This window comes from Dendronephthya gigantea, unplaced genomic scaffold, assembly GCF_004324835.1.
Source record: "Dendronephthya gigantea isolate DGI-Jeju-01 unplaced genomic scaffold, DenGig_1.0 000019F, whole genome shotgun sequence".
NCBI classification, from domain to species: domain Eukaryota; kingdom Metazoa; phylum Cnidaria; class Anthozoa; order Malacalcyonacea; family Nephtheidae; genus Dendronephthya; species Dendronephthya gigantea.
Genome location: NW_021163029.1, coordinates 4,777 through 293,134, shown reverse-complemented (window position 1 = coordinate 293,134; position 288,358 = coordinate 4,777). Strand labels below are relative to the sequence as shown.

At 38.1% G+C, this 288,358-nt stretch overlaps 13 protein-coding genes, 2 long non-coding RNA genes and 3 pseudogenes across 19 annotated transcripts in view; 7 read left to right on the top strand and 11 right to left on the bottom strand.

The window, feature by feature from the left end:
- The window catches only part of LOC114521004 (calcium/calmodulin-dependent protein kinase type II subunit delta-like), a 12,880-nt gene extending 8,097 nt beyond the window's left edge, over nt 1-4,783 (bottom strand). For both annotated transcript variants that reach the window (XM_028541387.1, XM_028541386.1), the window contains exons 1-4: nt 4,672-4,783; nt 4,458-4,552; nt 3,501-3,560; nt 803-857 (exon numbers count right to left, since the gene is read on the bottom strand). In XM_028541387.1, the coding sequence (XP_028397188.1) occupies nt 803-857; nt 3,501-3,560; nt 4,458-4,552; nt 4,672-4,736 (275 nt within the window). In that variant the 5' untranslated portion in view covers nt 4,737-4,783. The remainder of the gene's footprint in view (nt 1-802; nt 858-3,500; nt 3,561-4,457; nt 4,553-4,671) is intronic.
- Nucleotides 4,784-21,160: 16,377 nt separating this feature from the next.
- On the bottom strand, nt 21,161-26,884 carry LOC114521021. The gene has a single exon (XM_028541410.1). The coding sequence runs from the start codon at nt 26,882-26,884 to the stop codon at nt 21,161-21,163; it is 5,724 nt and encodes a 1,907-aa protein (XP_028397211.1).
- A 2,482-nt stretch (nt 26,885-29,366) lies between these two features.
- LOC114521126 lies at nt 29,367-38,918 on the top strand (annotated as a pseudogene).
- A 2,215-nt stretch (nt 38,919-41,133) lies between these two features.
- On the top strand, nt 41,134-46,377 carry LOC114521179. The gene is made up of 5 exons (XM_028541595.1): nt 41,134-41,233; nt 41,649-41,747; nt 43,117-43,259; nt 43,492-43,910; nt 44,488-46,377. Exons 3-5 carry the CDS (start codon nt 43,183-43,185, stop codon nt 45,819-45,821), a joined length of 1,830 nt encoding a protein of 609 aa, XP_028397396.1. The 5' UTR covers nt 41,134-41,233; nt 41,649-41,747; nt 43,117-43,182; the 3' UTR covers nt 45,822-46,377.
- A 1,212-nt stretch (nt 46,378-47,589) lies between these two features.
- Nucleotides 47,590-52,245, top strand: LOC114521143 (annotated as a pseudogene).
- Nucleotides 52,246-58,554: 6,309 nt separating this feature from the next.
- LOC114521020 (nuclear pore complex protein Nup205-like) lies at nt 58,555-83,693 on the bottom strand. The gene is made up of 37 exons (XM_028541409.1): nt 83,435-83,693; nt 83,203-83,339; nt 81,892-82,102; nt 81,641-81,799; nt 80,886-81,230; nt 80,063-80,340; nt 79,233-79,288; nt 79,136-79,148; nt 78,709-78,825; nt 78,238-78,366; nt 76,822-77,056; nt 75,777-75,886; nt 75,386-75,568; nt 74,934-74,987; nt 74,360-74,569; nt 73,573-73,755; nt 72,861-72,918; nt 72,212-72,404; nt 71,657-71,777; nt 71,460-71,553; nt 68,710-68,877; nt 67,635-68,365; nt 67,185-67,376; nt 66,607-66,754; nt 66,125-66,301; nt 65,282-65,385; nt 64,526-64,717; nt 63,564-63,866; nt 63,094-63,354; nt 62,638-62,791; nt 62,411-62,494; nt 61,904-62,067; nt 60,646-60,766; nt 60,201-60,335; nt 59,801-59,892; nt 59,091-59,156; nt 58,555-58,813 (listed from the first exon to the last, which is right to left on the bottom strand). The coding sequence occupies exons 1-37, from the start codon at nt 83,448-83,450 to the stop codon at nt 58,718-58,720; spliced, it is 6,090 nt and encodes a 2,029-aa protein (XP_028397210.1). The 5' UTR covers nt 83,451-83,693; the 3' UTR covers nt 58,555-58,717.
- A 540-nt stretch (nt 83,694-84,233) lies between these two features.
- Nucleotides 84,234-91,738, top strand: LOC114521185 (transcription factor E2F7-like). Its single transcript, XM_028541604.1, has 7 exons — nt 84,234-84,454; nt 84,868-85,420; nt 86,227-86,287; nt 89,143-89,218; nt 90,477-90,620; nt 91,115-91,411; nt 91,647-91,738. Exons 1-7 carry the CDS (start codon nt 84,451-84,453, stop codon nt 91,736-91,738), a joined length of 1,227 nt encoding a protein of 408 aa, XP_028397405.1. The 5' UTR covers nt 84,234-84,450.
- A 10,101-nt stretch (nt 91,739-101,839) lies between these two features.
- LOC114521104 lies at nt 101,840-103,925 on the bottom strand (annotated as a pseudogene).
- Nucleotides 103,926-112,006: 8,081 nt separating this feature from the next.
- Nucleotides 112,007-113,489, top strand: LOC114521019. The gene is made up of 3 exons (XM_028541408.1): nt 112,007-112,049; nt 112,388-112,552; nt 112,805-113,489. The coding sequence occupies exons 1-3, from the start codon at nt 112,007-112,009 to the stop codon at nt 113,320-113,322; spliced, it is 726 nt and encodes a 241-aa protein (XP_028397209.1). The 3' UTR covers nt 113,323-113,489.
- An 18,713-nt stretch (nt 113,490-132,202) lies between these two features.
- On the bottom strand, nt 132,203-143,771 carry LOC114521017 (mucin-1-like). Its single transcript, XM_028541407.1, has 9 exons — nt 143,628-143,771; nt 142,644-142,796; nt 142,005-142,182; nt 141,411-141,431; nt 141,017-141,136; nt 140,075-140,211; nt 138,378-139,332; nt 136,926-137,027; nt 132,203-132,540 (listed from the first exon to the last, which is right to left on the bottom strand). The coding sequence occupies exons 1-9, from the start codon at nt 143,736-143,738 to the stop codon at nt 132,320-132,322; spliced, it is 1,998 nt and encodes a 665-aa protein (XP_028397208.1). The 5' UTR covers nt 143,739-143,771; the 3' UTR covers nt 132,203-132,319.
- On the bottom strand, nt 133,740-136,131 carry LOC114521146. The gene is made up of 4 exons (XR_003686778.1): nt 135,800-136,131; nt 135,077-135,605; nt 134,833-134,977; nt 133,740-134,478 (listed from the first exon to the last, which is right to left on the bottom strand). It is a non-coding gene; the product is annotated as an uncharacterized LOC114521146 (long non-coding RNA).
- A 4,284-nt stretch (nt 143,772-148,055) lies between the features above and the next one.
- Nucleotides 148,056-163,972, bottom strand: LOC114521016. The gene is made up of 5 exons (XM_028541406.1): nt 163,790-163,972; nt 151,581-151,653; nt 149,840-151,135; nt 149,027-149,276; nt 148,056-148,212 (listed from the first exon to the last, which is right to left on the bottom strand). The coding sequence occupies exons 2-5, from the start codon at nt 151,633-151,635 to the stop codon at nt 148,056-148,058; spliced, it is 1,758 nt and encodes a 585-aa protein (XP_028397207.1). The 5' UTR covers nt 151,636-151,653; nt 163,790-163,972.
- Nucleotides 157,727-159,106, top strand: LOC114521015. Its single transcript, XM_028541405.1, has one exon. It carries the CDS (start codon nt 157,727-157,729, stop codon nt 159,104-159,106), a length of 1,380 nt encoding a protein of 459 aa, XP_028397206.1.
- LOC114521014 lies at nt 161,115-205,167 on the bottom strand. Its single transcript, XM_028541404.1, has 9 exons — nt 205,056-205,167; nt 180,585-180,644; nt 169,512-169,570; nt 167,918-168,369; nt 166,700-167,789; nt 166,412-166,472; nt 166,021-166,153; nt 161,352-161,470; nt 161,115-161,122 (listed from the first exon to the last, which is right to left on the bottom strand). The coding sequence occupies exons 2-9, from the start codon at nt 180,625-180,627 to the stop codon at nt 161,115-161,117; spliced, it is 1,965 nt and encodes a 654-aa protein (XP_028397205.1). The 5' UTR covers nt 180,628-180,644; nt 205,056-205,167.
- A 2,314-nt stretch (nt 205,168-207,481) lies between these two features.
- Nucleotides 207,482-210,823, top strand: LOC114521013. Its single transcript, XM_028541403.1, has one exon. The coding sequence runs from the start codon at nt 207,482-207,484 to the stop codon at nt 210,821-210,823; it is 3,342 nt and encodes a 1,113-aa protein (XP_028397204.1).
- A 47,146-nt stretch (nt 210,824-257,969) lies between these two features.
- On the bottom strand, nt 257,970-258,749 carry LOC114521012. The gene has a single exon (XM_028541402.1). The coding sequence runs from the start codon at nt 258,747-258,749 to the stop codon at nt 257,970-257,972; it is 780 nt and encodes a 259-aa protein (XP_028397203.1).
- An 826-nt stretch (nt 258,750-259,575) lies between these two features.
- On the bottom strand, nt 259,576-260,622 carry LOC114521178. Its single transcript, XM_028541594.1, has one exon. The coding sequence runs from the start codon at nt 260,620-260,622 to the stop codon at nt 259,576-259,578; it is 1,047 nt and encodes a 348-aa protein (XP_028397395.1).
- A 5,029-nt stretch (nt 260,623-265,651) lies between these two features.
- On the bottom strand, nt 265,652-287,633 carry LOC114521148. 4 transcript variants are annotated; one of them, XR_003686779.1, is made up of 8 exons: nt 287,609-287,633; nt 285,695-285,744; nt 282,821-282,870; nt 282,342-282,391; nt 275,393-275,442; nt 270,387-270,435; nt 266,588-266,637; nt 265,652-265,685 (listed from the first exon to the last, which is right to left on the bottom strand). It is a non-coding gene; the product is annotated as an uncharacterized LOC114521148 (long non-coding RNA). The 4 variants fall into 4 exon arrangements; XR_003686782.1 differs by lacking the exon at nt 275,393-275,442; XR_003686781.1 differs by lacking the exons at nt 282,821-282,870; nt 285,695-285,744.
- Nucleotides 287,634-288,358: the final 725 nt, after the last annotated feature.

The window sequence follows — 288,358 nt, the reverse complement described above, 5'->3', positions numbered from 1 at the left end:
ATGTAAACCAAACCACATTCACATGGAATGCGGTACACACCAGGTTTCTGTTGTTCATCGACGCCATCCTTGTGTGTGTAAAGAGCGCGAAACAATTTGTTATTGCTAGAATGGTAAACTTGTATTCCAACTTCTTTTAAAACTTCATATAAAATCGTTAGGATTTTAAAAGAAGTTGGAATACAAGTTTACCATTCTAGCAATAACAAATTGTTTCGCGCTCTTTACACACACAAGGATGGCGTCGATGAACAACAGAAACCTGGTGTGTACCGCATTCCATGTGAATGTGGTTTGGTTTACATTGGAGAAACCGGTAGAAATCTCTCAATACGTCTTAAAGAACATAAGACGAACTGCGAGAAAGGTAAACTGGATAAGTCTGCAGTAGCTCACCATGCGTGGACTTATGATCATCGCATTAAATGGAACGATGCTACCATTTTAGCAAACGATAAGTTTACTGTCTCTCGTAAAATGAGAGAATCTATTGAAATTTATAAACATCAAACTATCGTCCAAGAGGGAAAGCCACTTAATAGTACGTGGCGTGCTCTTTTCGGTGTCTCTTAGTCAAATACTTGTCTAGGGCGCGCGCATTAATTAGAACTTAATTAAATGAAACCGTTTAATTAATAGCGCGAGCAAACTAATCACGACTAACATGATATTTAAGTGACGCGCAAACGTGTATTCAAGTAATTGCACTGATGAAGGTCCGGGTTAACGGACCGAAAGCTTTGCAGTATTTAATACTTACGTGGTGTACCTACAAGTTATTATAATTAATTAATATACTTACAAATCAAATACTAAGTAGTGAACGCTCTCCTCCGCAATACTTGCATGTAGTTGGACTAAAGAAAATTAAAACAATTCCCTTGTGACATATTTCATTTGGATTTTATAACGAAATAGTTGGAAGTCCTATTGAGGTGTCTCATTTTAATAGAGTAAAAGTGATAACATAAGAGCAGTAGTGAAAATTTTAACTGCAAGTCTCATGTGCAAACAGTTAAGGAAAATATAGAACTCATCTCTCGCAAATTATTTTCCTCTTTCGTCTTTTTAGCTTTAGTTTTTCTGGAATTTGGATGGTTAGGTCAATATTTTTTGAACAACAACAATAGCCCTACAATATCCCCACAAAGAAAACCAAATAATTTTGTTTCTGTATTGTTTATACAATATAGAGCGGTTTAATTAACGCCAGTGGTAGTTGTTATGCTCTTCCAAATCAGCTTCAGGGTCAAGACGGCTCAAGTGGTATTTCGGAACTCAATCTAGACCTTTTCATATCTGTGTGTCGTAACCTAGTACCTCTTGATCCAGTAGCTCGGTTGGAGAGCATTGGACTATCAAACCAAAGGTCGCGGGTTCCCACCGTGGTCGTCAAACTAATTTTTCAGCCTGTCCGGTTGGTATGTCAGAGACAGAGTAGCACCATCACTTTACTAACAGATTTTTTTTACTATGTGATTACAAAATTGCAATCATTATGTAAAAGAAATGTAACGTAAGAGAAATGGTAGCTGGCCTAGTTTTGGCAAAGCAATCGGTTTTGGCAAGGTAATAGTCGGTACAAAGTATAATGTTCCTCAACTTGCTTAATTATTTGCAATAATTTGACAAGTCGTCTCACTCGTCTATTGATAAATCGTTTTTAAAAACAGATAAAGTGTTTAAAAACAGAAAAATCGTTTTTAAAAACAGATAAAGTGTTTAAAAACAGATCTCAAAAAATTAATTGGCCTAATATTGACAACAATAGTTGTTCAAATTTTAAATATAATTCATGTGCCCATATAAGAATTACAAAGGTACATCTGTTTGGAAAGGGCTGTTATAAATTTTAGAGGTTCAAAGGGTCTTAATTTCGAGTTGAATTATACACACTTCAAATTCAAGCCAAGAACAGTTGATGGAAAAATGAGTCAACAATCGGTCCTCTGGCAGGAATCGAACCTACGCTTTTGTGATGCCTGTGCAATGCCAGTAAAGGCATCATAAACCAGCCAATGCTGTCTAGTTTATTTCAGATGTAATAATACAGGGGTGTAAAACATTGCACAAGGGCTCAGGGGGCAGACCCCTAGTTATAAATATTACTAAGTTGGGAGGACTCTGTACTTTCTAACTCCTTTAATGTCCTAATCATTAACTGTATGTGCTCAAAACTTCTAAAAGAAATGTATATACCTCATATGTCCTATATACTTCATATGCTTCATGTGTTTATTAGGCATATTTTCTGTTTGTTTATTTGGTATTACATATGCTTGAAATAAAGCCCCATAGGTAGCAAGTCATACATACAAGCGTCCATTATAAAATATCATCAACTGGAAATCTACTCCTGCTGTAAATATAGGAAGAAATTACTTCGCATGCAGAATGACATCAGTTAAAACTATATTTTCCAATTGTTAAAACTATATTTTCCAAGTGATTCATGGTCCTGCATGGTTTCAGTTTAAAAGACAAATTTAATTTAAATGAATATGTGCTGAATTAAACAAACATGAAACTAAAATTATATTTTATTTGCATTTCATTTAATAAGAAAACACCTGGCCCAACAAAATAGATCAAGGAGTCATACATTTGTCAGAGACCATCACAGACTGACCATCATAGAGTTTACTTTTGAATATTCGTTTAGTTCTAAACACTACAAACATATTTGGACATATAAATTGTAAGGCAGATGAAATTATTTTATTTTGCTGTATTATCTGTCTTAACATGATTTTCCCTCTAAGCCTCTCCTAGCAGAGAAATGCTGTTTCGTTGTGAATGACCATTTACTGTTCATAGCAAAGAAATTTTTTGTCAAACAGGTAATGAATTTCTGCACAGGTCAGTCTAATTTACTCTGACATGAATAGAATGGACCCACAAAGCATTTCTGTCCACAATTAAAAAAACACTTTCAATTCGCTGCTAACTTAGTGTCAGCCACAGGAAACTAGTTTATTCATTAAGAGCTCTCTAATGCATCCTATATTTGCAATCCAAGAATTCAGATTAGTGGCATATGTTTTATTTAACTACGCAATTTTCTAACCGCACAGCAAGCCATAAATGTCAAACAAATTGTGCCCAGCGGAAAAAATTAAAACTTCAAAAGCATCCAATAATGCTTTAACAGCCTTCAGGTTTAGTTGAAGTAGCAAAATTTGATATTTTCGTAGAAAAATATTTAAAATATTTTTTAAAATTCACAATTAGAAACCTTTTAAACGATTAAAAGGTTCCAATGTTCTAGAAAACTAACATTCAAACATTTTACGATTTTCAAAAAATTCTATAATATTCTCGGCGTAGTCGGTGAATTGCAACAATATCGATTATTTTCAAACTTATTCGAACAAACTTGGAACATTTAATACATTTACACCGCGTGAATGTAGCAATTTCGGACATCACGGATTTGCATACGAAATTATCATGAAAATACATCATTAGAAACGGCAAAATATAAAATTAATGAAAAATACCAATATTAGGATGCTTTAAGCGTCTACATATACGAGCTTCCCTCTCGAGTTTTTGAAGATCTAAAAGAGAGAAAAACTTGGTTTATATCTATACACTTTAAACGATCAGTGAATAAAGCTTCAGGTATTAAGGCTGAATTCTGAACGACAATTGCTTCGTGTAAAGTGTTGTGTACTGTATATATATAGTCGATGATTACATAGGTTAAAATCCTTTAGCTAAAGATCAATCTAACATCACTGATTTAAGGCTAGACATGCTTCCAGAGACTTTAATGCAAGATGAAAATTATAGTTATGCATGAAATATATTTTCGCCCCGGTGAGAATTTCAAAACAACGTTGACAAATTATATAAACAACAATACAGACAAAATCCACAACATCAATTTCGGATTGTATTTCGAAATCGCTAAAATTAAAATTGGATTTACTAATTTCGGATTTTTATGCCCTGCGGACCCTAAACGTAAGATCTTCGTTCGAATGTGTAGGCAGCTGGGAATTTGGTAGAATGGCGTCAAAATGCCGAATGCATATGCTAAATTTTTAGACCGCAAGGTCAAGAGAAATATACAAAAATAAAGGTCGCCCACTCAATAGAGAACGCAAACCATCTAGTGTTCATATAAATGTTTCTAGAAGTCGAAAGATCATCCGATCATATTGCTTCTGCTACACCGAAATTCAATGCCTTCTTCCTGCCCAGATTATGACCACAGTTTATTTTTATCATATCGTACAAACATAGACAAGGCGCAAAACATACGTTTCTAACCATATCTCACAGCTCATAAAATGATTTTGAAAATTTTAGATGTACTTTTCAGTGAACACTATACAATATTATATAATTTTCGAAGCCTTCTGCATTTAATAAACTTGCATGAATAAAAAAGATTATGTAAGAATATATTCATCGGCATACACAAATGGCTAATAATACGTTCCACATACCTCTGGAAGATAGCTTTCTTGTATGTATAATCTTAGCTGCATAATCGACTTTGGTTTCTTTGTGAACACATCTTCGTACAACGCTAAAAGCCCCTCTATAACAAAAGTCGAATATAAATTATCCCTTTTTCGATTTATGAAATCTGCTCTGAAGGCAATCTAATAAAAGGATAAACCATCATATCCATTCTTATACATCAAAGCAAATACCTACTTTCCTAATTCTTCCTTAAGATCGAAAGATTCATGAAAATTATTGCATTGTAAATTCGAAGCCATCTTTACGCTATATTTGTGTTGTTGAAATAGACAAAGTCACGTGACCAAACACACCTGTTACACCCTTTTTGCCCATGTAAGCTTCGGGCTGTCCAATGATGCGGGTAAAGGCAAGAGCTGTACGTAATTTTAGGGAGATTTAGCATGAGGACGTGAGCGTCAAGGAGGACGTGAAAATGGCGAATAAATGGCGTGATGCGTCTATATATGGATATGCCAAGCCATTTTCACGTCCTCCTTGACGTTCACGTCCTCATGCTAAATCTGCCTAAACAATAACAATTTGCCTAATTTACCAATAACAAGACGCCTGTGCTTGCGTTAACTCCGGCATGCCGCGCACGTGCCAGTCTTCAATTTAAAACTTCTGAACATAAACAATACAGCTCATGCTCATTTAGATGTCTTGCCAACCTAAATGTTGTTCGATCGCGATATTCAGAAGCAGATCGTACTTTAAAAAGTATTTGAAGTTCAATTGTTCAAAAAAATGTAAATAAACCGCATGATATGTTCACTTTGTCTTACACTTTGGAATTCGCGCTTATATTAAATCTTCAATCCTGTGCAAACTGCGACGTGTCAACGCGTCCATGCACGACCACAACTTGTTAAACGGCGAAATAGCAGCGATATTATTAAAATAAGACAAGAATCTCCATGTATTAAATATATTCTTACCCGAATTAAATCTAAACCTAATCGAACAGCATCAAAAGAACGGTTTATAACTGATTTGCTCCTCTTGGAGGAATTGCCGTATCGAAATCAAATCGCGCATCGGAAAATTAGCCAGGATTTCGAGCTGTGCACCACAACTTTTGGGAGACAAAACTGTGACGTAGATAAATACGGTCACATACACTTTTCAAATACCAGTATAATTCGCGCCAAAAACAACAAAACTGTGACGTAGATAAATACGGTCGCATACACTTTTCAAATACCAGTATAATTCGCGCCAAAAACACTTGCGACCACGAAAAATAAAAAAAAAAAAAAAAAGGCGAATTTTCCACTCCGTTGCTGACGCCAGAGTAATAAATTTTCTATACTTTTCTTATTATGCCATATCGGAGGCTCGGACCAGGAGGCACTTCGTTCTCATTGTTCTCATTATTCTCCTAATCATTGAGTGCATTTATTACAGTGAAAGAAGAAATGGACAATAACGGACCCTGTAGCGCATGCACCGTTGCACCTAGTTTCCAGTCCTCTCAGAGTTAATCGATTTCCTGATAACCACAACCAGCCACTGCTCTGATTCTGACCTAAACAAAACTGGTTTATCATACGCCTGGAGTCATTTCTCCTCGTTCTTCCTTCTAATAGTATCAACCCTGTTTTCCATTAGGCGGAATTATGCGCGCAGAGCGGAATTTTTCTTTGTTTTTCTCACGTTAGTTCTGCGTGAAAGCGCGCACACACATGGTGCAGACCAGGGCGCTTATATATAAGCGCCCTGGTGCAGACAATGAAAAATTCCGCTCTGCGCGCAAAATTTCGCCTAGTGGAAAACAGCCCTTAAGGCCCACATACACTGGACGCGATTCGCTTACGCGACGCGAATTTTTAATTTTCAGAAGCAAATAAATTCAGCCTAGGTATAGGTAACAGACCAGTCAAAATGTATATGTTTCAGTAATTACCAAGGATTTCATGGCATTGTCAAACTTAGTAAATTTTAAAAACTGAAAAATTCGCCATATTCGCGTCGCGTTGGCAAATCGCGTCCGGTGTGTGTCGGCCTTCATGATATGCGATATTAGCGCGTTGTATTAAGGTCGACACAGACCGGACGCGAAGCGGCAACGCGACGCGAATTTTGAGTTTTCAGAAGCATATAAATTAAATTCTGGAAGCAAAATTTGAATCTATTGACGCCAGAGCAGTCAAAATTTATTATTGTTATGTAATATACAAGAATATTATGATAGGTTGAAATTTATTTCATTTTGAAAAATAAAAAACGTTAAACATTCGCGTCGCGTTGCCAATTCGCGTCCTGTCTATGTGGGCCTTTACAAATGGCGGACAGTTCGGGGCAATCACTGGGGGCAGTGGTTCGAGGCGAACGTCGCAAGGCGAAGAGGCTCGAATAGACCTTTTTCATAATGACGTAAAACGCGGAAAGTCTGATGTTACACGAAGTTTGATTGGCTCGATAATTTTCTGGAGCCAATCAAATTTCGTGTAACATCAGACTTTCCGCGTTTGACGTCATTATAAGAAAGGTCTATTGGGAGTGACGAAGATAAGGCTGCTAGAAAAAAGCTATATAACAAACGTAAAGAAACATTGTTATGCGCAGAATATATGCGCAGAACGGACTTTACATCATACATAATCATCTTTAAATCATCTTTACATACTCTTGTAACGATTTTATTCCTTTGTATTTCAGCAATTTGTTCTAGATGGTTGCAGTTGAGAGCTCTGGAACAAAAGTAAAATGTCGAATCGCGCAAAAATATCGCTAGTGGAAAACCGGCTTCAACATTCCAAAATTTGCTCCCCTACTAATGGAATATGTTGCTGCGCAGAATACATGCGCAGAACGGACTTTACATCATCGTTTTTGACTTACAATTGACTAAAAAACGAACGAAGAGATAATAAAATTAATGTAATTAATTTTCAAGAGTCGAAGTTATATCATAAAGTAGGTAATGATAATTCAATTTTGTCGAGAACCTGGTTTCTGAGGACCTGTTCATATGGGCAAAAGTTTTCCCGGTTAACGAGGGAAATTTTCGGCAACGAGATCTAGCCTCATTAACAAATAATTCCATAAACTTGATTGCTTTCATATGACACGAAAATATTTTATATGAGGAAAAATATATATGTGGAGCGGAAATATATGACATGAGGAGAATATTTTCCTTATGCATGTGAGCGTAATTTTTCCGCCTGCAGGGCTGATTTTCTGCGTAGTCAGCAACTTTGTAAAATTCTTAATTTGTCGCCAACTTTCAACCAGGAATAGCATACGTCACAGCTGAGACTTTAACCGGTTTGCAGGGGAACGCGAAATAAAGTTTCGCCATATGAACAGAACAAAAAAATTTGGTTGGTCAGGAACATTTGCCCATATGAACAGGCCCTGATCAGTGGCCCTGATAAGTACAGTAGTCCACCGCTAACTCGGACTCGCTTAACTCGAACTCCTCACTAACTCAAACTCCAAATTCAAATCCAATTCCCCTTGGATTTGGTAATGTTCTTTATAGTAATTTACTCCGCTTAATCGATCTCGCAACTCAATTTGTGCAGTGATAAAAATAGAATGTGCAGTGATAAAATAAGAAATGTGCAGTGATAAATGGTATTTTCTCAACAGAACTCACTCTGTTGAGACGGATTCGTCAGTAGTTGTCCCCCAAAATGCTGGAAATCAAGTCATTAGGGACTTGAAAATACAGAAAATTTTCTGTGGCAGGTACTGCAGACCCCCTACATCTCATCCATCTTTAAATTACCAATTTCCAATTAGTACCAATTGTATAATCTACTATACCCGGGACTATACTATTGTAATCATATGTGCAGTGATAAAAAATTCTTAAAATTAGCTATGATCTGTAGGCGTACAATATTTTTTATGTCATTATTATAAAAATATTTGAATTAAGAAATATCTCCTCTCAGTTTATTTAGGAAACTTACAAAGTACTTTTATGATCATTAGTCATTACTCTCGAGACTTTTGTCTGTAACACCGTTTTACTAAGTCTTGCAACTTACAATGCAATTCTATACTTCTAAGAGATGTAAATTAGTGAAGAGTCTAACTTGCAGAAGAAAAATGCGTGTAAGAAACGAGTTTTCGTGTAATGAAGAAAAGTGTAATAAACACAATTGCATTGCAAGTTGCAAGAAAAATTACACCGTGTAACAGGGCCTTAACACGCTGCAATTTTTCCATGGAATTTGCAATGTGAATTCTACTTTTGAGAGATATATTTGGCAACTACGTAACGTTTACGTTTATTATACACCATGTCTTAGTACAGGGCCGTAACTAGAACGATAATTGGGGGGGGGGTGTTTATTCATATATATTCAGTTATGCCCGACGGATTAGCTCACTATTGCACTTACAAAAGAAATCCGTCGGGCAGAACTGAATATTGAATAAACATCCCCCAATTATCGTTCTAGTTACGGCCCTGCCTCAGTATGGACGTTCTTCGGCCTGTTTCAGGCGACGAACTTTTCATGTGCCGAACTTAATGTTAATGAGCTAAAGTCTTTGTTTAAGTTCATTTCGGCACATGAAAAGTTCGACGTCTAAAACGGGCCTTACATTTCAAATACTCTTTACTAATTTACATCTCCTAAAAGTAGAATTGCATTGCAAGTTGCCTCCAAAGGAAAATTGGGCATCGTGTAACAGGGGCATTAAATAGAAGAAAAACAGTCTATTTTGACTTTTTCGATCGTTTTTCCCTTCGCGAATTTGCATTATAATGTGTTCAAAATAGCTGAATGTTTTTAGGCAATGATACTTGATAGAACTACGAGGAAGGTTTATTGAGAAAACGAAGACTCAGTTCTCCGGGAAAACTTAACATTTAATTTATGGTCCAATGAGCAAAGAAAGTGCTATTTAACCAATCTATTTATGATCAGGATACTTATCCGTTCAGCCTACTTGCGCCAATAGTTAATTCAAGATCTTCCAGCATACTTATAGACCTAAACTTTCTCCAACTAGATAACCTGACTAACGTTTCACACAAATACAATTCATATACGGAAGGTACCAGCAGCATTTGAGAAAAATAATACAACCACCTGTTGAGCTTGTACTCCTAATGCTTGATAAGCACAATAAGGCATTGGGCGTAAATTCTATATACACTATACATCTTTAACAGTGGTTTATCGCACTTTCTCCGACGAATTCTGGCGAACAAAAACGCATAATGTAATAAAATAATACATTAAACAAAATAGATAACAATCGACATTGTTATTTTAAATGAAGAATGGCATCTTTCACGAAGAACAACTTAAAGGACTGCGTAATATTTTTGGTGACATGTCTAACAGTTCTAATCCCAGAGAGTGCTGCGAAAAATAATTTTCGTGGCAAAACGACGTCCTATGGAATACATCTTGAAGCAACCGGCGTGAGTACCAAACTCAGTTACGACCTCCCGTCAGCTCGTGTGAAGGCTAGCCCTTCGAAGGACTGGAAAGTAACGAACAACAATGCCTTCCTGACGTCACTTTTAACCCCGATTGTTATGACATTGTACGAAACGCATCCCAAATTTGATATGAAGGGAACATGGCCAAAGTACAAAGTAAAAATCGACAAAGCTCAAAAGCCTAAAAAAAGATTGTTTCGGAAACAACAACCGATGAACAAAGGAAAGATAACGAAGCCAAAACCTCGCATAAAAAAATTGGATAAAAGCTGAAAAATCCAGATTGGCATCTCAAGGTGAGAAGCCGGATTCGCAACGTTAACTTGTCTCAAACGTATTTCAATTGCAACTGAAAAATTTATCCTAACACTACCATTTCCTTGTATCCGGGTTTTGCTTGAGTTAGGTAGACGTATTACTCTTTGTGGACATTTAGACAACAAAGTGAGTTGGAAAAAAACCTATTTGAGTTCACTGCTAGACAAAATAACATATCACTTTTTCTTTGAGGATTTGAGACATTAATTACCATCTCATAGTCTGTTCCGACTTTTATAGAGACAATATTCACCTACTCCCGGCAATCACGAACAGATTTTCTCAGGAGGCAGTGGCGCAGTGCTACGGTTCGAAACTGACTAACTGTCATGATCGTCGTGAATAATTGTTGCAACAAAGAATTTGAAACTGATTGTACTGACCATCTATCATGCAAATTCCTGTCTGCGGATCGCAAATCCGCCACCTGTGTATAAATAATTATTAATAGACTGAGTATGCAGTATAGAAACTTATTAGAAACCTATTTAACAGTTAAAAACGTATTTAACAAACTGATTAGAAACTTATTTAACAATTATTCTTCTTCGGCGAGATGAAGACGAGGTTCAGGTTTTCAATGATATTCACCGAGCCTGAGTTGATTATTTGTAAAAAAAAACAATCAGCTGTTAAGTGTTGTAGAGAATACATAAAATAAGTAAAGTTAATTAAGCACGCCGTTCTACAAGAGTTTTCAGTTACCTCGAAATAAGTTTAGCTCATTTTTTGCTTTTTTTTCCGCTTTAGGTACATAATTTTCTTTAAAATTGCTAAATTTCGTTATCTGATTGCGAATAACGATTGTACAGACCTCGCGCTCGGTCAATAATCAGTTAATATTCTTACTATTGCTATTATTTTTTACACTTTTTTGTATTGTATTATTAAGAAATAAAAGACACGCTTTGTATACACTTTTTATTAACATGCAAAAAAAGTAGAGTTGCAAAATTGCAAGTGTGCATGGTACTAATAGTTACTATAATAAGCTGGAATGTAGCCTTTTGTGTAGACTGTGGCTAACGAATTATGTATTTTACAAGTAACGAAGTCCGATCTCGAAATTTTAAAAGCGCTATATCTAGATGTCCACATTAGCATAACACTTAAAATTTCTTCTTGTTTTCCTTGGATGTATCACGATAATGCACAAATATGACGGACAAAAGATACACTAATCTATCGTCGGCAGACGAATGTGATATCTTTGTGAGTTTGAACTTGAAGGTAATTTGTTTGCATCACTAACGCGAGCCTGATGTTCTATCTCTTTTAGACATAGCTGACAATCAGAACAGTCTTCACTTTCGACATTTTCAAGTCGTTCGTTTAAATTATCGCGCTTGTTTAATCACTTCGTTTAACTGACATGATCTAACTTTAGGAAACTCAACTGACGACTGAATTTCTTCCGAGATGATATCGCATGGCCGCGATTTCCCTTCAAAAGTCAAAAGTCCTCTGCGGATATTGTACGGATCAAACAGCGCAGGAAACCGATTTCTTCTGCTTCGGGAAATGGATTTTACAGGTTTCATCATAGAATTATTCGTCATGGGCTCACAAGATTTGACATGCGTGGGATGGTCGTCAAACAAGTCCATGAAGGGTAAACTAGGCCCAGGATCTTCACGGCAATCCGGCCATTGAATTCCAGTTTTCAGGCACTGTTCGCCAAATGTTGGACGAATACGAAAACCCAGGGGTTTAAAACCGGGGTAATGATCGCTGGCAAGGGGCCATTTTTGGGTATTATAGGATGTAGCGTTTATCATTTTATTTGTAACGCCACCCGGAATCAATTGTTTTGTGAAGTACTTGCCGTAGAAAGCCGTGATTTTTGTGCTACGTTTAGCACTCAAGTCTGGTAGATTAACATTGTTTCGTGCAGAATTCTGAATTGCATACGAGGTTTCCACGGTAGAAAACTGACTAACGGCGCTTGATTTGGGTAGTTTGTTCAGAATAGATAAAGCAGTAATGGCAACACACTTTGAAGACAGTTTAGGATTACTTCCTGTGTTGGTTGTTACACTTGGAGCAACAAATGCATGGGATGCTTTTAGTTCGGTTTCATCTTGTTTCTCTAGATTGTCACTTGAGTTCTCATTTTTCGGTAGCAACATCTAGAATATTTCAGTGTTATGTAGATTCCTCCAACTTAATCCTTAGAAATGACAAAATATATGTAATCTATATAAATCACTAACGATATATGTAGATTGGTAGCATAAAGATTATCTTCTAAAGATACAGTATTCTTAATCAGTGGGAACCTAAACGTTATCAGTTTTTAGTAAAATAATTAAAGGTTAACTAAAGAAATTGTAAACGAAATTATGCACTAAATATATTCATTATAAATCAACTGGAGTTCAAAACTACAGCTGTGGCATGTCTAAAAACCACATTTGAATATTCTATGTATATATGGGCCAGTACTGTGGCAGTGTTGATCCGGTATATGAAAAAATTATACCTTAGTACAATAATTTGATCATACGTACTTTACCTTTTAATATCTTTTGTCTATGTAGTCGACTCCGCGAGAATGAATAGCATTCTCTCAATGCATATATATGGCAAAAATGTAAGTTTGACTGTTATATATTGCAAACTGTCTTCAAACAAACAGTATAATTTCGACCCCAACTTAGGTTTCCCTTGTATGATGAATGAAATTCGAGAAAAAAAAAGACTCAGAGCACAAACATATTCTAAACAATATGTCACCATGGTAAGCACACATGCAGGACAGTAAAGTGGAAAATTTGCATGCGGAGACTAATTTAAACTTTAGACAAAAGGTTTCGATCATTAGTGGACGGGCTTATATTTGAATCGATGACAATTATATCTATGTATATTCAGCTAATTGTGTTAGCATAATACTGGTCTAATGTATTAGAGGTAAAATGAATAGAATTATCTTTGTCTTTACATAGGCGGAATTAATATATACTGTATAAACGAAACATATTTTTTTTGTTTCAAAGCATTTACAAATAGGTAAAGTCTAAACTAACTTTTAGACTGTAAGACCGCATGGATCAACACAAAACAATAATTAAGATTAGATTGCTTGACTAGAGATTCTAATAATTGCATGTGTGTGATATTTTTCTATATGTAAAGTAATCTGGAAAGTTTTACCGTTTCTTTCCATGCATTTTCGCATTTCCTTGTCGTGATGCATGCTTACGCTATATCAGAGTGAGAGAGAGCCATAGCTATCCCCTTGCCAAAGATGGCGAACAGTCTGTAATGTATGCAAAATTTTGTTTACATTTTGACACGCTATATCTATTAAAAAGGTGGAATACAGGCAGTAATGTAAACAAACGCATGTTTACATTTTGCATCGCTATGACAGAAATACTGTTATGTTCGAGAATAAACGAAACATGCTAAATTTGGACTAATTTCGACCGAACAACCCACCATTATTATGAGCAGAATCAATATGGAAACTGCTGTGTCTGTGGCCTGTGGCCCACTTTTCTAAAAAATAAACTATTATAAATTCCTATTCCAAATATAGCATTTGTTTTTTCTGAACGCTAAGAGCTATGATAACTCAATGATATGATAACTCAATGTAATCCAATTACTTTATCTGAGTCTGTACGTCCGTTAACTAGGGGCTGATTAAATGGTGTCTTTTTAGCCCGGGCTGAGTTTTAAAGTAAACTAAAGTATTTTTCAAATACATAACAAGTTTCAGCTTGGCCTGTGCTTATGACGCATCAGAATTATTTTAAGAACAGGCTGAAATTTCGGTGGTGGATAAGTGGTGGTGGCGGATACGTGTCACCGCATTAATATTTACAAGAACACATTTCAAAATTCTCGCTACACATTTCAAAATTCTCGCTACACATTTCAAAATTCTCGCTACACATTTCAAAATTCTCGCTACACATCTCAAAATTCTCACTACACATCTCAAAATTCTCCCTACACATTTCAAAATTCTCGCTACACATTTCAAAATTCTCACTACACATCTCAAAATTCTCGCTACACATTTCAAAATTCTCGCTACACATTTCAAAATTCTCACTACACATCTCAAAATTCTCGCTACACATTTCAAAATTCTCGCTACACATTTCAAATTCTCACTACACATTTCAAAATTCTCGCTACACATTTCAAAATTCTCACTACACATTTCAAAATTCTCACTACACATTTCAAACTTCTCTCCGCACATTTCAAAATTAGGTGGACTAATAAGGACTAATAAGGAGAACTGAGGAGAACTGAGGAGAACTGAGGAGAACTGAGGAGGACTAAAGAGGGCTAAGGCAGTCTAAGCAGGGCTAAGATGGTCTAAGCAGGGCTAAGGTGGTCTAAGGAGGTTCAAGGTGGGCTAAAGCTAGAGGTCTAAGGTGGTCTAAGGAACGCTAAGGTGGTCTAAATACGGCTAAGGTGGTCTAAGGTTGTCTAAGGAGGACTAAGGTGGTCTAAGCAGTTCTAAGGCGGTCTAAGGTGGTCTAAGGAGGTCTAAGAGCGGCTAAGGAGGGCTAAGGAGGTCTAAGGTGGTCTAAGGAACTAAAGGAAGGCTAAGGTGGTCCAAGTAGGGCTAAGGACGTCTAAGGTGGTGAAAGGTGGTCTAAGGAGGTCTAATAAGGATAAGGGCTAAGGTGGTCTAAAGAGGGCTAAGGTCGTTTAAGGAGGGCTAAGGTGGTCTAAGTAGGGCTAAGGATGGCTAAGGTGGTGTAAGGTGGTCTAAGTAGGGCTAAGGACAGCTAAGTAGGGCTAAGGACGGCTAAGGTGGTCTAAGTAAGGCTAAGGACGGCTAAGGTGGTCTAAGGTGGTCTAAGGAGGTCTAAGGAGGGCTAAGGTGGTCTCCTTAGGGCTAAGGTCATTTAAGGCGGTCTAAGGTGGTCTAAGGAACGCTAAGGTGGTCTAAGTACGGGTAAGGTGGTCTAAGGTGGTCTAAGGAGGGCTAAGGTGGTCTAAGATGGTCTAAGGAGGACAAAGGTCGTTTAAGGCGTGCTAAGGTGGTCTACGGAAGGCTAAGGGCGGCTAAGGAGGGCTAAGGGCGGCTAAGGAGGGCTAAGGACGGCTAAGGTGGTGTAAGGTGGTCTAAGGAGGTCTAAGGTGGTCTAAGCAGTTCTAAGGTGGTCTAAGATGGTCTCAGTAGGGCTAAGGATGGCTAAGGTGGCTAGTTTCGACGTTTAAGACGATGTCTCTTTCTCTCTTCCGTTCCAACAGGGTCAAGCTCTCTGAGAATTTGTTGAACTCTATCCCTTGATACACTCATGCCATATTTAAGCCTGAGAGTGTGCCACATAGCTCGATATCCTGATATGCAACCGGGACCTTCCAATTCTTGACCAATGACTGTAGCAATTTCATCATCATCAATCTCTTGTGCGTTTTTTCGCTGTGGGCCATAATCATGTAACCTTCTTTGAAGTGTTGACATTGAAATATCAATGCCATGGTACTGATACAATAAACACAAAATTGTTTCGTATTTATAACCAGCTAGAACGTAGCTTTCTATTACTTCTCTCTCGTCAGTAGTTCTTTGAATTGCAGCTCCGACATTAGTACCACAAGAAGAGCAAAATATGTGATTTTCTTCGAGTCGATTTCCGCATGAGGTGCAATACATGGCGACATCATCCTGACATACCAAGGCCGGAACGATAAGAGTAATATTTCAAACCATTATAAATAGCATGAAGTACCCGTCGATTTCAAAAGTTTGAAATGTGTAGCGAGAATTTTGAAATGTGTAGTGAGAAGTTTGAAATGTGTAGCGAGAATTTTGAAATGTGTAGTGAGAATTTTGAGATGTGTAGGGAGAATTTGGAAATGTGTAGTGAGAACTTTGAAATGTGTAGCGAGGATTTTGAAATGTGTAGTGAGAATTTTCAAATGTGTAGGGAGAATTTGGAAATGTGTAGTGAGAATTTTGAAATGTGTAGTGAGAATTTTGAAATGTGTAGGGAGAATTTGGAAATGTGTAGTGAGAATTTGGAAATGTGTAACGAGAATTTTGATATGTGAATGTGTTTTCTAACTTTGTAATGTGTTCTTGTAAATATTAATGTGGTGACACGTATCGGCCACCGTATATTTCGACTCTTCGAGCGCTTTAAAATCCCGAATGGCAATAACTTGATCTTTAAGGGACTATGATTGATGAATTAATGAAAAGGCTTGAAATTACGAGTAAAATGTATTTAACATAATATGATTTATTGCTGGCGAGCGCAGCGAGCCAGTACACTAATCTGAAGATTGGCCGCGTACGCCTCGGAGTCTGGGCACGTATATTGAGGCGAAATCTCGATTTTTGTCATTCATTCTGGCGAAAACCATATATGGTATACGTTCTATATATGGAAGTTACCTGCGTCTGCGAACCCCTGCAAGGTTATTTCCGTCATATTGCTGCCTGCAGGGCAAAAAAACTGGCTTCGAGCCGCGCCGGTATTGACGGGAAGAAAGAAAACTAAATATCTCGGCAAGTATTTGGGCTAAAGACCCCGAAATACCGCCAAACGATAGAGCTTGAAAAGACGATTTAAATAGTATCAAACATGCTTGATATGCGAGAAAAGGTTGCATGTGGCGGAAAACTCAGAAAAATCTATCCGCACACAGTGAGCTGTCGGCTGCGCTAACAGGCACGAGTAACTCGTAGCTCAGCTGATAGCAGATAACTCTCGTGTGCTGCAGGCTTAATATGCATGCGATTTATTTATTATTCAATATTACATATCAAAGCACACCTAATCTATAAAATATTGCGCAAAATACAAACTAAAACGGTTACAGTGAGTTACCACAGTTAGTTCACATTCTCAGGATTATTTTGATATCTTTAGCGTCAAAATCGAGCCTTTAGAGGATTTTTGCCGACTTTTTAATATAAACATGCATGATGATATGAATTATCACATCACCGGCAATACTATTTCACTATAATACAAATATCGAAAAAAAAAATCTGGCAAAAAAAGCTGAAAACTGACCCCTTGGTCCAATTTTACGTCCAAAATCAATTTTTGGGGTGAAATTTACCCTAGGGGGAGGGTATCATAGAGTTTTGTCGCCTTTTCCAACCGCGCTACAACATTCCGAGCACGTAGTAAGCACGCGCTTAACTCAAGTGAATATTATGGCGAATTGGCAACATATCGATCTAAAAAAAGAATGTATCTCAGGACAATTTTCTCCTTAAAATGGTTCTATTTTATTAAAATCGGTCAAGTATTCACACAGAAATCGCAAGTTAAAATGAGGTAACCACTTTAAGATGCCATCTGATCCGATGACAATGATTTTTAAGAGTCAATACGAATGGCGGTCATAGAAAATTTTCGTTTTTGCCACTTCGTTGGCTAACCGCAAGTGAACACTGAATTTAACGATTTCTAACGAAGCACTCGTTTTATTGAGCGGTTTAACTTGCTTGAAGTCACAACAAAGGACGATTTGTGTTGATTTATATTTCCACGTGATGACAAGCGCACGACAACCGCCCCGAAAAGCCGCCACCCACTTCTTATAATAGCCTTCAATTTTCACACTTGCAAGCAAAGCATTGCGGGCTCTGGGCACACTGGAGACGAGATTGAGTATTACTATTATTAATTGAAATAAAATCCCGTCTGGCCACAACAACACAGTGCTTCGTTAGAAATGGTGGCAAAAAGGAAAACATTCTGTGACCGCCATATGTATTGAATCTTACTGTAAATGCCTGAATTGGCGGGTCGCGCAGCTCAAACCCAGTTTTTTTTTGCCCTGCAGCCGCAGGCAATATGGCGGAAATAACATTGATGAGTCTATTCACAACTGCTCTCACTCTCAGCACGCTTGAAGCTGCTGGCAGGAGCAAATTAATGCTGTATCAAATACACGCGTAAAAACACATGTTGTCGCAACATTGTTACTGTAACAGTAGTGACACCTATAACACTTAATGCACCTATTGTTCACGACAATGTTCACAATATTATTCATTTGAAAAAAAAAAGCCCAGAAAGCCTCTATGGAGTAGAAAAACTTAGTTTAAACAGCTGTTGTTTTTCTTAAACATGTAATAAGTGGACTTGCGATGCCAGCACTTCCCTTGCGATAGTAACTTCTAGTCATAATAGTTTTATTACCAAATACTACGGTACATGAAATATGATGAGCACAGACTCGTCCCCAGTCGCTTTATCATATCCACTGCTTTCTGAGCTGTAGCTCTAGTTAGTTATATAGCTCAGTGGGTTGTGCCGTGGGCGCGAAGAGGTCTACGGGAAGGGCGAGAAAAGAAATGATGAGCATATGAGTTGAAGCATATGGGTTGATTAGATGAAGCGAGAAGTTTCGCTGGTCTTTATTACTCCGGCGTCAGCGACGGAGTTGAAAATTCGCCTCGGTTTTGTTTTGTTTTTGTTTTTTTTTATTTTTCGTCGTCGCAAGTCTGAAATGGCGCGAAACATTGTAGTACTGAAAATGTGTATGTAACCGTATTTGTCTACGTCCCAGTCTTATCTCCTAAGTGTTGTGGTGTACCGCTTTGGCTAATTTTCCGATGCGCGATTCGATTTCGCTCGCATGATACGGCAATTCCTCCAAGAGGAACCAATAAACCGTTGTTTTCATGCTGTTCGATTAAGTTTTGATTAAATTGGGGTAAGAATATATTAATACATGTTGATTCTGGTCCTATTTTAATAATATCACTGCTATTTCGCCGTTTAACAAGATGATGTGGTCGTGTATGGGCGCGTGGACACTTCGTAGTTTGCACAGGATTGAAGATTTAATATAACTATACAAGCGCGAATTCCAAAGGCAAAGTGTAAGACAAAGCGAATGTATCATGCGGTTTATTTACATTTTTGAACAATTGAACTTCTACACTTTTTAAAGTACGATGTGCTTCTGAATTTCGCGATCGAACATTTATAGGTTCGCAAGGTATCTAAATGCGAATATGAACTGTATTGTTTATGTTCAGAAGCTCTATATTAAAGACTGGCACGTGCGCCGGAGTTAACGCCAGAACAGGCGTCTTGTTCTATAAATAATGGGGAGGCTCATATCTCCTGGGCCTAAGTATTAGCTAGGCCCAGGAGGTATGGAACTTCTAGTTCAATATAACAAACATACCATAGGTTATACTTAGTATAAAGGCGTATCGTATCATTCGTATGGTATGTTTGTTATATTGAACTAGAAGTTATTATCGGAACGAAAAATTGCTGCCGAAGATCTGAATTAAAAATCTGTACTTTAATATCCAAAATGGCGGATGAAGATATTCAAAAATATCTTGAGAAGTAATAAAGTTAACAAAAATCCGTAAAAGAATTTTGTACATAATCATGACGTTCTTTTAAAATAGACAAAGATAATTTTTATTGCCGCATCCCTTACCAAGAACTGCATGTATCATAGATCAAGTATCAAGGACTGCATATATCTTAGGTTAAACGTGCTCTAATTCACCTCCAGCATCAATTGCAATACCCGGTAGCATTGATTAGGTGAATAACACACAATTTTAACATCTACAAAACATTGAGGAAAGATATTATTGATAAAATACTGGTGGATAATTACAAAATGTATAATCACCCCCTCGTGCTCTATTAACACTATTAGCGTCTCAACAGACACCGCGACATCCAATTTTAAGCTATACGATAGTCGCCTGGGATGTGCTCATCACTTCGAGGTGTTTAAACTACTACACTATAAAATATTTAAAGGTAATAGGAATTTTTTTTTTTTGTGTGTCTCTACTTTCAAATTACATTACGTTTAGCATAGATCGTTGCCGAGGTGACATGCACGTTTAAAATTCACCTCAAAATCAACTATCGCCTTGAAAGGTTGCATGATGAACGTAAATATTTTCTGTGCAATTATTAACAGTGACAAAATACTAACGATTAGCAAAGCATAAAAATCTCTGTTTTTGCCAGATTTTTCGGGAGGTCCAAAAATTCCGTTTTCGTCTAAAAACAGGGACGAATTTGGGCAATTTGGAATCAACATCCTTCAAAAAATTTCTGAAATAACAACTTTATGGATTAGCTATACAGACAGTCGGTCTTTTGGTTAAACTATACCTAGTAACAAAGAATCTAGCATATATAGAACAGTGTTAAAATGCTCAGACATGCAAGAAAGCAGTGTTCGCTAAATAATTCCAATTTCCAAACAGATTTAATCAACTTAGCTGGTGTTTATAAACCTCCGTGAAACAAATCACTCAGTCCAGAGGTTCGGTTGATTGTTAGCAATGAATGATCGATGCCTTTTATTGAGCCCCATGACAGGGTTGACATTCTTCGTTCATCCTATGAATTCTACGCCCCGGGGAAAACATCCAGACATACGAGCTGCCCACGGCACAGTATTCGCTAAAAAATACCATTGTCATGTGGTATAAAACAAGTTTTGTGATTGACACGGTTTATTTTGAGGTATAATATTCATTTGAATTGGTCAAATTTACTGCATACATTCTTCATACATGATATTGCTGAAAATTTTCGTCAAACATTTGACATTTAACAATTATTCGCCGAAGACGAGGAGAATATTCCCCGATAATCACCGAGCCTAAGGTGTAAGATATTAGGGAATAATTCCTTTCCCCTTTAGACTCGTCTCATAGATTTAGCTGGTTCAGACTCCTTTCTTCTTAACACAACGATTTATTATGACACGGCTACAAACATATATATTTTACAACACTTTTTCTCGACAAAATTTTCCCGCTTCTCTCTCATTAATATTCCATGCGTTTTCCTTCTCGTGACGTCACCCTTAAATCCTATCTCTCACACTCCCCCCGTTGACCAGTGCATGCAAAGTTTAACTGGTCAACCAAACGTAACTAAGTTTATAAAGAATGTAGTTCAAATATCAACAAGTCTAAGCTACTGTCTGAAATGTTAGAGTACTTATCTACTCTTCGAGTTCTTTGATCCAATTTCTTCGTTGTTCGTCTGCTCGTATTGCGGCCGCACGTCTAGATCTAACCCGTGGACCTTCAGGCTGAGTGACCGATTCAGCTGGTCTATCTACTTCAGTTTCATCATGCTTCATCTCCGCATTGATCTCCAGTGGGTAAAGTAGTTGAACTGGTCTTCTTAACGTCGATGGTCGTTTTCCCTTTGAACTGACCTTGACTACTGCTCCTCTCGCGTTTCCGTCATTTCCGATAATCAACTTATCCACTTTAGCTAGTCTCCAGAGTCCTCGAGGCTGTGACTCATCATGGACCACGACCACGTCGCCAACACTAATAGTTCTAGATCCGCCAGTTAGTTTAATGCGATGGGCATTTCGTAATTCTACCAGATATTCCTCTCTCCAGCGCTTCCAGAAATGATTCATTAACGTGCTAAGATGCTTCATTCTTCGCGACAGCTCCTTCTCGTCTAAAGAAAAGTCTTGATCTGCTATATCACTGGTGCTATCCTTGTCTGGTAAACTGAGCAATCGCCGTCCCGTCAACAGGTGTGAGGGAGTGAGCGGTTCTTCAAGATCTTCGGTGGATACATAGGATAAGGGGCGGGAATTCAGTATCATTTCAACCTCCGCAACAACAGTAAGGAGCTCTTCATAAGTAAGTCGTGCTCCCCCTATGGTCTTCTTCAGACATCGCTTGGTAGATTTTACAAGTCTCTCGAAGAGTCCACCCCACCAGGGTGCCTTCGCTAAGTTGAATGACCATGTAACTTTCATTCCGGTGAAGAAACGTTTCACATCAGGATGTCTTAAAATGTCCCTTATCTCACGCGATGCCGATTTGAATGTTCCTCCGTTATCAGACACGATGGTCGTGGGAATTCCTCTTCTGGCTGTAAATCTCCTAAAACTTCTCATGAAACTCTCCGAAGTAAGATTTGGTACGATGTCCAAGTGCACCGCTCTGATCACACAACATGTATACAGACAAATCCAAACCTTCTGACTATTTTCACACATTCTTACGTACATTGGACCAAGGAAATCGACTCCTGTTGCCGTAAAGGGTGGAGCTTCCTTCATTCGAAATTCTGGTAGTGGAGGGGTTGGTGGAGCTTGATACGGCTTGCCTTCAAATCTTCGACAGATCGAACATCGTCCAAGCAATTTACGCACAAATTGTCTTCCGCGGACAATCCAGTACTGTGATCTTATTTCAGTCAACGTTTCCTTAACGCCATTGTGCATAACTCTTCTATGGCTACTGTAAACAATCAATGATGCGAGATAATGATCCTTGTCCAACAGGATTGGGTGTCGCGTTGATGGAGGCAAGTTCGCCCGTTCTAATCTGCCCCCACATCTCCATATACCTTCATCATCAGTGTAGAGACCAAACTGTGCCTTCAATTGATCAAATTCTCTTTTCTCAGGTAGGTGGCGTTGCATCTCTCGAACCCAAAGAAGTTTGGCTGATTCGATTTCTTCCGCCGTTAGGGTGGGCTCTACAGGTTTGCCATCTCCCGTGACTGCCGCCTTCGTTTCCCTTACAAAACGCAGAACATATGCGGTAACGTGCAAGAGTCTGGCGAGGGATCCAAAGTCCTCTATCTTGATGATATTGTTGAGTGCTCGTGTTGTAACATTAACTACCAAGCTTACGGCTTTCCCTTTAGTTGATCGACTCTCCACTAGACATTCTTCCGGTGGGACAACCTCTGCATTCACTTGGTGAGAATACGCCTGTGGCTCTGTTAACCACTCAGGACCGCTGCTCCATAATTTACTGGTCTCTAGTTCCGTAGGTTTAATTCCCCTTGATGGAATATCTGCAGGATTATCTCGCCCAGGACAGTGTCTCCAAGCATTTGCAGATGTAAGGCTCCGTATCTCCATGACCCTATTCTGTACGAATTGCTTCCATTCTTTATCGTTCGTAATCCAAAACTGGGCTACCTTTGAATCTGTCCAGTATATTGGTTCCTCCAAATTAATTTCTTCGCGTAATGCTTCCTGAACATTCTTCACCAATCGAGCTAAGATCAAACAAGATAGCAGTTCTAATCTAGGAATGGATTGGACTTCGAGTGGGGCCACTCTCGTCTTAGCTGCGAGAAATCTCACGTGCGCGCCGATCGCGGTGTTTACTACCAAATACGTCACTGCTGCGTATGCCGACTTCGAGGCGTCGCAGAACCCATGAATGGTGCATGAAAGAACTGGATGGCTCACATGTCGAAAATAGCATCGTGATAGAACAATTCGATTCATTCGTTGGAGCTCCGTTACCAATTTGTTCCACTTTACCTTGATGTCTTGTGGAATTTCATCATCCCATGTAACCTTTCCTTCACACAGTTCCTGGAACAAAATCTTGAATTGGATTGTTATTGGTGACATGAACCCCAGCGGATCATAGAATTTTGCCGAAAGACGTACAATGTTCCTTTTTGTTGGTTTACACTTTGCAGCCAATTCAGCCACATTACTAATGTCGAATACAATGTTATCTTCCGCATAGTTCCAAGTAACTCCAATAATTTTTCGCTCTTCCTTTGAAGATTCACTGGCTGCTCCAAGTGTAATCCTTGCATAAGTTTCGTTTTCTTCATTCACAGCTTCAGGTGCTAACTTGTCTAACTGGGAGTCGGATTTTGGCTTACCAACAGCCGGTAGCTCCTCTTCACCTTCGATCTTCTTCATCAACTCAGGTGAATTGGTTACAAATTTTCGAAGGTTGAATCCGCCTTCTGCGAGTCTGAGCCTTGATTTCTTGTAAAGTGTATAGGCAGAATAATCATTATTTCCTCCCGAGTTGAGGTCATCTACATAAATAGACCGCAAGAACCGTTCTACAAAGGCAGGATCTTGAGCTCGATACTGTTCGATATGATGGTTTATAGTAGCATTGAGCAAGAATGGGCTGGATGATACTCCGAAGACCACGCGTGTAAATCTCAAAATGATAATCTCAGGTTGTTCGCTCCATACATCATCAAACCACAAAAATCGTAGGACGTCTCTGTCCGCTTCGGAAACTGCGATCATGAGAAATGCCTTCTCGATATCACTTGTAAATGCGACCTTGTGACTTCTGAATCTAAGAATTATATCCATAATGTTCTGAGTCATTGTAGGTCCTGTATATAGGCAATCATTAAGGGAGGGACCCGATGTTTTGGCCGACGCGTCATAGACTATTCTCAACTTGGTTGTTTCCTTGTCGCGCCTGATCACAGCATGATGAGGAATATAATGGACTCTTCCAACTTCTCCGACGTCTTCCTTATTGACAGTCTCCACAATGCCCTTACTAAGTTGGTTCTTTATTACCGTATCATACTCCCTTAGAATCTCTGGCTCACGTTGCAAACGTTCCACCAAGTTCTTCAAGCGCTTACAGCTCATCTCATAATTGTCTGGTAGTATCTGATGCTGTTCCTTCCAGGGTAATTTTACCTCATATCTTCCTTCCTTGAAGGCTATGGTGCTCGTGAAGTCTTCAGCGACCGACTTCTCTTCCCTTGATATCCCAAGTGACTCTAAATCCCAGAATCTTCGCAATTCTCGATCTGTACCTTCATTCAGCACATTCAGTTGGCATGACGATGTACCAAGTCTTAAGACATGTGTGGTGGACACATTAACAGAATGGTCCGTAGATGATTGTTGGTGATTCTCAACTGGTCCAGAAAGTACCCATCCCAAGATGGTGTTGATAGCTGTTGGACCATGCATGCCACTTCGAACCTCCCCAGTTACAATTTGCCAATATTGATCACATCCGATAAGAATGTCAACTTCAGAGTCCTGTTCTCCCATTGAGCGGTCTGCGAGTACTAAATCATTTAGGTGGCGGTAACTCTGGTGGGCTTGCAGGGTGAGTTGGTGTTGCAATGGTTCACATATTTTCGGCACAACAAAGGCTGACAATGACAATTTTGTTTGATCATGGTGACTTTCTAGGATAAAGTTGACAGAATCACAGGTGGTTAACTTCTCTTCTTCTGAGCCAAACGTTTTGATTAACATTGTCTCGGTGTGTTCGGTAGGTAGGCGCAGTGAATCTCGTGCCCGACTTGTGATGTACGATCGTTGGCTTCCGCTATCTAGTATTAACCTCACGTTAGCCCCTTTGCTCTTCATTGTTGTAGGAAGTATGGTTGCTTGGGCTGTTTGGAGGAGTACCGGGGTCTTCGAGCTCACAAATAATGTTTGTGTGCCACTTGTTGCTTGTGGGTTTGGTGGAGTTTGTCCCTTGGGTTTTGGAGGTTTTCCTGATTGCTCTCTAGGTTCTATGTTTGCAGGAGGGTTCTGGTGTTTCTCGTTAGAATTTTTAGTGCATATACTGATGTGATGTTTACCACTGCATTTGTAACATCTTGACTTTGAATTACAATCCCGACTCAAATGGTTTTTTTTCAAGCACAGGAAACATCGACCACTCTTCTTTAATATCTCAACTCGTGCAGTGATATTGGAAACTGTGGTGCAGCTGTTGGAGGTGTGCTGCTGTTGACAGTAAGTGCATGATGGCGGTGTCCCCCCTGTATGTAGGGCTGCTGCCGAAGGTGGTTTCCCATGACCCTTAAACGGATTGTGTGGCAGCTTATCATTAGTAGTATTGCCACATGCTCTTTCTCGAGCCTCTATGTCATCTCCAATCAATTTCAGTAAGTGTTCCAAGTCCCAAATGTCCTCCTTTACTTCTCGACTAACTCTTATGCGTAACTCCTGAGGTATCTTATTCATTAACATAGAGCATAAAAGGTTACCATACGAACTTGGATGTACACCCAGGGAATTCAGAGCTCTAATATGTGATTCTACAGTGTCATAGAGTGTCCTAAGTCCCTTCAGGTTGTGGTTAGAGGTGACTGGGTCAAGGTTTAGCAGAGTGTTCATGTGTTTGTTAATTGCAAGCTGCTTGTTTCCAAAACGTTTCTTAAGTATGTTGATTGCTTCTTCATAATTTGCGTTTGTTAATGTTAATCCTGCAATTGAATCTGCTGCTGTGCTCTCAAGTAATGAGGAAAGATAGTTGAACTTATCAATGCTTGACAAGGTAGGATTGTTGTGGACTGACGACTCAAACATATCCCAAAATGTAGACCATGCTGTAGGGTCGCCCCGGAATCGTTTCAGATTTAGCTTTGGCAATTTTACTGTGGGCATGTTCGTTTGGTTGCCTGGTGTACTTGCAGTATCAGGTGCAGTTTGAGTAGGTGTAGTGCTGTTACTCTGTGGTACATTAGTATTGCTAGATGTAGATACAGCAGAATCAGTAGACACAGGTGCTTCTAAGTTATTTTCAGGTGGGATTACTACCGAGGATTGTGCCAAATTGCTTTCAGTGGCCACGTTTGTAGCGCTAGCAGTAACAAAGTCAATAAACAGTTTATGCTCCTCCAAACACATATTGATTTCAATAACAGTAGATTGAATATTTTCTTGCATAATGTCCGCTTGTTCTATCTCTAATTCTATATCCTCGTCACTTACCAACGCCAAGATATCTTTGTCTAGCTCTTGAAGAACTTGTAGCTTCGTTTCGAGAGTCGTTCTCTGTTGTGTTAACTTCGCTATATGTGGTGTTAGTTGCGACTTCTCCGTCACACTCATCAGACATTCTTTAACAGATGATATTACCCGTTTCGTAGATGATCTATGTCCGTTTCTACATCTCTTCTTTCGATTTAAAGCTTCAGTTTCAGCCATTATTTAGAATAATATCGTGTATTGAAAGTCACAATACAAATATGGCGTCTCAGATTCCAGAATTAAACTCGAAATTCACGTTATAAAATCCGGTTCGAAGGACCATGTAAGATATTAGGGAATAATTCCTTTCCCCTTTAGACTCGTCTCATAGATTTAGCTGGTTCAGACTCCTTTCTTCTTAACACAACGATTTATTATGACACGGCTACAAACATATATATTTTACAACACTTTTTCTCGACAAAATTTTCCCGCTTCTCTCTCATTAATATTCCATGCGTTTTCCTTCTCGTGACGTCACCCTTAAATCCTATCTCTCACATAAGGCTCGTTTTAGTGTTTTTGCACAAGTGAATTGCACTACAGGGCGACGGAAACGCACGTACACCATGTGATTAAATTACAATTTGCATTAAAGCGTGCAACAAACGTTCAACGTCCAATCGCGTTCATTTACAGCAGGTCATTCGTCTCTACGTATGCCCATATCTTCAAAAACACAGGTGAATTTGCTTTGTTTTGCATACCATTCTTTTCAAAAATATTTTTGACAAATTGTAAACCGGTAAAGCCACTACTCTTCGTACTATAAAGTTTTGAATTTTTGAATGTATCATTTTGGATAGTGTAAATATAAAAAATCATACCTCGAAAAAGGTTCAATGCAAATTTTGTCGCATCTTTTGTGTTTTTGGCGACGGCACTTTCTTGTCTTGCTCATCTCTTTGTAAGAAACGTCAACTGCAATTTCCGTTTTGTTATATTCACCCGAAGGCGAAGGTAAATATAACAGCATAATGCGTCAAATTTGCTCAATCAATATGTAGGATTTAGTATATTCACTTTTACAAAAATGCTAAAACAATATAGTGATATCGAGAAACCATAGCGGTAGTGTTACCATAGTCCTATGATATCGAGGAACTAGATCGAGCACGAGTGAACACGCTTTTCAGAGATTAAACATCTTAGCAATTTTTTTTACTGTTTTTGAGGTAAAATGTGTTTCTATTTTTGAACGACTGAGAGAACTTTCTATCCAGTTGCGTGGGGAGGCTATTCTGGTATTTAAAAGGCAAATTACCAATTCCACTCACCTCGAATTCAACACTGTATTAATTGTTACTGACTTCGATGGTGTACTCATGCTAGAATTTTTCTGGTATACCTAATGCCGATAGAGCATGTGCATTTACAATTCATGGAATAATTTTGAAAATTTTGAACCTCTTACAATAAAAGCCTCTCACTACAAAAAAAATGATATGATTTTTAGGTTTTCAATCTTGTCTTTAGGTTTTCAATCTTGAACTGGCTGAACAAGTACATAAGTGAAATAAAATTACTGGCAACGACATCAATTTACCAGGATATCGAAGCCTGAAAAGTATAGCCACGAGTATCTTCACCAGTTCGTCAACTTACAGCACGTTAACATCACAACAGGCGTCTTGTTATTTCATAATTATTGCTCAAAGTCAAACTCGATTAATGAATTACCACAATAATCCCCGTATAGTAAGCAAACTTACCTGCGCCGAACCTTTGGCCTCAAACCCTAGTCGAACCTTTGGCCTCATCACATTAGTTATATAGTAGTATACATTAGTTATATTAGCTATAAATCAGTGCCTGAGAGCCTAATTATGGCATGCCAAACGTGTCTAAAGTATTAATTAATGAAAAATGTTTGTTGAAATTAAATAAATAACAGGTGAGATTTAGGGTTTTGCTATTCAATTATGAAACGGGTCCAGAAAAGTTTTAATGGTAGAGAAAGAAAAAATACTGGTCAAGAAAAAAATCATATATTGAAAGTTCTAAAACATTGCGTTAAAAGTATCATTTACCTAATACGGAAAGTGCCAACTGCAAAATGAAAATCGATAGGCGAGAAAAAAATGATGGTTAAATTCGTACCCAGTCCTTTACTGCGCGACAGCCTAGACCCTAGGCCTCAATGCACGCACGATTGTCTCAGACTAGTCCCTAGTTTCCTTAGAGCGTCTTGCATTCTTGGACGTTTCCGGTTTGAACGCGCGGGAGAGGACTAGCACAAAATTTTTTTTAAAATTCTTAATTCAAAATGGCGCGAGTAACACATTTAAATGAATTTTTTTATTCCAAATATATCCCTCGCAAAAACAAAATGACTGAAATGGCGGGAAAAGGCCCAGTCGATGGCGGGAGATGGAGTGGACTCAAGTCAACCATCATATCTTGACTTGTCACTTTTTTTTCGCCTATCGATTTTCATTTTACAGTTGGTACTTTCCGTATTAGGTAAATGATACTTTTAAAGCAATGTTTTAAAACTCTCAAAATATAATTCTTGATATATATAATCATACCGACTTCCAGAGCCTAAGTTAATTAACTATATACAGGAAATGGAGAGTGCCGGATGTATTGTTGACTTTTCCAGTTTCCATTGAAATGTTGAGGGTTTTTCCCCGAATTGACAAAGAGGCGCTCTGATCATACTTGGACTGATTGAGTCTGATTCACGCAGTTCACCGCTACTTTTAACTGGTTTCTAAAGCAATACCACATCAGTTCCTACTTGAATAAGGTAAATTTTAATATTGTAAATGTGTTAAGGTATTGTTTGTTTTAGCCATCTGCGGCTAAACATCTCTATATCTTATCATCAGTAATCTAGTGCAAATTAAAAACGAAAGCCAAACGAATATTGGCCTAAATATACAGCATATTGTTCAGTTTGTAAAATCCATGCTATTAAATTCACAGGTTTTTAGCATACATCTTTTCTCGATTATGATATATTTTTATATAAACTTCCTGAAGTATTTTCGTATGAGTACTGATGACAGTATGCTTGTAGGACAGTAGGAGTACAACTTTAATAGCTGTTAAACCAATATACAACAGCGCCAGTGAAGCCATGCCTTCATGCCATTGTGAAAATCGTATTTGTAGGTTTTATCCGGCTTTAATTATTGCCCGCGTATACGTGTTTTGCTTCTTTGACTTTGATCTTTATATTGAAATAAGATCTTTATATTAACAAGATCCCTGTTCTGGCGTTAACTCCGGCGCACGTGGCAGTCTTCAATATAAAGCTTCTGAACATAAACAATACAGTTCAAATTCATTTAGATGCCTTAACGAACCTAAATGTTCGATCGCGAAATTGAGAGGCACATCGTACTTTAAAAAGTATAGAAGTTCAACTGTTGAAAAATGTAAATAAACCGCATGATACATTTTGTCTTACACTTTGCCTTTGGAATTCGCGCTTATATAGTTATATTAAATCTTCAATCCTGTGCAAACTACGTGTCAACGCGCCCATACACGACCACATCTTGTTAAACGGCGAAATAGCAGCGATATTTTTAAAATTAGACCAGAATCTACATGTATTAAATATATTCTTACCCCAATTCAATCTAAACTTAATCGAACAGCATGAAAAGAACGGTTTATTTGACCCCCTTGGAGGAATTGCCGTATCATGCGAGCGAAATCGAATCGCGCATCGGAAAATTAGCCAAAGCTGTGCACCACAACTCTTGGGAGACAAAACTGGGACGAAGATAAATACGGCCACACACACATTTCAAATACTACTATATTTCGCGCCATTACCTGCGCCATTGCACACTTGCGACGACGAAAAATGAAAAAAAAAGAACAAAAACAAAACCGAGGCGAATTTTCAACTCCGTCGCTGGCGCCGGAGTAAAGGTCGACACAGACCGGACGCGTGCGGCAACGCGGCGCGAATTTTCAACGTTTTTAATTTTTCAAAATCAAATAAATTTTAAACTATCATAATATTCTTGTAGATTACATAACAATAAAACATTTTGACTGCTCTAGCGTCCATAGTTTCCAAATTTTACTTCCAGAATTTTAGATGAAAACTCAAAATTCGCGTCGCGTTGCCGCATCGCGTCCTGTCTGTGTCGGCCTTAATAGTCTGACATTTTAACGTTACATATTTTTTTCGGGCGTACCGACAGCAAACTAAATTTTTGCGAATGTCAAGTTTATTATTAGTAGGTCAGCTTCTACTCGAGCAGTATCAAAGGACTGCAAATTTGGATCAATTCCACTCGCAATTTAGATCCTTCAGCCGTTCAGGCCCACATTGGTCCTAATAATGTAGATAGATAGTCTTTTAGTCGTAGGCGGCATATTTAGAATTGTAATAGAGTATTTCGTTAAGAATATAGCGGTAAACTCCATTTTTCATGCTAGGCAGATGTAAACAACGATATACTTGAATGCAGAGCTCTTGAAACACTGTAAAATACCAGTAGTCTTTCTGTACTGAAGTACCACAAGACCGATCTGGTCTTCCATATAAAGGAAAGCGCCCTTCTTCAGAAACAATTTTAATTTAAATTTTACCAGCGCCGCTTCGCGGCGCGCCCGTATCATCATAATATGCGGGCGCGCCGCTTCGCTGCGCTGGTATAATTTAAATCAGTATAATTTAATCCGGTCGAAATGTATCGAATACAATTGGTAGATTGTAAAGCAGACGAACAACAATTCTATAAGACCAACAAAAAGGCAAAAAAAACTTATTTATTTATACTCCCATTTATTTATTTTTATTCATTCATTTATTTATTTATGTCCCAAACGTAATAGGAAGAGATGGTCTATAATAAAATTTATCAAATGTTGTCGTGTTCGTCCAGTCGGCCATCGACAATATTGTAGCGATATCCAGGCCGGCTTGCTTTGCTGCTGATGTCGATGCGCCTCGTACCGAGTGTCCTTTAAATATGTTTTCTGCAATCCTTGCCTGATAAAGGACATCTTTGAGCCGACGTGAGAGAGTAGCCGATGTAACCGGCTTATGTGGTTTCTTGAGCCCTAGAAATAGCAAATCCTGTGTATTGTCCGATGAGGGGCTTCAGGATATTTGCGCATATATCTTACATCTAAGGAAGCCATTATGGAACTTCTTTCTGGACATGTTAATGCCATTAGCATACATAACTTCTGTGAAAGTAGTTTTAATGTTAAGGACGCGTTCTCGCCAAGTCCTTTTAAATAGGTGGTCACTTATTGTACATCCCAGGTGTGTTGATAATGGGGTTGTGGTGGTCGGGAAATTGAGATGACTTTCATTAATCTAATCACCAATGGATGTTGACCCACTGGTTTATTATCTATGTAGACATGTGCCGAAGATATTGCTGAGCGGAGAACACTGATTGTTCTGTATTGTTTGCCTTTAGAATATTGTTCCGCTAAGAAGGTTAGAATGTCCTCTACTGGACAAAGTAGGGGATTACTTTGCCGTTCACTACCCCAGCGACTCCACTGAGTCCACGAACAGTTGTAAGATTTGGTGGTTGAGGCCTTGACGCTATTTGCGAGGAGCTCAACAGCCGTGGCTTGAAAGGCCTGTTGCAGTGAATTGTTCCCTGATATTCGCTATACGGCTAGTTTGAGTGCAGGGAACAGAGGATGAGTTCTTCCTGGATTGGTCACGTCGGTCAGTAGTCCGGATCGTTTCCCAGATAGATCGGGTACTCGATTAGCATCCCAATTAACAGGGGCCACCAAGGTTGAGCTGACCACAGGGGCGCTACAAGGGTTAGAGTTGCCTTGACCGTTTTTGCCTTGTGTAAAACTGCATTCATCAGGTTGAATTGGGGGAAGGCGTACGCGTTGAGGTTGGCCCAATTCATTGTGAAAGCGTCGGTATGGACCGCTTGGGGGTCGGGTCTCCAACTAACAAATTGGTCCAGTTGATGAGACAGACGTGACGCAAATAGGTCTAACTGGCACCCCTGATTAATGGTTTGATTACCGTGTCTTGAGTTTCCAGTCGTTCAGATCTCGTGTAGTCCGAGATTCGATGTCCGCGACTGTGTTCAATTTGCCTGGGATATGTTGTGCAGTAAGGAATATGCGTTTTTTCTCGCACCATTTCCAAATCTCCAAGGTCAGTTGTAGCAGACGAGGGCAATGAGTGCCCCCCATATTGTTTAGGTACGCTACTGCTGTAGTGTTGTCTAACTTTAGGCAAATTACCTTGTTCGTGTCGTTTTTCACAAAGGATTTTAGAGCAAAAAAGGCTGCTTTCAGCTCTAAGATGTTTATATGGTCCTGGGTTTCCACCTGTGACCACCTTCCCCCTGTTCTTAGCGCTCCGAAGGAAGCGCCCCAGCCCATCGTCGATGCGTCTGACGTTATCGTAACATCTGCCGTGGGCGGGAGAATGCGACTTCCTTTCAACAAGTGAAGATTTTTTATCCACCATAACAGGTCGGTCTTTGCCGCATGAGTCAAGCGTACCTGCAGGTCGTAATTTTGTGTCTGTCTTAGCGCGCTGATCTGAAGATTTTGAAGCTGCCGATAATGCAGGGGAGCTGACCAGACTGCTGGTCGACAGAATTCTAGAAGGCCTAGTACGCTGGAAATATGTCGAATAGTTGGCTGTTGTTCGTTGACAAGCTGTTGGCATTCTTTGCGAATTGCCTGTATCTTGGCTTCGGGCGGAATGAAAAACATTTGTACAGAGTCGATCAGAAGACCGAGAAACTGAATCTTTTGGGTTGGGATTAACATCGATTTGTCGTAATTTATTAGGAATCCTAGAGACTTTAGAAGTTGAATCGTTATTTGTTTGTTGATTGAGGGCAGCTACAGAAGGGGCCATTAACAGAATATCGTCCAAGTAAATTATCAGTAAATAATCATATACTTACCTTGGCTGAAAAAAATGGACTGTGTGACTCCGACAACGAAAGAAAAAAGTCGAAGAGTTATGCTGGGGGGGGGGCCCTTTATGCAAGGGGCCTCTTCCTGCACTTTTTTCTTCAGCCCCAGTGCTTTTTATGTGTGGCTCCGACACGGAATGACTCCGTCATACCAATTGTATTCCATAAATTTCGACCGGAGAGTGTGAAGTATAATTAAGATTTGTATCAAAATATACAGTGAAGAGTTACAATATGAAAGATGTCATTCCTCCAAGCCCCATTTAACGTTAGTCAAGGTGGCTAATACAAACGGAATATTGATCTACGTGTGTGTAGTAAACAATGATGGATTGAATGCAGAAAATCGGCAAAATAAAGAGAAATTCACATGCGGACTATTTCTCGGATAGTAAAAAACAAATTCCGATTCGGACAAGACATCTTGAGAGTCAATAATATATGATTGAAACAAGACACAAGTTCAGACCGTAAATTTTCGACTTTATTTCACAGCCATCTTCATTCATTCTGTCTGAAGATGACTTTGAAACTAAATTCGACAATTTACAGTTTCTCTAACCAGTGTCTTGTTTGAATCATATATTGACCCTCTATGTCATGTCTATTCGGAATTTGGTTTTTAATTTACTTTTTTAAATTGTCGGCAGCATGGTGATGGTTTTTTACAATACAGACGTTAGTTTTCTCTCCCTTATGTGTACATTTACTGTTTTCTTTTTCGATTCTCCCCTCGAATCTATAGCTTCGCCGCTGCTGGACAAAATGTCGCTAAACAACCCTTTTTATTGTTAATTATACTCTATAATACCGATAAACAACTCGAAAAGCTTCGTGAAAACTAAAAACCCAATTGAAGAAATACTTGATGAATAATAAAATTAAAAAATTATAACGTTGTTAATTCATTCTGAAGCAGTCATATTTTAAAATTGCCCTTTTTAGTCGTTCAACACGAAGTTGAAATTGCCATTCAACTTCGTGTTGAAATCATATATATAGGCAGCCCAAATATGCGTTATAATTTGAACGCGAGAAATTTCTCGGGAATTTGTCAACATGGTGTAATAATATATACTTACATATGTAATTATTATGTATTAATTATATTTTATTATATCATCCATCGCAATTATCGCACGATCAATAGAATTCTATCGAGCCATCCAATTTACTGTAGAGAGTGAGGGGAAATTGGCTTTTTTGGATACGTCGTATGTTCATAGAAATATCGTAAACCTACCCATACTGACAAATATCTATCCTTTTACTCACACCACCCAAAATCCCCTTAAACAGTCCGTGTTGCAAAATCTTTGTGTCAAAGAGCTGGGGCTGGTTGTATAAACTACATTTTAAGCAGTTAATAATAGCTAACTTATTCCAAATGTCCAACTCTGCCACTAACGATCCCAATGTATTGAGAGGGAAACTTTTGAAATGAAATTGTTTAAAGTTCCTGTCGCGACTAAATGTAACTCGTCAGAGGGTAAATTTGAGTTGTATATGATTTCCACTAGAAATCCATTTAATCCTGTTGTCTGTTAAAGCCAATTGGATGTTAAGGCCAAACGTAGTACCAATACAGGCAAAGCGGGATGTATTACTACAAATCTATCAATGAGATGTGCTGTAGTTCCGCCATCTTCTTAAAGTAGACTTTTTTGCATTATTTTCTATTTAGAAGTCAATCGTTTACGAAGCATATACAGACATCATTGTTAATAAAACTGCAAACAAACAACAAAGATACAAGCAATGAGCAATAAAACTGGCCAGAATAGAGGTAAAGTACATCGATATAACATGAGGTTTCGTTCAAATTAATTGTTCCAAGGACTATTTCAATACGGAAATATTTTAATTGTATGATCAAATTAGCACGCTGGTTAGCAGATCAGATCACAATCTGAAATTGCAAATCACCATCCGATTGATATGGATATCGATCGCTCTCCAGCTGAGACCTTTTGCCTTTCACTCTCTTCGTTTCTCCTCTTTCAAAAAAATACCCCTGAAACTTGCATTAACATCCGTCTGGCGCAGGCTTAATTAGTGTGGTCAATAAATCAATGGTCAATTGGGAACGATAGGCAAGTCATCACAGGTTTTAGCATCCGAGAATTTTTGAGCGGTGTGAGTTGTTCAAAACATGTGAGTCGTGGAAACTGGTAAATCGGATAATTTACAAATTTGGAAAACAACTCAGGTATTTGGTTAAGAAATTTGCGTCACAATGTCAACTATTTGTAAAAGTATATTCAAAAGTGAGTCGTAAACGTGTCAATAAAATAGATTACATAGTTCTGTGTTTGTGTTCTGCACCAGTGACGTAGGAAGACGTGGAAGACGCACACCACATTAATATATCTAGGGGAGCTGAAAATCTTTCGAGTTTCGCCCCCTTAATAATACGGTCTTTAAAAAAGAATGCTTTGAAATTCAAACCCTATTTTTAATTCAACATAACTTACAAATGAACTAAAGAATTAAAATCAAATAATCTATATTTAGTTGAGTAATGTCTAACTTAAAATTTGATATTCTTACATATGAAGTTTGAACGAGTAGTTTCCGAGATATTCGCGTTTAAAGACACAGTATAACGTTTTGAAATTTCTGAAAAATCAGCAAGAAATGGCCTGTTGAATTATGGTTTCTTGTAACTTATTTTTTAGTTTGCTGAGAAAATTCGTTTTTTACTTGTTCTTATTCCTCTGCAAATTCATGTCAAACGGCAACAACACACTTTCTTGCCCGTATCAGCATGCATCAAAAAACCATCCCGTCCAAATTGCGACATGACCTAAGAATGGCTTCGCGAAGTTCTCCCAAGTTTTAAGGTTGGTGGTCATGAAGAACTTCCCAAATCTGCTGCTTTAAATAGCCCAGAGGACATGAATTTGCAGATGAATGAGAACAAGTAAAGAATTTTCTTAAAAAAACTAAAAAATAAGTTACAAGAATTTAACCATGCTACGAATGGAATGTTCCGGGAGAAATCGCTTTTACACAAAACTCACAATCTCGCACCACAAAAAATTTGTATAATTGACGAAAAATCGAGTTTGGCATTGATGTCGGCAAAGCAGGACAATTCTGGCAAACGCCGAATTTGCAACCATTGCAAAAATGGTAGAAATCGCCGTGTTTGCACGATCGGCCATTCCAAATAGACCTTATGGATAATGGCGTAACAAGCCGTGACACCTGCAGGGAATTCTGGTCTTAGTAGTCACGGCGGGTAATTTTGAAGTTTGAATTTTTTGCCGTGACTACTAAAACCAGAATTCCCTGCAGGCGTGACGGCTTGATACGTCATTATGCATAAGGTCTATTTGGACTATTTGCCAGCAGGAATATTTGATCCAGATTTGAGAAAAAATAATTTTAAACTTCAGTAGCCGGTTTTACGAAGGCTGGATAGCGCTATCCGCCGGATAGTGATTTTTTCAAGCATTGCAAAAATGCTTCAAAAGTACTAATAAAATTGTAGATTTTGATCCAACAATGAATAATTCTGCTGTGAAGAACATTCTGTTCTTATCTTAAGTAGGAACTCTGAGTACACCTTTTTTTACTTATTTATATATGTATTTGAATGCATTTGTGCGATTTCAGGGAAATCAACTTCGATGGGGAAATTTGATAGTGCAGAATATGTAGTTCTCTTAGGAGATGTTGGTTCAGGAAAATCTACATTGGTCGAGAAACTTACCGGGGAGAAGGGAAGGAGTTCTGACTGCAGTACTAGTTGCACGAAGACATCTGAAGCTGTTTGTGTTCCAGATGGCAGCCTCATCATATCTGATACACCTGGAAGCAACCCAATGGATGAGGAATTGGAGCACAATGTTTGGATAGCAACAGCATTCAACTACAAACCAGTCTCAAGACTGTTTATTGTGGTTAAAGCTGAGAATCGCAAGGACACTGTTATCCGTAACATAAGCGAATACGCAAATCGTTTCCTGGAACCCGCCGAGATGGACGTATTGGGAGTCCTCGTTACACACATGGATACGGTGAAATGGACGGAGGAAGAGTTTAAGCACGACGTAGAAAGAAAACTTGGTATCGACACAGTTGTCTTCTCAGGTATGGACACCCAGGGAGACACGTTGCTGAGCAACGTCCTGAAGACCTGCACGAAGAAACACAACCTGACGGTTGATGACGAGAATTTTTTCAAATTCTTCAAACTTCACAGCAACCACAGGGAAATTCTTCGCTCTACTAGAGAAGAAGTTGAGAAATTTTCTGCTATGAAGCAAAATTTTGATGAAGCTAGGAAGAGTTACACTGGCAAGGATCTTGTTGATCTTGTCTTTGAATTTCAAGCATACATGACTGACCAAATAGTTCAGGCCCAGCAGAGGTTATCTGAGAAGAATAAGTTTACCTTTTACGGCGATGGTGCGGCAGACGAAGCAAGTCATGTTGCGAACTTGGCGAATCAACTTCGAATGATACTGTACGATATCAGAGTAGAATGTGTTGGGTATCAAAGCCAGCATGGTGTGTCCCAGCTGCGCAAGTGTCCACTGTGGTTTGATTTGGACCAAGGTAGAAGGCTGTGATGGTGCTACAACCTGTGGAAACCGCCCCAGCTCCGTCAACGACATCAGAGATTCGGCGTTTTCTGTTCTGGCGACTTTCAGCTTTGAATGGATCAAAAACAAGTTTAGCATTATCAAGCGTGGATCAAAGAACGTGAAATCTGAAAAAAGTTCCTCGTCCAATTTCGCTGGCTGTGGCAAAACAATCGACTGGAGTGGTATGGCTACCGTTGCAGTCCCAGATGAGTTCAGTGAGACTGTGAAAGTTTGCACAAATGATATAAAAATGCTTCCCCCTTCTGCATCTGGTTTCCGAAAACAACTGGCTAACCGGTTACAAACATGTGAAGTGGCGATGAAACAATCGAGCGAGCGGAACATTTCATGTTAAAGAATACTGAAGCAGTTTTATTTTGTATTGTATATACGAAATCTGTTCTTAGTTGTCTTGATATTTTTGGGATTTGTTCATATTCTCACAACATCATAACGTCTTTTGTTGTGTTTTACCTTCGATTATTGGCTTTACATGATATCGAAAGTGGAGTAGTGTCCCACAAACTACTTGGGTCTAAATTGTTTTGTTGTATTTGAATGCTTTTCGAAATTTTAATAATAAGCAACATCTGTAACATTTTAACTTGTAGTTTAGCGATTTTGACTTGAAATAAATCTATATTTTTCGAACAAATCAGTAACATCAAGGATTGACGCCTGTCCGCATTCTAAAAGCTCACTCACACTCAAACTCATTGAGCATGCAAGCGATCTTAATCTTCTCACAGGGTTTCCATACGTGTATTTACAGTCGAATAAAAGCTTGATCTTCAGTGTTGCATGACCTTGAATTTTTCCAATGGTTAAGAAAAAAAATTTTCATTAATCAGTAAAAATAAAATTTGTATGTCACACTGAATGTGTGTGAGTAAGCTTTTTCAACACAGGCGTGAGTATATCATATAGTTTGTCTTCAGTGTGTTAGCGCTGCTGATTTGGACGAACTCCATGATTTATGAGCGAACCTACAGCTAAAATTAATATACCTATAATGTAAACTGAAAGTAAGGGCCGATATATAGATTGGCAGATAGATTTGTAGTAGGTACTCACTAGAAATATTGCTCTCTCCCCACAACCTCATCACACAGATAACACACTCTCAAACACACAAACTCTAACCTGCTATCCTTTGAAGCTTTATACATTAATATAGAAAGCCAGGGCGAAATAATGGTCTAAAAGCGTCAAAAGAACTCGCGGTCTCAGTTACATAAAGTTGTTTTCTTTGAAGCAGTTCCCTGCTATATGCATGCTAAAGCCAACTCGTGAAGTTGAGCATGCACGGTTTCAAATTTAGTTTAGTTTTTTTTACATCAAGAACAAAAAACGCGTCCTGCTTATTGATAACACAACGTGTTATCGAAAAATACCTATATTCAACATTCTTTGTGGCCCAGCGTTTTCTATACGCGTTATTTCAAAACAATGCGAACCACATTCCTTGCAATTAAAGTACTAACATCGCAACTTAAGGTTTTTAGTCTTTGGTGAACGGCTGCACGTACAATCGTGACGGCATCGTTGATCGGCTAAAACACCAGGGGCCGGTTGTTCGAAAGGAGTTTATCTTAAACGTTGCCGGGATAAGCCAAAGTTTAAAACTATTCTCATATCTGATTTTGTGAATGACTACATCTTGTGCATTAAATATGTTCTTCCATATCATGAAAACTAAACTATTTACATCGAAATATGTCAGCTCATTTGTTTGCCCCCATACAAAACATGTATTCTCCCCTATTTATTTTCATACTAACTCTCCTGACGAAGGCCCTCAGGTCGAAACGTCGAGAAGTGTTTAGTCTGTTTAGGCTGTTGTTATACCACATTTGATGCTAAGTTTGAAGACGCTGCTACGCTGCTCCTTGGTTATATTGAAATATATAGATAATTTTGTTTTCCATTTTAAACTTATCCACTGTTCAAGCTACACGTCTTTCGAACACCGGCCCCAGGTGCATTGGTACCACATGATAATTCCGCACGCAGAACGATATGCGTATATGGCTGATGCTGAACATCGTAACATCAATTCCTAGAAGTAAAAAAAGACTGTTTACATGTAAGCATCCTTTTGCTTAGAAATCGAATTCGTGAAAGTCACTATATAGATGTGTTTAGAAAAGCATTGCTTTACATTCAAGGAGTATTATGGTTATATAAGGCCTGGTGTACACATGTAAATTTTAACACGGAGCGTTTATGGCAGTGCGTCATTTACTGTTACTGATTTATTAGAAAGTGTTTTACAAGAATCAGTTTAGATTATTTTATATCAATTTGCTTAAAGGGTTTGAAAACATGTTCCTTTGGGATCTCAAAGTCCAACCGAACAGCATTTGTCAAAATGGCCATGGCCCATAAATCTAAAATCTTCAAGGCCAAATATTCCTTGCCTGAGCAGTACATAACCGCTTGCTGTTAAAAATCCTATAAGAATATTATGACGAAAATCCGAAACAAGACAATACAAGTCTGTCCCTTACAATAATTTTCAGTTTCTTTTACCGGCACTGCCACTAAATGATGCCTTTGAGTAGATATGCGTTCAGCAGTCAGCACGTGTTGACCGTATATTTATCAGAATGATTTAAAAAATATTACCACGTTACCAATTAGTTTAGCCATATGAGGTGGTATAGACGTCTATTCATATTGCATTCCGTTCTTGATTTATTTTAAAGCTTTTTTTGATAACCCATTGACTCGTCATTACCAAGACCAATCTTGTGGACAATTTTAGTAGAATATAGTCTCTTATCACGTGTTATATTTTGTTTTGGTTTGGGTGATCTATGTTTCCGTTATTATGTTACCAAAAAATTAGAACCGGAACAAAATAGGAATCAAATAGCAGGAATTGCCGTGTCATAATTTTTCATATTTAAGACCTTCCCATTCAAGTTCCCGTATCAGTGAAGCCGGACTGGAAAGGTACTTGAGTTCAGCGCCACTCTTTATTGGTTTGTAAAGCTGTACGCCATCGCTATCGTCTGCTTGAAAAGCCAGAAAAGGTGAAGTACTAAATATTACTGTTGTAACATTTTAATAGCAGTCTATTCCTCGATTCGAAGCATGATACGTTTCGAATTGATCAATGAGTAATTTGAATGTCAATGTGTTTGATTCAGTTTGCTTGGTTTATTGCATGTATTTCAACAGTTCAGCCTTTATTTATTCTATATACATCAGGAACAAAAAAGCCCCATGCTCGTTGATAATGCTACAATTCCCCAGTACCAAGACCAATCTTGTGAACAGTTTTGGTAGAATATAGTCTGTCATCGCATGTTAATATTTGTTTCGGTTTGAGTGATCTATGTTTCCCGGTATTATGCTACAAGGAAGTTAGTACCGGAACAAAATCGGAATGAAATAGCAGGAATAGCCGTGTCATAATGTTGCATATTTAAGACCTTTTCATTCAAGTTCCCGTATCAGTGAAGACTGGAAAGGTATACTTGCGTCCAGTGCCACTCTTTATTGGTTTGTAAAGCTGTACGCCATCGCTATCGTCTGCTTGAAAAGGTGAAGTACTAAATATTACTGCATGTTGTAACATTTTAATAGCAGTCTATTCCTCGATTTAAAACATGATACGTTTCGAATTGATCAATGAGTCATTTTAATGTCAATGTGTTTGATTGAGTTTGCTTGCTTTATTGCATGTATTTCACTAATTTCAGCAGTTCGGCATTTATTCTACATATACATCAGAAACAAAAAAGCCCCATGCTCGTTGATAATGCTACAATTCCCCAGTACCAAAACCAATCTTGTCCACAGTTTTGGTAGAATATAGTCTGTCATCGCGTGTTATTATTTGTTTCGGTTTGGGTGATCTATGTTTCCCGGTATTATGCTACCAGGAAATTAGAACCGGAGCCTAAATTTTCAACTGAATTTTGATTTCTGGAATAGCAACTTTAAGAAATCAAATGCATCGTGACGGCGAGAATAACCAAACTCTGGGTGAATGCAAATACAAATTTTACGGCCGAATGCTAGTCAATGAAACTGAAAAACGAAAATGATTGTGAGAAGAACAGCTTGTTTTAGGGCAGATTAGACTTCCATAATAATTTTCTAATTTTCTTTCAACAGGAAGTAGCTATGTAATCACTGCATGTAATACCCAATTCAGGATTAAGGGCGTTGAAAGGCGAATTGGACATTGAAATTATATCAGAGGGGCAATTTTCCTAGGCGAATTTATATCCAATAAATTCATCATTGCCTTCAAAACTTTAGCCCCCATTAATGGACCTGAATTCATGTGACAGAGTGACACTAATACAGGAACTTGAATGGAAATGTCTTAAATAAATTATGAAAGAATTAGGGTGAGGGTTAGGGTTACTAGCTCATAACTACCTTTACTAGAGCAATTTCATTTCTCTAACTTTCCACCTGTTTTCCCAGTCATAGTACAACTTCAAAATTTGATGTTCTTCAAGTAATTTCGACAGCTTAGGTTGCTTACTCATGCGCAAACCTGCCGCGAACTTATAACTCAACTAATAATTCCTTTGTGCTGGTCCAACAGGAAAAACCTGAGTACAATTTCATCGACCTCCCAGGATTAGAAGCTTAGAATGCATTAACTCACATATACGGAACAATGTCTTCACTTAAGCTGGTTTTCCACTAGCGACTTTATTCCTTTGTGTTTGAGCAATTTGTTCCAGATTATTGCAGTTGAGAGCTCTGAGAAAAAGTAAAATGTCGCTTCGCGAGAAAAATATCGCTAATGGAAAACCAGCTTAAGACACCTGAAAATGGATGGGTATATGCGCATGAATCAGACACACCCTGTATTTCCCTTTTATCGTTTCTTGTTGTTTTGCTCTTTTTATTGTCTAAACTTTATTATTTTGTAATTTCGAACTCTTTTTAGGTAACAATTATTTGATACTTTTCAAATTGGGTTTACACATACTGCCGATTGGTCGAACACTTCGGTATGCAGTCAATCATCCAAGGACTTGTCAATATATTGATTTTTGTGATATTTTTGGGTTTGTTGCTGAAGCTAATATGGTACGTATATTTAGCTATAAATTTTTATAATCGAAGCTATTGAAAAAAATTTGTAAAATATCCGTAATAAAAATAATAAATAAAAATCTATATCTTGAAATACAAACATTTCCGACTGCGAACTAAGCAAAACCTGGCAAAAGATTTCATTTTAGCCCGCAAAATGCCCTATAAAGTTCTTTGATTGATTGCTCTTGCCTGCTTAAATAAATATTGTGTTGGTCTATTTTAGGATGAAAGTTGTTAAGAAATTAAAATTCGTAGTTAAAAGAGAAGACACAGGTAGACTGGCTCGTATAGAAATCGAAGCCAAGAACCAAGTTTTCGATTTGTTGGAGTCGAGCAGACTGCCGCTGAATTTTGAGAAAGACGCAATACTGTGTATGCGGCGAGAGGGAGACGATAATGACGTGAATGAAGTTACTAACCTAAATGAGATTGCAGATTCTAAAGTTATTTGGATAGTAAAGAAAAAGTTTACCGAAGAAATCTCCAGGGAAGATGGAAGTGCATTCCATTCCATTGGAAGAACCCCTTCGAAGTTTACGACGAATGCTTCTGGCCAACACCCTCGTAAGCCAACCCAGCAAGAGAAACTACTGAAGAAGTTAAAAATGCAGGCAATGAAAAATGAAACTGAGCGAGTTGACGGTAAAATTTAATTGTTAATTATAAATCGGAAGTCAGTTACTGGCGACTTTAACATTTCCAAGAAGGAAGTGGGCAATAGTACAGTACTTGAAAATGTTTTGAAATTAAACTGCATGAGTATTTGGAATTGTATATAGGTTGTAGTAACAATGTACTACTGTGCTCTGAAATGGTCATTTTCGAGGAACTTATGCAATGATATTTTAAAATCTGTGATTATGCATGCCTCTCAAATCTTCAACATCTTAATCGCCCCTGACTCCGTCGGACACTTCGAACTCGATGTAGCTTTCTCCACATTCAACCATGCATTTTTAGAATGAACGTGCTCCAACGTAGTTAACAGCGAGGTTCAGATTAATCGATTTTTTAATACCATGCACTAGTACATCTCGCTGATCTATGAGCGATTAAAATGTTCTATCAAAAATTAAAATGTTCCATAAGAATTCTTCGAGTTTAAGTTGTAATAAAGTAACGAACTGTGAGTACACCTTTTTATACATACTTTCCTAAGTCAAGTGTACCTTTAGGAAGGACACTGTTTTTCCTTACTTAGATGTATATTTAAATTTAGGGAAATCAACGATGCTAGGAAACTTTGACAGTGCAGAATATGTGGTTCTCTTAGGAGATGTTGGTTCAGGAAAATCCACAGTAGTTGAAAAGCTCACTGGGGAGAAGGAAAGGAGTTCTGACTGCAGTACTAGTTGCACGAAGACATCTGAACCTTTTTGTGTTCCAGATGGCAGCCTCATCATATCTGATACACCTGGAAGCAACGCAATGGATGATGAATTGGAGCACAATGTTTGGATAGCAACCGCATTCAACTACAAGCCAGTCTCAAAACTGTTCATTGTGGTTAAAGCTGAGAATCGCAAGGACAATGTTATCCATAACATAAGCGAATACGCAAATCGTTTCCTGGAACCCGCCGAAATGGACGTATTGGGGGTCCTCGTTACACACATGGATAAGGTGAAATGGACGGAAGAAGAGTTTAAGCACGACGTAGAAAGAAAACTTGGTATCGACACCGTTGTTTTCTCAGGTATGGACACCCTCGCTGACACATTGCTGGACGACATATTGAAGACCTGCACAAAGAAACACAACCTGACGGTTGATGATGAAAACTTTTTTAAATTCTTCAAACTTCACAGCAATCAGACGAAAATTCTTCGCTCCACCCACGACGAAGTTAAAAGGTTTTCTACAATGAAGAAAAATTTCGACGAAGCTAGGAAGGGTTTCACGGGCAAGGATCTTGTTGATCTTGTCTTTGAGTTTCAAGCATACATGACTGACCAAATAGTTCAGGCCCAGCAGAGGTTATCTGAGAAGAATAACTTTACCTTTTACGGCGATGGTGCAACATACGAAGCAGGTCATGTTGCGAACATGGTGAATCAACTTCGAACGATACTATTCGATATAAGAGTAGAATGCGTTGGGTTTCAAAGTGAGCATGGTGTGTCAGAGCTGCGCAAGTGTCCACACTGTGGTTTGATTTGGACAAAGGTAGAAGGCTGTGATGGTACTACAACCTGTGGAAACCGCCCCAGCTCCGTCAACGACATCAGAGATTCGGCGTTTTCTGTTCTGGCGACTTTCAGCTTTGAATGGATCGGAAACAAGCTTAACATTACCAAGGGTGGATCAAAGAACGTGAAATCTGAAAAAAGTTCCTCGTCCAATTCCGCTGGCTGTGGTAAATCAATCAACTGGAGTGATATGGCTACCGTTGCAGTCCCAGATGAGTTCAGTGAGACTGTGAAAGTTTGCACCAATGATATAAAAATGCTACCCCCTTCTGCATCTGGTTTCCAAGACGAGCTGGCTAACTTGTTACAAAAAGCCAAAGGAGCGATGAGACTATCCAGCAAACCTTCTGAAATCAAAGATTGAACGGGTCTCATGCACGTTTTTCTAACAACGTGGCTAATTGTACATATGAAATTTTTTAATAGTTTCAACTTTACTTGACTTCAAACAAATTGGTTAGCTTAGTTTCTTCGAGTGAACATTTCATCGTTTAGCCTTGATAACAACTTAAATAACTAACTTTTAAAATCTAGTATTGACTTTAGTGATTTTAAAGAAACCGAGAGTAAAAATTATGAATCCAGCTTAGTTCATTCACTAATTTTGTACGCGTCATCAAAAGGTGGGGATCAAAAGGTGACCCCATCAGCAACTGGCTGGGACCGGTTGTATAAAAGCCGGATGCTGGGATAGTGATTTTTTCAACCGTTCTAAAAATGCTTTAAAAGCAGTAAAATTTCAGCTTTGGAACCACAATTATTGTTAAAGAGAAATTATACCCAACAACGGGCGATTTCAAAGCGATTAAAAAAAAGCACTATACAGTGGATAGCGCCATCCCGCTTTCATACAACTGGCTCCAGGGGCATCAAGCCCGTTTAGCTTAAACGGTGGACAAGTCAAAATTAAGTAACACTCTTACAACTCTCTTGAATGAGTCAACTTGAATTCTATATATGCACTGAATATGTAGTTGTAATTTGTAAACAGTATCTTTGTATGAAAGTCAAAAAGTTCGCTTGTATAAAACGATAATTAAATAAAACGATAAACTTGCTTTCTATTTTGAACTTAAGCCTAGTTCACACGTCGCATTTTGGTCGCGTCGAATGCAATTCAAACAATAGATAATGAGATGGTACTCCTTATTCAGCCTCATTATCATCTCATTATCTATTGTTTGAATTGCATTCGACGCGACCAAAATGCGACGTATGAACTAGCCCTTATCCACCGTTTAATTAAGCTAAACGGGCTTGATACAACCGCCCCCTGATGCCTAATGATGAGAATTAAGAAATTCTTCGAAAATTTAAACGAAGAAATTTTAAAGAAAGAGTGTTGGCAAAGCAATCATTCACTGTTGGAATCATTTTCCCCTTCTACGAGCAGGATCCTCTCGGTAAAAAACATTCATAGGCATTTTTTGGTGGATATTAGGAATTCTTAAAAAAATGTGACAAACTTCTAAAAAAAAGGCTGAATGTCAATGGCCACAGCAAAGGTACACGCAGATATGAATTATATTGGCGTAGATAACGTATTTATTAAAGCTAATTGAAACAACTAGAAATGGCGAATTTGGCGTACCAAGATAGCGTTAAAGCCAGCCATGGTTTATATTCTGAACTCAGCCCAAGATTCCCTCAAAATTCAGGTATAATAGATGACCGACTCAGACATGTATGAAAATTACCATTTCTGAATCAACGTGTACGCGTGTTCTCTTGACCGATGGCGATATGTGGTTTTTTGTTATATGTTGACCTTAAAATGTATATTAGCCATATGAGGTGGTAGACATTCATATTGCATTGCGTTCTTGATTTATTTTAAAGCTCAGTGTTCTGATAACTTATTCATTCATCATTACCAGGACCAAACTTGTGGACAATTTCAGGAGAAAAAAATGGAACATATTCTGTCATCACTGCAGACACAGGTTATTATTTTATATTCGGTTTGAGTGATCTATGTTTCCCGGTAATACGGTATATTATGCCACTGAAAATTTGAACCGGAACCAGAATTTTCAACTGAACTTTGATTCCTGAAATAGCAATTTTAGGAAATCAAATCGGAGGAAAAGCCCTAATGTTTTCATATTTAAGACCTTTCCATTCAAGTTCCTGTATCAGTGAAGACTGGAAAGGCTGCGTACGTTCAGTGCCATTTTTAATTGGTTTCTAAAGCTGTATGCTATCGTCTGCTTGATAAGGTGAAGTATTAAATTTTTGTGTTGTGAGATAATATTAACCTGCAATGTAAATATGTATTATTCGCTGATTCAAAACATCGTACGCTTTGCAAACCCAGTCTAATGTTTTCATCAGAGTGATCGGATGACGTGGACCTCTGTTATAAACTTATATAATTTATGAATGAGTTTGTTTTGTCTTTTGAGTTTGTGTTTTGTTTTCTCTGTAAATTAGCAGTTCCCTGCTAAAGCCAACTCGTGAAATTAAGAGCGGTCAGTCAATCACCTAGGAGCAAAAAAGCGCCCTGCATGCTCTTTGATAACGATAAAGTGTTCAGAAAAATTCCGTTCAACTATCAACAATCAACAATATCTCACGGTGACCTATAGAAATTCGTATTATTTCCAACAACTGCGAACCACATTTCTTGTAATTAAAATACAAATACCGGAACTGAAAGGTCTTTGGCCTTTGCAGTGAACGACTGTACGCGCAAATGACATCGCTGGTCGGCTAAAAGCACAAGGTGCATACAAGTGCCGCGGAACCATGCCTGAAAGCATGATGTCAGCGTTTGGGTTGCCAATCTCGTTCCAACGGGAATTCTCTAAAAGGCTGTTTAGGAAATTATCATTTTACTGTACATGTCTTCGAAATTGTCACGTGATTGAGGTCTATAGAGGATCATTGGGATTGTTCGGTTTCGCATTATATCAATGCCATGATAGCCTACATCATATTCCTAGTTTCAAACTTGCATTCCCGGGGAGAAGAGGTTTTTATTAAGAGCTCTTATATAAATACTATCAATACGAACATTCGCGCCTCCCCCCAAAAGCATTAATCCACACATTTTTACTTAATACATCCCTATACAGAGTGAGTTAAAAACATTGTTGTTAATTGATGTGAAAACCTAATAATTTCGATAAAGTACAGTTTTATCGCTCCTGTTGAGGATTAGAATGCATTTTAACTCCCAAAAGAAACAGCATCTCCGTTTTAGATTAATCAATGATTAATGCACTTTAAACACATTCTGCCAAATAACAGGAGTTAAATATATGGGGCAAATTAGCAATAAATCAGGCATAAATCAGTTTTTTACTCAACCTGCATTTGTGTTTCTTCGGTTAAGTGTTATTTAGCCCTTTTTATTGCTTAATCTTTATTAGGTAACCATTGTATTTTCGTTAAATTTGCTTGCAATTGGTCGAACAATTCAGCATGCAGTCAATCATGCAAGGACTGGTCAATGTATTGATTTTTGTGATATTCTTGGCTTTGATGCTGAAGCTTATATGGTAAGTTTATTTATTTATGGATGTAATAATTAAATAGAAAATAGAAGAAAATTGTTTATAACCATAATAGTAATAAAATCAAATTTATCAATGCGTCTTAAAATAATCTTTTGAAACAATAATATCTTATCATAAAATTTTAAAATTAATTCCCGATTTTTAAAATTTAATTCATAGTCAGTAACAATATCAACTGGCCTTACTAAACCTGGCCTTTTTACGGTTTAAAACATCTTAGGCTCTATATCTCTCTATACTCTCGCAATACTCTATATTCGACTGGATGAACATGGGCGTCAATCGAACGTTAATTGAGGGGGACCATAATCATATATTCTGTTATGCCAGGCTGATATTTATTGAAAGTGAAATAGTTTTCAAAATAAATAATGGAAGGAATAATTACATTGTCATACAAACTTGGAAAAATAGACGCATTTTCAGGCCTGCAAAAGCTGTCATTTCAGCCCGCGAATTTTACGATAAAGTACTTTGAATTGCTCTTATATATCTGCTTGGTAAATGAATATTGTTTTCTTTTTAGCACGAATGTTGTTAAGAAATTAAAATTCGTAGTTAAAAGAGAAGACACAGGTAAACTGGCTGAAATAGAAATCGAACCCAGGAACCAGGTTTTTGACTTGTTGGAGTCGAGCAGACTGCCGCTGAATTTTGAGAAAGACGCAATACTGTGTATGCGGCGAGAGGGAGAAGATAATGACGTGAATGAAGTCACTTACCTAAATGAGACTGTAGATTCTAAAGTTATTTGGGTAGTAAAGAAAAAGATAACCGAAAAGGACTCCAGGGAAGAAGGAAGTGCATTCTATTCGATTAGAAGAACCCCTTCAATGTTCACGAATATTACAAACGATCCCCGTTCTCCAACGAAGAAAGAGAAGCTACTGAAAAAGTTAAAGAGGCGGGCAATGAAAAATGAAACCAAGCGAGTTACATGTAAGATTAAACTGTTAATAATAATAACGGAAAACAGTCACTAGTCACTTTTGCTTTTTCAATTGGCCATGGCGGAGCGAAATTGGCAGGGTGTGAGAGGGCAAAATATCTTTCGTCACTGCAATAATACTGAGTTTAAAAGAAATTGTATTGAAATTCAAAGTACATAGGATTTGAAAGCAGGTTGTAGATACAGGTTGTAGAAGCAGATGTACCTGTCCTCTAAAATGGATATCTCGAGGATATAGTGCAATCAAAATTTTGAATCTCTGCCACTCGTTATTTCGAGCTCGCTGTAGTTTTCTCGAGACTCAACCCTGCATTTTAGCATGAACCTGCCTCAACGTTGTTAACAGTGAGGTTCAGATTGATTTTTTGCTACCATGCACTGACACTACATCTCGCTGATCTATTGAGCTCGTGATTAGTTAATCTGATTGCGGACGTCAAATCTTAACTTCGCAAAGCACTTTTGGATAAATCCCTATATTTTCCTACTTACATGTATATTTGAATTTAGGGAAATCAACGATGCTAGGAAACTTTGACACTGCAGAATATGTAATTCTCTTAGGAAATGTTGGTTCAGGAAAATCCACAGTAGTTGAAAAGCTTACTGGGGAGAAGGGAAGGACTTCCGACAACAGCGTCAGTTTCACAAAAACATCTGAAGCTTTTTGTGTTCCAGATGGCAGCCTCATCATATCTGATACACCTGGAAGCAACCCAATGGATGATGAATTGGAGCACAATGTTTGGATAGCAGCAGCATTCAACTACAAGCCAGTCTCAAAACTGTTCATTGTGGTTAAAGCCGAGGATCGCAAGGACAATGTTATCCATAACATAAGCGAATGCGCAAATCGTTTCCCGGAACCCGCCAAAAAGGACGTATTGGGAGTCCTCGTTACACACATGGATAAGGTAAAATGGTCGGAGGAAGAATTTAAGCACGACGTAGAAAGAAAACTTGGTATCGACACCATTGTCTTCTCAGGTATGGACACCCACGCTGAAATATTGCTGGACGACATATTGAAGATCTGCACGAAGAAACACAACCTGACGGTTGATGATGAAACCTTTTGTGAGTTCTTCAAACTTCACAGCAACCAGACGAAAATTCTTCGCTGTACCAACGACGAAGTTAAAAGGTTTTCTGCAATGAAGAAAAGTTTTGTTGAAGCAAGGAAGAGTTTCACGGGCAAGGATCTTGTTGATCTTGTCTTTGAGTTTCAAGCATACATGACTGATCAAATAGTTCAGGCCCACCAGAGGTTATCTGAGAAGAATAACTTTACCTTTCACGGCGATAGTGCGGCAGACGAAATAGGTCATGTTGCGAACTTGGTGAATCAACTTCGAACGATGCTGTACGATGTCAGAGTAGAATACGTTGGGTTTCAAAGTGAGCATGGCGGGCCAGAGCTGCCTAAGTGTCCATACTGTGGTACTACAACATGTGGAAACCGCCTCAGCTCCGTCAACGACATCAGAGATTCGGCGTTTTCTTTTCTGGGGTCTTTCAGCTTTGAATGGACGGGAAACAAGCTTAACATTACCAAAGTCGAGCAAACAACGTGAAATGTGAAAAAAGTTCCTCTACCGCTTTCGCTGGCCGTGGTGAAACAATCAACTGGAGTGATATAAAAATGCTTCCCCCTTCTGCATCTGGTTTCAAAGACGACCAGGCTAACTTGTTACAAAATGTCAAAGGAGCGATGAGACTATCCAGCAAACCTTCTGAAGTTAAGGATTGAACAGGTTTTATGCACGTTTTTCTAGCAATGTGGAATAGTGGCATAATACTTTATTATTATGTTCTCGTCGGTTTATGCACAATGTGGTTTTAACTCGACTTTGTTTAGGATAAGTACCATATAATTTTACTTAGCATGACGTCACTTAAAGTGTCTATATCAACCTCAGGGAAATAACCTACTTAGATAGATTAGACGATTTTAAGAACATTTGTAATATTTTTGATAAGACGAAAATTTGATCTTCATGTACCTATCGGGCCTCAAAGTTGGCTTTTTTCATGTTTGACCGTGAGGTGCTGTGACTGGGAACTAGTTGCCCTTTTTTACCGGAAGTGACGTACATTGGAGAACACGCTAATTTTGTAAACAAGAAACACGCTTTAAAATATAGGAAGTTGATATAGGCACTTTAACAGTTTATCCAAGCGCGAGCGTAATTTAAAACCCATCACAACAACTCGTGAGATTATATTACGTGAGGGCGCACGCTTGGCGAGTTCTCGTTAATCGTGGATTTTTTGCCACTTTCTTCGTGAATCTGTACGGAATTTTCCACATATCTATCAATAAGAGTTTGATCTACTTGGAACCTTTCATTTTATTATAATTTGGGAAGGAACTTGCTGGATATTGGGAGATTTGGAAAAATCTAAACGGCACTTTTTGACGACTTCGTTTGAGTTAAGGCTAATTTCCACTCAGCAGCGGATCGAATCGGATCGGAACGAAAGATAATCCGCGCGTGCGCCGTCTGTTGAAATTTTTGGCTTATATTGATCCGAAAGCGTTCGAGACCGGATAAAAAAAAGTTCAAATAGTTTTAACTTTTTTTGATCCGATCCGAAATCACTTTATGGATCGGACCAGCTCGGAAAAAAATCCGATCCGATCCGCTGCTCGTTTTCCGGAGTGGAAACTAGCCTTTAGAGTCGTTAGATTATCGCCACAGAGGAGAAATTGATTCATATCTCCTCTGTGTTATCCCGCAAACATACGGTGCACGCGACTACAGTACTCATTCATTTAGAACAGCGTTAAGAAAAATTATCGCGTGCTCGGATCCAACTCAACTGATCAAGCTCTACGAAATATGATGAAAAAAAGGAGCACGGTCGGGTAACTGTAAACGTCTGCTCTACTCAGCGATGAAGTCTTTAATACTACTTACATTGTTTCTATAGTTAGCGACAAGGTCTAAACCTGTACTTGCCCAACTGAACATTGCAAGAATTCCTGGTAAAGTATAGCGATTTCTGCAGAACTATTGTTAACACCAGAGAAATTGAGTCGTATTTGGACCTCGACCCGTGACAATCTTTCGCGGAAGCCGTTATTTCCATTTAAAACAAATTACCGCTACGGCCTACAATTCAACATTAAAAACAACAAAGCACATGTTTTTTATGTATTCTTGTGGGTGATGTAGTCACCAATCCTGGACCCACGAAAAGAATCAACTATCAACCAAACAGAAGCCAAAGTTTTTTCGCGAGATGTCTGGTCATCAACGCACGAAGCTTAATAAGCTCACACAAGTTAAATGATAAACAATCTTGCCACTTGTCTAACTTCCAAAATCTTGTGTATTCCAAACAAGCGGACATCGTGTGCGTAACAGAGACTTGGCTACGAAATGACATTAAGAGCTCAGAAATACTTCCATGGAGTGACAATGTTATCTACCGCAAAGACCGAAAAACCCGTGCCGGCGAAGTTCTTTTGCACTGAAGTATAGCTCTCTTTCGTCATCTCGCGAGATTGTTACTGACAACGACTTAGAACTAGTTGCAGTGGAACTAACATCTATACCTGTAACCAGAAATACCTGGTATGTTGTACATACAAGCCTCCGCATCATATGAACAAGCTATGGCTATCAGAGTTCAACTTCTTTTTGGCCAATAAGTGTTCAAATTTGACCAACATACTGATTTGTGGTGACTTCAATTTTCCTAAGATTTGCTGGGAATCGCCAGAATTAACAATTGGCGAGGACGAAGTCGAGTTCACTGAACTTTTGAACGATCACTACCTAACACAAGGAAACCTATTTCCAACAAGAGGCAACCACATCCTCGATCTTGTTATCTGCAGTGTTGCGGAAAATGTTCAAAATATGTCCTTACTCAACCCCAGTCAGAGCGGTTAATAACCGACCACTCGACAATCTCGTTTGACATCGCGACAACGTTCAAAGCACGGCCGAAAATAAAACGATCTGTATTTGATTACAACCGAGCGAACTTCCACGGACTTCGTGCAACTCTAGAGTCGGTCGACCTTTGCGGTGCGGTTGAATCAGGAGTGGACAATAACGATGGCTGGGTGAAATGGAAAGAACTATTTCTGAGTGGTGTACGCGACAATATTCCAGTAAAAACCATCAGCAACATCATGTAACGTAAGGTATGACGTTTGAGAGACTTTGAATTGACAAAATTCTGCTGATTTATAGGGACTAGGCCATGAATTTTGACGAATTTTGCATTAAAAAAATACAATTGGCATTTTTTAGCTTTGTGCCCAAATCTAAAATTCTACAACTTTATTCTAACAATGCTACACGCCTTTTAAAAAACATTTCTGTGCGAAAGCCTTGAAATACGATGGATTGCTTTCACAGAAAAAAAATGAGATTGCATCAGTTAAACTCTCCCATCAACCAAATTGTTGTGATATGTTCATGTAAATCTCATAACTCTAATTCCCATTGTTTACTCCGTACTTCAGTAGTTCGGTTTTTTCTAACCATATGAATTTTATTGTCTTGCACATGCGCTCTGCCGCATGTTTTACACGATTACACGTGTTATTGTGCATAATATTGTGCATTGTGCAGTTCATGGTAACATCAGCAATCCAGAGGAGCATCCTTTTCAGTCCCGGCCCAAGGGGGCAGGGGGGGGGCATCTGCGTTGATGACGAATCTCTTAATTCCACATCTCAATCCTGCAATTGTATTGAATTTATATAATTACCCTAAAATAGCCAACCTTAGGGTGATTATGAGCAGAAATAAAAATCTACGATAATTTTATTGTACATGTCTTCGAAATTGTCACGTGATTGAGGTCCATAGAATTATTAGGATTCTTCCGTTTCGCATTACATCAAGTAGGCCTACATCATATCCCTAGTTGCGGACTTACAGTCCCGGGGAGAAGTAGTTTTTACTATTAAGAACTCTTATATAAATACTATCAATACAAACATTCGCACCTCCCCCAAAAGTGTTATCGCTCTTGCTGAGGATTAGAATACATTTTAACTCCTAAAAAAAAAAGCATCTCCGTTTTGGAGATGATTGATGCCCTTTAAACACATTCTGCTAAATAACAGGAGTTATATATATCGGGCAAATTTGCAATAAATCAGGCATAAATCAGTTTTTTACTCAACCTGTATTTGTGTGTTTTTCGGTAATACGTTATTTAGCCCTTTTTATTGCCTAATCTTATTATTGTATTCTCGTTAAATTCGCTTGGCAATTGGTCGAACAATTCAGCATGCAGTCAATTATGCAAGGACTGGTCAATGTAGTGGTTTTTGTCATATTCTTGGCTTTGATGCTGAAGCTACTATGGTAGCTCGCGAGCGTGAGCGAGCCCCATAGTTTGGTGGCTAGTCGAACTTAAACGCAATGCATTATGGTGCGTACGTGCGTATGTACACGGAAATTTTCTACAGTGATTTAAATTCTATCTTTCGCAGTGCACCGGCTCTTTCAGTCCTACTCGTATACAGTGATTTAGAGTACATTTTAAACTTGTCAAGACTAAAGTGCAGATATTTTTATCAATTTCTGAGTGATCAATGCGAAGCCCGGTTTCAATTTGATTTTTGCTGAATATTGATGCAATTCTGTTAGAATTAGTTCTGACGATTTAGTCATGTTATGCAAAATTTATCAACCTTACTGCAAATATTTACAACGTTATAATAATAGTTGTGTTTTGGAAAAAATCACTAAAACTTAGCACACCTGAAATGTGAAACCTAGCAAGTGGTGGCAGGAGGTTAAACATCTCTGTGGAAATAACAAGATCAATACAAGAAACCTTAAAGACATGCTATCGCCAGACCTAGATTATGATGAAGAAGTTTTATGCGAAAAATTAATGAAGCATTTATAAGCGTAATGCATGATTATTCTCCTTTGTCACCGAATGTACATGTCTCTATGGATATGAATGAACCATTCATCGAAGTTACAGAAATTGAGGTTGTAAAAAATTAAGAAAAGTCAGCCGTTCAAAAGCCGGAGGCCCTGACGGACTATCTAATTGGATACTAAAGATTATGCGGATATCCTTTCACAACCAATTACCTTAATCCTAAATGTATCCTTCCAAAACAGCCATGTTCCCAAATTGTGGAAAATTGCCGATGTCGTTCCCTTGCCTAAGGCGTCGACCATCAAAGAGTTTACACAGGATCTAAGACCGATTTCACTTACTTCTAGTCTATCCAAAATCGCTGAAGAATTTGTTATTGAAAAAGATTTGAAACCTGTCTTGTTAAGATCTATCGATAAAAATCAGTATGGATTTATACCTAGATCATCAACTACTCATGCTCTCATATCAATGATTCATCACTGGTTACAAAGGACAGATGGAAAAGCTGTTGTTGTTCGTGCTGCCTTCCTGGATTTCAAAAAGGCATTTGATATGATAGACCATAACCTTTCTGATAGCCAAACTTTTAAGCCTTGGTGTCAAATCCTTAACCATCAACTGGCTTATTGACTTTCTCAGAGACCGACAACAGAGAATAAAACTTAATAATCAATGCTTCTCTGGCTGGAAAAGTGTACCGGCTGGAGTGCCCCAAGGAACATGTCTTGGCCTATGGCTCTTTGTAGCCATGATCAACGACTTAGAATTGTCTGGAAAAACGGACTCACTGATGTGGAAGTTTGCAGACGATACCACTATTTCCGAACTAATTTTACAAGATCAAGAAAGTCATCTACAACAGGAAATTAATCATATTGCTAAATGGTCGATGGAAAATAAGCTGCAAAGAAATTACTATGTGTTTTAGTAAGACCTTTCCAACGTTTAAAGCAGTAGAGGTAGACAATCAACCCTTCGAAAGTGTTCAGAAAATAAAAATTTTGGGTCTTACGATGAGAAATGATTTGAAATGGAACGATCATATCAATGACACTACTAAAATGGCAGCAAAGCGTTTGTATTTCATCAAGCAATTAAAACGGGCTGACATAGCCTCAAAAGACCTTGTTTGCTACTATTGTGCTATAATAAGATCAATTCTAGAGTACTCCTGCCAAGTGTTTCATTCTAGTTTACCAAAATACCTATCGGATGAATTGGAACGTGTCCAAAAAAGAGCAATGGGTATAATTTTTCCTGGAGTCAAATATGTTGATGCATTAGAGAAAGCCAATATTCCAACCTTATTTGAAAGACGGCAATCTCTATGTACGAAGTTTTTTGATGAAATCGTGGATAACAAGGACCATAAACTCACCAATTTATTACCGGAAAGAACCAACGGTATTAATAATCAGTTAAGGACAAAGAGAACATTTCAAACGATCAAATGTTATACAAATCGCTTTAAAAACTCTTTTATGCCAAACTATTCAAATAGACACACTTCTTAAATGTAATCTTGTAGCATGTGATGTCATATAGCTTGTTTAGGTTATGAACTCTAATTTTTAATGCTTGTAGTTGTAAATATATTAATAACTTTTAAAATATACATATTTTTACCATTCATATTGATGTATTATACATGTAATTCAGTCTTAATGACTGCGAGATGTATATTTATTAAACGATTTGATTGATTGATTGATTGATTAAACCAGTTTCTTTCCTAAAACTGGCAATTCTCTCTATTATCAGAAAAGGTTAACTTTCTAACATCTTCATGTTTGCGAGAGAGAGAGTCATAAGAATATATTTGGTAGTAACGTTTAAGACATCTTCAGACTAAATGATAAATTACATGATAATTTGAATAAGTAGACGTCTAGTAATATATTTACAAGGTATCAATTTACAAAAGGTGATAACAAGGACAACGTAAGGACAAGCGGTACATGAGGGGACAAGGGACAGAGACGTCACGACACGATGACAATACAAAGTAAGGACTAAAATAAATTGAGAGGGATAGAGTTACCTTGAACATTAAGAGAAGGCTTAGGTTTGCTTAAGTTTGGTGATTCTCATGTATCATTAGCTCATAAGAGTCAGATGAGGAAGAAAGGATTCTAAATTCGTCAAAGCTAGCCGGGTGTCTGCAAGCCTTTAGGTGCGAATGTATACTGGACATAACAGGGCTTGAGGTCTGTTTACCAGTGATAGATGATACTTATGCTCTGATATTCTGGTGTGTAAATGACGTAAGTGGCATCGACATTTAAATAAATTAACTACACCAGATCTCAGGTACTTAGGGACTTTATCTTTGAACGGAAAGAGTGAAGAAAGCCTTCTAGTGGAACGAAAAACAAATCTACCATCCAAATGCGGAAAGGCGGCGCTACAAAGACGGTTTTACTGGGTTACACTCTATTCAGATTCACACTCAAATCAACCGTCTTTGTAGCGCCGCCTTTCCGCATTTGGATGGTAGATTTGTATGGCAATGCTTTGTAGACCTTGAAGTTATTCGAAAATACGCTCATATTAAAATTAGTATAAATTTCGAGGTGACTATTGATTTTCCTGCGGTCTGATTGGTGAAAATTCACTGACCATCATTGCTACCTGAATAGTTAGCATTCTTACATAAATCTAGTTCGTGTCCGTGCATGTTCTTTTGACTGTGCAACCAAATTTACGATTTTTATGCAACTGCAAGCACAATATAATTTATTGTATATAGTATCTCCTATGATCAGTTCTACTTCTATTGCGCTTAAAAATACCATATTTTCTCATCTATCGTTAGTACTACATCCAATCTAATAGGAAACAACTGATTCTAAATGCATGAAATTCAAATTTAACATGTATTTTGTTGTCTTATTTTCAACACAAACACTTCTAATGAATCTATCTAGTCGTAGGTCCATGAAGTACGAGAAGTCTTTTGATTTTTCTGGTTAAGGCATCAACAAAACCCGCTCGGGTATGCTCTTTGCTGTGTGCCTGAAAAATACAAAAACATCACAATCACTTTCAGGGGCCGGTTGTTCAAAAGCAGGTTAAATTTAACCCAGGGTTAGTTTTGAACATGTCTACCGTTTGACGTTGTTCAACTTATAGGACAATAACGTCCATGGTTCAAATGGAATTTGACTTCAATTCAAGGAGTGAGATTAGAAATGCGATCTTGCAAGCCGGTGCTAGTATATCATATAGTATCAATTGCAAAATATGATAAAATACTTTATCAGCAGTTCATTCGAGCATGACTGTGCTATACCTTTTCTATATCTCGAAGTTTTCTTAGAAAGGTGTCGGTCAAACAAGTGGATGCTTCAGTTTTCAGCTATATCGATAAGAACAATTGCCATGTTAAGAACGTTAATTAAGATTCTGTGATTCACAGAGGTCTTCTACCGCATGGGATTATGTTGTTTTTAAAAAGTATATTTTAAACAAAAATTCAACGTAAAAGAAACTCATGTCATAGCAACTTCGGATGTTCTTTCATTTTGAATTAAACGCTCTAGAAAAAAATCATCTTATTCTACTATGACGATGTTATACACTTAATCTGCATGACGATGTTATACACTTAATCTGCATGACGATGTTATACACTTAATCTGCATGACGATGTTATACGCTTAATCTGCATGACGATGTTATACACTTAATCTGCATGACGATGTTATACGCTTAATCTGCATGACGATGTTATACACTTAATCTGCATGACGATGTTATACACTTAATCTGCATGACGATGTTATACGCTTAATCTCGTACCAAGAATATTTTTAAGAAATTCACATGAAAGACCCTGGGATTAGGCCTACACGTGCAAAACTAGAAGACAAAAACTAAAAGCGTTGAAATAGAGTTGGTGATAATCTGGCAATGTGGTGATAATCAATGTCGGTGATAATAAGGCAAGACGGAGAATTCTGATTACAATTTTATATCTGATTGCAACTTTATATCTTTCACCTTTTCAATGTCAGCTATTGTTACTCCGGTATGAAATTTACTATGCAACTGCCCACGATCACTTGACAATTCGTCATCATACAAACCATAATCTGTAACAACATAAATTGAAAATATCGGTTAGACAAAGAATACACGGACAGCTCGTTCATAGCATCAAAATATTAATAAATTTAAACGTTTTGCTTTTGAATATAGCAGTGAGCAATATTTTTCTTCTATTAACTATATTAGTTATTATGGGAAATCAATCTCTCTAAGCCGTTCATACGTGAGTACTACTAGAGGAACATATATGGAGTGACACATTCTAGAGGCAAACAGGAAGTGCGATTGTCACAGAGGTTTTCTCATAATCAGTCCCAGAACATTTGAGTTATAATATAACATAGACAAAAACCTTGAAGTCGCCTTGGTTTGGTCCTCCCTGTCAATGAACTGTGCAACGTGGACATCTCGCGATCAGAGGGATTACAGTACAAATAGTAATACTCCAGGTGTTTACATAAAACGAATAATGAGTTCTCGATAATATCTGTATGCGTTAAGGTATAAAGTAGTAGACAAAAATATTGCATTGGTAATCATAAGGTAATTGTAATTAACTTAGGTAATCATGTTTGAAATGATGTTTGAAATTTTGCTAAAATTGGCGAGTATAGCGAAACGAACAGTTAAATCATATTAAAATCTGGAATATAATATGTTGAACATTAAAACAAGACATCGTAATCTATAAAATTTTTACTGGTGTCATCTCGCGCATGCTCAGACGGATTTCACTTATGTTTATGTAATTATACAACAGACAAACAAATACGCTTGAGAAATATTTTAAAGGATACATAAGTACATATCGAGTTCATCATCGCGATATTTGACAACATCTCGAAGACATTTGAAAGCCAGTTGTTGTTTTTGTTGCGTTGACATTCGCTCGGTTAAGGATGAATATTGTAGTCCAAACTAGTAAAAAAATTGCACAAAATAACACAAATTACAAATGTGCGATTTCTGTGTAACTACTCTATACCTACTTTGACTCTAGAAATATCCCTATTTGATTCAAACCAGCGAACTCCAGCGGAGCAATAAACCCTTTCGGCCATCTTGAAGGGCAAATCTTAGTGATAGTGATTAGTTGTTCGAAATCCTGTTCCTAGCTTATAAGCCTAACCCTGGGATAATGCATACAGCGGGGGTCAACAGTCTGTGTCCAGTCGATAATTTTTCTTCATTTACAATAAATGATATCTTGTGAGTTGGAAATTAGATAGGTCGATCTGAAGTTGCGCATTGTATGATATAGTAATGCCTCCCATATGTTTTCTAGTTAAATCTCACGTTATTTAAGTGGTACAAGAAATGCGGATTTTTCTTTTTGTGGATCAAACCAAAGATGCCAAAAGAGTTTAACGAAGGAAAGTGGGCCAGATAATGGAATCAACAATGGAGAGATATGTCTCAGCGAAAAATGATGATGTTACATGTATCAAAGGAAAATTGCGAAACTTTTCGTGAATCAGGTTAGTATTTAATCAAATGAAGATCTGGGAGACCAAGAGCTACTGCTGGAAAGGAAGTTGGAATGAAAGTATAAGGAAAACTAGTGGACTATCCTTAATAAGTGTTGGAATAGAATTGAACTAGAGTGCTAACAAAACTGGTTCACTCTATGCAAGAAAAGGTCAAAGCTGTTTTGAAACGTAAAAGAGGTTATACGAAATATCAGAACAGCGCCAATTTGTGTTAAATCCTATAACATAATTGTATGCACAGTCATGCAGTGCTGTCAGTATATCAATGTGACAATACTTTTGACCCCCACTACATGTATAAAAATCACATTTTGCAACAGCCATGTTGTTTCAAAAATCTTCCACGGTTTAATACAGATTTTATTTCCCTAAAGTGTTGAACAAAAAAGCCGTTCAGAAATGGAAAAACAATAACAGTCCGGGTAAAAATTTAATCTGGATTTAGCTTCGAAACCAGAACAGTACGAAACTCTGTGGGTATCGTGCGAACAGTTGTTGTGATTTGTACTGCACGGATAGTGTAAACTATAGTTCATATATGCCATGTATATGGCCCAATTCTCACCTCTCTCAATTCGTCCATATTGAGTTCATCAATGTTGTTTAGTCTGTTGCTTGCTTGTTTGCTCGCTTCGACACAGTCCAAGACCTTGTCACTGCATACCTTGAGATTACGGACAATAATAGCAAGACTTGGTCGACTGCTCGTCGCATTAAGGCCAACAGAAACTAAACCAGAACGAAGGACAAACTATATAAAAACTTCTAAACCACGTAATAAAATAGTAAAAATAATAACTATAGGTATATGCTATGGCTTTTTTAGTATTAGGTAATAGCAAATGCTTCTATTTGAAGACAAAACACTTCTATTTGAAGACGAAACACAAATGAAAGTTAAATCAACAATCTTTGGTATATACAACAGTGGTAGAAGTAACATAAAGCTTTATCATATCAGATTCCCAAAAGGAAAATTCTTTCGAAAGAAACAATCAGTAGCTCCAGTAACAATGTTGTAAATTGAGTCCACTTAATACACAGCACGGTTTTTTTGTGTAATAAAACGAACCTGGTCTATTGAACAAACTGTCTCTGGCATACACGTCGGTCAAATTTGGAGCGAAGATAACTCGACAATGGTTTGAACCAGGAACTACAAAAAGCAATCCATCGAAAAAATCCGTTAAGATCATAAAAATATGAAACCCCCTGGCTTGTGAAAATTTATCTTTAAGACATTATTTTATCGTATAAACACTCACAAAATCGACACTGATAAAATATGCTTAAATATACCTCCTGAAACGACAACATTTTTACAGTAGGTAATCAAGTTGCCATATATCTGCTGCAATGTTTGGTAAGTTTCAAGAGCAACGACATTATACTGCAATGCTTTAAACGCTGCCTCTCTTTCATCCATGCCAACATCAAGTACATCTCGCACAATCTAAAGGTAACGAAGGAATGGAACACCAACATCAATGTTTTGAAAGCACAATTGAAGGTAATGGCAGGTGAAATGCGGTTTTTACTGCAATTAAGCTCCGGGGATATTCTAATAAACCATAGTAAAAATAGCGGCTAGTGTTTTACACGATTCAATTCCATATATATAGCTAGTTTTGGAATCTCAGATCGTTTCTCAAGGCATTTTTTAAAACCATGCAGGAATTTTTGTTGGACTGGAATAAAACTAATTTCTTTTTTAACGATTAAAGTTAGGAAGGCCCACTAGTGCCGAATACTAACTTTATCCCAATTCTCGCGCACGCTATACTTCGGAAGAAGTGCCAACATGAGCCTTTGTATTCTGGATAGTGGTGCTTTGAACTTCATTATATCGTCCAACCTAGTCTCCTCGTCCGAGAAAGAGTCCTCAGTGATACCTGACTTGCATATTATACCACTGACCAGGTACAGTTCATGTAACGAAGACACAGTTACTCTGTCTGTTTGCTCTTGTAAGATGTCTGAAAATACTTCTGAATGAGCGACGATGAAATGTAAGATCTAAAACAGAAAAAGGTCAGCTCTGATTAAACCCCTGAATAACATTCAAATGAAGACGGAAATTGAAATATATTTAATGCGAATTTGAGACGCCATCGATACGATAAAATGACGTTTTTGAGACAACTCATAAAAATAAAAGCCGATTTCGAGAGAGCGAAAATTGTTCTGATTAAAGCCATATCAGCTAATCTCGGAACCAAGTTTACCTGCATTGAAGCTTCATGATGTTCTTGACCAAGTGACGTTAGAAGCGATAGAGACATGCGCAGAGCGGGGATCAATAACTGCTGATATCGTTCCATAATCGAGGGAATAAATGTATCACCCGAAGACGTCATCGTAGGCATGTGATCAGATGAGTAACTGGAGTGACGGTGCGTGTTGAAGTTGCCCGCAGACCCATTAGGACGAAGATCAATAAAGCGACATTCAGAAAGACGAGACATCACTCCTGCGTTCAGCAACACATTAGCACCCTCTGGTGTCTGGGAAAGTCTTGTCAATAGAGCCTGCAAAAAAATTATATGCAATGCCAGATGATGGCTCCTACTATACCAAACATAAAAAATTTGTTGCGTCATATTTCTTTAGTTTAACCGACAGGTATATGGGCTCCTTTCCCTACGCACATTCATTGACCTGCTCATGCATAAGCTATTTTTTCATAATAAAGTGATAACAACTGATATGAAAACATTGTTTGGAAAAAAGGTATTGACATCCTAGTCCTAGACCATTTTCCAGCATGGACTTCGCTTTTAGTCACGCATTGCTTTTTTATGACAACTTACTTAACTCAAACATCAAAAATAGCCCGGGGAATACAATTTGCAACATTGAACACTAACAATCCAGGATTACCGGATTGGTTTATTTCATTTGTCAGGCAAGGGGCACACTAACGCCAACATGTATTCGTTGCTTCAAACGCTCACGATGACTGAAGCCTATGGCTGTCACATCTGTGTGACAATAATGCTTTGTAAGATGTATCCATAATAAATAAGAGGGGTTCTCTTTGTTAACATTCAAAGCGTCCTAAAATTACCTGGCATGGTTTTTAAATCATCTGGGTAATCAACAATGCATGTGATAAATCACAACTTGGGAAATACTTTGACAACAAAATTGTTTAAAGTTTGAGATGCATAGATGGTTGAATTCTTACCATTCTTGATTCGTAGACATAGAGGGATTTTAGAGGTTCAGGACTAGGCCGCAACGCATTTTGTAAGTTCTCATCCTCCTGGAGTAGACTTTCAATATGATGCCGTAGATAGCCCTTTGTATTTAGAAACTGCAACCAGCGATGGCGCCAGTCGATTGCTACGATCGAGTCGAGTACAGCACACGCTAGCATCTAAATATGATAAACTATATAAGTACCATCTTGTCTTGCGAACCTTGTAATGTTATATCTGTATCAGTAATATTGAAATAACTCTGCCCAATGATGTTATCGCGATTGCGCCAACAACTTGGAAGCCAACAACGTAAAAACGCGCTTGAAAACTACCATGGAAGATTTTAAATAAAGATTTTTAGCGCAATAGCCTCCTAAGTTAAATAAAAATTCGTAGAGTTTAATTTGAAATGCGAATTGTTGTTAAAAATCGTAAAGTGTAAAATTAGCCTGAAAAAAGATACGGCATTTCAGTACACTATCCACCGTAATTTGTTTCTTCACAACTCTAAGAGTATCATATTTCTGATTTCTTTAAAAATCTCCAGGAGTTGTAGGTCAGCGTTCAATTTTTATAGCTCAAAATCAAACCTACCAGCTGTGGCTATACATGATATTTTCCATGCTCAATAAATCATCGCACCTAAACTTCTCGATTTGTTATCGATAGAGTTTGATCATCTTCAGCACAGCATGAGCATTTGTAAAGTATTTGTGTAGAGATTCAATGGTACAACTCACCCTAGAAACGTCATGACCATCACAAGAGTCACGGCAAACTATCTCCATGAAGGATTCGCCAAAACTTGAGATAATTTCATAGTTCTTCCTTTGAAGTGCCGTATCTGCAACACGTGAAGCATAAATTATCTATAAGATAATTTTTGTACCCAACACAATGCAGCGACGTTGACATAGCTATGTATAAACTAGACTATAGCGTTTATCTGTTTAGCGTAAAAGTCTGATAGTCGAAAATACGCGAGTATTAGGCTTTCTCACGAGGGCTGATATAGTAAATGGACCTTTTGCATAATAGAGCAACTTTTGATTTAGGCAACAAAAAGGAAATGTCCGAAAAGTACATACTAAATTTGGTAAAATTAGTTTGGCTGCAAAAAGTGCGGAAAATATAGCCATGTGCGGTTGGCAATTTTATATACTTTTTTACTACGGCCGGAAGTGTGAAACTAAATTAGTTAAACGCTTCCGGCCGTAGTAAAACAGTATACAAAATTAGCTCCTTTGCATGGCTATATTTTCCGTAATACTTGACATTTTGCGGCCAAATTTGGCAATTATTATAATTTTTCGGTATGCTCTTTTTAGCCGTGGTGATTTATTTCCGTCTTGTTACCTAGATCGTAAGTTGGTCTATTATGCAAAAGGTCCATTGCTATAGTCTTTTACTCTGTGAAGGACTTAACAAAATAATAAGATTGAAGACAATTGCAAGTCCGAGAACTCGAGTCAACCGGGTTGTTTTCTTATATGGCAACATCTTAGTTATAAATTTACAACATCTCATAAATAACAAAACAACGTTTAACTTTAACTGTTATGGAAATCACACGTCCCACTCACCAAGACTTTCACGCCGGTCCTTCTTACGCTGACCAATTTGCAGATAGTACAGCAGGCTCCCGTATAGGTTAGCTCTAACACGTTGGTAATTCCCGCTTGTTTTCAACAAAGCTTGAATGAGACTCTGAAATATCGCATGTAAAGGTTCGGTCGGAAGATCCAGTTCCTCTGTTTGATCTAGAACATAGCAAAATACAATCAGGTTAACTCCCAGGGATGGACCTGATGCATAATGACGTAAAAAGCGGTGACACCTGCAGGGAATTCTGGTTTTTGTTGTCACATCAGGAAATTTAAACTTCACAATTTATTGCAGTGACTACTAAGAGCAGAACTCCTTGGAAGCGTCAAAGCTTGTTACGTCATTTTGCATTTTGGATGGTAAAAACGGACCCTATAATTCTAATTAGAATGTTAAATTCATGGTTGAATAAAAGTTAGTTTTCTTTTAAAAGTTAGTTGAATAAAACTATAAAAGTTACCATCGTCACGCCATGCTGACGCAACAGTGCCACGTGACGGCAGATCCTCTCCAGAAGGCAAGGTAGACTGGCGTAAATGAGCCATCAATGTTAGCACAACCCCAGAGACTGGGGCGATTAATTCAGGTGCTGAATTTTCATCGGACATCTGAAAGCAACCAACATTATCAGGTAAAACAATCCTGAGGCAAAAACACATTGGCAGTAGCCGTAATTTAGAGGAGGGTTGCAGTAAAAACACATTGGCAGTAGCCGTAATTTAGAGGTGGGTTACAGTCGCTTATGCGCTGAATATAGCACTATTCATCAGATGGTGGTTTCTCCAACGCTCTAAAATTGCCCGTACGCGTTGTTTGGTATAAGCTTGATTAAATTTTGGTATTCTTAAATAAGGGATTGTTTTTAAGAACTAAATACTTGTTAGCTCCAAATCTGTAATTTCATTGCTTTTCAAGCATGTTTACAACCGTTGGAAAAATCACTATCCAGTGGATAGCGTCAACCAGCTTTAATACAAACTAGCCGACGTAGTTAGAGTGCTACAGAAACCGACCACAGAGGAATAACAAACTGCTCACCTTGTTTAACAGATATCGCATGAGATCAAAAATAATCGTCTGTTTAATTTCACGATTCAACAACTCCGGAGGGCGACTTGCTAAAATCACCTCAACTAACTGTCGCCACGACTCAAACGCGTGTTGCTTGGAATAAAGCTCTTCTCGAAAACGATTTCGCTCCAGAGAATAATTCATAATTCTCTTCACTTCCTAAGATGTTTTAAAAAGGAGATTGTTAATCTTTTACCACCACATTGTATTATGAAACGGGCTATTAGCTGTGTGACTCTAGGCAAAAATTAGACATGGTTGTCCCCCTAGTATGACGTTTGGGATTCTGGTGCCATTCCAAATTTCAAAATCATTCTCAGAATGACATGCTGGGGATCCCCTTGACTTACTCTATCAAATTACATGCAAGAAAATACAGTACCAAACTTAATCTTAACCCTTTCTTAATCATCTCACCTGAACCAAAAGATGCCTCTGCACCTCTGTGGCCGGTACTTGCACCGCCTCTAGTTCGGTCATGAGGAGCCTATGTAGCTTACGTAAATTCGTATAAACGAATGGTAAATCACTATTGTTTTCACTGCATGAAGTAATCACGGCTTCGGTGGCTGTTGGTTCAAAATAATTTAGAACGCTTTGTAGGGAGGATGGAAGCTCGTGATTGAAATTAATCGAGTCAAGAATTCTTGTAAGTTTCCGGCTTCCACTGCTACCCATAGTGCTTCGCGACAGCTCTGTGTCTTCTAGTGGGTCTATCACGAGTTCGGAACGCTGTGCATACGATATCGAAGGCTCCATCAGTAAGGACGAGAGCAAACGCTGTACGTGTGATCGCTGGCGCGTATGCGCTGTCAGTCGCAGTTCAGTGGCGATACTTTTGAGAAGCCAAGACTGTTGGTTGAGCTTATAAGATGTATTACCACGTTCATTATCTTCGGCGGGGTGTATGAGTTCCTTTGGAGGTAAATGGACGAGATGGGAGTAAAAAAAGTTATGGCTAGTACGTAAATATCGTATCGAGGCCTCACTAGTTTCTTTATTTTGACACAAGGCGTAGATGAGTTGGAAGCACAACTCGGCGAGACGGGGGGCGTCATGGATGACACCAGGACCACGGGGGGTGTCCAGGCCTTGGTTAAGGATGTCGAGTATGGAATGCAGGCATGTACGCGGTGTACCAAGAATACCTGCGAAATAACCATATTAGTAATAATAACATCACGGTAATGTATTACACAATTAACATTACGTTTGGGATCGTGTGTAAGACTGGAAATAGTTGATTCCTTAAATTAGGGAGCGAAAATTACAGGATTCTTGAGCAAGTGGCGCTAGTGTAAGCAAGATGAAACATGCTGATAGATTAAACAAAAACGTTTTCTAGATCACCAAGTTCGAATACCGATAAGACACCATAATGTTCTTGTCGAATGTTTCAGGCGTTCGGCCGTAGCAAAAATGAGTCGCTCATTGCATCGACTGTTCAAGCATTACTCGTTTTTTAAAAAAGAGTAATATACCAGACACTTACCAGGATCTTGTAATGTCAATTCCTGTATCGGTTTTCGTCCGTGAAATCCAAGTAAATAATGTGAGAGATTCGGGGAGCGTAACTTCAAACAATACAGCAAAAATCGAACAATATTCTGGCGAATGGCTGCTCGGATTTGGCTGTTGCTTGCGTACCCTGCATCAAATCCTAAAACCGTTTGTAAAAATAGGTCTCATCAAATGTCATAATGTTTTCAAGCAGTTGAACAAATCCACGGCAATATTTATTATCAGGCCCACACTATGGCAAACCTCTAGCCTAGCGAAATTTGAAATCTACGGCTGTTTCAGCAAACCCTACCGTGGCAAACCCTACCTAAGCACAGTAATTTGTTGTTATGTGAAAGCAAACATATAAAAAACCGAGATCGTAATTATAATTTTTTTTTGTTTTACAGACAACATTCAACAGACAAAATGCAATTTAACCAATTTTATTGGTTACGAAGTCAGTTACTTCTATATGAAATATGAAATGAAAAAAAAGATTCATATTTTAATGAAAATCGAAAAATTACGACGAAATCCGACAAGATTCTGGTCTCCAGTCCTAATTGCTATGCGCAAAAACATGGATTCCACAGGCGACTTAATGTGACAGGGCGAGACAAGAAGAACAATGTATATATAATCCCCGAGCGGACGCGGAGCGCCCTGCGAAGGTACTAATTCCGCTGGGAGATTAATTACACCCGGGTATTGTGACATAACATAGTGGAATCAAAAGTTGCCCAAATTCTATGTCATGGAACGTGGACGTTCAATGGTCATGGTACTTGTGCGCACGCGCAAAATTTGAGCGTTTGAGCGCAAAATTTAAGGCCTTCCATCATCGTTTTAACTTCAAAAAGAGTTCTTAAAAGTGTAATTCGGAGTTTTAATATAACAAATATCACAAGCTTTTATAGAGTCGACTGCAATCGCTGCACGAGTTCAATAATCGAAAAACAACATTCGACGTTTACTGCTTGGTTTTGAAGGTTTAGCCATAAGTATAGCCCAGAAATCTGTTTGTACTCAGCCTTCGACTACATTGCTTACGCGCGCGATCAGCTTTTACTGTCTGAACTATATAATTACTGTATTATATATAGATTTATTGAAAGACCCACCTACTGTACCATGCTTGAACACGACGCACCGAAACGAAGTTGAGCGCGGCGCTTAATAACGGGCACTACCTCGAGACGTAGTAACAACGCGTTCAAATTTATTGAACAATTTTCAAACCGAGAAAATGCAAACGGGACACGAGGTCCCATGCAAGGCATTCCTCCGATTCCATATACAAAAACAAATTACACACAGAAGAAACATAAATAATATAGCTACACGCATCGAAGGATAGTTGCCTAAGATAATTTAAGAAACACCTAAATAATTTAGAATCAGGTAATAGCATATGTTCTTTTCGCATGTTAATTAAGCTCTATGACATGAACAAGTTCTATGCAATGACCATGTACAGGGCATGTCGACGTCGTAATAAGACACAGGGACCTTATAAGCATGTAGGACGGCAACACGACGACGACGTGGCTGGAATACTCCTTTAAATAAATGTTATGATAAAGCGTTAATGAGATATTAGACGTTGAAAACATTGTATTTACGTTTAGGGACAATTCTATAGAGCCTAACTCGAGGTAGCGCTCACTGGGTCCTGAAATGCAGACGTTCTACATAGGACGTAATAATTAAACGACGTTTTGCCGTTGTAAATAGAACCTAGATCACGTCTAAAACTCCCATAGGTATTTAATGATTCATTTCTTTTCAATGAAGCATTGTATTGATAGCTGCTGTCGTGTTCCCGTCCTACATGGTTAAGGTCCCTACTAATGAATGTAAATACGTTCTTGAGAAAAACGATCTGAACATTGCCAGGCTACGTAGGTCTGACAGACACAGTTCCAGGTAGGAACGATACGATTAAAAATCGACGATTGGAATGTACTTGTTTTACATGAGGGTAAGCATTAAACTAGGGTTTAAACAATTACCAGTGCGACCATAGGTAGCCCAGAAATATATGTTGATATATCAATATATAATACAGTAATTATAGTACAGACAGTAGAAGCTGATCGCGTGCGTAAACAATGTAGTCGAAGGCTGAGTACAAACAGATTTCTGGGCTACCTATATATGGTTTAGCTATAGTGAAGTTATTAACTCTCACTTAAACTGTGACAGTCTATAACTTCATGCAACCTAATGCAGCGGGAAGACGGGTAATTTCACTTCACCTTTACGACTGTGTTTGTTTCCGAAAAATTTGAAACATCAGCTATCGGCTTTAAATTTAGGTCATTTCATAATATTGAAGGTTAGGTCTGGCAGGCTTAGGATATATTTTGCTTCGTTTGAAATGGCGAGAGGTTGCTGCATGCATGTATTTCTAGTATGTAATAAATGAAAGCATGAAAGTGCATAGAAGATCTTAAAAAAGGTGCCTCTCTTTATAACGACACCACGGTTTTTTTCGAACGAAACCTACAAACAAGGTCTTCGTTACGGATTGACATGCACATTAAAAAACTGCGTTTTAGAGAACTAAGTGCGGTCTACTTTGTCAAAGTTTCACAGTTTGAGAAGTTAAAACAGTTACTAACACCTAGACCTTATATTTGCTTTTATATTTATAATTTTATCCCTTAGGATTTACGACCTATTGTATATCAACAATTCAAACTGCAATTTGACAGCGTAAAACTTTCTTTATGTTACCTTTGTCTTCATACGATCCATCTCCACTAGTCTCCTCGTGTTCAGCGGTATCGAGGTGATCAACAAAACCCACCAGTAGCTCCTGCGCTCGTTCCTGAAAAAAAAACACATTTTAAAAGAGTGCATGTAACTCTCTGGGTGATTGCAGAGTTTATAGTTCTTAAGTCTTCGTTTCGTGAATTAAGACCAATGTATACCTTATCAGTTGTAAGTCTGTTGTAGATTTCTGGTTGAACAGTCGGGGTTTGACAAACCAAAAAGAGAATCTTGACAGCGACTAGAGTAAGTTCTGGCGAGGTATGAGTGTGGGTTATGTACCTAAATGACAAAGGCAAATAAATCAATAACCCAATAGAAAAGGAGCCACCGGTCGGGTCAAGGCAAATGCAGTGGATTGTTTTTACATTTCGGCAAACGATTCTTCAATCCCAGTCACGTCAATTATCCGTTAAAACGTCAGGAGTTTACTCAACATAGCTTAACAAAACCCGTGCTATAATGCTCGCATTGCAAAATGGTTGAAGCGATTCCTTTTTGTTTCTCGATACATGCAATAATGAAACTCACCATTCAAGAGACACCATATATAACATATATTCCTAATTTTTATATTTAGAACGACTTCCAGCATTATTAATTAGGTAATTCATGATTTGTCTGTTTTATTTACGGAAAGTAGTCTATGAACTGCATTACGGTGGGAATCAGTGGTTACGCAACATTGAAGCAAGACGATGTTATTCGTTTTATACCTGGAAATATGAGTGATACTATCAAAGCCTTGAGAACGCACACTCACGCCAAGCAGCAATTGATCCAACGAGGACACCAACACCGACGAGTTTTGTTGTCGTAAACAACGCGTAAACTCTCGCTGCTTTTCCATCGTTATTTCGACCATCTTGAGAGAAAGTAAGGCGCTCATTTCAATGTCATCATTATTGCCTAAGAAAAATAGAAAAATACCCATGGTATCTGGAAAAAACTGGTCATAAGAAACCCACTACTTTAACTTTATTTAAACTAATTCGCATGCAGCGAAATTTCAGTTGACTTTAAACCCCTGGGACCGGTTGTTCGAAAGGCGTTTAGCTTAAACGGTGGATAAGTTAAGAATGGAAAACCAAATTATCTATTCAATTTTGAAGTTATCCACCATTCAAGCTCTCCCGACGAGGCCTCTTATACATAGCAACGCCGGGAAGTTTATTTGTATACTATATTTCATACGCATGCATTTGCTGATCCTATCTTAAGAAAGACTATACGTGAGATAGGAACACATTTGCTGTTCCTATTATTCCTACTATAGTAATATACTACTTGCTTATTTAAACGACGATCAAAGCGAAAAAGAATAGTATTTAAACGCCGTTGATATATAATAAGGGCATAACATACCTTGAAATGCAGTAACTTTGTCAAGCAGCTCGGAAGCTTCATTGATTATCGACAGAATCTACGAAATGAGGATATTAATGAATGATCTCAACATATATTCCTCTTGCACACATGCAGTATTAACTGTAGACAGTAAATTGGGAAAAGGTGAATGAAGCTATTTGGCGCAAAATGATGTAAAATACGTGTGATCTAAGGGGAAGCATTTAACAAATAACAGATAGGCAAATCGTATTTCGAGAAAGTTATACGGCACTTATCAATTACCACGCGTGTTATTACTACGTTTGAGGTAGTGCCCGTTATTAAGCGCCGCGCTCAACTTCGTTTGGGTGCGTCGTGTTCAAACATAGTAGCCTAGGTGGGTCTTTCAATCGCTCTAAAATTGCTCCTGTTATGGTACAATTTGAACTCAACCTTTTAATTCATTAAGTGTTCTCATTCTTTAGGTTTCTTTTATTACTACTTATTACTTTGTCTACAATTTCATTACTTTTCAAGCATTTTTGAACGGGCTTAAAAATGACTAGCCTGTGCATAACGCTATACCACCGCGGCCCCTGGGTAACATAATACTCAAAATATTCAGTCACTCGCATGCGTCGGAAGAGGCTTCTCATACAAATTCGATAAAGTGAAACGAGCAATTTAGATCAATAACCAAAATCGCATGCAAGACACAAGTAAAAAAAGGACGTGGATATAAACTTACCATTTTCAGCATTGCTGTTTCATTCAGCATATGTACCATCAGAGTATACCCAGGAGACTTGGCGACCGTGACTCGTTCCCTTCCACTGATCTCTACATAATCTTCAGACATATTATCGGAGCTGGGTTCATGCTGTTCAAGCAGTTGGACAAATATCTGCAAAACCCCACTTGCTACTTGCCACTAAATAACGTATTACAAATAACGTTTTATAAATAACGTATTATATCAAAATAACGTATTATACGCAGCTATCGTGTTAATCGGTTGCTTAAGGTTATATTTTTAAATTTGTATGTGGTGTGTTTGCATCGAAATTTCTGGGCATGCAGAAACTGTCAAGCATTTTGCTAAATTAGGTATTTGGAAACCTCCGTTCAACTCATTCGAGTATATTGGCAAATGTAAACATCTAAACTGCTTTGTACAGTAGCCAAGAATTGAAGGTATTTTCCCAGAAAGTTGTTTAAATTGCCATTTTGTACTTGTCAAGCTGAACTGCTGATTTGTTTAAAGCGCACGGATACTCAAGAAAACACAAGCCCGCACGCTGCCACCTTGCTACCCTTCATATTTAGCTACGTTTCCTGAGGCACAGTAAAGCTCGTTTTTCTATTATAGGCAAAATTGTTCCCGCGGATGTACAAAGCGGAAATGGTTTTTGAAAAGCAAGTTTGAAGTTTTATTTGCTCGTGTGAACGTGCCAACAATTTTGCTCGCCCACGCTGTCTGGCGTTCACAATAGCATTGATTATGATATATGAAAACAGCTTCAACAACGTATTACCTTCTCATTGGGGTCTACGTAAGCCCTTGCTTTGAACTTCAGCAGAACTGAATCGCGCAAGAACTCAAGATACGGTGTAAACCCAGGCACTCTGTATCCAGCGCCCAGGTTTGCAGGTACTGGATACTGGGTAAGGTTGCCCAATAGTTTTATAAATGCGCGTGTTTCGGGATAGGCCTCCCCACGTGATTCAATCTCCTCAAGTTCAGCCTATAACAGAGAATGCAGTTATTTCAATGGAAATCGGCCGAACTATCTTATACTGCTCGAAGAGCTTAAGTACTACTCCTAGTTACACATTTTTCATATACATATATGTATAAGGACGTTAAGAGCATTAATTTCACATGAAAAAATGAACACTAGGTGAGACGGTACACTCATAAGAATATGGGTTTACCCAGCTGAATAACTCACTGGTACAATGATGGTACATGATTTTCAAGTCGTACACAAAGCAAATACACAAATGACCAACAGAAACAAGTCATTGGTGTCAGACGTCATACGAAAGTATACTGTATAACAGAACTTTTATATACAATAGTTATATACTAATAAAAAAGAACGTTACCAAAAGCCCTCCTTCTTGCAAAGCGTGTCCAACGGGCTTAACAGTTTGTAGTATCTATATAAAGTAGTAGAAGCCTAAACTAAGCACATTTTTTTAATTATACACACATAAATTATGTTGATGAAAAACGCCAAAAGTACAAAAATACAACTATTTGAAAATAAAAGATACAAAGATAAAAGATTGTTACCATTCAAAATCTAGCGATATTCAAAACCCACCCGGGTGATTAAAAATACTAAATACCTTATCCAATAAAGTAAAACCAGGTCGAGTAGTAACAGTAATAAGGTGACTGATACCACCTCCTCCGTATAGGCCCTTTTCCTTGGCAAACCTGCAGGTGGTTATATTTCGCAGGAGTAAATTTAGGAAGAAAACCTGCCCGAAATACTTCCGATGCGCGTGCGGAGGAGGTGGTGACTAATAGGTCGCAAGCGGCCGTCCTGTACCTGTGATGTCTCTAAAGATTGCCACATGGATGCCGTAGTTTCAGGAGACTTTGCGAATGCAGAGAGTGTCTCAAGTATGCAACCCTTTAGTGACGTAGGAATCGAACAACCAAGCAAACCAAACAATGATGTCAGCGGTAACCATGCTGGGCTTTCACAAATGGCAATTCTTGCGACTTCATCCTAAATAATTAACCATACAGCAAAATAACTTTATAATAATTAAGGGTTTGTGTTGGAAGATGGTACACCTAGATTCCTTCTACGTTTAGTACACGTTGTTCCAGTGAGTAAAGGTTCAGGAAAACGAGGCCTCTCTAAAGAGGACCTTCATTCGATCTTAGGAACGTTCAATTGTTTCATCTCAGAGCAGTTATATAAGTATTCATACCATTTGTGTCACAGTTGCTGTCAGTCGTAGCACAGCTTCGAGACCGACTTCTTCTTCAGCAGTGATATTCATTGGTGAAAACTGGGCTTGGTAATTTCCGGACTGCATTCCTACACATAAAACAAAACTACAATTTACACTATTCACTGCATAGGTAGAGATATAATTAACAATTAGTCGCCGGAGGTGATTACAAGCCTATGTTCACTGAGCCGAAGGGGTTTACAAATAATAATCAACGCAATTTCATAAAACTTTATAATTACTTCCAATTTTTTATTTGAAAAGCAACAACAAAAAGCTATCACCGACCAATGACTATCACTTCCGAGACAGTGAATCATGACCAATCAGAATGCAGGAAAATCAATAGTCACCTTGAGTATAGTAATCCAATAGTGATCAAAAGTAAATCATGGGGTAAATCACTTTTTTTTTTTTTTTGACAATGTAAGATAATGGAGTGAGAGATCTTGTATGTATATCTACTTTTGCAATAATTTTAAGACACCGCACCTAAAAACCCTTTTCTATGTCAATATTTATCCCGCTTGTAATGTATTTGAAATAGGCCCTGCATAAACGCTGGTCTATAAAGCGGTGCATCGTTTTGTACGATAATTTTAATGACAACACACCTGAAACCTTAGGGAGACCTTATCCCAATCTTAATGTTTACACATTTTACAAAGTAATTCATGATATCTGTCTTCATTATTTTTTGCTTCCGCCTGAAGGTAATTCTGCAGTTTTGCATTCCGCACTTTATTGCGCATATCTCGAAACAAATCATTGCCTAATGTTGCAAACTTGTTATCTAAAATCATGGCAAAATAATATCCATTAATATGAATTATGCTATAATAATTATGTTCCCGTATGAACGATTTCCGGTATATAGAAATTTTGTTCTTCGCGCATTATAAGGGATGAAGACAACATAAGTTTACCTTCAAATAGTGAAGAAAAACTTTCAAATAGTGAAGAAAAAAGAGACTATTGCTCCCTTGGTAGTTCTACCAAACTTCATCTTGTTTGGACTTACCGACATTATCGTGCCTAAGATCAACGTAATACCGTTTCAGTGAGTCAAAGAAATGATCCCACGATACAGCATTGGCAGTCCCGGTTGCATTTTGACCATTTGTCTTGAGTAAGTTGAAACAATGGTGCGCCGAGTGCTTACTGCTCGCCAGGCCGTTCAGCATGTCAAGATATGGTACAAATAGAGAAGCTGGAAGAAGATCGCCAGCAACACGGATGAAATTACACAAGAGTATCTACAGAGATAAAAAACTAATCAAAAAAGCTGGGCGAGGTCACATGTATTGTAACTAAGTTTGTATAACTATAGTTTTTCTACGCTCTGCATGTGTCAAATTACGAAAAGTTTTACGCCGGTATACCGGGTGGCGCAAAAAAATGTTCCCCCTCTTAGACTTATCGTAATTGAAAAACTAATACAGATATCTTATTCAAATAAAGTTTGTTGAATGCAGTAATGTCTAACTTAAATTTTGATACATGTCTTGAACATTTCTGTACAGTATTGGTCGAGATCGAGCCGTTTAAAATAAAGGTGCAGTTTTTGACGAAGCGAATAACATGACTAAATATCGCGACTCAACTTATTTTCAACTTCCACGATAGGCGTTTTTTAAAGCGTTTTTTTTCATGCATGTTGTCTTTGCATGTTTAAAGAAGGTATTCGAAGTATCTTTTAAGTGTATTAGATGTTAAAATAATACTGTTCATCGTTCGAACAAATTGGGTCCCTATAAGGAGTTGCAATGCACAAGGGAACGAAAGCAAAGGAGCTTGCCCGCTTTGTTATAAACATGCCTCGTTTAACGATACAGCAACGAGTTTGGATTTGTTTGGAATATGCGAGGACTAATAATGCAAGAGAAGTTTAATTTACGTCGATGGCAATTTTTTTGCACCACCCGGTAGATTCTCTTTTATCGCGGTAGCCAACTTCAATTAAGAGCAGCATTTAATTTATACATCTTAACTCAGTTTGAACTACTCGAATGTACATTTTAGATTTGTAGTTTACTCTTTAGACTTTGCAGGTAGCGTAGCGGTAGCAAGCAAGCATGGCTCCCTACTTTCTACAGCCATGCATGGATCTCAAATATAAAGAGTTCATATGGAAAGCAGGCTATTTTTTCATCATGACATCAGAGCTCAGCTGACACGAGATTGTACGTTTCTGAGATAGATGTGTTGGTGGAAACTATACCATCGTACATTCGCGCGGACGCAATTTTGAACACCTTAAAATGGCAAGACGACTGTAAAATATAAAATGACTCAAAACGAAATTTCGTAGAGTGTATTATTCTTTCAAATGATCCACGACTGTTGCCTTTCGTATATTTGCTAAATTTGTTAACAGAATAAAAAAAACGGGGATGTCGATTTGTATAATTATATTAAAATGGATCCAGTAACCAACCTGCTTTGGAATAGCTTTTTGATTGTGTCCCGCAGCAAACGTTGAAGAATATCCCTCACTATCCAATGATATCCAATAATCCTCGGCAAGTTCTAAGCCAAGTGGGTCCTTTTTATACAAATCACCAATCTGAATAATATTCATAATATGAATAATATATTTTATACTGCACCTGATTGGTTCCTAACGGTGCAGTGGTACAACACAACATATCAATATCAAATGTTTTCCGAATTGGAGGAAATAGATTCACAACTGTAGCTGTGGTAGCTGATTATATTTTTCAAATTTGAGGAAATAGATTGATAACTGTAGCTGTGGGTAGCTGAATGTAGGCTTGTCGCCGAAAAAATTTCTTGCCCACAAACCATAACAATGTGGGTGCAGTTTTCGTAGTAATTTTTACTGAAGTGAGCGACAGTGCATGAGGATACTTTTTGACATCGAAAGCGGCAAGTTTCAAGCACTTACCAATCTAATGAAGGTTTCAAAATCATGACGCTGATCGACTGGAGGTGCTAGACCCTCTTGGGCACACGCCTGTAAAATCCGAGCAGCCTCATCACCCAGTGTGCGCAATTCTTTCACCTGAAAATTACATTTTCCAAAAATATGACCATCTGGGCAAACAATGTTTAACGAGTGAATCTTGTTGCATGCTTAATCCACGGGGCTCAGTTTAAGTTCTTCATTCTCGTGGTCCCCATTTCCTTGGAGCGAGGATGCTACCTAAGTGGCTGTATGTAAGCTAAAGAATAAATGGTGTCAAGCAGGGCGCTTTATAATATATATAAAAACTTTCTGGTTTCAAGAATACTACTGCAAGCTGTCGCCTTTTTATATACGCACAGTAGCTCCTGTACATACAAGCACCCCGGGCAAACTATATCTTAAATACTGCATGGCGGCAACTAAGTTCAGGTTATGTAAAACTGTACGGTTTGAATAACGCACGTCTGACGTGGTGCAACACACGGAGGACAAACTTACTTCACGGCATGTTGACAATAAAGTTTGTTATCAACAGATGAAGACGACGAACAAAGTACTCCTGGTAAATAATATAAAAATAATATAGGAATATATTATGATTACATCGTGATAAACAATTGCATTGATGTCATTCTCCCACGCTCAGATTATTCCAATTCCAGAAATTCTCCAATTTTATACCTTAGGGACTTTGTCAGGAGAGTTTGTATCATACCAACACACTAACTCTCTTGACGAAGGTCCATTGGTCGAAACGTCGAGAAGTATTTTTGTCTATTTTAGGCAGCTGTTATACCACACTTGATGCGAAGTTGTATGAATGTATAGTTATTAACAATTATACCATAATTTATAATATAGCCAGAATAATACAGTCTGAATAAAATGTGTGAACTTTTACTAAATTCTCGTCTCATTGGCCGTTTTCACAACTCACTGTATACGAGCTGATATACTATACAGTGGGTAGCTCAGCGAATCAAATTCCGTAGTAAAATATATTCTAATTAGATTTATATATGCATTCCCAACAGAAAATAACTATAAAACGTCTGGTAAGCTTAACAATTGACAGTTGACTATGAGTATTGCGTGAGGTTGGCGAAAAATACCTTGATTTGCCATGCATGAAAGTGAATATATATTTTTACAGTATACGTTTGTAGACCTCCAAAACCTTGTTTCTTTGAATTATTTATACATGACATTCCACATTTGTGATCATTTTTATTCACACAATTTGAATTCTTAATTTAATTCTTTGATTTTAATTTAAAGGCACAGTAGTGAACACAGAGACAGAAAAATACACAAATAAAACAGCCAAACAAACCTCCTCATAAAAGTTGCGAGAACCGACCACTGTTTTCCTAAGAAATTCAAACACGTCATTCAATATTGCCATGGTAACAATAGCGTCGTCTTCTACAAGGAATTCAACTTCAGCCACAAGATCAGCAGCATACTGACTGCACATTCGTAAAGTGAGGCCCCAAACAAACTGGACTGCGGCACCAAGCTGAGGCCACGCCCATCCTTCAGGTTGTGAGGCGTCTTGATGAAAATGTGGGATGAACTCTGGATCTTTCAAAATTGGAAGGGTATTTTCCACTAGGAAAATAAAATTATATATCAGTGTCCTCCATGAGCCTGGTTTACATTATCGATATTTTTCTAACCAAGATATTTGACACTATTGGAGATGTGGATGATTCGGTTTGAAGATGGCTTTATCTAGTTTCAACATGTGTCTTGTTTGATTCAAACATTGGCAGAATGATTCTATCTGAAGAAGGCTTTGAAATAAAGTCGAAATTTACAGTTTCAACTTGTGTCTTGATTGATTGAAATATTGATTCTCAAGATGTCCTGTCTTTTCGGAATTTGCTTTTTACTTTACTTTTGAAAACAATATTAATAGTTAAACGGATCAAAAGTAACAACGAGAACAAGGATTGCCTTATGTTAGAAGTGGACGAGTCAGCGTCAAGTGCCTTAACTTGACAATGTGAAATGTTGAGACGTATTGCCTTATTAATTTTTTACATGATAAATTCGACCAACGTTTTATTGTTGTTATTCAACAGACGTAGAATGAATGAATAGAAATAAACTATGGTTATTAATACCATAAATAGTAAGATAATACGACTTACCATTATTGTTTGGTAATTCTGACTGTGTTTCCAGGCTATTGACATTCAGGGAATACAAGAGAGCAAAAAACACGAACAGATCAGCTTGATCAATATCTCCAGTCTCTTCATTCGGAGTAACTCCTTTCAAATAGGAAAAAACCTTCAACGTCTCAGCCTTCGAAAGTGGCGTTTGACAAGCAAGACAGAACAAAGATTCGGCCAAGAGCAAGCGTTGTTCAGTTATAAGGTTAACTAGCTGTCTTTGGTGTTTTTCGTTCCCGATCGCCTGACCGTCTTGTAGTTTTTTCAACTCGTTTTGCAAAGTGAGTTCTTTGAGTAAGTTGAGCAGCTTTGTAACTAGTCCTACAAAAATATAGAAGAAATACAGGTATGCTACCGTAATTATCTAAAGTTCACAAGAAGATGAATCAACCTTAATTATTACAGTAATTCACATGATTACTATTAGAATTTTCGACTTCTTGTGAAATTACTACAAATATGGCGGATAGGTATCCGAGTTCACGAGTTATCATGCAAATTCCTTTTTTTTCTGTCACATCAATTTAGTGTGCATTGAAATTTTGAGAAAATTTTGTCTACATGAGGTGAAGTTTTCTAGTACAAATACCTTTTAAAGGCGTAGCTATATAGTTAAAAACGTGACTCATCAAAAGGAGGTGCGTCTTGGTTCCCCGTAGCTTAATAGTAAGGACGCAGTCCAAAGTCACATCAGTGAGTTGCATTTTGCGAATCATAATTAATAACGGTACCTTCTTCTATCATTTGTTTAGTGAATGGCATAACAAGCTCAGACATCTCTTCATCAAGTTCCAAGGTCCAGGTTAACCCATCACGAGATTGCAATAGGGTTCGTAGCGCGGATAACAAACATCGTCTACCGTCATGATATAAAATAACAGCAACTAGACCTAGCAAGAATAACCGAAATAAGGCCAACATAAATTTTTCGGATCATTTCCTAAGATTTTAAAAAAGTTAAAGACTATTATAATCCACCTACCTCTTGTATACCCTGGAAAGTTAGCTTTCTGTTGTTCACTGACCAACAACAGCTCAACAGCAGCCAATTCATTCATGTTCAAGATATCGCTGAGCAATAACGCCTCCTCAACAAACTGTGGAGGAAACTTCTGCTTCTGAGCATGTTCACTAACACTAATTCCTACTGTTGTTGACTGTTGAACCTGGCCTCGATGCGCAGCATTTTTTGCCTGAAATTGATAAACAGTCTTATCACTAATTGCTTGTTAGACTTTAACCATAACCATAGAACTTTGCTACTATGTTTTTAATATGACCAATCATATGGTAACTTGTGAACTATAATCTTGTCATATCATACAGTAACTTATGAACTATAACTAATGATGTTAAAACATCACTTCCCGGAGTTTTGTGATGACTTAATAATAACATTACAATACAGAGTTTTCATGACAATTTTATCAATTTGGTATTATTGCATTGATAATATTAGTGGTCTATACATTTTTTCACAAGATGTCAATGCTCTATGTTGTTGTAACCAGTTTATTAAGTGTATTATTAGACTTGTTACTCAGGCTACCATAAGTAGAACAAGTTGAAACATAGGCTCGGTTTTTACTTTTGCATCACAAGTGTACGAAAATCACATGTGGGCAGCATGAAGTCTTCGAACAAATTGAAATTGTCCTAGGATTGTTTCTCAAAGGGGTGTCATGAACATGCGACTTTACCACAAGATAACTGTAGACCAAGAGAATGCCTAAGCAGGCGTCTTGTTACAAGATTGTTTTGACAAGTCTGATACAGCTGTGTTATAACAAGGTTGCTACAAGTTGGCAACACAAGATTGTAGCAACAATGTTAGATGATGTTTGTACCAGTTGTTGAGACAACCCTGTAACAAGTCTGATGATTGAACAACTTTGTTAAAACTTTTTAACCAGTTGTCCCGAACCTTTCAACAACTTAGGACAAACAGTGCAAACAAATTTTGGTGAGAGCTTGTGTCAAAAAATAGTCAAAAGAACATTGATCACATATTTTGTAAACAGGCCCTTTCAACAAGTTACCTGAAGATTACAATATTAAAACTGACCAATACTTGCATGTGACAAAACAGCATTTAGAATTCATGGTGTTAAATAGGTTTATTGGATAAAAATTATCATGGTCCCCTAAAGCTGTTGCTTTGTATGCAATGCATATTTTGGTCTAGTCACTCTAGTGTTCTGAACAGTGGCTCTGAACCAGTATTTGGACGAACGTTTTCGTTGGCTCCATAGCATCAAACTTTATACTATATCCTTTAATTAAAACAACCTACCGGATTTCTTAGGGGTGATAGCAGCTCCGACTTAAATCTTTTCAATATGCTATCAAGATCATAATATGCTTCAGGTCTATTCTTCAAAATAGCAGATTCTACCACCGATAATAACAGCTTATACGACCGCCAAGACCCTAAATATACAACATGAAAGGTGTCAATCGTGATGAAAATAAATTCGGAGTAATAGAGACAAAAAATAAGAAAAAACAATCAATATATTATATACCTTCTTTCCCCGCCATGTGAAAGCAAAAATTATTTATAATTTCTCTGATTTTGTTTCCACTTTAGGAAAATTCGCCATTGAAATTTTTTCTGTCAGACGCTCAGTGCCACATTTCTTCAGTGATCCACTAATGATCAGTCTTCAGTTCAGGTTAAAAATTTAAAATGTTGGAAGCATTTAGTGGCATTTTTAGACGTTTTCTAAGCTATAAGTTTTGGTAACAGTATCACAGTATGCGGAGAAGGTTTATTTTTATGAAATCATTGAATTAGACAGATAGCTTGCTTATCTTGCTATCATAAGAATGCAGTTAATCAAACTACTTTGAATAATAGTATGTAGAACTATTAACTTAGTCTGTAGAACTTAGTTTTATATGTAATGCATGAACGATTATTGTAAATTTCCCTAGTGCTAATAATAAATTATAAAACTACTTTTCATAGTTTACCGACCTAAACAATGCTCACTGTAGAAATAATAGTGCAGCGCGTAATGTTTTTACTTTTTAGGTAAAAATGGTAATATTCAACGGGAACACTGAACTCTTTTTTTCTATGGATCAGTGATCAGTGACAAAAAGTATCATCACTAGTTTTCGAGTGTGACGGCGACGTGCTTGGCTTACATTCCAACACGAGATTAGCAAGGTGCTCACGCAAGTACGCTAATCCGGTTCGCTAATCCAAGTTTGTTGCTCGCAGGCTCAATTTGTGTTAGGCTGAATTTTTGAATTCCTGAGTCGCAAATTCCGGGTTTTAATTGGCTGGCTTTATGAAATCTTGGCATGTGATTGGTTAATTCCTTTTGTCTCATTCAATTGGACAATCTCACTGGGAAACCGCCAATGCCGCCAACCGAAAAATGCCGCGGAAATAGCGCGCCAAAATCAACTGTTGTAGGAATGAGACAATTATTAAAGCAATTTGTAGATTCAATATGCATTTTAAATTTGGATATTATATCATTTTTTCGCCCGTATAACCATACGGAATTTTACGTAAAATAAAGATAACATGAGTGAGTATTTATTTATAATTTTAAAGGTTTTTAAATGCATTATATTTGTTTTATTGTCCTTGCAAATTTTACCCTTGGGACGCCATCTTTCGAGATGTGTATTTTGTGTATTATTGAATGCCAGTCAGTTCTTAGGGGAAATTACAGTCCATGGGCGTTATTATGTTGTTGCTCTTTGAAAATATACATTTATGTATTATGAAGTCTACAAATACAATTGTTGTATTTATAGTTAACTAGGCGGTCTACATGAACACGGTGGTATTTACAGATGTATATTTGTGAAACAGTGAATGTAATGTTTCTATTGATATCATTTATAATATTTCTGGCCGCATGTGTGCTGCCTGCAACATGTATAATTATCAAATAAATAATATTGTTTAAAGAATTATCGTATTTTTTAATTTAAGGCATGTACGACGACGAGAATACAACAGCATCGACTAATTTCGTGCCAAGGCAAATAAACAGTGGAATATGGATTGAAGCAAACGAGAGTCCAACACAAGAACAACCTCCCTGTTTGCCCAAAAGAATATTTCAAAAGCATTCATCACTAATTGAGCTTTCTGCCATTGCTGTAACAGAAAAAGAAACTTTAGACAAACAGGAAAGCTCCCAGTGTAGTGGTACCTCAGCATGTAGTTCAGCAATTGACATTGAAAACAAAATCCAAGGACAAGACTATGGTTGCTTGAATCAAAATGTGGGTGCAGAACTAGAAGTCCACTCTACCCCAAATAAAATTTCCTCAATTGAGTCAACACCATGTAACAACCCTTTGACTCCTACTGCAAATCTTAAGATGTTAATGAGTGTTGTTAGTCCAGCAATTCGTGACAGAGATGAGAAAAAGCGAGATTTGTTTGTTGGCAATGATGACAATGTGTCCAATGAGATTATCATAGAGAAACCAAATGCCTACAGTAGGAAGGATAAGTCACTTGGCCTTTTGTGTCAGAGGTAATGTGTGCATCAAACGTGCAGAGGCTGGTTATACAAAGACTGGATAATGCTGTCGACCAGGGTCAGGCTGTGCAAAGTCAACATAAAGCACCATCCACAGGACTGTGGGTTTGCAGCAATTTTATAAATCCAGGAAAAGCAATAAAATTACCGCTTAGGAGCTAACAATTGTTAAAAGATTGAATCCCCAATTTCAAAATTTCAAATGGTTAATCTGAGTTATGCCTATGTACAGAACAACAGGCAATTTTAGAGTGAAAACCAATGAATAGTGCTACCCATCTTTCATTCCACCACTCCCAAATAGTGATGCTTTCAAATGTTAATTATGCTTGAAAAGCAATAAAAATGTAAGAATGGAGCCAGCTGAGTACAATTAATAAAAAGAATCTTTACTGCGGCTCTCAATAGGCAATTATTTTGACTAACAGATGAGTATGTTTATATCCAGCTTTAAAAGGATAATATAATATGGATGGGGGGGGGGTTGCCAAAATTATTGAAATAGAAATTACGTTAAAGGGTTACATAAATATAGAAAATTAAAATGTCACTGTGGGGTTCTATTTAGAACTTAGCTCTCCCATTCTCTGATAATCTGTAGACCCTGCATAGACCACTCAAATTATGTCAGTTGACAATGTGTATATATATATATATATATATATATATATATATATATATATATATATATATATAATGAAAAGCACTACTAACAACATTGTGACTTGTATTATATTTGTGACTTGTATTATATTTGTGACTTGTATTATATTTGTGACTATATATATACACCTTTATAGATTCTTAGCAATGTTTCCAGAAAATACCAATGGGAATGCAATTGAAATATCTTTGGATGAAGTCTCTAAAGATCTAAGTAAGTCATGTAGGCTTCATATATTTGTTAACATTTCTTCTACAAAACTCCCCTCAACTCTGTCTCACCTGATTTTGTGACAAATGCATTTTTTGTCTATTTGAATTGCATGGTATAGCCTATACAGGTACTTAGTTACATGTCTATGTCTCTGCATGATTATGTATTGTAAAGTATAATACTAGAAATTCTCTTGTGTGGGCCGGTGAAAGCATGCAAGAAAGTGTTCGATTTATTATATAATTTAGCGAACAGCATTTGTTTTAAAATTCTTACCAAAAGTTTCATTGTGTAACCGCAACAAAATAAGCCTGGAAAACATCCAGAGCTTAATTACAAGTTATGAGGTTTGCTGCATTCCAGAACCTCGTAAAATAATATTATTCAAAAATGTTTGTGATATACACCATGTAATTTATTTATTTATAAGCTTTTGAATAATATTTAACAACACCATGCAAAACTTCAAAGAACATGCTCGTAAAATAACACACTACATATTCTGCGCATTTGACTTAATTGGTCTTCGGAATGAATGCAAACTAAAAAAGAAATCAAAACTATAAAAGTTGAAATCAACTTGGGTTTTCCATGAAAATACATATTTTTTGAATGAAAATATACTAACATGTTTTTAATTTTGGTCATTGCTGCAGTGTATTTTACTCTAAATTCTACTCTCTAAGATGACCACAAATTATTCATTACTCCCATTGCTGGCATTAGTGTTAAGTATGTTTTCGAGCATTCTTAAACTTATTTTTATTTTTTCTTGTGGTGGCTTGCTAGAAGTGGAAAGAAGAAGAGTTTATGACATAGTAAATGTTCTTGAGAGTGTGGAAGTTTTAAGTCGTTTGGCAAAGAATAGATATTTATGGCATGGCAAGTCTAAGATTATACAAACACTTGGAAAACTGAAGGTCAGTAAGTCTCTGGGTTTTACTAATAAGTGATTTAATTGACCGTTATTGGCCTGAAATGTTGGGCACAGAATGCAGATACTAATTATCCTCCACAGCCACCACCAAATGAGCAAATGATAAGAAATGTTTCCAATGTGCCACAAATTAAGACACAACTATTTTCAGGCCAACAGACTGAAAAGCTGAATAAATTTGGATAATAATTTTTACCTTTCATGTATTCTCATCTAATTGCAGTTTTTACACTTACAGTTTCTAAATCGTTTCATATGGCTTTCGTGCTAAGCCTGAAGCTAAGCTTGTGGAACGCAAGTTGCCCCATGTTTAATATTACAATTTTTTCAGGCTCTTTCAAGAAACAGTATAATTAAAACAAATGAAACACTGGAAAAGGAAAATTTACCAAAAACCCAAGTTCTGGTAAACAAAGGTGGGGCCTAACTTGTGACCAGTCATCCAGACCAGTAGCAGAGATGATATCTCAATTTCCAGCTGATCCAAACGGAAATAAATCATTTTTATGATAACATTCAGTGACAACATGCTAACGTTTACATTTTTGTCTAAATACACTCATTCGATAATTACGTCACAACATTATCGTTTTAAATCTAGAAACATGCACCTTAAATGAGATTAATTTCCGGCAAGTTTTACTCAAAAATGCAAAACATCCTTCTTCTTCAACACATGCATGAAAAAGAATTTTTCATTTTGACAAATATATGTGGAAATAGGCCATTACTCGAGAGCGAGGCTCCCGGGTTTGGCCTAGTAGCCTCGTTTTAGTGTTACGGCTTATTTCCACATTTATTGGTCAAAGTTGAATATTCTTTTTCATGCATGAGTTGAAGAAGAGTGTTTTGCATCTTTGCACGTGGCTTGTGAGAGTAAACTTGCCGGAAATGAATCTCATTTAAGGTGTTTCTAATTTTAAAACGATAATGTCGTGACGTAGCTATTATCGAAAGGGTCTATTTTATGAGCCAGGAATTCATTTGCTGACATTTTCTGTTGATTTGCGGAACATCCAGTGGTTTTAATGCTAATAATAAGGGGCGATTGTTCAAAGCTTAAGGTTATAGCGCTGACCTTGAGTTAACCGGTTGTTAAACAACCGGCCCAAGGGCAAGGAGTCTTATACATGCATGCGTTCCCAGGAGTCAACTCAAACATTAACATATAGGCTTATATACAATGAAGTGCGATGCGATATATCCACGGCGCAAAAAAAAATAGGCCCCCACATGCATTGGTCTATACTTATGGTATTTATACCATCATGTAGCTATACTTCGTCAGTTTCGTGCGCTGAGCACCTATCATTGAAATTTGTTCCATAATTTCATTATTCCAATATAGATGAAGAGACATTTCAGTTGCGGTGATCTACCTAAACCCAACAAACAGTCGAAAGAAAGAATTTTGACAAAAGATGAAGAACGATTTATGATAAAAGGTGTAGTTTTGCTCAGGCCAATTTTTTAGTAAGCTTATACGATAGTGTTGCGTTGAGAATTGCATAGTTGGTTTCGCATTCACCAAAATAATACCGCCTGCTTAAGTTGCCTCGAACTGCGTGTCTGGCAACAGGCTTTTTAGCCTCCTATACCAGATTTGCCAACTCGTTTTCAAAAGCATCTTTCTCTTTTCAGCTGCGATTGATTCAACGGACAGTTGTCGAAAGGACAAATCATTGGGCGTTTTAAGCCAGAAATTTCTTTTAATGTTTTTACTTTCTAAGGTAAGATGCCAGTTTTTTCCCATTCTAGTAATATATCTCTCTCGGTATATATATATATATATATATATATATTATATATATAATTATATATATATATATATTATATATATATAATATATATATATATATATATAGAACAGGGTGAGCATGTAAGACTTTTGTTTTGTTACAGGGCGGCGTTGTCACACTTGAAGATGCTGCTACTGTTTTGTTAGAAGAACATGACGAACGAAATGTTAAATACAAAAGTAGGTACAATTTTTTTGCGGGGGATCTTTTTTCAGATTGATAGGGGAGGGAATTAACTGCGCGTGTATGTCATAAACTATACATAAAGCAAGATGAATGGTTATTTGCATGGTTAATTCTTTCTTAATTGCTCGTTCACTTCAAAGCGATACTGCAGAAGTTGAAAAAGACCATAGCCGAAATTCTCAATAAGCTTCAAACATGGCAAGAGAAAAGAATTATGTCTGGCGCAAAAGATTTGAAGCTTGCAGACGGCAAACGATTGCAGAATGCGTATTAATTTCAGAACTTGAAATTTTACCTTTTTAAAGTCAATAGGTTTCTCTTTGATAGCGATAGCGATAACGAATTGCACAATTGTGAACCAGTGAAACTTAGGTGTTCTCCAAAGCTATATGAGAGTTGTGCCCGCTGCAACCTCTGTATATATTCTGATTTCAATAATTTCTTCAGTATGATTATAGTATTCAAGTCTAATGTTTTTGGTTTTCTTAACATGCCAGTGGATTTCAACATATTTTTCCAAACTAAAATTGGCCTTACGAGTGTACGCAACAGCCAAAACAAAATGTCGTCTACCCCATCTCTCCCAACGTTTCCTATAAACGGCCGTACACATGCGAACAAATTTCTTTTTCGAAAACTTTTCGTTTTCGAAAGAGTTTTGCGACCTGTTTTTGCTCAAAGCATCATTGCAAGAAAAGCTTGTCCAAACTTTCTCATGCGAACATCACAAGAAAAACGGGGCAAAGCTATTAGCTCATCTATACTAATGAGGCCTTATTTGGAGCCATACGCCATTGCGATTGCCGCGGATATTGGTATAGACTTAGCCGCAATTCTTAATACTTAGACTTCAAACTTGGTGAGAAAAAACATTTATAAATATATTCAAGAAAATATGTCTTGCACAAAAGATTTGAAGCTTGTACACGGTAAAAACGAATCGTCTGAATTAATATAACCTTGTGTATATTTTAAGGCTCTAAATAGCCATTTCACATGCAGCGATCAGATGTGTATCATGACCTGTCAAAGTTAAGATTGCAGAATGCGTATTCAGAAGAAAAATTGAACTTTTTAAGATATTCAAAAGGTTTCTCTTTGATAGCGATACAGCGATTAGATTTTCGGGTTGAAAGGTCTTAAAACAGTCAAATTTCTGCGGTGTCATTGCGATGTGTAGTGAGATACAGAAATTGGTATATATACCACCATGTTCTACCATGTTGTAATTTGTACTTCCATATCAATCAGCCAAAGTTCGCCGCTTGTATGATATCGCCAACATATTATCAAGTCTGGAGCTTATTGAGAAGGTGCATATACGAGGAGCAGTTGGGAAAAAACCTGGATTCAAATGGATTGGCGTTGATATAGAAAGTCTGCCTAATAATGCAAGTATGTAAAATATAAGAATTTCTCGGTCAATTTGGTCATATAAAAGCATGCACTATATTCCATATAATTATTATAATACTTTTCGGGATTAACATATGACGGGAATAGAACTCGAAATTAATATCTAGGCTGAGAATTCATGTCATTTTTACATGAGCCTGCGATTCCACATAGAAAAGGGGTAAATTCCATGGACACATATAGATCGTAATAGATCGTTTTTGTGACATCGCTGGGTATTTTAAGACACAAAATCAGCTTACAGGTGAATAAGAATACATGTGTTTTAATTATAATATAATATATTATAATACTGTTATTCAGTTTGGCAAATCGTTAACTAACCAAAAAAGTTAAAATATTACATGATTGCCTGGAAATGTGAAATGAATTTCAAGCATATTTCTGACGGATAAGAATTATATCTTCGACGTAAGAAATAAATTGCGTTTTTCCAAGCAACCATGTACACTTTTGTTTATTATTTTTACTAGTGCCCGATGGTAATGTTGTAACCTTTAAGACCAAGCACTCGCTGCTACCAGATCCAACCAGTAACCCCACAAACAAAATACAACCGCACATCCTACCAGCACCTAGTTCGTCCCACAGCGCAACCGCCAACCCGAATAAAAGTTGGACAAAGTCTGCCTCCTGTAGCGCATCGTTTGTCAGAAGGTCCAGTTCAAATGGTGGAGGAATTAAGAGAGAGAGGTCAAATAGCAGTACCGCTGAAAAACAAGATGGCTTTCACGTTCATGAGTTTGCATCCTCCCCTGTGAATCTATTTGGTATCGTGAAATTTTCTTACTATATATGGAATAACTTTATCATGAAGTCCTATATATAACATACGTCCTAGAGTCAAAAGACGGTTAATCCATAGTTAATGGTTAATCCTTATCAATGCCGTGTTTGCGTATATGCAAATTTTAAATAACTCGTAGCTGGATAGTTTTATAGCTTTGTTTTGATTAAGTACAATAATGTACCTGTTGTGTTATGTGGTTAAATATTTTTTCATAGGTCGGGATATGAGTCTGTACAGTCCAACTGAAGTTACATTTCGTGAAGAAATACAAAAACTACGAGAGAAATTCCCAGATCATATCCTTTAAAACTGTATGCCAGTATATTACAGATTGCTTTCTCAAACAGCATGCAGTAACAGAAAATAAAATCTTCTTGTTAAATTTTGATGGACTACCAAGGTGCCTTAATATCAGTATAAGAAACAAGACGTGGTCAATTGTCTCTGCAAAATAAGCGTATTATCATATTGAGTAAGGATAGATAATTCATTAATTAGGGTACATTGCATTTTCAACAGCCCCCCATAATTATATAGATACCTGAGGTAACACTTCTGTCAGATTTTTGCATTATACTAAATAGTGCAGTACTTACCTCCGCGCTTTACATATATATATATATATATATATATATATATATATATATATATATATATATATATATATATATATATATATATATACATACATACATGTTGTTGAAAATTTCTTAACTCTTTCCACGTATGTCTCAACTGTTGGCAATATTGCCGCCATACCTGCCCTCGTCTTTTCCAGGCAATGGGAACAAGACAAGCAGAAGAAATTTGTTCACTAAGAATAAACTAAACTCAAGCAGCTCTGAAACAAACGCAAAACGAGTGCGTACAAATTCTGAGGGAGATTGCCATACAGTGGATGTGGATAGTGCGAGTTGTTCGGAAGCCAATACGGAAAAAGGTAAAACACTTTATAATGCAATTATTTATGCCTTGGTACTGCTGGAAAATGTGTGTTTGTAAAGTGTATTTGTAAATTTTCTCCGCAATTTGAATAGGTAGTTAGTTTTGACGCATCATCCGTCTGTAAATATAAATACGGGGTGGGGACATAAAAGTCATCAAAAAGGACTCTTTCTAACTTACTCTCTAAAACTGTGCAGTTTCTAACTCGCGATTGTGTTTCGTCTGACCATAGTCTGACATATTCGTCTACATAGTTTATCTAGATAGTTGTCGTGTCTTTATAATCAGACAAATGATCTGTAAAGGCTAGCTTCCTCTCAGGAAAAATCTCCTTTGGATCGGAACGGACAGGAAAATTTCCTTTGCCGGTGAGTTCTCATGCAGGCGGCGTTTATACAAAGGAAACTTTTCTGTCCTGTGCGATCCAAAGGGGAATTTTCCTGAGGGGAAACTAGCCTTAAGACGGATCATTCGTCCTTTATAGTACATATAAATCGGGCCACTGATTTAAAAGGCCTAGTAAAACCGACTAATTACTTCTCGAGGCAGTTAAGTTACAATCACTTTTAGTGATTTTAACCAAATATTATTACTCACATCTTGCGAATCGGTGATTGTAAATATCGTTGATTTTTCAGATGAAGTAAACGAAGAAAATAAAAATCAGGCTGGAAACGAAAGCAAATTCATGCATTCTACTGACTCTCCATTCAAAGTGATGTCCTCGTGTGCCTACAACCAGTCCGAAACTCAAACCTCAAATGCTCTACCTGCGAATACTAATGCTATAGTGACCGGTAATGCGGGTTCAATAATTGATGAAAAATTGCAGCAAGGGATACAAATGAAAGAACCACATAGGAGCAGCTGCAAGTGGCAACAAATGGCGAGACGCTTCACAACTGGCAATGGACGTACTAGCCCAATGGTGCAGTTGGTCGACCAAGCTGTATCTCCTATTCCTCCCAGCAAACTAAATCCACGGTCCTCAATTGCTATTCAGGCCAGCCTTATAAAAGATATCAGCCCACTTAAACCTCTTGTTTTTTTACACCATCGTATTCCATCTCCATGGAAGCCACCTGCACTATCACCAAGCAACACTCCTCCTGCTCCTCCTTCCACTCCAGAGCTACCAAACAAAGCAGGCATGGGTCCATTTCAAAGCCAAGGTAATCAAATATTCATGAGAAGTATCTCACCTTATCCCGTTTCCCAGAGCTGTGGGCCATCACCAGTTGCACCTTTCACAGGCGCAAAGCTTTTTTTCCCAATGTCCCCTAATGGTATGGCATTTCCCAAAGGAAACCTACTGTATGGCATAACCCAGGTAGCTCCGCCCAACATGACACAACCTCTTTCAAGTCACCAAAGCAATTCATGCCCACCCTCCATCAATCCCTCCCCACCCCCGTCGACTCAAGTCTAACCTATACCCCTGAACTTGTTGTGCCACACTCACAAGTAGTCTAGCTTCTCTACAAGTGTCACAACAGGCGTATTACCAATGGTTACTCCAAAATCCTCTACCCAGTCAGCAAGCGCACCCACGGTTACCGAATCCTTCACCCCATGCCAATTACAGAAACCTAGAAAGCAACCATGTATGTTATTTGGGGCAGGACGATCCGGAGAGACACCCTTAAGTTCTATCAACATGGAAACTGCAGAAAATGTGTCAAGGCAACTCTGTTTAAGCAATGGCGACGTTTGAACTATGAAGATCTTGCGAAAATTTTTGACTTTGGTCTTTGGCTTTTGGCCAATGGTTGTGTTTCAAAGTGTTTTTCTCGCAAGGTGGTATATATTGCCTTTTGCGACAATAGTTCTACCTGCAGATCGGAATATTTCATTGCATTATTGTTTAACAGTATGTAGAATTATTCTGCAACAATTTTTTAAAATAGCCAATTAAGGAATTCTGATAATTTTTTTAATCAAATGTGACGTCTATTGTTTGAAGCCTTCCCACATACGAAGCCTAAACTTTTAAAAATTATTCAATTTTTTCCATAAATAACTGCATTGTATTATCCATGAATTAGAAATTGAACAAACAACAAGAAAATTATAAGAAAATATTTGCCAATTTTGTTCGAGCAGGCAACTTTTCTGCCTAACCATAGGGTTATGAATGAGAACGATTTTTCCTTGACAAATTTTCTTTTGGGAAGCTCATTGAAGGTATCAAAACCATAAAAGGTAGTATTATAGGGTAGTATGCGGTACCCGCATTGACAACTTCGCATTGACCTGAGAGAGAAAGCTCTTGGAGCATTTGACTTTGACTTACACAAAGTACTTGTGATTGACTTTAATATTTTTCAATATGGCGATGTGCAGGGAAGAAGAAGAGATTGATTTCCGAGAAGAAGCAAAATCTATAATATCGGATGTTAGTTTTGCTGTTCAACGTATCGACGTATCAACGAAGTTTAGCAACTCGAAAGAATGTGTTTATATCAATCTAGTTACTTTGGAGGGCTTAAAAATGTGCTTACAATTGGATACATGCGGTTTAAAGGTAAAATTTATGATTTTAATATAATATTTAAATACTGCGACTTGTTTACGCGGTTTAATTTTCCACGGGCGGGGAGAGAGGATCGGCTGAAGTACACCTATTTTCCATCGACCAAAAGCTCACACTCTTATAAAGAACAAGTAAACTGCGAAAATAACCAGACCCTAAACCAAAAACTACCCAAAAGGCGAAATTGAACCACTGACAATACCTTTTGCCAAAAGGTATTGTCAGTGGTTCAATTTCTGAGTTTGCAAATATTCGAAAGATGGATAAAAAATTTTAGAAAATTGGAAACTGAAAAATAGTATCAACCCATTTTCAAACCTAGGCATCGCACACAGGAGATAAACCACCTGGCTGGATGTGAAACATTAAAAAATTGAGCTAGTTTAATGTAATTTATAGTGGTCATTTAGAAAAAGTATTAAAATTTGCAAAAATATAGGATACTGTGGGCACACCCTCCCTCTCCACCTATGGAAAATTAAATTTCCTTTTTGCAATTTTAGAAGTAACATAAAATCAAATTAAAGTGGGGGGTGGTATTAAATCAATTTAAATGACCCGAAGAAAGAAAGTAGCATGGGGGGGGGGTATTTGTCAACTTGAACTTTGAAAAGGAGCATAATTCTTAATATAGATGCTCTAATCACTCCAGAAAGAGACATTGCTTATTGCCTTCATTATATAACTTTGACAAGAAAAGGCTCTTTGTCTAGAAGTTATTTAATACATTGAGGGCCTTCTTAGCTACTAGATTTTTCATGTCCAATTATCTAATAAATGATATCAGCCCATCTTTTATTAGCTCTTAAGCAGACTTCCTTGCACTGCCTGAACTTTTAAACTACTTCAAAGCAATAATGGCAGCATTGCGTTCAAACTAGTACAGACAGTATATTCTTTATAGAGCAGCTATATCTTAGTCTATTAGATGCCAAACAATATTCATAAGGATATACTACATATATGCATCGATATTTAGACAAGTTGTGGCTTTGTATTTTATATATTAGTTCAATCAAGCGTAGATTACACCTACTAGCATGGCTAAAAGATAGCCATGGCCAACTGTGAGCCGGTTCGAACTATATAGCATAATAGATAATGACATGCTTTAACTACCACAAAGCTGTTTGCGTGACAATGTCATGCAACACGCGATCATTTGAAAACGCAATAAATCAATAATCATAAAAAACTAAGAAATTAATATTATAAACCATGCTCTATCACATAGTGCGCATCGTCTAGTTATACATATCAATAGATGAAGTAACTAGCTAAAATAATTATAGAAGCACTGTTGTTCGTGTACAAAAAGAAAGGTCAATGTGTACTCACTTTGGTTTACACGCGCACCGTAATGTTGATAACGTTCAAAACACCGCGAGTACGTAGATTCGTTAAACACGACTTTGATCGATGTAACGAACGTTCACAATTGAAGAACTTACAACTTTCGATTAGTGGACTGACTAATTAATTGACCTTCTTCGGTCACGCGACTTAACGACACTGCCACAAAGCATGCACCCTTAACGTAGGCGCAACTAGATTGACATGTCCTGATTGACAGTTACAGTAAAGGTAATTTCTAGCTACGTTGATTGATGGTGCAATCACCATCTTTACGTTTTAAAACTAACAGACAGCAAGGGCACTGAGTACAAAACCGGTTGTACACTGTCACTGGTTGGTGTTAACATGGTATCACCACTTAAAGATTTATTCTTTCTACAGCATCTCAACCTTCCATATAGGCAACTTCGCCATTTGTACAATAGGAATCTTGAAAATCTTCCTCGACAAATTAAGTACTTTGCAGGTGCATAGACACTCCTACATGATTTCTGGTCTCAACCGGAAGAAATTTGCACCTACTTCATCCAACAAGGCCACAAATCATGGTTTGTTTAAACAATGTTTTGTTAAAACAGTATTGTTAACAATGTTGTTAAACCTTGTTGAAGCATTAATGCATGTTAATGCAATCACGATGCAATGTTGTTGTAACACAAGTCGCAACAACATTGATGATTCAACAAGCTTCAACAACATTGTTAACAATACTGTTCACAGGGTGCAGCACAACATTGTTCACTCCTGTTTTAACAACGTGCATCAACATACTTTTAATACATATTTTTACGCGTGTAGTAAATACTCTTCAACCGCATGTCAACATGGTGGCTAAATCAACCATGCCTATTATAAGTCTACGATTAACCAAATTTCTGTTCGATCGGTATTTGTCATGTGTGGCGATCATAGTTGCCAGCAACAGCAGCAGCCTATATCAACAATAAACTAACAGGTCATGCCAATACCATCGATTTTAAAAGAAAGAAAATTATATGCCATAACCAACAATTTTAATTTGACCAAGCTGCACAGATGTTAAGACCAGTATCTGATGTATATTCTAAACCGTCTCGGCTATTTTAGACCATCACTAGAGTTACTCAACATGCACGAGGGACACATTTAAGTACATCAGACCTGCCTCTGGATGCAGAGATTGTACGAGCGCTGAAAAACATTCACAATGCCACTGTCATTAGAGTTATTCGCCAAGCAGCAAGCAAAGTAAATGACATGACAATCAGCTATCTCTTTAAACATCAAACACCATTATAAATAGCATGTATATAACGCGTGTTCTGATTGGTTGAAGCCTATTATGGTTTGTTATTTTATAAAACAATTACTTAATGGTTTCCGTGTTTGGATGATCTGATCCAAACACTTTGGAATGTTGCTCGAGTTATCTTAACTCTCGCAACATTCCCGCGTGTTTGGATCAGGCCATCCAAACACGGAAACCATTATTAAGTAATTGTATAATAATGCACGATGTATACAATGTGTCTGTGACTTACCCGCCATTTCATTGTGTTCCGGTCTATCTTGTAATAACTCAAAAATGCGACAAGCAAAATGGTGTAGTTGTCAATGTATAGCGTGCAAATGTAAAGGTGGGTCAGAAAAAAACTATTTTCGTAACCCTATAAGCAATGCTTGGCACAAACCTAAGCAATGGTTGGCCTTCACACAAACATCTTGTGACATCGGTTAAGCCAGGTGGTTATCCATTTGTTCGGTTGTTCCTATCATCCCCACGGCCTCCGCAGGAGGACGTTGGTGTAAAGAATGGAACAGTTTCACAGCTCTAGAGCTGTATAGCTATAGCTACCATATTTATATAGTTAGAGCACTTTGGTTCATATCTATTTAGAAACAAAAAAATTCTGTTAGAGATCATAGCCATGAATCATCGCTTAGTTGTAGTTAAACAAGAGCTACTGTATGTTTCGTCAACTTCGTCATTCCGAGTTGTACTTGACCTTGTAGCTACTCTATTTTTTTACTAGCACTGCATGAAGTATTTCGATAAAAATAAAGCGGTTAAACTGCTTTTCTCGTGCTACAGAGCTCTTGAAAATACTCTATAATACCAGTAATTTCTCTGTATGTACTGAAATTCAGCAGGACCGGCCGGTCTGGCTGTTTTTACCGTATAAAGGAAATGTTGCACCCTGTATACTTACCTATTAGAGTATTTTCCTTGAAATATCTTCATATTTGACAATTTGCACTTGTAGGTCATAGGCAATGAGCTTGATGTCAACATGGAAAACTTAGATGGAAAATGCTATGAATCAATTTACTCGCTCTTGGATTCCACAAGTCCTGGCTACGTTCAGAAATTCGGAGAAAAACTTGCAGGAAAACTCGCTGACCTACAACAGTAAATATAAGCTAGAATATTTAAGACTACTTACGTATTGATACAATATTAGATTACGTCATGCATCAACGGTTACTCGTCTGTCACGCGCTTATGCTCGTGCGCCTAAAATTTCCGGCATTAAACTTGTTCCTATAATATCAGCATTTTGAAAACAGTTCAGAGAGCTAGTTGAAACATTTGCTTTCTTCTGCACGTGTAATGCACAGTTTTTCCGGAAATAATATAAGTAATATATATATATATATATATATATATATTACTATTTATTCACGATGCAAAATATTTAATATTCAGTCCGTAGCATGCAGACAAAATATATTCGTCCGTTCAGGATTATAAAAATGCACCTAGCCTATTTTAAAATAAACATATTTTGTGAAATCTATCGATTAGCTTATATGAAAACATAATGCACGTATTCAAAAGATAACTCCGAGCGAGTTTCGAATATAGCTAATATAAAATCTTCTAATGTACGGCTTCTTTATGACAATTTTTATTTACACCTATACAAATAATTAATATTTAATAAAAAACACGATTATTATTATGATTGTAGTGATTCTAAGAGCCTGTTTACATGCGAGTTATCCCGACTAGACGAGGTGGAAACTGCATATAATGAAAGACTAATCAGGTTAAGCCGTTGATGTGATGCGCTTTTTGCCTCGCCTAGCCGGGATATGATTACGTTCTGCAGTATCAGACGAACCGGTTAACTAAATCATCTCATTTTTGCATCGACGCGACCAAAACGCGACCTATGGTCTACTAATCGGGTACGCATTTCAGCATTTGAGTGGTGCAAATTTTATGTCAAGGATTTATAAACACAAACAAAACTTATTTCGTGCTGCTGTTAACGAACAGTACAAAAAGTCATGTTGTATAAATATAGTTGCTGTGCATGGATGAGATGTGTAATCCTGTGAATTGTGTTTTGAGGCGCGAAGAGTAAGAATCGACTGTTATTTTTATGCAGGGTGTATAAAAAAACAATATTAAATACTCATAATATTTATATGGCTTTTCAATATCCTCTATTCTGATTGATTGACGAGCGGCCGTTAAAACCCATATCCGGACCGTTGTCCGTCGTATCTGGACCAGTATCCCGGGTGTCATGCAGTATTGCAGTTCAGCCATATAATAAACAGATTATTTATTGACCTTGCTTGTTCGATCTGTACTGTGAAATATCAGACCGAGGTTTTTTGCATGAACCTCGCTCTTCGTCGCTCGGTCTATATTTCACAGTACAGACTTCATGCATGCTCGGTTAATAATCAGTTAATATTCGCCTCTTTCAATAACAAAAGATCCTAGCCCAATAGACTTTTAAGGTTGCGTTTTTACTGATACACCCTGTAGTACGAAACAGGCAACCGGTAGTTTCCTCCAGTTCCGGTAGAATAGAACCATTCAGGAGCAAAATGATAAAACAAGCAGCACAGCGACAAAGGTAATTTACCGAAAATTGGAAATACGAGTATAAACATTTCCGGTGAGTATATTATTTGGAAACTGGAAAGAATACGTCATAATACAAAAAGGCGTTAAGTTTTCCACTAGGCGAATTTATTCGCGCGAACAGATAAGCGATTCTTCTTTTTCGGGGTGAATTTTTTCACAAACCAATCACATAACCGGATTTCACATACGCGTCACGCGAATATATTGGCCAAGTGGTAAACGGGCTTTAAAGGGGACGTTTGCGGTTATTCCCTGAGAAAAAAAAATATCCACCCGTTGCAGTTTAATACACGGCCATATGAAAGATTGACGCGATGATGGTTAAGACTTGACCATTAATTAAGGCTGGTTAATATGTATATTAATAGTCTTTCAGCCCGTGAAATTAGACGTAGTGTTAAGGTGGGTAATCTTGACCACCGGAAACCAGAATATCGTCAGGAAAAGCGTTGGTGCTTCACAGGTGCCGCTCCGGTGCACATCGAAAAATAACTATGGGGTGTCCTACTACGTTCTGGCACCGACTTTTACAGTGTTTGTATTCGATAGTAAAAGCCTAGTAATATACGGCGTATTTTTAGTGGAGAAACGATACGAATGTCTCCGGGCGTCGAGTGAAAGCTGCAAGAATTTTGAAATTTAATTCTTCAGAAAGTTATGTAATTTGGTGCTACAGTTAGGGCAAAAATTCGGAAAACGACGAAAGCACAGAGTTTAATTCCGTTGTTACAAATTCAATTTCAGAGACATAAAATATTATCAGGATTCAATGTGTAAGCTCACAAGGCTCCTCCTTGCTTGGCGAAACAAGAAAATTTTTAAAATTTGATTGGTCTAGGGGCTAGATTCTCGGAAATGAGCATTTCAGAGCCTTGTTAGAGCCATCCATTTCATGAAAATTTTGATCACATTCACAGATACATGTGTTACTACGAACTTTCTACAATTTAACTGACTTAACTTAAAAGACCGTTCAATTAATTTATCTAATGAATATTTTCTGATTTTTAAAGTTATGTATGTTAAGCTGTTGGCCACAGATTTGCTTCCGTGCAGGCGCAGAGCTGTGAAGCGTTACACGCCCTACACCCTTCTAATGCACGCCTCTGATTATTTTTAAACGTTTCAATTTCTTAAAAATGATCAAGATATTTGGAATGCAAAACAAGAGGGCAGTAGAAAGTTGAATACCCCTAAAACGAACCAAGGCTACCAAGCTATCAAGAAAACAGCATTGAATGTATCATGCATGACATGAATGGAAGATATTTTTGCAAACTCAGTCCAATACCCTTAAACGAAACACATGTTAATTACAAATGAAAATTTGAAATTTACTGATGACATACAGGAGCAATTAGGGAGTGGTCATAAATATATGCTACTTAGGGACAATGGATATTATGGATAGCCCCCTAAAATATTATGAGAACATTTGCTACCCTATCCAAAAATCATCTTAAATTTTAGTATGGCAATACCACAAATAGTTTTAAAGCTTGCACCAAATAGCTGGCAAACAATATTGGATGTTCAGAGTTCAGACTAAATTTAATTTATAACATGCATAAAAAAGCTTTTTCTAAACCTGTGATGATATATATTTATATCAGCCCCAAATATATACCAGGTCATGTTGAAAAAAAGTAACAAATGTATTATTTAAAATAATCAAATGATTATCTGGCTATACTTTTATTAAATTGTTTCTTTTTTGCTATGAAAATCATTTGTTGTTTCCAATAAAATCTTTTTTAGACATGAAAGACATTATCCCTTACCAGAAGAATATAATTTATTTTATACCCAATCCTGATCAGCATCAGAATGAATTTTCATACCCCATTAGTAAATTCTACAACCCCAGAGAGCACATTTGACCACTCTCTTACCACATCACTATATATAATGACAAAATACAGGTTGACATACAAACTGAAAGTTAATAAATGGCAATTATAAATAAGCCTATTATAAATAGATCACAACATCCTGCAAATTTTCTGAAGAGTTGCTTAAGTTGTGTGTAAAGCAAACAAATAGCAGCATTTACATCATTAATCTCATCATTAATCCTATTACTTAATGCCTGATTTGAACTTCTTCTAAGAATCAACATCCTTTGACTTTGTCTTCAACCAAACTTAACCATCTTAAATATCAATGATAAATAAAAGTGGAACCAGGACACATATGAGGTCAGGCTTTGTGAAAAAGAGAAAATACAAAAGCAAAACATATGCAAGGAACTAGAACTAGAAACAATGTTTTCATTAAGGTGAAATTAAACACTCTTTGTTCAAAACTGTCCAAAGTTTGCAGCACAACATTGTTAATTCGCAAATCACATGTATTACTTCACGAAATCGCAACTAGTACTTCACGGAATTGGCCATAACTGATGCTCGTTTTATTGTTAGGCATGGGTGCGTCACTAAATGTCACTGAGACGCCATTATAAGTTACTATACGCAAAGCTTCTGTCCGGTCACCACAATATGAATCAGGCCCGGTTATTGTTGCAGATAGCGTCACAATTTCATTTTGATTCAGCATCACCGGGTTTGGTAGCATTACAGCAAAACAAGGCATCCCGTCTTCGTCGACTTCAGAAGTGTAAGTTCCAGTTACACTGGCGTCCTTAACTCTAAAATTCACCGCGTAATCGCTATCATTTTCGTCTCCATATAATACCACGCCAAGTAGCATAACGTTTTTGTCGACGGACAGACGGAGACGATTTGGCGTGCCATCAGCTTTCCACCAACGGCCAACATGCGGTTGGCTTTCATTAGGGCGATCAAATCTGGAAAACCTGACCATATTACCTGTGAATCTATTCGGTCGATTCCATTTCAACTCGGAGGAGTTGAAACCACTAAATTTCTCGAAAATAGGTATCATTTCTTCGGCAGTTAACAAGCCAGACTTCGAAACGTGCTCAACAAACTCTGCGTTGGTCATGGTAAAAAATCGAAACTCGTGGACCAACCTTCCAATAATAGACCTTCGGTTCACACTTGTTGTCTCTAAGTTCTTGAGCGAACATTGGAAATCGATCCAATGCAGGGCAGCTTGAAAGAGTTCTACCTCTTTATATGCAGATAGTCTCGCTTAAGCAATTTGTACATGGTCGTTCGACTGATGTTATTGAAACCGTGAGAAGCTACCACTTCGGTTGCATTGAATTGTATAAATAGCCAACAACGTTCTTCCAATTCGGTATTATCATAAAGAGTGGCCAGGTCCAAAGACGTCAGCACATTCTCAGGGGTGAAGTTTGTCACCTGGAAATCAACACATACCTTGCTGAGCGAGGGAAGAATGTATTTGTTCGCTAGATCAAAGGTCCCAGCAATATTTTCCATCGTTAATGTGCACTCTTCTGTGTATAGAAATCTTAAAAGCTGTTCAAAACAATCCTGGTCTGTATCAGGTAAATGGACAGTAGAATCTTTCACAGCCAAGCCACCATTAAACATTGCATCGAATACAGCACTACTTGTGCACAAGACATAACGATGAGCGTAGAATATCGTGTCTGAACCTTCGCAAGTAAAGCTGATGTCGCTCATGTCTGGATTGTTGAACATATGACGGTTTCTTTCCAAGATAGTATTTTTTGACGACTGCCAGTCCACGTTAGATTGAACGAAAGTCATGTTTATTAAACAATAGAACGGATAAAACGAATACTAAATGACCACAAGATCGTAAGTTATTATCGTAACGGTGTGCGCGGTAATATGATGATCTCGAGCAAATCGTATTAGAGTGTCAATCAAATCAATTAACTTTATTAAATATCTTCTAGCTAACTGTCTAGCCACTGTGGTCTAGCCGAGCCCTCTGACTGAGCCGGGCCTAGGGGGCTATCTTTAAAACAGGAAACGGGGAATGGGGGAATGGAACGGGGAATGGAAGGGAATGGAATGGCTTCGGGGAATGAGCCGGGGAATGAGCCGGGGAATGGAATGAGCCGGGGAATGAGCCGGGGAATGGAATGAGCCGGGGAATGAGCCGGGGAATGGCCGGGGAATGGAATGGCTTCGGGGAATGTGCAGCTTGTGCGTCAGTGCGAGTTTGTTTGGGGCTATCTGTAAAACAAGGAACGGGGAATCGGGGAAAGGAATGAGGAAAGGAACGGGGAACGGCAAAACAAGGAATGAGAAAAGCCGGAATCTGTAAAACAAGGAATGAGAAAAGCCGGAATCTGTAAAACAAGGAATGAGAAAAACCGGAATCTGTAAAACCAAGAATGAGAAAAGCCGGAATCTGTAAAACCAGGAATGAGAAAAGCCGGAATCTGTAAAACCAGGAATGAGAAAAGCCGGAATCTGTAAAACCAGGAATGGGAAAAGCCGGAATCTGTAAAACCAGGAATGAGAAAAGCCGGAATCTGTAAAACCAGGAATGGGAAAAGCCGGAATCTGTAAAACCTGGAATAAGAAAAGTTTGTAACTAAATTAGTTACAATTTCCGCGCGTAATACAAAATATGCTAATTTGACATGGCTATATTTTCCGTATTTTACCAAATTTCGCAGCCAAACTTAGCATTTCCACTAATTCAAGTACGCTTAATTCTTTTATCTGTTATATGGAACATAAACTGCATTCTTTTGTGGGCGAAGGAATATATAATACATATATAATTATACAAACGATGAAACGATCACAAGGACTGACAAGGTTAGTTTGCAAACAGTTAAATTTGTTGATTTGGTCTTATTCATAAACCTACAAAGTGGAGCTTTGTGCGTTGCTATCTACCGTTTAATATCTACATTGCTATTGAAATTGAATAATGTTTGGTTGGAAATGAAAACTTTTTGGATCCAAATTTAAATTTCCAAATTTTCATATGAATTGCATACTGCATGATATAAAATATGCAAGAACAACTTCATTAAATACACAATATATTTCCTTTTTCTATATTCAGTTCATTGTATTTACAACTACCTAATATATCAGTATAAATCTATGCGAACAACAATTTTGCTCCATTTAATACATACATGTTAAGCTTATTTTGCAATATATATTTGTCATAGTTCATGGTAACAGCTTATCATTATTGAATCAGATTACCCCTGAACAATGCACTACACTTTTGTTGTCCCAAATATAATATAATTTTGCTTGTAAGTAAAATTGTATAGAAAATGAAAATATTTTAGTGCATTTTGTACCTTAATTAACTCAGATTATAATTAAACAGTTACCATTCTCACCCAAGGTTTTAATGACTGGAGGCTGATTAAAAATATACAATAATAATCTGTAAGTAACTAACAGTTGCAATTAATTAAAATCTTGGCTCTTTGAGAACAACTTTGTGTTGGGATGGAATTTTGGAATATATCCTATTGTTGTTTACATACTGTAGAGTAGATTTATATTAAGTAGCAGCAATAACAATATACTGGTAATATTCTAAAATTTAACAACATATCTCAATTCTTTTATCAGTTATATGGAACATAAACTGAATTATTTTGTGGAGGAAGGATTGAAGGAATATATAATACATATATCATTATGCAAACAACAATTAATTTTGCTGCACTTAATACATTATTTTGCACTATATAGTCATAGTTCATAGTAAAAGCTTTTCATATTGAATCATGCTAGCCTAGAAAACCACAGCTAGGTTTTCCCTACACAATTTCTAATGCATTTTATTTGAATAAATTATTTGAAAAAGCTAGTAAATGCTGGTTGGAAATTATACTTTTCTAAACAAGACCTAGGGTATATTCCAAAATTCCATCCCAACACAAAGTTGTTCTCAAAGAGCCAAGATTTTAATTAATTGCAACTGTTAGTTACTTACAGATTATTATTGTATATTTTTAATCAGCCTCCAGTCATTAAAACCTTGGGTGAGAATGGTAACTGTTTAATTATAATCTGAGTTAATTAAGGTACAAAATGCACTAAAATATTTTCATTTTCTATACAATTTTACTTACAAGCAAAATTATATTATATTTGGGACAACAAAAGTGTAGTGCATTGTTCAGGGGTAATCTGATTCAATAATGATAAGCTGTTACCATGAACTATGACAATATATATTGCAAAATAAGCTTAACATGTATGTATTAAATGGAGCAAAATTGTTGTTCGCATAGATTTATACTGATATATTAGGTAGTTGTAAATACAATGAACTGAATATAGAAAAAGGAAAATATATTGTGTATTTAATGAAGTTGTTCTTGCATATTTTATATCATGCAGTATGCAATTCATATGAAAATTTGAAAATTTAAATTTGGATCCAAAAAGTTTTCATTTCCAACCAAACATTATTCAATTTCAATAGCAATGTAGATATTAAACGGTAGATAGCAACGCACAAAGCTCCACTTTGTAGGTTTATGAATAAGACCAAATCAACAAATTTAACTGTTTGCAAACTAACCTTGTCAGTCCTTGTGATCGTTTCATCGTTTGTATAATTATATATGTATTATATTCCTTCGCCCACAAAAGAATGCAGTTTATGTTCCATATAACAGATAAAAGAATTAAGCGTACTTGAATTAGTGGAAATGCTAAGTTTGGCTGCGAAATTTGGTAAAATACGGAAAATATAGCCATGTCAAATTAGAATATTTTGTATTACGCGCCGAAATTGTAACTAATTTAGTTACAAACTTTTCCCATTCCAGGTTTTACAGATTCCGGCTTTTCCCATTCCTGGTTTTACAGATTCCGGCTTTTCCCATTCCTGGTTTTACAGATTCCGGCTTTTCTCATTCCTTGTTTTACAGATTCCGGCTTTTCTCATTCCTGGTTTTACAGATTCCGGCTTTTCCCATTCCTGGTTTTACAGATTCCGGCTTTTCTCATTCCTTGTTTTACAGATTCCGGCTTTTCTCATTCCTGGTTTTACAGATTCCGGCTTTTCCCATTCCTGGTTTTACCGTTCCCCGTTCCTTTCCTCATTCCTTTCCCCGATTCCCCGTTCCTTGTTTTACAGATAGCCGTTTGTTTGGCCCATTTGGCGTGATTAAAACCTGTAAACGCTTCCATGTCACGAATCATGAGACAGCTACTCACAGTTTGAATTCCTTGAGGTAAAAGACAAAGCGATTACAAGCTCATAGTATAAATGCGATGTTTGCATTGTCATTGTGATGTACATTGATGTACATTATATAGATAGAATTTGGGTAGGTGGTTCAATGTAAATCCTCCAAAATCTGAAGGCAATTAGTATAATACTGTAATAGTATTTTTTGCAGAAATCTTTTTAGTTCTTAATATAAAGGTCAATGTGTGTGATTAAAAGGTGAATAAAGATACTGACACAGTGTCACTTGTTTGTTTTTTTTTCAGGCTATGTGAACCTTTGAACAGTTTTGTTTAAGCAGGAATAATGGTTGTGGTGGAAATGTGGTGAATGCATTCTTGACAAGTTGATGGGTTTGCTTCCAAGAATACACTGAAACTTGGAGCAACAATGACTTTGAATATAATTATGTAATTAATATATTATTTATTAATCTTAATTTATATGACTTTTTACCTCACATAATTCAAATAATGTTCAGATAAAGAGGTAAATATTTCACTGTTAATGGTGTAATAAATATTTTATATGTTGATTATATTCATAATAAATTATTTGTCCTGCTCCATACTTTGGCAATTCTGTTTAAGAAATCCCACCATAGTAGATCTTTTTTGAAATAGTTACAGTCAAGTTGTTGTCTAGTTTTAGTACAAAATAATACAAGTGCTACAATTAAACAAGGGAAAATAATAAAAATTAATTACATAAGCAAGCACATTTTCTATTTTAAAAAGGTCTATGAATTGAGATGACATGTACTAACAATTTTGTGCATTAATTAAAGACAATTGTATTATTACTGTGGGTTCTTTAATATTGTCCAATACTCCCAGTGACATCCCACTGAAATTCCTGCAGGTGCATAGACCTTTTTAAAATAGAAAATGTGCTAGCTTATGTAATTAATTTTTATTATTTTCCCTTGTTTAATTGTAGCACTTGTATTATTTTGTACTAAAACTAGACAACAACTTGACTGTAACTATTTCAAAAAAGATCTACTATGGTGGGATTTCTTAAACAGAATTGCCAAAGTATGGAGCAGGACAAATAATTTATTATGAATATAATCAACATATAAAATATTTATTACACCATTAACAGTGAAATATTTACCTCTTTATCTGAACATTATTTGAATTATGTGAGGTAAAAAGTCATATAAATTAAGATTAATAAATAATATATTAATTACATAATTATATTCAAAGTCATTGTTGCTCCAAGTTTCAGTGTATTCTTGGAAGCAAACCCATCAACTTGTCAAGAATGCATTCACCACATTTCCACCACAACCATTATTCCTGCTTAAACAAAACTGTTCAGAGGTTCACATAGCCTGAAAAAAAACAAAAACAAGTGACACTGTGTCAGTATCTTTATTCACCTTTTAATCACACACATTGACCTTTATATTAAGAACTAAAAAGATTTCTGCAAAAAATACTATTACAGTATTATACTAATTGCCTTCAGATTTTGGAGGATTTACATTGAACCACCTACCCAAATTCTATCTATATAATGTACATCAATGTACATCACAATGACAATGCAAACATCGCATTTATACTATGAGCTTGTAATCGCTTTGTCTTTTACCTCAAGGAATTCAAACTGTGAGTAGCTGTCTCATGATTCGTGACATGGAAGCGTTTACAGGTTTTAATCACGCCAAATGGGCCAAACAAACTCGCACTGACGCACAAGCTGCACATTCCCCGAAGCCATTCCATTCCCCGGCTCATTCCCCGGCTCATTCCATTCCCCGGCTCATTCCCCGGCTCATTCCATTCCCCGGCTCATTCCCCGGCTCATTCCCCGAAGCCATTCCATTCCCTTCCATTCCCCGTTCCATTCCCCGTTCCATTCCCCGTTCCATTCCCCCATTCCCCGTTCCCTGTTTTAAAGATAGCCGGGCCTAGGGCTAGGGCTACCTCCTCCGCAAGTCCTTTCCGGGTTAAATATGGCGGTGCCCGAGACCTCGCTGTATATTGCAATTAATCAATTTTGCATCAAATGTGGAATAACAACCAATGGCGTTGCCAGCCTTACGATTTTGCCCAGCTGTGTAAATTTTAAGTTATAATTATTCATGTCTTTAGAAATCTATTGTTTTCACAGTCAGTGAACACCAAAATATTAGCATAGCGGGACAAATCGACAGGCTGGCTACGGAGTTTGGGTTTTGGTCGAGGGTCGAGGGTAGTAAGTCGAGGGTCGAGAGTGAGGTCGAGGGTAAAGTCGAGGGTAAAGTCGAGGGTCGATTTTTATCACATTTTACAATCGGCAATGTCGAGGGTGAAGTCGAGGGTCAATTGTAGAAATTCACAATTTGCAATATTAATTTGCAATTTGCAATGTATTGTTAATAATATTAATATTATATTATTAATATTATTATTGTTAATATTTTCTTCTACGCAATATGCGACACAGCGCAAGCTATACAAATTATATGTATAAGTATACATACAGATTGCAGTTGCAATTTATGAATCTTTGGGCATTATATTTTACAAGTCAGACTTCCAAAACGGGTTAAACTTATTAATTAATTCTCTTGCATGAACATCTTCCCATCTTGCGGTCTCACTTTTTTGTTTTCTGATTCCTGTTATCCGAGTTGTCACCTCGAATTGCCGACATAGTGGTGAGACGATGTGCAATGTGGTGTCGGTTTTCACTTTACTGAACTCTTGGCTTGGTAAATACAGCTTTCTATCCGCTAGCGAATATTTCTACTCGAATCTTTGTTGGACTAAAGATAAATATGCCGAAGAAATTGTATAGCGAAATTGTGTCCGGGCGTTGAAAAAACAATTAAACGACCCAGGCGCAGGACCCTCCAAGGAACTGAAGGAAGAAACTCCAGTTACAATAATCATTGTAAGTATGGAACAATATGTATTTCAATTGTAAGCAATCACAAGAATAATGTAGAATTATTAAAATAGGTCGACACAAGACACAAATTGAAAGCTAACAGATATATAGGCAAAGGCTGGTTTTATCATCAATGCGAAAATACTTCACGCGCACATGCATTCATGATGAGTTATAGTGATGTTGGCCTTGGTGTCTTAATGTGCACGGCCAGTGCAGTGTCGTTTCTTAAGACATTGAAGTTCGATTTAAATCAGCAAGGATGGTGTTTCTTGAGTATTTATGTAGATAAACGGACCTGTGTTAGTGTGTGTTTGATATATTTCGATACGCGCTATTGCAAAACAGTGGCCAATGTGGCATTTACAATAGTGCAGTATCATATTACTGTTTATGGTTTGCAGGAATATATTGCATAGCATACACCAATATTATCAGTAACAAAATAAGGACATCATATCATTGCCTTCTTTTACTGAAAGACTAAGCAGTTTTTTAAGTTCTTCAAGATCGTCTTACGTAGAACTTTGTGGCACAAAGGACTATGCGGCACAACATATACATGCTTATACATATTTCCTGATGATGACTAAATAAAGTCGAAACGTTGAATGAAAATGCTTACTTTATTCGGAGTTACTATTGTTGTGTATATTATATACAGTATATGGCATATATTTATACTACATTATATCGATGTCTGACGGGCTAAGAGTAATTAGAATTTTCTAGGCATTCCTTGAATATATGTTAGTTAACAGAATTAACTTCCATTTCAAAATGAAATGATTTGGTTCACCGCGTCAAGCTCGAAAATTCGAACATCGGTACTCGTTATGACGTCACATCAGCAAACATGGCGGCTATAAAAGTTCGCATCTGATACCGAGGTTTGAGGGCAAAATTACTCAACTTCTACTCAACACACAAAAGTCATATATACATCAAACCTTTCCTAAAAGACTGAATATTGTTTAGGCTAATAAAAATGAGGTGGAAAATTTCGTTAGCCAACACTTTATATAATCGTTTTCTAAAGTAGGGTGGTTATGGCACTAAACAATGTTATCATTGTTATGTAACATGCAGGTCACGAGTTTATATTTTTCAATCTTTCTATGGTTAAACTCTACGAAATCTCAGATTTTGACATTTCGGGCACTCTATCAATCACGACAGCTTCGGCAATAAGTAGATGTATATGTATAATAAGTAGATTGCCGCGTGGTACTTATTTGCTATGAAAGTATCAAAACAGCAGAAATATAGTTATATTAATCATTTGTGTGTTAACAAAACCGCCATTTAATAGAATAAAAATTAAAAATGAAATAGAATATACAATATAAATGAATGTATACTAAATAAAATAATATTACTACATTACATTATACATACACAACCTGAGTTTTCTTTATAGGCGATGATAGTACTACTGAAGGTGAAGAAAACGAAACGGGGCCCAAAGCCCATCTATCTTAGATTTTTCGGCCTTCAGGGATGTTACAATCTCAAGTGGGTCACAAAGTTGTCATAACAAGTAATGGAATGGTCTAAATGATCTAGTTAACACTACAGGGTGTATAAAAAACTGCAACCACTTAATATTCATATAATATTCGCTTCTATCCATTCACAAAATTTATTAGGCCATGGGATTAAGGTTGCGCTTTTTGATACAACCTGTATATGTAACGATAATCTAAATAGGAAACATTTTCTTCAGAATTAGATCGCTTTTCTTAAACAATTATCTCATTGGTATAAAAGCAGCTAACTTTCTAAACCTTGTAGTACTGATTACTATCACTGCACCCAGAGCAACTTCCCCCTAGCCGTTATGTGTAGAGTTTCTGCCTGACATTTAGCAAAACGAATCAATATCAAATCGATTACATATGGTTAACACCTTCGTCACCTTACCCGATTGCACAGTTAGGCGTTAGCTCTGTCGATCGCGGGAGGGGGGCTTGGTACTGTTACTTGGAGCCAGGTTGAGATCCGCATCTAAAGCTGAACAATTTCCCTCCCCCCAAATTCCCTCCGCTCCGTGATTTGCCACTCGCCTATCCCATTCAGTCACGTGGTTTTCCTGACGTCACGACCCGACGTCACTAGACATGTTTCCTCGCTGTTAATCTTGGTTATTACATAACCCCATTTTTCGTGATTTAAGACACAGCGTACTAGAAGAAGATCTCCAGAGTTCGAATCTTGGGATGAGGAAGACTACAATCCTGGTATTCCTGTCCTACCATTAAGCTAAATAGCTTAAAAAGTTCCTTCCGCTGAGCCATCTATACGTGTCAGTGAAAGTTTGGAAGATGACAACGATATCGTAGAAAAGCAGACGTTTGAGTCGAGTGACGAGTCATCAGTTAAGAAGGACAATAACCATGTCGTGAAGGACGGGCAAGATAAAAAGAAAAGGAAAGAAGAAAAAGGTAGTTTACTCACTATTTTTGATTAATTCTCTTGGATATATTCAAAAATTTTAAAAATCAAATTTTCATTCGTTTTAACCTTGTGAACACATGAACCGGACGAATTCAAGCACGGTTCCAAATATGTCCGGTCCCGTGTGAACGTAGCGTTAATCGCCACTTATGTATATGTATCCTGAGCGGGACACTCGAGTTAACAATCGAGCGGAGCACTGACTAACGGAATGATTTATTATGTGTATGTTACCACAGGCCGGAAGACGGTGTCCACATCTTCAACTGAATGCAGTGACCGCACCAGCGACAGCGATATTAGTAGCTGCAGTGAAACCTTTCCAAAACAGAGAAAAATTGCCGTAGATTTATGGGAGAACGTTGAAAAGAAGCTCGTGGAGAAACTGCCTGTTGATATTAATGGTCTTTCCGCTTTTAAGATCAAAGAACTCTCCACAAAAAAGAAAATGGTATCGGCTTTAGTCGACGGCAGGAAATGGAAAAAAAATTGTCCGACGAACTGGACTGGCCATTCCCGTGTGCGGTACGCGGACTGCAAAGGCTCGTTCAAATGCATCGAACCAAGATGTCCTTACAAGGTGCAGTATGGGATCGTGAATACGAAGCAGTTCGATAACTCGAGAGACGGTAATGCCAAATGCCGCGTTTGTGGAAAAAAGGCAGAACATGTTCCATGTAACGCTCGAAGATATATAAGTTATGGACAAACAAGTGTCACTGTATTTTATTATGGAACCTCTTTAACGAAGCGTTAAAGAAGGTTTCGGAAAGTGACGATACACAGTTTAATCCCGCGGGGTGGTGCACCGATATGGCAGGCGCGAATCTAGCTGGGCTTGTTAGAAATAGTATATATAACATAAGTAATGCATGAATACCATATAAGGTCAAGCATGTTAATTATTCAGTAGAGTCACGTGATACTATTTTAAAACTCTGATTTTGTTGCGTTCGCACGAGGCTTTTGTATTTCATATATTGTTCTTATTAAATGTTTCATTATGGGTAAGTTTGTATTCTTTCGTTCGATAATTTCAACAGGTTATGGGCCCAGAATGCTAAGGTCCACTTTGGCGATTCGAACGAATGTTTTATATATGATTTAAAACGAGTATTTTATTGAGCCGCATTTCAAGCGGATAATATGGCTGATATGGCGATGAATTCGACGTTGAAGTTCGCGAAATTAAATGGTACGAATTACCGTACGTGGTCGTTTAATATGCGTTTACATCTGGAAAGCCTTGATCTGTTTTCGCATGCAGATGGTACGGCCGTAGCTCCGGAGGAAGATTGGGCATTACGAACATTTAATTCTGGTGCGAAGAAGGCGTGGAGCCATATCTGTTTTGCCATTGAGCCCGCACAGCAAATACACGTGAGGGATACGAAAACCGCGAAACAAGCATGGGATGCTTTGAAAAATCAGTTTGCGCGTGAGTCCTTGTTGCAAAAGGTGAGGCTACGACAACAATATTATTCTTGTTATTATCGCTCTGGTGATAATATGTTAGAGCACATCAGTCGCTTACGATCACTGCATGACCAACTGAGAGAGATGGGGTGGACATCGATGAGAAGGAACTGGCAATGACACTACTTGCTAGCTTGCCTGAAGAGTTCAAACCATTGATAACCGCTCTGGATGCTGTTGGTGACGAGAGTGTGTCGTATGAAAAGGTGAAGAATATGCTTTTGAATGATATGGATCGTAGCAAAGATGCAAAAAGATCGGAGGATGCTTTTTCTGCTAAACGAGACAAGCGTAGAAACCAACGACATGGTAATGTATTTCGTGGTAAGTGCCATAATTGCCATGAGATTGGACATTTTGCACGTGATTGCCCGAAACGAGATAAATTACATGATTCGAAGGGAGGTGATTCGAAAGGAAAAGAATCTAAGGAAAGAGATCAAAGGAAATCGGCTCGTCGTGCTGAACATGGTGATCATGATAATATTAATGAGGATGAAGCATTGCTTACTTCCAGCTCAAATCATAAATCGGGATGGATCATTGACTCTGGGGCAACGCAGCACATGACATACGAGAAGGGCAGATTGTCGGATTATGTCGAGTTCAAGGAACCGTGTACTGTTAATCTGGGAGACAATCGTACCATATTCGCATATGGGAAAGGAACTTATCGCATGGTTGCTGACGTTGATGATCATGAACAAGGCATAAGTTTACGTGATGTTTTGTACCTACCCGATTTGGAGAAAAACTTACTGTCAGTTAGAGCGATGATAAAGTTAGGTGCTACTGTTCAATTTGACAACGAGAAATGTGAGATCAGACGAAACTCGAAGTTATTAGCCATCGGTGAATTATGTGGAAAGCTTTACATGCTAAAAATTGTGATGGATGAGTATGTTAATGTTGCTAAAGAAGATTCGGACATGTATCTTTGGCACTGTCGGTTTGGTCATTTGGGAATGGAGAACATTTCAAAATTGACAAAGAATGATATGGTCCAGGGAATGGACAATGCCAAAGATGGGGGAGAAAGTTCAACATGTGAATCGTGTATTATGGGAAGACAACATCGCGCACCCTATCCAAAAGGCATACCCTATCGAGCAACTGAGCCCTTTGAAATCGTGCACAGTGACATATGTGGTCCAATGCATGTTGATTCACTTGGAAAATCACGGTATTTTGTCACTTTAATTGATGATTATTCCAGATATACTCAAGTGTATTTCATCAAACGTAAGGACGAAGTACTAGGAAAGTTCAAAGAGTATGTGAACTATGCACGCACTTCTAGAAAGAATGTAAAAGTTCTCCGTTCTGATAATGGTGGAGAATATTGTTCGAAAGCCTTTGACATGTTTTTGAAAGAGAATGGTATTGTACACCAAACGTCTGTTCCATATAATCCTGCTCAAAATGGTGTGGCCGAACGTAAGAATCGGACTGTTATGGAAACCGCTAGTTCAATGATGTTCCATTCAAAGATGCCGAAAGAATTTTGGGCTGAAGCTGTTAGTACTGCAGTGTATGTTCGTAATCGTAGTCCTACTAGTTCATTGGAGAAACATTTGACACCGTTTGAATGTCTTTTCAATTGTAAACCAGATGTCTCGAATATGAGAGTATTTGGATGCATAGCATTTGCACATATTCCTCAGGATCTACGAAAGAAGTTAGAAGAGAAGTCTCGAAAATGTGTGTTCATGGGATATCCTGAAGGGACAAAAGGTTACAAATTATACGACTTATCCAAAAAGTCTTTTATACGAAGTCGAGATGTGATATTAGATTAAAAGAAATTCCATGACTTCAACTGTGAACATTCATCAAAACCGAGTTCTGAGTTCTTCTATCCAGGAGAAGAAGATGTTCGAACTGAACCACATATCATTCCAGTTGATGCTGTAAATGACGAAATTCCTGATAATGAAGATAATCAACACGTTAATATTGAAAATAACATTCCTGTTGATGAACACCACAACAATCCAGTGGGAGCAAGTTATGAGGATAATTTCATGCGAGAAGTTGAGAATTTAAATCCGCAAAGACAGCGAAGACCTCCAGCAAGATTCGATGAAGAACTGTACATGACTGATAGTCTTACAGCTGATATAGATGAACCAGTGAGCATACAAGAAGCGTGGAGTGGAGAACACTCGAATGATTGGAAAAAGGCAACAAACTGTGAGTATGAGTCACTCATTATTAATGATACTTGGGAACTTGTTCCACCTCCTGAGGGAAAGAACATTGTCGGTAGTCGCTGGGTTTTTAAGATAAAACATGGCGCCGATGGTTCTGTCGACAAATTTAAATCTAGGTTGGTAGCGCAAGGTTATTCACAGTCAGAAGGGGTTGACTTTGAAGAAGTCTTTTCACCTGTGGTTCGTTATACATCCATCAGATCGTTACTAGCTGTAGCAAACGTATGCGACTGGGAGGTGCATCAGATGGACGTTAAGACCGCGTTCTTACAAGGGGACCTAGATGAGGAAATAATATGAAGCAACCGGAGGGTTATGTCAATCAAGAACACCCGGATTACGTATGCAAGCTGAATAAAAGTATTTATGGCTTAAAGCAAGCTGCAAGATGTTGAAACTTTGCGATAGACACTTTTCTGAGATCAAACGGGTACAGAAAGTGCAGTTCAGATCCATGCATATATTAAGTCAGTCAAGCGTGGAGATGAAAAAATTGATTTTGTGATCCTTGCTCTCTATGTGGATGACATCCTGTGGTTTTCCAACAACATTCAGATGTTAAAGAAAGAAAAAGCAGCTCTCGCCAAAAGATTTAAGGTTGACGATATGGGGGAAGTTAGTTTTGTTCTTGGAATGTCCGTGAAACGAGATCGTAAGACAAGAACAATGTCTATTAGTCAGCCGAGATACTTAGAAGGAGTCCTGAAAAGATTCCAAATGGAGAATTGTAAACCTGTTTCCACACCCTTGGAACCTGGAAGAAAGTTCGAATCACTATCTGAAAGTGATACACCAGTTGATACTCAACGATACCAGTTGGTGATTGGTTGTTTAACGTATGCAACTACTGCAACTAGACCGGATTTGGCAGCAGCAGTTGGTATTCTGTCAAAATTCATGTCTCGCCCAGGAAAAGAGCACTGGCAAGGAGTAAAAAGAATATTACGTTATGTAAAAGGGACAGTGAATTATGGTCTTGTATTTACTGCAAGTAGTGATTAGCCTGTGTTATCTGGATATTCGGATGCAGATTGGGCTGGTGATCAAGAAACACGACGTTCAACATCGGGGTATGTTACCTGCATTCAAAGTAACATCGTTAGTTGGCGTAGCAAGCGACAATGTTCTATTGCAAGATCAACAACTGAGGCAGAATATATAGCTTTAAGTGATGCATGTCAAGAAATCGTTTGGCTTCGAAGATTATTAGCTGATATTGGTCTTAAACAAGATGCTCCAACAACAATCTTTGAGGACAATCAAGGGGCAATACAATTGTCGAAAAATCCAAGGTTTCACAAGCGCACGAAACATATTGACATTTCATTTCATTTCATTAGAGAACAAGTAGATCGTAATATAGTATGTGTTAAGTATTGTTCGACTAATGACATGTTGGCTGATATAATGACGAAAGGTATAGCTAGAAACACTTTTGAGCGATTCAGAGACATATTAGGTATTAAAAACATTGAGTAGGGAAGACAATCTTAGATATATTGAAGTTAACTTTATTAATATGGTATTATCATTAAGTGGGAGTGTTAGAAATAGTATATATAACATAAGTAATGCATGAATACCATATAAGGTCAAGCATGTTAATTATTCAGTAGAGTCACGTGATACTATTTTAAAACTCTGATTTTGTTGCGTTCGCACGAGGCTTTTGTATTTCATATATTTTGTTCTTATTAAATGTTTCATTATGGGTTAGTTTGTATTCTTTCGTTCGATAATTTCAACAGGGCTTACAGCAGTATATGGTAGGGACGAGCTGAGACGGATTCGTGCGAATTCCATTTTAAAGACCATAGGAATAAAAAGGCTCAAAAGTTAAGTCCAGATAGCGCGGAAGAGTTTAAAGAATTGTGTGACGAAATTATGCAATCCGTCACAGAGGCCCGTTACAACAGTGTCAAGGTAAGATTTGATTCATTTATTTCAAGCAAGGAGGAACATAAGTTTTAAAAACTTGGTTAGCATGGTGGCACGATAGGAGGGGGTTTATTTTCCGTGCTTTTGCCCCTCAAAATGCACCTCGAATGAACCAAGCTGAGGTGATTCACGCTGGCTGGTCCCACAAAGACCAGGGGCGCCGTGGGTGTGCTAATGTAGGGGTGGCCAAAGGCAACATTATTCCGACCAGCACGTTTTTTCCGACATATTTATAAGAAAAAAGTAACGAATATTGATAAAACTGACAGGGGGCTTTGGGCCAGAACGCGCATGCATTTGCTATGACAAAGATCACGAGCTACGTCTACTAATTTAAATTGACGCTTCATGCACAATGAATATGACCGATAAATATTCACGTTTTACATACGCTTTTCAATTGAGTAGTTGAATATTTTTTGATACAGTTAACTGTTTGTGGGAAAACTGTATTACAGAGATTCCTAATCCACATGCATTAACAAATAACGCGATAAGTTATTTCACGATACTCTATTATAGCTTTGTAATCTTAGTGGATGAGCATACAGCGTATTCTATACGCAACATTTGTTTATAACCAAAATATAAACATATTTGCAATTGCTTCAATCCTCTCATCAGTTTACTTCTTCCGCTGTACTATCGTGGTACCTTATCTTTGTATAAACTTCAGGAACCGTAAACGTTTGACTAAAAGTACTAACTTGAAAAGGATTTGCTGTAGCTCCAGCATTCTGATACGGAACATGCTGGTGTTTCTTTAGACGGTCACCATATAATGCAATAAACTGTATAAACTCACTGAACAATAAATGCGGTCGAAGATACATCGTCATTCATGATTTTATCGCGCCAACCTCCGACATTTCGAAAATTACATTCCTTGCGTAATGTTATATTAATAGAAACTATGCATGTTTATCGGAAACCGGAATTCAAAACGTTCGGAAGAAACAGCTAGTTTAGCCTGCGCGACAACAGTATAATAAAAACCTGGGGTAGTGTCGTACCGTATAATATTAGAAATAACCGCGTCTATTTTCTGATAGTTCAAACACTTTTGGGTTGTTCAGCATAACACAGCTACAAATGCAAAAATAGCTTAGTCTCTGTTATGATTGATATACTCCGACGACGTGCAATGTTCGTAAATTTCCGACAGGTCTGAATCCTGGGGGGGCCATGGCCCCCCCTGGCCCCCCCGGCCACGGCGCCCCTGTGTATTAACAAGGGTCGTACGCATATTCCTGAAGATCACTGTTTAACTTCGTCATTATTGGTTTAATTTATAACACATATTTCACAACACACGCACTTGAAAAACATTGCGTAACTAATGCGGCAATCCGATATTGCGAAACAAACAGTCAAAGAGGCAGGTTCCGAAGGAAACGTCTATTTACATGAGGTTCTTATATCAGGACAAAGGTGTAAGGGGAAAGGAGCTTCTTAGCGCATTTCCGAAGTACAGTAAAGCGACCATATATCGTCATGCCAAATTACCGTTTGACGAAAACGATTCTTTCGACAAACGCAAGCTGAACAAAGACGCCCAAGTAAATTGTCTGTTCGCGACGAACCTTGTAAGGCATTTGCGTATATGTAGAGAAGTCACGGGTTCATTTGGTGCATCCACACTTCGAACAGCAGCTGGAATTAGTCCTGAAGTATCACAATGGACCATCGGAAGAGCACTTCGAAAGCACGGTTACTTATACTTACAATCGCGCAAAAAAGGACTTATGACAAGGAAAGATTTGACGCAAAGATTTCGCTTCGCCCGTAAGGTTAGAAGGCTGCTACCGGAAAACTTCTGGGAAAATGGAATCAGCTTCTATTTTGATGGAACCTCGTTTGTGCACAAAACAAACCCCCTTGAGCAGGTACGAGCTACAAAATCAATGGCTTGGAGAAAGCGTGGAGAAGGGCTTGCTCTAAATTGCACAAGCAAAGGAAAGAAGGCCGGAGTAGAGGGGAAAACAGCTCACTTCTTTGTTTCCGTTGCTTATGGGAAGGGTGTTATTTCTTGCGACCAATATTTTCATCGTTTGACTGGAGAGACATTTGCTGAATATGTACGCCTTCATTTCCCTCGGATATTTGAAAATAGTGCAAATCCAACCGCCAAACGTTTTGTGCAGGATGGTGACCCATCGCAAAACAGCGCAGCCGAAAGGCGAGCTTTCAACCAAGTGGGAGCTTTAAAGTTTTCTACACCACCCCGAAGACTTAAACCCAATTGAAAATTTGTTCCACTTGGTTTCCAAGAAACTAGAGAAAGATGCTCTTGACATGAAGATACACGTGAAAGCTTTGCCCAGTTTTCAGACAGGGTAAAGAAGACAATGCTAAATTTTCCAACCAACAGACATTATAGACAACATCATTAAGTCAACGAACAAACGTCTTACAATGATGGTCAAGAAACGGGGAGAAAGATTGAAGTACTGAATGATTTTACCATCAGTTTTTCTCGAGAAGTTTGTCCTAGCAAAATATCAATTTTTCTGTTCTTACAAACACTGTATACTAACTATATCTAGCACATTATATTAGTTATAAAAAGAGTACTGCAAATAAATATGCACGTCTCAGGTGGTTGATGCAGATAATCCTGCATGTTACCACATGTTACCATCATGTTACCATTCATGTTACCATTTTTCCCTTACTAATTTCTATATATATTTATATGTTACCACATGTTACCATCGATTTTGTATAAAATATTATATATTATTTTATATAAAATAGTGGTAACATGTGGTAACATGTTCAAAAGTTATAGGAAGTTTATGTGAAATTGGTAACATGGATGGTAACATGGATGGTAACATGGATGGTAACATGACGGTAACATGTGGTAACATGTACGAAATGTATGATAAATATTATGTAAACGCCTATATTGTAAATCCCAGCAGTTTTTTAAACAGATTTTGAACGTATTTATAAAATAATTATTGTCATGTTAAACAAACACATTGAAAGTGCGTTCAAACAGTTCATCCCAAAAGAACTAACGTGGGGAAAAAACAGCGAGGACAGGGAGGTATATCCATCTGTTCATCCTCAGGTATGCTCTGATTGAAGTGAAACACTTTCCACCGAGAAGACATCATGTCATTCTCAAGTGTATCCTCTGCGTTGTATGGACCTCGGTATGTAATGATCGCTTTAGAAGTTGCGAATACTGACACATCGCTCTCAATACACACGTCCTTTGCGAAGTGATTCTTCGGAGCCGGAAGATGTACTCGGTCTCCTTCAAGTAACAGCAATAAACTCTTCCATTCAATCAGTTCTCGTGACCATCTGAAAATCGTTGAGAAAAATAGCTTCAGCATTATCAGCTCCCACCCATGCATACTTGTCGGATGCTGGGTTAGTAAACGTATCGAACAGCAGCTCCAAAGGCCTTAATAAAAACGATTTTCCACAGTTTGTCGGGCCTACCAGCAATATGTTTCTAAATTTTCCTCTGCCATATTCCAACAACCGCTTAATTGCCATTGCATACACGACAGGATGAATTTTGTTGTTGATCAGAGCCTCGTTTGCGCATTCTAGCCAGTGACCTTCGCATCCTTCTGTACAGTTTGCTTCCGAGAACTCACGAATTATGTCCATACGTGACTGGCTTTTGCGGCATATAATTTTGGACGCCTCTTTCATTTTCCATGTCTGCTCCAACAGCTCATCGAGAGACCTTGATGAATGAGATAAAAGAAACTGTGCTAGATCTTTTTCCTTGCTTGTTCTGTTCGTTTGCAAAAGCCAAGAGTGATGTTTAATCTTTAATTTTATGCTTTGTAATAAATTCGGAGACATCAATGTTTGTTAGTTTCTTGATTTTCGCCACCCTGTGATATTTCTCACAATTTTTGTCAGTTTGAGATGTGGAGCTGGTGCCTGATAATTGAGAACGCTTTCGACGATAAGCTTGCTGACAACTGCTTGTAATCGGGGAGCCAATTTCATCCAGGTTGGGATGGTTATTGCTGTGAAAGACATCTTCGTCGAATTTCCGTATGTATTTGTACGCTGAATAGTTTTTTTATATCAATTTCTTTCTTATAATCACTTAATCATCATGTTCCTCTAGCAAATTCTATTTACATGATTATGTATTGCGACATGCATTAATTACGCAATCATTTTGATCGCGCGTCACACTCTCCTCTCACTTTAGTTTTCGTCCCGAAAACGCTAAAAGTTGATACAGAAACTATGATTAGATATGGGTGTCTATTTACATACTGTGAGGCTTGCTGTGTGCTAGCAGGGGCTATGCGCCATGGCCATAGCGTTCCGGAGGGTAAATGCGCGGACGTAAATGCGCAGGCCTAACCCGGGGAAGTTCGTGATTACCGACCAGCTCAGGGGGAGCATCGTTTCGAACAGGCGGACAACTCGGGACTGCAACAAAATCTCCCGATTCCTGACCAGGACAAACAATCTTTCCCTGCCCAGTAGGCATAAAGTAAGGTTTTAGATGAACTCTCGACCTGTTTCTGATCTAATCTTATAATTTACGCCTAGTCTCACTAAAATAGTGTAAGGTCCAACCCATTTGGGTCCGAATTTCCACTTCTTTGGCCGCTTTAGCCAAACATGCTGGCTGACTTCATAAGGCCGCCACGCTGCAGTATTATTGCTGCCGCATTGTTTAGAACGAACCGCAGAGAGACGATCCCAAGCTATTGCCTTGGCCTGATTTAGCGTTGAACGTACAGATCGGATGTATTCTGTGTGCGTGGTGGGGCTTGTGAGGGGAAGGCCTAGTTCGGACTCGAGTGGTAACCGAGGCAACTTTCCGAAGACCAATTGGTATGGGCTTATCCCAGTGGATTCTTGACGGCTAGTATTGTAAGCGTACACAACGGGGTCCAACCATAAGTCCCAGTCGTCTCTGCGCGACGAGACAAATGCGGCTAACATGTTTTGGAGCGTGCGATTCTGACGTTCGACCTGGCCATCGCCCTGGGGATGGTACGCTGTGGTACGCGTTTTAGCTATGCCCATTATATCGCAGATTTCGTGCATGAGGTTGCTCTCGAAGTTGGCGCCTTGATCGGAATGTAGGACCACAGTCCTAATACTTGGCCAATAAAAACGTTCGCGAATTCGCGCCTCGGTCCTTGTAACGCCCATATGACCGCAAAAGGGGCTGTCATGTACCCCTTTTAATACCGTCCTCCCTAGTGAGGTTGGTATGACGAGTGCATAGCTTGGGTGTGGAGAGCGCACTGTCCGCGATGGAGCAAGTAAGCCATTGTGCAAAAACAAGCGATCATAGTTGTGCCACAGATTTCGCAAGCTGGGGTTTGACTTCCATTCCTCAAAACTGGGCTTCTTTTCCCCGCGGGATATATAATCAATGACCAAAGCAAGATCCTGATCTTGGCGCTGAGCGTCTTTCTGGTTGATTGTAGGGCTAAGTGATATTGAACACGACTGAATCGGGTGGTCTGGAGGAGGAATTTCATGCACTTTCTCTCCCCACTTGGAAGTAACGTTCATCGGCAGATTTGACGCTATTATTTGATTTGACACTATTTGACGCAGTGCTGGGTGATGGAATTAGGTACCATAAGTGGGTGATGATGACGAGGAATGTTGACACGGCGTTACGCAAGGTTTGGCAAATGGTGCGACTCGTTGAGCGAAACATCTGCACAGATGTTGTCACGGCGCTTGAAATGGCTGTCGATTTCTCCTGAGAGCACGCGCGCGGCACAAGCCTCGACAAGGAATCCGCATTTTGGTGGATTTTGCCAGCCCTATGTTCTATGGAAAATTGAAACTCTTGCAGATTCATGATCCAGCGCCCTAATCGCCCTTTTGGGCTCGATGGTGGATAACCATCTTAAGGCACGATGATCCGTAACAATTTTAAAATGGCGCCCTAAAAGATATAACCGAAAATGTTGCGTACCGTAGTGGATAGCTAAGGCTTCCTTTTCGGTGGTAGCGTATTTACGCTCACGGTCAGAGAGTGCTCTAGATGCGTATAAACGACCACTCTGTCGACCCCATGGTCGTCTGTTTGAGAGAGCACAGCGCCTAAGCCAACATCAGAGGCGTCCGTATAGAGAGACAGAGAGTAAACAAGCGGTCAAACTTAGAATATGCGAGAATGGGCGCAGTGCAGAGTAATTTTTTGAGTTGAACAAAGGAGTTTTCACATTCGCTTGTCCATGCAAACGGTTGTTTACCTATCGCTTTCGTAGTTAGTTTAGTCAGCGGAGCCGCCAGCGTTGCGAAATCTTTTATGAAGCGCCTGTAATACCCGGCAAGACCTAGAAAACTACGAACGTCTCTTACACAACATCGTGCGGAAATACGCTCGATTGCTACGACCTTACTGGGATCGGGACTAACGCCTTGTTGGGATACTCGGTGGCCTAGAAATGAGACCTCGGTTGCCGCAAATTGGCACTTTGTCATCTTAACTCGCAAATTGTGTATTCTGAATCGCTCGAGGACGGCTTTTAGTCGAATGTTGTGTTCGTCTATGCCGCAGCCGAAACAAATCACGTCGTCTAGATAGCACGAACAATTATCAAATTTTAGCCCAGCTAACACGATTTCCATTGCGCGTTGAAAAGTGGCTGGTGCCGTTGTAAGCCCAAAGCTCATCCTATTGAATTCAAAAAGCCCTGAACTAGTTACAAATGCACTTTTAGGCCGATCCTGGGGATCGATAGGTATTTGCCAATAACCGTTCCTTAAGTCAAGAGTCGAGAAGTACCGTGCGTTCCCTAAAGAGTCAAGAATATCGGCGATGTTTGGGAGCGGATGTGAATCGTTTTGTGTTACTTCGTTAAGTCAACGGTAGTCGACGCAAAACCGAAATTCCCCATTGCGTTTTCGTACAAGCACAATCGGACTAGACCACGGGCTAGTACTAGGCCGGATAACGCCCTGTTGTAACATTTCATTTATTTGTCGCTCGGTTCCTCCCGATGCGCGTAGGGTAAACGGCGTGGACGATGCCGAATCGGGGGACTATCACCTGTGTTTATTGAATGAGTTACTACCCGAGTGTGTCCCAAGCTTTCCTCAAAAACGTCCTGGTAAGCGGACAAAACCTCTATCAATTTGTCCCTATCCGTATTGCCTAGGGAAGAGTTGATTTGTTCCGCAGCTTTTTCTTTAAATTCCTCAACAGTGTGCGAAGAATTGCCGCACAATGTGTACTCGTTCGCGCATTAGGAGAACAAATTAATGGGGAAAACTCAGCGATTCTACAACCCTGACATAGTTCTAGTGGCTTGTCCAAAGCATTTAAGATTCGAATGGGGACACTACGCTCTTTCTGGTTTGACGACGGCATGCGCGACATGTAAACTAGGTTGATACTCTGTTTCCTCGGCTCTACTTATTGGTGAATAGAACTAGATTTTAGTAGTCTACCTTCAACTATTATTTCAGTTCGACTTGGTACCATCACATCATTCTTCAGACCTATAATATTGGTGCCCTTACTTGGGACTGGGTTAAAATATTAGTGTCGCTGGTCTTACAATCGCGGGTTTCGCCGGTCTCGGTATCTGTCTCTAGAGCTCCGGATGCTCTCCCTTCGCTGGGTGCCATGCAGCCGACTGCACTAACCAGGGATTCCCATGAGGTCCAACTAAGCGGTACGACTTACTCCCCTTAAAAGATTCCCCACGTAAATCTAAATTATTATTGACCAGGAAGTCCCATCCTAGCACACAATCGTAACTGATATTCGTGCAAACTAAAAAATTTCCTACGTACGTTCTCTTGCTTGTACTCTTGCAAAACGTAACACCTATTGGCATGCGACCTAATATTTGTAAACTACCTCCTGTTATAGATTTGCAACTTTCTGACACCGAGGTGTCCAAATTCTTACAATCCATATCAATTATTTTTTTAATCTTATCGCTAATAATGTTCGCATTGAGCCAGTATCTATGAGCGCGTTGACTTCTACACCGCCAACGCAACATTTAACATACGGTTGGGCAGGAATATGAAAATAAGAATCAAGATTCTTACTTACTTCGGGGTGGACTGCGTTCCCGCCTAGACTCTTCGAGTCGCCCCTTGCCCGTTTAATTGGTTTCCACAGTCTCTTGCCAAGTGTCCATATCCCTTGCATTCGTAAAATTGCTTCCCGCTAACTGGACTTTGCCGTTGAGACCATGAACGAGGGCTACCATTCACGCAATCCTTGGCAAAATGTCCTCTCCCCGCAGGAATAACATGACCCTGTAGTAACGCGTCGCGTATCATGCGGTAGTTGAGAACGACGAGCTTGTTGGTTGACTTGGTTCTGCTCGAACTGGCCCAGGCGATTAACTTTGTCCTCCATCTGCTGCTGTTTGACCACCATGTCAGAGACTAGAGATACAAGACGACTCAACTCGGACGACTGGCTCGTGCTACATGCCTTGCTTTCGTCGGTCGATGTCACAGATGCAGAGTCGTGTATATCTGATTTATAGTCCTTGACATGCAGCTCTATATCGTTGCACAAAAGACATCAGGCACCGGATCGTACTCTAAAAGTTTGATTTTCATTTGTTTTGGCAAGCCTCTCATAAACTGCCTCGTCAAAAGTGCCGTTTTCGCGGCGTCTTCGATATTGGGTTGAGCTTTCAGCAGGATTTGCTCCAATTCCCACCTAAAGACGGACGGATCTTCGCCAGATCGTAACATCCGTGCTTCGATTTCGGCGAAGTAATTTTCTCGGCTGGCTTGTGGGCAGAGTGCTTCTTTCAATGTTTTGGAAGCGTCCGCGTAGGTTTTGCGGTCATCTTCTGGGATGGCGTAAAAATGACTAGCTGCCTGTCCTCGCAGAAATGCTGGGAGTTTCTTTATCTTATCCTCCGTTTTCCAGCCATTTGCTTCGGCGCAAGCGTCGAACTCTCTCAGCCAACCCACGATATCTCCACTTTCGAATTTCCCAGGGAGAATTGCTGAAGTCATTTTATAGGTGTATCGAAATCCCACCGCTGAGCACCAAATTTGTAGCGTACGCCTAAGATCCTGCAAGACACAGTCACAGCACGGCTTCCAGCCCCAGTCTGATTTATAATCACTTAATCATCATGTTCCTCTAGCAAATTCTATTTACATGATTATGTATTGCGACATGCATTAATTACGCAATCATTTTGATCGCGCGTCACACCGTGATCTTGGTGCCTCTCAATGCAACATGCCCAGTGTTGTGGCGATGATTTGCTTCGTGGGGATGTAAAGGTTTCAACTACATCATCAGCAAACGATTCTCTAGTACGAAATTTTTGAAGATCGGCTTGGCTATATGTTATTAAATAGCAACGCCGTGGTTTTCTGCTATGAATTTCGTCTATTGGTACCGCCATTTTGCATAACCGTTAAGTTGCGATATGAAAAATTCAAATTTCCCGCTGAAAGCTAATAATTAACCTTGATGTAAACCGACTTTAGAAATTATATTTCCACTAATTAAATCTTTTTAGCTCAAACTCTACCGATGAATAATTATATGTGGTAGCTATTGATAGCTTTATAGAAAAATTTATTGAATGTAGATCGCCTTTTTCAGCCAAGGGGGCATGGACAATCATGTGCAAAAATTATGAGACTTTACGTATTCTAAACACATTCTTTTCATTTTGACAACTATTTTGTCACGTAATTCGTTAAACTATTGACTATTTCTCCCCTTCCCCCATTGACAATGAGAGTGATATTTTCGGCAAATCAAATGGCTTGGTATCATAGAAACAACATTGTTTTGGGGGGAGAGGGGGGTAGATACTAGGTGTCATGACCGTGTCTCAATTTTTTGCACATGATTGTAGGTACCAAAGTCCGGGGGCATGCTCCCGCGGGGAAAATTTTGGATTTCTAAGGCTTGGAAACGCCATTTCCCGCATTTTGATACGAGCTTTTAGAAGTAATCGTAAGGTTACAAATAGCAAAATTCTGTCATTATTACATTAGAACAACGAACAATACACATGAAAATCTCTTTAGATTTACTGATTACTCGTTGCTTACCTAACTTGATCCCCCTTCCTTATATTCCGCTGGATTTAAACATTTCATAAGAATGGTTTCAAAGACCATTGGGGCGACCGCCCCCCCTTGCGCCCCCCTTGGGTACGCCCCTGGATGAATGCCTCACAAGAACTACTTAATGTAACCATTGACTATCACAACCAGAAAAAAACAAACATAGAACAGCATAAACGACTGCCAACAACATACTATAAAAACCAGCGCCATTGCAACCAAATACACAAAACAAGCCTGCTTAGCACCATCCTACAATCGCGACATAAAATTTAAACGACTTAACAACACAAATACTAGAATCACTCCAACAACCTCATCCCATAGGGCACCATACAGAACAATACCAAACCAACCAAAAATTCCACACATACACCAACCAACAGACCTAAACCAAAACCCCTCATGCAAGCCCACACACCACACCGCCACAAATCCGGAACAACTAGCACAATAACACTAACAAGAACACCACAACTTCGAATCCCAACCCACTATCGACAACCTAATCACAGCAGACAGCAAACCCATCAACAAACAATACTGAGCAACAACCAGCACCTAACACAAACATTCCGTCTCAGTTGAACTACAAGACGCAACAGCAGTGGCGTAACGGACGTAAGGTAGGGTTAGGACAAGAACTAAGGGCCCCCAACTGTTGGGGTCCCAAAGGGCCCCATTGACTGCCGTCTATCGCCACGATTCCTAAAGAAAAATGGAGTGTCAGTGTATCACATAAAAAAATTAGAATTAAAAACAAATTGTTATACCAAAAATAGGCCCAGGGTATGAGGTTGATTGCAAAGGAAAATGCACCATTAATGATTGAGCATCCATCGGCCAATGGTGGCTGAATTTTCAATTCTATCATCCATCGCCACACCCTCGTGGCATGTTACATGAAGTAGATAATTAGTATTGCATGTTAGACTCACTTCCGGCGCTTTCGCGCGCTTTCCGGGGTTCGTTGTTGTTCATGTTTTGGTGAATGTAAATACGAATTGCATTCGAAGCATATTATATTAGAGATTATACTTGTGTCTTGAGTTATTCTTGTGTATTGGCGCATGTTCTATTATTTCTATAACTAATGAAGTAATACGCTAACGTAAATTTACAAGCCTCAGCACGCCACTGCGCAACAGCAAATCCTGGATTTTCTTAGACGCAAAAAACCCACACACCACAAGTAACACAAAACCAACCAAAATTCAACACAAGTACAAACAATTACAACAAACGGAACATCCTAAAGTATTTAACATAACAACGTACCAACCATACTACATGAAGTACAGCCCACGACCAAAACACAATTAAACCTCTGATGTCCACACACAACCATTATGACTGACACATAAACCCCCACTGTCCCCAACATACACCTTGACTCCTGACTCCAATGACGTAACATACTAATGCATTTTATGCACACACGCTTGCAATCCTTTGTCCCTGTTCGATCGGCTCCTTGAACGAACACAACTCTGCTCTTAAGCATATCTAAGCCGATCTTTGGTTAAATTTCCACTCGTTTAAACATAACAACTTTAAGATGGCTCATCACGTTGTTTTATCCAAGTTCAACAACAATTTTTTGTAAGACACACAGTTTAATTTTATAATTTTACCTTTTACTAATACACTTCCACGCAGGTTTGATTCTTTATGATTCTCCCAAACATAATATAATTTTTACTTCTTTTTTATCTTCATGTTCCTTTTACATAAAGCCAACCCTTTCGAAACTTTCCAAAATTCCATACACAAAAATGACTGACAATATTTCGTCCTCGGTTACAGTTTTGACACTCGTTTATCAACCAATCGAAAGCGCTCTTATATCCAATTTAGGCTTCAAAATACATTTAATCCTGCATGGGTTAAATATTTTAACCCTTGGGTTAACTAACCGTATGGATAACCCCCGCTTTGAACAACACAGGTTTAACTAACCTAGGGATAAAGATTTAACCTGCATTTGAACAACCCGTCCCAAGCCGACTTGATACACCTAACAATTTCTGACTGTTTTGTTCAAACTGACCAGACTATAACTCTTAAAAATATTTACCAACCAACAGCCAATATTTTTGAAACAGTTTGGGTCACATCCCCGGCCTGGTAGTCTATTAAATTATAACAGCCAGCAGTTAACGTTGCAAGTATCCAAGTCATTACAAGCATGGCGTTATTACACCTGTGCCTAAAGTATATCCGCCAAATGATGTAAACAATAACTTTCGGCAAATATCTGTCTTACCATGCACATATCTCGAAAATTTTAGAGAAAATAAACTTCAATTAAATTATAAAAATTTCACATTACGTCCTCGCCAGCGTGGCTTTACTAATGGCCCCTCTATCACATAAGCTCTGATATCTATCAAACAACCATGGTTTAATGCTACAGATGCTACCCATTGTGATAAATCAGCTTTCGTGCTCTATTTATAGACTTTAAAAAAAGCCTTTGATTTAGTTGAGCACTAGATTTTGGTGCATAAACTTGCACGAATGAATGTCAATAAAGTTTCTGGCTGTGGGTTAAAAGCTACCTATCAGGTAGAACTCAGCAAGTTATGATAAATGGAACACTATCATCGACCGAGAGCTGTCCTGCTGGAGTACCACAAGGATCTGTACTTTCCCCAACCTTATTCAATATACACATCGACGATTTAGACACCTGCATGGGGCCAGTTGTATGAAAGCCATGCAGATAGCGCTATCCACCGTGTTTTTTCAATCGATTCAAAAGCGCCCGTTTTTTTGTATAACTTTGGTATTAAATCTTAGTATTCCTAAATCGAGGATTTTGTTTAATAATTGTTGGTTCCAAAGCTGACATTTTATTGCTTTTCAAGCACTTTTAGTCTTAGAACGGTTGAAAAAATCACTTTCCGGTGAATAGCGCTATCCGGCTTTCATGTATCAAGCCCGTTTAGCTTAAACGGTGGTTAAGTTCAAAATTGAAAGTACGTCTATCGTTTTATTACATGCATGATACAACCGGCACCTGTGTTTCTGAACACCTAGGAATCAGTACACACAAAGACGCTGACGATTGTACACAAAGTGGGCGCGTTATACAGGGAAAATGCAGTAACATGCAGCAAGTCTTGGATTCGGTAAAAAACTGGTCTGATGATAATAAAATGCAATTAAATGCGAAAAAACGAAGAATGTGTGGATTTGCTTTGGGAAGTCTATTCCGCAACCTCCCAATCTTTCTATTTCGGGTATTATTATTGAAAGAGTAGACATTTTCAAGTTACTTGGGCTTGGTTGTCAGAGTAATCTGAAATGGAATTCTAACATTAAAGAAATCACACGTAAAAGTAGCAAGATATTATATCATCTCAAGGAGTGTAGGAATTAAGGCACATCTTCCTACGGAAGTCGGCTATGCAACTTACTGCACTAAAATACGACCTTCACTAGAATATGCTGATGAAAATCCTTCAACGGAGGTGGCAAGTATTTTGCAATTAATTTAAGTATGCCGGTCATATTTTTACAAATTTTCAAAGTCGCATGCAAAATTAAATTATTGTATCTCCGTCAATCCAATAATTTTGTACTTTAGGTCAAGATTTAAGTTAGCCCACGCATGCAATGGAGTTTATTTCAACTCAATAACTTTAAGTTTTATAGATGCCGAGTTATATTAAAATAAAGAGGTCAGGTTTCCCAGGGGATACCAGGTAGTCAGTGGCGTAACTAAAACGATAATTGGGGGGGGGGTGTGAATACTAATATATTCAGTTCTGCCTGACGTATTTCTATATGTATTTCGACGTATTTCTTTAAGCTATTGCACTTACAAACTGAATATTCACCCCCCCCCCCATTATCGTTCTTGTTACGCAGGTAGTTTAAAGCATATAACCATTAAAAGATACTAAATCGCTTCGTAACATGTCATTGTTACAAAATTTCACCTTAATAAAACAGCCTTATGTATAGAAATATAGAGAACCTATGATAATATAATAAAGTCGGGCTGCAATATTAAATGGTTTATAGTTGTCGACAACTATTTGGTGATTATCAACAATTCAGTGCACCTCAAAAGTTTCAATAAGTCACAGTTGCGCGGTGCGATCTCGTGATCGGGCGGGATGGTCTCGCGATTGCGTGACGCCGTTGCGGGATTATTGCGTTTTTTCCGCAGCATCTGGACGGGCAATCTGGACGACATACTCTCTTGCATACGGGTGGACACGACCTGCAACATGCGCCAGAACAACCTCCCGATGTGCAATCACTCATACACTGTGGTGTGCAGCCATAATCATCTACATAACAAAAGAACATTGTTGGGAGACTTTGCTGTGTAACGCCAATTTGTTTAGGTGAGGGAATTAAATATAGTTAGATTTTGTGGCATTCCACTCACTGTAGGATAATTTCTTTAAGGTAGGGGGTCTTGATCTCGACGCTTTACCGGCGTCACGGGGGGCGTGATTCGATTCATGCCGGAGGACCGCATTTTTCTCAGACCATGGCTTGAAATTAGGGTATGTATGATTTCTAAATTAAGACCCTTCGCCCCTAGCTAATTTGATTTAGCTATGATGTTGCAAAAAGCAACTCTAAGAAATGCAAAAAGCATCTTACGCAAATGACATTTTTAATGAAATAATGAAGATAAGTCAATCATTGCCTGTGTGTCTCTTGCAGGGACTAAGATTACAGGTGAATATATATAAAGTGATTAAAGGAGTTTTTATAAAATCTTTGCCTAAATTATACAAGATTCAAGTTCGTCTTACATCCCTGCGGATGAGAAAATAAAGAAATTGCTCTACAATTCATTTTAATCCTAGCTTACCGCTTGACAGTAGTGTAGTTATAATTATATTGATAAGTTATAATTTGATAAAATCATTATAATGTACAAATTACAGGACGTATTGCAGTGACTAGTTGTGCATGGTCTGATGAAACTATCCTATTTATATATTACCATACGCATCTTTAAGTTTGGAAATTCTTCCAACAGGGCCTATTTTAAGTAATTCTTAGTACTGCCGAAATTGAAACAGCTGGGAACTGATGACGAAATGCAATTGTCATTTTTTAAATTCTCATTTTTATCAGAAATATGTTTTCATCGAAAATATAAAATTTTGTTAAAAGAGTTCCAAATCTCAGTTATCACCCTTTTAGTTCATTTAAGTCGGCAAGTTTCTACATATTATCATGACTTCCCATTCTTTATATAATCACATCAGATTTTGAAGATGATATATTCTTCAATTTTCTTTATAAAATAACATGTATATAACGTTTGTTCTGATTGTTCGAAGCCTGTGTTTGGATCAGGCTATCCAAAGACGGAAATTTAATTCGCTTATGGAAATCAAACTTGGAACACCACCTTATTGTTCCTATTTTTTAAAACAATAACTTAATGGTTTCCCGTGTTTGGGCGGCCTGATCGAAACACTTGGGAATGCTTGTATTAAGAAAAGCTCGCAAAATCACACTGTAAAAAATGAATGGTTGAAACAACCAAAAAAAAAAGGTTCTCCTGGATGCAACCAGGACAACCAATTAAAATTTGGTTATTTTTTTACCAAATTCATTTTGGTTAAAATTACCAATATTAATATTGGTTGAATCTACCAATATTTAATAGGTTGATGTAACCTATATTGAATTTGGTTAATGTAACCAATGTGCAATGGTTTTTTTGACCAATTATTTCAACCAATTAAAGATTGGTTAAATTATCCTGAAATTCAGAGCACTTCAAATCAAATTTTGTCAAAACACACAAATATATTATAAAAGATCTAATATAATAAATAAATTATCCTAATGGTTATTTGCATACATATATACAAATTACTACATTCAAACACTTATCTTACTAGGATTCATCTATCTATACTTAAGTCATTTCCAGGTTCTCAAAGCTGCGGTAAAAAGTTTTTAACTCCAATTGGAATGTTCGTTTTTCCGTCTGTTTGTAGTAATATCTGGTCCAGAAGAAGGAACACATTCTTTGTCTACCCACCTCCATCTTTAGGGTTCTCTGTGTTGGATACATACAATGCAGTCAGCAAACACACAACAGCATTTAAGATGGAAAACTGCTTAAACTTTATTGCTACCATGCCTTCAGCCAAAAGGTCTAGTGAATGGATGTCACCAAGAGATCCAGTTAATAGCAACTTCGGGAATGTTCTTTTTTTTACAATGGTCTAAATTTCAACACCACTGTCATCCTAAAATAAAATTTAAAAATTATAAAACTTTATATTCCTAAGCTTGGAAATAAAACATTTACATATGGGAAAAATCCTGGGACACAAAAGAGCAAGACCCTACACTTGACAAGCAGCCACTTGAGCATATTGAACATATAACTCTTGAACTATAGTTTAATATTTACAGGGACAATTTCCCAAAATAATTGTCCAGGTCTTTCTCTGCCTCAACTGATGCAGCGGGGCAGTGTAGATGCAATGGTTTTCAATTTCTATTAAATAAGTTTGATTACAAGATTCAGCAGGCAACATAATAAATGTGATTTGCATAGTTCAACATTGTATATTATATACATATATATCTGTAGATACCTTTTTCTAGTTCGGGTGACAATCCTCTAATAGACCAATAATGTGTTGGACATCTTTGTTCTTGTTCTTTTCCAGAGCAGCCAGCATTGATGGCTTCTTTGAATCAATGTTTCGGCATCTTAAACATGTGCATCGAAATGATGCTCTACACACAGAAAAAGTAAAAGTCAACAATTAGCTAAACCAAGATATGTATATAAGATATATTAACTTCCACAAATAGTTACTAACAATTACTACTTACCACATATACTCTTAATTTTCTCTGGGTCGAGTTGGGGTTTTGCATCCTTTTCTTTAAAGACATTTGAAAGTTTCCCAGGGATGGAATGAGAGCAAAGTTGTTCTTGCATCCTCGACATGCCCATAATTGCATAAACCAAATTTTGACCTTTGGTTAATATGTTTGGATATAAGAAAATCTGTAAATTTTAACAGTAAATATGAAATTTAAACATTTGACACCTTATTCATTCTTAGCATGATGCGATGATATAGCTATAGAATTTATAAATGTACTGCAAAAGCATTGACAGAAATAGTTGTAATAGCCCTATTTATAATGATATAAATAAAAGGTATATTATATTATCTATATGATTCACCAGAAGTAGGATTTGCAGTTGTTGAGTTTTGACAGCATAAATACAATAATACTTGCCATTTCTGATTCAGCATCAGAATTTGAGGATTTCTGATTCAGCATCAGAATTTGAGGATTTCTGATTCAGCATCAGTCACAAGAATCTTGCACTCAAAGGTGATCTTGAAGCCTTGATGGAGTGAATAAAGTAATCTTTTAAATGACTCAGTGCATGGTTATATATAGAGGGCATTTCATATTTAATTAATACTAGTAGGCATGTGACAGCTAGACAAAGTTTTGAAAAAGTGTCCAGCAGCCATACAAAGTCTGATCTGAAAAAATAGTCAATATTAAACATATACTATATACAAACACACTCACCACTGAATTATAATACTTTAGCTGTACACATGTTGTTGTTGAAATTGTAGATAGTTGAATGGAACCTTTGATTATTTTCTTATCAACTTTAGAAATTCCACATGGCCATGACACAATTACTTCTTCCTCGCGATCACAGTCACTATTCACAAATAATCCGGATCTCCTCGCATATTAATCCAGCGTGTTTCACCAATTTCGCATGACTACTCATTGACAAATTCAAATAACGCGTATTTTATGTTAAAATACGAAAGAAAAACTCACTAAATTCTACTATAAAACCTTGAACCGATGACAAAGAGTCAAAGACGCGCTCAAAATTTGAAAATAAAGCGTGTCGGTTATATACAAGTCCCACATAACCTTGCGGTCCTTTTTGGGCAAAACGCCCGCCACATAACCTGCGAACAGGTATATTATGAAAACAGTTTACAGATAAGTGTGAAATATGTGTGATTTGTCCTTACAAAACGAGTGATTTTTGCTGAGAATTTTAACTTTAAGATTTAATATTCTATAGGATTTGTAAATTCTATAGAATACGGCTATGGAATTCTATATAGCATAAGATCATAAGAAGTCCTATAGAATATTCTATAGCCATAGGATTTAGAATGTGCTATAGCATTCTAGCATATTCTATTGGATTCAATAGAACATAGAACCAGAGGTCTACAAATATACCCCATTGACCACAAAAATTAATTGGTCAATTTAACCAAATTTTATTTGTTGCTACTAAATATATTTGGTTGTTTTTACCAATATGAGCTTTCATATCCATTTTACCAATTTTTTATTGGTTATTTCTACCATTTTAATTTGGTTTTAACCAATTTAATTGGTTGAAACAACCATTTTATATGGTTGCAACCTTTTTTTTTGGTCATTTCAACCATTCAGTTTTTACAGTGCACCCTCGGCTGGTGCGGAACTTTTCTTAACTCTTGCAACATTCCCGCGTGTTTGGATAAGACCATCCAAACACTAAATTTCTGACTATATGTACGTCACGAAGGGCATCTAGAGGTATACCAGAGGTAACGTGCAGAATAGCCATACCCTTCAAATTAGGCTATATAGTAGCATTTATAATCATTATAACGTGTGTGCTTTTTCCTACCTCCGGTGTCATATGGCCCAAAGATAGGTGGCAATTGATAGTGGTATGTGTGAGAGGCGTCTGCCAGGCTTTGTGATGGTGCCGAGGAACAAATACTTGATCCTGGAAAAAAGTTTTTAACATCCAAAACCTCAGATCAAAAACAGAAAACCTGTCAGATAATTGAATGACGTTGAACGTAATAAGACAAAGACAAGTTTTAATTGGCAATTGCAGTGTGTATGTATACAACAAATTTTCTAATGACAAATGGAAAGTTTGGAAAGTTTTATTTGCTCGTCTGAATGTGTGAACAAGTTTACTTTGAGAAAATAGTTTGCAATTAGCGATGTACGTGATCGTAAGCGAAAAACGTAAGCGCGCAAACAGACGCCATTTTTTGAATTTCATTTCTGAATAATGTAATAACGTAAGGATTGCAATGTGATAATAACGCAATTCAGTTCTTGTTTTTATCTCTCTATATGATGCCGATTTCCGAATTAATATTCCATAAACTCTCTTTTAACCAGAGCAGTTTTTTATCGCCAAATCAGTCAAACGTACAGCGCTAACGCTAGCTGCCACTGCAAAATACAATAGTCCGCTGGTCAAACTCATACAAGTGCTCACATTACTTTGACAAGTTTTCTTTGTTGGCTCATACACACGAGCGAAATTTTTACTTTGACAATTTTTTCTATGACAAGTACACTTGTTCAAAATCAAGAATACTTAATTTTGAACAAGCGTACTTGTCATAGAAAAAATTGTCAAAGTTGCATGGGAGTACAGACGAACAATTAAAACCTGTCACATAAAAACTTGTCATAGAAAACTTGCTCGTCTGTAAACGCCGGCTTCCACTTGCACGTACGTATGCGCCGAAATCGCACGCACGGCTCGCGCGTTGACGGACGCCTTGAAAGTAGACTACAGTTCTACTGTCATACGTATAAAAAATTACCCGCGACGGCCGGCTTAGTGAAAAGTTTCGAGTCACCGGGCATGCGCTAAATCAGCCGCACTGACCGTTCGTACAAGTGTAGGCCAGCCTTCAGGGGTTATAGCATGCGCTACGACTATTTATCACAGGTAATGCCGCAATAGCGTGCAGTTGTTGGAAATGACAATTTCTCTCAAAGCTTTTAGCTCTCAGAGGCTGTCAATTCCTTTAAATAAATAATAGTTATATACTATAAGATATTTAGTAAAAAAACTGTGCAGTATCCGATCAAAATGCAACTTTTTTAATTGGATAGATTTTCAAAGAATTTGTGACCCGAAAGAAAGGATAATACGCACGCAACCCTTTCGAATTGTATGGTTGGGGTGTTTTCGTGGCAGGAATTTCAAATTATTTCTCGTATATTATAACTGTGATCTAACTGTATCTTTACTGAATTAATCACCCTAAACTGTAGACCCAAGAAAACCCTTTGGCTAAATACCTATCAGCTTTTTCATGATTACCTGGAGGTATTGGCGTGCATTTGGTTTTATCAGAAGTTTTATGAGCATCTGGAGACCCGCCAGATGTCTTAGGAATCTTTTGCGTACTAGGGGTTTTTGATGTGTTTGCATTAGATTTTCCAAGATCTTGAGGGCCGTCTGGTAAATTCTGCGTATTGCCAGGACCTTGAGGTGAACTACTGGGAATATTGGTAGGAACTTGGGGCGAACTGGGTGCTAATGAAGGGGTGCCTGGGTTACCTAGAGACGTATTAGTGGGGTTTGTGGGGTTTAAAGTTCCTGGAAGATTTGATGCCGATGTTCCCGGAACGTTGGAGGATTCTCCTGAGGTTCTGGAAGGGTTTGATGTTCCAGGTGAGCTTGATGTTCCGGGTGGGCTTGTTGTTCCGGGCGCGCTCGATGTACTAGGTGGGCTTGATGTTCCGGGTGGATTTGATGCTCCAGGTGGGTTTGATGCTCCAGGTGGGTTTGATGCTCCAGGTAGGTTTGATGTTCCAGGTGGGCTTGATTTACCGGGAGGGTTTAATGTTCCTGGCGGGTTTGATGCTCCGGGTGGGTTTGATGTTCCGGATGGGCTTGATGTGCCGGGTGGACTTGATGTTCCGGGTGGGCTTGATATGCCGGGTGGACTTGATGTGCCTGGAGAGTTTGTTGTTTCTGGTCGGTTTGATGTTACGGGTGCGCTTGATGTTCCGGGTGGATTCGATGTTCCGGGTAGGTTTGATGTTCTGGGTGGGCTTATTGTTTCTGGTGGGTTTGTTGTTCCGGGAGGGTCTGATGTACCGGGAGGGCTTGTTGTTTCTGGTGGATTTGATGTTTCGGGTGCGCTTGATGTTCCGAGTGGGTTCGATTTTCCGGGTAGGTTTGATGTTCCAGGCGGGTTTGATGTTCCAGGTGAGCTTGATGTTGCTTGTGTGTTGGAATTTGGTAGACGATGCTTTACCGCTCGGCTTATCTAACGTAAAAACGTTGTAACGTTATAAGCGTTGCAAACTTTGCATATTGAAAACATATATACCGCTAAAAATGTCGAGGAATGTCGATTTTTCTATTTGATCGTAAGAGCTTGTTTTACCAGCCAAACAGACACTGGCTGTTGGTCACAAGACAGCAAGATTATTTTTCCCAGTTTGATCAACTTTTCCAACCCCATCGGCCCCACCCCGCCATGTAGCGATGCATTTGCTACACTAAACTAAGCCTAAACTAAACACGCTAAACTAAGCCTAAGTATACGAGTACGTATATTATAATGTTTGTTAAGTATAAATCATACACTCCATTCTCTATTCTCACCGGGGCACGGTGGACAACCTTTTGGTCTTTCTGTTGGTGACGCACTTGGAGGAAGAGGGCCTGGTCTGGATGGCTCGAACCTGGACCTCGAGGGCTTGTGGATGGTTGTTGGACCGGATCGATGTTTCCACCAGGATAGATTCCTGGGCTTTTGGTTGGGGATTGGCCAGGGCTAGGGGAGGATTGTCCAGGAGTTGGTATATCAGGAGATGTTGATGGATTTTGAGGTTCACCTGGAGGGATGTTTGAAGGCCTCGTGGGGTATTGGACTTGCGAGACGGATTGGGTCGTCGCTGGATTTTTAGGGGAGAAAGGGGTTCCAGATTGTTGTGTTTGGAGTGGTCCAGGAGGCCCGCTTTCGCCCGGTGGTGGTCTTGGGTTGGACGGAGACTGCGCAGGACTCTGAGGACATTAGGCGATGTTGCTGGACTTTGAGATTTGTTTGGAGGTTCCAGACGTCCTTGACCAGTACTTGGTTTGTCAACAGATGGAGTTTGTGTGGATTGACCACCTGGTGTCCCAATTGTTTGTGATGTATCTAAGAAAGTTTTGATGTGCTTGTATAAGCAAAGGTTTTATGCATTTGCTTTATACTGTTCTGAATTTTTATACCGTAAAAAAGTGTATGGAAATAATAGTCTGAGCATGCGCATTTGATAAAAAAACGTTGCTTAGCTGCAAAAAATACTCTGAGCGTGCGCATTGCTGTCTATTTTGTAGGCAATGTGGTAGACTTGCTACTCTTTAAACCTATACGCGAGCTTGAGCGACCGAGCGTAGCGAGGTCGCGAAAGCGAGGGAAGGGAACGCGTGGTGGGTTTAAAGAGTCGACTTGTAGCAAGTCTAGCAATGTGGCAGCTCGGGTGGTTTTTTACTTCATTAAAAAACATTCTTTTAAGAACAAATTTTAAGACAATCTATTTAAGACGACCTATTTCGAACATGCCTTTTTCTTATGTCATTTATCATAGCAAAATGTTATAGCCGACACAGCATTTGCATAATGTGTCGCCACTGTTACAAAGAAATGACTCCCAATTGGGTAAAGTATAGAGTTTGTGTGAGGAATAATTGGTGCAAAAATATTTAACGGCTGGCGATATCAACGACATTAATGAATATCTGATTCATCAGTCTCCTGTTGTAAACCTCAAAAATACACATCTAAAACCATAGAACATTTATGGTTTACCTTCCTAATATGATTCCAATGGCCATAAAGTATTCTGATAGCATGGGAAAAGCCTATTTAAGGTCACGACATTGCTCTTGTGTGGACTGATAGCCACTGATAATTTTAGACAAAATCATGCATCTCATTATCAGATAGATTATTATCTCACCTTGATTACACAAGTCCCCCGTCCAACCAGGTGAACACTGACAAACAAATCCTGAGGCGGTATCACTATCAACTGAGCAAGACCCATGCTTACATGGATTAGGGGTGCATAGATCTGCGCCTCGTAAATGTAAATAGATACATATATATAAGCCGTTTTCCAATCTACGTTGACGGGGTCAACGTAGTCACGAATTTACGGATTGTTTGGAAGAATCGAAAATTTTTTTTGAATTAAAAAAAACTGCATTTTTTCCCAAACAGTCCATAGGTGTGCTTTGTGGTTCTTAAGTAGATCGAGTACCCTCGTTAATTTGTCAACATATTGTTTGAATATATTACCATGATTGAAAGAATGGGTGTGAATTTTACCATAAATACGCACAGACACTCACCTTGTGGTGGAGAGCCACCCACTAAAACAAGAAACAAAACGTTTTTCAACATACAATGTTCAATCATGCGTGGACGTAAACTATTATATATTAATATACAATCTTCGTGCATTAGCCTAAATCTACTCACGCGATTGGTCAAAATCAATCACATGGTTTCTAGTTGCCTGGCGAGAGATCATGGGAATCATAATTATTCACAATAACCCATGAAGTCATGGTTTATTCGTAATAACACATAAGAGTCATGATTTATTTAAAAATGATAGCCTGCAGCGAAGCTTTGATCTTCAATGCAGCAATCAATGAACTCAGATTGTATATTAAACGTGTTAAAGACTTTATGTTCGTGTTTTGTTTACAAATAAACGCACTTGCTGACCTTACAATGTACTCGAAATTTCAATATTGCACTCGGCCTACGGTCTCGACCCCAGACGCAAGGGTCCAGGGGCACTAAAAAGACGGCAACAAGCTATCCCCTCCCCTAGATTATATGTTCTGGTATTTTTAAAACACGTCCCGAGGGAGCATGCCCTCAAACTGCTTTAGAAGTGCTTATTCATCCAAAATAAAACCTTCAATGCACTATACCTTCAAACAAAACGCCTTGAACTTCTTGGTCGGTCATATAGCGATAAAATATGGCGAAATCATCAATACGGAATTTCGTCTGATACTCCAGACTTGTACTTGTTGCAGGTCTAGCAACGAATAAAGAGTTCGATACATCTGGCCCTTCCACGTTTGTCGGCTTTAAATTTTCCTCTACCTGTTGGGACGAAAGTACAAACGATTAGGACGTCCGTAACAGTAAGGGTAAGCGTCTTTGTTCTTTGACAGGAAAAGCTTGCCCGATTCCCTGTGTAGGCAAAGTGAACTTTGAAAATCTATATTCATGCAGGCGACAAAAATCCTAATGGTCTTCGTTGGAATAGTTGGTATGAATTAAAGTTGAGCTTATCAAATGTAAAAACAAATTCTTGGAAAGTTTAAAGTTTGTGGAAAATGGAAATTTTATGCTATTGTCGAGGCTCTTCCATCCGAACTTAGATACTTACACATGTATGTCAGTACTTAGGCTACTATATACGGCCTGGTTATTTACGAATTTATCAGAAGAAGTTGCAGTTAATTCCAACCCTTCTACCAACAATTGCGACTGGGCTATTATAGTTAACTGTAATTGCAACGGTTAACTTTATCAAAAATGCCCCAAAAAATTAATCCCACCTTAAAACCATTGAGATAAACAGCAAGCCCAAGTGTTCTTTTCCATGAGAATGCAAAACTGAACCATACGCTTGGTATACGGTCAGCCGGCAATGTAATTGACCATGCTTGAGCGGTTGTGCGGACTAACAGCTTATAAATTTCATCTTTTGCCTTAAAAAAGTAAACATTCGATATAACCCGCGGGTCAACAGCTAGTGTTCGGGTTTTGCGAAGAAAACGGAAAGCTGCTACTAGAGAACCATATCTAGGTTTGCAAAGATAAAAAACGAAGGAAATGAAGTAGCTACAATGGACGACTTGCGCTTTAAGCCGGTTTTCCACTAGCGATATTTTTCGCGCGAAGCGACTTTATTCCTTTGTATTTGAGCAATTGGTTCCAGATGGTTGCAGTTGAGAGCTCTGAAACAAAAGTAAAATGTCGATTCGCTCGAAAAATACCGCTTGTGGAAAACCGGCTTTAGACTAATTTCCTGGGATAAAAAGGAAATTTTCTGAAAAGCTTATTAAAATTAGTAAAACTGCCAAGTTTGGGTGCGAATTGTTGTGAATTACGGAAAATATAGTCATGCGAAGTTGTCGATTTTGTATAATTTCGCATTACGGCCGGAAGTTTGTAACTAAATTAGTTACACATTTCCGCGCGTAATACAAAAGTATACAAAATATGCCAACTTCGCATGGCTATATTTTCCGTATTTTATCAAATTTCACAGCCAAACTTTACATTTGCACGAATCAAGTACGTTCCTTCTAGCTGTGACGGTATTTTCTTCTTTTTACTTCGATGAAAAATTAGTCTAAAGCGCAAGTCGTCTATTAGGCAGCATTTAAGTATTCTGCTGTGAGCGAGCGCGCACCCTTGGAAACATAGAGTGGACAATCAGTACGCTTGGTTACCATGTAGTCGGGCGGGTTTACAGACGGATTGACACTGATTAATAGCTACTCGGGGTCTTTTTAGTCGAAAATAATTCATCTTACCTTCAGCAAAAACACGATCCCTCTCATAGATTCACCCTCGGCCCCAGATGATATAATGTACTGATATTCGCTATTATAGTTGACATCTTTTGCTTGTATACGTAACCACATTGTGACGGTTAGTCCATCTACACAAAGATCAGGGTCGGTGATACACTCCCCCCCCAACTTCCAAAATCGAGGTAACCACCTGATTCAACCATTGAGGCAACCTTTTTTCGTTTGACAGACATAAAGAGATGAGATCCGCCTAAAATTTTGACACTATTGAACTATTACAAGTAATTAACTCTACTAATTTGCAGATAAACTGTAAGTACTAAATCGCTAACATATAAATAAATCTCGTGACCTCATGCACTCTTGAGGCCAACACGCTTCCTCAATATTCCAAAATGGCAGACGAATCGAATTATTACTTTTAGCTAAAATATTTGAAAAATTGGCACTCGAGGAGTGCATATATATAAGGACTTGCAATTTTGTCAGTTTTATGATGCAAGAAAGATATGCAAGAATATTGCCCAAACTGTCGTATAACAAAGCACAAAATGATGTCAACTTTTGAAGATATTTTAGCGTTTTTGAAGACAAAATATTTAAAGAAAACGACAAACGCACAACGAAATTGTTGCAGTGCTTCAGCTACAAGCAATTGCTTTTTCTAAAGTTCGACAAGTGAAAAATGGAACAATATATTCATATACTTTTCCTATTGAATGGAAACACATCCGATCACAAATTTTTTCGTCCTCGGAAGATATCGTATACGTCACATTCTTACTATCAATCTTACACAGACGATGACATAAAGGCTTTTGCTTGAATAAGTAAATCCTTAAAAAGCAGATCGATGATAATCTATGACCTGTTTCCTTCGATAGATTTATACGTTTTTTCAAACAATTTAGACACAACATTTTTTAAAAATCATTATGAGGACCTGTTAGTGTACAACGCTTTCTGCCAATAAGATCCGTCACAATATCGCCTTTCGCCACGTCAAACGCCCAGTAATGATTTGCTGTTTTGTAGCTGTTTAAATTGGCTGCATGAAATATGAATGTAAAAAGTCTGGTTAGATTAACGACTTTAACAGATTTTTCGTGGTGATATAGTTTTGTGGTGATATAGTGAATATTTGGGACGGATTTTGAGACCGTCAAACTTGACTCATACCGTCAATTGAAGTGTTTCCGTTTGTCTTTGGTTCTGGGGGGTTCTTTGCCTCTGTATAAAGGAAGTTTTTTCTGTATGTTAGTTGCTGTTAGCTTTAATTACATGTCCGAGAAGGAAAAAAGAAGAGAGAAAAAGTGATAATATTAACATGAACATACATCTTTTCATAGACGATGATAAACGGAATCATCCATAAGTGCAAAACTTGTATTGTTTGTTATGCATAGTGTGAGAGTGAGTGGGATAATTTTAGTTTTATTTGAGAAGTAGTTATGTTGTGTTTTTATATGGCTATTCTCGAATAGTCGAATTATATAACTATATTGTGAAACACCCAACTTTTTAAAAAGGCCATATATGTATATAGCTTTTTCTGAAGAAAAAAACCCATTTTAGAGGATTCCAGGTATTTCCTATTTTACTGTTGTTCATGTTTGATGTTATCTTTCAGCGTTTTGTATCGTAATCAGTTCCAATTTAACTTTATCGGATATTCTTTTACCAAAAGACAAAGTGACCTACCTTCGCATGTTATAGAGGAAACAGCTTTCACAACTTTGTCCAGTGCTTCAAATCCCTCTGTAAGGACGTATTGTTCTGGCGGGTCGCTGGCGAACTCTTGAAGTTGGGAACGGAAGAATTGTAACATTAATTCTCGACCAGCTCCAACACAGATTATGGTGGTCCCTGTGTAGAAAGAAAGTGCAGAATAAAATTTTAAGCCTTGGTTGATTTGCGTTGCACTAAGCTCGGTTAGCGTTAACCCTGGGTTAAAATTGATAAAAAAATTAACCCTGCTAGCTAGGTGAGTTAACTTTTTATTCCTGGGTTAACTTCGATTCAAAATGGATGAATAAGGAGCTGAAACACGTAAAACACGTATAATTCGTCATGAATTAAACACTTTTGAAAGGTTTTACGAATCATTTCGACAGTAAAGAATTATTTAAGTTTGACTTCGTTCGGTTTCAGCTGATGTACGTATTGATTTATTTATCTTCGCTTCAGTTCAATACACGATAAATGAATACAACCGTTGAAACATCGTAATCGAAATATTTGTTTCGGTTCTTTTGATTGGCAGCAAGTGGTAAAACTACGTTTGTTCCTGAATTTTGAATAATCAAAGAATGGCTGAAATTTTAAAATAGATTCTTTATAATTTGCTTAATTTTATTTCACATCGACATTGTTTATCATACAAAATGCATGGCCTTTCATTTCGAATCTTTCCAAAATTCCATGCACGGAAATTGCTGTTCAAAACAACGTCCCTGCGACCCTGCCCTCACGGCATATAATCTTTCGACTGACAATAATTATATCCTGGTAAAGTTTTGACGCTCTTTATTTGACCAATCGAAAACGTTCTTATATCCAATTTAGTCCTTAAAATACATTTAATCTTACGTTAAATATTTCAACCCTGGGTTAACTAACCCTACCGCTAACTCTGCTTTGAACAACACAGTTTTAACCCAGGGTTAGCTAACCTATAGTTAAGGATTTTAACCCAGGTTTAGCACTAACCCAGGGTTAAATTTAAACTGCTTTTGAACAACCGGCCCCTGGTTTTTCTAACACTTTGGTGGAACATGTTTCTTTGTAGAATTAATTATAGCTCTATGCCATCCAAGGTTTCAAAAATTTATTCAGTTATTTCCTCAAAGAGCATATAGATATAATCAAAATGGATTATCAAAAGTAATCGAAGAGCATCCCGACGATCGCTGAACTCTTAGAAATATAGCCGATTGCAAATTTATTTCTGTAATTTGTGCAAACATCGGAGAAAATAAACCAAGTTCGACTTACAAAAACGGTACATAACTATTTAAGTCCCAAGGTTGGCCAGCGCGTGCATGAAATTTCTTCAAAATTTTGATCAGTAGTTTTAACAGAATAATATAGTGCATGCGATGAAATTTTGTTTTGGATACGCATCTGTTTTGCGCAGGGCAGTTTTTTGGAACTTCGCCGACTCCTGTGCGATTAAAAAAAAGCTAGCATCTTAAACAACTTTCATCTATGCTTTGGTTTGATAACGTTTTAGCTATAATCTCGCGGCGTAGGATATTTATGATATTTTCTACATAACGGATATATTTTTCTTAAAACACTCTCGCCTGTATTCAAAATGTTCACTCGTCGCACTTATTGACTGTTACAGATTAATTTTGTCAGTAAATCAGTGAACATTAAATAAATCTAAATGCAATTATCTACTAAATAAAAAATCATGTATACGTTCTTATGGAGAACCGAAATTTCAAGCCGCCTATTTCAGTTTTAACCCAAGTATACAGGGACTATGGTAAAAAAAGGTAATCAAACTTGATCATGCTCTTATTCCTTGAATGAAATATTCCCATTTAATTTGTAAACGTTTAGCAATACCAATGAGTCGTAAGAAAAATGTATTCCCATGCCTATTTAAATTATAAAGAAGAAACCTCTTAGCAAAATTAACTTAATTTTTTAAAAGATTCTGATTTCTTGTTAAAAATCAGTTGGATGACAGCTGAATGATATATATAAATCAGGGTATTGGGTAAAACCCAAGGTCTGTTATTGACGTGATTCATCCTTTGAGTTCTTTGGAAGTAATAAAATACACTTTGTAAGTTTGTGGACTGTATAAAAAAATCATATGCACAATTTATGTAACACAATTCTGCAGCGTTTTCTACAGTTGATAAGAAATTTATATGGTGAATAGAAGCTAAACGCCATGTAGCTACTTAACCGCCTTTCGTACAACCGGCCTCTAGGCCTCAATACCAAATTCCTCAATTTAGTTTAGGAATTATGTTATTTGGATTTAAAAAGGGCAAATTTCACTGAAACGCCCTCTAGATACCTTATATTTAATATTTTAGCTACAACTTAGCAAGCACTATATTTATTTATTTATTTCGAAGAAGGCGAGCGTTTCGTATTTCGTCTGGCATCATCACGAAATTGGAAGGTTAGTAATCTTATATATATTATGAATGATCATTTTTCAAATTTTCAAGTAATGTCGTTCACATTTCGTGTGTGCCGAACCCAAACCTATATATAAGGATGACCTTGCAGTTGAGAGAGGCCAACAATTATGTTTTTCCAGCCCAGAATGACGGTCGTGTAAACAGGCGATATATTCATCCATTACAATGTCTTCCCTGATTTTTTTATCGGCGTACCTTCCTGCACTAATTATACCCTCAGCCTATTGGTAGAAAAAAAGGCAATACTGACCGTTCGCTTTCAGTTTTTTGCTTCTTCTTTGGCAACTTCGAAGTCACTGGCCGCTCCATCGGTAAAGAGCATTAATACATTACGTACTTCCGGTCTGTCACCTTTCTCGGGTGAAAATATTTCTCTCGAGACAACTTTGAAGCCTTCACCGACATATGTGTTACCCCTACACATAGGCAGCAATGAAATGAAGGAAGAAAATAAGGTTTGTCTGTACGTTTCATCTTTTGGTAAAAGTAGGAGTTATAGGCTGCACTTGCAACCTCTATTCCTTAGCATGCCATGAAAAAGTACTTAACTGGCATATAATTGATTACTCTTAAAAAATACTGCTCACTTTCGCCATGAATAGTTTGTGTAGGAAATGATCGAGGAAGAAATGACTGTCAAAAAATCTTCGAGCCACAAATTGATTTTCTTTCCGTTCAATTCTTGACTGAATAAATATACGCTTGTACTAAAAAAGCTTAAATCACTCACAGTCACAAACTCCTACTGATTAAGTGTGACACAGAAATTCTGTTAATAATTTTCAATGTGAGAAACGGAAAGATTGAAGGCATAACAGTGAAACTGATGAAGGTCTTATTTGAGCGAAAATACTGCACGCAATCGTTACGACGTGATTCGGATCTTTCACTCGATAATTTTGAGTGATAGTTTTTTGAAAATACTGAGAACTTTAAAATCCCTTTTTATAGGCTTTTTTAGTTAAAAATCTTATTAAGGCCACAATATAACTAAATTTAAACAAAAAGGCAATACAAAAAAAGTATTTCTGAGTCTAGCAGGAAAACAACATTATGTTTTGGCACTTGGCAGGATCAGAATATCACGATATTAAGATTCCGTATCTTCCTATCTAATATTCCGTGCTTCTGTGAAAAATCCCTTAACTTAAATAGAGAAATTTACTCCCATACCTAATCCCTAGCACGTAATAGTGCCCTTTTTTGTGTTCAAATCTCTCATAGTCATACCTTAACTGCTCCATGCTGTCAATTCCTTTAAGAACTCCTTCAAGATCACTATTTTGATCTAGACCAAATTCAACCTTCTGCGACATTCTCCCGGAGAATTGAACCATGCCAACTTTTGTTTTTGCGGGGCCAATTTGAAATCCAGATGCAAGTTCCTTTAGAAACGTTCGAACTTTTGGAAACTGTCGAATGGGATCGATACTTCCCGAACCGTCCACGAGGAAGGCAAGATCTACCGGTTCAAAGCAATCTGCAATGACGATGTTTAAACCGGCTGGTTATTAAAATTTTAATTCGAAAGTCGTATTTAAACACTAGTTTTTCATCCCTTCTGTAACCATTACCTGAAGTAGTAATTAGTAACAAACTTCAAGCCAACGGCTAAGTTGCATTTCAAACATAGATAATGGCTATGGTCTAGAATGCATTGAATGAAAATAATTATAAAACTTAAAACCGTTGCAACCATGGACATTTTTGTCGTCCTCTAGATCAATTATATGCGAAAATATTTATGTAAGCACAAAATGTGTTGAAGAATATTGGGCAGTCGTTAGGGCTGCATTAGCTAGATTAAATATATTATATTACATATGTTTACACATATTAAATATTTTGCATTAGTTAGATTAAATATATAATTACATATGTTTGATAATTAAGTTGATAGAACACCTAACTGCCGAATAACAGGACTTTTCACCGTTTTCACGATACTTCGTAAAAAGGTAAATTTAGGCATTTTTTGGAAAGTGAATCGAAGATAAATAAACTTGACCATTATACACATGACATTGCAGTGTTTGTACTTACCGGGTGATGAATTTGAAATCTCAGTATTTTCTTCCTGCGCGGCTTCGTTTTGAAATGTCTCCAAAGACCCCCCTTGTCCTTTTGTAGTCCCTGATTGTCCGGATTGTCCGACCGTTTCACCCGTTTGTTCTTCTGATGTACCAGTCACACCATCCATTGTCCTTGTTTTCCCTGGAATTGAATCCATGGGTTGTCCTGTGTTTATACCATGTGTTATATCTACCGGACCCGGCTGACTATTCCTTGTCTTCGTTTGTTCTAGGATAGAACCTTTAAACGACCTCAACGGTTCACTGTTTGTCCCTCCTGATATTGCAACCTCCGATGTTACTGGGTGCCAAATGCTCGATTCCTGTATTTTTCCTGTTTGTCCTACTCCCCCCCGTAATGTTCCTATCCCATTTCCGCCTGCCCAAATTGGACTATTCGTCACTTTTGCTTGCCCCATATTCTGCTTGTGTAACGTTCTTTCCTGTTCTACTTCTTTATTCTCAAAAGTCCCCGGGTGTCTTATGTTATTGTCCTGAGTTACTCTTGTATACTGCTTCCTTCCTCTTTCCACTTTTTCTGCACGTTCTCGATTCATATCTACTCGACTACCTGCATACACATTCATCTGCGTTTCTTTGATGTTACTATCAGTTTTGCTTTCTGACCTTCTAATCTGTGCTTCTTGGATACCCCGTGGTTTTCCTTCATACATTGTTTGATTTAACGACACACTATTATTGCCTTGGTTCACCGCAGGGCCTCTCGTGACTGTTGACGACATTTTCCCGCCACGCACTCGCCCTTTATCATCTCCATTTAAATCAAGGTGTTGATAATTTGCCACTTGAATCGCTTTAGGTGACTTGGCTTGCGAAAAGGGTGCTTTTCTCACAGTTTCACCAAGTTTCCTGTTCAATCCTTCAATGAAACCAGATTTCCACCAGTATTCCTCAGCATTTCGCATTATTTGTTCTTTAAGATCTCTTGTCTGTACGCCATTAAGGTCTGTTTGACTCCATGGAGATAGTGCCGCTTTTGTTCTGGTATTGTGTTTATTTTGCGAAATCGGAAAACCTATAATATTTCTTGATGAGATAGTTTTCTCTTGTTTTAATTTATTGGTACCTAGTTTTCCTTTTCTATGTGCCAAATTAAAATCACGACCACGTGGAAACCTTTGTGCACTCATATACATTCTGGGAATATTCTTTGTAGCTTCACGCCACGGTTTGAGGAGACTAGGTTGGGTTTTATCATCCTTAGACTTAATAAAGAAAGGCGATTTGACAAGAGGGTTCGAGCTTGCTGAAAAGGAAAAAAGATTGCTTACGTTTTAGAAATAGACCTTAAAAGGTAACAAAATACATATAAATACAGTTATCTATATATTTTAATTGAAATTAATTTAATGTTAATTATTTTTCACAGCACATGCAGGAAGCAAGACTGTCCGAAATAAACAATATTCTCTGTACTTGGTGTTTGAAAGATTGAAATTAGAGTCTTGTCGAGTAAGTATAAATATTTAACAAACGAATATATCATGTTTGTAATGTTTTGTTCTCATTAATTTACAAACTTCGTGAAACGTTTGCCGCGATAATCCCTACGGAGCGCAATGCTCCATTAACAGGGTACCAAAATATATGTACAAACAGTATTTACGACGTTCATATATATAGAAATTATTGAAACAAGTAAATTTAACCACATGGTGAAAATGTGATAACTTTGTAACGAGCGTTCTCACCTTTCCAACTATTTTGCACCCACAACACGAGAAAAAGACAACTTGAGAAATACATCTTTCACCAGCTCTTGTACTATAAATTTAGAAAATATAATATTTTGCTATTTCATAGCAGATAACCTTTACACCTATACATATTCGAAATATATCTGTGTTTTCTAAAAAACCCATAGCGTGTGGTATAACAACTGCCTAAAATGTACAAAAAGACTTCTCGACGCTTCGACCTATATACACTGGCGGTCAAAAAGAACTAGCTCAAAACAAGTTAAAATGCTCTCAAATGAACGTAACTGTCCCTCTAACAATATATACGAGTAAATATAGACTAGATTACATGCTAAGCTATATGAAATATCAATATTTTGTTGACCCTCCTTTGGCATTATAATTGATGACGGCCTTACATCGGCGTGGCATATACTTTCTGTTAAGGTGGTAATCTTAATGGTCAAAAGAAATTCATCCTATGGACAGTCTTTACAGCAACGCATAAATCATGGACGCTTTATAAATTAATTCCTTTCTTGCACTATCCCTTTCACATTGTCCCACAGATGTTCAATAGGGTTAAGGCCTTTTGACTGTGCAATCCATTTCTGTCCAATCCATTTCTGTCACTCCTGAGTGTATCCTGGAAGTGTGGCAGGTTGCATGACATAATTGAAATATTGTTTGGAATAAGAGAATTATCCAAAATGCCTATGAAGCTCTCTCCTTCATTCGCTTCTTTTTTATGAATCTGTATCTGAACAGTTCTTTTTGACCGCTAGTGTACAATAAAAGATTGATTGATACGATTCCTGTTACATACGATAATAGCAACATTTGAGCAGTTCTTTTTGACCGCCCGTGTATATGGCCAGGGGAGTTATGCCTGTATTCTGAAAGTTCACTCAAACTCATTGATGCGAGATCTCAATCACTAGCGTTTCCTTTGCGGTATTTCTGCACGAATAAAGCCCCGTTTACACTACAGTCAATTTTCGGCACGCACGCTAAAATGGTATCCGTACCCAATTTTATTAGTGTTCAGGCTACCAAAACAAAGGCCGAGCATAGATAAAACGGGCACGGGTACCCATTTTAGCCGTGCCGTGCATTAAATCGAGTGTAGTGTAAACGGGGCTTAAGAGCTTGATTTTCAAAGTCCACCTAAATTATTTTCACCTTCGTTGATTAAGAAAGAACTACCTTATATAAATCAGTGATAACACAATTGTTCTAAGTTGGTAATAAGCTGGGGAACTTGTACTTAGTATACAAATACGGTGCTGTTAGTGTGTTTTCCCAATTGACAGCTATACTCAGTACAAAATAAAGAGACTGATATACAATTTTGACGAGGTTTCTGTGACTAGATCTTGAGCTTCATAGAGTAAAAATTTGAAATAATCTATAAAGCTCGAAATCTAGTCACAGATAGATAGATAGCTGGTTTAATAATTCACACACATTGCAGTTACAAGGACTGAATAACGTGGTGATTACAGGTGCTAATATGGCAGCAAAAAATTACAATATAGTATATAGATTATAAAAAGTTACAATATCATATATAGTCATAAAATTTACAATATAGTATATAGATAGATTAGAAATTTAAATTATTTATTTATTTAGGCAACTACTAACAATAAGAGTTTTTGAAACGGTCGGTGAAAAATTTAGGAATATAAAAATGTTTCTCCGTACGCAACTCGTACGTTAATGGAGGTTCTGATCTACACATCAAATGGTTCAATTTCTGGCTTGGATCGGCTAAGATCTGGTTCAAAGGTTTCTTACATGCAGATTCCCTTCGTGTGTATAATGTTTTCAAACCACTTTCGATCAATCCATTCTTATAATGTGCGGACAGGTAAAAAATTCGAAGAGCTCTTTTTTGGACACGTTCGATTTCACTAAGATATTTCGGTAGTGCATAATGAAACACTTTCGATGCGTATTCCAAAATAGGGCGAATACAAGTGGAATAGAATTGTAGGATGTCCTTATCATGTACTCTTGCACACTTTAATTGAATAAATATATATGAAAATATATCCGTTTGGAGGATTTTGAAATGTTATTGACGTGTTTATTTTACTTCAAGGTTGGTGTGATGGTAAGACCAAGTAATTTCGCCTCATGTACAACTTGTCTCCAATGACTTCAATTGACTCCAAATTTAACTCGTTGTCTGTTAGTCAGGAAATCTGCTATGAAATCTGCTATCCAATTAATTGCAGAGTTCGTTATGTCTAGGGATTTCAATCTATCCAGGATAATGGTATGGTCAACAAGGTTAAAGTGCCTATATCATTCGTGGGATCTTTATGGATTTGAAAAGAACGTAAAAAGTTAGTTGATATGTTAAAAAACGCTTTTTGATTTAGTGCAATAATTTCAAAGATAAAAGCCCATAAACTACGGTTCCTGAGTCCCAACCTCCTGCGTTTAAACACGGCTATTTAATTTGAAACTGCCCATTGTTTACAGGAGCCTGGGACTCAGGAACTGCAGGTAGTTCAAAGGCTTGTATCTTCAAAATTATTGCACTAAATCAAAAAACGTTTTTAATATATTAACTAACTTTTTACATTCTTTTCAAATGCATAAAAATTCCACGAGTGATATAGGCACTTTAAACGCCTTTTGATAATCAAATAATACGACTCTGACCAAAGCTCCTGACCCATCTGTTGCTTCCATCCAGCGGTCGATCATTTTTATTAAAGATTGGCTTGTTGAAGAGCCAGGGATCATCCCGAATTGGTTGGGATATATAATTTTGAGAATTACTGGTTTCAACTGCTTTACTCACGATTTTGGAATTGGGACTACGTTAGCTATTTTCCAAATCATTGAAAGTTTGTTCTCTTTAAATGAGCAGTTCAGTATTTGTGACAGGTAACGCCAAAAGAACCGCGTTTTCTTTAATCAGCGAAGCAGGAATGTCATCGGGACCACTTGCTTTAAAGGGATTAAGAGATTTTAGGCATCTGTACACTTTAAGATCAGTGACCGTAATAACTTTTGAGGTTGCGTCAACAGTTTGGTCCATACACCTCAGGGGCTGAAATTCTTGGAGAGGTTCGAGAAAACTGTTATTGATTTTGTTGGCGATTTGGGTGTTGGTCAAGGGTTCTAACTCGTCTACTTGTTGGGTGGACAAGATGTTTAAGATTCCTGATCTTGTTGTTATAATAGGAGGATCTGCATCTTTTCCCTACGGAATTTACTAAATTGCGGTAGTAATTGAAGCACCTTATATTTCCGTCTTTAAAGGCCCGTTGACGGTTCTTGATTGCTCGTTTAAGTTTATCCGACATCCAGGGAGCATCGTTGTTGTGGATTTTTCTCTTTAACTGATTTTTCTCTTTAATATCTAGGGTTCTTGGTCCCCTAGTAGCAAAGCTTACTAGTTGTTTTAACTTTAACTAGCTGTCTCGATATATTTGTGATTTTCAAATCACCCATAATAATAGTTCCACAGTTCTTATACAATGCTAATCAGACTATCAGCAATATACTTCAGAATAGATTTATCGTCTGATGCTGGGGGATGATATAGCGCTCCTACGACAATTGAAGATAGACCACGTGGTAATCTCCCAGGTACTACTGTACCCAAAGCACTTCGAATTGTGGATTCTCCAAATCATGCAAAACAGAGACTTTCATTTCATTCTTAACATATACACAGACTCCTCCATGTATTCTTTCTTGTCTATCTTTTCGAATTATTCTATATCCCGGAATATCCACGATAAAATTTGGTATGGAACTTCTGAGCCATGCTTCAGTGAAGACGGCAACTTCCGCTCCAGAGTTAGTGACAAATGGACGGATCTATTTTAGGTGTTAATGACATGACATATATAAAACGAGACCCGGTACAAACATACATGTAGTAGGTCCAGGTTTCGAAATATTTACCCTGGTTAGGTTACCAGGACAGCGTCTGTTTCGTTTATTTACGCGATTGCGAGGGGAATTCTAACCGGAATTTGAGCCATTATTGAGAAGTTGGAGTGTTTTCATCTTGGGTGGTTTGCTTTTGGTCTGCGGTTTCTGCTTTGTTGTAATTTGTAATACCTCTTTAGATTTCCATAATTCGTAAGTCACAAATTTAGGCTAGAAATCATCATGCTGTATGAGAGGGAAATCAACAGAGGAGATATCTACCTCAGCCGATACCGTTCCTTTGCGTTTACTGGGAAAGACCGAAATAAATGTTGTATTTATATTTCGCGGCTCAAGGTAGGATCGAATATGTTTTTCATTCACACTGCTTGCAATTCCAGATAGGAATATTCTCTTTGTTTGGTTTCGCCTACGCTCTGCTCCTACAAAGCCATCAGAACTAATCCTACTGTTGTTATGCCGAACTAGTGGTAATATCCATTTCCATTTATATAATTTAGAACCAGTTTAAACTCGGCAGCTTTGGCATATGTTAACTTGACGTTTTCAACTTGTTTATTGATAGCAACTGGGCTGTCAAGAATTACAAAATCTTTGTTATTTTCGGGACTCAAGGCGTGGTCTTGGTTCGAACTATTGGGATTCTCACTCAACAAGCAGATATAGATAGGCATATAGAAACCATTTTAAATTTATATATTTGTCTCTTTATTTTGTAGCAAGTATAGTTATCGGTTAGCTGACCGGAAACGCTATTAAACCGTTCATAAGAGGAAATTTAAAACCTTTTTGGTAAATTTACTGTATAAACTGTATAAAATGAACGCTATTCTGATTTCCCGGTTTTTATAATCCATACAATATAATTACATAGTATATATAGTTTCGTGAAAACAATATATATAGTATTATTATTGACATTTATGCATAAATTAAGTGGAAACATGGACCACGTGACACACAAAAAAATAAGAATTAAGAAACACGTTGTTGTTAAAATTCAGGAGCTTTACGATGTAGAGTAATAGGCCAAAGAAATCAAATAAATACTTAGAAAATATGTGATATTTGGAAAGTCTGTATGATGAGAACTCTACATCGCTGGTTGTTCAATTCTGGCGAGCCACAAATTTGATTTCTTGCTTACCGGGGCTTAACAGAATTCCGAAAATGGCGGAAGCGGCAACCGAAGCGTTAAACCAGTTAAACGAAGCGAAAAGGACACGACGATGTGCAAAATCGAGTCTTACCAGAGTAGGAAATGGACTAGATTACTTAGTAAGAAGCGACCGGCCGACAGCAGAAGTAGAGGAAGCACTAAATAACTATGAGGATGTATTCAAGAAATTAATTGAAAAACATGACGATTATATACAATTAGTAGATGGCGATGAGGAATTTGAAACAGAGGAACACTGGATTAACAAATGTCAGGAGAGGTTTATGCAGTTAAAAGTAAGAACGAAGGATTATCTGAAGGAAAAGCTAACAGGTCAGTTTATGGAACATGTTGTTAATACGACTGTTAATGAAAATGAAACCAACCCAGAAGTAACTGTCACAACAAATGAAGGTGTAGTAAATACTGGTGAATCGGGAGAGGAAACAACAGCAGACGATGCTAACCAGGGACTTAGTCAAAATCAACAACCGCAGCCACAGGATGAAGAACAGGAAAATCCAAATGGGAATATCCAACATGCTAACATGACGTACCTAAGGGCATGTCTACAAGGAAAACCCCTCGAACTAATTAAAGGGATAGGTTCAGACTATGATGGTGCATGGCAATACACAATATATGGGACCCGAGATTTGTATCAGACCAAATAACTCAAGATCTAGCAAAGTTCCGCCCATTGAAAGAGGAAGAAGACTCAAGATTCTGTGATCTGGTACATCTGGTGAAACGCAGCTACAACACTATGAAAGGAGTAAATAGACCTTACGACATGGATAACAACCACATGTTGTCATTGATAGAACAAAAAATGTGTGTAGAAGATAGAAAGGTTTGAGCACGAGAATTGGAGAGGGAACAGAAACCAGCAAGTCTACAAGGTCTTATGTCGTGGATGGAAACAGAAATGAAGTCAAGGATGCGTGTATCAGCTCCACTACGAAACCCAAGCCATGGCTCGAGATTTGTAAATCACTTCTCAGGAGTAAGACAACCGAAATGTTGGGTTTGCGACAATTCAAGTCATTGGATAGACCAGTGCCCAAGGTTTAATGCTATGAAACCAGAAGAGCGCCTAAAAGCAGTGAAGGAAAATCATGCCTGCTTCAGTTGTCTTAAAAGGGCTGGACGCGACCACAAAGCATCGAACTGCAGCCGAAGAAAGCAATGTGAACAAAAGGTTAATGACGTGCAATGTAAATACTATCACCATGTTCTTTTGCATTCTGCGGATCCTCGAGCATCAGTGGGTCTTGCAACACTAGGAAGTAATGCTGAAGCAATACTACCAGTCATCACTGTGAAGCTATCTGGCAAGAATAACCAGCACAAGAATAGTAACATCTTACTGGACACAGGAGCACAAACGAGCCTTATCTGTACAACCACTGCAGAAAGTCTGAATCTAAAGGGAAAAGATGTTTCAATAACGATCACAAAAGTCCAAGGGGATGAAGAAGTGCTCGAGACGAAAGTGTATCAAGTTCCCATAACTTCGCTGGAAACAGGTGCAAAATTTACGGTCAAGGCAGTTGGGATTCCACATATTAGCAGTGATGTCTCAAGGATCGATATTCATAACTTGAAGGCACAGATTGGTATTTCAACGATGTACAGAGAATGTGGACCAATTGAGATGCTTATTGGAATTGATCACGCTTACATGCACTCGGGAGATTCAAAGAAAATTGGTATAAACATTGTAGCGAGACATTCGCCTCTCGGTTGGATCGTTTTTGGAGCAACACCAGGATTACAGGAAACAAATAGAGTATTTCACGTTCAGTATGCCAAACCTGTAGATCTAACGGACTTTTGGAAAAGTAAATCAATGGGTGTTAGTCAACCAAAAATTGAAATGACAAAGCTAAGCAAAATCGAACAAGAAGCCAAACTGATAGAAAAGGGATGTAAATTGATTGGAAATCGGTGGCAAATGGCCTACCCATGGAGTACCGATCCAAAAACACTTCCTGACAATCGAGAACAAGCAGTTAAAAGAATGGAAGCAAGGGAAAGACGGCTGAAGCAGAACCCGGAACAAGCAAAAGCATATCAAGAACAGATGGAACAAATGGAATCACTTGGTTTTTCACGAAAGTTAACAGAACAAGAAATAAAGGAATATAACGGTCCACTCCACTACATCGCACATCACGAAGTCGTTCGACCTGATAAAAAGAGTACACCTGTTAGAATCGTATTCAATTCGTCATCGAAATACAAAGGACAATGTCTCAATGATTGCTGGGTAAAGGGCCCCGATCTCCTGAACAATCTGTTTGGAGTAATCCTTAGATTTCGAGAGCAACCAGTTGCTGTTAGCGGAGATATATCGAAGATGTATATCGGATTGGAATTCCAGAGGAGGATCAGCACGTACATCGATTCGTATGGAGAGATATGGATACGACAAGACCACCTGACACTTATGTAAAAACTGTGTTAACCTTTGGCGACAAGCCAGCGCCAGCGATGGCGCAGATTGCGCTCAGAAAAACAGCTGAAAAGGCAGAAAATTCGCATCCATATGCTTCTGAAGTGCTGAAGAATAATACATACATGGACGATATCTGTGATTCGGTATCCACCATCGAACGGGCACAGCAGCTAACAAAAGAGCTTGACGAAATCTTACAGAAAGGAGGATTTAAAGTAAAAGAATGGTTATCAAACAAGACCATAAACGAAAACGAAACAGTCAAAGAAAGTCCGAATATCAAATGCTTGGAAGGGGAAACAAAAGAAAAGATCTTAGGAACAGTTTGGAGCAATAAAGAGGATATTATCACGTTTAAAGTGGCAGATGATCTCAATGCATATGTAACAGAACCACGCGAGTCGAAGTTAACAAAAAGAAAGATCCTAAGTAAAGTAGCTCGTGTATTTGACCCAATCGGCATCGCGGCGGCGTTCTTAATCCGTGCGAAAATCGGTTTGCAAAGGCTTTGGCAACTTGGATTTGATTGGGACGAAGAACTTCCCTCTGAAATATCAAATTGGTGGACAGAGTTTTTCAATGAGGTTAAAGAACTGAACAATGTATCTTTCCAACGAAGCTTAACGCCACTGAATTTCATTGGCTTACCGATACTATGCATATTCGCGGACGCTTCTTGAGACGCATTTGAAACTTGTTCGTATCTGCCATGGGAAAAGTCAAGTGGCAGTTATGAAAGTAGATTCTTAGCGGCTAAATCAAGAGTAGCGCCACCTAAAGAGCTAACTATACCGAGGTTGGAGCTACAGGCAGCAGTTCTGGCGAGTCGTTTATACAAAACCATAATTGAAGAATGTCGTTTACAGTTCGAAAAGGTTATTTTCTTTGCGGACAGTATGATAGTACTTACATGGATTCATAGTCAATCAAGAAGTTTCAAACCGTTTGTGTCAAGCCGAGTAGCGGAAATCCAAACGAATTGTGAGCCATCGATGTGGAGACATATACCAAGCGAGCATAACGTAGCTGACGATCTATCTAGAGGTATTTCTGCAAAGGAGTTAGAATAACGCTGGAAAAGTGGCCCGAACTTTCTAAATTGTCCCGAAGATGAATGGCCTTAGCAAGAAAAAATGACAATCGATGCAAATGAAATCGATAAAGAACGACGAAAGACCCAAGCAGTATTTTCCTTAGTCCTCAAACCAATGATCATCGATGCAACGAAATTTTCGAAATGGAAGAGATTAGTGAGAGTAACGGCGTGGATTCTACGGTACGTACGAAATTTACGATCTAAGCAAAAGCCCAAAACCGAAGTTGAGCCATTAACAGCAAATGAACTGGAAAAAGGTGAAGAGTATTGAATCAAGATAGCACAACAGGAGTTAAAGGAACGGGTCAAGAGAAAGGAATTCAATATGCTCAGCCCGTTCACAGACGAAAAAGGAATCGTACGAGTAGGAGGACGAGTAGATAAAGCAATCGTGACGTATGATTCGAAACACCCGATATTGCTTCCCAAAAATCATCATATATCGTATCTCATCACACAGAAATGCATCAACAAGGACACACTGGAGTAGCATCGACAGTGACAAAAACACGCAGAATGTTTTGGATCATCGGAGTGCAGAAACTTGCAAAATTAATCAAGAGGAAGTGCGAAGAAAGATCGAATCACAGCTGATGGCTGAACTCCCAAAATTAGGATTGATGCCTCAAACACCTGCATTTCACAACACAGCTTGTGATTATTTCGGTCCATATAAAGTTAAAGTTGGAAGAAATAAAACTATGAAACACTATGGCGTTCTATTCACTTGTTTGAACACCAGAGCGGTGCATCTCGAGCTGGCTGCAGATTGTTCCACGATGGAACTAATTCAAGTACTTCGAAGATTCTTCGCGATTAGAGGATATCCCTCATTAATGTTAAGTGATAACGGGACTCAATTAGTCGGAGCGGAAAGCGAATTAAAAAGAATGATACAAGGTTGGGATGTTAAGAAGCTTAAAGAATACGCAGCAGATAAGAAAATGGAGTGGAAATTCATTACACCGAACGCTCCACATCAGAACGGCTGTGCCGAATAACTAGTTGCAAAGTAGCCCTAAAACAAGCAATGGAGATAATCTCCTCACACCGTTCGAATTATACACTGTCCTGTTAGAAGTGGCAAACATTGTTAATCAGCGACCAATCGGTAGACCAACTAACGATCCCGATGACGGCGCATACCTATGTCCAAATGATCTCTGATTAGTAAGAGCGTCTTCCCATGTCCCGCAAGGCCCATTCCTGAAGACAAAGAACCCTCGACACAGAGTAGAGTTTCTTCAACAAATTCCAGACTCGTTCTGGAAACGTTGGATAAGGGATGTTTTTCCGTGCTTGGTTCCTCGAAAGAAATGGGATGTTCAACGAAGAGATGTCCAAGTTAACGATATAGTTATGTTAGTGGATTCGAATGCTATAAGAGGAAATTGGACAATTGGAAGAATAACTCAAGTACTCCCGGGTAAAGATAAGATTGTTCGAAATGTGACAGTAAAGACACAGAACGGAACGTATCAAAGACCGATCACCAAAATCGCAGTAATACAACCAGTAGAAAAGGAAAATATATGAGAACAATGTTCTCATCGGGGTGGAGGATGTTTCGTGAAAACAATATAATTATAGTATTATTATTGACATTTATGCATAAATTAAGTGGAAACATGGACCACGTGACAAACCAAAAAATAAGAAACACGTTGTTGTTAAAATTCAGGAACTTTACGATGTAGAGTAATAGGCCAAAGAAATCAAATAAATACTTAGAAAATATGTGATATTTGGAAAGTCTGTATGATGAGAACTCTACATCGCTGGTTGTTCCGGGAATGAGCTGCCAATTTTGCGGAAGATACTTTAATCGCGGTTACAATCAGCGTAGACACAAACGGAAATAGTGTCCATCACGAGAACAAGAAAAAAACATGTCTCAAACAGACTCGGACAGTCAAGAAAGAGATTTCCGTGACGATGTCTCAACAACTTCTACTCAGCAGTCTGGAAGTTCGACGGCAACTGACTCAGAATCTGGAGAAGAAATGGATCCCTGGATACCACTAATAGAAGAGGCAAAAAAAGAAGTAACACAGCTTTCGAGGTAATGAAAGAACGCCTCATGCATAAACAGAGGTTTCGATGAGCACTCTGCTAAAGAGAAAGCTTACGTGAATATCATGCCTAGACTCCAGAAAGAATTAGAAAATATCTATTTAAAGCGCCTTTTGTAGATAAGACAACTAAAGAAAGATCCAGTACCTAAGAAAATAATGCACACACAAGATGCGTTTATTCAAAATGATGATTTTGACCCAGAAGAAGCAATAGAAGCTGCAGTTGATAAGAGAAAGTTTCTTATTAAAAGGCTTTTAAGCGACCACGAGATTAAAGATGACGAGGAAAATAAAGACATTGAAGGTTACGACGATGATGATAATTAAACTTTAAATTTAGTTAAATCTCAAAAAAACGTTTTAGAAGGAATTATTATTTATTGCTGAAACTAATTGCAAGACAAATAAATGTTAAAATCGTTAATCCATGTCTGAAATTTACCTCTTTCCAGCCGCTAGTTCGTCGCTATTTTAATTTTATCAACAAAAATTTCAAGTGGGTATGAAATATCTCATTGAGCAGATGAACATCTGCTCATAAGCAGATACGAGCATGTGCTCAGTTTCCGACGTCCCGCGTGGGGTCCACGCGTTGCGTGTTTTCCTCCCAATGTATGGGGGGTAACCTACTTATATATATAAATAGTTAAATAAATAAATAAATATGATGTGAAATGATTTTCCTCGCAATAAAAGAGTCGTCCTAAAGAGCCAGCTGGGGCAAGTTGTATAGAGGCAAAATTGACCAATCAAAGTCGTGCATTTCTGAGTTAACTACAATTTAGGTACACAAAATGTAGTTAAGAGATTTATATAACCGGCCCCTGATGTTTTTTGTGCATGTAACTATCCCATGGCCAGAAATCGCAGACATGGTCATGGAGTATCCAGGTTGCTGCAAATAATTTCATTGAATATTATTGAATATTTGAATTTTTTTGGTTGTTTCTTGTAAGTTCCTGGGGTAATATTTTGCGGGTATAGGTTTATATCAGCTCTACATTAAATGTTATATATATAGAAATATAGTTTATTTTAATCATTCTAAAACTTTAGCTTGGAAACGAAGGAAGAATACTGCAAAAAAATTGAAATCCACTTAAAATCGAGGCAAATTATAACTGACCTAATAGTAGCCATATTTTTGGCGTTAAAGTACTATTCTAACATTTAACAGTTTAAAAAAACTTACGAGGTAAGATTAATTGACACCATATAGGCAAATTTCGGCCGAAGTAAAATGTTAATTTGTCCTAATTTTCTACAGCCGTCGTGGTAGCTTGTTCTCACAAAATATTTTATTAGCTATGTTTGACTATAATAGGATAAAAAATCGTAATTCATTTTAGTAATTGTTGAACAAGTTCGGTAATTTAGTTGACAACCGAAGACGCTTTTTTACTAATTTGGTTCTTTAATTGAGCTACATTAAATATAAGCTTTTAATTCAACATTTAATAATCAAACTTGGAGGCGATAAGCGAAAATTCTTATATCTGTAATACTCACTAAATGTTGTGAAGATCTTGATATTCCAAGCCACAAGAAGCTAGATCATTAATTCATACAGTTATACTTTAGAGAGAACGGTAGATCAAACCGGTCACCATAAATGCCTTTTACATCTTTAGTTTACTAAAACTTGTTACCTTGTATAGTATTTTCAAAGATTGATTTAAAAGATAATATAACCAAAATATTCTGACTTTCTCTATATTACGTTGAAAGAAATCAATTATAGCAAAACGCTAGTCAATTCGGACACCTGTCAGGACTAGAGCTTTTGCCATAAAAACACACGCACGTTAGCCGACAAATATGTCGAGTGCTTAATAAGCGTAAGAATACTAATGCTATTAAAGTCATTACTTGATATATTATATATCAATATATAGTACATATTACATACTATATAATATATATAGCTATTAAAGTCATTACTTGATATATTATATATCAATATATAGTACATATTATAATATATATATATATATATATATATATATATATAGTACATATTAATATATATATATATATATATATATATATATATATATATATATATATATATATATATATATACAGCGGCTGTCATTAATGTTGTCCAAATCAAGTATATCAATATACCTGTCATGTGACTTATTGGTATGCACCAACTCGAGTGTGCTTGCTATGTAAATGTATGAAGCACACGAATAGCAGATACATTTACATAGCAAGCACACTCGAGTTGGTGCATACCAATAAGTCACATGACAGGTATATTGATATACCTGATTTGGACAACATTAATGACAGCGGCTGTATATATATATATATATATATATATATATATTATATATATATATATATATATATATATATATATATATATATATATATATATATATATATAGGTAATTTACCTGATTGATAATTTGCTGCAATAGTGCTCACAAACTAGCCACTGAATATAAAGTTTAAGTTCAGGAAGTTTAATGTGGAAAATAAAGTATATTTAAAATAAAGTAAAGTTTTTTTTCAGTAAAAAAATTGGAATCCTATTTTATCGTTTTGGCAAATATCACCAGGTTTTTAAGGAAGCACCTGTTAGAATATCCAAGAGGCCCGCGTTGTTAATTTGATGACTCATTGAACCTTCACAATTTACGAGTTCATGCTTTAGGCTTGCAGCTAATAGAGACCTTAAGATTAACGGAAAACCGGTAACCAGAAGCGGCGAATTCAAATCACATTTGAGACTAAACCCGACAGGTTTTCGACAGTTAATTCAGATGGACAGTTAATTTTAAAATTTTAGTTTCCCGTATCCCGTAAACGTCAATCTTAAAGTGCCTAATGGCAAAGGGAAGACTCATTACCCTTAGACCAAGCCCCGAATAATTTTTCTTTGCTTGGCATTTAATCCGTTGCTGATTGGACGCGAGAGATATACGCTTTCTTTTTTCAATAGAAATTTCTGAAAATATACAACCATTGCATATGCCTGTATTGAAAAAGCTCACTCGCACTTCTTTAGTGGAACATAGAAACTGATCAGGGTATAAGGCTGAATAAATTACTACGGCTCCAACTTGCAGACACATTGATGGACTTTTATTTAAAAATATTCTTTAAAATTTTAAGCCAATAGCGTTGTTACTAAAGTATTTTGAATTTAAAATTAGGCCTTAGCCTGTACCTTGATCCGACCACTGATTAATGGAACGTTTTATAGGAAAACTATAAAGAGATCAAGTTTTTACTAGCGTAGAAATACCGCGAAAATTCGCTATGAAGTAATTGATATCTCCTACTGAACTGAGTGTGCATGAGTGAGCTTTTAAAATACAGGAGACAGTGACCTTAGATTTCGAGAACAAAACGCTTAAATTAACACTTCGCTAAATGTGCACACCTTATTGTTCTCATCTAATAAATCTTCGCAATTTCCCCAACGCTGCTTCTGTTCAATAGTCCAGTTGCTTCGATGAGAATTAAAAAGAGATTTAACAATTTTTACCATATTCGCTGGGTAATTCTCTGGATGACGAACAATGCCTGCAATCCAAAACGATCTAATATCCCCATAAGAGGTAAAAATTTCGATAGGTGTTTTGCTGGGTTGAATATCGACTTTTGCTATCAAATGCAGCTCATTTCCATGCACCTTGAAGCAGGCATTCGCTTTCTGTGCCAAATCATCGTTCACTTTTTTCCACTCTGATTCATGGAAGTTGGTGAACTTTTTCTTGTCCGACCTCCTTTTGACGTCTTTGAGAGCTTCCAGCACACCATTTTCATTGGCAAACCGGCCAATGTTTGCACCGTCATAACTCGTAGCGTCGTAAAATCGTGTGTGGCCGTTGACGGCAACTTCTAGGACATAGGAACCTATAAAATAAAAAAAACTATGCGAAGAATGTGAAGCATTCCCAAGTGTCTCAACTTTTTCTATTTTGGCATATCCAATATATGCAAATCAAGAACTAAATTTTAAGGTTTAAAAAGGTTTATTATTCAAATACTTCGTCCCAGGGCATGCCTCTTCTTCAAGAATAAAGGCATATTCATAGATTTTATATAGATTTCAAGGACCGGTTGTAAAACGCTACAATTTGCGTAGTTAAATCTTAGTTAACTCTAAAATACCAACAGGGACGTACAGAGCGAAGGGAGCGTGGTATAGGGTGGCTGGCGGGGGGCAGCTACCCTAGAAAAAGTGCAGTAAGACATGTTTTTAGATTTTCCGCCATAAATATATTTTTTCCACTCATTGAAAAGTTAAAAAATCGAGACGGGAGACGCAAATATTCAACATTCATTTTCAGGATTTTTAGTGTTTTTTTTTTAAATTAATTGTTTTTACGGTCTGTTAACATGAATATATGAATTCCCCCCCCCCACTTAACGATCTTCTGCGGCCGCTAATGAACTTACCATCTTCCTCAGACGGTTGATATGAGACCATGATGTAGCATATGTGCACAAATAAGATCCTGCGGATATCTTTCTTAATCTAGGATGTAGGAATAAACCAATGCCAGAGTCATTTAATGTCGATGGAGCAGCGTAAAGAAGAGCTTCGGTGGCGTACATTGAATCTACTGTTCGGAACATTAAAAAATTTTCTTCAGTCATTTCTTGATTTTTTAATGGATTTTCTCCCTGTTGTATGTCCCAAGGTCTGAATGGAAATTTCCGTGTCTCAGCTGGTAACTCAAAAAGACCGGCATGTCTGCGTTTTGCATCTATCATAGATTTAAATATTCCTTCGTCGACGCCTTCTTCCACAACTGGTACGGTAAGACCTTCTGCAGCTAAGACCTCAGCTAGCAAACGAATTTCAGCACCTTCATCTCTCTGAACATAAATGTCCAGCAAAAGACAGCCATACTCGTCCTTCTTAACAGTTACCTCGCCTACGTTGTCTCTAGGCATGTGAAAAAATACGTGTTGAGCCTCGGTTATTACACGGCGGGCAAAACGGAGGCTATCAACACCTGAATGTATTGTCTTCACTGGTCGTATCATGAATCCGTTCCCATGTTTGCCATATAATCGAAAGGCCGTGTCGACATTTGGAGAGGCATTTGCCTTGGTTTTGAACTGAATGGTATCATGTATTGCATTTGGATTAGTTATATGTCTGTTAAATTCTGGGTTCATCGCTGATGAGATGATCAGATGACCGGCATCTCCCGCCGATAAGGCGACATTTTGACGTGGTACCTCAACAAGTTCTGCCTGAAGAGTTTTTGGGGAACGACTAGTGAGCCATGTGCATGGGTAGTCCTCATAGTCAGAAGGCAAAATATTCATAAATCGTGGTGTGCAGGTTTGAACGTCTTTTGGTCTTGCCAGGGAAATTGTTGGCGGCGACATTTTCGGTGTTGCGGAAAAAAATGATTCGCACTTTTTAAGGGTCTTTGCAGAGAGTTTTTTAGAAATCTTCATCAATCTTTCGGCCCAGATATCTACAGTTTCGCAGTGCATTGGACGTTTCTCAATTTTGGATGTACTTTCGCTGCTGAAATTGGAAAAGCAAAAAAATGAGGTTTATACCCTAATATACATTGCAATATTTTTTTTCCTAATTTAGCTACCACCAGTATTGATTTTGCGTCTGGGAATATATTATATTCATAATATATTTACTTCACATTATCATCAAAATGTATCACTGAAGTACAAGAGCTGCAAAGACATTCTTCCAATAGAACACGATATTTCTTGTAGATTTCATACTCTAATGAGGTGACTAGCTCTCCCATTGTTTTTTCTGTTTTAGCGCCATTCTCCTTGCCCATTTTTAGAATTTCGCTAACCAAGTACCCGGTCATGTGAGATGCAGCATTGGCAAAACCATTGGAAAAATTCGCCAGTTCGAAAAAGACACACATGAGAGATTCGTTCTCTAGATCTTTATTCATGGATTCTAGCACTCGCCATTTTTCAACAAGCGGTTTATGAAAGGACAGATCAAGATATGACCAATAACTGATGACTTTCTTCAAGAAGTTTATTTCAGAAAAAATATCCTTTGATCTCACACCAGCCAGATTGTTGAATTGCTTTATGACTTCCTTTTCCGCGGCATTCTCAACGACCTATTCCAGTAAATAAATAAATTTAGCAATGTATTATTCTATACTTTAAACAACTACTGTGATTATGGATACACTACCACAAAATTATGAGTTATACTGTTTTGAAAAAAATTGAAGGATACAATCTAAAAGGTCTCCCTAATCGATCCTGGGTGGTTTTTTTCTCTTCGAAATATATAAAGAACGGGAGAATTTAACAAAACGTTTTACGAATTAGGGTTTTACCCTAAGCAAACAAAAGTGTACGATTGGCCTACTCTATTGTTTCATTGTTCTATTGTATGGTTCTCGATAGTTTATGAACATTTGCAAAACCTTCATTAACCCCTTTGTCTTTTCGATTAACTAAAATGTTTTTTTTCGTTAAGCGTAAGTAAAATATCTAAAATTTTTGTGAGATAGGCCATAGCACGTAGGCGTTTCACATTAATAGTTTGCCTTCTAGTTCAGAGCCTGCATGGGCAATATATTTAGAGCCAATTAAAGCAATTCCATCATTACATTGTAAAAATTGGTTTAATTGTCTTTTTAAGAAATTCCGTCATCCAATTTACATCATTGGGTGTGTCCAATGCTCGTTACGATGGTAATTGCACAATCATAGAACTCCTTTTTTACTCAGAATAACTTAATACTCTTGTAATTAGGCAAGGTGATATCACAATACAAATAAATTAGCATGTAGGTACGCACTCGTTATTTCATATTGTAAAGCTTTCACACCGTTACCCCGGGCCTTCATCAGTTGCACTTAAAACCACACCACTGTGTATTGAGAACGTACGTGCAAAAGTAAAATTTGGTACAAGTATGAAAATATACAGATCATAGTACGGAAGACAACCGCAGTTTGAGAAATTTCAATCTGTGCTTCAAAGCCTCCTTTACGCAAGGAGGAAAATGTAGTTTAAGAAAAATAACAAACCCCAAACATGATGTGTAGAAAAATACCATAAATTATTGCTTGCTGTTAGCACTATGTATTTAAACATTTTCAATGTTCTAAACTCTTTGAAATCATGTATCGGGTTTACTTATATTTATATATTTCATTTTTGACCTATCTACGTTATTAAATTGCAATAAACTGTAAATAATTATGTCAAATTCCGAAGATAAAAAAATCATTAAAGAAATTTCACCTTCTGCACTTTGGGAGCTTGTGTCAGTTGTTCCACGGGATCTTTCCTCCAAATTCCTCCTAAAATTTAAATAAAAAATTTAGGTGTTGCTTTTACAATAGAAGCGATTTTTTAAGTAATTCCTTAAAGGGGCTCCTGATATTAAAGAATAATATTATATTGCTCGCCAGAATTTGGTTTCTGAGACTGAATTTTAAAAATTCTTCTTCGAAATTTCGGGCTCTATACGTGAAATAATAATACGCCTTTTCCAATCACAAACAACAACGACTCGGTCCCGAAACCTAAAATTTTTTTTCACGAGCGTCCTGGTTGAGAATCCAGCTTTGAGCATAAATAAAGACCAGGCATAACAACAGTTCTCAAATCTGCGTCCCACATATTCACTTCCTAAGCGATTCTAAAGTGTGTCCTTGTGACTGAAAAATCCTTATAATATAAGTATGATATAACGAGCAATTTGATTGGCTACCGCGCGTGCATTGTGAGGCCATAATGCACGCTTCTGGCCTTGAAGTTTTTGTTGCTAAGCAACATCTTAAATAACATGTAAGGAGAATTTCATTATTGATCAAATAAATAAACTTTGTTGTTGCCCTATAATTTCTTCTTATATTATAAAAGAATTAAAAAAGCTCGTCGCGTGCCTTTATGGTGTAATAATGCACTCGGGGAAATGTTGGAAGAATACTCGAGAAGCTTGTAAAACACTCGGCTACGCCTCGTGTTTTACAAGCTTCTCTCGTATTCTCCCAACATTCCCCCATCGTGCATTATTACACCATAAAGGCACGCGACTCGTTTTTGTGGGTAGCCTGCGCATGCGCGGCTAACCACTATGTAGTCGAAAAAGTGTCCGGATCTGTGTGTGTGTGTGTGGCAATCTTCGGCAATCGTCGGATATACGAAAGATGACGAACGGTACGTTCTACTTCCGGAAAATTTCGTTGTTTTCGAAGGACGGAAGCAACCGAAGTTACGTTAATACGTTTGTCAAATTTTAAAGCGAAGTTGAGTACTTTAAAGACGCAAAAGCGGTGATCGGTGAGCGTTGAATCTACAACTACAAAGTTACACTAATAGAAAATAAATAGTAACAAGTTGCCCTGTTTTATAAATTATAATGCGATATTTCACCTGTCAATTTCTTGCTTGTGGACATGCAGCTATTAAGGTGGCTCGATACAATTTTCCGAAATTTTTAGATGCACATTTTAAACAGGGATATTAAGCACCAAAAATATTTCACTATACGGCTAAAAGTTAATATACTTTGCAGGAAACATATCTAGAGCGGAAATATTCTCAGAACCTTTGCCTGGCACCCGTTACCATGGCAACAGAGACGTTTCAAAATGGCCGCCAAACAGGGTTTAATCATGTTTATATCACAAACGAGTTCGGTGACCCCCAGTTTTTTTTTCATTAAACGTTTACGCTATAGATTATTTATCTGTGAAAAACTTTAAAAAAAATTCTAACATGAGGAATTTTTTCTATTTACAAAAACGATATTTTTACTTATTAAAAAATTCCCCCATGTTAGAATTTTTTAAAAACTTTTTCACAGATAAATAATCTATAGCGTAAACGTTTAATGCAAAAAACATTGGGGGTCACCGAACTCGTTTGTGATATAAACACGATAAAACCTTGTTTGGCGGCCATTTTGAAACGTCTCTGTTTCCATAGTAACGTGTGCCCGGCAAAGGTTCTGAGAATATTTCCGCCCTATATATGTTTCCTGCAAAGTATATTAACTTTTAGCCTTATAGTGAAATATTTAGGTGCTTAATATTCCTGTTTAAAATGAGCCAAAAAAAAATTCGAGAAACTGTATCGAGCCACCTTAAACCAAATACATTACCTTATTGCACATGGTAGTAACAAGTTGCCCTGTTTTATAAATGATAATTTGGTAAATGGTAGTAACAAGTTGCCTTGCTTTATAAATTATAATTCAATATTTCACCTGTCTTTCTTGCTTGTGGACATGCAACTATTAAACCAAATACATTACCTTATTGCAAATGGTAGTAACAAGTTGCCCTGTTTTATAAATTATAATTCGGCAAATGGTAGTAACAAGTTGCCCTGTTTTATAAATTATAATGCAATGCAAAAATTTCATTTTCTATCTCTTGTAAAAATGCTTTTATATATGTTTTGTATATCTGTCCTAAAATGTATTTAATACAATAAAATATTATAATATATAGATTGCATAATAAATCGACTTCGTTATAACTGTATTGAACCAGCTAATTATAGGGCGTTTATTCCGTTGTCTATGGCATTAGAACATAAGACTAGAAAATAATATTTTATTGCATCAGTTGATATTTACTTGCCACTATAGCAGCTTTATCGCATTAATAATGTTTTACAGGCTACCCACATGTACGCATTGCGTACCTATTTTTTAATTCTTAATTAAAAATTTTAAGTCTGATATATGGTCGGACGCGACGAAGCTCTAATAATTCACGCGTATACACTTACGAAAAATATGGGCCAAATAAAATGAGATATTTTCTCGCGAAATAGCCACGCGGCAATTTCGCATTACACATTGTAGTAGCTGAATTTCAAGGTTTTAAACCAATATTTAACAATTTTTCGCCTCAGTTAAACGAACCAAACCAATATTTAACAATTATTCGGCGGGGAATACTTCCCTCGACTTCGTCTCGGTGAATATTCCCCGCTAATCACCGAGCTTAAGGCGAATAATTGTTTTTAGGCGAATAAGTATTTTTGCACAAGCGAATTGACACAAGAACTGCATTAATTTTGTTCGTTTATCTCTGTAAAAAATATCGCGTGCCACGTGCGCGAATTAATAGGACGATTAAAACATCTGGGGCCGGTTGTTCGAAAGGTGGATAAGTCGCTATCCAACGGATAAGTCGCTAGGAATAAAATTGCAATGTGTTTAATTAATAAAATCACTATGATGTGAAGTGCAAAGTTCGAGCAAATCACTTGTTCAAGTCTTTTCCATTCAGTAACTATACTCGAGAATTCGTAATGATTATGAATTCAATGTTGTAAATGCTTAGCAACAGCTGACGTTGTGGTACGAAATTTCAGGATAATCCTGTTTACTTCCGGCAAATTTTAACTTATCTATTGGATAGCTATCCACTTCACTATCCACGCTTCGTGCAACGCATTTTTATTCAATGGATAACTATCCACTGGATAGCAGATTTATCCGTTGGATAGGACTTATCCGTTGGATAAGTTATCCATCTTTCGAACAACCGGCCCCTGGGGTCGGTTGTTCGAAAGGTGGATAAGTCGCTATCCAACGGATAACTCGCTATCCAACGCATAAGTTTTATCCAGCGTGTGATTTGGGTTGCACGAAGCTTGGATAACTTTATCCAGCGGATAAAAATCGCTATCTACTGGATAAATTTATCCAAGGTCCGGAGGTAGTTTAAAGCCAAGAGGATAAACTCAAGAATACAAGATAACACTGTAAACATTTAGATAAAAAAGGACAAAAATGCAATATTCCTGTTACTACAAACTAATATGTATATACAAATTAATGTACATCATAATTGTACTCACTATTAAAAATATTTTCGAAGTGCAATCCCCAGCCGATGTTGATATAAAATTATTTGTCGCAGCAGCGTTTTACGTTACCTACACATTCCGTTCCGAGTGGCGAATTTTTGGACATCCTCACATTTATAACAGGCGGTAAATTTACTATATACGCTTATAATCAGTTTATAAACGCGAATATATGCATAGAAAGATTCAACCTATTCCAAGGAAACTTGCTAATATCTAAGTAATTTCATTCACGCAATAGACAAGTATAGACAACAAGGCCACGAATTTTGTTCTATGCTTAGATTAGCCGGGAATTAGCCAATCAAAACATTAAAATAGTGTTCCTAAATTTGTTATGCAACCGAAAGGCAAAGCGTCGCAAGGTCAAGGAATAAAATTGCAATGTGTTTAAAATAAAATCACTATTATGTGAAGTTCGAGCAATTATTTGTTCACGTCTTTTCCATTCAGTAACTACTCGAGAATTTGTAATGATTATGAATTCAATGTTATAAATGCTTAGCAACAGTTGAATTCAACAGTTGACGTTGTGGTTCGAAATTTCAGGATAATCTTGTTTTCTCCTGGTAAGTTTTAACTTATCTATTGGATAGCTATCCACTCCACTATTCACGCTTCGTGCAACGCGTTTTTATCCAATAGATAACTATCCACTGGGTAGCAAATTTATCCGTTAGATAGGACTTATCCGTTGGATAAGTTATCCATCTTTCGAACAACCGGCCTTTGGGGTCGGTTGTATCAAGCCCGTTTAGCTTATTAAAAGGATGCTTCGGGGAGAGCAGAATCGGTTGCTTGGCAGGTTCTGGCACCAAAGATTCGCAGATTCGACCTTTGCAGCGCAAAATTTGGTCATCGTCAATAAACATTGGCTACAACCACTACAAATACAATCGATCTCTTCCTTAAACTCGGATGACTGAATACGACGTATCCATATTTGTTCAGCTTCATGGATCTCGACTGCACTCAATTCGAAAGATGATGTATGATGCTTGATGGCTTTTTTGCTGATTACTCTCTAAACCCGAATGACTGGCAGTTACTTGCAATAACCTTATCTTTTTACTGTATCGTAGGATGTCCATTATTTCCTCAATTTGTATAACATTGTTACGGGCAGGTGAAATGCCAGACAATGAGCGGATTATCAAGGGAGGATTCTTCATAGATTCGAGATTGGCTTGATCACAATCTATGCTCGTTGGTTGCAATTCTGGTGGCCATCGATCACGAGAGCTGGCTAAGAATTGAGGTCCATTCCACCAAGATTCAGAACTAACTAATTAGCTTCCCGTACATCCTCGAGAGGGTAAGTCCGCTGGGTTGAACTCTCCAGAACAATGTCTCCATTCATATTCAGCAGTAATGGCTCTAATTTCCTTCACGCGATTTTGAACATAGGTCTTCCAGACGCGATGATTACGTATGCAACAAAGAGCCGTGAAAGAGTCAGTCCACAGTATGACTTCTAGATCAAGGCTAGATTGAAGTTAGAACACGAACAATTGATCTTATTAATCTTGCGAGAATTGTTGCGCTTAACAACTCGAGACGGGGTTCATTTGTTTCTTAATTGGTGCAACACGTGACTTTGACGCGACCAGATTTACGTCCATCTTGCCATTACTATGTTCAGTTCGGAGGTACACTACGGCTGCTAAGGCAAGATCGGATGCATCGCAGAATCCGTGAAGTTGGTAAGTTCGAGTAAGTTGGTCATCACACTGGAAATAATATCGAGGTACTCGGATATCCTTTAAGATATAAAGTTCATCCACAAGTTGTTTCCACCTGGTCAATATCTTCCCTTCTAAATCGTCATCCCAGTTGACCTTCTTGGTGCATAGACTCTGGAAGAGGATCTTCATGTTAACAGTGAATGAGGTAACTAACCCAATAGGATCGAACACCTTCGCCGAAAGCTTCAGAACAGAGCGTTTCGTAGAGGGGAGAGACAGGGCATATTCAACCATCTCTTGAAGATTGTAACAAAATTCATCGGTTTCAAAGTTCCAGTTGATTCCGAGCAGCTTAACGTAACAAACTGGTGCTTCTACCGCAAACCACCCATCCGAAATCACTATTAATTGCGATAGGTCCACTTTCACCGCGAACCACTTCTGAGGATTATTTGTAACTGGACCATTTCACAGCGTTCTTTAGTATACTGGGTGTCCCAGAAAAAATACTCCGGTTTGATTCATAATAGCTTCTAAACTAGCTAAGCTATTAAACTAAAATAAATTTAACTAGATAGAGGGAAGACTAACTTAGATCTTGATATATTACAGTTGTATTTTACTTAAAAATTTACGGAGATATCAATGTTCAAAATTGGTAGCATATTTCTGGATGTGTCTAAATTATGCAAAAAACGCCGTATCAAATATTAATCAAGCTTTTCTCAACTGAAACATGCACTATTAGCAGTAAATAAACACACCCATACTCTTTGATCTTTACTTAATCTTGGCATATTCAGGATAAACTCAAAATAAAACACATTCAAACCATAATTCCATAACTCATAAGGCACAACATGCAACTCCCCAGGGACATCCAACATTTTTCGATAGCGCTGATACTGTTATATGTGTAATTGCAAAAAGGCTCGATTATTTTCTTCATTAAATAATACTTCATAATAAACAATTTGTCAAGTGTCATTTATTTACTGCTAATAGTGCATGTTTCAGTTGAGAAAAGCTTTATTAATATTTGATACGGCGTTTTTTGCATAATTTAGACACATCCAGAAATATGCTACCAATTTTTAAACATTGATATCTCCGTAAATTTTGAAGTAAAATACAACTGTAATATATCAAAATCTAAGTTAGTCTTTCCTCTATCTAGGGAAAGTTATTTCAGCCTAATAGCTTAGCTAGTTTAGAAGCTATTATGAATCAAACCGGAGTACTTTTTTCTGGGACACCCGGTATTTGTCATCACCAAAGGTATTCAAGTTGATTTTCTTCGTTTTTATTGTTACTGGACCCAGTCTTCGTTTCAAAGAAGTGGTAACATACGACCTTTGACTTCCGTTGTCTAATGGAACACGTACAGGAATTTCATTGGGACCATCAAACGATTTAGCATAGGTGACTGCGGTCTGTAAAGAATTTGATGGTGACTCTTGGTGGCGGTGGTGGTGACTTGGGGTTGGTCAACAGCGGTCGCAGTTGAGGCTCGAGAATCACGATCGGTTGCCGCATTGCCTTCGTTAGATGGAGGTTTATCATCAGGCTTGATTGGACTCTTGTTCGGATTTGAGGGATCAGGTGGATTAAACCTTTGACAAATGGATTGGTGATGACCCCACCACATCTTCTACACTTTCGATTCGGATCGCATTTGTTGCTGCAGTTGTTTTTTCCCAAGCAAACAAAACATTTACGATCACTCTTTAACATCTCCTTCCTTGCATTCACATTCGTTTCTATCACAGGAGGCTGAGTTGATGTTCCTTGCAATACACCCACACGATGGATTTCCCAGGGAATCCTTGAGCAGCCAACGCTTGTGCGGATAGTATTCTAGGCCTACGGTGATCAGGATCACCCACCTTAACGCTGTCACTAATTTCACGGGCTTCAACTTCCTTCAAGATGATATCTAGTATGGCGTCAATCTTCCATATGTCCTGTGTTGTATGTCGTGCAATCTGTATTCTAATATCATTGAGCAACTTAGCCATTATACCATTGGGCAACTTCTAGACCTCGAACATGGACACTGGCTTTATCGTAAATATATCGCATTTGAGCGGGTTTGTCCACAGTACAAGCTGGGGATTTTATAAGCTCCTCCATATGAGCTGAAATAATAGCTTGGGATTTTCCAAAACGTTGCTGCAAAATGTCAACGGTGGATTGATAGTTTCCTTTGGTAATAGGAAGGCCCTGTACGGCACGAAACGCACGGCCCTCTAACAGTGATCTTAAGTAGTTAAACTTATCGATAACGGATAAGACAGGGTTCTTATGCACAGCACCCTCGAAGCTGTCCCAGAAAGATCAGAATTGGGTAATATCTCTCTTAAATTTGGGCAGAACCAATTTTGGCAATTTGGAAAAACGTTGTTGCTGTACTACAGGTATTGTAGAGTTATTGATCGATGGGGAATGGGTCGTACTCGTACGAATTCATTTGAACTTGAACCAGCACCTTCGTTTTCGAGCTGAATTAGTGGCATCGTATTCAGAGTGGTAGGACTATTCGACGACGGGGGAAGCGGTGCCGTCACGGTCGGAGTTTCGGGAATTGTTGTTGCATGTCCATAATTCGAGACAAAATATCGTCAGCTTCTTCAATTTCCCTATCAATGTCGGTAATTTCGCATATATCAATGATTTGCCTATCGAGTTCCTTGAGAATTGCTTTCTTTTCGTCGAATAAGTGAACATGCACAATTCAACGAGAACGAACGAGTAGCCTCATCAACCGAGCGACTCAGTTGTCTGCATTCGTTTAAACTCGCGTGGCTACTGGATGAGACCTTAAATATGAATTTTCGACAAGCACTTAGACGAATGTGATAATTTTATTCCGTTCCAAGCCGATTAGCAAAAACAATTCATGACAAGGAACAAATAAAACTTCAAACCCAGACGACTTGTTTACGGAAAAGTTGATCATGCATGAACAATTAGCGTGTCAATTACCATGATGATATCAATTGCAGTATATTTTAAGCAATGCACTCTTGAGAGTTGCATGTGTATAGCCCTTTGCTTGCTATGTAAATGCTTTTAAAATATTCTGCAAACAGCTTTGACTTTGTTACGGACAATGCCTCCTCGTCAAGTTGTAATGTTAGGAAACGAAGAAAAGAGTATAATTTTAAGGCTGCAAGGGCTACCAATTTTGTTGAAACCCTCAATTAACAATTAAGGCGAATGATTGCAACAAAGGGTTTACCTCTCGTTTAATATTATGTAGTTTTCTTCCGGTATTTCTACAGGGTGTCCCAAAAAAACGAAAACTATTGAAATCACCCATAACAATGCAATCGTTAGAGTTTGAATGCCTAAGCACTCTGTTGGGACCCACAGGTGTATAAATGTTTACCATACTCATTTTTATGCTTGCATATGATGCAGTAAATTTGCTTGTTCGCAAAAATGATATTTACTAACAATATTTACAATTTACAAATATGGATAACATTATTTAAATATGCATCTAAAGGAGCATGACCTTCGACATGTCCCCTTTCTCTAGCAACACAAAGCATTTAGCATTTTATAAGTTGCATTAAATCCCCACGGGCTGAAATTCGTGAACACGGCATTCAAATTTTAACAATGAGTGATTTCAATAGTTTTCGGGTTTTTTTGGGACACCCTGTATACTTGCTCTAATCGCAGGTAAGTATACAGAAAATAAAACATTGAATAAAACTGTCAACAAGTCATCAAGTGCAAAGAAGTCGCGGTTGCTCAGAAAAGAATTATGTTGTTTTGAAAACACTTAAACCGTATGAATGTATACAGGTGTCTCAAAAAAAACGCAACCACTCAAATATGCAAGAATATTAATATTGTTCGCGGGTTTGCACCATAGTTCAGCTAAAATGACTTTTGGCATTTTAAATGAAGGATTAAGCTTTTCAATTCCCAGAGGTGCTTATCTATTGCGCTTTAGGCCTAGATTAGACGTCGCATTTTAGTCAAATTTAACTCGTCGCATTTAATGCACTGAAGTGCGACGCCTTTTTTTCGACTGAAATGCGACGTCTAAACTGTTTTTATTCGACGCGGCACATTAAATTCGACGCTGTTGAATTTTGCAACAAGCTCTGGGGCCGGTTGTATCAAGCCCGTTTAGCTTAAACATCGGATAAGTCAAAATTAAATAACACTCTTACATCTCTCTTAAATGAGTCAACTTGAATATTATACACTGAATATGTAGTTGTAACAGTATCTTTGTATTATAGTCAAAAACATTTAGTTCGCTTGTTGAATAAAACGATAGACTTGCTTTCTATTTTGGACTTATCCACCGTTTAAGCTAAACGGGCTTGATACAACCGGCCCCTGTCACATAATTCGACATAAGCGCGACACTAGTTTAGACGGCTAATAAAATTGACTCGTATAAAATGCATACATCTGTTTTTTGTACCACATTATCCATTATGATCCAGCCATTGTTGCTTCGTGGACTTAACGAAGCTTAAGTTATGCGTTAAGTTACGTAGTTTATAACCATTCAGAGTGTTCTGTGCCAGAACTAGACGAGGAAACTGACGGCTGGATTGAACATGCTTGCGTATCGTGCTGCAACGATTGCTTTTTCACACCAAAACAACAACCGATCAAACAAATTGACGGGAACAAAGATGAAGACTATGTTGAAGTTGAAAGCCGATATGATTCGTTGTCCTGAGACATCCTGTACAGGGTGTATCAAAAAAACTGCAAATACCATAATTTGTATGAACTTTAGAATTTCAATGACAGTGCAACTAATTACGCTTCTGGGATTTGAAAATACGTTTCCCAGGGTTATCAAAACAAGCACCCAAAGTGAATTAAAATTTGGTACTTGATAATTTCCTTCTCCGTTTGAATTCTTTCATGAAGATATTAAGTACACATGGGATATAATAAGTGATAAGAGAGTTCACCGGGCTTTGCGTGAATTTTATGGTATTTTTATTGCAAAATATTGTAGGTTTGTCTGGGCAGTTTTTGAGCGTTATGCCTGAACAACCTATGGTATGTTTTCAAAGATCTAAAAGCCTTAAAGATCATCTGGTTAGGGCTAAATTGCAAAGAGTTGAATTTTCAGTTAAAGGGATGGTTAAATGTGGTAGTAAAAAGTGTAAAGTCGCTTTAAGGATTTAAATGTACCCTACTCAATCCGATGGAAAATTTTGAGACGGTGTAGACCATATTCTAGCATTATCAAACGATGTAACTTGCGTTTATATACAGTCGTTGCCGAAAAGGTTGTCGTGTGCATACATATACATAAATACCTGAATATCAATCACGTGACCGGTATATTCGCGTAGGTTTTGCGTGTTTTTCGGAGACCTTATAATTTGAGAATACCAGTGGAGAATATACCAATAGCTTATTCTGATAGTATTATTGGAAGTAGGTAATTTATTCATGTAGTCAAAAATCCGCTACAGAAATAATTTTAGTCTTAACACATATACTATAATGTGCATGAAGAACAACATAAAAGAAACATTATCTGTATAAGAGATCTGATCCTCTCTGCCTTGTATAAAGGACTATAACTTATCCTTATGAGTTATGTCAAAATGCTGATTACGTTTTGAATAAACAAATCGCCGAAATCGGCCCATCTTGAATATTTTGATTCGCTGCATTTCATCCTAAGGCTAAGTTGCCTAAAGCGAGTAATTTTATCCAAAACATAATCGGCGTTCCCTTCAGGAGTAAATTGCGTTCTAATCCTGCATGAGATAATAAAAATCGTAGAAATCATACTAACCTGTTTGCGTTGGCACACCAGCTTCTAGTTCCGCCGATATCATGTTGGCAGGAATTAGACCTATATTAATTTTATGGATCAAGACTCAAGAAGAGGTTATACGAAATTTTCATATGTATGTGGAGATAAAAGGTCACAGTGAATGACAACCTCGTACCCTGGGCTCTTGTGATGTTGTTTTTACTCGCCGCGGAGGGAAGAGAAAAATGCGTTATTGAGGGTACAGGTGGCAATTTACTGAGTGCAAAAACAGCACAAGATCACACATTAGTACAATTAATCAACACAATCTCAGGTTTACCGGACACGCAGGAAGAAAAACAACCCGATAAGGAACAGAATAATGAAAAATGGGAACTACATCCGGAAAGTCGTTTTTTACAACGTTTTCCACACACGAAGCGTTATTTCACATGACGAGGCTCTGAAAAACTTTTAATCGTTTAGAATGCCTAAATTTGAAAGTAAAAGGATAGAAAATTTCTAAAAAAAGAAAGAACATTTCATGTATTAGAATTCAGCGCAGAGGGTACAAAACCCGATCCCGAACGGATAGCCAATCTTGTGAAAGTACCAGCTCCCTAGAATGCTGGCGAAGTTCGTAGTTTTCTCGGAATGGCAAACACTTGTCATGAGTACATACCAGACTATGCACTAATAACATCACCACTGAGAAAAACGTAGCTTTTAACTGGACATTGAAGCACCAGAAAGTATTCGAACACCTTAAAAAACGATTAACAAGTACACCAGTCATGACGTATTTTGATACAAAGAAACGAAGTATTGTGATAGCGGATGGATCACGACATGGAATAAGTGCAATTTTAGCCCAAAAAGAAAAGAACAGTCGGCATTACAAAATAATCTCGTGTGCAAGCAGAGCTCTCAGCCCAGTGGAGAAATGGTACTCACAAACTGACATTGAAGGACTTAGCTTAGTTTGGGGTATCGAACATTTTAGAATATTTTTACTGGGATCCGAATTTGATGTCATATATATAACGGACCATAAAGCATTCGAATCAATATTTAACAATGCAAATCAAACCCCCACCACGGATCGAAAAGTGGAAGATGCGCTTACAAGCATTTACCTTTAGAGTAATTTATCACAAAGGATCGCTGAATGAACCAGATTATATAAGCCGAAACCCAGTTAGATTCAAGACATAGCCCGCACCACTAGTCTAGCCAGTGAACTGAAATAAATAGCTGGAACGCTACATTATGATTGTTTTCATGAAGCCAAAATTTGCGGGCCCGCAAATTTTGCCTTCATTCGCGGGTGACTCGCCAGATCACTGCAGATACAGAGCGAATTTGAAAGAAATTTGGTTTTTTGTTTGTTTCATGGTTTTAATTTTTTTAATGGAATGGACGACTTGCGCTTTAGACTAATTTTTGATCGAAGTAACTAGAAGAAAATAAATGATCACAGCTATATAGAAAGATCTTACTTAAATTAGTGCAAATGCAAAGTTTGGCTGCGAAATTTTGGAAAATACTGAAAATATAGCCATGCGAAGTTGGCAAATTTTGTATACTTTTGTATTACGTGTGGAAATGTGTAACTAAATTAGTTACAAACTTCCGGCGGTAATACAAAAGTATACAAAATTCGTCAACTTCACATGGCTATATTTTCCGTAATTTACCACAACTCGCTGCCAAACTTGACAGTTTCACTAATTTTAGTAAGCTCTTTCAGAAAATGTCCTTTTTATCGCCGAGATAAGAAATTAGTTTAAAGCGCAAGTCGTCTATTATATTGGAATTATACTTCACAAACTCCGGTCGAAATATATGGGAAAACAAATGGTAAAGCTTGTCTTACCGTGCTCTAACTCACGTTTCAACGTTTCCGGAACCGGAAATGAAGAGAAAAGAAAAAGAAAACAAGCCCGGGTCACATGATTTCACGTTTTTATCTTGCCTTCAAGCCTTAGTTTTCTAGGATGTCTGATAATTCAACTCGGAAACGTCATCGTAGTGATCATATGTCTTCTCCCAGCGAAAAATCTTCGCCAAAAGACTCGGAAAATCGAGCTCATCGCCACAAACGAAGGCGGGAAAATAACACCGAAGCTCGTGTCAACGATATGAAGCAACAATTTGTGGCTTGGACCACTCGTGTATCGGCCATTGAGTCGAAATTGAGCGACAACGCTAGCACAACCTCAGCAGGTCTTGGCGAATTCGACGATGATCAATTGTCAATTCACCCATCGGACTCGCCGAAGGAATTCGACAACAACTCGGCCTTTGAGGCACCTTTAGTTGGCTCTATGCCACCTTTAGACAGCGCTGAGCCGACAAATATAAACGATAAATTTAACCCCAACACTGTCGCTTCGGCAGAAGAAGCTTCTTGCGAGTTTTTTGACCCTGAGAGCTCCGCTCGACGACGATGGTCTCCCTCAGACCACTTTGGCAAATTTCTTGAAAAAAAAAGCACACGCCTAACATTAGACCAAGTTAACGAAATTATCGGAGAAAATTCTCTCCCTGAGATCGACGCTTGTAATGCTCCTTTACTGGACAAACAGATTTTAAATTACATTCCCGCTAATCGCAAAAAATTCGTCGAACAACGCGACAAAGATTTGGCGCTAATTCAACGCGCACTACTAAATTCAGCAGGCCCTCTTTGTTGCCTACATGACCGCCTTGAACAACAGGCTACGATTTCTAACGAGGATTATTGAACACTCTACAGCAATCGCTGTGCTTGTTGGGCTCTGCCAATCATATTGTGACAACAAATCGTCGGAAGAAGATTTTGGGTGCGATTAATCCTGATAAGGCACAACTAGCTGATCGTGAATTTCCCAATGCTGGGAAAATGTTATTTGGGGACGATTTGCCCTCCCTAGCAGCTAAGCACTCCGAGTTATCGCGGAGCCTTACTAAAAACTTGCAAAAGCAACCATACAATGTAAAACCAAACCCTACAGGTGGCGGTTCCGCGGCACTAGCCCACCCAGCAAACAAATATAATTTTCCGGAGCCTACCCAACACAGGTCAACGAGGCCCCAGCGAGGCTCTTTTTCCGCTAATGTTAAGCCCCAGAATTTTCGTGGCAGGCGGGCCCAGTACAATCGCAACTGGCCCCGCTAATGTCTCAGCGAACAGCTCGGCTGCCCCTTTTCCTTCACCAGTGGCAAAGTATCACTCAGGACCAACAGGTTTTAAACACAGTTCGGGGTTATCAACTGGAGTTCCTGTCGGAACCGCATCAAAAAGTTATTCCTCCAACAAAGTGCACAGAGGACGCGATGGACGAGGAAATAGCAAATTTGCTAATCAAAGGGGCTATCATCCCCGTAAATTTTTCCCGAAAGGGGTTCTACAGTCGGATGTTCCTTGTCCCAAAAAAGGGAGGCTCATTTCGACCCGTCATAGACCTCAGTCAGTTGAACAAATTCGTAAAGAACGAACATTTTCAGATGGAAAACTTGCTATGTGCAAAACAAATTATCAACCCAAGAGATGTTATGGTCAAGTTAGACCTCAAAGATGCATACCTAACCATCAGCGTTCACCCCGACTCACAGAAATATCTGAGGTTCATTTACCAGGGCCAAGTTTATCAGTTCAAGGCCCTACCATTCGGTCTACATACGGCACCACGTGTGTTCACCAAACTGCTCAAACCAGTCGTAGCTTTCCTCCGCACACGCAACATCAGACTTCTGATCTACTTGGACGATATTCTTCTAGTAGCGTCATCCTCGGTGATATTACAGCAACACACACAGGTTGTGCTAAATTTGTTTCGCGATCTGGGGTTTATAATCAACTACGAGAAGTCGATTCTTGTCCCAACTCAGATCCTGGAGTTTCTAGGATTTATAATCAACTCAGTCACCATGAAGTTCTCTTTACCTCCAGAGAAAATAGTGAAAACCTCCCTCCTGTGAAAATCCTTGCTGAAGGAGAATCTAACATCATTACACACGCTATCTCAACTGTTGGGTTTCCTAGAGTCTTGCCGGCCAGCGGTTTGGCTTGCTCCACTCCATTTCCGGCACCTTCAGTCGTGCCTGATCGAGCGGGTAACGTTAAACAATGGGGGTTACTAGGGTTTGGTGTATCTGAGAAGATCAGCCCTGGGCGAACTGCAGTGGTGGATTCAGAATATCCATCGGGTCAACGGAAGTCCGATTCGTCCCCCTGCATCCGAAATGACTATAACAACGGACGCCTCCAAGATGGGCTGGGGCGCAACGTGCGGGAATTCTTCAACCAACGGACGTTGGTCGCACGAGGAGAGACTCCTCCACATAAATGTTCTGGAACTGAAGGCAGCCTTTCTTGCAATACGATCATTCCTGAAACATCAGGCGAACATAGCAGTAAAACTACGCCTAGACAACACGACAGCTGTCTCGTACATAAACAACCAGGGCGGAACCCGCTCCCCAGAGTTGATGTCTCTGACATTAGAACTATGGAATTGGTGTCTACAACACAATATTTTCCTGAAGGCGGAATATCTTCCGGAGGCCGAGAACGTCCAAGCGGACAAAGAGTCGAGAGTGTTCGTCGACTCGAGCGATTGGAAAATACAGTCAGGGATAATAAAACCTTTCCTGCGAAGCAGAGATATCGATCTGTTTGCAACCAGACTAACGAATCAATTACCACGCTACGTAAGTTGGCGCCCGGACCCCAACGCTTGTGCAACGGACGCATTCACACTGGATTGGAGCTCCACGAGGGGTTATGCTTTCCCCCCGTTCAATCTGATCCCTCGAACCCTAATGAAAGTGAGGGACGACAATGCAACTCTCCTCCTGGTCGCACCCATTTGGCAAGCACAACATTGGTGGCCCCTGTTATTACAACTGGCAATACGCCTGCCAGTGTGCCTTCCATCCTCCCAAACACTCCTGGAGGATCCGTCAAACCTAAGGGCAATCCACCCAATGTATCCAAGACTCCAGCTAGCCGTTTGGCTCATCTCCAACAACGCTGCTCAGCAGAAGGTTTTTCGGGAAGAGTTACCCGATTATTGTCCTCTGCTACACGACAGTCGACAAATAAGGCCTACGACTCCGCATGGAACAAATGGATTAGCTGGTGTGCTACAAGGCAAATCGATCCGATTTCAGCAAATATCAGAGACATATTAAGTTTCCTAAGCGATCAATTCGATAACAATCTCCAATACCGTACCATAAACGTCCTTTGTTCTGCCATATCATGCGTACACCCATGGATAGATGGCAAGCCGTTTGGGCAACATCCTCTCGTTATACGACTAATGAAAGGCATTTCTAATGAACGACCGTGCAAACCAAGATATTCTTCAACATGGGATGTGTCCAGGGTAACCTCATATTTGTCTTCACTGGGTGATAATGATAAGTTATGCTTAAAACTTTTAACTAAGAAGCTTCTGATGTTATTAGCCTTAATATCACCAGAGAGGTCCTCTGTGCTATCGGATCTCGATGTCCAATTTCTAAAAATTCAGCCCGATGGTTTCGTTTTTACACTTACTAAACCTCGAAAGACAGGGGATCCAAGAACTCTCACCACGATAGCCTTTCCATGCTTTCCGGAGGACAACACGCTGTGTCCTTTTAAATGTCTGCAGTCTTACATGATTGCTACAAATGATTTCCGTACACTACCTGACCGGAAGAAACTGTTTCTTTCGCCACTACGTCCGCATCGACCGGTTTCCAAAAGCACAATCGCCAGGTGGTTGTGTGATGTAATAACAGCTTCTGGCATCGATTCAACGATATTCAAAGCTCATTCCACCAGATCAGCGTCAACTTCAACCGCGGCTAAAAAACAACTACCACTAAATGATATCCTCAAAATGGGCGATTGGACATCTCCTTCAACTTTCCAACGATTCTATTTCAAACCAACGATTGATGACAGTTATGCAAAAACAATACTCAAATCATAAATTGTTCTTTTTCAGTTACATGTTCGAATTTAAACAAAATTAATGTTGGCTAGCATTTATTTCTTGCATTTTGTTTGTTATTTGTCCATATCGTTCAATAAAACTGCGTTTTCTTGTTATTGTTCTTTGCTAGCAGATTGGTTTTGCCCTCCCACGTTGAAATCTACCATTTGTTTTCCCATATAAATGGGGGCACGTACTTATAGGCCGAGTCATGTGACCCGGGCTTGTTTTCTTTTTCTTTTCTCTTCATTTCCGGTTCCGGAAACGTTGAAATGTGAGTTAGAGCACGGTAAGACAAGCTTTACCATTTGTTTTCCCATATATTTCTCCCTTCGTTTGCTCGTATAATCATAATTACACTAACAGGCCCAAGAGGCCCTTGTGTAATTTGAATTATTAATCTTAGATTCAACCAGGTGAACTGTTTTACGAATTACGACTGTGATTCAAAGTGACTATATGGAAAATTGAATTTATTATAGATAAAACAAATATTGTTGGGTTGTCACGCCAGGCTCTACGCTTTTGGTTGTTTTTATCAGATTTACGAAATCACAACAAAATACTTTTGTTTTGGGCGTGTTTTTTTGCGTGGGGGTGACTTAGTTTCAACTTCTGGTCAGAAGGTAGCCTTCCCGTTATTTTCATTTCACTGAGTGTAGCCCAAAACTATGTGACTCATGTGAATCCCAAAGAAACTAAAATCTGACAACGGCCCACCATTTAATGGTGTTAGGTATAGAATGGGCAACCAGTACACTGTTGTGGCCTCAAAGAAACCCGGTTGTGGAGAGATTTATGAAACCAATTGGAAAGCTTCTAAAAACAGCTGAAGTCAAAGGAAAGAACTGGAGATAAGAGTTGAAAGAAACAAGAAAAATGAATGAACAAGAAAATAAAGAATACTATAATAGGAAGAAAAGAGTGAAAGAGTCACGCATGAAGCAAGGTGACACAGACATATGCAAGCAAGAAAAAAAACAAAAGATAACACTAAAGTTCGATCCACTACATTATACAGTGAAAGAGCGAAAGCACAACACCATAGTTGCAGAAAGACAGGGGACCGGAGAACAATTACCAGGAACGTGTCATATTTCAAGAAAGTTATAACGGATGACAGCGATGACGAATGGAACAACAAAAAAGAAAACGAACTTAATCATGAAGAAGGAGAACCAAAGAAAGAACAGCAGGGGTTACGAAAGTCATTGAGAACTAGAAAACCAGTAGAACGTTTCCACTCTGGTTTTATGTAAATAGAAACATTCAACAAAGCAAGGAACTTGAACTCGAATAAGGACTATTATCAATAGCCTTCATATTGTTATTGTTGACATTTTGTTTGTTTGAAATAATGTAGTATATAGAAATCAGAAGATAACGACGTCATATGTAAATATGTAATTTGAAGAATATAACGAGTTTTCCTATTACAGATATGTTATACAGGCTTATGTTAGATAATAACTCCATACTTATTAAGCTATATACAAGTATGTTTATATATATCGCAGTTCGTGGAGCTCATCGAGGTGTTTTGACGAGGCTATTAAAGAAAGGTGAGCAAATTTTGTTAGAGGTACCCGATTCTGAAGAAACGATTGATCGTTTACAAACATTTAGTGGAACGATAGAGGCGAAGGGAAAGTTACTAGAATCGTTGGACGAAGGATTTGTAAGCAAGATAAAAGAAGACGACATTGAAAATGAGGTAAACGAGTCATCAAGTTATGCTGAGAAGATAAAAGAGGTACGGCGTAAAATTAACAATTTGTTGAAAAAAAACACGAGAAAACGTTGCTGAAAAAAAATACGCCTGAGTTGCCTAATCAATCCGTTGAAATTAATGAACCACAGTCGAATATATTGGATGGTACAAATGTGCAAGCAGATATCGTAGGTGAAACGAGTACGCAATTGAACACGAATACGCAAGTTGAAACAAACACGCCAGTAGATACAAATTTGAATGAAAGCCTGAATGAGTCTGTAAATTAAGCAAGTGAAATTGCAACCGTAGTACCGGTAATTGAAACACCAAGTCAGGTTGGCCAAACCAAAGTTACCAAAATTGTGCTCGCCTAAATTCGAGAAATGGCATGCGATGTAAAGAAATGGCATGCATTTTGGGAGTAATTTGAATTTTTAATAGACAAGAATGAAGAGAAATTTCTCGTATTGACAAATTCAATTATTTAAGCACCTAACTTGAGGATGAAGCAGCCCGAGCAATTCAAGGTTTGCCATTGACGAATGCGAATTACACTGTTGCTATAGAACAATTAAAAGAAAAGATTTGGTAAATCACAAACCATTATTACCGCACACATGGACGACTTATTAAAATTGCCTAGTTTGGGCTCTAGATCAGTTAATTATTCACGTACGCGGACTCGAAACTCTTGGCATTAGTGCTCAACAGTACGCACAGTGATGTCCAAGCTACCCCCCGATATTCGATTGTTGGTTACACGAAAGACGAAAGGTTCTCTGTTAGAGTTGAGTTATATCACAGAGTTACTAAAGGTAGAAGTTGAGGCACGTGAAGCAAGTTTTTCATTACAAACACATAATAGTAACTTTGACAATAGAAAACCGTGGGAAAGAAGTCGTATGAATGCCGGACGGAATGTTACAGGAGCCTTTTTAAACAAGTCGAGCAGCAAACCTTCTAACATTTCATGTGTGTTTTGTTCGAAGTCAGATTTTTCTGCATCTTGCGAGGAAGTAAAGGATATTAGCAAACGTAAAGAGATTCTATAATGCGAGACTGTCGTTGCTTTTTGTGTTTAAATTGGGACACCGTGCATTAGAATATTCAATGTCAGAAATGTAAAAGGCGTCACCATCAGTCAATTTGTAATGTGTGTCAAAGTCCCTGATGAGAGTACTCCTACGATTTTATTATGATCGAGTGCTTGCTTCCAGTCCTCCACTAGACGAATAAGTGTAGTCTCACAACTATACGATTTCCTGTACGCAGACATGAAATCATCAAAGATCATATGTGAATTGACAGATAAGATCTTTGATGATTTCATGTCTGCGTACAGGAAATCGTATAGTTGTGAGACTACACTTATTCGTCTAGTGGAGGACTGGAAGCAAGCACTCGATCATAATAAAATCGTAGGAGTACTCTCATCAGATATGAGTAAAGCTTTCGACTCTATGTACCCACCACTTTTGCTTTCTAAACTCCAAGCATATGGTATGTCAAATAGCTCCTTGTCAATCCTAGAATCCTATTTTAGGGATCGTAAAAATAGGGTCAGACTTGCCAATAACGTGAGCAGCGATTGGAAAACTGTTACGCGTGGTTGTCCACAGGGTTCCTCATTGGGACCAGTTTTGTGGAACATATATCAAAACGATTTGTTCTACGAAAACATCAGTTCACAACTCTCAATGTACGCGGATGATCACCAACTTTATTCCTCAAATCAATCAATCCAAGAAGCATCAATGGTACTGGAGTTGGATGGGAAAACCACGGGTGACTGGTATAAGGATAACCATTTGGAAGCTAATTTTGACAAATATCAGGTTATGATGATGACCAAAGGCAATAACGGCAATAATACAGATGTAGATATTGACAACCATACAATACGTCAGGCGAAGCAGATGAAACTTCTAGGAGTGACTTTAGACGAAGATCTGAATTTTTCTGAACATGTGTCCAATATTTGTAAGACAACGAGTAAGAGAATTGGGGTATTGATGAGGCTTAGGAAGTTGATACCAACTACTGCAAAATTGCATATATATAAAGCAGCCATTATGCCCTATTTCAATTACTGTAGCCTTGTTTGGCACTTTTGCAAGGAAAGTGATAAGAACAAATTAGAACGAATTAATGAAAGAGGACTGCGGGCTGTTTTTTGCGACTGGGGTTCGTCCTATCCAGAGCTTTTAAAGAGAGCTAATATGACTACACTTTATAATATGCCTGTGGCCAATTCATGCATGCTATGCAGACGGCTTGTTCTTTGTTGTGTAAAACTGATCTTTTATCGTTTATAATTGGTATAAACCTGATCAGCTAAATGTGTTAACTTTTATGGCGTCAACATTAAGCGGAAAATTATGCTTTGCGTGGAGTGGCGACTACGAATCTTTAAAGCAGTTCATAAAGGACGACCTAGAACTCGAAGGAATATGGTCGCAGCCTGGTGGGGATAGAAAACTTTTCACTTTTGATGAATCTACCATATTGTGGAAAAAGAATAAGAATCTGTTGTACCTTGATGGTGCGAGAGCGAACGAGATTACACAAAAGTTTTGTAAGCTGATATGCTCTTCCGAAGCTCCCATTTTGGACGCTCGGCAGTCGGGCATGCAATCGTCTACAGTCAATGTAATTCTAGATGACCTTCAACAAGGCCAGTTGGTAAACTCGGAAGCGATTCGGGCTTTATCGGGGACGATTTCTCACATAACATCGGTGATTTCGCATTTCCAGAGCTTTATGGATAAAGATAAAGGCGGCCAAGACGATTTAAACTCGGCAGCGCCTCCGAATGAAGCGAGCGAACAATCTGAATATATTAATCAAGATAACATTAATGATGCAACAATTGTGAAGCCTTTTGTCTTGAACGATTTCGCAAATCCTAATATGATCAATGGGCCGGAATCTGTTAACGATCTCACTAATCAAGAACCCATTGTTATTGATGATGCATGCGAAAATACTAATGATAGCCTTGTTGTCGTGAAATTAAGCGAGAACGACCAGTTAAAACCTAATAATGATACAACAAGTGCTGAGCCGCCTTCATCGCAAGAATGTAAATTAACTTACGCAAACACTGTAAAGTCATCTCATGCAATTGATACGAGTAATAAACCTAAGGTAAACCTGCAGAAATCACCAAGCAGAAACAAGGTGCCTTTTAGCGAGTCCGATGGTTTTATCGGAGTAGAGCGAAAGCGAAGGAAAATAAAGAAATTTTTTCTATCTGGCATCGCCCAAGACGTGAATGAAAATCAGATTTTATCTTACCTAAAGAAGAAAAATATAGTCCCAACATATATCTCCATTTTCCCTAGTCGGCGCAGTGGAACTCTTTCATCGAAGATCCATGTCCCCCTGGCTGCTAGTTCACTCGTGCAAGAAGATAATTTCTGGCCAAAATTTGTTACTTGTAAGCCTTGGCGCCCAAAGGAGGAGCATCTTGCGAAGCATGAAATAAACTTAACCCATAAGGGAATTTTATCAACGTACGTGTAATGGCTCACACAATTCAAGTCAGAATATCTTCTCGCGCTCATGGCCATAGATCTAGGCAAAATGCGCGGAACATAGCTAACCTTAAGTACGTAAATATTGTAAAGCATGATGCTTTGACGGATGTTAACAATATTAATAGATCTAATATGAATAAGTCTGTCCAAAAGTCAGCACCTTGCAACAATCTTCAGTTCGTTCCATCTCTCCTACTGTCCAATACGATGTCAATTGTACCAAAGATTGATGAAATAGCCTATACGATTAGCCTGGAAAACCCTGATATAGCCTTTTTTACAGAGACTTGGCTTAAAGAATCGATACCAGACCAGTCAATTAAAATAAACGGATACCAATTATTTCGACGTGACCGCATTAACAGTTCACATGGGGGAGTTTGTGCATACATTAAAGACTCTATTGAAAGTAAAATTCTGTTAGATCTCCAAGCGGACGAATACGAAATACTATGGCTACTACTTCGTCCAGAAAGGCTGCCCCGTGGATTCCATAATATAGTTGTAGCGGTTATTTACCATCCACCCAATTCGGATAATAAAGCAATGCTGGATCATCTAAAAAACTCGTTAGAACGCGTTGAAACCATACACACTAATAGTGCGATCATTTTGGCTGGAGACTTCAACCAACTAGAGTTTAAATCAACTGCCAGGTGCTTCCAGCTTAAACACATGGTGACCTTTCCCACAAGAGGTGCAAATACCCTGGATCAAGTGTTTACTAACTTACATAAATTCTACACTGAACCTATTCCTAGCCCTCCATTTGGCTTATCCGATCATATAACTATCTTAATATTTCCAACAAGGCGACAAAGAACCGGGTGCCATAAAAGATTAATCAAAGTACGGGATAGAAGACCAAGTAAAGTTGGAAGTCTTGGGAGATTTCTGTCAAACATAGCTTGGGAAGACGTGCTATCAACCGCCCCGACTGTTGATGAGAAATTAGAAATTTTTACCGAACTTATCCATTGTGGATTAGATATCCTGATGCCGGAACGTTCGATAAAAGTTCATGTGTCTGATCGTCCATGGATGACTAACCAGCTTAAACGGCTCATTATTCAAAGGCAAAAGGCGTTTTCACGAGGAAAGGATGGTTTATTCAGGCATTTAAGGAACAAAGTAAACCGTGAAAGGAAGCGATGCCGAAAAAGTTATTATCTATCTAAAGTCCGTGGACTAAAGGAAATTAAACCGCACAGATGGTGGCACGAAATCAAACTGTTATGTGGCTCTTCGGAAAAGCATAACCCAGATTTTCGATCAAGCTTGACTACGAACTTAAATTGCAACGATTACGAACTAGCAAATAAGATCAATGAAGCCTTTATCAGTGTTATGGCAGACTACAATCCGCTGACTAATGACGTATGTGTCTTGAAGGAAGACGACGACGAACCAATACAAGTTACCGAAATGGTGGTCGCAAAAACTTTACGTGAATTAAGCGCCACAAAAGCAAATGGCCCGGACAAGTTACCAAACTGGGTACTGAAGACATACGCCGATATATTAGCACCTGCCGTTGCTGATATTATCAACTGCTCATTCCAAACGTGCAAAGTCCCACAAGCATGGAAGATGGCTGACGTTCCCCCCATCCCTAAACAATCAAAGATCACGGACTTTAATAAAGATCTAAGGCCAATTTCTCTGACGTCAACCTTATCAAAAGTGGCAGAAAAATTCATCATTGACAGAGGACTGAGGCCGACTTTGCTTAGATCCTTGGATCCATCACAATTTGGTTTTGTACCAGGCTCGTGTACAACGTTTGCTCTTATCTCAATGTTACACAAATGGCTAACTGAAACCGATGGCACAGGCTCAGCGATAAGAGTAGCCTTACTCGATTACAGGAAAGCCTTCGACTTGGTTGATCATAATTTGCTAATTGCAAAATTACTCAGTTATGGTTTAAAACCCACAATCGTAAATTGGATTACGGACTTTCTACGAAATAGATTACAGCGAGTAAAGATATCAACCGAAGGTGTATCCGACTTCCTACAAGTTCCAGCGGGCGTTCCACAAGGAACCAGGATTGGTCCATGGCTGTTCTTAGCCATGATTAACGATCTACGTATCAATGGTTCCCCCACAAATAGTATATGGAAATTTGCAGACGACACGACCATTTCTGAAGTCATCTTAAGGAACATGGAAAGTAGATTACAAGATACAATAGACCAAGTTGCTAAATGGTCCAATGAAAATAAATTTCAGTTAAATCCGATAAAGTGTAAAGAGCTCCGAATTGACTTTACTAGAAGACCCTTTACTGATGATGGTTTGATTCTAAATGGCGAACGCTTTGAACTTGTTAAATCAGCTAAACTACTGGGTATGACCATCACGGAAGACCTAAAATGGAACAGTCATATCGAAAATATTGTATTAAAAGCATCAAAACGACTATACTTATTAAGGCAGTTAAAACGTGCAGGTGTAGATCATTATTCCTTGATTCAATTCTACTGTGCATGCATTAGATCCATCTTAGAATACGGTTGCCAAGTTTTCCACAGGCCTTCCTGATTATTTGTCGGTGGATATGGAACGTGTCCAAAATCGAGCCTTGCGGATAATCTACCCGGAATCAAGTCCAAAAGTCGCATTAAAGGAAGCAAAATTATTAACACTGAAGGACAGAAGAGAAAAGTTATCACAAAAACTATTCTCGTCCATCGAAACAAAAGATGATCATAAATTACGCCATTTACTACCTAAAGAAAACTTACCAACACATAATTTTAGAGAACTGAGAAGATTTAATCTTCCCATTATTAATACGAATAGGTTATTGAACTCTTTTATCCCAAATTATGCGAAAAAATCAAAACTTTAAGCATATTAGTATAGTCTTAGTATTAATACTTTATCGTAGCGGAACATTTTACAGTAATCTTAAATTTAATAGAATTTTATAGCAACATGTTGTAAATATAGTAAACATATTCCATATTTTATCTAAAATTCTTTGCCTGTAAATTCAATTGCAATTCAGTCGTAAGACTGCAAAAATTGATCAATTAAACATTATTATTATTATTAATATAAGGTTGCAAAATATAGCAATCTTTATGTACAAAATCAAACATAAATTGTTACCTAATAATATTTTAAATCTAAGTCCACAATCTACATATAACCTTAGAAATTCTGATTTTCGCCGCCCTAGATTTAGCGGGATTAAATACGGCAAGCATTCTCTAAGATACTTTGGCCCGTACCTATGGGATAAACTTTCACCAGAATTAAGAACTTTGACTTCGATACTCAGTTTCAATACGGTTTCTGTGGTTGAAGAGGGTGGAAAACGGTTTATCTGAGATAGTTGTGTACCATTTTTGTCGCCTTGTTTTTGGTCTGAAACCTAACCCGGCCATTTTAGGAGCAACAATCAAACATCATCTTTCTCAGTTTTCGACGCGTGGTCCTGAAACTACAAAGATATTGGAGAATGACTTGTATGTTGATGATTTGGCGACTGGTACTGATTCGGAGGAAAAAACAATACATCTGTACAAGTTAGCAAAGGAGTTGATGGCTAAGGGTGGTTTCAATCTTCGTAAATGGAATAGCAACTCGTATCGTGTACGACAGTATATTTCGGAGTGTGAAAATAATAGCGTCCTTGAAAGTCGTAGAGAAGAGGAGATCGTCAAGGCTATGCAGTGCAAAGAGTTGTTGGGATGTACAGAGGATGATGCGTCCTATGCGAAAGTCTCAGTTAATCCGTTAAGTAGTGATAATAGCTACATGCGAAATAAAGGTTCTCGGCCTTACGTGGAATTACGTGAGCGAAGTATTCAAGTACAGCATGCAAGATTTGGTAGCCTTTGCCAAACAATTACCTGTCACAAAAGGTTCAGTTTTGAAGATAAGGGCGAGAGCTTTTGACCCCCTTGGGTTAATTACGCCGTTCAGTATCAACTTGAAGATCCTCTTCCAAGAATTGTGTTTGGACATAACCGTTCGGGACGCTGAGTTACCAGATTCGTTCAGGAGTAAGAGGGAGAAATTGATCCTGCAGTTGCCAGCGCTTAGTGATGTTACCGTTACAAAAAAATGTGACAGGTTATCGAATTGCATGAATTCTCTGACGCGAGTACATGCATACATACATACACCTACATTAATGTTTTGGAGTAATCACTTTTGAAATTGATTACTATCGATAATCCATAAAATTGCTTTTATCAATAAAGAAACTGTTTCAGAGGATACCTTGTACCTAATAGGCTGACCAGTTTAATAATTACAGAAATAACTGCACCATGCCCATGAACATTTTATTCTTTCTCTATGTGTGTTGTTTATAGTTTATAGGGTTTCAAACACAGATGAAATATTAAACTATATAATGTACTGTACATGTATGTTCAATATAATTTTGTGCTTTTTTATTTTGTCTACAAACTCCTTCACAACTCTGGTTCTGTAAGAGAAATTGGTACCTTCAAATACTCAGAGAGAAATATAATGGATTAAATGTGACACCTCAAAAGGTTACAAATTCATGTGAGGGTTCAGAGCAGTTCTTATTGAGTGTTGGGAAAGCATAAATTCTAGAAGCTGCAATGGAGTTTTGGGGACTGAAAGATGTGAATGGTTCTCCAACAAAACACATACCACCACATGGAATCATGCATATGGAGAGAGAGAAAAAAAGATGGAATATTTTGACAGAGTCATCAGTGCATTTGTTGATGAGTTTGTTATCCCAGACCCTGAGAAAGAAAATCTTAATCACGCTGATGTTGACAGGCTTGTATTTGGTGATGATGAATATTGTCAAGATACTGAGCCAGATAGAATCAGGTATATACAATGTTGTTAGGTACAATAAATTTCTCAGATATTTTTTTATGGTACTCTGCCATTATAATGTCATCTACTAATTCACCAGTAAGGTAAGTTTATAACAAGATTAATTGGATTAATGCACAACTAGGCACAATGCTTGCATTGATATTTATATAAACACTGGCCATGGTACTATTAATATTTAATAATATTTTTAACTAATATTTTTAACTAATGTAAGTACTTGAACCAACAATTTTTTATCTTATGTTGGCAGGTTTTATGGTTTAAACATAATACAGTTAGCTGTCTTCTTGATGCAACTTATCGATATATGCAAAGAAGGAGATGGTTCGAGGAATAACATCAACAAAAAGTATTGCTATTATATTTCAAATCAGCAAATTCCCATAACTATGCACTGGAAATGTTCACAAGTATCACCCAAATTGAAGCTATTGCATCAGAGGAAATAACGCATAGGCTCACTTAGGGAGGATTTGTAAGCTGGCATGGTGGTAAAGGGAGGAATATTTCTTGTGACATGGCACAAGAAATATGCAACAGAGTAATTAAGCAAAGTTATCATTAAAGCAATGGTGCCAAACAAAACACATAAGGGCATCCAAAGGAGCCGCTGGTATTCAGTAGATTGTAAAGAGAGTTACCGAGATATGACATATTTCAAGAGTGTCACAAGTGCACAGTCACAAAAGTCCCACAGAAGATGAAATGATGACGCTAAAAGATTTGAGAAAGATAAAGCCATTTGAGAGGAGACCAGGAAGAAAGCATGCACATTTTGAAGAAATTCAAGTAGACATGAAAAATCTTTTCATTTGGCTTGAAAAACACAAGAAACTGATTGCAATGGGTCAAAAATAATTTGTATCTCCTGCAAGGCAGTGGACATTACTAGGTACTTAGTATTAAATGAGAAAGTATATACAGCTACGGAGCTATATAGGGATCATACATATTTCAAATTCAAGACAGGAAAAGTTGAGATACATGAGTCAACTTTTGGTCCTTCAGCAGGAATCAAACCTACACTTTTGCAATGCCGGTGCAATGTTCTTAGGCACACTGAGCTAGAGAGGTAGGTTTTATTACTTTACCACTTTTTCACGAGGCGAAGCCGAGTGAAATATCGATGATCGAGGGTCCCAAAATGTTTTCTGAGTTCTCAGTAAATACGTTTTTTATTATATACCACTTGTCAAAGAAAAACCAAACTACAAGGTAAACAACGAAACATCTATTCATAAAAGACAAAATTTGAAATGGATAAACAGTCTAAAGATCACACGTCCAGGTGCGCTGCACGTGATTTATAAAGGTTGTCACTTGTCATTTCCCATGAAATAACACATTATTTCACTCTGCAGTGAAATCGTCACTCTGGCGTGATTCGCTCTCGACCAATGAAATGCTATGAACACTAAACTTTGACAAGTGGTATATACTACTTATTAACCGAATTTGAGGTCCGTACTAGAAAAATATCAGACTGAGGTCTTGACAGTACGGACCGAGCGATAGCGAGGTCCGTAAAAGACCGAGGTCTGATATTTTTCCAGTACGGACCGAACGTATTCGGTTAATAAGGGATTTATTATATGGCATACAGTATTTAGTTTATTTATTTATACCATAGGCGGCCCAGAATTGGGACAAGTAAAGACAATACTAAAACGTTTAAATCCGAGGAAAGCATCTGGTGCTGATGGGGTTCCTGCTTGGGTATTAAAGCGTTTTCACGAAGAATTAGCTCCGAGTATTCATGAAATTATATGCGCTAGTATCCTCCAATGCAAATATCCAAGCTCCTATAAACATGCTCTGATCACCCCATTCCGAAAGTAAACACCCCTGAGGATTTAAGTACCGACTTCAGGAAGATTTCAGTCTTACCGCAAGTGGCCAAAGTCCTGGAGAAGATGCAATTACGATTAAACCAAGTTGATTTTAAAATTAAAACCAATCAGCACGCATTTGCGAGGGGTAGAACAACAGTGAGTGCACTGTCAAGTATGACTCAAGATTGGTATGATGCCACAGATCAAGGTAGCCCATATGGCATATGATGGTGTACATGCGTTGTTTGTAGATTTCCGAAAAGCGTTCGATCTCGTAGATCATGAAATTCTTCTAACGAAACTGGAAAATATGGGGATTAATAAGTCATTCTGGTTATGGTGTCAAAGTTTTCTGACCAACCGAACACTGCAAGTTAAGGTCCTAAATGTTCTCTCTAGAGTTGAAGCAGTACCAGCTGGTGTCCCGCAGGGAGCAGTTATCTCACCTACGCTATTTAACATTTACATTAATGATATGGAAGATTGTATCCCATGCAAGTGAACTTTCAATATCCACATGTAAATATGCCGATGATTGTAGCCAATACGAACTTGTTTCTACTGGATCAAATAGTAAAATGCAGGAAGTAGTGAATTACTTGGAAGAATGGGCTACTCAGAATAAAATGCAGCTGAATACCGGTAAGACAAAGGATATGTGGATTGGATTTACGAGATCAAGTTCAGCTCCCCTAAGTATTAGTATAGGAAATGAAACGATTGAAAGAGTCACAAAATTCAAACTTCTTGGGGTTACCATGCAAAACGACCTTAAATGGAAATCTCATGTACAAGATATCGTTAAGAGGGCAAGTAAAAGAATCTATTTCGTGAGGGCATGTAGAAAAGCAAATCTTCCAAGTGATATAGGACTAATGACCTATTGTACAAAGATAAGACCCATTCTGGAATATGGGGCGCCAATCTGGGCAGGCATACCAGATTACCTAAAGGAGGACATTGAAAGAGTACAAAGCCGCTGTTTAGATATTATTGGATTACCAAGGAATAAAATCGAGTCACTTGCATCAAGAAGAAACTATCTAACAAGTAAAGAGTATGAAAATATACTAAATTCAGAAAATCATCCATGCAAGAGACTGATCCGTAGTACAAATGTAAATGAACACAATCTAAGAACAGGCTGTAACCCTCTTTCGGCGCCCTTTTCATCGACAGATAGACATAAACAATCTTTTATACCGAGAGCTGCCTGGCTGAAATATTTTAATGTACATAGTAAAAACTAAAATAGTCATACTTGCATGCATTTCTACAAAGCAGTTTTATAAATATAAATTGGGGATTTTGCAACGGCGCGAAGCGCCCGCAGTAAAGTCAAGATTATATGAGAACACAGAAGTGAGATATAACAATGCTTTATTCTTATCAAAACACCGAATACAGCTGATGAAGGACTATGTACTAAAATAAACGTCACTAGCTATGTTTACACCGTCTCCTAGCAACCAACTCTTCAGTTCGAAATCAGCAAACATTGGAATAAAACTAATTCAACTAATATTGAATAAAACCAATTTATAATATAAGTATGATATAACAAGCAATTTGATTGGCTACCGCGCGTGCATTGTGAAGCCATAATGCACGCTTCTGGCTTTGAAGTCTTTGTTGCTAAGCAACATCTTAAATAACATGTAAGGAGAATTTCATTATTGATCAAATAAATAAACTTTGTTGTTGCCCTATAATTTCTTCTTATATTATAAAAGAATTAAAAAAGCTCGTCGCGTGCCTTTATGGTGTAATAATGCACTCGGGGAAATGTTGGGAGAATACTCGAGAAGCTTGTAAAACACTCGGCTACGCCTCGTGTTTTACAAGCTTCTCTCGTATTCTCCCAACATTCCCCCATCGTGCATTATTACACCATAAAGGCACGCGACTCGTTTTTTAATTCTTAAATAAAAATATGACCAACAGATCAGGAACCGATCATAACGCGATATTTCCTCTTGCAAATCTAAAAGAGAAAAGAAGAAGACCCGTAGTTCGAAAAAGGGGGGGAGGTGGGATTGTTATATCTCACTTCTGTGTTCTCATATAATCTTGACTTTACTGCGGGCGTTTCGCGCCCTTGCAAAATCCCCAATTATATTTCGAACACAGAAGTTCGATATAACAATGCTTGTTTAAAGCTGGGTGAAAACACAACTTAATTCAGTTAGCTCCCAAGTTATTAAGCTAGGAAAGAACCGCCCGAGCATAACCATCACTAAACGACGGACGATAATAGAAACGAGTAAAGGAGGACGATCCGGACCAATCAGCCATGCGCAAAACCTCCTCCAAGGAGACACCTCCCGTTGCAGCTTTTGACGTCGATGCGGACCGCGTAGAATGACTCTTGAAGATATTGGTATCGATTCCAGCGATAGCCAGAATGGATTTAATCCAACGTGCAATGGAACATGACTGAACCGGATGGTGTGGTCTATGGTAGCTAATCAAGAGCTGCCGTTCGATATTAGGACGCAAAGGTGGGCGAAAAACTCTAGTGCGGGCAATGTAAGAATCTAGACAGCGCACTACACAAAACCCTGTGTAGGCCACACTGGTGTGATTAAAATCAACTCTCCCCTTCGGCCCTCAGCTTCGCCAGCGAGCGCATGATTAGGCAAAATGGGGGAAAAGCGTAATTCCTTCCCACCGACTAGTCCTGTTGAAGGGCATCTGAGGCGAGGGCTAACGGGTCCGGCCTCCAACTGAAGAACTGGGGTAGCTGCGAGTTCAGACGATCGGCAAAAAGATCGATCATACAAGGCCCTCGAATCCGCATCAGGGAGCTTAAGATCTCCGGGCAAAGCTTCCAGTTGCTCGAATATAGGAAATTGCGTGACTCCCAATCGGCCGAGATGTTCAGAGATCCCGCAAGGTGTTCGGCACTGAGGAAAATGTTGCGTGCCAAGGCCCATTCCCAAAGAGCTAGGGCAAGGTTGGAGAGGACTAATGACCGTGTTCCTCCCAGGCGGTTGAGGTACGCCACTGCAGAAGTATTGTCCATACGCAGGCGCACATGAACACACAAACGGTCTTTCACAAAGCTCTTGACCGCAAACGAACCGGCCAGAAGTTCCAGACAGTTGATGTGGAGCTTCCTCTCCATCTGGGACCACAAACCGCCTGTTCTGACTCCTTGACAAACAGCGCCCCAACCCAACCGAGATGCATCGGTCTCGATTACGACATCCGGGGACGGGTGAAGAAGCGCCCGTCCGTTCCAGGCGTCCAAATGTGCTAGCCACCATCGAAGTTCGTCCGTTGCCTCAAAGGAAAGAGCTATTCTCGAGTCGAAATTCCCTTGTTGGGCTAGATCTTTGTGTTTCAAGCGTTGCAAGTGGCGATAATGCAGTGGGGCCGGAAAAACGGCCTGTATTGAGGCCGTTAACTTGCCTATCAACTGGGATAACTCCCTCACTGAAACATTTTGCTGCGAAAGAAGAGTGGAGCAAATCTCTCTGATTGACGTTACCTTGCAATCTGGCAGGAGCATAGTCATACCCCGGGAATTCACGACAAACCCGAGAAATTCTATTTGTTGTGTTGGTTGGAAACACGATTTCTCGGGGTTTATTACAAACCCAAGGTTCTCTAATAGATACTGAGCTGTAATCATGTCCTGTTGTAGACCCTCTTTGGACGTGTTCATAAAGAGAATGTCGTCCAAATAAATTATCAATCGAACACCGGATCTCCGCAGAAGTGCCACAACTGGCTTCATGATCTTTGTAAACACCCTCGGGGCTACAGCTAGGCCGAACGGAAGGCATGTGAACTCGAGGAGAGTTTTTCCAAACAAAGCGAAGATACTTCCTGTGGTTCCTTCAAATGGGAATCACAAAGTACGCATCCTTCAGATCGATCTTGCCCAGCCAATCGTTTGGCTGGAGTAAGTCGCGCAAGAGATGGATCCCTTCCATTTTGAAGTGATCGTACTGAAAAAACACATTTAGATCTTTTAAATTGATAACAGGACGAGAATTTCCGTCGCGTTTTGGAACTAGAAATATACTGCTTACAAATTGGTCGGGAACTGGACCGGTAACGTGTAAAGCTCCTTCTTCCTGAAGAAGAGCTATCTCGGAGTCGACCTTCTCTGACTCTAGCTGAGAAAAAACCAAAGGTGCCTTGGCCCTGGTTTGAATCGGCGGGGCCGTAAAGGGGAGTTTGTAGCCCGACACCGTGTCTAGAATCTCCGGATCTAGAGTTATTTGCCTCCAGTTGAGAAGAAAATGAACCAGCCGTCCTGCGAGCTTTGCTGGAGGAGCAATGATCGAAAATTATCTTTAAACGACTCGAAGGCAGTACGTTTACCTGCGAGTCCAGTTCCCGAGCCTTTTGTAAGGCGGGTACATGCAACATTGGTTGGACTTTTGCAATACCTGTTAGATTTTGTTCTCTGCCGGACGTGCGAACTGTGTCGCATGGCTTTTTCCCCGACGATACGAGTGCTGGCCTCCACGGTTTGAGAATCTCTGGCCCCACGGGCGAGTATTGAAGCCCGGGCCTTTCCCGGGCTGGAAACGAAAAGGCTTCGACTTGTTGTTGCCATGGTAACAAGCTCGTCCTACTAACGAATCAAGCTCTTTCGAAAGCTTCAGCTCTTTAAGAAAAGATTTCTTAAATTTCTTCCCAAACAGGTCGGTAGAACCTTGAGAAAACAAGGACTGATCCTCGAGAAGATCTAATGAATCCGAAGAAATTTTCGCCAAAAGCCCTTTTCGGCGATCAGCGAGAGCACAAAAGCTCGCATTCCCGGTCAAAGCAACGGCACGTTGAACCAGCTCGACCACTTCAGCCGGATCCAAACCCGTTTTACTTTGCTCTGCTAAAAGGGCTTTTTGCCAAAGCTGGGCTAAAGGCCCAAGAGGATCCAAAATACGCCCGGCAATGTTCATTTGACGTCGGTCCATGACCGGGTTAAAAGGCGTACCGTTTCTTTTTAGGTATTTTTTAAAAAGAGTCAACTTTTTTAGGCCGTAATCAGCATGATGAGGCATTGGCGTATCTTTCAAAAGGTCTTTACGAGCGTTCTTAGAAAGGCCGTTAAAAGCAGCCTCCGCTGCGAAATCAACTATTGAGGTGTCAAGGGAATAGTCAAGTTCCGCAGAAGTGCTCGCGATTTGACACGAAGAGTTGTTTTAGCGGGACAAAAAGTCCGATTCAGTATCAGAGCTACTGCTCGTGCTCGAGGAACTTTCACTCGATCCTGAAGTGGAGTACGAACGCGAAAACTTACTTCGCTTACTCCTAGCCTTTTTTGACGAATGTTTGTGCTTTGTATGAGATGAATGTCTCCGTTTTGTTGTCGAAGCCGAAGGGCTCTGAGACACGGTTTTACTCGGCCGGTCAGCCGGCGTTTTTTCTCGCGACACAGCTCGCGGAGCACTCTCAGTTTCCACAGAAACATTTTCCATAGTGGCCTGAGCCATCTATAAAGCACAATATTTATAAATAACCACGAAAATAGACTCAAATGCGAAAGGTAGTCCTTAGAGCGACAAAATATCAACCGTTTTCGGTGAGCTGATGAAGAACTGAAGAGTTGGTTGCTAGGAGACGGTGTAAACATAGCTAGTGACGTTTATTTTAGTACCTAGTCCTTCATCAGCTGTATTCGGTGTTTTGATAAGAATAAAGCATTGTTATATCGAACTTCTGTGTTCGAAATATAATAGAGTATATATATCCAAGTTTAGATATAGGAAAATTTTTTTATATATTTTATAGAACCGATCGATGTAAATTCTTATAATATTTTTAATGTAATACCGCTGTAATTCTTTGCCAAAGGCGGTAAATAAAATCTATTATTATAGAACTGATCTCGCTAATCTCACTGACCTCGCGCGACGCTCATGTTGTCTGAACAGTCTTATATCATAACAGTCTTATATTATTATTATAGTCATAATATAAGACTGTTCAGACAACATGAGCGTCGCGCGAGGTCAGCGAGATTAGCGAGATCAGTTCTGGGCCGCCTATGCTTATACTATGCGCTGCAGCATTTTTGCCGGCTCTTTCGCCAGCCAGTCGCCAAGCAAGCACTGAAATGGCTTCCAAAACTTTGTTTTTTACTCATTAAATAAGAATGATACAGTAATATAAACAAAAATCAAAGATGAATAAATATAATATTCACATGTACCAAATAATGCACTTCTTCGTCTAATCTCCGTCGATATTTTTCGTGTAAAAAATAAAAGTGCAAGCTTGTTTTTGTTCACGAATATGAGAGTTGGACCGTTACTACGGCAACGGTCTAATACTGGGGGATTTGCCAGACCGGCAAAGAACCAATCAGCGCACGCCATTTTAGTCACGAGACCGCGTGCAATATAATAAATAATAATATTATTTCATTTATTTTTTTTGTTCATGGCATTGGTTTACTTCCCCCCAGTACGGTAATAGTTGAAAAAGGCCAGCCTACCAAATAATCCAAAAATTTTGGATTATTTTGAAATCACGTGAGCAGACTTTGCCAGGCATCTTCCCTTCTTCCCTTCCCTCCCCAGCGAGTAAAAACAACAAAAGAGCCGGAGGGTACGAGGTTGAGTAAATGACAATAGAAGAGCACTTACCTTCAGTGTGATGAAATAGCGACAGGTAGAAAACGTTTACACGATCTTTCAATACCTTGAAATTGTCTTGATTTCCTATAAATTCGTCGCTTTGAATTACTTGAAGAATATTGTCGAAAACATCGCGAACATATCTAAGCATTATACTTTTATCACATTCCATGTGTGCCACCAAAAATCTGCTATTCGCTTGAGGTAAAATCAATGGACAATAACAATAGACTATTGCAATTAGACTATAACGAGTACTTCATGTTACGCATATGATTATGGCATATAATACGATTCTACTGTACCGTCATACTGCTCCAAATCACTGATGCATAAACCATGTTTCAACACGCACACAAGCGATATCAATAGGTAATTTTTTTAGATAATTAAAATTAAATACAAAATAAACTTCCAGTGTCCGTGTGGAAAAACATTGTGGTCAATTTCTGAATTTTTCACGTGTTCTTTTTCTTTTCCGTAGGCTCATGTTCACGTAATACTTCATGCTTTCCCCTAATGCAGCATACTAAATCAGTAAATGTCTCAAATCTAGTACCCTATACAAAGACTTTCAACCATTCCAACACACCGGGAGGATGGGGTCGAAACGATGTACTCTAAAAAACGTAACGAAATTTAAACTAGTTCCTATTGTGAGCTCAACGGACACGATTGAAAAAAATGCAAAAATGGCTGCTGCTACGCTGCATCTATTATTGTAAATAGAACCGGATGTAAATAGAACCGGATGTGAATAGAACCGGAAGTTAGATCTTAGATCATAGTTTTGATTGACATTTAACTTTAACGTTAGGAGAAAAAGCGGCAACTTCGATCTCGGACAGAAAAGTCAAACTGTTATTAAAAGCTAACCTGATATTTAAGATATAAGCTAACCTGAAACGATGTAGCTGAGATGTAAACGTGGAAGCCCCACAGAAGTGAGTACAGATGATATGTTTTGTAAATAGAGATACACATTAACGTCATAACGGTCATAATATTATTTCATTTTAGATCGAATAAAAAATATTATACGATTCGGTGTAAACCACGTTTATTCAAGGCTGTCGCGCTCGGAGCGCTCCATCATTCGATTTCTATGTAGACAAATAATAAACTCATCAAAGAGTGCGACGAGCTAGGCACAGAACGGTTCATATTTACAGCTACAATGTCCGAAAATAATACATCAAAGGAAGCTAAGATCGGGCGTCGAAACGCTAAAGCGGCGTTAACTAGAGCGGGGAAAGCATTGAGATATGCACTACAGGAAAGGCGACCGGCTGAAGAGATTAGACAATCGCTTACCAAGCTGCAAGAAGCATACGAGAAGTTGATAATTAAGCATGAAAATTTCACAAAATTAATCGAGGACGATGTGGAGTTCGAACGGGAAGAAGCATGGTTAGAAGAATGCCAGGACATGTTTATGAAATGTGAAACAGAGGGCAATTTGCATTTAGAAAGTATCGAGAAACAGAAGGAAGAAAGTTTACCAGCCGTGCAACCTGTCGGAAGCGACACTCAAAACGAAAATACAGTGCAACAAAGTGAGAATAATAACGATGAGTTGGTGACGGCCGCTGAAAACGACGATCAGCAGGCCTCAAGCGCACCCCCGACCAGACGAGAAGCTGGTGCGATGGGGGGAGATTCACCCACTGATAACAGCACATGTGCGTTTAAAATGCAAAAACCAAAGATGCCTAGATTTTCGGGAGACGTAAGAGAGTACGCGATATTTAGGTCAGATTTCAAGCACGCCATCGAAACTAAATACTCCAAACGTGATGCTATAACATTTCTACGAACATGTTTGGACGGAAAACCGCTTGAGTTAATTAGAGGTATTGGCACTAACTATGACGCAGCGTGGGAGTACTTGGAGTCGATCTATGGAGACCCCAGAGTAGTATCAGATACAATCATGCAAGATATTGTTAAGTTTAAAGCGCTCAACGATGACGAGGATGCCAGATTTTGCGAACTAGTAAATTTAGTAAAGAGAAGCTATAATACGCTGAAGGAGGTGGGTTTGCCGAATGATATGGACAACAGCCATGTACTAGCAATTATCGAAAACAAGATGTGCTGTGACGACCGAAGTCTGGTCACGTGATCTTGAGAAAAGGAGCGAACAAGCAACGCTGCATGGTTTGATGACATGGATGAGTGTGGAGATGAAGTCTAGAATGAGAGCCTCTGCACCATTACAAACAAGCGGAAAGCATTCATTCCACCATGTAAAGAGATCGTTAGAAGGAGAAGACGGAAAGACGAGCTACCGTTGTTGGCTTTGCAAAACCTCATTACACTGGCTAGATCAATGCCCCAAGTTTGCATCCCTCAGTCTAGACCAACGCCTACAACAAGCAAAGGAGAATCATGCCTGTTACAGTTGTTTGAAGAGGGCTGATAGAAATCACAAAATGTCGAACTGTTCTCGAAGGAAGCAATGCACAGAGAAAGAAAACGATGTCCAATGCGTCCATTTTCGCCATCCCCTTCTATACAGAAGCGCCAACCAACGAGCAATTATCACATCAGTGACAACAAACCAAGAAGCCCTACTTCCTGTGATTTCAGCTAATATCAGTGGAGAAAACAACCTGTATAAGCGGGGCAACGTACTTCTGGACTCGGGAGCGCAGTTGAGCCTGATACGACAAAAAACAGCGGAAAGTCTCGGCCTGACAGGCACAGACGTCTCCATTACATTGACAAAAGTTGGAGGTGAAGAGCAGGAGATCACAACGAAAGCATATAAAGTTCAAGTTGGCTCACCGGATAGCAAAACAAAGTTTGTCATAAAAGCAATCGGTATTCCTACTATCAGTGACGATATTTTAGGAACTGACACAAAGGAGATCGTAAGACAGCTAGAACTAAAGAAAAGGATTAATCGGGGTAAAGGACAAGTCGATATTCTTATCGGTATCGACCACCCTCGAATGCACACTGGAGAAACCAAGCAGGCGGGTGATTTGATAGCAAGAAAATCACCTTTAGGATGGGTTGTATTCGGAGCAAAACCAAGAGAGACAGTGCTAGCTAGCCAAATCTTCCATATCAAATACACAGCCCCTGTTGACTTATCAGAATTCTGGACTACAGAATCAATGGGAGTAGCAGTAAGATCATGCAGATGTACCACAAATAACCTCAGCCCGATCGAAATAGAAGAAGCAAAGAATATCGAGGATTTGTGCAAGAAAGTGGATAATCAATGGATGGTGTCATACCCCTGGAGGATTGACCCAAAGGAATTACCCGATAACAGAAATCAGGCAATGAGAAGACTCGAAGCGACAGAACGCAGACTCCAGAAGAACCAACAGTACGCGAAGGCCTACGATAAGCAAATAACAGAGATGAATGAACTGAAGTTTTCAAGAAAGCTTACAGAGAAAGAAATAAGGGAATATCAAGGTCCTGTTCATTACATAGCCCACCACTCCGTTCTTAAACCAGAAAGTAAAAGTACCCCACTCCGAATTATCTTTAATTCGTCTTCTGTATACCAAGGACGCTGCCTCAACCATTATTGGCTAAAGGGCCCAGATTTGCTGAATAACCTCTTTGGAGTGATCCTTCGGTTTAGAGAAAATAGAGTAGCCTTGAGTGCTGATATTTCCAAAATGTACCACAGAGTGCGCATTCTAATTGAAGATCAGCACGTGCACAGATTTTTATGGAGGAACATGCAAGTTGACAGACAACCTGATACGTACGCAATGAATGTCCTCACTTTTGGTGATAAACCGGCGCCGGCAATGGCGCAAATAGCACTAAAGAAGACGGCTGAAGAAGGCGAGACATCAAATCCAAGAGCAGCACGGACGGTGAAAGATAATACGTATATGGACGACATATTAGACTCAGTCGACACGGTGGAAGAAGCGAAAGAACTGTCCAGCTCAATTGATGTTATACTTGCGAACGGTGGTTTCAATGTGAAAGAATGGCGATCAAATGAAGATCTGCATAAAAACGTCCCGACACAACAAGTGGAGGAAATTCCGGTTTTGCAAGGAAAACCAGAAGAAAAGATGTTAGGGGTCGGCTGGAACAATGCGAACGATGTTCTTAAATACAAAGTTGAACCAAATATCCTCGATTCACAACCACCAAAGCTAACAAAGAGAAGAATTCTCAGCCAGATATCACGTGTATACGATCCGATAGGACTCACATCAGCGTTCCTTATCCGAGCGAAGGTGGGGATCCAAGAGTTATGGCAGAAAGGCATTGGCTGGGATGACGAGCTCTCGACTGAATCTCGAGAACAATGGGTATCATTCTTCGAAGAAATGAAGCAGTTAAGCGACATCGTCTTGGAGAGATGTTTATGTCCATTTATCACCGTTGAGCTTCCGACACTTTGTGTCTTTGCGGATGCATCCCGTTGTGCATTCGGAACGTGCGCATATATTAGAAACGTGGATTCGAGTGGTTCAATCGAAGTGAGATTTGTCGCCGCTAAGTCGCGAGTGGCACCACTGAAGGAGCTAAGTATTCCGAGACTCGAACTTCAGGCGGCAGTATTAGCAAGTAGACTATGTAAGAGTATACAAGAAGAAACACGAGTGGAATTTGAAGAAATCATTCTGTTTACGGACAGCACAATCACATTGGCTTGGATCCGTAGCAAAGAGAGACGTTTCAAGCCGTTCGTATCAAACAGAGTCGGGGAGATACAAAGCAATGTACAGCCCTGTCAATGGAGACATATCCCAAGTGAACACAATGTAGCAGACGATGTCTCTCGCGGGATAAAAGCATCTGAATTATCTGGTAGATGGAAAGAAGGCCCAGAATTCCTACGCAGACCCAAAGAGGAATGGCCACAAGAAGATCTGAAACCAGATGTCATTGAAATCGAGAAAGAAGTTAGGAAGAAACAGATGGTGGCGTCAGCAGCAGTAACAAAGAGTGTTATCGATTGCAACACATATTCGAGTTGGAAGAAGTTAGTTAGAGTCACGTCATGGGTACTACGACTGAAGAGTAACTTACTCTCGAGAATGAAGCGTGACGATGGAGCCAGACAAGGACCGCTGACAGCAGAGGAACTTGAACTTGGTCGCATTTATTGGATCAAATTGGCCCAGATGAGCTTGAAAGAGAGGCTGAAACGAAACGACTTCAAGGCATTGTCCCCATTCGTTGATCCTGGGAGCATTATACGAGTTGGAGGACGCGTGGATAACGCTGTCGTTTCTTACGAAACGAGGCATCCTGCCTTGTTACCATATCATCACAGAATATCTCGTCTCATTACCGAAGAAGCCCACCGGTGTGGACATTCGGGAATTGCAACAACAACAGCCAAAACAAGACGAATGTATTGGATAATAAGAGCCCACGACCTCGCTAAAGCTGTCAAGTACAAGTGTGTCGTTTGCAAAGCAATGGAACCCAAAGCGGAGTCTCATCAATTTATGGCTAATCTACCACCTCAACGTCTAGCCCCACAATCACCACCATTTCATTATACATCATGTCTAAATGCGCGTGCCGTCTACCTGGAGATAGCAACAGACTGTACTGCAATGGAGTTTATTCAAACTCTCAGAAGATTCTTTGCGATCAGAGGTTATCCCGCACTGATCCTGAGTGATAACGGCACAAATCTGGTCGGTGCGGTTACAGAACTTAGAAAGATGATTAAGGTAAGAAGAAACTCCATGAATATTGTGCGGACAAAGGAATTCAATGGAAGTTCACGACGTCAGGTGCCCCACACCAAAACGGGTGTGCAGAATCCCTAATAAAGAGTTGTAAACGAGCATTAAAGATAGCGATTGGTGATCAGGTCCTCACACCTTTCGAACTGTACACATGTTTCTTAGAAGTGGGAAATCTCGTGAATCAACGCCCCATCGGTCGTGTCCCAAATGACCCCGATGACGGGTCTTACATCTGTCCCAATGATTTGCTTCTCGGACGGGCGTCGCCACGTGCGCCCCAAGGTCCCTTTGAGGAAAGCAGGAATCCCAGACGTAGAGTCGAATTTGTACAGAAGATCGTTAACTCGTTTTGGAAGCGATGGGTTAGGGACGTATTCCTCCTACTGGTACCGCGGAAGAAGTGGAACGTAGAGAAACGAAATGTTAAAATCGACGACTTCGTAATCGTAGCGGATAACAACGCAGTGAGGGGAAATTGGATCAGCGGAAGAATAATCGAAGTTTATCCAGGACAAGACGGGAGAGTGAGAAACGTGAAAGTGAAAACACCTACAGGAGAATATTCAAGACCGATCACAAAGATCGTGGTGATCCAGCCAGCAGAAGGCGATGACAATGAAAAGTTAAGAGAATAAGTATTTCATTGGGGGGAGAATGCTACGCTGCATCTATTACAATATGGCAGCACGATACGGAGTAACTCCTGTTATATGGTTAATTTTCTGCCTTGTTAATGGGATGTTGTTGCTAAATATTAGAAAAGATACTGTAGTGGTTAATATTGAAAGAATATGGGTGTATAATGGGCTGTTATTTGCTGAAGACAGTGAAGTTCTGGCTCGTTTTGTATGGTATCGTCCGATTAAAGCTACGGCAATAAAATGGACTAAGGTACAATCGAAGTTTAATATCAATATTCCTGTCAGTAAAACAAGTAAACACGGGCAAACGACCATGGCTCTTCCGGATAAGTTGTTTGTTATAGATCTTACTATTTATTTGGATGTTCAAAAGAATCCTGGTCCTGAAATAGAAACTTCATTTGCTAGACGGAATGTGACTCAAATGCATTTGACTTTACCGGCAGGTAATGAGGAAGTAATTAACAGTCAGATGAACCACGTTTTGGCATCTGAAATGCTTAATGAAAGGCCATACATTCATCGAGTACATGAAAAAACATTGCTTACATTTGGAATACATCGAATTCCTACATTATATACAACAAGTAGACGGCATGAGTCTCGTCCTAAGAATTATGGTGCTAATCTCAATAATCTTATAAATATTAAACTTAATAGTGATCATGGTACTGAGACTATGGATAGTAATCGTTTACATATTGCTTTACTTAATGTCCGGTCCTTAAACAACAAAGCTCTATTTCTAAAAGATTGGGTTGTTGAACATCAAATAGACTTATTGGCTATAACTGAAACTTGGTTGGATTTGGATTATCGATCGGAAAATACAATAAATGAACTTTGCCCCAAGGGGTATGCAATGATGCATATCCCGCGAAATGGTTGCCAAGGAGAAGGTGTAGGCCTATTGTATAATAAACTTTATAAAATGGAATTGCAAAGAATGGTTAATTATTCATTTTTTGAGTACATGGAAACTTTGCTCAGATCACCTGCAACTGCTCTAAGAATTGTTGTACTATACCGACCTCCTCCATCTACAAAAAATGGGATCACGACGGCTGTGTTTTTCAAAGAATTCTCTGAGCTACTTGAGCGATTAGTAACATCCAGTGGTAATCTCATTTTACTGGGAGATTTTAATTTCCATGTTGATGATGAAACAAACATACAAGCAGCTACATTTCTTGATTTACTTGATTCTCATAATCTAATACAACATGTTAGAGGACCGACTCATAAAGATAATCGCACCCTTGACTTGGTCATCACTAGAGAATATGAAAACATAATTCACAACTGGTCAATTTCGAATCCTTATCTATCTGATCATGAAGCTATTCATATGAAACTCTCCCTTGATAAACCTCGTCTACCAAGACTTAAAAAACTATACCGCAAATTACGGAGTGTTGATACTACTTCTTTTCGAAATGATGTTATTAAATCTACCCTCTTTTCTGCGCCGGCAAGTAATGTTGATGAACTATGTGATCAGTATGAAAGTGAATTGGGCAAGATCGTTAATTTTCATGCTCCTTTAAAGACGTGTTTGATATCCTCACGACCGTCAGTGCCATGGTATTCTGAAGAAATCTCTGTAGAAAAAATGTAAACGACGTCAGCTTGAAAGACGCTGGCGTAAATCTGGATTGGAAATTGATAAAAAGAATCATGCAAACCAATGCAGAAGGGTTAGGGAACTCATTAAATCGTCGAATATGAACTACTATTCTTCCATTATTGTTGAAAACAAATATAATTTTAAGATTTTATTTAGTACAATTGATCGAATGTTACACTGCACTCCAGAAAAACATTACCCTATATGTAGCTCCACTGCTGAGCTGTGTAACAAGTTTGCAGATTTTTTTACACAAAAGATTATGACCATAAGGCAACATCTGGATGTAGTGCCAAGAGCTGACTTCTTGAAATACGAACAATTTGATAAAGCTACCATCAATTGTGAGTTGACTGATTTTTCTTCAACGTCAGATGAGGAACTTGCTGGGTTGGTGAAGAAGATTGCATCCAAATCATGCTGTCTTGATCCTATACCAGCATTACTTCTTCAGTATTGTATTGGTGATTTATTGCCTTTCATTAGGAGAGTAGTGAATATGTCATTTGATAAATCTGTAGTACCTACAACCATGAAGAAGGCAGTACTATGTCCCTCATTGAAGAAAGTATCATTGGATTTTGAGGATTTTTCTAATTTTAGGCCAGTTTCAAATTTGAAGTTTTTGTCGAAAGTTACGGAGAAGGTTGCAGCAGTACGCTTATGGGACTATCTTGATGAAAATGGCTTAAATGAGACCTTCCAGTCAGCATACAAGAAACATCATAGCTGTGAAACAGCATTAACACGTGTACAGAATGATATATTAACAGCTATTGATAATAAGCAATGTGTTGCACTATTACTTCTAGATCTATCAGCGGCTTTTGACACGGTTGACCATGACATTTTGTTACACAGACTGCGATCTAAATTTGGCATCAAAGGAAAGGCTTATGAATGGTTTCGTTCATATCTAACAAATCGGACACAATCGGTCAGGATTAATGATACTGATTCACCAATTTGCCCCCTGGTTTGTGGAGTCCCACAGGGTTCAGTTTTGGGGCCCATGTTATTTTTATTATATGTGTTACCTTTGGGAGATATAATAAGGAAACATGATATGTCATTTCATCAATATGCAGATGATAACCAACTGTACACCACGTTTGCGTGTGATGATGATGATGAGCTTTATTCTGTCACTTCTCGAGTGGAACACTGTCTTGCTGACATCACTAATTGGATGACTTGTAATAAACTTAAATTAAACCCAGATAAAACGGACTTTTTAATTTTTCATTCCACATATAGACTGATGTCTTTGTGGCCATCTATCACTGTTGGAAATGAAATTATAGAACCCAAAGATAAAGCAAAAAACATTGGGGTAACATTTGATACTACCTTAACAATGTCACATCATATAAAGGATGTAGTTAAAGGAGCATTTTATCATCTTAGAAATATCGCTAAAATCAGAAACTACATTGATGCAGATACTACAGAAGTTCTTGTGCATGCCTTTGTCACTTCAAAGCTTGACTTTTGTAACTTACTTTTTTATGGTCTCCCGAAGTATGAAATTAATAAGCTACAAAATGTTCAGAATGCGGCAGCCAGAGTCATAGCTGGTCTGCGGAAATATGACCATATTACTCCAACTCTCAAGAAGCTTCACTGGTTACCAGTACAACAAAGAATAATTTTTAAGATTAACCTAATGTGCTTCAAAATAATGAATAACATGGCACCGAAATATCTACAAGATCTCTTATGTCGCCATAAGCCGACAAGGTGTCTTCGGTCCTCTTCTGATAAATGGCGTTTCACAGAACAACGCTATAATTTAAAGACATATGGATACAGGGCTTTTTCAATTGCAGCACCAAGAATCTGGAACATGCTCCCAATGGATATTAGAGCAATTAATAAGATTAACAGTTTTAAAACTGCCTTGAAAACTCATCTTTTTAAGCAAACTTATGACATTAGTTTTAATTAAAATTTTTAGGTATCCTAGTTAAGATACACATTATTAATACTTTTAATATGTATTTAGCATCTTACTTATTCATATGAATTCTGTAAAGATGTTGTAAAGCGCTTAGAACAGTAATGTATAGGCGCTATATAAGTATTATTATTATTATATTATTATTGTAAATAGAACCGGATGTAAATAGAACCGGATGTGAATAGAACCGGAAGTTAGATCTTAGATCATAGTTTTGATTGACATTTCAAACTGTTATTAAAAGCTAACCTGATATTTAAGATATAAGCTAACCTAAAACGATGTAGCTGAGATGTAAACGTGGAAGCCCCACAGAAGTGAGTACAGATGATATGTTTTGTAAATAGAGAAACACATTAACGTTATAACGGTCATAATATTATTTATCTTTAGATCGAACAAAAATTATTATACATTTCGGTGTAAACCACGTTTATTCAAGGCTGTCGCGCTCGGAGCGCTCCAGCTGCCATTAACGCACGAGTTGTATTGCGCAGGCTGCGTAATAGAAAATAACTACTGTTGCATGTTGTTTATCTTTCTACGTTTATATTTTTATCTTTTTAACGATTACGTTTGCGATTGAAAAAAAAGGAACAGAAGTATAAGAAAAACCTTTGGGTTAGAAAGATTTTCTAAGAGAAAGAGGAGAAGAGTGAGTACTACATACTGGTTCGGGAAATGGAATAAATTAATAAGGAGTATTTTTTAAAACATTTCGTATGAGTCCAAAAACTTTCGAACGTCTGTTGTAATGGGTGGCTCCTTTATTAGCAAAATAATCACTTACGTAGTGTGGAATCTCCTGCAGAAAGGTTATGCGTCATCTTGCATTACATTTGCGGAAAGCACGTCGTCATTCAAGCTCCGCCGCGGTGTGATTCAGAGTATTTTAATTATAAAAAACACACAGCATTGTATTACTACTTGTATGCAATGCAAATTATAAATTTATCTTAATAGATGTAGGTGATAATAGTCTGCAAAGCGACAGTGGGGTTTACACGAATAGCAATATGCTATTGACAAAAATCTACTAGATCTTTCCTCTCCTGAAAACTCCGCTTCAGCAAAATCCTTACGTATTTGTAGCAGACGATGCGTGTTCATTAAAAACGTACGTGCTTAAGCTCTATCCTGGCAATATCACAGAATTTTCCCGGAGAATATACAACTACAGATTATACTAGTTAACCCCCCCCCCATATAGCGAGGAAAACACGCAACGTCTGCATTTTTGGTGTTGTTTCGTTGGGTCCACGCGTAGGGTTTGTGATAACATCGGAAATGTTCGTAAAAGGCCGAGTAGCTCCTGATGGGTGTGTTCTGGGTATGTTGCATGGGGTCCACGCGTGGGGTTTGTCATGACTTAGGAAATGGTCGGAAAAGGCCGATTAGTTCCCTATGATGGAATTGGACGGGTTTGGAAATGTTCGCCGGTAGATGGGCGATGCACCTGAAGAGTCGTTCAGTGACCAGTCTAATGTTTCAAAGGCATTGAAAAATCTAAATCAAAGTGAAAAACAAACCAGCAAAGATTCTGAAATCGGCTCAAACCAGGATGAATCACATACGGAATTTGAAAATTTGCATAAAGAGTCTGTTGATCTGCATACAGTGACAGCGCAAACAAACTTTCGAAATTGGCACAATCCCTCCAAAAGCAGCGATCGGGAGTCAATCGTTCGATTGAATTCGAAATTTGAGCAATTTTCTGAAAGTGTGTCTGGCAAACTGCAGAACCTAACAGATGAGATTAACCACATCAAAGAAAACAAGCCCTACTCTATCCTGGTCTTAGAGAACGTAATTAACGATCTAAAGAAAGATAAGCTTGATCTATGTAAAAAGAACGACGAACTAAGGGCACAAAATGCTGATATGATTCATACTATATCAGATCTGAAAATAGCTAACAAGAATCTGGAGAGTGAAAAAAACAGCTTATTGACAGCCCTGAAATTAATCCATAACGACCATCAACAAAGAAAAGAGGGCGAAAATATTGTTCAGTTGGTCTGCGAAACAAAAGAGGGAAGTGAAGTCACTCAACCAAATAAGCCTAATGGCAAGAAAAAAAAACAAAGGAAGAATAAAGACGGTGAAACAACGCAGCAATCAAGTAATCATTTGAATGACCATGTCACTTCACCGGATCTCAACCAAGCAGCCCCAGATGCGTCATTGCCTCGTGGCCCTTCATCGCATTCTGACCTTCCATCGCCTCCTAACGCTTCAACAGCAATACCAAAAACGAGTAAACCTACCGCTAGTGCTAATGACGAACGCGCCAAGGATCAATCTCCAAATAAGAGTAAGGAGAAAGACGTTGTGGTGATTGCCGGCGATTCGTTAGTAAAGAATATGGTCGGTGCATATATGAGCAAAGAGGATCCTGAACACTATTATGTTGTAAAAGCATTCTCAGGTGCAACTGTCACCGATATGGAAGATTTTATCAAACCTATTACTCGGAAGTCACCGAACAAAGTTATTATTCATGTTGGCACAAACGACCTGAAGAAAAATTCTACTCCAAGAGTCATTGCTGATTCCATTATAAATCTGACGACTCAGATTAAAGAGAGACTCGCCAATATACAACGGTAGGTGTATCAGCGTTGTTAGTAAGAAATGATGCCCCGAATCTAGCCACTAAAGTAAAGCAAGTAAACTTCATTTTGGATAATTATTGTCGTATGAACAAGATTCCTTTCTTACGAAACGCTAATATCAACCATAGTCATCTGAACAAAAGAGGGGTGCATTTAAACAAATTAGGTAGCTTATCTTTACAAAATAATTTTATTGAATTTTCAAATAATTTAGATAGTAATTGACATGATACCGTGTCGTTTAGAGCTGATGCTTAGTAATTAATACGCAATCTTCGCAAACTACTAGTTCTAAAGTCTAAACCTGCATTTACCTAAAATGAGTGGCTTTAAACTTGCATCACTTAATATTACTAGCTTAGTTAAGCATATCGATGAGTTGAGAGTCTATCTAACTGATAACATGATTGATGTATTGGCCATTAATGAGACAAGGCTTGATTCTATGGTTAGTGATAATGAAGTGCACATAAATGGCTATGAAATTGTTCGTCGGGATAGAAACACAAACGGTAGATATGGGGGAGGTGTTGTTTTTATATTCGCAGCTGTATTAATTTTTCAGTTCGCCACGACTTGTCATTTGATCAATTGGAAAATTTGTGCATTTTAATCAACAAACCTAAATCCAAGCCTTTTCTCGTAGCAACCTGGTACAGACCACCAAATTCGACTCTGGCTAAATTTCATTTGTTTGAATCTCTATTAGAGATAATTGACGCCGAAAATATCGAGTATTATCTATTGGGTGACTTGAACTGTGATTTGAGCTCTAGTGTCTTGGATCATAGTTCAAGATTGCTCATGGATACTGCTGAATTATACAATCTTTCTCAATTGATAAATGAACCGACTCGGATTACAAGTCATTCTTCTACACTAATTGATCACATTTTTACAAACGCTCCTGATAAAGTTGTTTGCTCTGGTGTCTCTCACGTGAGTATAAGCGATCACAGTCTCATTTACGCCTTTCGAAAACTATCTGTAGGCTCATCTAGCAGAGGCCACTCCACTATTTGCTACAGAAACTTTAGAAATTTCGACTCTATTAAATTTCGTAACGATATTAGTCTCCTAGACTGGACCTATATTAATGAGTTTGAAAATCCTAATGATATGTGGCACGCTTGGAAATCTACATTCAACTCTGTTGTAGAAAAACATGCTCCGTTACGCACAAAACGTGTCAAAGCTTTCAAATCACCTTGGATTACGCCTTATTTAAAAGCCAAAATGCATGAAAGAGATATTCAAAAGATTAAAGCAGTTCGTTCCAACAATCCTTTCGATTGGTGCTTGTTTAAAAAAATGCGTAATGCTGTAAATCAAGAAATCTCTAAAGCTAAAGAAAGCTACTTCAAAAAGGCATTTTGTGAAAATAAATACAATCCAAAAAAGACCTGGAATATCATCAATGAACTTACATCTAGGAATCAAAAACGTTCTCATATTAATGAAATTGATCTGAATGGAGACATTATTAACGATTCTAATGAAATTGCTGATGCTTTTAATGAACATTTTTCTAATATTGGACCTAAACTTGCCGATAAAATATGCTCTAGTGAAACGAACCGGTCATATATCGATTTTTTACCGTCCCAAAATGATAATGTCTCTTTCCATCTTAAAGAAACTAATCAGTCATTGGTTTTCACGCTCTTATCCAGGTTGAGTAGATCAAAAGCAACAGGCTTGGATAAAATATCTTCTAGATTACTTCGAGAATGCCCAGATTTAATCGCGGAGTCGCTTACTCTTATTTTTAATCGTTCCATTACTACAGGTATATTTCCGAATGAGTGGAAATGTGCTAAAGTCGTTCCCATACACAAACAAGGAAAACGGAACTGTGTCGATAACTATAGACCGATTTCGATTGTACCTGTCATTGCCAAGGTTTTCGAAAGGATTATATATGATCAATTGCAACTTTATCTATCTCAAAATAAATTGCTAACTAATTGCCAGTCAGGTTTTCGTGGTCTACATTCAACTGTTACTGCTCTTCTTGAAGCCACTAATGAATGGGCCTACAACATTGACCATGGAAATGTCAATGCTGTTATGTTCCTTGACCTCAAGAAAGCTTTTGATACTGTAGATCATGAAATTCTGCTAGGTAAACTGAATGCATACGGCATTAATGGAATTGCTGGTAATTGGTTTAGATCTTACCTTAATGGGCGGGAACAAAAGTGTTTTCTTAATGGTCATCTTTCGACTAGTCGCTTGCTTCGTTGCGGAGTACCGCAGGGCACTATATTAGGGCCAATTTTGTTTCTAATTTACATCAATGATCTACCAAACTGCCTTTCACATTCTCGGGCTCGGATGTTTGCTGATGATACCAGCTTGACTTATGCAAGTAATAATATTGATGACATTAACCATTGTTTTAACGAAGATCTTGCTAGTGTCAGTGAATGGCTCTCAGCGAACAGACTTACTTTAAATCAATCTAAAACCGAATTCATGTTAATCGGATCCTATCAAAGAATCGGTACATTTCAATCATCTCCTTCATTGGTGATTGATAATGTTCCAATTAGACAAGTCACTTTCACAAAATCTCTTGGTACATATATTGATGAAAATATGTCTTGGAAGATTCATATTAGAAAACTGTGCAAAAAAGTTGCCTCAGGTATAGGTGCTCTAAAACGTATAAGGCCTTTTGTTCCTCACTCCACACTGCGACTAATATACAACTGTTTAGTTCAACCCTACTTCGACTATTGCTCTGAGGTGTGGGATACTTGCGGTAGCACTCTCGCAGATAAACTACAAAAATTACAAAATCGAGCCGCCAGAGTTCTGACGTTTTCCAGCCATGATACAAACGCGGAATATCTGTTCGAAAAACTTGGCTGGAAAAGTCTCGCATCTCAGCGCAAAATTGCCAAAGCTACTATGGTATATAAATCGCTAAATGGTCTTGCACCAGATTATCTCTCTAAAATGTTTATTGATCGCAGTAGAATAACAAATTTCACGTTGAGAGACACCAATCGCAAATTAGCAGTACCGCAACCACGTACAAATTATTTGAAAAATAGCTTCAGCTATAGTGGTGCGGTGCTATGGAATTCTCTACCTAATGAACTACGACATGTTAATTCTTTGCGTAAATTCAGATCTGAATGCAACAGTTTTATTCGATAATTCCTTTTTATCTTAATTAAATTCACGGCACTAATGGAAAACAGGTATCTTACTTGTATTATAACTTGTATATGTATATGTATGTGTGTTCGTTTTTCTTGTATTTTACTTCATTTTTGTAAATCCTGATTAGTCTACCGTGATTAAATAAAAGTTTCAGTTCAGTTCAGTTCAGTTCAGTTCAGAAAACACAAATATGGAAACGATATTTACTTAATGTAGTTTATATGTTGAGATTCTTTATAAGGATTTTGAACGTCTGGCAACTCAGCAAAGCAACAACACAATGAGACAATTTTGTGGCATATAATTTGGGGCTGGAAGCGCTCGAAAAAAAGGTCTAGAGGCTCTAATTAACCTAAGTTTTTCCTAGAGGAACCGGAGGACCTCTAAGTTGCAGAGGGTGTGAGCCAGCTCTGTGCATGTTGTTCAGTGGGTTGAGACCTGATGATCTAGGGACTAGTATTAGTTATACTGAGACAGTAAGGGCGCTCAAAACCCGACAGAGCATGCAAAAACTGTAGGTTTTTCTAGAGGAACAGGTGGACCTGTAGATAACAAGGGAACAGGCGGACCGCTGTTCAGGTCGACTCAAATATTGTCTGACTGACCCATCGAGTCTCTAGGTCAGGTCATCAGGTCGCGTTTTCGACCAAAATGACCTGTATACAAATGCACTTCACGTGGTGAGGTGTTGTGCAGAAGGACAGCACTTCCTGCCACAGCACTTCCCGTGGCGGAATTATAGTCCTGCATGTCTTTCGACAGTTGAGAGGGTCCACCCGAAAATGTCTTTAAGACACAATCTTGCAAAGTCGGCCGGCAATTGTGTGTATGTGCGTCTTTGAACAAACAGATTCGAAGATATTGTGCAGTTGCCGCGGTAGCAAGACAGAACAAACATACGGCAGGCTATGAGTTTGCAGGAAGGATCCACATACACACAAAAGGGGGCTGGTATTATACAGACAATACAGCAAGGAAGCATAATGTTTGAGTTTAAAAGGTAGATATTAAAACAAAATTTTCAATGTTTGATTCTTGATCCTAATAACTATGAGAGGCGTAGAGTTTTTCGGCTAGTCCTTGCCCTTGAAGTAGATGACGTAGGTGCGATGTTAGGGTTACACGTGTAAGTGGGACACCTGATGCAAATTGGAACAGTGGACGAGTTGTTTGACGACGATGACTGGAGTAGATATGTTTTCATAACTCGAACCGGGCAGAGTTTATTACACGATGAGCCAATTGTTAAACGACATCCACGACGAAAAGGGTCGGTTTTGGAACGCTTGATCAAAACATCGTAATATTCCGCGTGGAGGATATTTGGGTAGAAAATAAAGTCATCGCGGGATAGGTGATCAAATGGAGAATTACACGTCAATTCACTACAGCGCAGGAAACTAAAAAGGCCAGAGTAAAGGCGGCCCAAAGCATCACATTGTCTAAACAGTCTGTAAACTGAGGACGTAGGGCAGAATGAAGGGACTCGAGTTCGGTCACAGTGATAGGCCGTCGATCCCGCAATTTTTCACCCTTGAGGCACTTCAGACCTTTCAGACTTTTCTAGTAATTGCATGCTCCCCATGTCGAATGGGATTTGAAAAATTACGTGGAGGTAAGACACGCTAGCTAAGTATGTTTTAACAGTTGAATATCAAACAGATTTGGATAGATGGCCGACGAAGTAGAGCAGGGTAAGTTCAGTCGCAGGCAGTAAAGATGAACAGGGTGTCACGATACCTTTTGCAAGTTGTTTTTCAAAGTACAAAGACCAATCGGTCGGAGTAAATCCATTATTCGGATAAATCCACGTCTTCTGATTGAGAATTTGGAGAACGGACTCGTTGTCACAAAAAAACACAATGCGTTTTGTTGCCCACTGGGCAGCCCAGGGACAACATGCAAGATGAATTGGGTAAAGCTTTTGCCATGCAATCGAAATACCAGTTTTGTTAGCGATATTTTGGCTGGGTAGCAACCGGCCCTGAAACCATCGTCCTGCTAAGTATCCACCAAAACCTATGGAACCAGCAGCATCGGTAAATAATTCAAGTGAGAGCGAGGGGGTCTGCCCGAGCTCAAGAAAGAGACTAATACTGTTCCAGTGTTTTAGATAAACTTCCCACATAGCTAAATCCTTATAAAAACCCGTGTTCAACTTCACAAAATGATAGGGCTGTTTAATACCACATGTAAGGGCAATCATGCGTCGGAGGAGCGTCCTGGGGCAATGACTCGGCATGCAAACTGAAGAATCCCAATAAGAGATCGAAGCTCTTTTAACTTACAGCAAGAGCGTTTTTGCTGTTACGCAAGAAGAGTCCTAGCCTGAGTTCAGCCAGCATGTGAGTCCAGCCAGCATGTGGATGGAATCAAGAGTAATCCCAAGAGATTCTAAGGTTTGGGTAGGAGCAAAAGTTTTTCCAGGTGCTATGGGGACATTCAGTTCAGTGAACAAACACAACAACTTACACAGCGAAGTCAGGCATAAAGCACGGGGGGCAGCCTCAGCGATAAAAAAATCGTCCAAAATATGTAGAACATTTGCAATACCTAATTTGTGTAGGAGAATCCATTCGTTCGGGCCTAGTTCAAGAAGGATTCTCATAGCGTTGTCAATTCGTACTGTAAAGAGTAATCTTCGGATGAAATATGAGCATTAACGCTAGTGGTTGATGATTTTGGATAGGAAAGGTGGAAAATGGTTCTCCATTTGGATGAATCCTTTATAGGGACAAGGCCCAAGGGGTAGATTTGGAAGTTCGTAAATGAAGGGTGGTGAAGGAGCCACAACTGTGTGGCCTTGTTTGACTTGGCCATAAGAGTCGTTTTAAGATTAGGTGAAACGAAGTGGTGACGGGGCACCTTATACCCAATTTTAAAACCCGCTCCAAATTCGCGATCTGGGTGGTTAGTTAGCATAGACTCCAGTTGATTAACGTTAATTGGTGTAATTGGTTTTAATCTATTGTTACGCAAAGCTTTATTGTGTTTAGAGATATGCATATAAAAATAGCTGTAAAAATAGGAATATCAAGAGCATGACAGGGATTAGTGAATGATTTTTGCCACAAGACGCCTGAGTAAGTATATTTTTCGGCCATTAGCAAACATTAATCGCCTTTCCCTTTCATGTATGACATATCGTGGGATTAAATAAGTAATAAGGTGAAAATATTTATGATCCTCTCAGAACTAATACCTGGACAAACAGTCTTAAGTCTTCACTTATCTTAATGGTTGCATTTTTATAAAAAAATGTGCGTGCTGTAGGCCATTCAAGTTCTTATGTCAATCAATTGTGTTAAAAATGTTGCTCGGTCAAGCATGTAATAGATTACGTCATCAAAAGTTCAATTCGATAAAATAAGAGTGAAAATAGTTTAAGTTGAAAGATATTGTTCACAGACGTATTGTTTGTAAATTTTACTAGTTGTTGATTATAAACATTTTAAGTTGTGAACATTTTTAAGTATTGATCGATTGAGCAGAAGACCAACTCGACTAGTGCGACAACGCCTTAAACAAACAAGATATGAGAGCTGGAACGAGCTTCTAAGACCAACCCACATTTCTAACTTACAACGCTGATTGGTTGGATAAGAATCAGCCACTCTGGTTGATGACGTCTGCAAGTTTCCCTCAATCGTTACTATAAAAGGGCGTGCACAACACCCCAACCTTCAGTGGACTAGCGGAGTAAAAAGCATGTGAAACGTTAGGAAGCTCAACCTTACAGGACAGACAACCAAGACAAGAACTCAAAAACGACGAAGATCAGAAGATCACGTGAAGAGTAGAGAATCCAGAAAAGAAACTGAACATTAATGAACATTAGTTAACAATTGTAAAAGATCTCTTACCTCGCGTAGAAAATAAAAAACTATATAACAATATGAACAAACTCTTTACTTGTGTTTTCTGCGACACGGAGTGTCATCAGTTCTCGCAGAGCTGGTGTCAACGTGTTCATGTTCCGCACGCCGTCCGCCACGGCCGAATCGATTACACCGATGTTCGAAAGAGCATGGGTTTGCTGAGCACGGGAGGCCCCGTTAAAATTGCGGCAGAATCCTCGGTTGGATAAATTGCTTGACCGGCCGCCTTCGGACCTTGATGAGGAAAGAGGGCAAACATCAGACATGGTCGGCGCCGCCACAGACAAAAGCAGATAGTGCGCGCGAGAACTGTGAACTTATCTAGCCACGGCTGGATGTTGAACGCTGGATGTTTTGCGGCGAGCTTTCGGAAATCTATGTCGTACCATACCAAGCCAAACCTTTAAACTTTTGTGAAGCCTCTCGGATTATGCGCTGGTAAGCAAACAGCTGCGAAGCTTTGTGTGGAAATTTTGCGACAGCAACCGAAGCCTACATACCGAAGGCTGTTAACCACTTATCGAGACTGTCGATTTTCGGACGCTTGCCGAAATTTGAGAAATTCGGAAAAGGTATCGAATAGCCCTGATCACCTTCGACTGACAGGCGAATTGGACCGAAAGAGGGGCGGTCTGAATTACCCGGCAGAAGCAAAGAGAAATCGACAAACTCACCGTTAACATTGGCTGAGGTCTTGTGAATGACCAATGCATGGTAAATGCATGGTAATGGAGAGCAGGCAAAATCCTTGCAGAAAAGGGGGGCCATTGTTCTAGTCTACGTGAAGGGAAAGACCGTCAAGGGAGATTCGATTGGCCGTGACACAAGTTTGCATACGTTGTTCACATGCTAAGATGCCAGAGTTCGGTCAGATTTTGGACCTTATAACTATTAACATGGCTGGTAAAGACTGCTTTGTTCTATTGAGGCCTTGACCTTGCCCGGGCTAAAATTAGTGCATGCGGTAACTATGACAGCTAGACCAGAGATGGTCCATATGTAGGATGGAATAGGACCTTTTAGAACATATTACTCCATTAACCGCAAATTTATAACTTGCGTATAAATTTTCTATTTAAAAAAAACAACAGTAAAAAAAACTAGCAAAATGTACAAGAAATTCTAACACGAAAAGTATAACAGTCTAATAGTTATGATAAGAACATGTATAAAGTGTTTAAATAATTGAAGTTAATGTTCCGATACTTTATTTAAAAGTATATGTTGTTTATGTGGTTCCAATGGGATTGCACACATTTGCAGCTTCGTTGACCCTTGGGCGACAGGTTCTCTCATCGAAGGCTTTTATTGAATAGGACTTGGCTTGCGATTCCCTAACCATAATTATATTCCTTGAAAGGATTCCTTGGAATGTTGACCATGATGCCGTCCATATCTACTGTATTATTCCCACAATTTGCTGCATTTCTATTTATTGTTATCGCACTCAGCTAAATGACATCCTTCGAATTAGTCTACGTACTAGCACTGGTTAAATACTACGTACTACGGTACTAGATCTACGTATTGACTTTCTCGACAACGAAAATCTTTCTATTAGTCTGCGAGTCATTAAAAATGCCATATTACTAAGAATATTCCGCAATATTTCAGCTTGTAACCACCAGTATTAAACTCGTTTTAAAATAGGCTTTTGGTATGTTTTGGACTGGTTTTGCGCTTAAAACAAACAAAATATCTCACAAAGCCCTGGCCTTTTTTTTAAAACTTGCTCAAAGGCAAGCTTCGCTCCGCAAGGATTATATATTTCGCTTTGACTGAGTGGTTATCGTCCGATTGTGGGATATTATTTTCGTGTATAAACGCATACCATTCAACAGATGGCGTGATAGAATAAATATGACAAAACTTGTTATAAAACCGTTATGAATAGTTTAAATATAAAATAAGACAGTGCATAAAAAAATCTGGTTACAAAATTTGAAATCTCCCAAAATTTTTACTGATGTAATGTTGTTTTTGTGCAAAAAAATATATTTTTGTGCGATGAGCAGATGCTCATAACTGCTCTTGAGCACATGCTCATCAGCTCATAGAACTGCATTACTGTTCGATAACAAGGCATTTCCACACCTCCAGTGCTACTTTAGCCACGGTTACAATAAGCGTATAGACACGAACGGGAATAATGTCCATTATTAGAACAAGAAAGAAACATGTCTCAAAACGAGTCGGACAGTCAAGAAAGAGATTTCCCAGGTGATGTCTTGACCATTTCCATTCAGCAGTCTGGAAGTTCGACGACGACTGACTCAGAATCTGAAGACGAAATGGATCCGTGGACACAGTTAATTGAAGAAGTCAAACAAAGAAGTAACACAGCTTTCGTGGAAATGAAAGAACGTCTTATAAACAGTGGTTCCGATGAGCACTCTGCTAAAGAGAAAGCTTACTTGGATATTATGCTTAAACTCCAGAAAGAATTAGAAAAATATCTATTTAGAGCGTCTTTTGCGCATGAGACAACTAAAGAAAGATCCAGTACATAAGAAAATAATGGACACAAAAGATGCGTTTATAACCAATGGTTAATTAGACAAGAAGAAGCCATAGAAGCTGCAGTTGATAAGACCACCAGATTGACTGAAATGTCGGGAGGAAAATGAAGGCAACGATGATGATGACGATGATGATGATAGAATTTAAACTTAGGCAAATAGTTTAACAATGAAACCTTTTTTAAGGAAACCATAGCAAACGAGAAAAGAGCGGATAAAACTATTTAGAGGAAATTATTGTTTATTGCTGTAACTAATTGCAAGACGAATAAATGTTAAAATCGTTAATCCATTTCTGAAATTTTCTTCTTCCTCGTCATACAGTAATTTTCATTTTATCCACAAAAATTTCCTGTGGGCCTGAAATATCGCATTGAGCGGATTAGCATCTGCTCATGAGCAGTTACGAGCATGTTCTCATCTGCTCATCGCACGTAAACGTTATAACAAAATATTTAGGAAGGAAATAAGAAATTTATGTAATGTGATTTTATTCTTTTAGTATATTACGTAGACTTGGTACGTAGACCTAGTACGTAGTATCTAACCAGTGCTAGTACGTGGCCTAATTCAAAGGATGTCATTTAGCTGAGTGCGATTACACTAAATAGAAATACAGCAAATTGTGGGAATAATAGATATGGACGGCATCATGGTCAACAAACTATTCCACTGTAAAGGAATAATTATGGTTAGGGAATCGCAAGCCAAGTCCCATTCAATAAAGGCCTTCGATGGCAGAACCTGTCGCCCAAGGATCAACAAAGCTGCAAGTGTGTGCAATCCCATTGGAGCCACATGAATAACACACTTTTAAATAAAGTATCGGAACATTATCTTCAATTATTTGAACATTTTATTACATATTCTTATCATTACTATTATACTGTTATACTTTTCGTGTTAGGATTTCTTGTACTTTTTCCTGGGGTTTTTTTTGAGGTGATACTCCACACATATACTGGGGAGGAAGTAAAGCCAGAAGGGTCCTTTCCTGCAGCAGTAGTAGGGAAAGAATTCAAGTTACCTTTACTGGTAGTAAAGAGAAATGGCCCTGCCCTTTTGGGAAGAAATTGGCTCAGTGAGATACGCCTGAACTGGCCAGCAATAAAGAAACTAACACCAGTAAATGAACAATTAGATAAAGTACTTACCCACATCTGTTTAAAATTGGCTGGGTACTCTTACGGTAAGGTGTCACAGCTAAAATCCATGTAGACCATTCAGCTACAACTGTGTTCCACAAAGCCAGACCAGTAAAAGGTAAGACCTGAATTAGACCTAATCCATGCTTACGAGCAGATTTTGTTGGACGAAGGTTCGAAAGAATTCTTGACCATTAAAGTGCCTATATCACTCGTGGGATCTTTATGCATTTAAAAGAATGTAAAAAGTTAGTTAAAATATAAAAAAAGTTTTTTGATTTAGTGCAATAATTCTAAAGATACAAGCCTCTAAACTACTTGCGGTTCCTGAGTCCCAACCTGCTGGGTTTAAACACGGCTATTCATTTTGAAACGGCCCATTGTTTACAGGAGACTGGGACTCAGGAAGTGCAGGTAGTTTAAAGGCTAGTATCTTCAAAATTATTGCACTAAATCAAAAAATCTTTTTTAATATATTAACTAACTTTTTACATTCCTTTCAAATGCATAAAGATTCCACGAGTGATATAGGCACTTTAACACCCACAAAGGTCTTTACAGATACAACCGCTTACCCTATGGTGTAGCTTCCGCACCTGGAATTTTTCAGCGAATGATGGAGGGACTTCTACACGGGATCCCACATGTAGGAGTTTTACTTGACAACGTCCTTATCTCTGGTCCTACAGATGAAGTGTACCTCAAAAATATCGAAGCTGTTTTGAAACGCCTATCTGATGCTGCGGTACGCCTAAAAGCATCGAAGTGCCAGCTTATGAAACTCTAGCTCGAGTGTCTGGGCTACCGCGTTGATGCAGAGGGTTTCCACCCAGTGGCAGGCAAGATTAAAGCTATCACCGATGCGCAACCCCTACAAATGTCACAGAATTGAAGTTTTTCCTGGGCATGGTTAATTTCTATGGTAAATTCCTCCCCGTCCTCCCGTCCTTCATGCAGGACGGACAGTCATTAACGACTACTCAACAGGCCTATGACCAAATAGAGAAGGAAGCCTTGGCCCTCGTGTTTGGGTGTGAAAAGTTTCACCATTATCTTTATGGAAGAGACTTTGTTGCTGAAAGTGACCCTAAGCCTTTGGCAACCATAATGAAGAAGCCATTACACTTGGTTCCCATGTGATTACAGAGAATGAGAATACGATTGCAAAGATACAACGTTACAGTCCAGTACAAACCAGGGAAGAACATTCCGGTTGGAGACACCTTATTAAGAAATAGTGCTCGTGATGGTAGCGTTCCGGACGATCTAAGACTAGATGCGTACGCGGAAGCCATATTGAAGCAAATGCCTGTGTCTGATGAAAAATTGGAAGAAATTCGTAATGCAACGAAGCATGACAGTGAATTACAAGAGCTTCAAAAGCAAGTCCAGTGAGGATGGCCTGATAAAGTGAAAAACGTAGGTGAGTTGATTCGTGAATATTGAAACTACAAGAGACGAGATCGCGGTGATTGACGGAATTCTGTTCAAATCTCAGAAGATAATAATTCCGAAAGCCCTACGACAAGAAATGCTTGAGAAGATACACACTGGGCACATGGGTCGAACGAGGTCGTGATGTTATATTTTGGCCTGCTATGAGCAAAGAAATTGAAAGCTTGGTAGCGAGATGTGGAACATGCCAAGAATATCGTAATGCACAGAAGAAGGAACCTCTTCAGCCTCATTAAATACCGTTGCGTCCATGGCAGAGAGTTGCCACTGATTTATTCGTCTGGAATAGTTCCAATTATGTATTGGTGGTGGATTATTACAGCAACTACTTCGAGGTATCGTGACTTGCCAATACAAAGAGCCCAACGGTGATTTGACATATTAAGTCAATACTTGCCAGACATGGTATATCAGAAGTCGTAATTTCGGACAATGGTCCCCAGTACTCTTCCGAGGAGTTCAGTGAATTTGCAAAATGTTGGGGTTTCACACATAAAACCTCGTCGCCAACTTACCCAAAGTCAAACGGCCTTGCAGAGCGCACTGTGCAAACCGTGAAGAGTCTACTAAAAAAGGCTAAAGCAAGTAATCAAGATCCATATTTGAGCTTGTTAAGTTACAGGAACACGCCGATTCAAAAAACCGGATCTCCAGCACAATTATTGATGAATCGAAGGCTTAGAACAGACCTGCCTGCCCATCACAAACAATGATTACCTAAATTGACTAATCACCAATCTATAAGAAAAATGATGGAAGAAAAGAAATTGGAGCAAAAAGAACATTATGACCGTACAGCAAAGCCTCTACCTCCATTGAATCTAAATGATAGTGTTCGAGTATGCCAAAAAGGAACATGGAAATCAGCTGTGGTAGTTAATGTGGACGAGACACCAAGGTCTTCCATGTTCGTACTCCGGACGGAAGCACGTTTAGACGGAACAGGCGACATCTTCTTCAAGTTCCCGAATCAGAGGATAATGAGCAGTCAACGTCAACAGATAACTCAACGAACAAGTTGGAAAAAGCATTACAATCGCCACTAAAAGCCACTCAGGAAGGAAATTCGGAACAATATCCTGCAACTGATCACATGAAAACGCAATCAGGATGTGGGAAAAGGAGTTCGATCCTTTTAGAAATGAGTCCCACACGTTAACAAACGCAAATAACACCAGATCACAAAAAAATAAAACATATAATTAAAAAACTACTCCTCACAATAGATTTCGCACTCCACACTTCGCTGCGGTAACACAACACTCCCCATCTATTTTCAAAACTAAAACGTATACTCCCATGCAATAAATGTCAATCAAACTTGTTCATTTTAATCTAATTAGTAGGTTAATTTTAGTGACTAATAAACCGTTTCCGACAAGGACAAGTCGTGAAGAAATCTTGGTGACTATGTCTACATTAACACAAAAGCAACACTTGTATAAATTTTTTGGAACATTTATTAACATTAGATTTTAGAAAAACGTAAGCAAACAAAAATAGTAACTTCAAGTTTCCTATTAAACAGGGGAGATGTAATATATTCATATTAGGTATTATATTATTTTATTTAATGCATGATATGTGTACATAAATAAGTGTGTTTGAGCACAAAGATTCATTCGATTCAAATACAAGAGAGAACACAACAATTGTGACTAACATTTTTTATCAGCCTCGTATGTGCTCATTTTTTCACCATTTGGTACTATAAAGCATGTCATTCGATATAGTTAAGAGCCTGATCTCTCCGAAATTGAAAAAATTTCGTTCACAGACTGAGTATTTCACGTATAATAGCGTGTTGAAATTGGATTAAAATTTTTTATACACCCTGTATAGATACTCAACATAACACTGTAATTACTCTGGGTAAATTCCTACTTTAGGGTAAATTTCTAGTTGTAATTCATACCACCCTATCTTCAAGGCAGCACTTTCTTGCGGTAGTAACTTCTAGTTCACCCGTTCTCTACTAGTCGATTTTGTCCACACCAACATTTTTTTGGGACTGTGATTGGTTAACCATAATTAAAGTCGAACAAATTTGCAGTCGAAATAAAATCGAACCAAAGCATTTAAGTCGAACAAATTTGCAGTTCAATTTGTACCTTCTAGTTTGTGATGCTAAAGACTCTTGTAGTACACTTATTTGTGCTCCAGTGTCCCCTAAACATGTGCAAGGTAGACCCCCAACTGTCCTCTTAATCTCTATGTTTCTAAAAGTTGAATCCCCATTGGTAGCAGCTGAAACAAAATGATCACAGTTTCCAGTCCCGCAAGTGGCTGGCATATCCTTTCCAGCCCCTGCTAGTTTCCCGAATCCCCATGACGGTGGGTAAGGGGATTTGCATTGCGAGGCCCGATTCCAGCCTTTTGACACCGAAAGCATACCCCAGAGAATGGTTGGCTGCTTCTCTGGCCATCCCGGGCAACCCAGAGTCTTGATGGGCACTCAAGAGCAAAATGCCCTACCTTCTCACAGTTAAAGCACTTGGTTAATGACTTTGTTGATCGCTGGCTCTAGTTTTTTGCTCTGCATGGCAGCAACGGATGGTTCCAACTTTTGCTGACTAGTGGTTAGTTCTTCCTTTTGCATGCTCTCCACCTCAGGACTTTCAACCGACTGGGACTTCCTATCCCGCTCGTGGAGAAATTCTTGAGTGGTTTTGCTCGATTTTCGTTGCACGCTGTACAAGCTCATCAAGAGTCGCCGTGTCAACCATAACTCATGACAATTTGTGGGCAATATCAGTTATATCACCTGTCAATGCATTGCGAAAGTGTGCCAAGGAAATAGAATCGTAAGTGTTCTTATCTGCAACCTCTGGAAAAGCTCTCTTAACCAGTTGAAGAATCGAATACTTAAGTTTAGCAGCAGACTCCCCGGTTTTTATCGACGAGCCGACGGTCATCCAGTTCCTTTTGCCAATCTGTAACTGTTTTCTTTGATTGAAACTGCTCTATCAATGCTGCTTTCGCATGAACGAAAGTGTCTCTTTGATTAGCTGTTAAACGACTAAAGAACACTTTAGCTTCCGCTTTTAATGATAAATGCAAGCACGCGACTTCTTTTGCGTCAGTTTGTATTCCTTTCGCTAAGAAATATGATTCAACTTGATCTATGTGACTTTTGACTGTAGATCCATCCGTGTGAATCCCAAAGTGATGCTATAAGAGACGCCATTTTACTTCGTATGTAAAACTAAATAAACGCTTCGACTTCGTATCAAAATTTAACCCATATCCGCGGCTGCCACCAGTGCTATTAAGAGAATATTTAATGTGGTCTTGTCAAAAGATTAATGCTTTACATGTCTATATTCTACATTTCTACGCCCGCTTTGCTCTCAAGCCAGTTCCATCAGTTGTCTCCAGTGAACTCTAATAAGACTGGAACGATAACTCAACAATAAAGACTAGTCATTGGATGAAGCCGATTTGAATATAATTTGCTGATTAAGGCGGCAGCCGCGCGAGCAAATCAAGCCTTCAAAAGAACTGGAGAGAGGGAGAATTTGGGCAAAAATTGCCAGAAAAGTGCAATTTTTATTTGACCACTTCAACTTTAAACAACGAATTTACCCTTTTTGGATAGACCTAAGTAATCCGCATCATCTTACTGTAAAAACCGGCGAGGTACTAGCTTTGTACTTGAAATATTTAAAGAATTTGAACGGGCCGAAAAAAAACTTCGCCTTCAACTCGCAAAAAAATAGGTTTGCCCCTTTTCACGTCATAAAACTTGTTTTTTAGTAAAATCTAAGTGTCAATGCTTGTTTTAAGCTTTTTTTCATGATCAGATGAGATGGATTTGTGTATAAAAACCGGCGTTGTTTTGGTGGTGTAATTTCAACTCTTGGCCTTCATGGCGGCCATCAGTGCTGGTTTCAAAGATGGCGGCCAAGTTATCGTTCCAGTCTTTTTAGAGTTCACTGGTTGTTTCCTTTTTCGCGCCTCCTCGTACTAATACTTCATGTCATTTTAAGATAACTAATATTACTCTAACATTAGTAAGAAGTTATTAATTAATAGTTATTTTTCAGTAAGTATTTACTTTCACCTAAGAACCAAGACTGGCAATCATGACAATAATAATACATAAAGGCATGTACGCTATTATAACGTAGAGATATTATATATCAGCCTTAAACGGTTCAATGGTCAAACAAAACTTGCTGGATTATTAGTCGTGCTTGTTTATTCTTTCTACGAGGAAACTCATCTTCCTGTTCAAATAGTTGATTATAATCTCTCTCTGATGATTTCATGTCATCTATGTCATGTATTTTCAAACGTGAATGAATAACTGTCGTTTAGCACAAAAATTCAACTTTTGATTTTGCTGCCAGGTTGGATGAATTGGGTTGACCACCGTTGTTTTTGTAAATTAAAATGAACAATTTCAGAAAGGTAACTTGCACGCTTTTATTGGAAAACGTTTCTTATAAACAATATTGCATGTATATTAATCATGAATATCCACACGACTATCTCCTGCATGTGTGTAACTTACAATTTTATGTATTTCCAGGCCGGATGATGAAAGACGCAAGAACGATATTGCTGACAGTCTTTTAGTTAGTCCATGTTTTGAAACATCTGATTCTGAGGAAACCTTACCAGTTTGGACTCCCAGATGTTTGAGTGGGCCTGGAAGTTATAGCTCGGACGAAGAAGCTTCACGCTCTTCAGAGGTGGTTGATAAATACAACGAAGCTATGAAGTTCTTATCTGAGGCGGCTCGTCTGCATAGACCATCAATGCTTAGCCACCAAATAAAGAATCTGGATACAGTTTTAGCCAGTGAAAGAGAAGAGCTTCAAGAAAAAGCATCAGAAGCATGTTCGCTCATTTCCAATGTAATTTCTCCTAACGACGGTGAAGAACTTTTTCAGTCCTTGTACTCACCAGAACCAGCTGTCTCTAAAGAACTCATTAGCTTAATGGAAGCTTATTCCAAAGCTTCAACGAGAAATCTTAGGACGCAAATTCTCAGCCTGTATGCCCATGAATTTTCAATTAAGGCTCTGCAGAAACGTCATGAGCCGTATTCCAAACTTACTCAATGGCAAATTCGAAGGGCCCGTGCTCACGCGAGAATGATAGGTCCTGGCGAAAGCGTAAGCAAACCGATGCGTCATCGGATAAGTTTAGATATGTGGAAGGTGGATCATTTCGTCGACTTCGTCAATCGTCCATATTAACATCAAGATGTTACATTTGGTAGAAGGACACTGAAGCTTGACAGTGGTGAGAGTGTATCAATGCCTAATGTTGTTCGTACCGTAACTAGAGCAACGATGGTTGCGCAATATTTAAAATTCTGTAAAGATGAGCATTTTGACAAGCCGCTCAGCGGGTCAACACTTTTCCGCATACTGGAAGTCAGAGAAGCATCGCAGAGAAAGTCCTTACAAGGTCTTGATAACACTGCAGCCAAGGGTACAACCGCCTTTCAAAATTTACGATCTATCGTAGAACAGCTGGAACACGCTGGCGCTAGCAAGGCATGGGCACAGAGCATAGTGAAGAGACTTGATAAAGCAAAGCAGTACCTGAAAACTGACTATAGAGTAAGTTACCAGGGTGAAAACAGTATGTGCACTGATCATTGCAAAATCTTTGCTCTCAGTGATCCTACATGCAGACAAAGATTTCCAGACATTCTGTGCCCATTGACATACATCATTGTGCAGCAACTGCGAAGACGTGAAGACAACTGTCGCTGACATAGAGAAAGTGATTGCAACCAGGGAGAGTAATATGACAGGAGAAAAAAGGGAAGACCTTTTGCACGATTTACGAAATACAGAATCAAATATAATCAAAATCGCTCCGTCAACCAGGAATCGGCCAAGCAAAACGTTCTAGAAAGTCTTAATGATTCATCGGTATTGATAGTAATGGACTGGGCTATGAAATTTGTACAAATTAAATACAGGGAAAAACAATCCGAGTGGTATGGCAAACGAGGTATGAGTTGGCACATCAGTAGCGTTGTTTTTAAAGATCCGGAGAAACAACATACTGATGTGTCTTCTTACGTTCACTTATTCAACTCTTGTACCCAAGACTGGTTCTCTGTGGCATCAATTGTCGAGGACCTCCTGAAGAATATAAAACTTGAACATCCCAATATCACTCAGGCTTACCTACGCTCAGACGAACCAGGATGTTACCACAATAATATGTTGATAGCCGCATTGAAAGATATCAGTGATAGAGTTGGTGTGTCCATTCAACAATATGATTTCTCGGAGCCGCAACAAAGGAAGAACATATGTGATCGAATAATCTGTCCTCTGAAATCCTCGGTTCGCGCGTACTGTAATGAAGGAAACGACGTCATGAAAGCTGAAGACATGCACGCAGCCTTAATCCTGACCAGCATTGTGTCAAAGGAACGACTGCCTCAGTTAATCGAGTAAACGACGCAGTGACGCTGCTTGATATTACCAAATTGACTGGTTTTAGCAGTTTTCACAACTTTAAGTACGATGAAGATGGAATTACAGTCTGGAAAGCTTTTGGTATCGGAAAAGCGAAAACAATTTTGAACAGTACAATATACAAGAGCCACCAAAATGACACGAAACTGCAATCTAATGTCGGGTTTTTTAGAATATCTGAAGGACGCCAACATAAGTCTAAGCTAACAAGTAAAAGGAATAATTTAGAAGAGTTTGATTTGTACAATTGCGCCGATCCGCATTGTAATTATTCGTTTTCGTCGTTTCAAGACTTGCAGCATCATATGGACGTTGGTGAGCATAGTAGGGTAGTAAATAATGAAACGATTTACGATACTGTTAGAAGAGAATGGGCAAAACAGTACGCCACTGTCAGTTCGAGCCAAGGTGTAGTTACGTCCAAATCTGCTGTGATACCAAGGGAGAAACTAAGTTACAAAAAGGCTGGGCATTAAGCAAACCAAGAACAGGGTGTGTAAGGTTTTCTCCAAAGGTTCGCCATTACCTAACGACAAAGTTTAATTTAGGTGAACTGACAGGAAATAAGGCTGATCCATTCCAAGTTTCCTCTGACATGCGAAACTCAAGAAATGAATCTGGTGATCGTCTGTTTTCAAGAGAAGAATGGCTCTCAAAAACACAGATAAAAAACTATTTTTCACGGGTGGCAAAGTTAAGAAGAAGTGAAGTTAAAGTTAGTAACATCGAGGAAGTAATTGATGGTAATTTTTCAGAGGGGGATGATGAGGATGACGAAGAAGAGAAAGAATTGAGGGAGCAATTGATAGACAGTATATTCAAAAAGATTAATGTTTGTCATCCTATCATTTACGATACTTACAACTTATGCGAACTTCGAGCTCAAGGTTGTCTAGCAACTTTTAAGGTGCCAATGTTGAAGAAGATTTGCAAATATTTTGAACTAAAGTTCCCCTCAAAGGCGAAAAAAATCGATCTAATTAATACCATCCGTTCTTTTGTCGAAAAATGCTCTTGAGAGAAACGAACTCTCCCCTTCTCAGTCAACTAGAAATGAAGCCCTTGCTCTGTATCAGATTTCGGAGGCCGTCATGCACGATCGCCGCGATTAAAGTTAGTACGTCTGGGAGCAATTAGCTCGATCTTTACAAAAACTTTATTTTTGAACCTCCAGAGTACATCTACAAGTATATTCTTGAGCCGTCGAGCGACACTCTGATCTGAAAAAAACAGAAATTCGATTATGTGACTGCACTTGTGGAATAACAGCAGCATGCTGGCTGGCTTGGACTTCTTTGAGGCCTATTGGAGTTCCGGTCAACGCGTCAAACCTCATTTTTAAAGTAAAATAACAGTGGACAAGCTCGTGGGCCACTCGCTAACTAAAAGCATCCCATTACAAAGAGTTACTACATATTTTTTTAGGATGGCAAGCAATTACAAGAGTACACATTACATTCGGTAAAACGTACGCAGGTAAACAAAGGAGCTAAAAATAGCACTGATACACCGCTTTATTTCTGCCGAGTGTCTTGTTATTATTATTATTATTATTATTAAAAATCTTTATACAGGATAAAAACATCAGTATTTACAACTATGTATACAATTAAGTTTCACAGGAATAAAACTGCTATCCTTGTTTGTCCTGTTGAAAAGATAATTAATTTTGTACTAATAACTATAAACCTAAATAAGACTTATTTCGTTAAAATCAAACTAATCTAGAAATCTTTAAAAGAGTCTATAAAAACTTACAGTCAGCGAGCAAGGATTGAAACTTGTTAAGTTCCGGTTCCGTTCTTAATTTTAATGGAAGGCTATTATAAAGTTTAGCTCCACCAAAGTATAACCCCTGTTTAGCTGTCTCTAAGTTTACTGGAGGTAGTCGCAATGAATGATTATTATTCCTCGTTTCCTTTGAATGACTAATGGTTTCAAAATAATTATTAAAAATCATGCTGTTTGTTTGCTGTTCGATACATTTTCTTACTAACATACAGTTCTGTCTTTGGATGACTTCATGGATATCCGCAAGTGCATCATTTCCTGTTATGATTTTGGCTCTATTTAGCAAAGATTTTAAACGCTCTCTTTGAGTTGTATAAACGCTCTCTTGAGAGTATACGTCAGCTTAACTGGACCAGCATAGGTCAGAATTGGAAGTATCATCATGTTAAATATCTTTGTAGCTGCGTTGATATCCAGGTATTCTCTCAAGCTTTTCAGCAATCTTAGACGGTTGCTTGCGCGTTTATAAGCTCGGGTAAAATTAGAATGTAACGTAAGAGCGCTATCAATGACATTGCCAAGATAGACGTACTCTGTCACAAAAGAGATTGAGATACCATTATAATTCGAATTATACAAGGGCTGTTCCAGCCTGCAAGTATAATTTCGGTTATATGAGGGAACGAAGGGAGAAATATATGAGAATACAAGTGGTATGGCATACCAATCTGTGCTTCACATCACTTTTTAACCCTGAAAAATATTTGGTATTACCCCCCCTGAACTGACCTGTCCCATGATCCTGCTGTGGCTTATTTAACCCTGCATGAACAATGGGAGGGGCAAAGGGAGGGCTCATATATTTCTCCCTTCGTTCCCTCATATAACCGAAATTATACTTGCAGGCTGGAACAGCCCTTGTATAATTCGAATTATATTTCGGGAACTCCGGTTGAAATATATGAGAATACAAGTGGTAGAGTTCAACACTACAACAGTAATTCGTATTTAAACTGTTTTATTACTCTCTGTAGAATTTTATCAGTCTAAAGACTATAATATGCTTAATTTAACACAACACGACCAAAGTTTGATGTCGATGCTATAGGTCTGTAATAGAACTGACGAAACGTGGACTCTTTATTCCAGTCAGCCATCTTCAGTATCTCGTCTAAGGGAACAGATCCATTGACAGCTGCCGAAGTTGCTGCTCCCCTGACTGAATGTGCTTTAAAAATTTTTGTGTCTATACCAGCCTGACCCAGCATTGAACGAATCCAGCGAGCCAGCGTTGCTGAACTGACTGGTTTATGAGGTTTAATAAATGAAAGAAACAGCTTATTGGGTTGTTCTTTTGAAGTTTCTCTAAATTCCGCTGTCGTTGAAATGTAATGATTAAAACATGCCACTGGACATAACCTACTGTCATCCGGAAAACAAGTATAAAATGCCGTAACGGTTTCATCCGGTCGAGTTGTCTTTGTGGTAAATAATGTAAACGTTAGACCCTCTGGAGAAAGTTTGTAGTGATTGAGGTCCAAATTAGAGAGAGACGAGACTCTTTTGGGGCAAGTTAAGGCGAAGAGGGTTGCCAGCTTCAAAGAGAGCTGTTTTAATTTGAGTGTGTGGTGTTTTCTCCCATTTGCTTAAAGTACGCTGTTACTGAATGAACATCCCATGTGTGGGTATATCTAGGCTTAGGAGGACGATTGTTTAAGACACCTCTCATCAGATTTATAACATATGGATGTTGCCCAATAAGATAACCGTCGATTCGGGGATGGGTTGATGACAAAGCTGATCTGAGGACATTCATAGTTCGATACTCTAAACCTGAATTAAATGAATCAGCAAAAAGGTAAGAATGTTGTTCAAGGTCGCTGAAACTGGATTAATTTTCCTCGTAGAACACCAGCGGCTCCAACGCTGCCAACTAGATTCGTAGGTTTTGCGTGTGGAACTACGAGTTGCTGAAATGAGTAGTCGGCTAACGTGTTCAGGAAGGCCTTCTGCTTGGTATCGTCGTTTGAGATGTGAAATACGCCCAGATGTAGACGTGGATACATTGGATGAATCGAAGGAGGGTTCGATGGGTCTATCAGGAGATGTTTGTTGTTTGGTAGAAGAGTCGGTTGTTCGACGAGAAGGCTGATTAGTAAGGGCCACCAAGGCTGGGCTTGCCAAATCATCGCGATTAAGATGATCTCTGTTTGGTCCGACATAACTTTTTTGAGCACCATAGGGATTAAGTTGAACGGTGGGAAGGCATATCCCGCAAGTCCTTTCCAGTTGACCGTGAAGGCATCCCAATGTTGGGCCTCTGGGTCCGGTCTCCAACTGATGAAATTTTTCAGTTGTCGTGTGAGTCGAGAGGCAAAGAGGTCGGTTCGACAGTCTTTCAGGAGTGGTCTCAAGATTTTTGGATCGACCATCCAGTCGCTGTTGTCCAGAAATTGTCTGGACTCGAGGTCTGCTTGACAAAAAGGTCTCTCTGATTGCTTTGCCCCTTTGTTCTTCAAGAGGGCTTTCAAGCCGAGAAAAGCAGCTTTCAGCTCGAGTATATTGATGTGTAACAACTTCTCTGTGGCTGACCATTTCCCGTTGGTATGATTGGTGCTGCTGACTGTTCCCCACCCCTGTTTCGAGGCATCGGAAAATATTGTTACATCCGGGGGTGGTATTATAATTGGGCTGCCATTGATCGTCGTAATATTTCGAAGCCACCACTGGACTTCCGCTCTCTGTTTGTCTGGAAGACAAACTTTCACTTCGTAATTGTGGTTTGAGCTGTGAAGGTTGCGGATAAGTAGAGCTTGAAGGAAACGGAAATGAAGGGGAGCTTTCCAAATTGCTGGGCGGTAAGATTCTAGCACACCCAACAGTTGAGCTATGCTCCTTAATGTATGTTTCCCTGTTTTCAGCAATTGTTGACACAGCTCTCGAATTTTGTTTATCTTTTGCTGAGGTAAGGAGATGATCATTACGTTCGAGTTGATAATGAACCCCAGAAATTGGATTACCTGAGTCGCAGACAGGATGGATTTCTCCTGATTGACTATGAATCCTAGGGACTCCAATAACTGTACTGCCATCACCGTGAATCGGCTTGTCTCCTCCGGTGTTGCCCCTATAATCAACATATCGTCGAGGAAAACTATTAGCAGAACGCCTCGTTTCCTTAGATAACTCGAAACCGGTTTCATTAACCGAGTGAAGATCATTGGAGCTATATTGAGACCGGAAGGGAGAGCTTTGAATTGATAGGTTTTGTTTTTCCAACAGAACCGAAGGTATTTTTGAGATTGTGGATGAATCGCAATTGAAAGGTAAGCATCCTTTAGATCTAGTTTTGTCATATGATAACCCTGTTGTAGAAGTGTTTTTATCGAGGAGAGATGCTCCATCTGAAAATGATGAGCATCTATGTACTGGTTTAGTGAGCTCAGATCTATGACTGGTCTCATACCGCCGTCTTTTTTGGGAACTAGAAACATGCGACTGTAATACACATCCTTGGTAAAGGGAACTTTGCAAATTGCCCCCTTGATCAAGAGGTCGGACACTTCCTTGTCCATAAATGTTACTGACTCTGAGCAAATCTGAGTTATTTGTGCAGTCTTTTGAACAGGAACGCAACGAAAAGGAATCTTTAAACCGGTAACAATCTCTAGAATATATGGGTCTGCTGTCAGACCTTGCCACTGTTTGAAGTGGCTTGGTAATTTGGCGGCCGTTCGAAACGAGACTGGGGGGGGGACGAAAAAACCGACCCCGCTTGTTTGGAGTTTTGTATTTTCCTGACAAGGGAAAGGTTCTGCTCGAATGTTTACAGTCCTGGTTATATAATCGGGGGACCGTGGGTGCCAGGTTTTTTGCCAAGCCCGCGATAATTCGGCTTCTTAGATGCAATGGCGGGAAAGTCAGGTCCGAAAAGCAACCTTTTGGAATTTGGTAAGGGCTGGTTTGCCAAATCAACTTTTGATTTGTTAATCGACGTTAGTACCTTCTTGCGACGCAGTATGGATAATTGCGTGTTAGCCGAGCCTAAGAGACATAGTGATTGCTCAACAAGTAATTTGAGATCTGTAGGGTTAACAGGAATGTTATTCTCTAAACGGTCATGTAATGTGCATAATGGACCTGTGATGTTTAACATGGCGCGTTGGACAACTGAGAGCTCTTTGTCTCTCTCCTGAACAAACCTTTTATTTTGATAAGAAATATGAGATAACATTGGAGGATCTAGAGTAGGAGCGACCAGCGCATCGACTTGCGGAATAGCTTGATCCTCTAAAATATCACAAATGTGATCAAAGGATAGTTTCCTTCGAAAATTCTTTTCTAGAAAGTCGTTAAACTCAGAGGATGGTGACCACGAGGTTGTCACGGATTCGGGGTCGTAAAAACTTGATTGACCCTCGGTGGATTTACTATCATCCATTGTTTGTCGATTTGTCGTGCCTCGTGTATCATCGCCATCGGTATCGAGACAAGGATTTTGTTGTGTGGTAGAGTTGAGAGGCTTAATAGCCTGTTCTGGTGGCTTAATAGCCTGATCTGGTGGCTTTATAGCCTGTTCTGGTGGCTCAATAGCCTCAAAGTCCTCGCAGTTCAAGGGATTGTCGTTTCCCGCCAAAATCGAAATTGTATCATCGTCCCGTTCGGAATCTGCTTGATTTTCAGAATGAGAATGTGTTATGTTTTCGCAAACCATGGAATTTTCAAGTTTCGAAATTCTTTTATTACACACTTCCATGTTTGATTTGAGATCAGAAACTGTAGATGAGATAGTGCGAAGCTGCCGCAGCATCTCCTCGTTAATTTTGTTATGATTTGACTGCTCTGTTTCGTGCGAGGATTTTTTTGAATTCGAAGATCGGTGGCTGGAGTCGCGTGAATGAGATCTTTTTCGCTTGTGGTGATTAGACATGGTCTAAAATATACGTAAGTGCCTAAAGAGGTCGACAACACAAAAAGGAAACGTGTAAAAGATAGAAATATTTGCTTACCTGAAGCCTTACCTGTTCGTGTGTGAAGCACAAGGTAAAAAAGCCACAGCAGGATCATAGGACAGGTCAGTTCAGGGGGGGTAATACCAAATATTTTTCAGGGTTAAAAAGTGATGTGAAGCACAGATTGGTATGCCATACCACTTGTATTCTCATATATTTCGACCGGAGTTCCCGAAATATAATTGCGGTGCCCGCGCCAAGTTTGGCACCGCATTATATTCTGCCTGTGAGTTTGTTTGTTCGCATCAATACGTTTCCTTAATCGCCTAGTATAAATTCCTTGCATATGCTTGGAATTTATTCCTAATTTACTATTAATCTTGTTGTACGTTTGCCGAATTCCTTTTTTCGAGGAAAGTTTTTTTTTTTACTTTCAATCTCAAACTCTGAAAATTACGTGTATCTCTGGTTTTATGCACCCAAGGACAAAAATGTCACCATTCGATTCAGTGTAAGAAATTATAATTAGAGGTCTTAAATGGGTTACTAAACAAGAGTATTCGCAGCGATTTATGACGTTTGAAAGACAAACAAAATTGTATTGTTGACAAATCGCTCAAAATTACTATGCTAAACTTTACTAGTAATAGTAAGTTTGGTCTTTGATATCTTTCATATCGTTGGTTTTCTCTTTTAATTTTCGTCCTTAAATAAATGGATCGGTCTTACATTACGATTTATTTTATAGTACTTTGAGCCAAATATATTCTTTTTCGAAGGTTTCAAAGTATAGTTTCACTAAGCGAACTTGATGTCATGATGACAAATCGCTCAAATATATTAAACAAATTTAAAATGCAGTACGCTTGATCCTTAATAACTTCTGTATCGTTGCTTTTCTGTCTTTTCCGCCTCTACACAAATTTATTCGGCTTACGTTTCTCTTCATTTTGATAGTTTTTTTTAGATAGTATTTTTAGCCTAAATATTTTATTTCTGAAGATTTTAAAACGGCGCAGTTTGAGCGAGCGTATTATCTCTGGGCGAGCATTGCGGGCACCGCATTTTAGTACTGTGTCTGGTTGATCTTGAGCTCTCTACCGTGTTGCTTTACGCGCTTTGTAGTACCAAAAAGCATTGCCTCCGTCTTACCTTTCTTGAGGTTGAGCAGAAGTTCATTTTCTCTGCAATAATTACCTATGCTTTCCATTTCCAAGTTCAAAACTTTTTCAATAACATCAATATCTTTATTTGCGTAGTATATGACGGTATCATCAGCATATTTTATAACATGGCAATTTATGTTTTCAACGAGGTCATTAAAGAAAACAATAAATAAGAGCGGACCCAAGATTGAGCCCTGCGGGACCCCACAACAAATAGGCTCAGGACTCGATCTAACGCTCTCGATTTCAACTGTCTGAGTCCTATTGAACAGATAATCTGTGAACCAACTTAATTCTTTCCCCTTGACTCCGTACATATTCAGTTTATTTAGTAATAATCCATGTCCTATAGTATCGAATGCTTTCGATAGGTCAAGATACACAGCCCCAATCATATTCCCATTGTTCATTTCTTTCCGAATATTATCACACAGAAGTGCTGCGGCCATCTTAGTCGATCGATGTTTACGGAAGCCAAATTGCGAATCACTAAGAAGTTTATTAGTTTCCAGAAATTGGAGAAGTTGATAATGGACTGCCTTTTCCATAATTTTGGAAAGGACAGGTAGTACTGAAATCGGTCGGTAATTTTCCGGTTGATCATGGTTACCCGGATTTAAAAACAGGAACAACTTTCGCTGATTTCCATACGCTAGGTATAGTACTAGTTGTGATCGACAAGTTCGGCTGGTACGAGGTTTCAAAAAGCGCCATGTAAAATTCATTAGCGCTATAGCAGCTAGTTTCATTGTTATCATTGCATTCTTGAAATAAGTACTGAATTTATTTACTCTTGACTCGTAACTAGCATTATCTCCAGCAGAATCTTTTGATTTCATACTTTTCGATGGAAAGATCGACTTTATTTGGAAAGATGGACTTTATCGACATTTTCAGCAAGCAGATTTCTATGGAAGCTAACTTTTGCTCGTTTAATAAGATTAGTACAGTAATTACACAAACGTTTATAGGCTATCCAATCGGTTTCACATTTACTCTTTCGTGCTTTTCTCAAGAGTTTATCACGGTCGTCCATAGGCTTTTTAAGCTCACAAGTCAACCAAGGACTCGGTTTACCCTTGACACGTTTTTCGACAACAGGGCATGATCATTGAAGACAGCTTTCAGTTTACTGCAGAGGAAATGCAATGATGTAGAAACATCATTTGCTCCATAAACAGGCTTCCAATCAATCTTTGCAACATCCTCGTTCAATTTATTTGAATCGTAATTAACATAATTACGGCATTTAATGACCTTAGGTGGTTGTTTATGTGAGTTTACTTTTCTTATACAGGCAATCATATCATGATCACTTAATGACGTGGATACAACTTCAACCTGCGATAGAGTTGATGGCTTATTTGTTATAATAAAGTCAATTAACGTCGATGACGTATTTGTAATCCGAGTTGATTTTTGAACCATTTGCTTAAAGCCATGTTGGTTAATTGCACTTTTGAACTCTGCATTGTCAGTTGAATCGTTGTAATTGACATTAAAGTCACCCACGATAATTGTTTCTTGTTTCTTTCTTCTCTTTCGCAACGATATTCAAATGCTCATGCAGTTGATCATTATAATTTTCCGCTAGATATTTCGATGTCCCAGGGGGGCGGTAGAAGCAGCCGATAAGAAATGATTTGGAACGTTTTACAATAATCTCAATCCATAGGCATTCCGGAAAACTCCCTTTCAAATCAGCTCTACGTGTATACACGAGATTTTCCTTCAAAAATATTGCAACACCTCTACCCTTTTTACGTTCACGGTTTTGAAAAACAAAGTTATATCCCTGTAATCTTCTACGGCTATCACAACTGTCGTCAGACAGATGAGTTTCAGACAGGGTGAATACATCAATTTTGTCATGCGTTTCAACAAACTCCTGCAACATATCAAAGTTACACCCAAGTCCTCTTATGTTTTGATGGACGATTTTCATACCTTTTCTTGATAGAAACTCTTGAAATTGAGCTCTTGATAGCGACTGAGGGCCCGGCTGTGTCTCGACATCTCCACACCGAATAATAACGCCATAATCATAGATGTCTTTCGGTATTTCAAGACATAACACGATTTCGAAAACTTACAACAAAACAGCGAGGGAAGGTTGTAATTTTCGTCGGCATTATACAGATCTTCTTTGAGTAAAGTGATACTTATGCCACCCGGTTGGCTAAACGAACTCTTTTTAACCGTAAAACTAACAAGACATATCAAGAATATCAGAGACCTGAAACACACGTCCGCCTTGTTTGCAGACGAATTTTTCTACAGATATCGCAACGTTAATACTCGTATTTCTCGATTATATACTTCTGTTGGCTCACATAGGTGCCACTTTTGAGAAATGGTGTTTCAAATTTCAGCAATTTTCAGTAATCGTTCGCCATATTTAAACCTGTGGCTGTACGGATTCGTCAACAATATGTAAAACTTAAAGAAATTCCCAAAATATCTTACGAAATTGAAAGAAAAAATACTAGTTCAACCCCTAATTGAAAAATAACGTTTGTTGTTTGCGATTTTTTGGAATAAAATTCCACTGTATTTGGGGCAAATATTGCTACAAGTTTTCGCTTGCGAAAGGACGCGCTCGTGTGCAAATCTAAAAAATGTGTCAAAATTCGGCAAAAATAAGAAATACGAAAATTCTAAGAACGGTTTTGTAGTTGCTAACTAAAGTGTTCTTCAGGGTAAAAATATTAAAGAAAATTATTTTTCAATTTGGTTATCGGCGCGCGGTTTTTAGAGAGACGGCCTCTTAAAATGGCGGCCTAGAAGATATACGCGAAAATCAGCTGTGCCAAAGACAACAGCTAATGCTTCTTTTTCGGTGGTTGAGTATTTCTGTTCCCAAGATGAGAGGGTTATTGACGCATACGCAATGACTTTTTCGTTTCCTAAATCGTCAAGTTGCGATATAACCGCGCCGACGCCGTAATCAGACGCATCTGTTTGCAAGACGAATTCCCTGCGAAAGTCAGGGTAGGCCAGAATGGGAGAGCAGCATAATAATTGTTTTAATCGTTGAAACGCCTGTTCGCATGCAACACTCCAAATGTTCCTTAAAAGGGCCATCGAACCACAAAAATCGAAGCATCTTTCGGTCGTCAGGATGTATTACAACTTGATGAAATGCCTTTTCAACAACTGCAGCGAATACATCGAAAAGATGAGGCACCAGATTGGGGCCCTTTTCTAGACATTCGTTGATCGACAATGCTGATTCACCATGCTTGGCAGATCCATCAAACACAACTCGTACCTTTGTTGTTAGTTTCTCACGACGCACAACTGCATGATGGGGTAAATAATGTGCCGACTCATCATGTCCTTGTTTCTCCGCAATTGGCTCGATAATTCCCAACTCTTTTTGTTGATTAATAACATTATCAAACTCTTTCAAAAGTTCCGAGTCCCTTTTCAGTCGTGAATGAGTTTGTAATCTACTGACACAGGATGAATAACCACTAGCAATCGGTTGGCATTCCTCCTTCCACGGTAGCCTCACTTGATATCGTTGACTATCTTCAATAAACTGGACGTTTCTCAAGAATTCCGGTTTGGTTGATTGTTCTGCTTTGACAATTCCCATGGACTCAGTATTCCAAAACTTTTGAACAGCTTTCGTTAATTCATCTCCCTCCTCGTCGATAAGGAGGTCAGTAGGATAGGTGCGCTCTAACATAAGATTGGTCGTTGTCTCATAATTTCCAGTATGAATTGCTTGTGCGTTTTTTGAGATTAACCAGCTAAATTCACTTTGCACCGCAACAGGACCCTCATCACCTCGTCGAATTTCTCCCATAATTATCTCAAAATAATAGTCTGAACCGATCAAGATATCAATAGCTGAGGTGGAGTTGTCAAGTAGACCCTGGTCGGCAGGGACGAGACCATATAAATGTGGATAACGCTCAATATCTATTGTCATTGACAAAGGAGAGCAAATCTTTGGGAAACAAAGTGCTGAGATTTCAATGTCCTTGTTCTGACCTTGCAAACACAGTCGTACTTGGTCACAGCGTTGTTTTCGAAACTCATCGTCCCCAAAGGTATTTAGATTCAATACCTCAGTCCTTTCAGTAACAAGTTCCAACTTTCGCTTTAGTGATTCAGTAACGTAACTTCTCTGACTGCCGCTATCCATCAACACTGTTACTGGTACTGCAGAGGCTTTATTTGGAGAATATGCGTAGGTTGTTGCGGTTTGCAGAAAAACCTTACTCTTGGTTCGAGCTGCAGTTTCGAGATTTGATTAGCTGTAACAGTGTGGTTATCCTTCAGAATTAAAGTAGGAGGTTTAGGCGCACCCTCCTCAGGCTTGGATTCTTCGGAGTTTTTCTTGTTCTCTGGAGGTCTTGGTGAACCTGCAGTACATATCGATTGATGATGGGCTCCCTGACAACGTCGACACTTTCGATATGGAAAACACTTGTTACTGCGATGACACGCAAACAAACAAAACACCGTCCAGCTCGTCGTAATATCTCTTTCCTTTCATTCAATTGCACCACTGTCTCGCTTGACGCTGAATAATGCTGCTTTCCACAATATGCACACGTTATGGGAGAGCCACCAGCTCCTTGAGCAGTCAGAGACATGGTTGAGGGGGCCCTTGGTGTAAATGGCCTTTTGTTCTCACTATTCACTTTCACCTGCTCACTCAACTCTTGCGCTTCCACTTCCTTTCGGATAAGTTCCAATAAATCTTTAATGACCCAAACATCTTTCTAATTTAATCTAGCTATTTGCAAGCGTGCGTCACTCGGTAGTTTCGACATTATGACAGGGATCAAAAGGCTCCCATACTGACCTGAATGTATCCCAAACGCTTCTAATTCACGACTAAATCTGCCATCAATGTTTTTCGGCAATATTTAGAAGCAAAACAACTAAGAGAAGAAGAAATAATTCGTTCAAAAGAAACTCTTGCGACAGTCCTTCGTAGATTTTATGCTGAGGCGAGAAAACGCGATGGCGAACTTTACAGTAAATCATCATTACTCGCAATTCGCTTTGGCTTGCAACGCTTCTATGGCTCTTCGATGGACATTATCAGAGATCCCGAGTTTAAACAAGCGAACACAGTGTTTCACGCTGAAATTGCACAATTAAAACGAGAGGGAAAAGCCAAAACTGAACACAAACCGCCTATCAACAACGACGACATGAAGAAATTGTACGAAAGCGGATTGTTTAGCCAAGACCAACCGGGCACACTGCAAAACAAAGTATTCTTTGACATTATGTTACATTTCTGCAGGAGAGGACGCCAGAATGTAAGAGAATTGAAGAAAACGGGTTTTTGCATAAAAACTGACTCGTCTGGTGCTAAATATGTAGAAAAAGTCAAGGATGAATTAACAAAGAATCGTCGCGAGACAGACGAAGCCCAAGAGACGCAAGCCATGTTTGAGACAAGAAATGCTGTATGCCCAGTATTGTCGTTTGCGAAGTATGTTTCCCATCTTAATCCACGGAATGAGTACTTGTTTCAGCGCCCTAAAAAGACTGTGAAAGAGAGCGACATTGTTTGGTATGATAATATGGTAGTTGGCCAGCGTACACTTGGCGATAAAATGAAGAAATTATCTCGCTCAGCAGAACTTTCATGCCTGTACACAAACCATTCAATCAGAGCAACGACCATCTCCATACTAGACGAGTGCGCTTACGCGGCGAGACATATCATGGCAGTGTCTGGTCACAAAAGTGAAAATAGTATACGAAGTTATGCGGCAAAAACAAGCTTGTCCAAGAAGAGAAAAATGTCGGAAGCCCTATCCTCGGCACAAAGTGTTCAAAATGAACCACAGCAAAGTGTGATGATGGCCATGCCCACTTCAAACCGTGTTCCATTGTCGCCTATTAATTCTGATAACCTACTGACGGATTCTCAAGAGGAGTTTTGGTTAAACGACATAAACTTACAGCAATCAAACACTCAGCAAAATGTCGTCAATAATTATAACAACTGCACTTTTAATTTTAGGATGTAATTTAACATCACCTTGTTGCACAAATGTGCTTGTTATGAACTGTAGTTATGAAACGTTTTTTATGATATTATTTATCATATTTTAATTCAAAGTTACAAGAACCATGTTTTTATTATCAGATGATATTTTTGTGTGAGCTATAAACGAATTTTCTTGGTTAATAAAATATTGTGTGAAAAGCTGGATGTACGTGTTACCATAATATTTTACAACGACTCAAAATTGAAAATTGAGTGGTGAATGATAAGACAATTATTAAACTCGGTTCTCGCAAAATATCGTGATTTGTCGGTGGCTCGCAGATCAATTATTTGCCTCTGCCTTCGGCATCGGCAAATAATTGATCTGCTCGCCACCGACAAATCACGATATTTTGCTCGACCTCGTCCAATAATTGATAAATATTTGCAGCATTTCGTCATGAAATCTAAAAAGGTTATAAAATGTCTCAATTATGCGCTATATATTCTGCAATTCAGACGCGATCGAATGAAGTACCAGAAGAATTTGTTAATTGTCAAATTAATGCCGTATGTCCTCAGGCGAAACATTGGAACGAGGGTTTCTCGATTCTCATAATCACTTAAGATTTTATTCAGTGAAAGCATAAATAAATTTTGAAAAACTTTTTTTGTTGGAGATCTCGCTGCAATTGTATATAGTACGAGACAATTGTGTTTCAAAATTTGTCTTCCTATGGCTGGATTTTTCTCACTGGGACCAAATATTTAATCTCTAAATGAAAGGACCATTCGTACGTTTTGCATGGTCTATCGCTAATCTTCGTTGTATAAAGTTTATAGTAAATATACTGATTCTTTTGTCTGAAAACAATTGCTTAAATAGCTTATTTTACCTTGGAAGGGGCCAAAAATATTCTATATTTGCAGCATTTCGTCATGAAATCTAAAAAGGTTATAAAATGTCTCAATTATGCGTTATAAATTCCGAAATTTAGACGCAATCAAATGAAGTAACAGAAGAATTTGTTAATTCTCAAATTAACGCCGTATGTCTTCAGGCGAAACATTAGGACGGGGGTCTCTCAATTGTGATAATCACTTAAGATTTTATTCAGTAAAATCATAACTAAATTTTGAAAAACTTTTTTTGTTGGAGAACTCGCTGAAATTGTATAGAGTACGAGAAAATTGTGTTTCACAATAATATTTGTCTTCCTGTCGCTGCATTTCTCACATTGGGACGAATTGTTTCATCTCTAAATGAAAGGACCATTTGTATACGTTTTGCATGGTCTATCGCTCATCCTCGTTGTATAAAGCTTATAGAATATATATGGAATCTTTTGTCTGAAAACAATTGCTTCAAATAACTTATTTCACCTTCGAAGAGGCTAAAAATCTTCTATATTTGCAGCACTTCGTCATGAAATCTAAAAAGGTTATAAAATGTCTTAATTATGCGCTATATATTTTGCAATTAAGACGCGATCGAATGAAGTAAAAGAAGAATTTGTTAATTATCAAATTAATGCCGTATATCCTCAGGCGAAACATTGGAACGGGGGTTTCTCGATTGCCATAATCTCTTAAGATTTTATTCAGTGAAAGCATAAATAAATTTTGAAAAACTTTTTTTGTCGGAGAATCGCTGCAATTGTATATAGTACGAGACAATTGTGTTTCAAAATTTGTCTTCCTATGGCTGGATTTTTCTCACTGGGACCAAATATTTAATCTCTAAATGAAAGGACCATTCGTACGTTTTGCATGGTCTATCGCTAATCTTCATTGTATAAAGTTTATAGTAAATATACTGAATCTTTTGTCGGAAAATAATTGCTTCAAATAGCTTATTTTACCTTGGAAAGGGCGAAAAATCTTCTATATTTGCAGCATTTCGTCGTGAAATCTAAAAAGGTTATAAAATGTCTCAATTATGCGCTATATATTCTGCAATTCAGACGCGATCGAATGAAGTAACAGAAGATATTGTTAATTGTCAAATTAACGCCGTAGCTATGTCATCAGGCGAAATTTTGGAACGGGGGTTTCTCGATTGTCATAATCACTTAAGATTTTATTCAGTGAAAGCATAAATAAATTTTGAAAAACTTTTTTATTGGAAAACTCGCTGCATGGAATTGTATATAGTACGAGACAATTGTGTTTCAAAATTTGTCTTCCTATGGCTGGATTTCTCCCACTGGGGCCAAATATTTCATCTCTAAATGAAAGGACCATTCGTACGTTTTGCATGGTCTATCGCTAATCTTCATGGTATAAAGTTTATAGTAAATATACTGAATCTTTTGTCGGAAAACAATTGCTTCAAATAGCTTATTTTCCCTTGGAAGGGGCGAAAAATCTACTATATTTGCAGCATTTCGTCATGAAATCTAAAAAGGTTAAAAAATGTCTCAATTATGCGCTATATATTCTGCAATTTAGACGCGATCGAATGAAGTAACAGAAGAATTTGTTAATTGTCAAATTAACGCCGTATGTCATCAGGCGAAACATTGGAACGGGGGTTTCTGGATTGTCATAATCACTTAAGATTTTATTCAGTGAAAGCATAAATAAATTTTGAAAAACTTTTTTTATTGGAGAACTCGCTGGAATTGTATGAAGTACGAGACAATTGTGTTTCAAAATTTGTCTTCCTATAGCTGGATTTCTCCCACTGGGGCCAAATATTTCATCTCTAAATGAAAGAACCATTCGTACGTTTTGCATGGTCTATCGCTAATCTTCGTTGTATAAAGTTCACAGTAAATATACTGAATGTTTTATCTGAAAACAATTGCATTAAATAGCTTATTTTACCTTGGAAAAGGTAAAAAAATTTCTATACTTCCAGCATTTCGTCATGAAATCTAAAAAGGTAATAAAACGTCTCAATTATGCGTTATAAATTCCGCAATTTAGACGCGATCGAATGAAGCAACAGAAGAATTTGTTAATTGTCAAATTAATGCCGTATGTCCTCAGGCGAAACATTGTGTCGAAAATGTTGCCTTCGCCAATATGTAATCTTCGACACAATCACAAGTTTTTATAACATGTATTTAAATAACAGAAAATCCCAATCAGCGCACGGGCTGCTCACATCACACTTTACTATCACACACACTGCTTTAACTCCCCACACCCTCGTTTTAAATTACAATTATGTTTCTGACGTCACGTGCAATTGAAACCCTATATAACCCTATATTAATAGCGCCAGTCTCCCACACACTCCCCCATATAGCTTGGGATCAAGGTATATGTCACTAATCGAGACTGGCTGTGCAAAATTTTAATTATACCAGCGCCGCGAAGCGGCGCGCCCGTATAATTATGATTATACGAGCACTCGAAGGGAGAAATGTATGGAACCGCGGCGCGCCCGTATAATTATGATTATACGAGCACTCGAAGGGAGAAATGTATGGAATACATATGGTAGATTACAGCGCACACAGCCTTTTTTTTTTTTACTACGCCAATAACAATAACGTTAACATTAACAACCATAGTAACTTCTACTTTTGTGATAATACAGTGGTCCCATAAGAGACTGACAGAGTAGGCTTATAATAGAAACGATTAAATGTTGACGGACTAGTCCAGTCTGCCATATCTAATATCATATCGATGCTTACATAAACCAGCCTGCTTTGCAGTGGAAGTAGACGCACTTCGAACAGAATGTCCGCCAAAATTGTCTCCAATGCCCGATTGCCGGATAACTTCTTTTAACCATCGAGAAAGTGTAGCAGTTGTCACAGGTTTATGTGGTTTCTGGAAAGAGAGGAATAGGCGCTGTTGCATGTTGTCGGTCTTGGATTTTCGCCAATCTTTTGTTTTCTCTAAGTATGCGGAAAGGCACGCAACTGGACAAAGCAAATTTTCGGTAAATTTAGGATAAACGGATTCTCCAAGTTTGCCAGTATGCGAACGCTTTCGCCAAACTGTGTGTTGGAACTTTACCGCTTCTGGAAAATAACGCATGTATCTTATGTCTAAAGATGTCATAATGGAACCCCGTTCCGGACAGGTCAATGCCATCAGCATCAAAGTTTTTGTGACAGTTGCTTTGCAGATAACGTGGAATTCTCTCCCAAGTTACCCAGGTAATTTGTAACTGTCTTAACGTTCCAGGTATGCTGATACCGAGGTTGAGGGGGTCTGGATATCGAGACTCCCTTCATCAGCCGAACAACCAACGGGTGTTGACCAATTGGCTTATTATCAATGGGAACATGTGCTGATGAAATAGCCGATCGCAGTACATTAATAGTTCTGTACTGCTTCCCTTCCGAAAACTGCTCTGCCAAAAACGTTAAGACCTCAGAGACTGGACAATGTATGGGATCACTTTCCCGTCCTTCACACCAGCTACGCCATTGAGACCAGGAACAGTTGTATGCCCTGGTGGATGAGGTCTTAACGTTGTTGCAGAGCAGGTCAATAGCCGTTGATGAAATGCCCGCTGTTTCGAACTGTCTCCTGATATTCTCCACACGGCTAGTTTTAGAGCTGGGAACAGGGGATGAATTGTTTCCGGATAGGCCATGTTTTTCAGAAGATTTGGGTCGTTCCCCAGGTATATTGGATAGTCTATCACAAGATCTATCAACAAGGGCCACCAGGGTTGTGCCGACCATAGAGGGGCAATCAGTACTAACGTTGCTTTCTCTTTCCTGGTTTTGTGAAGGACCGCTGGAATTAAGTTGAATGGTGGGAATGCGTACGCTATTAAATTCGCCCAATCCATCGTGAAGGCGTCTGTATGAATCGCATACGGATCCGGCCGCCAACTGACGTATCGGCTGAGTTGATGGGTCATTCGAGATGCAAAGAGGTCTACTTGACAGTCTTTGATTAGGTGTTTGATGACCCTCGGATCGATTTTCCAGTCGTTTAGGTCCCTGATCGTTCGTGACTCCTCGTCTGCGACAACATTGTTCTTCCCCGGAACATGTTGAGCTAGTAAAAATAGATGTTTTGTCTCGCACCATTTCCATATCCCCAATGTTAGATTCAGCAACTGAAGGGAGTGAGTTCCCCCTTTGTTGTTTAAATAAGCGACCGCTGTGGAGTTGTCTATCTTTAGGCAAATTACCTTGTTGTACTGATCTTTCATGAACGATTTTAGCGCGAAGAAGGCGGCTCGAAGTTCCAGAATGTTTATGTGCTCCTGAGACTCGAGGTTGTTCCATAATCCTCCTGTCCGCATTTCTCCCAGGCTGCTCCCCAGCCTAGCTTGGAGGCATCTGATGAAATTGTCAGATCGGCTATTGGGGGCAGTATGGGACTCCCCCCTAACGATGGTAGATTGGCTATCCACCAATCTAAATCCAATCTCGCTCCTTTGGAGAGGTTTACTCGACTGTTGTAATCGGATGTCCGGTTTAGGGACTCTATTTGTAAAAGTTGGAGATGGCGATAGTGTAGAGGTGCCGACCAAATCGCCGGACGAGTGAATTCTAGTAGTCCTATGACCCGAGCTAATTACCTGATGATCGGTTGGGGGGCCTTCAAAAGATCCCGACACTCTCGTATAATCATTTCCGATTTTTCTTTTGGTAGGATAAATTCCATCGTCAATGAATCTATGAGCATCCCCAGAAAGAGGATCCTCTGAGTAGGAACTAGAGTTGATTTTTTGTGATTGATTAAAAAACCTAGCGACTCTAGTAGAGTTACTGTCATATGTGCGTGTTGATTTAACGTTCCAATTGATGGCGCTCGCACGAGTATATCGTCTAGAAAGATAATCATTCGAACACCTTGGCCTTGCAGCCAAGCTATCACCGGTTTCATGAGTTTCGTAAACACCCTTGGGGCTACATTTAGGCCGAAGGGCATTGTAACGAATTGTTAAAATTCCTTGCCAGAAGGAAGCGGAGAAATTTCTGTGAGTCTGGGTGCATCGGAACGGTTAGATATGCATCCGTTAGATCGATATTTATCATAAAGTCTCCCTTGTTTATTAGGGTTTTTAATGTCATAAGATTTTCCATTTTGAAATGCTCTGTCTGTATAAATTTGTTGAGAGGACTTAGGTCTAAAACTGGGCGTTGTCCGCCACCTTTTTTGGCAACTAAAAATATTCTGTGATAAAACGCCTGTTTGTTGAAATTGACACGCTTGATCGCGCCTTTGTGTAATAGGGTGTTGATTTCCTCGTCCACTAATTTGGAGTTTTGCAACGACGTTCGAGGAAGAGTTTTTTGAAAAGGACGACTTTGAAAATGAATCTGATAACCCCGAACAATAGCTAAAATGGCGGGGTCTTGCGTTATATTTAACCGGTTTTTCTCGAAGTAAGGAAGACGACCTGTTAACGGGGGCCGTTGTTTTGCTTGCCTCGAAAGGGCGGCGGCTAAAATTGAACTCTGCTCTTCGTTTGATTTGAATAACGATTTGAAGTAAAAGGGGTTGGACGAAATTTTTCGTTTTTTGTCTGGTACTTTTTAAATTGAGGTTTGTTCCAAGAGGAAGACTGAGGACGCTGCTGATGGAGATTTTTCTGTAGGTTGCGAACAATTTCTGCGCTATCGGCTGAAATTTTTGTAATGTCATTTCCGAATAACTGCTTTCCTGCGATAGGAAAGGCGGCTTCTGCCAGCGAAATTTTGGCCGGGTTTATTGCATAAAGGATTTTAGATATGCGCAACACCGAAAGGGAATTAGTTGCATTCCCGAGCAAACAGATAGCCCGTTCAACAAGACTTAGTATTTCGGCTTGTGATAAGCTTTGTTTACCTTCGAGCATATCGTGGAGTGCTGTTAATGGAGCTGCCACGTTCAAAACATGCCGTTGAACTTTTATTAGTTCTTTATCACGGTTCTCAACCGACTTCTTATAGTTTTGTGGGATTTGATCTGCGATGGCTTTATCAAGCTTCGGAGTGGTAAACACATCTATGTCGGGGAGAGATGTTTCTTCAAAAATAGTAAAAATTTGTGACGAGGACAGGCTACGTCTAAAATTCGTCTCTAAGAACGCTTTAAATGTTGCCGACGGCTCCCAGCTAGGTGCTTGGGCAACAGGGTCAAATAGTAGCTGCTTTGCATCATCCTGATTCGGTTGATCTTCATTATCGGGAAGGTCCTTCCCACCCTCGGTATCGTCCATGCTGGCTTCAACTGGGCCAGAGTTATCATTAATATGATTTTGGGTGAGCGATTTGCTCGTTAAGTTGCCAACTTTGTGGCTAGCATTGGGGTCCAGGTTTGCTGGACTATCTATCTCTGGATCTTGTGGAACCACAATAGAAAGTTGATCCGAAACATCTGTTGCCGGTTCAAGGCATGTGTCATTCTGACCGACTGCCATATTTGTATGTTCATTGACCGGCTGTGCCTGTGTGGATTCGAGGAATGTCATGCGTTGATTAAGACGTTCTACTGTCGAGCTGATTGCCGACATCTTCTCTAGAAGATTTTCTATTGTCGGGGAGTTCTTTTCTCCGTGATTTGTTTGTGAATTCGAGCGATGACGCTTCGCCTTCGCAGATCTTTCTGATCGGTGCCGTGATTTGGCAGCTCTTGTATCGTCGCTACTTCGCGACCTTGAACGCTTTCTGCTAGAACTCATCCTATACTTACAAAATAGCTGTAGCTCCTTCGCAAAAGTCGGAGAAAGTCGAAGCCTGTTGCCTGGGGTGATGCCTTATAGGGTGCGTGATACCATATATGGCATGGGGGCTTCCCGCTCTTTCTTTTTCTCACCCCAGTGCTTTTTAAGTGTGGTTCCTTCGCTGATTAGGTATGTTATACCATATGTATTCCATACATTTCGACCGGAGAGTGTGAAGTATAATCAGCAATAGTCAACTAAACTATTGTCCTGGAATCGGTCATATTGTTCCGAACCTAAACTGTCTATATAAATGTATTTTTAAAGTTTAATCATTGCGAACGACTATTTGTAACAAAGTCAACTTATCAGTTCTCCTCTTCTTCTTCTCTTGCTGTCAGCTGAATTCTAACATTCGCAGCTGCGGCGGCGTCTCGTCTTGGTCGTGGTTCAAATGCCGGTGCTGTTGGATCCAGTTTCTTTGGTTCGACTTTATCACAAGACAACTCCATAGGAAACAAGTGCTGGATGGCTCTGTCGAGGCAACCGTTAGTTGTCCTCACCTTGGCCGCACGTACAACTCCATCACGACCTCTTATCAGCTCGACAACAATCCCCAATTTCCACAGGTTTCGGTTCTTCTTCTCGTCTTGAATGATCACGGCGTCTCCGGCTTTGGGATGTGAGGTATTCTTCTGGCTTACCTGTCGATGGCGTTCACGTAAACTTCTAATGTATTCTCTTGACCACCGCCTCCACATAGTTTCTTTGCACTTCTTGAGAAATTTGGCTCGTTTGCGTAAGTCCTTTTCGTCGATGAGGTGAGTTCCCATCTCGGGTAAAACGCTTGGGTTGATGTTTAACATGGTGTTAGGGGTGAGGACGGGTAGTTCAATATCATCTTCTAAATACATTAGCGGTCTGTTGTTAAGTGCCACTTCGATATCAAGGATTACCTCACTCAGTTCTTCCCGTTTTAGGTTGCCGTTCCCAATGGTTTTGTAAAAGTCTCGCTTGAATAGTCCAATGAGCCGTTCAAATTGGCGCCCCCCCACCAGGGGGCCCGACTGAGGTTGAATCTCCATTTGATTGAACGATTTGTCAGGAACGCGTGTAGACTTTTTTCCTTTTGTACTTTGCTCAACCATTTCTTCGCAGCTTTGAAGGTCTTTGCGTTGTCCGAATATATTATCTCAGGACGTCCGCGTCGTGCTATAAGCCTCTTTAGACTCGGTAGGAACTCAGAAACTTCCAGAGATCTCAACAGCTCGAGGTGCACTGCTCTTGTCAAGCTACAGCCGTACAGGACCAAATAGGCTTTTCTGACTGTGTTCGCTCTCGTCTTGTACTGAATTGGGCCAGCGAAGTCCACTCCGAGGACTTGAAATGGTGCAGAGCCGTCAGTCCGGGTAGGTGGGAGGTTTCCAAGTGGTGGGTTGTTGTAGGCTTGGGTGCGAAACTTAATACACCCGTAACACTTCCTCTTAACTCTCTTCACGAGCTGGCGTAGTTTTGGGATCCAATAACGCTCTCTAACTTTAGACATGGTCGCGGCTACTCCTCCATGGAGTGTGGAAAGATGCGTTTTTTCCACAAGTTTCTGCGTGTAGACATGATTCTCTGGCAAGTATATCGGGTATTCCCCTTCGATTCTTTCTCTACACTCCAAGATTCCTGATCTGTTGGGTTGCAGGTTGAGTTGTATCTTGTCTTTGTCGATTTCCCCACTGCGTTGTGCTTCGCGTTGAGTTTTCTGGATCCACCATAAGTTTTGCCTTTCGATCTCTTGTGTTTTGAGTGGGCCACTCACTTTGTCAGTTCGACTTCTACAGTTTGTTAGGAATCTGTGGATCCATGCTCCAATTCTCAGGGTTTTCCGTAAGGAGAATTTGCTGATTAGCTCGTCGAAACTATCTGCAGATTTATTAGATGTCGTCAGGACTTGGGGACTCCGCTCTCGTTTCGCTTCCTCTTTCACCCTTTCGTCGGCTGTGAGCGTGACTTGCGGGGGCCATCTGCTTGGATCACTAAGCCATGCTGGTCCACGCTGCCAAAGCTCGTTTCGTCGATCGTTCCCCCACGACTCCCAAGATCTGCTGGATTCTCGTGAGTGGGAACATGGTGCCCTTGGATCTTCTTCACTCTGTTGGCGACAAATTGACGGTACTCGCCTTGGCCATTGATCCAGTACAATGCCACGGTGGAGTCTAACCAGCAATGAACCCCGGATACCTTCTCAACGCCAATTGCTCTTTCGACATTAGACCCAAGATTGACTGCCATATGCCCTGCTACCAACTCCAAACGTGGAATCGTAAGATCACGCTTCGCCAGTCGAGACTTGAAACACACTAACCCTTGTGTCGTCGTTTCCTGCTGTTCAACCACGGCATACACGGCGGCAGACACCCCATTCTTGCTTGCATCTCCGAATGCATGGATTGATATTGACAACACTGGTTGATAACGTGGTGCTAACGATCGCGGAACCGAGAAGTGTTCTGGCATTTGCGAGTGCCATTTCATCCAACGTTTCTTCAATTCCTCCGGGAGTTCGCTGTCCCACGCAAGATGGGTTTCGCAGATTTCGCGATACAACATCTTTCCAACAACCGTAGCAGGTGATACCAAGCCGAGCGGATCGTAAACCTTCGCCAGTTGAGAGAGAGCTATTCTTTTGGTATTCGCGAACTCCTTCTTGTTTACCACCACGCTGAGTGTATCTCGCTTCTTGTCCCATGGTAGGCCAAGTAATTTCGTTTCCGTTTGCTCGACTCCGAGATGCCGCTTCGCGAAGGTCGTCTCTTCCCCGTCATGTATCAACACTGGTGTCCTTTCTTCAAGATCTTCGACATTAGAGTGCCATTTGTGCAGTTTAAAGGTGGCGTCTTCGAAAACTTCGCTTGTCTTCATCTTCTTATCGTTGACTTCTTCAACAGTTGTACCCCCCGTCATGAGGTCGTCTACATACAGCCTATCACGGATTTCTTTGACCACATCTGGGTATCTCCCCTCCCACATCTTTAAGTGTTCGTGAATCACACCACCAAGCAGGAAAGGGGAACAGGTCAACCCAAACAACGCTCTTGTGAACCTGTAGATGTGAACTTCATTGTTTTCAGGAGCCTTCCAATGGAATCTCAACGCGTCTTGTTCATGTTCTGTAATTCTCACTTGCAAGAACGCCTTTTGGATGTCACTGGTGAGTAGTACCGGGTAGAATCGCGACCGGACAAGAACGCTCCAGAGTAGGTTCTGAAGTTGAGGGCCAGGGTGTAAGCAGTCATTCAGCGAAGGCTTGTCGTTCGATTCCTTTGCCGAGGCGTCGTATACGATCCTAAGTTTGGTTGTTTCGGCTGTGTTCTTCGTTACGCCCTTGTGTGGTATGTAGAACTCGTTGCCTGTAGGATTCGCTGGCGCTGGTTCAATGACTCCTTGCTCAAGTTGTTCCGTCGCGTTTTAGTCGCTTTATCAAGTTGTTTAGTCTCCGCAGGCTTCCAGTCTCGTTAGTTGGTAGAGGTGGATGGTTGGGCTTCCAAGGTAGGTTCGTCTCGTACCAACCCCCCGGATTTCTGACAAGTTGTTCTTTGAAGTCGCCAAACACAAGGTCCTGGTCATTCTCCATTGTATCTGCAAGGCCCAACACGTCTAACCTACAGAGATTCTCGAAATCGACCTGCGATGTCTGAGTCAGCAGCATCGTACTCTTGTCGAACTCGACCCCAGGGCTCATGATAAACCACCCGAGCTTTGTTTTCTCCGCCACTGGTTCGCAATCGTTTCCTACGAGGGGCCTGGTGCTGGTCTTAATTCGAGAGTACTCCCCGCTTCCAAGTATGACGTGAATCGGAAATTCCTTCTTCGTGTTGCTGTCGTTTATCTGTACTGCGTTCAAGTGTTGATAACGCCTAATTAGCTTGTCGTATCCCGGATTATTGATAGATAATAGTTCGTCTTTACCGACCTTCGTCAATCTCACGTTCATGACGTAACTTCCGTCGATCGAGGACACCGAGGTATCATACATCTCCATTCGTGAGGTCTTCGTACTCATTAACATGTCGACTCGTTGCAATCTCGTTTCGTTTGGCTTCAACTTTAGGGCTTCGATTAACTTCGCAGACGCGTACGAGCCACCGGCGCCAGAATCAATCAATGCTCGACAAGTAACGCCATTGACTTTCACGACAACAACCGGAAAAATGCCATCACCACTTCCTCCATCTGTCATCAACTTTCTCTCGTTCTGCTCTTTGTCGCTCGTCTGGTCGCAAATTGACGTGTGGTAACGTTTGCTGCAGTTGCCGCAGGACACTTTGCTTGAGCATTCTGAGGCGCGGTGCGTTTTTGTCGCGCAATTGAAGCACAGCCTTTTCTTGGACAGAATCGCTTTTCGCTCAGCTACTGTTGTCACGTTAGTACACTGGTTAGCTTTATGCCCCGGGTCCCCACAGTATACACAACCCTTAGGCTTGTATTCGTCGCTTCGAGCATGAAAGAACTTCTTTCGATTATCGTCTCGATCTCTCTCGCTAGACGCGTAATTGGATTTCGTTTTACCCACTGTCGTATGGCCTTAGTTAACCTAATAAAGTCCCACGTTTCCCATTCTGGATCAGTTCGGACCAAGTCTTCGGACCAAATCTCGGGCTCTTTGCCGTATTTGTCCTGCAAAACAGCCTTTGCGCGGTTATAACCTTCGGGTGTGAATGGGAGGGCTTCTACACAACGTTTAACTTTCGGAGCGAGAAGTTCGCATAAATAAGTGAATTTACTAATCGGAGCGATAGAGCTTTTGTCGATAGCTTCGGTGATTTGGCCCCAGAACCTGGGCCAATCCATAAATGAACCTTCAAACTTCGAGATAACCAACTTTGGTAGTTTGGCCACTTTTTGAGTTATGTTCTCACATTCCTGTATTTCCGGTCGAGGTTTTGCAATTTTGGCAAGTTCTGCTTGCATTTTTAAACGTTTCTCATGCAGTTCCATTTCGAATCTAAATTGCTCCTCTTGAGCTACAAGCTTTTGCGCCTGCTCATTTTTCGCGAGCCATTCCTCAAGCTTAACCACCGTTGCGTCTGCTGCTTCAAGCTTAGCATCAATCTCAATACTCCATTCGCTAATTTCAGAGAGTTCTGCCTTCTCCGCAATCTTTGTCGCTTAGACAATGTTTTTACACTGGTTTGCGTCCTTCGTCCTTGTAACGTCTCACGATGCCGTTTAAAAGTTACTCTCTTACCTGAGTTCAGTATGTTATTTGTTCTTTCTACTGTAATCTTTAACTGCGTCAACTTCGTATCCAAATCCACGGTTCCCATACTCTCATACGTTGTACGCTTCCCCAGAAAATGTGTTTTAAACTAGACGGTAACGCTATCCGTCGGAGGTACCACTATGTCGAAAATGTTGCCTTCGCCAATCTGTAATCTTCGACACAATCACAAGTTTTTATAATATGTATTTAAATAACAGAAAATCCCAATCAGCGCACGGGCTGCTCACATCACACTTACTATCACACACACTACTTTAACTCCCCACACCCTCGTCTTATATTACAATTATGTTTCTGACGTAACGTGCAATTGAAACCCTATATAACCCTATATTAATAGCGCCAGTCTCCCACCATTGGAACGGGGGTTTCTCGATTGTCATGATCACTTAAGATTTTATTCAGTGAAAGCATAAATAAATTTAAAAAAAAAGGTTTTTTTGTTGGAGAGCTCGCTGCAATTATATATAGTACGAGAAAATTGTGTTTCAAAATTTATCTTCCTGTGGCTGGATTTATCACATTGGGACTAATTATTTAATTTCTAAATGAAGAACCATTCGTACGTTTTGCATAGTCTTTGAAAGCATAAATAAATTTTGAAATACCTTTTTTTATTGGAGAACTCGCTGCAATTGTATATAGTAGGAGACAATTGTGTTTCAAAATTTATCTTCCTATGGCTGGACTTCTCCCACTGGGGCCAAATATTTCATCTCTAAATGAAACGACCATTCGTACGTTTTGCATGGTCTATCGCTAATCTTCGTTGTATAAAGTTTATAGTAAATATACTGAATCTTTTGTCTCAGAACAATTGCTTCAAATAGCTTATTTTACCTTGGAAGGGGCGAAAAATCTTCTATATTTGCAGCATTTCGTCGTGAAATCTAAAAAGGTTATAAAATGTCTCAATTATGCGCTATATATTCTGCAATTAAAACGCGATGGAATGAAGTAACAGAAGAATTTGTTAATTGTCAAATTAACGCCGTAGGTATGTCATCAGGCAATATATTGGAACGGGGGTTTCTCGATTGTCATAATCACTTAAGATTTTATTCAGTGAAGGCATAAATAAATTTTGAAAAACTTTTTTTATTGGAGATCTCGCTGCAATTGTATATAGTACGAGACAATTGTGTTTCAAAATTTGTCTTCCTATGGCTGGATTTTTCTCACTGCGACCAAATATTTAATCTCTAAATGAAAGGACCATTCGTACGTTATGCATGGACTATCGCTAATCTTCATTGTATAAAGTTTATAGTAAATATACGGAATCTTTTCTTCGGAAAATAATTGCTTCAAATAGCTTATTTTACCTTGGAAGGGGCGAAAAATCTTCTATATTTGCAGCATTTCGTCGTGAAATCTAAAAAGGTTATAAAATGTCTCAATTATGCGCTATATATTCTGCAATTCAGACGCGATCGAATGAAGTAACAGAAGAATTTGTTAATTGTCAAATTAACGCCGTATGTCATCAGGCGAAACATTGGAACGGGGGTTTCTCGATTGTCATAATCGTTAAGATTTTATTCAGTGAAAAATAAATAATTTTGAAAAACTTTTTTTGGAGAACTCGCTGCAATTGTATATAGTACGAGACAATTGTGTTTCAAAATTTGTCTTCCTATGGCTGGATTTTCTAACTGGGCCAAATATTTATCTCTAAATGAAAGAACCATTCGTACGTTTTGCATGGTCTATCGCTAATCTTCGTTGTATAAAGTTTATAGTAAATATACTGAATCTTTTTCGGAAAATAATTGCTTCAAATAGCTTATTTTACCTTGGAAGGGGCGAAAAATCTTCTATATTTGCAGCATTTCGTCGTGAAATCTAAAAAGGTTATAAAATGTCTCAATTATGCGCTATATATTCTGCAATTCAAACGCGATCGAATGAAGTAACAGAAGAATTTGTTAATTGTCAAATTAACGCCGTAGCTATGTCATCCGGCAATATATTGGAACGGGGGTTTCTCGATTGTCATAATCACGTAACATTTTATTCAGTGAAAGAATAAATAAATTTTGAAAAACTTTTTTTGTTGGAGAACTCGCTGCAATTGTATATAGTACGAGACAATTGTGTTTCAAAATTTGTCTTCCTATATGGCTGGAATTCTCCCACTGGGGCCAAATATTTCATCTCTAAATGAAAGAACCATTCGTACGTTTTGCATGGTCTATCGCTAATCTTCGTTGTGTAAAGTTTATAGTAAATATACTGAATCTTTTCTCGGAAAATAATTGCTTCAAATAGCTTATTTTACCTTGGAAGGGGCGAAAAATCTTCTATATTTGCAGCATTTCGTCGTGAAATCTAAAAGGTTATAAAATGTCTCAATTATGCGCTATATATTCTGCAATTCAGACGCGATCGAATGAAGTAACAGAAGAATTTGTTGATTGTCAAATTAACGCCGTATGTCCTCAGGCGAAACATTGGAACGGGGGTTTCTCGATTGTCATAATCGCTTAAGATTTTATTCAGTGAAAAAAAAAAAATTTTTGAAAAACTTTTTTTGTTGGAGATCTCGCTGCAATTGTATATAGTACGAGACAATTGTGTTTCAAAATTTGTCTTCCTATGGCTGGATTTTTCTCACTGCGACCAAATATTTAATCTCTAAATGAAAGGACCATTCGTACGTTTTGCATGGTCTATCGCTAATCTTCATTGTATAAAGTTTATAGTAAATATACTGAATCTTTTGTCGGAAAATAATTGCTTCAAATAGCTTATTTTACCTTGGAAGGGGCGAAAAATCTTCTATATTTGCAGCATTTCGTCGTGAAATCTAAAAAGGTTATAAAATGTCTCAATTATGCGCTATATATTCTGCAATTCAAACGCGATCGAATGAAGTAACAGAAGAATTTGTTAATTGTCAAATTAACGCCGTAGCTATGTCATCAGGCAATATATTGGAACGGGGGTTTCTCGATTGTCATAATCACGTAACATTTTATTCAGTGAAAGAATAAATAATTTTTGAAAAACTTTTTTTGTTGGAGATCTAGCTGCAATTGTAAATAGTACGACACAATTGTATTTCAAAAATTGTCTTCCTATGGCTGGATTTTTCTCACTGGGGTCAAATATTTAATCTCTAAATGAAAGGACCATTCGTACGTTTTGCATGGTTATCGCTAATCTTCATTGTATAAAGTTTATAGTAAATATACTGAATCTTTTGTTTGAGAAAATTGCTTCAAAAGCTTATTTTACCTTGGAAGAGGCCAAAAATCTTCTATATTTGCAGCATTTCGTCATGAAATCTAAAAAGGTTACAAAATGTCTTAATTATGCGCTATATATTCTGCAATTTAGACATGATCGAATGAAGTAAAGAAGAATTTGTTAATGTCAAATTAACGCCGGATGCATCTCCTCAGGCGAAACATTAAAGCGGGGGTTTCTCGATTGTCATAATCACTAAGATTTATTCAGTGAAAGCATAAATAAATTTTGAAAAACTTTTTTTTTGAGATCTCGCCGCAATTATAGAGTACGAGACAATTGTGTTTCAAAATTTGTCTTCCTATGGCTGGATTTTTCTCACTGGGAAAAATATTTATCTCTAAATGAAAGGACCATTCGTACGTTTTGCATGGTCTATCGCTAATCTTCGTTGTATAAAGTTTATAGTAAATATACTGAATCTTTTGTCGAGAAAATTGCTTCAAATAGCTTTTTAACCTTGGAAGAGGCCAAAAATCTTCCATATTTGCAGCATTTCGTCATGAAATCTAAAAAGGTTATAAAATGTCTCAATTATGCGCTATATATTCTGCAATTCAGACGCGATCGAATGAAGTAACAGAAGAATTTGTTATTGTCAAATTAACGCCGTAGTCCTCAAGCGAAACATTGGAACGGGGGTTTCTCGATTGTCATAATCACTAAGATTTTATTCAGTGAAAAATAAATAATTTTGAAAAACTTTTTTTTTGGAGATCTCGCTGCAATTGTATATAGTACGAGACAATTGTGTTTCAAAATTGTCTTCCTATGGCTGGATTTTCTCACTGCGACCAAATATTTAATCTCTAAATGAAAGGAACCATTCGTACGTTTTGCATGGTCTATCGCTAATCTTCATTGTATAAAGTTTATAGTAAATATACTGAATCTTTTGTCGGAAAATATTGCTTCAAATAGCTTATTTTACCTTGGAAGGGGCGAAAAATCTTCTATATTTGCAGCATTTCGTCGTGAAATCTAAAAAGGTTATAAAATGTCTCAATTATGCGCTATATATTCTGCAATTCAGACGCGATCGAATGAAGTAACAGAAGAATTTGTTGAATTGTCAAATTAACGCCGTATGTCCTCAGGCGAAACATTGGAACGGGGGTTTCTCGATTGTCATAATACGCTTAAGATTTTATTCAGTGAAAAAATAAATAATTTTGAAAAAACTTTTTTGTTGGAGATCTCGCTACAATTGCATATAGTACGAGACAATTGTGTTTCAAAATTTGTCTTCCTATGGCTGGATTTTCTCACTGCGACCAAATATTTAATCTCTAAATGAAAGGACCATTCGTACGTTTTGCATGGTCTATCGCTAATCTTCATTGTATAAAGTTTATAGTAAATATACTGAATCTTTTGTCGGAAAATAATTGCTTCAAATAGCTTATTTTACCTTGGAAGGGGCGAAAAATCTTCTATATTTGCAGATTTCGTCGTGAAATCTAAAAAGGTTATAAAATGTCTCAATTATGCGCTAATATTCTGCAATTCAGACGCGATCGAATGAAGTAACAGAAGAATTTGTTGATTGTCAAATTAACGCCGTATGTCCTCAGGCGAAACATTGGAACGGGGGTTTCTCGATTGTCATAATCGCTTAAGATTTTATTCAGTGAAAAATAAATAATTTTTGAAAAACTTTTTTGTTGGAGATCTCGCTGCAATTGTATATAGTACGAGACAATTGTGTTTCAAAATTTGTCTTCCTATGGCTGGATTTTTCTCACTGCGACCAAATATTTCATCTCTAAATGAAAGGACCATTCGTACGTTTTGCATGGTCTATCGCTAATCTTCGTTGTAAAGTTTATAGTAAATATACTGAATCTTTTCTCGGAAAATAATTGCTTCAAATAGCTTTTTTACCTTGGAAGGGGCGAAAAATCTTCTATATTTGCAGCATTTCGTCGTGAAATCTAAAAAGGTTATAAAATGTCTCAATTATACGCTATATATTCTGCAATTCAGACGCGATCGAATGAAGTAACAGAAGAATTTGTTAATTGTCAAATTAACGCCGTATGTCCTCAGGCGAAACATTGGAACGGGGGTTTCTCGATTGTCATATTCACTTAAGATTTTATTCAGTGAAAGCATAAATAAATTTTGAAAAACTTTTTTTGTTGGAGATCGCTGCAATTGTATATAGTACGAGACAATTGTGTTTCAAAATTTGTCTTCCTATGGCTGGATTTTCTCACTGGGCCAAATATTTAATCTCTAAATGAAAGGACCATTCGTACGTTTTTCAAGGTCTATCGCTAATCTTCATTGTATAAAGTTTATAGTAAATATACTGAATCTTTTTTGAAAATAATTGCTTCAAAAGCTTATTTTACCTTGGAAGAGGCGAAAAATCTTCTATATTTGCAGCATTTCGTCATGAAATCTAAAAAGGTTACAAAATGTCTTAATTATGCGCTATATATTCTGCAATTCAGACGCGATCGAATGAAGTAACAGAAGAATTTGTTAATTGTCAAATTAACGCCGTGTGTCCTCAGGCGAAACATTGGAACGGGGGTTTCTCGATTGTCATAATCGCTTAAGATTTTATTCAGTAAAAAAAAATAATTTTGAAAAACTTTTTTTGTTGGAGATCTCGCTACAATTGCATATAGTACGAGACAATTGTGTTTCAAAATTTGTCTTCCTATGGCTGGATTTTTCTCACTGCACCAAATATTTAATCTCTAAATGAAAGGACCATTCGTACGTTTTGCATGGTCTATCGCTAAACTGCATTGTATAAAGTTTATAGTAAATATACTGAATCTTTCGTCGGAAAATAATTGCTTCAAATAGCTTATTTTACCTTGGAAGGAGCGAAAAATCATTCTATATTTGCAGAATTTCGTCGTGAAATCTAAAAAGGTTATAAAATGTCTCAATTATGCGCTAAATATTCTGCAAATCAGACGCGATCGAATGAAGTAACAGAAGAATTTGTTGATTGTCAAATTAACGCCGTATGTCCTCAGGCGAAACATTGGAACGGGGGTTTCTCGATTGTCATAATCGCTTAAGATTTTATTCAGTGAAAAATAAATAATTTTTGAAAAACTTTTTTTGTTGGAGATCTCGCTGCAATTGTATATAGTACGAGACAATTGTGTTTCAAAATTTGTCTTCCTATGGCTGGATTTTTCTCACTGCGACCAAATATTTCATCTCTAAATGAAAGAACTATTCGTACGTTTTGCATGGTCTATCGCTAATCTTCGTTGTGTAAAGTTTATAGTAAATATACTGAATCTTTTCTCGGAAAATAATTGCTTCAAATAGCTTTTTTACCTTGGAAGGGGCGAAAAATCTTCTATATTTGCAGCATTTCGTCGTGAAATCTAAAAAGGTTATAAAATGTCTCAATTATACGCTATATATTCAATTCAGACGCGATCGAATGAAGTAACAGAAGAATTTGTTAATTGTCAAATTAACGACGTATGTCCTCAGGCGAAACATTGGAACGGGGGTTTCTCGATTGTCATAATCACTTAAGATTTTATTCAGTGAAAGCATAAATAAATTTTGAAAAACTTTTTTTGTTGGAGATCTCTGCAATTTTATATAGTACGAGACAATTGTATTTCAAAAATTGTCTTCCTATGGCTGGATTTTTCTCACTGGGGTCAAATATTTAATCTCTAAATGAAAGGACCATTCGTACGTTTTTCATGGTCTATCGCTAATCTTCATTGTATAAAGTTTATAGTAAATATACTGAATCTTTTGTTGAAAACAATTGCTTCAAAAAGCTTATTTTACCTTGGAAGAGGCCAAAAATCTTCTATATTTGCAGCATTTCGTCATGAAATCTAAAAAGGTTACAAAATGTCTTAATTATGCGCTATATATTCTGCAATTTAGACTTCATCGAATGAAGTAACAGAAGAATTTGTTAATTGTCAAATTAACGCGTATGTCCTCAGGCGAAACATTGGAACGGGGGTCTCCCGATTGTCATAATCACTTAAGATTTTATTCAGTGAAAGCATAAATAAATTTTGAAAAACTTTTTTTTTGAGATCTCGCTGCAATTGTATAGTACGAGACAATTGTGTTTCAAAATTTGTCTTCCTATGGCTGGATCTCCACTGGGAACAAATATTTAATCTCTAAATGAAAGGACCATTCGTACGTTTTGCATGGTCTATCGCTAATCTTCGTTGTATAAAGTTTATAGTAAATATACTGAATCTTTTGTCTGAGAAAAATTGCTTCAAATAGCTTATTTAACCTTGGAAGGGGCCAAAAATCTTCCATATTTGCAGCATTTGTCATGAAATCTAAAAAGGTTATAAAATGTCTCAATTATGCGCTATATATTCTGCAATTCAGACGCGATCGAATGAAGTAACAGAAGAATTTGTTAATTGTCAAATTAATGCCGTGTGTCCTCAAGCGAAACATTGGAACGGGGGTTTCTCGATTGTCATAATCACTTAAGATTTTATTCAGTGAAAGCATAAATAAATTTTGAAAAACTGTTTTTATTGGAGAACTCGCTGCATGGAATTGTATATAATACGAGAGAATTGTGTTTCAAAATTTGTCTTCCTATGGCTGGATTTATCCCACTGGGGCCAAATATTTCATCTCTAAATGAAAGAACCATTCGTCGTTTTGCATGGTCTATCGCTAATCTTCGTTGTATAAAGTTTATAGTAAATGTACTGAATCTTTTCTCGGAAAATAATTGCTTCAAATAGCTTATTTTACCTTGGAAGGGGCGAAAAATCTTCTATATTTGCAGCATTTCGTCGTGAAATCTAAAAAGGTTATAAAATGTCTCAATTATGCGCTATATATTCTGCAATTCAGACGCGATCGAATGAAGTAACAGAAGAATTTGTTAATTGTCAAATTAACGCCGTAGCTATGTCATCAGGCAATATTGGAACGGGGGTTTCTCGATTGTCATAATCACTTAAGATTTTAATTTATTCAGTGAAAGCATAAATAAATTTTGAAAAACTGTTTTTATTGCAGAACTCGCTGCATGGAATTGTATATAGTACGAGAGAATTGTGTTTCAAAATTTGTCTTCCTATGGCTGGATTTATCCCACTGGGGCCAAATATTTCATCTCTAAATGAAAGAACCATTCGTCGTTTTGCATGGTCTATCGCTAATCTTCGTTGTATAAAGTTTATAGTAAATGTACTGAATCTTTTCTCGGAAAATAATTGCTTCAAATAGCTTATTTTACCTTGGAAGGGGCGAAAAATCTTCTATATTTGCAGCATTTCGTCGTGAAATCTAAAAAGGTTATAAAATGTCTCAATTATGCGCTATATATTCTGCAATTCAAACGCGATCGAATGAAGTAACAGAAGATTTTGTTAATTGTCAAATTAACGACGTATGTCCTCAGGCGAAACATTGGAACGGGGGTTTCTCGATTGTCATAATCACTTAAGACATATTCAGTGAAAGCATAAATAAATTTTAAAAAACTTTTTTTATTGGAGATCTCGCTGCAATTGTATATAGTACGAGACAATTGTGTTTCAAAATTTGTTTTCCTATATGGCTGGATTTCTCCCACTGGGGCCAAATATTTCATGTCTAAATGAAAGAAAATTAACGCCGTATGTCCTTAGGCGAAACATTGGAACGGGGGTTTCTCGATTGTCATAATCACTTAAGATTTTATTCAGTGAAAGCATAAATAAATTTTGAAAAACTTTTTTTTTGAGATCTCGCTGCAATTGTATAGAGTACGATACAATTGTGTTTCAAAATTTGTCTTCCTATGGCTGGATTTTTCTCACAGGGAAAAATATTTAATCTCTAAATGAAAGGACCATTCGTACGTTTTGCATGGTCTATCGCTAATCTTCGTTGTATAAAGTTTATAGTAAATATACTGAATCTTTTGTCTGAGAACAATTGCTTCAAATAGCTTATTTTACCTTGGAAGAGGCCAAAAATCTTCTATATTTGCAGCATTTCGTCATGAAATCTAAAAAGGTTATAAAATGTCTCAATTATGCGCTATATATTCTGCAATTCAGACGCGATCGAATGAAGTAACAGAAGAATTTGTTAATTGTCAAATTAACGCCGTATGTCCTCAAGCGAAACATTGGAACGGGGGTTTCTCGATTGTCATAATCACTGAAGATTTTATTCAGTGAAAGCATAAATAATTTTGAAAAACTTTTTTGGAGATCTCGCTGCAATTGTATATAGTACGAGACAATTGTGTTTCAAAATTTGTCTTCCTATGGCTGGATTTCTCACTGGACCAAATATTTAATCTCTAAATGAAAGGAACCATTCGTACGTTTTGCATGGTCTATCGCTAATCTTCGTTGTATAAAGTTTATAGTAAATATACTGAATCTTTTGTCGGAAAATAATTGCTTCAAATAGCTTATTTTACCTTGGAAGGGGCGAAAAATCTTCTATATTTGCAGCATTTCGTCGTGAAATCTAAAAAGGTTATAAAATGTCTCAATTATGCGCTATATATTCTGCAATTCAGACGCGATCGAATGAAGTAACAGAAGAATTTGTTATTGTCAAATTAACGCCGTATGTCCTCAGGCGAAACATTGGAACGGGGGTTTCTCGATTGTCATAATCGCTTAAGATTTTATTCAGTGAAAATAAATAATTTTTGAAAAACTTTTTTGTTGGAGATCTCGCTACAATTGCATATAGTACGAGACAATTGTGTTTCAAAATTTGTCTTCCTATGGCTGGATTTTTCTCACTGCGACCAAATATTTAATCTCTAAATGAAAGGACCATTCGTACGTTTTGCATGGTCTATCGCTAATCTTCTTGTATAAAGTTTATAGTAAATATACTGAATCTTTTGTCGGAAAATAATTGCTTCAAATAGCTTATTTTACCTTGGAAGGGGCGAAAAATCATCTATATTTGCAGATTTCGTCGTGAAATCTAAAAAGGTTATAAAATGTCTCAATTATGCGCTAAATATTCTGCAATCAGACGCGATCGAATGAAGTAACAGAAGAATTTGTTGATTGTCAAATTAACGCCGTATGTCCTCAGGCGAAACATTGGAACGGGGGTTTCTCGATTGTCATAATCGCTTAAGATTTTATTCAGTGAAAAATAAATAATTTTTGAAAAACTTTTTTTGTTGGAGATCTCGCTGCAATTGTATATAGTACGAGACAATTGTGTTTCAAAATTTGTCTTCCTATGGCTGGATTTTTCTCACTGCGACCAAATATTTCATCTCTAAATGAAAGAACTATTCGTACGTTTTGCATGGTCTATCGCTAATCTTCGTTGTGTAAAGTTTATAGTAAATATACTGAATCTTTTCTCGGAAAATAATTGCTTCAAATAGCTTATTTTACCTTGGAAGGGGCGAAAAATCTTCTATATTTGCAGCATTTCGTCGTTGAAATCTAAAAAGGTTATAAATGTCTCAATTATGCGCTATATATTCTGCAATTCAGACGCGATCGAATGAAGTAACAGAAGAATTTGTTGATTGTCAAATTAACGCCGTATGTCCTCAGGCGAAACATTGGAACGGGGGTTTCTCGATTGTCATAATCGCTTAAGATTTTATTCAGTAAAAAATAAATAATTTTTGAAAAACTTTTTTTGTTGGAGATCTCGCTACAATTGCATATAGTACGAGACAATTGTGTTTCAAAATTTGTCTTCCTATGGCTGGATTTTTCTCACTGCGACCAAATATTTAATCTCTAAATGAAAGGACCATTCGTACGTTTTGCATGGTCTATCGCTAATCTTCATTGTATAAAGTTTATAGTAATATACTGAATCTTTTGTCGGAAATAATTGCTTCAAATAGCTTATTTTACCTTGGAAGGGGCGAAAATCATCTATATTTGCAATTTCGTCGTGAAATCTAAAAAGGTTATAAATGTCTCAATTATGCGCTAATATTCTGCAATCAGACGCGATCGAGATGAAGTAACAGAAGAATTTGTTGATTGTCAAATTAACGCCGTATGTCCTCAGGCGAAACATTGGAACGGGGGTTTCTCGATTGTCATATCGCTTAAGATTTTATTCAGTGAAAAATAAATAATTTTTGAAAAACTTTTTTTTGTTGGAGATCTCGCTGCAATTGTATATAGTACGAGACAATTGTGTTTCAAAATTTGTCTTCCTATGGCTGGATTTTTCTCACTGCGACCAAATTATTTCATCTCTAAATGAAAGAACTATTCGTACGTTTTGCATGGTCTATCGCTAATCTTCGTTGTGTAAAGTTTATAGTAAATTACTGAATCTTTTCTCGGAAAATAATTGCTTCAAATAGCTTTTTTACCTTGGAAGGGGCGAAAAATCTTCTATATTTGCAGCATTTCGTCGTGAAATCTAAAAAGGTTATAAAATGTCTCAATTATACGCTATATATTCTACAATTCAGACGCGATCGAATGAAGTAACAGAAGAATTTGTTAATTGTCAAATTAACGCCGTATGTCCTCAAGCGAAACATTGGAACGGGGGTTTCTCGATTGTCATAATCACTTAAGATTTTATTCAGTGAAAGAAATAAATTTTGAAAAACTTTTTTTGTTGGAGATCTAGCTGCAATTGTATAGTACGAGACAATTGTATTTCAAAATTGTCTTCCTATTGGCTGGATTTTTCTCACTGGGGTCAAATATTTAATCTCTAAATGAAAGGACCATTCGTACGTTTTTCAAGGTCTATCGCTAATCTTCATTGTATAAAGTTTATAGTAAATATACTGAATCTTTGTTTCGGAAAATAATTGCTTCAAAAGCTTATTTTACCTTGGAAGGGGCAAAAATCTTCTATATTTGCAGCATTTCGTCATGAAATCTAAAAAGGTTACAAAATGTCTTAATTATGCGCTATATATTCTGCAATTTAGACTTCATCGAATGAAGTAACAGAAGAATTTGTTAATTGTCAAATTAACGCCGTATGTCCTCAGGCGAAACATTGGAACGGGGGTTTCTCGATTGTCATAATCGCTTAAGATTTTATTCAGTAAAAATAAATAATTTTTGAAAAAACTTTTTTTGTTGGAGATCTCGCTACAATTGCATATAGTACGAGACAATTGTGTTTCAAAATTTGTCTTCCTATGGCTGGATTTTTCTCACTGCGACCAAATATTTAATCTCTAAATGAAAGGACCATTCGTACGTTTTGCATGGTCTATCGCTAATCTTCATTGTATAAAGTTTATAGTAAATATACTGAATCTTTTGTCGGAAAATAATTGCTTCAAATAGCTTATTTTACCTTGGAAGGGGCGAAAAATCATCTATATTTGCAGAATTTCGTCGTGAAATCTAAAAAGGTTATAAAATGTCTCAATTATGCGCTAAATATTCTGCAAATCAGACGCGATCGAATGAAGTAACAGAAGAATTTGTTGATTGTCAAATTAACGCCGTATGTCCTCAGGCGAAACATTGGAACGGGGGTTTCTCGATTGTCATAATCGCTTAAGATTTTATTCAGTAAAAAATAAATAATTTTTGAAAAACTTTTTTTGTTGGAGATCTCGCTGCAATTGTATATAGTACGAGACAATTGTGTTTCAAAATTTGTCTTCCTATGGCTGGATTTTTCTCACTGCGACCAAATATTTCATCTCTAAATGAAAGAACTATTCGTACGTTTTGCATGGTCTATCGCTAATCTTCGTTGTGTAAAGTTTATAGTAAATATACTGAATCTTTTCTCGGAAAATAATTGCTTCAAATAGCTTTTTTTACCTTGGAAGGGGCGAAAAATCTTCTATATTTGCAGCATTTCGTCGTGAAATCTAAAAAGGTTATAAAATGTCTCAATTATACGCTATATATTCTACAATTCAGACGCGATCGAATGAAGTAACAGAAGAATTTGTTAATTGTCAAATTAACGACGTATGTCCTCAGGCGAAACATTGGAACGGGGGTTTCTCGATTGTCATAATCACTTAAGATTTTATTCAGTGAAAGCATAAATAAATTTTGAAAAACTTTTTTTGTTGGAGATCTAGCTGCAATTGTATATAGTACGAGACAATTGTATTTCAAAAATTGTCTTCCTATTGCTGGATTTTTCTCACTGGGGTCAAATATTTAATCTCTAAATGAAAGGACCATTCGTACGTTTTTCATGGTCTATCGCTAATCTTCATTGTATAAAGTTTATAGTAAATATACTGAATCTTTTGTTTGAAAACAATTGCTTCAAAAAGCTTATTTTACCTTGGAAGAGGCCAAAAATCTTCTATATTTGCCGCATTTCGTCATGAAATCTAAAAAGGTTACAAAATGTCTTAATTATGCGCTATATATTCTGCAATTTAGACTTCATCGAATGAAGTAACAGAAGAATTTGTTAATTGTCAAATTAACGACGTATGTCCTCAGGCGAAACATTGGAACGGGGGTCTCCCGATTGTCATAATCACTTAAGATTTTATTCAGTGAAAGCATAAATAAATTTTGAAAAACTTTTTTTTTGAGATCTCGCTGCAATTGTATAGAGTACGAGACAATTGTGTTTCAAAATTTGTCTTCCTATGGCTGGATCTTTCTCACTGGGAACAAATATTTAATCTCTAAATGAAAGGACCATTCGTACGTTTTGCATGGTCTATCGCTAATCTTCGTTGTATAAAGTTTATAGTAAATATACTGAATCTTTTGTCTGAGAACAATTGCTTCAAATAGCTTATTTTACCTTGGAAGGGGCCAAAAATCTTCCATATTTGCAGCATTTGGTCATGAAATCTAAAAAGGTTATAAAATGTCTCAATTATGCGCTATATATTCTGCAATTCAGACGCGATCGAATGAAGTAACAGAAGAATTTGTTAATTGTCAAATTAATGCCGTGTGTCCTCAAGCGAAACATTGGAACGGGGGTTTCTCGATTGTCATAATCACTTAAGATTTTATTCAGTGAAAGCATAAATAAATTTTGAAAAACTGTTTTTATTGGAGAACTCGCTGCATGCAATTGTATATAGTACGAGAGAATTGTGTTTCAAAATTTGTCTTCCTATGGCTGGATTTATCCCACTGGGGCCAAATATTTCATCTCTAAATGAAAGAACCATTCGTACGTTTTGCATGGTCTATCGCTAATCTTCGTTGTATAAAGTTTATAGTAAATGTACTGAATCTTTTCTCGGAAAATAATTGCTTCAAATATAGCTTATTTTACCTTGGAAGGGCGAAAAATCTTCTATATTTGCAGCATTTCGTCGTGAAATCTAAAAAGGTTATAAAATGTCTCAATTATGCGCTATATATTCTGCAATTCAGACGCGATCGAATGAAGTAACAGAAGAATTTGTTAATTGTCAAATTAACGCCGTAGCTATGTCATCAGGCAATATATTGGAACGGGGGTTTCTCGATTGTCATAATCACTTAAGATTTTAATTTATTCAGTGAAAGCATAAATAAATTTTGAAAAACTGTTTTTATTGCAGAACTCGCTGCATGGAATTGTATATAGTACGAGAGAATTGTGTTTCAAAATTTGTCTTCCTATGGCTGGATTTATCCCACTGGGGCCAAATATTTCATCTCTAAATGAAAGAACCATTCGTCGTTTTGCATGGTCTATCGCTAATCTTCGTTGTATAAAGTTTATAGTAAATGTACTGAATCTTTTCTCGGAAAATAATTGCTTCAAATAGCTTATTTTACCTTGGAAGGGGCGAAAAATCTTCTATATTTCCAGCATTTCGTCGTGAAATCTAAAAAGATTATAAAATGTCTCAATTATGCGCTATATATTCTGCAATTCAAACGCGATCGAATGAAGTAACAGAAGATTTTGTTAATTGTCAAATTAACGACGTATGTCCTCAGGCGAAACATTGGAACGGGGGTTTCTCGATTGTCATAATCACTTAAGACATATTCAGTGAAAGCATAAATAAATTTTAAAAACTTTTTTTATTGGAGATCTCGCTGCAATTGTATATAGTACGAGACAATTGTGTTTCAAAATTTGTTTTCCTATATGGCTGGATTTCTCCCACTGGGGCCAAATATTTCATGTCTAAATGAAAGAAAATTAACGCCGTATGTCCTTAGGCGAAACATTGGAACGGGGGTTTCTCGATTGTCATAATCACTTAAGATTTTATTCAGTGAAAGCATAAATAAATTTTGAAAAACTTTTTTTGTTGGAGATCTAGCTGCAATTGTAAATAGTACGAGACAATTGTATTTCAAAAATTGTCTTCCTATGGCTGGATTTTTCTCACTGGGGTCAAATATTTAATCTCTAAATGAAAGGACCATTCGTACGTTTTGCATGGTTTATCGCTAATCTTCATTGTATAAAGTTTATAGTAAATATACTGAATCTTTTGTTTGAAAACAATTGCTTCAAAAAGCTTATTTTACCTTGGAAGAGGCCAAAAATCTTCTATATTTGCAGCATTTCGTCATGAAATCTAAAAAGGTTACAAAATGTCTTAATTATGCGCTATATATTCTGCAATTTAGACATGATCGAATGAAGTAAAAGAAGAATTTGTTAATGGTCAAGTTAACGCCGGATGCATCTCCTCAGGCGAAACATTAAAGCGGGGTCTCCCGATTGTCATAATCACTTAAGATTTTATTCAGTGAAAGCATAAATAAATTTTGAAAAACTTTTTTTTTGAGATCTCACTGCAATTGTATAGAGTACGAGACAATTGTGTTTCAAAATTTGTCTTCCTATGGCTGGATCTTTCTCACTGGGAAATATTTAATCTCTAAATGAAAGGACCATTCGTACGTTTTGCATGGTCTATCGCTAATCTTCGTTGTATAAAGTTTATAGTAAATATACTGAATCTTTTGTCTGAGAACAATTGCTTCAAATAGCTTATTTACCTTGGAAGGCCAAAAATCTTCCATATTTGCAGCATTTCGTCATGAAATCTAAAAAGGTTATAAAATGTCTCAATTATGCGCTATATATTCTGCAATTCAGACGCGATCGAATGAAGTAACAGAAGAATTTGTTGATTGTCAAATTAACGCCGTATGTCCTCAAGCGAAACATTGGAACGGGGGTTTCTCGATTGTCATAATCACTTAAGATTTTATTCAGTGAAAATAAATAATTTTGAAAAACTTTTTTTGTTGGAGATCTCGCTGCAATTGTATATAGTACGAGACAATTGTGTTTCAAAATTTGTCTTCCTATGGCTGGATTTTCTCACTGCGACCAAATATTTAATCTCTAAATGAAAGGAACCATTCGTACGTTATGCATGGACTATCGCTAATCTTCATTGTATAAAGTTTATAGTAAATATACGGAATCTTTTGTCGGAAAATAATTGCTTCAAATAGCTTATTTTACCTTGGAAGGGGCGAAAAATCTTCTATATTTGCAGCATTTCGTCGTGAAATCTAAAAAGGTTATAAAATGTCTCAATTATGCGCTATATATTCTGCAATTCAGACGCGATCGAATGAAGTAACAGAAGAATTTGTTGATTGTCAAATTAACGCCGTATGTCCTCAGGCGAAACATTGGAACGGGGGTTTCTCGATTGTCATAATCGCTTAAGATTTTATTCAGTAAAAAAATAAATTTTGAAAAACTTTTTTTGTTGGAGATCTCGCTGCAATTGTATATAGTACGAGACAATTGTGTTTCAAAATTTGTCTTCCTATGGCTGGATTTTTCTCACTGCGACCAAATATTTAATCTCTAAATGAAAGGACCATTCGTACGTTTTGCATGGTCTATCGCTAATCTTCATTGTATAAAGTTTATAGTAAATATACTGAATCTTTTGTCGGAAAATAATTGCTTCAAATAGCTTATTTTACCTTGGAAGGGGCGAAAAATCTTCTATATTTGCAGCATTTCGTCGTGAAATCTAAAAAGGTTATAAAATGTCTCAATTATGCGCTATATATTCTGCAATTCAAACGCGATCGAATGAAGTAACAGAAGAATTTGTTAATTGTCAAATTAACGCCGTAGCTATGTCATCAGGCAATATATTGGAACGGGGGTTTCTCGATTGTCATAATCACGTAACATTTTATTCAGTGAAAGCATAAATAAATTTTGAAAAACTTTTTTTGTTGGAGAACTCGCTGCAATTGTATATAGTACGAGACAATTGTGTTTCAAAATTTGTCTTCCTATGGCTGGATTTTCCCACTGGGGCCAAATATTTCATCTCTAAATGAAAGAACCATTCGTACGTTTTGCATGGTCTATCGCTAATCTTCGTTGTATAAAGTTTATAGTAAATTACTGAATCTTTTCTCGGAAAATAATTGCTTCAAATAGCTTATTTTACCTTGGAAGGGGCGAAAAATCTTCTATATTTGCAGCATTTCGTCGTGAAATCTAAAAAGGTTATAAAATGTCTCAATTATGCGCTATATATTCTGCAATTCAGACGCGATCGAATGAAGTAACAGAAGAATTTGTTAATTGTCAAATTAACGCCGTATGTCCTCAGGCGAAACATTGGAACGGGGGTTTCTCGATTGTCATATTCACTTAAGATTTTATTCAGTGAAAGAATAAATAAATTTTGAAAAACTTTTTTTGTTGGAACTCGCTGCAATTGTATATAGTACGAGACAATTGTGTTTCAAAATTTGTCTTCCTATGGCTGGATTTCTCACTGGCCAAATATTTAATCTCTAAATGAAAGACCATTCGTACGTTTTGCATGGTCTATCGCTAATCTTCGTTGTATAAAGTTTATAGTAAATATACTGAATCTTTTCTCGGAAAATAATTGCTTCAAATAGCTTATTTTACCTTGGAAGGGGCAAAAAATCTTCTATATTTGCAGCATTTCGTCGTGAAATCTAAAAAGGTTATAAAATGTCTCAATTATGCGCTATATATTCTGCAATTCAACGCGATCGAATGAAGTAACAGAAGAATTTGTTAATTGTCAAATTAACGCCGTAGCTATGTCATCAGGCAATATATTGGAACGGGGGTTTCTCGATTGTCATAATCACGTAACATTTTATTCAGTGAAAGCATAAATAAATTTTGAAAAACTTTTTTTGTTGGAGAACTCGCTGCAATTGTATATAGTACGAGACAATTGTGTTTCAAAATTTGTCTTCCTATATGGCTGGATTTCTCCAACTGGGGCCAAATATTTCATCTCTAAATGAAAGAACCATTCGTACGTTTTGCATGGTCTATCGCTAATCTTCGTTGTAAAAGTTTATAGTAAATATACTGAATCTTTTCTCGGAAAATAATTGCTTCAAATAGCTTATTTTACCTTGGAAGGGGCGAAAAATCTTCTATATTTGCAGCATTTCGTCGTGAAATCTAAAAAGGTTATAAAATGTCTCAATTATACGCTATATATTCTACAATTCAGACGCGATCGAATGAAGTAACAGAAGAATTTGTTAATTGTCAAATTAACGACGTATGTCCTCAGGCGAAACATTGGAACGGGGGTTTCTCGATTGTCATAATCACTTAAGATTTTATTCAGTGAAAGCATAAATAAATTTTGAAAAACTTTTTTTGTTGGAGATCTAGCTGCAATTGTAAATAGTACGACACAATTGTATTTCAAAAATTGTCTTCCTATGGCTGGATTTTTCTCACTGGGGTCAAATATTTAATCTCTAAATGAAAGGACCATTCGTACGTTTTGCATGGTTTATCGCTAATCTTCATTGTATAAAGTTTATAGTAAATATACTGAATCTTTTGTTTGAAAACAATTGCTTCAAAAAGCTTATTTTACCTTGGAAGAGGCCAAAAATCTTCTATATTTGCAGCATTTCGTCATGAAATCTAAAAAGGTTACAAAATGTCTTAATTATGCGCTATATATTCTGCAATTTAGACATGATCGAATGAAGTAAAAGAAGAATTTGTTAATGGTCAAGTTAACGCCGGATGCATCTCCTCAGGCGAAACATTAAAGCGGGGGTCTCCCGATTGTCATAATCACTTAAGATTTTATTCAGTGAAAGCATAAATAAATTTTGAAAAACTTTTTTTTGAGATCTCGCCGCAATTATATAGAGTACGATACAATTGTGTTTCAAAATTTGTCTTCCTATGGCTGGATTTTTCTCACAGGGAAAAATATTTAATCTCTAAATGAAAGGACCATTCGTACGTTTTGCATGGTCTATCGCTAATCTTCGTTGTATAAAGTTTATAGTAAATATACTGAATCTTTTGTCTGAGAACAATTGCTTCAAATAGCTTATTTAACCTTGGAAGAGGCCAAAAATCTTCCATATTTGCAGCATTTCGTCATGAAATCTAAAAAGGTTATAAAATGTCTCAATTATGCGCTATATATTCTGCAATTCAGACGCGATCGAATGAAGTAACAGAAGAATTTGTTGATTGTCAAATTAACGCCGTATGTCCTCAAGCGAAACATTGGAACGGGGGTTTCTCGATTGTCATAATCACTTAAGATTTTATTCAGTGAAAAATAAATAATTTTTGAAAAACTTTTTTTCTTGGAGATCTCGCTGCAATTGTATATAGTACGAGACAATTGTGTTTCAAAATTTGTCTTCCTATGGCTGGATTTTTCTCACTGCGACCAAATATTTAATCTCTAAATGAAAGGAACATTCGTACGTTTTGCATGGTCTATCGCTAATCTTCATTGTATAAAGTTTATAGTAAATATACTGAATCTTTTGTCGGAAAATAATTGCTTCAAATAGCTTATTTTACCTTGGAAGGGGCGAAAAATCATCTATATTTGCAGAATTTCGTCGTGAAATCTAAAAAGGTTATAAAATGTCTCAATTATGCGCTAAATATTCTGCAAATCAGACGCGATCGAATGAAGTAACAGAAGAATTTGTTGATTGTCAAATTAACGCCGTATGTCCTCAGGCGAAACATTGGAACGGGGGTTTCTCGATTGTCATAATCACTTAAGATTTTATTCAGTGAAAGCATAAATAAATTTGAAAAACTTTTTTTGTTGGAGATCTAGCTGCAATTGTATATAGTACGAGACAATTGTTTTCAAAATTGTCTTCCTATGGCTGGATTTTCTCACTGGGGTCAAATATTTAATCTCTAAATGAAAGGACCATTCGTACGTTTTGCATGGTCTATCGCTAATCTTCATTGTATAAAGTTTATAGTAAATATACTGAATCTTTTGTTGAAACAATTGCTTCAAAAGCTTATTTTACCTTGGAAGAGGCCAAAAATCTTCTATATTTGCAGCATTTCGTCATGAAATCTAAAAAGGTTACAAAATGTCTTAATTATGCGCCATATATTCTGCAATTAGACTTGATCGAATGAAGTAAAAGAAGAATTTGTTAATGGTCAAGTTAACGCCGTGCATCTCCTCAGGCGAAACATTAAGGCGGGGGTCTCCCGATTGTCATAATCACTTAAGATTTTATTCAGTGAAAGCATAAATAAATTTTGAAAAACTTTTTTTTTGAGATCTCGCTGCAATTGTATAGAGTACGAGACAATTGTGTTTCAAAAATTTGTCTTCCTATGGCTGGATTTTCTCACTGGGGAACAAATATTTAATCTCTAAATGAAAGGACCATTCGTACGTTTTGCATGGTCTATCGCTAATCTTCGTTGTATAAAGTTTATAGTAAATATACTGAATCTTTTGTCTGAGAACAATTGCTTCAAATAGCTTATTTTACCTTGGAAGGGGCCAAAAATCTTCCATATTTGCAGCATTTGGTCATGAAATCTAAAAAGGTTATAAAATGTCTCAATTATGCGCTATATATTCTGCAATTCAGACGCGATCGAATGAAGTAACAGAAGAATTTGTTAATTGTCAAATTAATGCCGTGTGTCCTCAAGCGAAACATTGGAACGGGGGTTTCTCGATTGTCATAATCACTTAAGATTTTATTCAGTGAAAGCATAAATAAATTTTGAAAAACTGTTTTTATTGGAGAACTCGCTGCATGGAATTGTATATAGTACGAGAGAATTGTGTTTCAAAATTTGTCTTCCTATGGCTGGATTTATCCCACTGGGGCCAAATATTTCATCTCTAAATGAAAGAACCATTCGTCGTTTTGCATGGTCTATCGCTAATCTTCGTTGTATAAAGTTTATAGTAAATGTACTGAATCTTTTCTCGGAAAATAATTGCTTCAAATAGCTTATTTTACCTTGGAAGGGGCGAAAAATCTTCTATATTTGCAGCATTTCGTCGTGAAATCTAAAAAGGTTATAAAATGTCTCAATTATGCGCTATATATTCTGCAATTCAAACGCGATCGAATGAAGTAACAGAAGAATTTGTTAATTGTCAAATTAACGCCGTATGTCCTCAGGCGAAACATTGGAACGGGGGTTTCTCGATTGTCATATTCACTTAAGATTTTATTCAGTGAAAGCATAAATAAATTTTGAAAAACTTTTTTTGTTGGAGATCTCGCTGCAATTGTATATAGTACGAGACAATTGTATTTCAAAATTTGTCTTCCTATGGCTGGATTTTTCTCACTGGGGTCAAATATTTAATCTCTAAATGAAAGGACCATTCGTACGTTTTGCAAGGTCTATCGCTAATCTTCATTGTACAAAGTTTATAGTAAATGTACTGAATCTTTTGTCGGAAAATAATTGCTTCAAATAACTTATTTTACCTTGGAAGGGGCGAAAAATCTTCTATATTTGCAGCATTTCGTCGTGAAATCTAAAAAGGTTATAAAATGTCTCAATTATGCGCTATATATTCTGCAATTCAGACGCGATCGAATGAAGTAACAGAAGAATTTGTCGATTGTCAAATTAACGCCGTATGTCCTCAAGCGAAACATTGGAACGGGGGTTTCTCGATTGTCATAATCACTTAAGATTTTATTCAGTGAAAAATAAATAATTTTTGAAAAACTTTTTTTCTTGGAGATCTCGCTGCAATTGTATATAGTACGAGACAATTGTGTTTCAAAATTTGTCTTCCTATGGCTGGATTTTTCTCACTGCGACCAAATATTTAATCTCTAAATGAAAGGAACATTCGTACGTTTTGCATGGTCTATCGCTAATCTTCATTGTATAAAGTTTATAGTAAATATACTGAATCTTTTGTCGGAAAATAATTGCTTCAAATAGCTTATTTTACCTTGGAAGGGGCGAAAAATCTTCTATATTTGCAGCATTTCGTCGTGAAATCTAAAAAGGTTATAAAATGTCTCAATTATGCGCTATATATTCTGCAATTCAGACGCGATCGAATGAAGTAACAGAAGAATTTGTTGATTGTCAAATTAACGCCGTATGTCCTCAGGCGAAACATTGGAACGGGGGTTTCTCGATTGTCATAATCGCTTAAGATTTTATTCAGTAAAAAATAAATAATTTTTGAAAAACTTTTTTTGTTGGAGATCTCGCTACAATTGCATATAGTACGAGACAATTGTGTTTCAAAATTTGTCTTCCTATGGCTGGATTTTTCTCACTGCGACCAAATATTTAATCTCTAAATGAAAGGACCATTCGTACGTTTTGCATGGTCTATCGCTAATCTTCATTGTATAAAGTTTATAGTAAATATACTGAATCTTTTGTCGGAAAATAATTGCTTCAAATAGCTTATTTTACCTTGGAAGGGGCGAAAAATCATCTATATTTGCAGAATTTCGTCGTGAAATCTAAAAAGGTTATAAAATGTCTCAATTATGCGCTAAATATTCTGCAAATCAGACGCGATCGAATGAAGTAACAGAAGAATTTGTTGATTGTCAAATTAACGCCGTATGTCCTCAGGCGAAACATTGGAACGGGGGTTTCTCGATTGTCATAATCGCTTAAGATTTTATTCAGTGAAAAATAAATAATTTTTGAAAAACTTTTTTTGTTGGAGATCTCGCTGCAATTGTATATAGTACGAGACAATTGTGTTTCAAAATTTGTCTTCCTATGGCTGGATTTTTCTCACTGCGACAAATATTTCATCTCTAAATGAAAGAACTATTCGTACGTTTTGCATGGTCTATCGCTAATCTTCGTTGTGTAAAGTTTATAGTAAATATACTGAATCTTTTCTCGGAAAATAATTGCTTCAAATAGCTTTTTTTACCTTGGAAGGGGCGAAAAATCTTCTATATTTGCAGCATTTCGTCGTGAAATCTAAAAAGGTTATAAAATGTCTCAATTATACGCTATATATTCTACAATTCAGACGCGATCGAATGAAGTAACAGAAGAATTTGTTAATTGTCAAATTAACGACGTATGTCCTCAGGCGAAACATTGGAACGGGGGTTTCTCGATTGTCATAATCACTTAAGATTTTATTCAGTGAAAGCATAAATAAATTTTGAAAAACTTTTTTTGTTGGAGATCTAGCTGCAATTGTATATAGTACGAGACAATTGTATTTCAAAAATTGTCTTCCTATTGCTGGATTTTTCTCACTGGGGTCAAATATTTAATCTCTAAATGAAAGGACCATTCGTACGTTTTTCATGGTCTATCGCTAATCTTCATTGTATAAAGTTTATAGTAAATATACTGAATCTTTTGTTTGAAAACAATTGCTTCAAAAAGCTTATTTTACCTTGGAAGAGGCCAAAAATCTTCTATATTTGCAGCATTTCATCATGAAATCTAAAAAGGTTACAAAATGTCTTAATTATGCGCCATATATTCTGCAATTTAGACTTGATCGAATGAAGTAAAAGAAGAATTTGTTAATGGTCAAGTTAACGCCGGATGCATCTCCTCAGGCGAAACATTAAGGCGGGGGTCTCCCGATTTTCATAATCACTTAAGATTTTATTCAGTGAAAGCATAAATAAATTTTGAAAAACTTTTTTTTTGAGATCTCGCTGCAATTGTATAGAGTACGAGACAATTGTGTTTCAAAATTTGTCTTCCTATGGCTGGATCTTTCTCACTGGAACAAATATTTAATCTCTAAATGAAAGGACCATTCGTACGTTTTGCATGTCTATCGCTAATCTTCGTTGTATAAAGTTTATAGTAAATATACTGAATCTTTTGTCTGAAACAATTGCTTCAAATAGCTTATTTTACCTTGGAAGGGGCGAAAAATCTTCATATTTGCAGCATTTCGTCGTGAAATCTAAAAAGGTTATAAAATGTCTCAATTATGCGCTATATATTCTGCAATTCAGACGCGATCGAATGAAGTAACAGAAGAATTTGTTAATTGTCAAATTAATGCCGTGTGTCCTCAAGGCGAAACATTGGAACGGGGGTTTCTCGATTGTCATAATCACTTAAGATTTTATTCAGTGAAAGCATAAATAAATTTTGAAAAACTTTTTTATTGGAGACTCGCTGCATGGAATTGTATATAGTACGAGAGAATTGTGTTTCAAATTTGTCTTCCTATGGCTGGATTTTTCCACTGGGGCCAAATATTTCATCTCTAAATGAAAGAACCATTCGTCGTTTTGCATGGTCTATCGCTAATCTTCGTTGTAAAGTTTATAGTAAATGTACTGAATCTTTTCTCGGAAAATAATTGCTTCAAATAGCTTATTTTACCTTGGAAGGGGCGAAAAATCTTCTATATTTGCAGCATTTCGTCGTGAAATCTAAAAAGGTTATAAAATGTCTCAATTATGCGCTATATATTCTGCAATTCAGACGCGATCGAATGAAGTAACAGAAGAATTTGTTAATTGTCAAATTAACGCCGTTTGTCCTCAGGCGAAACATTGGAACGGGGGTTTCTCGATTGTCATATTCACTTAAGATTTTATTAAGTGAAAGCATAAATAAATTTTGAAAAACTTTTTTTGTTGGAGATCTCGCTGCAATTGTATATAGTACGAGACAATTGTATTTCAAAATTTGTCTTCCTATGGCTGGATTTTTCTCACTGGGGTCAAATATTTAATCTCTAAATGAAAGGACCATTCGTACGTTTTGCAAGGTCTATCGCTAATCTTCATTGTACAAAGTTTATAGTAAATGTACTGAATCTTTTCTCGAAAACAATTGCTTCAAATAGCTTTATTTTACCTTGGAAGGGCCAAAAATCTTCTATATTTGCAGCATTTCGTCGTGAAATCTAAAAAGGTTATAAAATGTCTCAATTATACGCTATATATTCTACAATTCAGACGCTATCGAATGAAGTAACAGAAGAATTTGTTAATTGTCAAATTAACGACGTATGTCCTCAGGCGAAACATTGGAACGGGGGTTTCTCGATTGTCATAATCACTTAAGATTTTATTCAGTGAAAGCATAAATAAATTTTGAAAAACTTTTTTTGTTGCAGATCTCGCT

Excerpts from the sequence above, each read along its gene's own strand:
- LOC114521020 (XM_028541409.1), bottom strand. Across the intron at positions 79,289-80,062 it reads CTCGCAACTTTTATGAGGAG|GAGTACTTTGTTCGTCGTCT; the intron begins GTTTGTTTGGCT and ends ATTATTTACCAG. Across the intron at positions 72,405-72,860 it reads CAAAGTTACTGCATTTCAAG|GCAATAATGATGACATTGAA; the intron begins GTATGTTATGCC and ends TATTTTTCTTAG.
- LOC114521012 (XM_028541402.1), bottom strand. The coding sequence starts at position 258,749 with ATGGTTGAGCAAAGTACAAAAGGAAAAAAGTCTACACGCGTTCCTGAC.
- LOC114521019 (XM_028541408.1), top strand. The coding sequence starts at position 112,007 with ATGGTTAACACCTTCGTCACCTTACCCGATTGCACAGTTAGGC. Across the intron at positions 112,050-112,387 it reads ACCCGATTGCACAGTTAGGC|TTCCTTCCGCTGAGCCATCT; the intron begins GTTAGCTCTGTC and ends TAGCTTAAAAAG. Across the intron at positions 112,553-112,804 it reads GAAAAGGAAAGAAGAAAAAG|GCCGGAAGACGGTGTCCACA; the intron begins GTAGTTTACTCA and ends ATGTTACCACAG.
- LOC114521015 (XM_028541405.1), top strand. The coding sequence starts at position 157,727 with ATGAAACCAGAAGAGCGCCTAAAAGCAGTGAAGGAAAATCATGCCTGC.
- LOC114521017 (XM_028541407.1), bottom strand. The coding sequence starts at position 143,738 with ATGTGGTTACGTATACAAGCAAAAGATGTCAACTATAATAGCGAATAT. Across the intron at positions 142,797-143,627 it reads GGATCGTGTTTTTGCTGAAG|GCAAAAGATGAAATTTATAA; the intron begins GTAAGATGAATT and ends TACTTTTTTAAG. Across the intron at positions 142,183-142,643 it reads TTTATCTCAATGGTTTTAAG|GTAGAGGAAAATTTAAAGCC; the intron begins GTGGGATTAATT and ends TCGTCCCAACAG.
- LOC114521178 (XM_028541594.1), bottom strand. The coding sequence starts at position 260,622 with ATGTGGGAGGGGAGATACCCAGATGTGGTCAAAGAAATCCGTGATAGG.
- LOC114521013 (XM_028541403.1), top strand. The coding sequence starts at position 207,482 with ATGTCGAACTGTTCTCGAAGGAAGCAATGCACAGAGAAAGAAAACGAT.
- LOC114521179 (XM_028541595.1), top strand. The coding sequence starts at position 43,183 with ATGCAGTCAATCATCCAAGGACTTGTCAATATATTGATTTTTGTGATA. Across the intron at positions 43,260-43,491 it reads TTGTTGCTGAAGCTAATATG|GATGAAAGTTGTTAAGAAAT; the intron begins GTACGTATATTT and ends GGTCTATTTTAG. Across the intron at positions 43,911-44,487 it reads TGAAACTGAGCGAGTTGACG|GGAAATCAACGATGCTAGGA; the intron begins GTAAAATTTAAT and ends ATTTAAATTTAG.
- LOC114521014 (XM_028541404.1), bottom strand. The coding sequence starts at position 180,627 with ATGATATCGGCGGAACTAGAAGCTGGTGTGCCAACGCAAACAG. Across the intron at positions 166,473-166,699 it reads TCAACCGTCTGAGGAAGATG|GGTAGCTGCCCCCCGCCAGC; the intron begins GTAAGTTCATTA and ends CACTTTTTCTAG. Across the intron at positions 161,471-166,020 it reads CTCAAAGACGTCAAAAGGAG|AACGAGTCTGGAATTTGTTG; the intron begins GTCGGACAAGAA and ends CAACGTTTCCAG.
- LOC114521021 (XM_028541410.1), bottom strand. The coding sequence starts at position 26,884 with ATGGCTGAAACTGAAGCTTTAAATCGAAAGAAGAGATGTAGAAACGGA.
- LOC114521185 (XM_028541604.1), top strand. Across the intron at positions 89,219-90,476 it reads ACGAAATGTTAAATACAAAA|CCAAAGTTCGCCGCTTGTAT; the intron begins GTAGGTACAATT and ends CATATCAATCAG. Across the intron at positions 91,412-91,646 it reads CTCCCCTGTGAATCTATTTG|GTCGGGATATGAGTCTGTAC; the intron begins GTATCGTGAAAT and ends ATTTTTTCATAG.
- LOC114521016 (XM_028541406.1), bottom strand. The coding sequence starts at position 151,635 with ATGTATTTCTCAAGTTGTCTTTTTCTCGTGTTGTGGGTGCAAAATAGT. Across the intron at positions 151,136-151,580 it reads GGTGCAAAATAGTTGGAAAG|CAAGCTCGAACCCTCTTGTC; the intron begins GTGAGAACGCTC and ends TTTCCTTTTCAG. Across the intron at positions 148,213-149,026 it reads GACAGCATGGAGCAGTTAAG|GGGTAACACATATGTCGGTG; the intron begins GTATGACTATGA and ends GCCTATGTGTAG.